This window comes from Eubalaena glacialis, chromosome 11, assembly GCF_028564815.1.
Source record: "Eubalaena glacialis isolate mEubGla1 chromosome 11, mEubGla1.1.hap2.+ XY, whole genome shotgun sequence".
Lineage (NCBI taxonomy): Eukaryota > Metazoa > Chordata > Mammalia > Artiodactyla > Balaenidae > Eubalaena > Eubalaena glacialis.
The window spans coordinates 99,235,424-99,523,781 of record NC_083726.1 but is presented as its reverse complement, the minus strand read 5'-3'; the positions used below and the strand labels follow the sequence as shown (position 1 = coordinate 99,523,781).

Here is a 288,358-nt window from a genome sequence, read left to right as displayed (position 1 = left end):
CACATGAAACACTCAAAAATTGAACATGCATTATGCCCCAAAGAAAGCCTCAATATTTCCCCCCCAAACCCCACATCTGTCAGATTATATTCTCTGAACATGAAAATGAAATAACAATAATAAAGGATACCTATAGAAATTTCTCATAGATATGGAAATTATATAACACATAAATAAATTTTGGTTTGGTGGAGCAAACATAAAAGACATTACAAAAGATTTAGAAGTAAACTTCATGGAAAATACTAGTTCAGATATAACTAAAGCAATACTTGCAAGGAAATGTATGATTTTATTTACATTAATCAAAATGAGCAAATTATCTAAGTGTTAAACTCAAATAGTTGGATAAAGAAAAACAGAGCAAGCCCAAAAGGAAAAATATTTTAAAATAAATAAAATAAAGAGCAGAAATAGATGAAATAAAGATTATCAAAACCAAAAACTGGTTCTTTAAAAAAGAAAAATAAAACAGCCTCTGGCAACAATAATCAAGAAAAAAAATAAAGAAGATGCAATAAACAAAATACAGAAAAAAATGGAAAATCCTTCAGATATATCAGAGACTATCAGAATGATAAAAGAATGTTATAAACACCATACACTAACAAGTATACAACTGGTGTAAGCAGATATGGAAAATGTGAATAGACACTAACATTAAATAAATGAAAATAATAACCAAGTATCACTGACAAAATAAGACCAAAGTACACATAGTTTTACAGGTGAATTCATAAAACTTTCAACAAACAGATATTTAATGTAAGTTTTTCCAGAAGTTTAAAAATAGAAAATTTATTAATTCATTTTGTGGGCCTAGAAAGATTCCAAAAAAACAAACAAAAAAGAATAGAAAATAAAAGGTATGTTTTACTTATCAACATAGATATAATAATTTTAAATAAATTATTATTTAAATCAAATCATATATAAAAATATATTGTGATTAAGTATGGTTTTTCTTAGATATGCAAGCAGTTCAATGTAGAAAAAAATCTATCACTTTTTTCCACTACACTAAAAGTACCGAGTTGGAAGACTATATGTAAATTTTTTCCTAGATGAAGAAAAATATATTTGATAGTTTAATACTGATTCTATTATTAAAAACTCAGAAACTAGATGAAAACTCATACTAAAAATCTATAGCAAGCATCATATTTAATGGAAACATTTTACATGGTTTCCATTAAAATTAGAAAAGAACAAGAATACTCACTATCACCAAATAGTTTAACACACATTTGGAGGTCCAAGCTGATGCTGTAAGAAAATTTTTAAAACCTAATATGTGTAAGGTTTGGAAGTGAAGAGATAAAACTTTCCATATGTGAACATATTTCTACATAGAAAACCTAACAAAATCAACAAGTTATTAGAACAATTAAGAAAAGTTGCTGGATAAAAAGTAAACTTTAAAAAATCAACAGCATTCCTCTAAACCAACAATAACCAACTAGAAAATATAAAAGAAAATAACACCATGTTAAATTACAAATAAGTACATGTCCATATATGTATGTTTGGATATATATGGGTACATATATATTTGCAATTGTACATGGTACCATTTTGTGTGTGTGTATATATATATATATATATATAATATATATATATTGTGTGTGTGTGTGTGTGTGTAGTATCTATAAAGGAAATTTTAAATAAATGGAAAAATATTCCATGTTCACAAATATTTGATGTCAGAGTTTCTCCAATTAATATATAGAATCCATACAATCAAAATTCATATGTGAGTATAAAGATCCATGCATTGATACCTAAATCAATTTAGGAAGAAAAGAATAAAGGAAGAGTGAAGGTGAAAGTGGTGGGTGGGTGAGGAAGAGCTACTGTATGAGATATTAACATATGCAATGTCACTGGTATGAGAACAAATAAACTGTGGAACAGAATAAGAATGAAAATGGCCCATGTTATATAAAAACTTTAAATATGATAAAGATGGCACCACAAATCAGTGGGAAAAAGACCTCTTATTTGTGCTATGATGCTGGGAAAACTACTTTTTTTTTGGAGAAAAATAACACTGAATATCTCTCTCCCTTGAGCCACACATAAAGATAGACTTGTGATGACTTAAAGCACTAGGTAAAGCTGTATAGCTAGTAGGATAAAATTTAGGGGAATACTTTTATAAATTAGGAATATGGAAACCCTTTTGAAATATGACTCCCCAATACACAAACTCTAAGGCAAGAAAATTGTTAGATTTCAGTACAACAAAATTTAGGATTTAATTTCATAAAAAATACTATGAAAAAATTCAAAGGAAAGATGAGAGACCAGGAAAAGATAATTGTATCAAGTAAACAATATTAGATTAATGTCTATAATTCACCAAGAAAAGTATAGGAATTATAATGAAAATGGGCAAAAATAATGAATAAGCATCTTGAAGCAGAAGCATTAATAGCTAGAAAAAAGTTTGAAGAAATTCTTAAACTCATTGAATTAGGAAATCACATATTAAAACATCAGTGAGCTACCATTTTACACCCATTGGAAGAGTCAAAGTCAGAAAGTTCAATAATTCTAAGTGCTGGTGAGGCTGTAAGGAAGTAGAAATTCCCGTGCATTGATGGTACGAGAATAACTCATAAGTTATTGGTGTACTTGTAACTCATAAGTTATTGGTGTATAGCAGTACTTCGTGAATTTATGTATCCGTGTGCCTTTTGAACCAAAACAAATTTATGGCACAACACTATTTGTGTGAATATAAAACACAATACACAAAAAAACTTAATATTTTACAAAGGAAAGTATGTATTTAAGAACATATGTCTATCATATTAATATAGATGCCGGTGGTGATAGGAAGTGGGGAATGGAATGAAAAAAATTAAAATAAAGTGAAATAAAACAAGAGGGAAACCTTACCTCACCTAGGATAAACTATGAACTGAGAATTATGATCAACTTAACTCTGCTTCAAGATGAAGAAAAGAGAAAACAATGCACTTTGTTTACTAGGCATGTTTAGAATTGTTTACAAGGCATGAAGCTGCTGTAATTGGAAAAATACAGGTAATAAACCTAAGTCTGAATCCTAGCTCTGCAATTTCCTACTTTCAGTAAGCCCTTCAACGTTTGTGTCTCACAGTAGCCTTATAAGACAGTTGAGCATTCATTATATATCCATTTTTTAATTAAAGATAAAAGGAGCTCAGAAAGATCAATTGACCTGCCTTTTGCCCTGTGGGTAGTAATTGGTGAAACTGAGACTTCCGACAGCTTTAAACTCTGCTGTCCTATAGGTTGAACTATAAGAAATGACAGCTAGTCAACCACTCTGTACCTAGGAAAATGATCATTTCATATGGTTTACCCTAAAATATAAATGTGTCTCTTCTTGTGTTAAACAATGAGAGATTCGCTAATTTAACTCTAAGAAATAAGGTAGGAAAGATAGGGAGGCAAATACCAACAGATGAACATTTTTATTGCTAACTTTAAAATTCAACAATGCTTGATGGGAAAATCTTAATAAATGGTATATATAGAGCACCAGGTTCTTAGATACTGTGGACTTCAAGTGGCTTTCTTAGAAAAAGCTCCCTTACTAAATAACCAGAAATAAATCTAAATAAAGAAAATAATTCTTGTACCTCAGGAGAACCATATATCCAGGGATGGCAGATAAAGAATAGATGAAACTGCTGACCACCGACAAGATTAAAAAGTACTGGAGCATCATGGAACAGTCCTGTCCCTTGTCACATAGCCCAAGAACTGCAGATGAATTTCCTGGTGTTTGAATGCAGCTACAATTTTGGAACACCTGTCAAAAATAATATATTATCCTATTTAAGGAAGGAAACTTTTGAATACAAATCTCAAATATTTTCTGCATTCCCAATTAGGTCAAGATAGACAGTTTGTTCCCTTTGTTCTCATATCCTTTATAGTGTCTCAGGATTATCTCGTGAAACAAAACATACAAGGGTGGTTTCCGAAAAAGCGTATTTCTTTCTAAATTTGAGTAAATTTGCAATAGCTCTGTTGCCTTAAAGTCATGCTTTTTAGAAACACATGCTGTTTTGCCACATGCTAAATATGACAAATAAAATTTGTTTCAGAATGCTCAGTTGAAATATTTACTAACCAATAAACAAAGTTTTGTTTCAAAAAATATAGTTTATTTCACAAACAGAACAAAGTCAACCCTTTTTGAATTCTTATGTTCCCAGGTTTCAATAAGAATCAAAATTTGGAAGGCGTAGCTTCAAGATGGCGGAAGAGTAAGACGCTGAGATCACCTTCCTCCCCACAAATACATCAGAAATACATCTACATGTGGAACAACTCCTACAGAACACCTACTGAACGCTGGCAGAAGACCTCAGACCTCCCAAAAGGTAAGCAAATCCCCACGTACTTGGGTAGGGCAAAAGAAAAAAGAAAAAACAGAGAGAAAGGAATAGGGACGGGACCTGCACCAGTGGGAGGGAGCCGTGAAGGAGGAAAGGTGTCCACACACTAGGAAGACCCTTCGCGGGCGGAGACTGCGGGTGGCGGAGGGGGGAAGCTTCGGAGCCACGGAGGAGAGCGCAGCCACAGGGGTGCGGAGGGCAAAGCGGAGAGATTCCCGCACAGAGGATCGGCGCCGAGCAGCACTCACCAGCCCGAGAGGCTTGTCTGCTCACCCGCCGGGGCGGGCGGGGGCTGGGAGCTGAGGCTCGGGCTTCCGTCGGCTCGCAGGGAGAGGACTGGGGTTGGCGGCGTGAACACAGCCTGAAGGGGTTAGTGCGCCACAGCTAGCCGGGAGGGAGTCCGGGAAAAAGTCTGCAGCTGCCGAAGAGGCAAGATACTTTTTCTTGCCTCTTTGTTTCCTGGTACGCGAGGAGAGGGGACCAAGAGCGCCACTTAAACGAGCTCCAGAGACGGGCGCGAGCCGCGGCTATCAGCGCGGACCCCAGAGACGGGCATGAGACGCTAAGGCCACTGCTGCAGCCACCAAGAAGCCTGTGTGCGAGCACAGGTCACTCTCCACACCGCCCCTCCCGGGAGCCAGTGCAGCCCACCACTGCCAGGGTCCCGTGATCCAGGGACAACTTCCCCGGGAGAACACACGGCGCCTCAGGCTGCTGCAACGTCACGCCAGCCTCTGCCACCGCAGGCTCGCCCCGCATCCGTACCCCTCCCTCCCCCCGGCCTGAGTGAGCCAGAGCCCCCAGATCAGCTGATTCTTTAACCCCGTCCTGTCTGAGCAAAGAACAGATGCCCTCAGGCGAACTACATGCAGAGGCGGGTCCAAATCCAAAGCTGAACCCCCGGAGCTGTGCGAACAAAGAAGAGAAAGGGAAATCTCTCCCAGCAGCCTCAGGAGCGGTGGATTAAATCTCCACAATCAACTTGACGTACCTGCATCTGTGGAATACCTGAATAGACAACGAATCATCCCAAAATTGAGGAGGTGGACTTTGGGAGCAATGACATATATATATTTTTTCCCTTTTTCTCCTTTTTTAGTGTGTATGTGTATGCTTCTGTGTGTGATTTTATCTGTATAGCTTTGCTTTTACCATTTGTCCTAGGGTTCTGTCTGTCCTTTTTTTTTTTTTTTTTTTAAGTATAGCTTTTAGCACTTGTTATCATTGGTGGATTTGTTCTTTGGTTTGGTTGCTCTCTTCTTTCTTTCTTTCTTTCTTTTTTACTTTTTATTTTTTTTTATGACTTAAAAAATTTTTTTTAATAATTATTTTTTATTTAAATAACTTTATTTTATTTTATCTTCTTCTTTCTTTCTTTCTTTTTTTTCTCCCATTTATTCTGAGCCATGTGGATGACAGGCTCTTGGTGCTCCAGCCAGGCATCAGGGCTGTGCCTCTGAGGTGGGAGTGCCAATTTCAGGACACTGGTCCACAAGAGACCTCCCAGCTCCACGTAATACCAAACAGCAAAAATCTCCCAGAGATCTCCATCTCAATGCCAAGACCCAGCTTCACTCAACGACCAGCAAGCTACAGTGCTGGACACCCCATGCCAAACAACTAGCAGGACAGGAACGCAACTCCATCCATTAGCAGAGAGGCTGCCTAAAATCATAATAAGGCCACAGACACCCCAAAACACACCACCAGACATGTACCTGCCCATCAGAAAGACGAGATCCAGCCTCATCCACCAGAACACAGGCACTAGTCCCCTCCACCAGGAACCCTACACAACCCACTGAACAAACCTTAGCCACTAGGGACAGACACAAAAGACCTACAATAACAAACCCAAAACAATTAAGAAAACGGGAATAGGAACATACATATCGATAATTACCTTAAATGTAAATGGATTAAATGCTCCAACCAAAAGACATAGACTGGCTGAATGGATACAAAAACAAGACCCGTATATATGCTGTCTAAAAGACACCCACTTCAGACCTAGGGACACATACAGACTGAAAGTGAGGGGATGGAAAAAGATATTCCATGCAAATGGAAATCAAAAGAAAGCTGGAGTAGCAATTCTCATATCAGACAAAATAGACTTTAAAATAAAGATTATTACAAGAGACAAAGAAGGACACTACATAATGATCAAGGGATCGATCCAAGAAGAAGATATAACAATTGTAAATATTTATGCACCCAACATAGGAGCACCTCAATAAATAAGGCAAATACTAACAGCCATAAAAGGGGAAATCAACAGTAACACAATCATAGTAGGAGACTTTAACACCCCACTTTCACCAATGGACAGATCATCCAAAATGAAAATAAGTAAGGAAACACAAGCTTTAAATGATACATTAAACAAGATGCACATAATTGATATTTATAGGACACTCCATCCAAAAACAACAGAATACACATTCTTCTCAAGTGCTCATGGAACATTCTCCAGGATAGATCCAGGATAGATCATATCTTGGGATAGATCACAAATCAAGCCTTGGTAAATTTAAGAAAATTGAAATTGTATCAAGTATCTTTTCTGACCACAACGCTATGACACTAGATATCAATAACAGGAAAAAATCTGTAAAGACACAAACACATGGAGGCTAAACAATACACTACTTAATAACCAAGAGATCACTGAAGAAATCAAAGAGGAAATCAAAAAATACATAGAAACAAATGACAATGAAAACATAATGACCCAAAACCTATGGGATGCAGCAAAAGCAGTTCTAAGAGGGAAGTTTATAGCAATACAATCCTACCTTAAGAAACAAGAAACATCTCAAATAAACAACCTAACCTTACACCTAAAGCAATTAGAGAAAGAAGAACAGAAAAACCCCAAAGTTAGCAGAAGGAACGAAATCATAAAGACCAGATCAGAAATAAATGAAAAAGAAATGAAGGAAGTGATAGCAAAGATCAATAAAATGAAAAGCTGGTTCTTTGAGAAGGTAAACAAAATTGATAAACCATTAGCAAGACTCATCAAGAAAAAAAGGGAGAAGGCTCAATAGAATTAGAAATGAAAAGGGAGAAGTAACAACTGACACTACAGAAATACAAAGGATCATGAGAGATTACTACAAGCAACTATATGCCAATAAAATGGATAACCTGGAAGAAATGGACAAATTCTTAGAAATGCACAACCTTCCGAGACTGAACCAGGAAGAAATAGAAAATATGAACAGACCAATCACAAGCACTGAAATTGAAACTGTGATTAAAAATCTTACAACAAACAAAAGCCCAGGACCAGATGGCTTCACAGGCGAATTCTATCAAACATTTAGAGAAGAGCTAACACCTATCCTTCTCAAACTCTTCCAAAATATAGCAGAGGGAGGAACACTCCCAAACTCATTCTACGAGGCCACCATCACCCTGATACCAAAACCAGACAAAGATGTTACAAAGAAAGAAAACTATAGGCCAATATCACTGATGAACATAGATGCAAAAATCCTCAACAAAATACTAGCAAACAGAATCCAACAGCACATTAAAAGGATCATACACCATGATCAACTGGGGTTCACCCCAGGAATGCAAGGATTCTTCAATATACGCAAATCGATCAATGTGATACACCATATTAAGAAATTGAAGGATAAAAACCATATGATCATCTCTATAGATGCAGAAAAAGCTTTTGACAAAATTAAACACCCATTTATGATAAAAACTTTCCAGAAAGTAGGCATAGAGGAAACCTACCTCAACATAATAAAGGCCATATATGACAAACCCATAGCCAACATTGTCCTCAATGGTGAAAAACTGAAACCATTTCCGCTAAGATCAGGAGCAAGACAAGATTGCCCACTCTCACCACTATTATTCAACATAGTTTTGGAAGTTTTAGCCACAGTAATCAGAGAAGAAAAAGAAATAAAAGGAATCCAAATTGGAAAAGAAGAAGTAAAGCTGTCACTGTTTGCAGATGACATGATACTGTACATAGAGATTCCTAAAGATGCTACCAGAAAACTACTAGATCTAATCAATGAATTTGGTAAAATAGCAGGATACAAAATTAATGCACAGAAATCTCTTGCATTCCTATACACTAATGATGAGAAATCTGAAAATGAAATTAAGAAAGCACTCCCATTCACCATTGCAACAAAAAGAATAAAATATCTAGGAATAAACCTACCTAAGGAGACAAAAGACCTGTATGCAGAAAATTATAAGACACTGGTGAAAGTAATTAAAGATGATACAAATAGATGGAGAGATATACCATGTTCTTGGATTGGAAGAATCAACATTGTGAAAATGACTATACTACCCAAAGCAATCTACAAATTCAGTGAAATCCCTATCAAACTACCACTGGTATTTTTCACAGAACTAGAACAAAAAATTTCACAATTTGTATGGAAACACAAAAGACCCCAATAGCCAAAGCAATCTTGAGAAAGAAAAAGGGAGCTGGAGGAATCAGGCTCCCTCACTTCAGACTATACTACAAAGTGACAGTAATCAAGACAGTATGGTACTGGCACAAAAACAGAAATATAGATCAATGGAACAGGATAGAAAGCCCAGAGATAAACCCACACACATATGGTCACCTTATCTTTGATAAAGGAGGCAAGAGTATACAGTGGAGAAAAGACAGCCTCTTCAATAAGTGGTGCTGGGATAACTGGACAGCTACATATAAAAGAATGAAATTAGAATATGCCCTAACACCATACACAAAAATAAGCTCAAAATGCATTAAAGACCTAAATATAAGGCCAGACATTATCAAACTCTTAGAGGAAAACATAGGCAGAACACTCTATGACATAAATCACAGCAAGATCCTTTTGGACCCAGCTCCTACAGAAATGGAAATAAAATCAAAAATAAACAAATGAGACCTAATGAAACTTAAAAGCTTTACACAGCAAAGGAAACCATAAACAAGACAAAAGACAACCCTCAGAATGGGAGAAAATATTTGCAAATGAAGCAACTGACAAAGGATTAAGCTCCAAAATTTATAAGCAGCCCATGCAGCTCAATTTCAAAAAAACAAACAACCCAATCCAAAAATGGGCATAAGACCTAAATAGACATTTCTCCAAAGAAGATATACAGATTGCCACAAACACATGAAAGAATGCTCAACATCATTAATCATTAGAGAAATGCAAATCAAAACTACAATGAGATATCATCTCACACCAGTCAGAATGGCCATCATCAAAAAATCTACAAACAATAAATGCTGGAGAAGGTGTGGAGAAAAGGGAACCCTCTTGCACTGTTGGTGGGAATGTAAATTGATACAGCCACTATGGAGAACAGTATGGAGGTTCCTTAAAAAACTAAAAATAGAACTACCAGACGACCCAGCAATCCCACTACTGGGCATATACCCTGAGAAAACCATAATTCAGAAAGAGTCATGTACCAAAATGTTCATTGCAGCTCTATTTACAATAGCCAGGACATGGAAGCAACCTAAGTTTCCATCAACAGATGAATGGATAAAGAAGATGTGGCACGTATATACAATGGAATATTACTCAGCCATTAAAAGAAACAAAATTGAGCTATTTATAGTGAGGTGGATGGACCTAGAGTCTGTCATACAGAGTGAAGTAAGTCAGAAAGAGAAAAACAAATACCATATGCTTTCACATATATATGGAATCTAAGAAAAAAAAAAAAGATTCTGAAGAACCTAGGGGCAAGACGGGAATAAAGACACAGACCTACTAGAGAATGGACTTGAGGATATGGGGAGGGGGAAGGGTAAGCTGGGACAAAGTGAGAGAGTGGCCTGGACATATATACACTATCAAACGTAAAATAGATAGCTAGTGAGAAGCAGCCGCATAGCACAGGGAGATCATCTTGGTGCTTTGTGACCACCTAGAGGGGTGGGATAGGGAGGGTGAGAGGGAGACGCAAGAGGGAGGGGATATGGGGATGTATGTATACATATAGCTGATTCACTTTGTTATACAGCAGAAACTAACACACCATTGTAAAGCAATTATACTCCAATAAAGATGTTTTAAATAAATAAATAAATAAATAACCATTAAAAACGTTAGAATTTTGTATATGTTTTGACCCAGCAATAGAAAAAAAAAAAAAATCAAAATTTGTATTTTATTTTGATTACCAACCAACATTCTGTGACATTTTTTAGGCAAGAAAACATGCCCAATTCTATCTTCTTAAAAACCTGTCAGGATGTACAAATACAGAAAGTGCATGTGTACATATACACAGGAAAAAAGAGAAAAAACCCAGCAAAGAGATTGACTGGTTAACTGAGAGCAAAACTGCCTACTTTATCTCAGTCTAGAGTGGTTTTTTTTCAGTCTAGAGTATTTTTAAATGAAATTAAGTAATAATGTCAACTGTTATGAAATTAAAGATCAGGGCTCAGACATGCAGAAGATTTCAAATAAGATCTAGGAAGTAAAAGATAAATTTAGTGAGCACATAGAAAGTAACTTATTTTTTCCACAAAAAAATGTTAATTTGGTTTTGAGGAAAGACTTTAATTTTACTTTTGTCAAATATGGACCCGGTTCATCGTTGGAATGTGCCAATGCAGTGCATAAAACAAAAGTTCTGTATAAAAGGCCAATAAGATGTGTTACCATGTTTATTCCTGTTCCAGAGGATGTCTCACAACCTGCAAGACAAGCTGACATGTATGACAAACCATCGTTTCCACATACAGGGTCCCATATTTTAGCTGGACAGTTACAATCCATGTTGCAGTCAGCAAGGATGACATTTCCCACATGTAAATCTTGTTGCACTCTGAAATGATTTAAAATAATGCCATGGATATTGAAAGAATATTAGAGCATTTTCTTTTTCTTTTCATCTCAGTTCCCAATTATATTTCTTCTACTCCCCAAAATAGAAGCAGAAATCTGCCAACTGTCAATGTATGGCCTGGATACTATAACTGCAAGAAAATATACCTTACTTTGGTGACCACAGCCAGTTTTTCAATGATCTCTTTCAGGTAAACAAAAGCCAATAAACAAGCATTAACTGAGCACCTACTATGCAGAAAGTATTTTTCCAGGTATTAATTAGAACTCAAAAATGAAGATGAACAATGACCCAGTGTTGGTCCACATGGTGGAAAATAACAAGAGAGATCATATTTTATAAAAACAATCTCAAGTGCTCAAAATCTGTAAGAGCAAAGTCTGTAAGTGCAATTTATAATGTATATAATACATTTAGCTCCAGAAACATAACTACTTGAGTAAACAAATACATTCTTCTAGTATAAAAGGTGTTCAGTGATCATCAAGAAGACCAATTAGCAGCTATCCATAAACAAGACACCACTGTGAAAATCCCAGAACACAGTTGTGAGGCTGGAGCACCTCCTGAGCCACAGAGACCGAGAAGGATGACCTTAGAAGGATAACAGGAGCAGTAACACTCTGAGCAGATTGCCCCTCCCCCAGGCTAGTACAACACCACATCAAGACAGCCCCCCTAAGCCTATGGTTTCTCCAGTGGGAAAAGAAAGCCCAGTGCCCCCAGATTGTGGAATGCTTTCCAGGAGGCCCACTCAGATCTTTCCACAAGGGGATCACTGGGAGAATCTGTGGGGTTTGACCACTGGAGAAGGAGAGGGGGGCAGGACTTACAGCAACCAGCAGTCAGATCTTGGTAAACTGCATTCCTGCTTGCAGCAGTGCCCAAGCAGGGATCCCAGCTAGTGCCTCTGCCCATTTGCAGAGCTAAGTGGTGACCCCATCTGGCCAGAGAGTTCGGTTGGCAGTTCTGCCTGATTTGGGTTCCCAGTCAACAGGCCACCCTGGCCATGGAGCTCCACCCAGCTGCTAAGTATAGCCTCCAGTCCTACGCATCCAGAAAGCCTGGCCAGAGAGCCTGGGCAGCCACAGAGCCCATCCTACAGCCACAAAGACCCTGAATAGTCAAAGGAATCTTGAGAAAGAAGAATAAAGGTGTAAATATCACACTTCCTGGTTTCAAACCATATTACAAAGCTATTGTAATTAAAACAGTATGGTATTGGCATAAAAACAGTCACATAGATCAATGGAACAGAATAGAAAGCCCAGAAAAAAACCTATGCATGTATGTCAATTAATTTACAACAAAGGAGCCAGGAATATATACAGTAGGGTTGGGAAAGTCTCTTCATAAATGGTGGCGGGAAAACCAGACATCCACATGCAGAAGAATGAAACTGGATCCTTATCTTACACCATACACAAAAATCAACTCAAATTGATTAAGATTTAAATTTAAGACCAGAAACCATGAAACTCCTAGAAGAAAACATAAAGGGTAAGCTCCTTGACTCCAGTATTGGCAATGATTTTTTTGGATTTGACAACAAAAGCACAAGTAACAAAAGGAAAAATAAATGAGGAGGATGATGTCAAACTAAAAAGCTGCTGCACAGAAAGTGAAACCATCAACGAAATGAAAAGGCAACCTATGAAATGGGAGAAAATAGTTGCAAATCATATATCTGATAAGAGGTTAATTTCCAAAATATAAAGAACTCATACAACTCAATAACAAAAACCAAATGATCTAATTTAGAAATGGGCAGAGGAACTGAATAGACATTTTTTCCAAAGAAGACATACAAACAGCCAAACAGGTAAATGAAAAGATGCTCAACATCACTAATTATCAGGGAAATGCAGATCAAAACCACAATGAGATATCACCTCATACCTATTAGGATGTTTAAGGGGATGTCTATTATCAAAAGGAAAGAGGTAACAAATGCTGGCGAGAATGTAGAGAAAAGGGAAACCTTGTGCACTTTTGGTGGGAATGTAAATTGATAGAGCCACTGTGGAAAACAGTATGGAGTGTCCTCAAGAAATTAAAAATAGAACTACCATATGATCCAGCAATTCCACTTCTGGGTATTTATCCGAAGGAATGAAAATAGACGATTGAAGAGATATCTCTATTCCCGTGTTCATTGAAGCATTATTCACAATAATAAGACATGGAAATAACCTTTGTGTGCATTGACAGATGAATGGGTAAAGAAAATGTGGTATATGTATATATACACACACACACACACAAAATGGAATATCACCCACCGTAGAAAAGAAGGAAATCCTGCCATTTGCGACAATATGGATGAGCCTTGAGGGCTTTATGCAAAGTGAAGTAAGTCAGACAGAGAAAGAAAAATGCTATATGATCTTACTTATTTGTGGAATCTAAAAAAACTGAACTCACGGAAACAGTAGATTGGTGGTTGCTGGGAGGTAGGAAAAGGAATGGGGAAACGTGGTCCAAGGGACAAGCTTGCAGAGACGGGGTGAATAAGTTCTGGGGATACGATGTACATCCTAATGACTATGGTTAACAATGCTATATGTTTTAAAGTTCCCAAGAGAGTAGATCTTAAAATTTACCACACACACACACGCAAAATTGTAAATATGTGAGGTGATGGATGTGTTAACTAACCTTATTGTGATAATCATTTTGCAATATATAATGTATCAGATCATCAGATTATACACCTTAAACCTACATGATTTTTTTGTCGATTATATCTCAATAAAACCAGGGAAAAAAAGTTTTTTAAAAAGGGTCTAACTCAGAGAAAGACAAATATCATATGATATCACTTAGGCGGAATCTAAACAAAATGATACAAATGAACTTATTTACAAAACAGAAACAGACTCACAGACGCAGAAAACAAATTTATGGTTACCAAAGTGGAAAGAAGGGAGGGATAAATTAGGAGTTTGAGATTAACAGATATACACTATAAAAAATAAATAGAATTATATAAAAAATGAATAGTTTATATAAAATAAACAACAAGAACTACTGTATAGCACAGGGAACTGTATTCAATATCTTGTAATAACCTATAATGGAAAAGAATCTGAAAAGAATATATATATATTTATATATATGTGTGTGTGTAACTGAATCACTTTGCTGTACACCTGAAACTAACACATTGTAAATCAACTATACTTCAATTTAAAAACAGATCTAAAGGTCTAACAAGATTACTTTTCTTATGTTCAATATAATATGATGAAAAGAACGCTAGCATGGGAGTCTAGAAACTGAATTAAAGTCCTGACTCATGACTAGATTATGCCTTTTTACATATTTGCTCTGGGAATCAGGATAATTGGAGATGGAGATAATCTTTAAGATTTTACCAATTTTAAATTCTATTCTTATATATTGATGGAGTTGAAGAGGTTTTCCATGACCTCCCTTTGTCATTTAATCTCTCTGAATCTCAATTCTTCATCTGTAAAATGAAAATAACAACAGCTATCTTAAATGGAATTTGCAAGACTCAAATAAGATAATATATAAAATTATTTTATGATTATGTATTTAATATTATTCCAATCGTATAGTCCTTGGTAATTTTAAAGGGACCATTTTAGGATGCTCTTCATTTCAACTCATCACTCCATTATCTAGATATGTCCTACAAATGACTTTTAAAAATTCATATCACTATGCAAAACCTTCCTGTGAACCCAGGTAACCCTCAAAATGCAAATCTAAAACCATTCAACAACATAGATATACCTATACAAATAAAATATATACATTTATATAAGCATCGATATATCATGTATTAGGATTCAGTTACGTTAAATTTAAGCCCATCGTGGAACCATATAAAGGTGATTGAGACTGTATAGTCAACTCTTAATTTTACCTGTTTATGGTTGTACAAAATATATTGATAACACATCCTAATACAACCTAAAACCATAACTAGTTTCTGTGATATTCATTTTACTATCTACTAGGATATCACAAAGACAAACACACACACACACACACACACACACACACGCAATCATAAGCTCACTAACTCTGTGATATATTCCCAACCTCTTTAATAAGATGGAGAAAGACCACAAATTCCTGCCATTAACTCCAATTAGCAAATAATCTGGTCATGAGTAATCACTGTAGAAAATATGTTATTAACTTTTGAAAGAGTATGACATTCATTAGAAAACAACATACCCTTCATAAGAGGTGGTTATGCCAGCAACTGAAGAATTATCACAGATCATGAGAAAACACAAAAAATAGAGAAGATACTCAATTAAGGATAACCAACATCCTATGTGGGCAGCTTGTATGACAGTAATCTTGAACTTCTTCATAATTAAACCACCAACTATATATCCAATGCATATTGGAGGTAAGTTATAAATACCTATAAATGCAAGTAAAATATTATGTACAAAATGACTTAGCAAAGGAAAAAATATAACACATTTATCTAATATGTCTCACATAAAAAACCACTTAGGTCCAACTCATAGTGAAAAAGGCTAATTTAAATTTATCCCCACTTAGTTATGTATTACATACAGAGAGATTTTTAAATGCCCCACAACATCGAAATATATTTTGGAAGACTGTTATCATTGTCATTCATTTAATTAATAGCAGTAAGTTGTAAATTTCTTGTATGCAGGGATCATGATCTAGATCTCTTTTCTTAGGATCAAGGTAGAAGTGACAAGTCAAAGTCGACCAGTCATTTATTGCTTTCCATTCTTTTGGGTGGGATTATATATATAATGATTTGTATATAACATATACAGTATTATATAATCATACATAGAATGATTTGTATGATTCTGCAGCTTTTTATTACCACTCTGATTGTTAAGAATTTGACTCAGCTCAAGGTATTTTAGAGATACTTTGCTGAGCCTGTGATTGTCAAGTGTCTTTACATTTAATGTCTTGCTACTACTGACTAGCACTCTCCCTCCCCCAATCCTCGCCCCAAAAAAGGAAAAAGAAAGGGAAAAGACAGCCCTAGGCTTCATCCTCACAGTGCCAGGGTCTGTTCACTGAATCACACTCTTGGGAGAGCTTGTTTAATATCCATTCTCAAGTCCCATTCCAGAGAGTCTAATTTAGTATATTTGAGATGGGTCCCAGGTATCTGAACTTTTAACAAACACTCTAGGTGATGTGGGTACATGTAATCTGGAAATTCTCTTTTCAAAACAGTAAAAAAGATGCCAGGAGAAACTCAGGGTGGAGTAGAACCACCGAGGTTAGTGTGGTTGCAGGAAAATCAGAATGTATGGGCTGCAGAGACGTCTCAAAACACCAAGGGAGCCAGGGAACTAAGTTAGAAACCACAGAATTCATGAATTGGAGCCAAAAAAGTAAAACCTGGATGTGAAACAAAATTCCTAATGAGTTAACTCTGTCTTCCTTTTTACATAAATGAATTACCAATCTGAAAATTGTATCTAACTTGTACGTTCCCTAAACTTTCCACAAATATTTCAGATTTGCATTCTGACTACAAAAAGAGCCAAAGAAAGAAGAAAACCAGGATTTTCTGGCTTCTTCCCTTCCTTACCCTCTCTTGATTTCCCTGGAGAGCAGATGGGGGGAGATTACCAGAGGCAAAAATATCCTAACAGATTTCAATTGAGGAGTTGCCTAGACCCATCATCACACTGTTCACCATTTCATGGGGAAAAAAGTGGGCTACAATTGCAAAGAAGAACAAACATACCTATGAGAAAGATTGCATCTGAAGCTGATTTTCCATAGTGCTGTTCCAGATATTTAGGCATGAAGGAGATCATATTGACAAATGCATTGAATTGCAGCACACTTATTAGTATGAAAAGCATGTAAACTGGGTTGCACAAAAGACTTTTCATGAATGGTAAAAAATCTGAAAGGAAAGGATGACAACAGTGTCATACAAACTTGCCTTTGCATTTTATGACTGACTTTTTCTGAAACATCAACCTCCCCTCTAAAGTATGTTTTTCTGTTTTATAATGCACATGTGTTTCTTGATTCTTTTTGCCCCTTGAAAGCTAAAGTTGTATCATTGTTTTGGTAGCTTCTGCAAGACAGTGAGGCAGCTGAGTGGGAAGGAATCAGAACACAGTCGTTTTGCCGTTACTAACATGTCTTAAGGAAAAAGTATAACTATTACATGACAAAAATATTGTCCTAGTTCACACCATTTCTTTCTTATCCTTCTCTTTTACTTGTACTAATATCCTCTCTTCTCTAGAGATCATCTAGAATGAAAGATGCTTGCTCTCCTGTTCTGTCCTCTAAAGTCAGGAAGGAAATCAATTTGATAAAGAAGTTCACACTCAAATATTGATTAATCATTCCTGAACATTTAAAATGTAGTTAGATGTAGAAATTCATGACATGTGAATTTTCTCAAGTACTAGGCATTTCTTTGCTTCTAACAGTTCACAGTCTTAAAATACCAACCCCCAGGTCTCGCTCCCTGAGATCCTGATTCATTTGCTATATACTAAAAACCATGTAAATGAGTTAACCAAAATGTTTTCCTGTTTTTGTGGACAGACAAAGCTCAGAGCCAAATTTGTGGCCAGCTCTAGCAAATGTTCTAGGTCACACTGTCTCCATTTCGGGTCAAAGTCTCGCTTATAGTTTCTTTTCACTTTTCCTATCTTCATGTTCTCTGTCTTGATTTCCTTACTTATTGTGTATTATCCTGGTTTGCTTAATAAACAGCCTAAAATCCAATCTAGCAAAGTATCAATCAGTAAACAACTTGGAAGAGGAGGAAGCATAGTTTAATGCAAAGAAATGAATTCTAGTTGTAGAATTCATATTTATGAATAAAGTACATGGCAGAGAAGTGACTTGTGTTCACAGCTCTTTGGAGCTTTTGAAGTCATGCATGTTTGTTGACATACTGTCCTAATAGATGAGTCTCAGTAGTTTCAATTTCTTTTCTAGATGTCATATACTAAGTTAAGCCCTTTCCTAGTTTATCTTGCAGACTATAAATGATATTCTGTGTTAAAATTCCCTACCAGTCCATACCGGCCCTTTGAGAAGAGTTGTGAATATAATCGTAAGGACTCTGAGAATTTGTAAGATTCTGAATTGGCTCCTAATGATATGAGAAGTATTAAATTATGTTCAATTGTGGTTTAAGTGAATTTGTAACTGCTAAAAATTCTGTGCAAATTGATATTATAATTTACGGGTGATGGTAGAAGTGGCAACATCAACAATAATAATACTAATACTAGTAAGCAGTAATAATAGTAATATGTGCTGGAACTCCTTTTACCTTCGCCCAACAACTTTATAATAATAAATACTATTTTATCCCCATCTTTGAGGTAAGGAAACTAAGCCCCCCACCACCTTCCAAATGGACACTCTTTAAGAATTCCAAGGCCCAGGCCATACCTTATACTAATTAAATCAGACCTCTGGGTAATACTGCAAAATTTCCATGCATCAGTAATTTAAAAAATTCCCTAGGTGATTCCAATATATGGCCAAGTTTGAGAACGAGTATTCTTGAATACTATACATAGATTACCTTACTTAGTTTCCCATAGATACACCTTCTGTAAATTATGCTTTGATCTTTTATTGCAGATCTATACCAAAAAAAAACCTGTTACATGAAATATGCTCCTGAATTTGCTGGAAAACAACTATGTGACTCAATATTACCTGTATTGTACATCATATAATTTTTTTCTTTTTTTTACAACTTGTTACTTGGGCAACAATTTCTCTTTAAGAATTGTTATCCTTTCCACTCTCAAATATAGATAATTATATGACCTATAATTGAGGTGCCTTTCTTCTTTTCTGCCTTAACTTCCAAGAAGCTCACAACTCAGCTAATACTTTTGGTTTCAGACCTATATGGTACTTATTTGGATTAGCGTATATATTTTCCTCCTTTTGTTCTTGGTTTGAGTTTCTTTTTTAATTAGACCTATGCTCTCTGTAAAATAGATTTTTTAAGGCAGATGGGACCTAATTTATTTGTTTATTTATTTATTGAGTACCCAGATTGACATAAAATTTCATATAAATGTTGATCTAAGTCAGGTTCTAAACTATATCATTCACTCCCATGTGGTAGCATGGGAAAACATTATTGTAGTAGCACAGCTAGACATTATTGACTGCTGACTGCCAGTGACAAATTGTTTTAACTCAGCCTAGCATATTGTAGTAGACTAAGATACAGACACGACTACAGAAAATAAAAAGTAAATTGTAAAATATAAATTGTAAAATATAAAATGTTTATATTTGCCTTTAGTGATTCCAACCCTTTTCTTCCTGACTTCGCTTTGTTTCTCTTCTTTGTCATTTTTAACGGTCTCAGCAATATCCTCTAGTCCTTCCTTTGGAAGCGTTTTGGGCAAAACGAAAAAAGGAATGGCAGTAAGCACATTCACCCCTGCACAAACCAAAAAGCCAAACCACCATGCACCAACCCAACGAGTGTCAGTGGGAGTTATGGTCAGATCATCTGTAAAGAGATATACACATTTTTTATTAGCTTGAGTCATTATTTCCTTTCTGAACTATAGAAAATTATTACAATTATAATTGTCAGGTTCTATCCAAGTACAGAATTTGCATATAATTCAGACATTGATAAAACTTGTCTGACAATATGTGGTGTTACAATACTGTCTAGCAATAAGCTAGTTTGACTATCTGTCCTATCATGTAAGGAATTTATAAATAGGTACATATTAAAGAGCTACAAGTTCTATTTCGTTATCCTCAAATGATTGCTTGATTTAAAAAAAATTTAAACCTATGTGCTTAAATCTTTTGAAAACAAGAAATATGATTAGTGCAGTAGAAAGAGCACTGGATTTTGAGTCAGAAGATCAGCACTGTATCTTGCTCTCCTGCTCACTGGTTTGAAATATTGAAAATTATTTAAACTCCTCAACTTCAATTTGGTCACCTGGAAAGTGGAGATTCTATCTAACTGAGGGTCAGGTAAAGCAACAATTAAATGTGATAACATACCCAATGTTGCTTTGTGTACTCTAGACACTGTATAAATAGATTTTATGGAGTTACCTGTGTTCACCGATCCAGTGTCAACATAAACATTTGCACAGAATGACGCTAACGAAAGTCCAATCAAAGGACCAATGATAGCTCCTGTTTCTATAAACCCTAAAAATAAAGGAAAATATAAAGTTATACACCCACATAAAGAGTTCTAATCCCATGAAGAGTCTGAAGATTGAATTGTTTTTACCTTAGATATTTTTGCCTTATGTGTTCAATCTGTAGGAAAATTAAATTTGGTGTACGTATAAGTAAAAAGGATGTTTGTTTAAATGTTGAAAAAGGAGCCTCCTAATTTGAAGACACTTTCTCTAAGCCTCCAAATTCTCTTTCACACATGGTTACAGGTAAAGATCTGCAGTTAGAAGCGACTGGCTGCAGCAGGGTGACCATATTGTGTGCAAACGCCCTTCTCCAAGATGAAAATATTCCTTTTCTCTTATGAAAGACTAACTTACTTAAAATTATCAGTGTGCTATGTATGACTTCATTCCTTAATAATAATTTTGAAATAAAACTAAGGAAATGGGAATCTTTAAATTCTATGACAGCCTATCTCCACAATCTCAACTTGACCTGATAAATTGCTAAGACAAGGATGAGATTAGTGGGACTGTCCCCATTATGATTCAAAGCCAGTTTCTCTTGTGGTATTAGAGACTGGTTAAAGTGATGGCCTTTTTTGGTGAGTTTTGTTGTGTCTTGTGAGTAAACTATTACTGTGTCCGATATTGGAATAGAATTATCACTACTGTATCATGGGTGGATATTTTGATTCTATGGTTCCTTCAGTATTACAGCTGAGATCTTACTATTGAGAAAGTCACAGTGTAGAGCAAAATTCTTTTGTTGCCTTCCACAGTCATATTTTTGGATGATTTTTAAAGAAATACTATGTTATGATAAATATCTTGTGGCATACTCCTCAGAAAAGCTTCACTCCCAAATCTACCACTTGAAACTTCCTTTGGCTCTGTCCTCACTTTTACTGATACTTCTCTTCCCCCTTACCGTCATCTCCTTTCTTACCGTCCACATTCTTATCTTCCATTTCCATCAGTCCCCTCCATCCTCACTTGACTTTTTACTCTTCTGGACCATTATCATCAGCTATCTCATGATTTGTCTACAATTCTGAGTCTATGCTCAGCCCTCCCTGCTTACTGAAAATCCAGGCTCGAGCTTCTTCAACTTTCTTCCTCTTTACTTCAAAATATGTCTTCACCGATTGCCTCTGCCTTCTCCACGGTTTATGGGCTAGTCCATGTTGTACACACCTGACTTCTTGACACTAATCCTTTCAAAACTTTTTTTTAATTTCATTGAAGTATAGTTGGTTTACAATGTTGTGTTAATTTCTTCTGTACAGCAAAGTGTCATATATATATATATATATATTCTTTTCCACGATGGTTTGTCACAGGATATTGAATATGGTTCCCTGTGCTACACAGTAGGACCTTGTTGTTTATCCAGTCTGTATATAATAGTTTGCCTCTGTTCATTTCAAACTCCCAATCCATCCCTCCCCTACACCTCCCCTCCCTTGGCAACCACAAGTCTGTTCTCTATGTCTGTGAGACACTAACCCTTTCTATTTTCTCTGAGGTCTTGCTCAACCAAACACTCCCTCTTGTGTATTTGTTCAGTCTCCCCCACATCCAGTGATTGGTACAATTTCTCAAATTCACCCTGATTTCTTTCCTGTCATTATACTCTGCCTCTACTTTACTCAAATCCTTTCACGTTCTACTCAAAATACTCGCAGGTAGCCTCAGTGATCTCTTGGCCACTTACCAGTGGTCTTCATCTTCTTAATTGGTCAACTTTCTTTGGACATTTTCCTCTGAAGACTTACAAAACTATACATTCATTTATTGTCTTAGTCTTGTCCCTTATGACTATCCCTTCTTTGAGTTTTCTTCCTCTTACTCTATTCACTTAAGTAGAAGCATTCCCTAGTATTTTATCCTAGGGCCCCTCACTATGTAGCATCTGACCTCCTATGGCAACCTCATTTCTCCCTGTTGATTTTATTTTTTGTCTCTGTATAGGTGATTCTCAAATTTTATGTCTAGCTTTTATGTTCTCTCCTAAACTCCAGAGCCATACATGGAACTGTTTTCTTGATGTATAGCTAATTGACTTATAATTATTTAATTATACACGGATTATTAATTATTAATAATTATTACTGCAATTTTCAAATTTAATTATACACATATTTATCAGATTTTATTGATTTATAATTATGTAGTTATTTACATACTAAACTTTATATGGACAATGTCTTATTCATCTTAATACATGTAGAGATTATCCATTGCTTCTGTGTTATACACCCTAATATTTGTTGAAAAAAGAAATACATATTTTAACAAGGTGTTTGTTAATTTATTGCAGGTGAGCATTCTGTAATCTTTCAATATAAGTATGTGAATGGATTTCAAAGACTGAATAGAAAAACACTGAAAAAGATTATTGCAAAATCAGTGAGTCATCAAAGTCACCCAAAGTTGCTTGGGATAATCGTTCCTAAATATTTTAATCTCCTCATTACATGTAGCTCTGTTACTATCTTCTCTCACCCACTTTGACTTTTCTGGTTTTAAAAAGATATTTCTACTTTAACAGAAAAAATGTCCCTGTACTCAAAGTTATGATTTTATAACCAACAACAGATGGAGTAACTAAGGAATATAAGCAAGTTATGCATAATAAATTAAGAATATTCAGGAGATTGTAAGACAACATACAAGGTGGATCTTAAGTTGCCTATTGTGGGAGATACTGATAGATGTTAGAAAATGAATTTTCAGGAAACATATCCAAAATTATGAAGACAGATATTTGCAAAAAATATGAAACAGCCTGGCTATTATAAAGAAATTGTGATAAAGAGAAACTATATAGGAAACTAAATAGATAAACTGAGTTCAGAGCTAGTAATAAGTGGAGAGCTCATATTTAATAGATAAAGAGTCAGTATGTTTCATCAACATGAAAGAGAAGACATTTAAAATAGTTAAGAAAAATTATACTGCAAGAATTTTTATAAGAAATTGATTATAAATACTACAGGTAAAATGACCAATATAGAAGTTATAATGACCTATACATGAAGTGATGAAGACCTGAACAAAAATAGAAGTAATGAAAATAGTGAGAAAGGTTTTGAATATGAGACATTTTGGATAAAACATTGCTAAATCTCTTAACAGATTGGGTATAGAGTGGTGCCCAGCGAATGGAGGAGTCAAATAGAACTCCAGGGGCACTAGATTAATGGCATTTTCAATAGTAAAAAAGCAGATTTAGCAAAGCGGCTTATTTGGAGTTAGCCCATAATTGCTCCATTCAACAAACTTTAAATGATGGCCAGTTGTGCCAAAGCTCTCTGTTCATCCTTCTGGAAATCACTAAGCATCCAAATTAATAACTAATATCCATGCTCAAGGAGCTTACTGTCCTGAAAAGAGGCTAAGGCAGATTTTCCAACTCACCAATATATAAAGGAGAGTTTTCAGATTTGGCAAAATCCTCTATGTAGGAAATACCCAAAGGCATGATGGGAGTTTCACCAATTCCACGTATAATATTTCCAACTAGTACATACACCCACATTAATGATTTAACTTCCTTCACACACTCTGCATTAAAAGAAAAAAAGACATTACATTAGTGTTTTGGTAGTGAAATATTAGCAATACTTAATTCTAAGTTTTTGGTAAGTAAGCATTTCACAGTTCTTACATGACCATGGCACCATGCCAACAATTTACTATGCCAGCGATGACTCATGGGCCATCCCTCTTGCACTTTCTGACAGAGTACTTAGGTATGGCCAACAATAAGTGGTACACTGGAGCCAGTTCCTACTGGCTGGGGAGAGATGAGAATATACATCTCTTCCCAATTCAGTATTCAGTGATAACATGCCGGTAGTTTGATGAGAGTATTTACACCACAGAAATTGACAAACACTAAAAATCAAGGCTTTTTATTTTCCCTCCAGAGAGTTAGTTTACCAGCAACTACTAAACTTAGTTGGCTGTTATAAGTGCTACCCAATATATATACTAACTTTGAGGAGAGGAAAAAACACAAATATCTCTCCCTAGAATTGAGACTATATTTATAAGATTTACATAAGAGGCTCACTGAGTTTTGAATTCTCTACAGTTCTAATTACTTTATAGAAATGAAAAATATTTAACTGAGTAGTAATCACATTTTCTCTATAGAGCCCACTGTATACTGTGATCACCAAATAACTTCTTTTTAAATTGAAATACAGTGACTTAACAATACTATATTAGTTTCAGGTGTACAACATAGTAATTTGATATTTTTATAGATTATACTCCATATAAAGTTATTATAAAACATTGGCAACATTCTCTGCATTGTACATTACATCCTTTTATTTATTTTATACCTAGTAGTTTGTACCTCTTAATCCCCTCCTCCTATTTTCCCCCTCCTCCCACCCTTCTCCCTACTGGTAATCACTAGTTTGTTCTCTGCATGTATGAGTCTGTTTCTGTTCTGTTATATTCATTCGTTTCATTTTTTAGATTCAGCATATAAGTCAAAACATACAGTATTTCTCTTTTTCTCACTTATTTCACTAAACATAATACCCTCCAGGTCCATCCATGTTGTTGCAAATGGCAAAATTTCATTCTTGTCTGTGGCTGAGTAATATATTCCACTGTGTATGTATTCACCATGACTTCTTTATCCATTCATCTGTTGATGCACACTTAGGTTGCTTCCATATCTTGGCTATTGTAGATAATGCTACTATGAACATTGGGGTGCATGTATCTTTTTGAATTAGTGTTTTTGTTTTTTTGAGATATGTATATATATATATCCAGGAGTAGAATTGCTAGATCTTATGGTAGTTCTATTTTTAATCTTTTGAGGAGCCTCCATACTGCTTTTCATAGTGGCTGCACCAATTTAGATTCCCATCAGCAGCGTACAAGTGTTCCCTTTTCTCCACATCCTTACCAATATTTGTTATTTGTTACCTTTTTAAGGACAGCCATTCTGGCAGGTGTAAGATAATATCTCATTGTGGTTTTTGATTTGCATTTTCCCGATGGTTAGTAAACTGTGCCACCCACAGATGTGAGGGTGCTGAACACAGCTGAGTCTCAAAATTTCGTGTGAGGCTATCTCTCAGTCATTCCCAGTCCAGAAAATCATAGTATCCGTTGCTGGGTATTCATATTTTTATCTATGATGAGCACAATGTTTATGTCTATAGATCATAGGCAAACTCCAGGTTTCCTCTAGGGCAAAACTGAGAATATCAGGTGGTTAAGGAATCAACACACTTCCCTGGAGATACACCCAACTGGGAAGGTTTTGTTTATCTACTACAATGCACATTAGGAAAAATAGGAAACAGGACCTGAGTCATTCTTTGGCAAAAGCCAACTCAAGGAGAGAACGTGGGCTATTGCTGATGTCACTGTTTTCTTTTGTTTCCCCAGGGGGTTCCTTTGATTTAGAGTTTCTGAGACAGCTATTCTTATACTCATTTGAACTATTTTGATTCCCTCTTATTCCATGCCGGCAGTGAAATTCCCAGCCTAAGGAACCACTGTAACTTCCACTGATATGAATACAGTCTGAAAATGTGCCCATCACAGGGAAAGAAGTTCTGGTCTGAGGTAAATTAACAGGGTCACCTGTAGACTAAGTATCACCAGATTACACAGGTCCTTTAGCACATGAAGGGGCAGAGGCAGGTATGTTGGTGCCTGGGACTGCAAGAACCTGGAAGAAACACCATTATTGTACACTATCGCGCTGGATTAGGAAGTAGTCTCTGGAAAAGAGGGACAACTGGGCAAAAAAGACAAGTTCCTAGTTCAGTAGAAAGAGACTAGAGTATTCAGAACTATAGCATACTTGCCTGCTTTCTCTGCTATAGAATATCAATAATATAATATAATATAATATATAATATAATATGAATATAAATATATATATTTTATATATATTTATATATATTATGTATATAAATATATATAATATAAAAATAAATATAAATATAAAATAATATAATATAATATAATAATACAACACAAATCTTTTGAACTTTGTTTCTACCTCTGTTTCCTATTTAGATAATTGTATAGACCAAATCATCAGTATAAACCCTTCCTTCTAAGATGTTTTCCTCTAAGGAATTAATTTTACAGTGGCCCTTGGGTGGATGTCTTTGACTGATTTTTAAATAACCATTTTAAAGAACAGACAAGGCAGTCTTAATAGGTATATTCAAATATAAGAGGCATAACATTTTCTATTATTAGCCATTCCTATTCTCCTCCGTGATCCCCTCTAAAATCCTTTAGAGGGGAAAAAATATCTTTTTGTTCCTCTACCTTACTTAACCAAACCCAATAACTCATTCAAAGACCCTCCACAGAAAGTGTTCAGTTACAAATTAACTAAAGTAATAAAATGAAGCAGACAACCTGATGGATCTTCTGTTGGTTTGAAAATCTGGGTTCCATTTTCCATACACAAGAAACTGTTTGAGGACAAATTACCAGAAACTGAAACTGTAGATTCATATTCGTATCTGTATGAACACAGGGAAAACACATTTGTGTTAAGGAGCCAATGAGGACAATGTGAGCATGTGAAGATGCTCCTGCTTCACTTAAGATACAACATCCAAACCCAGGAAAGCAGATGTCTTTTCATCTTTGCCACCCAATCATCATAGATTGCTATCATCAAAAAGAACTTGCCACTCATGAAAATGTGTAATTCATTGACAGCCAGCTTTCACTTATCTGCATATGGATGGTCTATCCTTTAGATTACCTAACATCAACGTTTATGGTTTTTAGGTGATCATTTCCTGGAAATAATTACTGTGGATAGGGAACAAAAAGGAAGAAAAATAATAGACTCTATGAAGTATAATAAAGAAGATAAAGCTTTGGGAGGAAAAACAACACAACAAACAAGTTTCCAACTTTGGATTCTCTGAGGTTTGCTCATAAAAAATATACCCACTTTCTGAGAATTCAAACAATAATCCCTTCATGCATTCATCAATCCCCAAGAAAAACAAAACATTTACCCATCATAATGAGAGACCTTTGGAGATTCAAACACTGTGACAGTGCAATGTAATGAGTTTTTCTCTTCTCATAAGAACAAAAGGGTTAATACACTGTGACTATATTATCTTAGGCAAATTACCACAAGATCCCATGCCCTTTCTCAGAAAGTAAATTATAAGCTGCAATAATGGAAGAAAATATGTCCAGCTAAGTCTCTCTTTGTTAGAAATTATGCTGGACTGGTTTCTATATTTCTAGTAGATAAGAGAAATCCAAAAACAAAACAAAACACACACACACACACACACACACACACAAACAACCTTGCCCTTCTGAGTTCCAAATGAGCTGAAGAGTGCTATGTTTGTATGTCACTGACAATTCTGATTTCTATGCTATAGAACATAATAAAAAGGGTCAAAATGCCTTCCCCTTTGAACAATTGTCCAGTCATGGTCACAGAGTGGCTGTGAACTGTGGACAAAGGCTTCTGTCTCCATACCAATGATCCCATGAGACTTGCCAGCTTCAGACAAAAAAAAATAACACCTTTGGCAGAGAGTGGAAAGAAATGTAAATAATAGCTGAATATTACTTGATGTTGTCTTGGACAGGCTAGGAACTAAAAGGACGGTGAAAACTCTTTGCCTGAAAACTTCTGATCCCTTCAGAAATACCTGAGAAGATAACATATCATTTTCATTTAATTTATCCACTAAAACCTAATAACTCATTCAAAGTTCATTCATCCCCAAAACTTCAGCAAAATGACAGTTGATGGATTATAAAATAGGAAAGGAAAAGGCATAATGCCACAAGGATAAAGAAAATGGAAGATTTGACAAGGACAAAGAGATTTTGGAAATTCGACAAGAAGATAAAGATTTTGAAAATGGGAAAGCAGATGAGTGGTCACTGAACTAGAAAATATGAGAAACACAAGCCTAAGTGCCTGCAAGGGAGCAACCAAACATGTGCCACATATCCCTGGAAAGTTTCAGGCAGGATACAAGATACTTCTAAAGGCAGGAGTGGGTATGATCCAAAAAATCAGAGGATTGGTTTAAAGTGTGTATAAGGAGCACTTAAACCCTTATAATAGACACGCTTCACCATCCCAACGAACATGGCCTTAGACTGCAGAGAGTCAAAACAAGCACACTGAGGATAGGAGGCCATACTAAAAACTGGGGATATTAAGTAAAAGAAAAATCTACATACTGATAAAAGAGACTCCCACCTGGCTGGTAGCCAAGCTGCCATGTCTCAGGCAACAGATTGGAGAATCCCTGCCTGAGTTAACTGACAAGTTATGGACAGTTCTGAGCCATCTCTAAAACATCCAGTCCCTGTGCTGTGAAGAAGTCCTCCAACAACCAAGTCCTACACATGTACCACGGAACTTCTGGTTAGCTTGTTGCTATTCCTCTCTCTCAAATATGAATAGCTAACCAAGGACCACCAGATATATGAAGGAAGCCTATAACATAAAGACAAAGACAAAACAAATAAAAAACTGTACACTTGAAAGAGACAGAGACATGAAGACAGATGAAGAAAATGTAGATGGAAAAGACATTGCATTCTTAAAATAAGAGCAAGATGTTCCTTAAAAAGATACATTCAAAGAACAAGAGTCCTTAAAACTTAAAAATATGATAGCAAAAGTTAGAAATCCATTCAAAGGTTTGGAAGATAACGAAATCTCCCCCAGGGACTTTCCTAGCAGTCCAGTGGTTAAGACTTCGCCTTCCAATGCAGGGGGTGTGGGTTCGATCCCTGGTTGGGGAGCTAAGATCCCACATGCCTCACAGCCAAAGAAACAGGAAACTAAAACAGAAGCAATACTGTAACAAATTCAATAAAAGACTTTAAAAATGGTCCACATCAAAAAAAAAAATCTTTAGAAATCTCCCCTAAAAGTAACAAGAAGGTAAAGAGATAGAAAATTGGAGAGGAAAGATGAGAAAACTATAAGCTTAACTCAGGATGTAACAATATTCAAGAACAAGTAGAAGTTCTAGAAAGAGAAAGTAGAGGGTTGGAAGAAGGGGGGATATTATCAAAGAAACAATACAAGCAACTTTTACAAATGTCCAGATTGAAGGCACCTAGCACGATAACGGAAAATCATTTATACCAACATGATTATCATGAATTCAAATTCTGGAGTTTAAAGGAAAATCCCAACAGCTCCTAGAGAAAAGAAACTGGTCACAGGGGTTAGAATGGTATAGGATTCTCAAGAGTTAACACCGGAAACTAGAAAGTATTGGAAATGATGTCTTCAAAATCCCTAGGGAAAAAACTTCAAACCAGAATTTTATACCAGCCAAACTGTCACCAAGTATGGGAGTAGAATAGGAATATTTCCCGATGTTTAAGGTCTTAAAATTATTACTTTCCTTGCACACTTTCTCAGAAACCTGTTAGATGACATTTGCCACAAAAAGAGTAAGAATGAAAAGGAAAGGAGAAGATATTACTACCCAGGAAGTGAGTAACTGAATGGAAGAAAGAGGCAGGACAAATTCCCAGGGAGAATGGTGAGTGAAAATTTCAAGGAAGCAGCCATGCGGCAGGCCTGGAGAGTTCCCAGTTCAGATTGCAGATGGAAAATTGATGATGACAGGAGAGATATCTCAAAGACAAAAATGAAACCCTCTGATATGTATGAATATATTGAGAAGACGTTGTCCTACCAGTAAAGAATTTGGTGATGATTCGTGAGAAATAAAAAGAAAATGAATCAAATATAAAATGAGGCAATTATTAAATCCAGGGAAAATAAAAAGTGATATAAGAAAGGGAAAATAACAGCATGGTTCAGCTGAAATATGAAAAATATTTACATAATCACACACATGGATTAGTGAGTATGATTTTATAGTAGGAAGTCAATATGTATATTGCATAACACTGAAGTATCAAAAACTAAAAGGATAAACATTTACTTAGAAATATGGAAGCAAATAGAAGAAGAAAGAGCTAAAAGAGTCGGGAGTGGTTGCCTCTGGAGAGGAGTATCATGAGCAATGTTGAAGGGGTGGGGGACAATGCTTTTTTCAATATAATTTTACTTTTCACAATTTTGCACACATATTACTTTGATAAAAATTTAAAATGAAAATCAACCTTCAGACTGGTCTATCCTTTGGTGACCCATAATTAAACAGAAACTCAACTGTAATTAGAAGTGTCTAAATAGTCCCTAGAAAGGAGTAATCCCAAATCTTGCCAGGTCCTAAGAATTTTTTTATCAAACTCAACTCCATAAAAGAGTTGTCCCAAATCTCTATTTCATAAATAGACATGTGAGTGGAAGCCAGGCAGCCAAGAGCACAAAACAGGCGGGTGGAACAGAATCTGAACCTTGCAGTTTCTATTACAGTGCTCTGTGTCTTTAGGGGCATTGTTCCTAGAAAGAAATCCAAGCTTATTTCCTGCAGCTGAAAGTTGCACCTGAAAAAGTCATCAGAGACTGCAGTACTTACCGGTCCATGAGGAAATGAGGTAGTGATTGTAAGAAACACCCTAGGCCCATAACCACACATCCGACACCAATCATTATAGGTCTGTGCAGTTTAGTTCCAAAATAACTCACAAATATAATCAGCAAAAGATTTCCTAGAAAAAATTGATGTGAAAAATGAATATTTCAATTAGTATGAACAAAGTCTAAAATTAACAGCCTCACCCAATCATTGACTATCCAGTATTTATTGTATAATAAATATCTGAAATACTGGGATTGGTGCTAGGGATGCATGAAATAATAAATGGATAGGACACAACCCCTGCCCTGAGGGAAGGCTCTGTTTCACAATGTCTTTTAACAGAGGTTCTTGACCTGCTGTCTATAAACCCCAAAGGAGTCCATGGATAGAAATCAGGTGTTCCATGAACTTGAGTGAGAAAAAAAATTACATCTTTATTTTCAGTAACTTAACATTAGTATTTCCTTTGACTGTGAAAGTAGACACAAACTACATTAGTATTAACAGTATGTACGATTTTGTCATCAATTATCACCAACAGAAGTTACAGGTATTTGCATACGACATTACAGTTGTTGCAGATACTTCAAAATATTATTGACACTGATGATTGCTTCAAAATTAGTGTAGATATTGTTATTTAATGTGATGGTAAGAAGTACAAGTATTATTATATAAGCTGCTTTTAATATTTTGATAATTTTATTTCAGTATAATTGACTTCCTTTGTACCCTTATGGTTTTTATTTTACACAATTACATTATTCTGAGATTATATGGCATCAGATTGCCAAAGAGGTCCTTGACACAGAAATGTTAATAACCTCTGCCAATCTCTTAGTGACTCTCCATTACCTAGAGGATAAAAGGTAAGTTCCATAGCACACACACACGAAGCTCTCCAACAGTCCATTTCTCACCCCTGCCCATTTCTCTAGACCTATATTCTAGGAATTGCCACCTGAAGCGTGGCCAGTCCATAACACTGGGCTGAACGTTCCTCCCTACACAAGCTACCATGCTGTTTCAACATTACACTTCTTCTTCTATTGGAATTCTCTTCACACTTATCTAACCCTGTTTCGTCACCTGGAAAACTTTTACTTCAAGAGCCTATCTTCCTTAAGTGAGGTTGTGTCCCTCTTCTGTGTTCCTATAGGACATTGCATATACCTATGTCACCAAACTTACTGCATTCAGTTAAATTATTTTGCACCTATGCCCTCCATTAGACTGTGAGCTGAGTTTACACAGGGACTGTACAAGGAGTGACTTCTGACTCCATAGCCAGGATCTCCATAGCCAGCAAACCGGTGGCACAGAATGAGGTCTGAGAGAGCCGAGCACTAGGAGACAAGATCAAGCATCACCTGTTTCAGTTTTGCCTCTATCCCATCCTAATTTTTCTTTCAGATACTGATTAAAAATATTAAAGGCAACTTGCATCTTGAAGGAAGTAAAAGCCATTACAAAACTGTAAAGGAGTGACATTTGTATTTCTATGCGGGTTTGTTCACAAGAGAAATCTTTCCCTTCCTCATTCTTTCTCTCTGTCCTCACATCTTCCCAGTCAGCCACAAAAATCAGAGCCTAAGAACAGGCTTTATTCTTCCCTAAAGGCTGTTTCTGAAATAAATTCAGCGAGATGTGAAAGCCGTTTCTTCTTCCCTCTGCACTTAGAAAGGAGAATTGTCAACCTCCCAGAAACAGTAGGAGAAGAAAAATCTTTGCTTTTTTTTTTTTTAAAACAGATTCCTTTGTTTCCCATGATATCTTCTAAACATGAAAATCAAGCCCTAAGGGTTATCAAATAATAGATTAAATATTAGTACTCTAAACACTCTGCTACTCATGCTAGCTAACCAAAGAACTATTGGAATAAAAAAATTTTAACTATTAGAATAAAAAGTCCCATGATGGGATATGTGAAGATGTTTAAGCATTATTCAGGGATAATATTGAAATGAATTGTTTCTCAACATATTCGAAAGTGAGCTAGGCTATTTAAGTCATTTTAGAAAATACATTCAGTCAGTTAAATGGTACAAAGCGGAAAATAAGGAGAGTAAAATTCAGACTAGCTCCCTGGATAAAATAATGTATAAAAAGAAGTAATGGAAAAATAATTCATTACCAATCTCAAAGCTTCCATTAATAAATCCAACTAGAGATGTTGGGATGTTGAATTGTCTCTCTATTTGTGTGAGCATGGAATTCATATAAGATCCGGATAGTGTTTTGGATACATATGCACATGTTATTGCCAACAGAAACATCTAGGGAGAAAAAAAGTGCAAGAAAACATATGAAAAATTTATTTTTAAATTGTACATTTGCCACCCGTTGACAAAATATCTTCTACCAAAAGACTGATTGTCTCCACCTCAAGTAACTCTTGTATTTGGAAGAAGCTTTTAAAGTGATCTCTTCTTCTGGTCTTCCATACTATGTTCTCTCTTTGAAAATCCAAAGTGGGACTAATTGATTAGTGATATTGAATTGTGTAGGTCATTTGTAGCCTCATTATTTTATGGGCACGTCTTATACATACACAGAAGCAAGTAATCATTCTAAATAACATGTAGCAAACGATTTAAATTGATCTTCAGCATTGCAACACTCTCTGTAGTACAAAAGAATACGTGTATGTTAATTTTTAAAAAGGAATGTGACGTTACACAAAGACATTATTTCTGTAGCAAATTTGCTTAAGTTCTCTCTTGAACAAAGTAATATGCAATTTATACAACATTCTATTGCTACTCATTGCCAGTTAATTTATTTAAAGCAATATTTTAATTATAAACCATACAAAACATTTCTAAACTTGCTATGATAAACAGGTACTTGCTATGATAAACAAATATGAATACAGTACAATAAATTTCCACATATTGAATCACACTTCCTAGGTATTGATATAATTCCAGACAGCAGTCAGGCTGACACCATCTGTAACAAAAAACTCAAGGACAATTTAACAGATAGAACTATTGTGATCAGCAGAAACTAGTATGGTTTTACTAAAAAGTTAAATTTTTGATAGTTTTATTAAATTGGAAGTGAAAAGATTTAGGTCTTAGTAAGGGATTTGAAAAAGGAGCAAAGTCAGGTAGATTAATGCTTCAAAATCAACAAATTATAGATAAATATATTTATATCAACCTGAATGGTAGTCTCCAATCCTATGCCACAGGGCTTTTCCATTTCCTGATGACACTTCCATCCTGAGAGACCATTCGATTCACTCTCCAGCCAGTACACTCATATCCCTAAAATCCTCACCCCTCCATCTTCCAATTTCTCAATCTTGAACCAACCCCACAATTTATACTGCACTTTGTACACTCCCTTCAAGATTATTCACAATCTTTTCTTTTTGTCAGTCTCCAACTTAGCCCCGTGCTCTTCTCGACCAGCAAATGATCTCAGCAACTTCACCTTCAAATTTACCCCTCCCTATCCCTCCAATTTCCCTCCCATCTTAAAAGGATGTATCCCTCCTCCTGTATAAGAAACTCCCTCCAGCCATGCTCTGGAATCCATTCTTCCCATTGCTGAGATCCTGATTCATCAATTGTTGACCCCCTCCTCTACTTTCATCCTCATACTCTTTACTGTCTCTCTCCCCACTAACTTATAAATATATCCAAGACATTTCTGTCCTAAAAATCTTCCCTCATCCCTGATGGTAGCTCCAGCTACCATCCAGCTGTTTGGAAGAATAGTCTAGATTCATTGCCTACACGAACCTTCCACTCACCCTTCAGTCTACTACAGTCTAGCCTCTCTTGAAGCTACTCTATAAAAGGTCATAAACAACTTCCTGATTTCCAAATCCAATAGGTACTTCTCTGTCCTCAGCTAACTTGATATCTCAGAGTCATTTAAGATCATTAATCATTCATTTCTTCCTGAAATTCCCTCCCCTCCCCCCATGTATACCTGTACCTCCACCTATCTCTAGACTCTTTCTATCCAGTCTTCTCTTCTCAGGCTTTTGTCTCATACCCTCCACTTTTTGCTATATACGCTCTCCCTAGGAAATCTCACTTATTCCCATGGCTTTAACTACCACCCAGATGCTGAAATCTCTCAAATGTTTACAAAGTTTATCTTAGACAACTGCAATCATTTTTTAGTCTCCTCTAGTCTTTCCCACCTCCAATCTCCCTTCCACCTCCTGCCACCACTAATTTGGAGCTTAATAAATATTTGTCAAACAAATGAATAAAATGCATATTTAGCATGTGATTCCACTTCTTGAAACTTTTTAGTGGCTTCCCATAAACAAAAATCCCTACTTCTTAGATGGCAAATAAAACCTCGTATATACCTTGTTATGATCTCTTGCTGCATGTCCCTAAACATAATGTTCTATTTATAGTTCTTTTAATTCACCATGCCACTTTACATCTCTTTTACAGGTGGTCCTCCACTTGCAATGTTTTTCTTCACCTTGTGCATCTGATAAATATATGCTCAATATTTAAAACTCAACTCTATCATTATTTCTATTGTGGAGTCTTCCTTGTCTTTCTACTTCCCAGGTAGCCTTGACCACTCACTACCTATCTCCCCACCCTGCTGTGTGCCTGCCTCTATTACAGCCCTCAGCACAGTGCACTTTATTTTTTTTTTAAGGACTTTATTTATTTATCTGTTTGGCCGTGCCATGTGACATGCGGGATCTTAGTTCCCTGACCAGGGATTGAACCCTTGCCCCTGAAGTAGAAGCCCAGAGTCCTAATCACTGGACTGCCAGGGAATTCCCCACAGTGCACGTTATTTATGTGTTTGGATGCCTATAACCTCCTCCCTCACTATACTGTGAGCAACTCAATGATAGGATCCATATATTATTTACCTTCGTATCTTCGGGGTCTAGTAAATGCCTCACAAACAGTAGGCATCCAGTACAAGTTTATTGAATGAATGACAGAATCAGTATTCAAAAACATCTTGAAGAAGTAGTCACTGCTGAAAGTAAGCTGAATATAAGATGAAATTCAATAGGATTAAATACACCTAAACCAAAAATTATCTGCACCAATTAGTTTGGGGAAATCTGAATAGAAATGTATGTGGAAAAGACCTGGGAAATTTAAATATCAAGCTCAATATGAGTCAAAATTCATATCGTTATATAGCTGCCAAGATATTATAGCTATATCTCTAGCTATTTATCCTTTTATATTAAACACCAGTTGTAGAAATTCTGTCTCTCAACACACTGTAAATCTTTTCAGAGCACATTGTTGAGAGTAAACAATTTTCACATGGTTTTATAATTCAGATTTTATATTTAAAAGCAAGCAAGGCCTATCAAATAAAGTACAAATCATGTTTGAGAGAATAATTTCTTTTATTTAACATTTTAAGAGAGGAAACTAGGTAAATCATGACCCCAGTGCTTTTCCTGAAACATTTAGATGGGCTTCCTAACCTGTATGGTTTTCTTCATAGAGTGAAAGCAACCAGTGGCTATTGTGACTCACGTCTAGTGCAAAATAACCTCTATATTTATAAAGCTAGTCCTACCAGCTTTTAATAATGCCCCAGAGTTTGAAGCAAATTTGTTGAAGACAGTCCTTTGATATCTTCTAAAAATGTTGCTTAATGAGCATATGTCTAAGGTCAGAGAAACAGAGAAACCCGGCTAATTATGAAGCGATTGTCTCTTACTTTTACCTGATAAACTTGTGCTTGCAGTATTTTGCTATCTCATTTCAGATCAATATCTAGTCCTGCCAAACTCCAGTCATACAAAATTAAGGACCAATTGTTTATAAATAATACTTGACCTTTATCCACAAATGCTATTAATAATAATAGCTAATATTTATTGAATGTTTACAATATTCCAGTCATTGTTTGAAGGATGTAAAAAGAAAAACATTCTATGAGATGGGTACTGTTGTTACCCCTTTCAGATGAGAAAACTGAGCCACAAGGACGTTAAGCAACCTCTCCGAGGTCACAGAGCAAGTCAGTAGTTGAACTCGACATAAACCTAGGAAACCTGGGCCTCAGTCCTTATTTTTAACCCCTCAGTGTTAGGAGATGGACATGAGAATTAGGAATAATTTAAGGGGATTTTTAAAATATATAATTAAAAGAACATTTCAGGCAAAAGTAATTTTCTAGCTCTATATCATGATTCTCCCCTTTCCGGTACATGTGTAGATCTTTCCTACACCTGTATAAAGAGAAAACAAACTTTTGATAGGAAGGAAACTGGTGGCAGTGTCATAGTTTGGAAACCACTTGCAGGCACTAGCTGTGGAATCAAGACAATTATCCAGATTCCTTGGTTTAAAATAAATTTAAATTTTGTTTGAAGGCAAAATAGCTTTGAGGCTATGCAAAAAGAATTTGCTCTGAAATAGTCAAGAATACCAAAAACAGCTAACAAAATGGGCATTTTTCTTATAGAGAATGATTGGTATGTTGCCAAAGCTTGAAGTAAACATTTGTTTTAGCGGGTCATTGTGAGGGCATCACTGAATACAGATCAACAAAGCATTTCTGTGCAATGAACCATTTTCCAGGAGAGACCTCCATACTCCTCTGACTTAGAAGCCCCAGAAGGGTGAACATTAAATTGGCCTTTGATCCAGGAAATTCAATCCTACTGTAATATAATGTGTGCTTGAAAGTGTTTAAGATCCTGTCTTCCATTTAAATCCCTCAAAACTATTTCTGATTAAATTGCCTGAATCAATAATCCTATTTAGACACCCTCAGTTACAAACCAACTTCATGAAAGCAAGAATTTATCAATATATCAGGTAGTATGACATTATTATTAGATTAATACACGAAGATATAAGCAACTTTACAAGGTCTCAGTTTAAAAATATATATATGGTACATACACATATACCCACACAAAGCAAGTCCATACCTTCAACTTGGAAAGACATCTTATTCTATGAGTTTCAATTCTTTTCTCAGTTTCTCCCATGTTGCTCTTCTGAGTGTTCCAAGGTATTTATGCTTTAAATCTTGATATTTCTTAGTTCTATTCTTTTAAGAAGACAAAAATCTATTAAATTGCTGACAAAGTCATAAAGCGTCATTCTTTTGAAGAAAGCACTGAATCTGAATAACAGAATCAGAATGCATTGTGTTACAAATGTTACAAAAATACCTAGGAAGCTTCTGATTCATATCTAGAAAACAATGAGGTTAGAAAAGATTTAGTTGTTAATTTTCCATTGAAAAAGTTACATCAAATCACTGTAGTAACTCTTTAGTGAAATTAAAGATTAGAACAATTTGTTATGATCCCCTTGCAAAATAATGTCCACGTGGTTAAAACAAAGCTTTTCATTTCTTTAGCCAAAGCAAATAAAACTGAAGTGAGCTCCTTGGACTTACATGAAAATGATGCTTTTAGGAACACACAGACTTTGATTTTGTTTGTACTAATAATCTGCTTTAGCAAGCTTACAAAGGCTCAAAAATCTCTATTTGGCCAGGCTCCGTCTTCAAGTTCTTTGTGTTCCAAGACTTCCCTGGAGTCTCAGGAAGGGAAACGCTTTCTGGGGCACTGCTGATTCACGGAAACCTGGGGAGACATGGAATTTTAATCATGGAAATCGCCTAAGTAAAAATAACAAATAATTCTATGATCTGGAAAAGAATCCTGCAAGTTAAGAAGTGAGGTTTCAGAGAAGATCAAACATAGTAGTGGAAACCTATATGTATACATATATAATAAATACAGATATATGTGTGTCTATGTGTATATATAATATATAGGTACACATTTTTATATGTAAAATGTTTTATATGTAAAACAAAAAGATGATTTAAACTCTATTAAATTCTACTAACTCTTTGTCAAAGATTTTGTCTATTTTGTTTCTTGAAATTAGGGCAATATTTTGTACTAAAACCAAAGCATTTCACTCTGACTATATTTAATCTAGTAAATCTACTTCAAGTTGCCAGATGCTATCTTAACAGTATCCCCAGGGTTAATTGATTAAAATCCTCTGAACAATATCCATTTAACAATATCCCAAATGGCACTAATTTTTAAAACCTGAATCCCACTCCCCTGTACACATTAAGGCAATAGCCACTGAACAATTATGTATGAGCTTAATTCTCTTTACTCATTCTTTTATGAAGACAACAAATATCTATCAGAAGTCTACTATATGCCAGTCATTGTGCTAAGCACAGGATTTCAGCAGTGAACAAGACAGACAAGTTGTCCTAAAGACAATATAAACTAGGTAGAGAAGTATAAGGCTCTGTGAAAGGTACTTGGACCCAGATCCCAGGGAAATTATACTTTTATTGGGAAAGGTAAAACTTTTCAATAAAACACATTGGAATAGAACTGGACAGTGTATGATCAAATACAAATTGTTTGGTATGTAAGTGGTGAAAAAATCCATAGGTCATAAGTGAAAATTACGAGAGACCACTCTAGGCAATTCTGAATGACAATACAAATGAACTCAAGCTGAAATCCCTCCCATAAAATTCCAAGTCACCTAAAGTGTAGTGCAAGTACATAACACTAGTTTTAGAAAAACCCATAGAATGGGATAATTTTTCAAAAGAGTGGAAACTGCTATTTTCTGGTCTTCATCTATAATACCTCTGGTTTTATCATAAACCTCTCAACTGCTCTCAGTTTTTCCTTCTCGTACATTTAGACTCAATCTCTCTCCCTTACGTTTTTTCTTCCCCCCGCTCCCGCTTGCTTATATCTCAATATATTATAGCTCAATATAGCTACCCAGTCAAATGATAAGAGAGGGAGAGAATATATTCCTCTTGGTATCAAAGTTGTCTTCACTCATCTTAGTGGCTAAAAACATGCCTATTCTAAATGCCTATTTTTCCTATATACCTGAGGAGGCATAGAAGTTGGAGTTGGTAACAGAAAATCACCACATCAGGGAATTCTGTTTTTCCTTCTATGCATTGTGATATTGTGCAGGTTTTGTCATCATGCCTCAAAGGTTTGTTTCAAAATGTGTTTCCAGCCCTGAAAGAAGTTTTTAAACAGTTGTCTTTTCACTGTAGTGTTTCAAGCTAAGCACTTGGAAAGAATTAAATGCGATTCAATTCACACTAAACTTTCCTTAATTTGCCAGCTTATACAGTGAAAACATTTTAGCTTTTCAGATACTTTTGAAAAATTTTAGCGGAGGAAAATAAATAAATGAATGAATAAGATCTATTCTTTTTACTTAAAATTTGTAAATTCCAATAGTTAATGTCACAATCATTATTGAACACTTTGGCCCCAAATCAGAGAATGCACACGTTGTTTCTTCATATTCTCAACGCCGCGCCAGTGTCAGCTTTATGAACAGTCCCCTTTTGTCAGCACAGCTTTGTTTACACGGTGACTTCTGCTCCTGGGATCGCAGCATCACCGACAATCTCCATCAGTCACCACTGCTAATGAAAACGCCTTGCTGCAGTTTTATGAAGTAGAGAATCAGTTTATTTCTCTAACTCCTTCTCGACATTCAAATGGGAGCAGGTAATTCTTCAGCACAAATGTAGTTGGGTTTCTTCCATGTCTACTGGTCACGACTGTGCTTTTTGTGTTTGTTTTTATTTTTGTTTTAATTGTGGTAAAAGCACATTACAGAATTGTTCACTCCCTGCACACTTTGGTTAGTGGATTTCTAGAACTTTTTCATCTTGCATGACTGAAACTCTACACCCATGGAACAGCAACCTCTGGGGTTTTTGACACCCCTTGGTTTCCAGCCCTTAATGACATGTCTCAACGACAAGAGAATACAATGTTTTAGCAAACAAATAAACGGTCTTATTGTGTTCTTTCCCCAGTATTAAATACATAGACATAGCTTTTATTATTATAAATCACCTGGGAAAATGCCTACATTTAATTTTATATTAATCTCTCCTATTGAATTAACAAAATAAAGGCTTTACTTTATCATGGCAAAACTAGTAGTACATACATGAAGAAGATTTAGGAGAACATCCTTTCCCTGGGAAAAAAGACAGGGTCACGCCAGCAAAGACCTTATGAAAATTGTTTATTTCCAGAATCTTCAAATGGCTCCTAGCTCTGCAAGAAGAGAACAGCCTCTTGGTGGTATCCAGCTGAAATAATTTCAACCAATACCAAACCAAGCAAGTATGTGCCAAAGAAGCACGTGGAGAATTAACAATGACTCTTTGTATGATTCCTACCAAATTATTTTGCTTCTATTAGTTACTTTTCATCAGAAATCAAAGAATAAGGCATGGATTCTGCAAATCAGCCTTACAAATATAGGTATTATTTTAAGTCCAAGCTCAGAGGAGTTACTAGAAATGCATCACTCTGGTAAAACTAAGGGAGAAACTTAACTGGGCCATAGACTCATGCATATGATTTTACCATGCAAAGCAAAGTATGGAACACACAGAAACACAAGTGAAAACCATCACCAGCGATCCAGCAATAAAAATACCTACCCAGTTACTTTGGAAAACGTACTGCCTCGTGCTGGATAATAAACCAAGACATGGAAAAGTAAAGCTAAAATCTGACTTCTAAAAGTCTTTAGGAGAGCTAGTTGTGAAGATCATCAGGGTTACATCTCATGCCAAGTAACTCTAGAGAATGATTAGGTAATTATGGGAATAGCCAATGTTTTCCACATTGGCAATTTAAACCATTTCATATTTCAGATTATTATCCCAATTTCTCTTCCTTTTGCCTGCATAGGCATAGTCTGAGATACAAAAACTTGTTTCTTCATTTAATTGTGGCAAGAAAATACTGAACTCCTCTTTTTTCTCATAGAGATAAGACTTCATCTGTTTATGAAGTTCCTCTAATAACTGGAAATCCAATAAGATGTTAGATTTTCTTCCAACCCAATTATTTATATATTTGTTACTTCATACTAGTGGAAGCAGCTAGATATAGTCAAAAGGTCAGACTTTAAAGCCCAGTTAACTTGGGTTTAATTCTAGTTTAGTTGTGAATTGTTTAAACTCTGAGCCTATTTTCCCTTACTTATGATGTTGGAATATTTATGCCTACCTTGCAAGATTGTTATGAAGACTGAGTTATAAATTTTACATAAGACCCCTAGCATGCTTGCTGGAATGAAATAGTCACTCTGTAAATGGCAGTGATTATTATTCATTCATTCCACAAATATTTATTAAGGCTCTACTACATTCCAAGCACAGTAGTTGGTGCTAGGAATACAAAGATGAATAACATATGTGCTTGCTCTCAAGCAGTCTCACAAGCTAATGGGAGAGATAGACAATTAAAGTATAATAATAGCTGCTTCATGCCATCATGCAGACAATTTGAACTAAGTAATAAAAATAAGCAATTCATGAAAACTATTTATTTGGACATTCACTTGGAATATCATTTCAATACAGCCTAGTAATTTAAGGACTTGGGCTTCAAAAGGAGGCACTACTGGTTTGAAAGCCTGTTTTTAAACTAGCTGTGTGATTCGGTACAAGTCACTTAATCTACCCATACAATGAAGATAATCTCTATCTTTACATAAGTCAAGGTTCAGACAAGAAAATAGAACCCATGACAGGTAGTTCAATAGAGGATTTAATTATGGGAAACTAGTTCTAAAGGCATCGGAAGAGTTAAAAAGCCAAACTGGGCAGACGGTGGGCAACCCAGAGATTTATGTCAGTGGCAAGTCTCTCTCACTCCAGAGAATGTATCAAAAAGGGAAAAGGGCTGATCTGCAGGAGCTCAAGCCCTTAGGGACACACAGCCACTGCCAGAGGTACCACTTAATGCATGGAGCTGGAGAAATGACTTTTCCCCTCTACAACCCCAGTCTCACACCAATACCTCCCATTGACAACCTAACTGGAAATCAGGTGCAAGGGAACCTGGAAATTTTAATTTTCTGAAGTCAGTCCCACGGAGGACAGAAAGGATCAGAGGATGGGAGGGCCCAATGAAAGTGACCACGACAACAACGATGAGTTGCAATAAAATTAAATAAGATAATACATAAGAAATATGTAATATGATGCTAGCACACAATCAACATTCAGTGAAGGGTACCTATTGATGTTATTGATATTATACCTTCAATCCTTAATGCTCTTTTTATTCTCAGTAATAGAAGACTCAGGAGATTTAACTAGTTTGCATAATTGGCCAGCTCTTGACATTACATATGCAGACCCTGCAATCTCTATGTGATACCAAATGAGATTTTGTCATCAAATCAACTGATTTTTAACTGGTCAGATATATTAACCAACTACTTTCGCATCAGGTAAACACAGCCATTGTCACCAAATCTTCACTTACCAAGGTATATCCAGCTTTCTTATTTAAGTTATATGTGGGGAAAATGTCCAAAGAAATTCGAGATACATAGTCTCAATTACTATTAAGTGCTTTGCTAAAATGCTTCAACAAGCAGAGTAAAAACAGTACATTAAAATCAGAAGGAAAACTTTTCCATGGTGGAAGGAGAAAAAGGGAAAAGGATAATATTATTATTTCTCATTCTTATTATTTCCTTCTATACAGATGGAATTCCATGAGCATGACATGTCCTTCCTCTCCATACCCTCACTCACTCCATGTGGAGAAGGCTGACGTGGGGAGGTTGATCTATTTGGAGGTTAACTGTAAGAAAGCCTGCTTGCCAGCAGAAATAAGCCACATGCCCTCACATCAGCTTGTCAGTGCTAGAAGTGATGTTTTGGAATCTGTGTGTCATACGTGTCTCTTATTTTTCAATTGATTCACAGTTAGGATGGGGGGGCCACTGGTACTTATTGGTATTTATTGATTGGACACTCTCAAAGACTCCAACATACAAGAAAAGCATTTAGAAGCAGATTGTCCTAAAAGGCTATGACCAGATTAGAAAAACACAAACCCTAATATATTACATACAATGTGATACCATTTTTGTAAAACTATATATAATTGGAGATAATAATAAAACATATACAGGGGCTTCCCTGGTGGCGCAGTGGTTGAGAATCTGCCTGCCAATGCAGGGGACACGGGTTCGAGCCCTGGTCTGGGAGGATCCCACATGCCGCGGAGCAACTGGGCCCGTGAGCCACAACTACTGAGCCCGCGCATCTGGAGCCTGTGCTCCGCAACAAGAGAGGCCGCGATATGAGAGGCCGGCGCACCGCGATGAAGAGTGGCCCCCGCTTGCCGCAACTGGAGAAAGCCCTCGCACAGAAACGAAGACCCAACACAGCCAAAAATAAATAAATAAATAAATAAATAAATAAAAATAAAGGAATTCCTTTAAAAATATATATATATATATATATACATATTATATACTACTTGCTGTTGTCCAGACACAGTTTTAGAAGCTTTAGAGTTACCAATTCATTGTTATCATAAAACCTTATGACAACATTTCTCCAAAGAAGATATACAGATTGCCAACAAACACATGAAAGAATGCTCAACATCATTAATCATTAGAGAAATGCAAATCAAAACTACAATGAGATATCATTTCACACCAGTCAGAATGGCCATCATCAAAAAATCTAGAAACAATAAATGCTGGAGAGGGTGTGGAGAAAAGGGAACCCTCCTACACTGCTGGTGGGAATGTAAATTGGTACAACCACTATGGAGAACAGTATGGAGGTTCCTCAAAAAACTAAAAATAGAACTACCAGACGACCCAGCAATCCCACTACTGGGCATATACCCTGAGAAAACCATAATTCAAAAAGAGTCGTATACCAAAATGTTCATTGCAGCTCTATTTACAATAGCCAGGACATGGAAGCAACCTAAGTGTCCATCAACAGATGAATGGATGAAGAAGATGTGACACGTATATACAATGGAATATTACTCAACCATAAAAAGAAACGAAATTGAGTTATTTGTAGTGAGGTGGATGGACCTAGAGTCTGTCATACAGATTGAAGTAAGTCAGAAAGAGAAAATCAAATACTGTATGCTAACACATATATATGGAATCTAAAAAAAAAAGAATGGTCATGAAGAACCTAGGGGCAAGACGGGAATAAAGACACAGACTTACTAGAGAATGGACTTGAGGATATGGGGAGGGGGGAGGGTAAGCTGGGACAAAGTGAGAGAGTGGCATGGACATATTTACACTACCAAACATAAAATAGATAGCTAGTGGGAAGCAGCCGCATAGCACAGGGAGATTAGCTCGGTGCTTTGTGACCACCTAGAGGGGTGGGATAGGGAGGGTGGGAGGGAGGGAGACGCAAGAGGGAAGAGATATGCGGACATATATATATGTATAGCTGAATCACTTTGTTATAAAGCAGAAACTAACACACCATTGTGGGGCAATTGTACTCCAATAAAGATGTTAAAAAAATAAGAAAATAAAATAAAATAAAATAATAAAATAAAGAGAATGAATGGTAAAAAAAAAAAACCTTATGACCTAAATAATATTATCCCAACTTTGAAGATGTGGGCATTAAAGCACAGAGAGGTCAAGTAACTTGTGCAAGGTCACACAGCTTGTAAGTGTCAGAGCCAGGATTCAGATCCAGGCAGTCTGGCCCTAGAGACTATTATCCAGTACCTAAGCTGCCTCTCCACTGGTGTGGTGTGTATGTTCACTGTTGTATTCACTTAGATAAAATATTGAAGGACCAAAACTAGAATCTTAATAGTGGTTACCTCTGGGTAGGATTATGATTGATTTTGTCTTGTTTTTCCATTGGAAAGTTATGTACTGTTTTCCACAAGGATCATTATATATATTTTCAGTTACAAAAATATAGGGGAAAAGAACAAGTGTCATTGGAATTGATTCTTTAAAAACGTAATAAGAAGGTAACACATTTCTAATCTATGTTAATGCTGTGTTCTTAACAACTTTCTTAACTGTTTTTTTTTCCTTGGTTCTCTAATTATTTTGCTTTCACTAAGAACCTTTGTCAGTCTCCTCTTTCTTTCCCTTCCCTTTGATTATTTGGACTTTAATTTAGCAAAACAGCCTGAGGCATCTGTAACTTTCCTGACCAGAGCCACTGACTGTTCGAGCGGGAAGCATCCAGAGTTGCTACTCAGAACTTCCCAACTGGCTCCATGTGCTTCCAGCCATAAGGGTATCAATTCTCATTTGTACTTTGGTATTAGTGAGTAAAACACTTGTTTAAGTTATATAAAGGGAACAGTTTGGAGCTCTGAATAAATATCAAGCAAGATGTTCAGGACTAGTGTTAATCAGATGAGTGTGGGCTGGACTAGCCTCTCCTCCGTTTACCACTCAGCTGAGTACCATTTGTCAGCATGTTGGTTTCGAACATTAGACAATTTTAAACTATCTTTATTTGTGGTCATACACTGTTTTATTTATACCTCTAATAGACCATTGGATAAAGACAGAAAGCATGAAAAGCACTGATGTTAAAATATAACCTAATGGGGAGCATAAAGAAAATATCGGCCCCATGGCATGTAGGATTTTAGTTCCCCGAACAGGGATCAAACCCATGACCCCTGCATTGAGAGTGTGGAGTCTTAACCCCTGGACTGCCAGGGAAGTCCCTAAAATTTGCCTGTGTAAGTCTGTTAGAATAACTGACACCATCTTGAGCCCTCAGAGTTTCTTCTCTCTTTCCACTGACCCTACTCAGGACTGTACCGTTCTGTAAACCACTTCTCTGTCGTCAAGGGATTTGTAGTTAATAGATATTGTTTAATAATCATTAGGACCAGGTGGCCTCTATGCTCTGTTAGTCTCTCCAAAACGATGAAAACCTTCCCTGACGTATCCTCCAGCACCCATGAGACTAGTTACCCATTCACAAATCTTTTTTTTTTAAATAAATTTATTTATTTATTTATTTTTGTCTGCATTGGGTCTTCATTGCTGCGCACGGGCTTTCTCTAGTTGCGGCGAGCGGGGGCTACTCTTCCCTGCAGTGCACAGGCTTCTCATTGCAGTGGCTTCTCTTGTTGCGGAGCACGGGTTCTTGGCACGTGGGCTTCATTAGTTGTGGCGCGTGGGCTCAGTAGTTGTGGCGCATGGGCTTAGTTGGTTCACAGCATGTGGGATCTTCCTGGACCAGGTATTGAACCCGTGTCCCCTGCATTGGCAGGCGGATTCTTAACCACGGTGCAACCAGGGAAGTCCCCCCATTCACAAATCTTGACTTAGGAATGTACACCCTTTTTCCAAGCACTCACCCCATTCCCTAGGTTAACTATAAAACTGCCCTAACGGCTCCTCGGTGGTGCAGAGTGCAGATGTGAATGCTTCGGGATTGTTGTCACCTGATCCCAATAGATCCTGCCTTGTGAGTAAGTTGCCCTATAATAAATGGATCCATTGATTATATGGAGCTGCCTGCCTTGTTTTTCGGTCTCAAGATGCCTTCTCAGTTCAGTGGGCACTTTTCGTCCCCTCCATCCTCCAACAGCATAGTACCTCATTTTATGATTCCATTGTATCAAAACCAATTCTTAGAAAGAAAGAATAAAATGAAGAATGGTATCTAGATGCTCTTTTTTCATCTAGTTAGAAATATCTGCAAATAATGACATAAAACCTATTATCTTATTTCTTCAGTTCTAAAGAAAATACAAACAGTATAATACTAAGTTTATTGATTTTTAAAATTTTTTAAACTCCAAACATTTTTAAACTCCAAAGTGTAAAACTTCCAAACATTATATCAGCTTTTTTCTTATTTTAACACTTTAACACATATAATAATTAAACACCAATCTACATTTTAATGTATGACTCTCTGAAGCCAAATACAACAGAATGTCATCTTTGAATTTATTTTTTAACAGGTCACGCTTTTTTCTCAGTATTAATTTAGAATAAGGAGTGTATATCACATGACAAATAACATGACATATATGACAAAAATTTGCCTTCCTACTTAATACTACCAAATATCATAAAGTTTATAATTTGTCTATAAACATATTGATCTAAAATAAAACATTTTAGGTAGAATCATCTATTTTTAAATAAACTTTTTTTAATTTATAAAACTTTTCAGAAGAGATTGATAGCAGAGTAAGTGGACACTGGTCTCACCTCCCATCACAAGCACATCAAAACAACAACTACATACAGAGCAACTCTCACTGAAATAGACCTAGGGACTAACAGGACGGCTAAAACACCTATACACGCTGTGAGAAACCCACATGCACGTGTGCACCCACGTGACCTACACCTGTCATCTCCAGAGAGTCAAATTGCCCTTGTCACCTTTTTTCTCCTTAATCAATATGAGAGATGACAGGCTAGATCAAAGACTAACTTCTATGAAAACATATTTTTCAGCCCCTTTTTTCTCTTCTCCCTTTCCCCTAACTCTTTATATATGTTCCTTGACTGCCTCATTTTGCTACTTTCCAGTGTAACACCTGCTTACCTAAGACACCATTCTGATTAGGAAGTAGCTTATCCTTTTCCTCTTTCCCAGAGGGGGGAAAAAATGCATATGTTTGTAAAATGAAGGAGAAAGATTTCACCTTGGTTATCTCATGCGTTGAAGAAATGTCGATAATGGACATTTCTATTGGCAGGGACATGGGATAGAATAGCACAAAATTTTGCAATACCTTTCAAATCACATCCATTACCTGGCCACTTACTCTGTCTACACATAGGCAACTTCATACAGATAAGGTGTGAGAACTGACAGAAGAAAAAAAACAAAGGGATAATATGGGTCAAACTTTTTTCTTTCACCAGCAGTGTAAATCTGATAAAAGGACCGCTGAGCAGTAAAAACTGGCATTTCCGTAACTGAATTTATGTATCTTCAAAAATCAGATAAATCTCACTTACTGAGTGACTATTTGTATGTAGCATTAATGTTAGGGGTTAAACAGTTCCATGTGCTGCCTTTCAGAACTCCTAGAATGAGAGAGCTGTGCAGTTTTAGCATTATAGGAAGCCTGAGAGAAGATGTAATCCAAGGAATACTTCCCTCCCCTTACCCACCATACCATAAACCCACAGTGTACCCCATACTTGGCCTCACAGAAGTATGAATTATAGTGCTTCACCTGACTCACTTTCCACAGTGTTTTATGTCTTGGTTCTACTCTTTTCTAGTTGCTATGAAACTAATCTAGTTAATACATTCATACTGATACATTACCACCTTTTAATTTTGAATTTAATATGCTCCTCCCAGGCAGATTCATATTTTAATAGGGGCCCTTTGTTAAGTTTTTTAATTAAAAGGACTAGCTCACATGTTAGGAATTTTAGTACACAAGAAACCAAAGAGGCAAATACATTTGGTTTGGAAAATGTTTTAAGATCCTTCCTAGTATACAGTAACTTATCTGAATGAAAGTTGCAGAAAATTATATGCCTAAGAGAAAGACAAGAGAAAATGAACAGATTAATTAAAGTCCTACTCAATGCAAAATTAACAATGCATTTGACTCAAGTTATATACAAATAAGGATTTTCTTTTTTAAAGGAAAGGTAACAGTTTGAGCTTTTAGATTTAGAGTGAGTCTTCTTGTATACTGAATTCAGACGTTAGTAAACCCTATTCCTTATTTCTTTTTTTTTTTTTTTTTTTTATTAAATGGCACATATTGGGGATTTTGAATCCTCATAGTGCTTTTTTTTTTTTTTTTAATTTTATTTATTTATTTATTTATTTATGGCTGTGTTGGGTCTTAGTTTCTGTGCGAGGGCTTTCTCCAGTTGCGGCAAGCGGGGGCCACTCTTCATTGCGGTGCACGGGCCTCTCACTATCGTGGCCTCTCTTGTTGCGGAGCACAGGCTCCAGACGCGCAGGCTCAGTAATTGTGGCTCACGGGCCCAGTTGCTCCGCGGCATGTGGGATCTTCCCAGACGAGGGCTCGAACCCATGCCCCCTGCATTGGCAGGCAGATTCTCAACCACTGCGCCACCAGGGAAGCCCCCGTTATTTCTTTAATAACTAACTGCAATACCACTCCCCCCTTTTCTTGGTAAAATCAGTGTTGAGAATAAAGATTCTTTCTTCAAAATCCCTAGCTCATATGTGCAGAACAATTTTCCTAATCCATATTCATATAAACACAGAGTAATCACTCCATAGGAGACAGTGAGTAAATGAGCTAAATGGTACTTCTCATTACCCCAAAAAGTTATTGTAAAAACATTAACGGCACATTCAAAGAAACAGGTTAATTTTTAACCTTCAGTTATTTGAAGCTGTTTTGGTTTTGATCTGTTTTGGTTTTGTGTTTGGTCTTGTTAAGTACAACCATAGAATTTTCTGGGAATATGACTTTTCATGGTTCAAATTCAATTCATTCTTCACCTAAATCTCAGAAAATCTAGGCTAAATGTCTGTTGAAAGTAGCATATTCGTATGGAATCTACCTCCTCCTTGCAGTAGGAAAACTAAATTATTACAATTTGGTGGACCAATGCTTATGACGTAAACATATTGGTCTAGAGACTGAGAACAGTCCAGCCTTTTCTAAAATTTTAGAACCAGAGAAGCAGTAACGTCTATTTGCAAGCAGGACCACGACATCTTTTTTTCCGTTGAGCACAGACAATAAAGAACTCTGCTCATTCATTTTAGGTAAACAGCTAATCCTGAACAATTCAGGATCATTATCACTTGTGAGAATGGGTTCATAGTATCCTGTTAAAAATTATAATTGATTTTAAATTAGTTTTCACTATATCATCCTAGAAGCCAAGTAAGCAAGACTGAATGAACAATATAAAGCTAAGATGTATTTTTCTATTCCAAGTCATGAAAGATAATCACAAATTATGCTTTCTTAAGTAAATGAACTGATAAGAGAATTAAACCTGAGGTCAGTCACAATGTCAATTTACCAAACACCAAACTTGTCAAATTTACTAAAACTTTTTATAAGGAATATTGTTTTTAAATATACATGTACTTTCATTAAATACATTTTAAGGAATGTTCAATTTGTCAAAAGCTGAGTCCTAGGCTTATTTGGTGATTTTATGACTATTTTTGAATAAATTTTCTAATAAATATTAATATAAATATATTAAGAATAAGTTCTAATAAGGTAGTATTTTTTTAACATCTTTATTGGCGTATAATTGCTTTACAATGGTGTGTTAGTTTCTGCTGTATAACAAAGCGAATCAGCTATATGTATACATATATCCCCGTATGCCCTCACTCTTGTGTCTCCCTCCCACCCTAAGTTAGTATTAAAAGCATAATAAAGATGAATAAATTCACTGAAAATATTCTTAGCTGTGAAAAATATATTCATGAAGAATATAATTAGGGAGAATGCATTTATGAAGAATATATTTATGTAAAATGTTTTTCATTGGGTACTTGAATGTATTCAAAAAGAAAATATTCATATTCACTTAATCTAGTCGATAAATTATGTTTATAGGAAAGCATATACAGAACCATTTAATATGCTTATGCTGATTAATCCTTAAAACAATATATCTGGTAAACTAGTAAATTTAGAAATAGGCTATTCCACAAATGAACTTCAGTGCCTTGATCTTTGAAGAATTCACCTACTTCCATGAAATGATGGCGAGAGGGGAGTATGTATTGAAGGGCCATCAAACACAGACACATTTTTGCTGAGCACAGGATGTAGATCAAGGATGAATTATTATGTTTAAGAGACTTTGCATTGATAGTCTGTACGGTCAAATCAAATTGTAACTGCCAACTATGTGACTTTGTATTGAGAAGATATGACCTCCAAAGAAAACATATGTGGAACATATGTGACAATTTATTTAATTTATTTTATTGAAGTATAGTTGATTTAAAATGTTGTTAATTTCTGCTGTACAGGAAAGTGATTCAAATTTTGTAATTTGAATTGGAAAGAAGTTGATTGTTAAAAGGGAAACAACTTTGAAGAAAACTTGTATATATATATATATTCTTTTTCGTATTCTTTTCCTTTATGGTTTATTATAAGATATTGAATATAGTTCCCTGTGCTATACAGTAGGACCTTGTTGTTTATCCATTCTATATAATAGTTTGCATCTGCTAACCCCAAACTCCCAATCCATCCCTCCTCCACCGCACCCCTTCTTCTTGGCAACCACAAGTGTGTTCTCTATGTCTGTGAGTCTGTTTCTGTTTCATAGATAAGTTCATTTGTGTCATATTTTAGATTCCACATATAAGTGATATCATATGGTATTTGCATATATGACTATTTTTTAACCCAGTTTCAGCAAAACATTTGGTATAAACATCTTCCCAGCAGTGATAAATATCTAGTTATTTTAAAAAACGAAGCAAGAAACTAGTTATAGATTCCAAAGCAGTTTCCCTTTGCCTGGAATTTGGCTTGTTGTGTGACCCAAACTCCAATATCATCAGATACTGTATATTCTGAATCTGCAAAGATATACCCAAGGCTGTCTGCTCCACTCCACTGGAAAAGAAACACCCACATTTTCCAATACACTTCATTTGGAAACAAGATGAGCTAGCAAGCCATACACATGCCATTGTGACATTAATAGTAGGTTCATTGTATTTTATGGTAATTGCAATGTAAATCCACCTACGTAAGGTAGAGCATTTCCTTCACTCCTTGTGGGAAGCTCTTAGTAATATGACTGATCCCAAGTTCAGACTTATTTTGAACTACAGGGGGAAAAGCCACTAATTATAGCCCATCTGTCAAGACTGTATCATTTTGAAAGATGAAGAGTGTTTTAAGGTACAGAAGAATTGTAATTCTTTTGGTAATTTGAATTGGAAAAAAGTTGATTGTTAAAAAGGAAACAACTTTGAAGAAAACTTGCTTAAAACTTCATTGTTGGTACATAAGTTAGCCCAAATTGATCTGTTTCCTCAAGTGCAATTTATTTGGTACAAAGGGTGCAAAGCAGTGGGTTGGGTATTGAAGTGAATCAGTAACCTCAGACCATTTCATGAGCTTTTCTACCTGCATTTGCAATAATTGTCTGTACTTCACCATTAGAATGTAAGTACCATTCTTACTGATCAGAAATGTTTCTTGTTTCATGTGGGTATATCTCAGCTGTTGCCCAGCCTATGGTTTTACCATATTTTTATACCCACAATTCCCAGCTGGTGCTGAGTTTGGAACGTGTACTACCTACCTACTACTAGGCAGTTCAAAAATGTGGATTCAAGAAATCTCAACCAAATCAAAGATGACTAAATGAATGGTTGGTCTTGCGTTAGTGTAACATGTCTTCAGACTGCCAGAATAAGTAGGAATTTACATATATCATTCCTTGTCCTCAGGCCCAATATTCACTGAGTCTTGTATCAAGCCACAAATGATCAAGCCATATGACTCTTTGTCTCTCTATTTTTATTATCCATTCAACTCAATTATTTATTAACGTTACTTTTCTTTGAGATAGTTGATTACTATAAGAAAAAAATTAAATTCTCCCTTCATTCCATATCTCAAATGAAATGCACAAAGAAGCTCTAGCAGGAAATTTTTATGACCATTTATAGGCTATGATGGAGAAAAAGTTATTTCTAAACATAAAACTTGAGACAAAATACCTATACTTAAAAAATTAAAGTTTAGAGCAACAACCACAAACAAAAAAATAAACGCTATTAATAGCAAATAAGAATCTGGGAAAAACTGAAACACATATGACATCACACTAAAATAACAAGGTGACTAAATGTGTCCAAGGCACTCTGCTAAGAGGCATTGGGTAATGAGAAGTTAGCAATCAGTGGCCCTCACTTTGAAGCACCTTACAATCCAATAGGTAAGACATGTAGACAATTACATGACACAGTGAACCATGCTCCATCCATAACATGAGAGGTACAAGCCCGGAGGTCACAGAGTTCAGGGTGTGGTGACAATGAAAAGCAAGTTGTCGTTTCATTTGTGCAGTTTCTCAAAGTGTGGTCTCTAGTTCACCTACAACATATTCCAGGGCCTCAGACCTAAAGAAATCTCTCACCCAGCTCAGGAGAGTTCAAAGTGTCTCCACAAACAACACACATTTGGTGTCTTGCACTTTCTAAAATGCCTTACAATACTTATAAACATTACTGGAAAACGTTAAAAGATTTGGAAGGAACCGTGAATCAAGGGACTATTTGAAATGCACCAACACCAGGCTTTCTTATGTCCCCAAATAACTGAGATCAGACAAATGTCATGGAAGCCCACCAACATGCCCTTGGCCTTTGGGTCTTTGTATTGATTTGAACTTGGCCTTAGGAGCTTTTCTCCTGGGTTTCAAAGAAGTCTTGACAGTCTGTGACTTAAAATCTTGGGACAAAATCTGTAGGACAGATTGAAAGGGATTCAAGATGCCCTCAGATCCCTATATTGTTACGGAAAATGTCAGGTCTCCAATTGCCATCGGCCTCTTAATCGCTTGCTGGGTTTTTGTTTGATTTGTTTTTGTCTTGGTTTTAACAGTCCACATTTTATTTTTATTTTATTTTTTTTCTGTTTTGCTTTATCTTGTTTTTATTGTGGTAAGAACAATTGACATGAGATCTACCCTCTTAAATGTCTAAGGACACAATACAGTATTGTTAATATAAGCACAATGTTACACAACAGATCTCTAGAACTTATTCACCTTGTGTAACTGGAACTTTATACCTGTTGAATAGTAGCTCTCCATTTCCCCCTGCTCCCAGCCCCAGGAAACCACCGTTCTGCTCTGTTTCTAGGAGTTAAACTACTTTAGGTGCCCCCATATAAGTAGAATCACACCTTATTTGTCCTTCCGTGACTGGCTGATTATTTCCTGTAGCATAACGTCCTCCATTGCATGCGGAGCTACCAGACTAAAGCTCCTTAGGGCTTTAATGACAAACCCCTTAGAATTTTGTCTAATTGGTATCATCCACCCCTCCTGGCCTTTCCTCCCTTTGCATTTCAGGATAGTCTGTAAAAGGAAGGTTTGCTGTTTTATTTCAAAGATTGACAGCTTAGAATTGTACTTCACCAAGCACTTCAGTCCAGACCTACATCGCCAAAACTGAATTTATCTCTGGAAATGCAAAGAGAGGAAGGATTAGGAGGGGTGCATGGTAGCAATTAGATGAAATTCTAAGCCCTAAGTGGCTTTAGTCTGGTGGCTCCATTTCTGTAGTGTCAGTAAAATCCCAACTAATCCTATTCTATTTTCCCAGTAACTGGATCATTGCCCTATCTCTCTCTCTTCATCTGATTTCAATTAGGTCATCTGACTGAGGGAATCTCTAAATTGAACATTTTGAGTCTTCCTATTAAGGGTGATCTTATGGCTGCGTGTGTGTCCAAAAACATCACTCACTATGAATGAGTCCTTCATGGCTGCCCACAGGTAAACACTCCTTTTTGTCTGTCATCTGTTGTTTACACATAACACTTTGTTGTGGTGGGACTCTGAAACTCACCGTATGTTTTCAGAATACATAGATGTTGGCTTTTCCACCCACAGCCAAAAGTCTAGTGCAACAAATAGCTTCATTCCATTTATGCTGAAACACATTAAAATAAAAATACTCTTTCCCTGTTCCTCTACTGTTTGGTTGGTTCATTGGTTGTTTGACTGTTTCCATGGGAGTGGGGATGGGAGGAGTATGAGTGGATGTAGGTAAAAATATCTCAGTGAACTTGGCAATTTTGTCAACCAATCAATTTACACTTAGAGGGAAACCACTAATCTTTAAAGGAATTTTTGGCATAGGTTATTAAACTTTTTTAACAGTGAATATAAAATAGCTAGATTTCAACCTTAATCATATGCCACTTCTCTGAGCAGTGTTACAACTTAATCACAGGGTATCACTCTTAAATTATTATCAGATCTGCTTAAATAATCAAATCTAAACCAGAGTTCTTTTGACTATACACATTATCCCTTAAAACTCATCTCTATAATTATATCCAACCACAGTATTCACAACAGCAACAAAAAATGACTATTTGGAACCAGTTAATTTCTATCACATATCAACTTAGCTTGGAAGTTACTTAGCTTTAGATCAAATTATAATAAAACTCAAATACAAACAACAAAAGTAATATTATTTGTGAAGTGTTCCTGAATATAAAACAAAACAAAAAATGTAAATAAGGTTTCAAAGAGCTAATAATCTGCTGAACCAAGATAGACGGTAATATTGTACAGAGGGGAAAAAAGTTAGTCCTAAGGCTTCTACAACATGGACAATTCCACAGCTTCTTTCTGTACTCACTGGGTGGTCTTAGGAAAAAACAAACTAACAACAAAAATAAAATCAAAGCTGGGTGGCTTTGGTAAGAAATAATACATGATTGCTCTGATGGATCTTTTATGTTCTTTTTGTTCTCCCTTTTCATTTAGCTCATATTTGAAAATCTCCTATGAACAACTTGACTCTTTCCCAAAGGTTTGCGTCAATCCCAGCTTCCAATGCTGTCAGACCTGGAGGTGGGCAGGATGCAGGACCCAGGGGCTGCAGGAGTGTGTGACATCCATCCAGGCATCTAAGGGACAGTGCTGACAAGTCAGTAGAGAGGAGTAGGCCAGGCTAATGGTCATTCTCAGTGGATCATTCTGCCGTTTTGTAAGCAGCCCTTTGCAGGAAGCAGCTCTTTGCAGGAGGCCCTTTTTGTTGTCACTTTAGCAAAGCTGTATTTTAACTTAACCTTTATACCAGGTGCCTCCACGTTTCACCAATCTCCCACCCAAGCACACCTCTCAGATCTTTTGATCACACCATGCCTTGTCTAACCTGTTGATTTTTTTCTTAGATTGAAGAAGTAGGAATGAAGAATAAGTAATTAACGGAGGACTAGATCTTTTCTCCAGCTTCCCCTTCAGTAACCCTGTGAGCTGACTGCATGAACAAGATAGCATCTAAAGAAACATCACAAGAAGTCAACAAGCCTGCACACTATGGAAGATGGTAAAGAATCTGACTCCCTACTTCAGTGATTAACTGAGATTTTTTTCCTCTTTTTTCTCTTTAAAAACTTTCATGGCCAAGCAGAATCTTCGAAGCTGGTTCTGGGACACAAGTCCACCTTCTCCCCAGGTTGCTGGCCTTCTGAATAAAGCAAGCTTTCCTTTTCCCACCAACACTCGTCTCTCATGTATTGGCTTTCAACCTGCGAACAGCTGAACCTGAGTTCGGTAACAGTTTGACAATGAAAATAGAGACTCCAATTTCCCAAATTTCCCTCCCCTCCAAGTCCAATCTTAGCGATAGTAATTAATTCTTTAATTTCTGTAGAACCGTACCAGGTGTGGCAGTTTTGTTGTGTGACACATGGAGGTTAGACTCTTCTCCTTGCCACTTTCTAACATGAATTTGAAAAAGTTATGTAATCTCTCTAAACATTCAAATGTTCATCTGTAAAAGCTAACATTTCCTACTTCACAGGGTTGTTTAAAGATTAAGTGAGGTATTGTACAAACATGTTCTAACATAATGCCTGACTCAAAGCAGTTTCTGAAAAACACACATTTCTAATGTCTGCTTCCCTCATCCCCATAAGACTATCCTCTCCACTATATTCACAATCCCATTGCCTCCCAGTTCTCTGGGGACACTATACCAACAATTATCTTTTCCCTCTCCCATCTTACCAAACTCTCCTATCCTACTGAAAAGTCAAAAAACATTTATTGAATATGTAGTTAGTAAGTGCCAGGCCTTTTTTGACCTGTTATCTTAACCTAACGCTAATCTCTCCTGAAGCTATTGGTCTGTCTTTCTTCTTGCCTTTATGATCAAAAGTCTGCCATGAGGCTACAGTAGAGGAATCTATATAAAGGAGGTTGTCAGAGGGAATATGAATTTCTAGATATTGTGCTCAAAATTTAAATTGCATGTTCAAATCTACATTTTCCAGAAAAACAGGGCTCATTTTCCCCATCAGAGTCTTAAAAGGATGCTTGATTCTCAATATGTTAAGATCCAGTGATCTATATCAGTAACATTTCAGGACTGTCACGCTATGCCATTATACTGTGTCTGTCCATACCAAGCATTGAATGCACCACAGTCAGCAGTGAACTTTTACTGGCTGACCTCAAATTTCTATTTTTTAGTCTTCATCCTATGTTATTTATCTGCATAATGTGACATTCATACCAAGATTTTCCTTCTTGGACTTTCTCTTTCATTGATTTCTGACATCACTTTTTTCTCCCAATAAGTCATATTTGAGCACTCCCATCTCTTCCTCTGGCCCCTACTCCTCAAAATGACTCATAAATCTTGATGTTTCCTAAGATATACTTTGTCTTAATTTATTCTTGTTGTACATGCTCTCCTTGGATTATATAATCCATGTCTAAGACTTTCTATAACCAGATCAGACCTATCCTGATATACAAATCCATATGTCTAGGTGATTAAAAAATAAATTGCATAAATGACCAGAAGAAACACTTAAATTTTTTTAAACTTCACTAGTAATTTTTAAAAATTAAGTTAATATAATCTGGAAAAGAATAGATATATGTATATGTATAATTAAATCACTTTGCTGTACACCTAAAACTAACACAACATTGTAAATCAACTATACTCCAATATGAAATAAAAAAAATTTTTACGTTAATATAAAGATACTACTTTCCTTTTTCTTGTGATTTATGGGTATTTTTTTTCTAAACAATATCCTGTGTTAGCAAACTTAAGAATAAAGTGTATCCTAGTACACTGCTAATGGAGTGTAAATTATTATAAGCTTTCTAGAGGGCAATTTGACTATATAGATTGGAAGTCCTTAAAATATGCATACACACTTCTGCTTTTGTAGTATGACGTTATACTGAAGGGCCCTCCCACTAAAAGACAACTAGAGCCTGGACAAATTAAGACAAACATTTTTAAGCCATGGCTAAGCTCACAAGAAGGAAAGGAAATCTGAGTGTGATGGGGGAGGCAATGAAATGAAATCTGAGCAGAGAGCCATGAGTAAACAGTAAGTGAAAGAAAGTCTCTCTGGGAACAAATAGTAATAGGAGTCCTGAGATCTTGAAGTCCTAAGCTTTGGGTCTGTCTCAACGTTGGAAGCTAATGTGAGTCTCCTGTATTACCTTGACCCTCCTTGGAGCTTAAGTGATCTCAGATGTCAGCATATTCTGGACGGTGGCAAATAAACCATATCCTCTCTAAGGGAATATCCCCAATATGGGCCCTTAGGATTCCCACAGATTTAGTTGAAGAACATATGATCTTGGACTTCCCCGGTGGCGCAGTGGTTAAGAATCCGCCTGCCAATGCAGGGGACACAGGTTTGAGCCCTGATCCAGGAAGATCCCACAAGCCATGGAGCAACTAAGCCCATGCACCACAACTACTGAGCCCACATGCTGCAACTACTGAAGCCTGTGCACCTAGAGCCCATGCTCCACAACAATGAGAAGCCACTGCAATGAGAAGCCCGTGCACCGCAACAAGAGTAGCCCCCGCTCACCACAGCTAGAGAAAGCCTGTGTGCAGCAACGAAGATCCAATGCAGCCAAAAATAAATAAATTAATCTAAAAAAAAAATTTAAAAAAAAGAACATATGATCTTATAAACACAAATCAAGCCACTGCCACTGAGAGTCATCAGAAACAAAATACAGACCAAATTTCCAAGGAAAATATGTTGAGATAATCAGATAAACAATATTGACTGACCATCTATGAAATGATTAAAAACAAAATAAATGCACTGTTTTTAAATCAACCTAAAATGACTATTAAAAATGACCAAGAAGTATTTAAAACTGAAACAACTTAATCTTTGATATTAAAAACACATGGAATGGGTATCAGCATATCAGATACAGATGAAAGAGATAATTTGTGAATTGAAAAATCAATTTTAGGAAATTAATTACCCAGAGTTAGCATAAAAAGTACAAAATAAAGAGGTTATATAATGCAGTCAATAAAAGACAAGATTCAGGAACTAGACTAAATTTGAATCCCAGCTCTACCACTAACTCCCTCTGTAGCCTTGGGTGTGTTACTATCCTCTCTGTACCTCAGTTTCATCATATATTTAAAAATGAGGATTTGTGTAAGGATTAAATAATATATATAAAATGCTTGGATCAAAGTCTGATAAATTAAGCACTATAGAATAAATGTCATTATTAATATGACAGAACTAAGAACAAACATATCTATTATATCAAGAAATACATGAACTTAACTTACTTATTAAAAGAAAGATTTTTTTTCCAGATAACTCACAAAACAAATCCCCACTTTATGCTGTGTATAAAAGACACACTAAATACAAAGTTATTCAGAAAGACTAAAAGAATGGACAATGATATCCAAAAAAGAAAAGAGAAAAAAAAAAGAAATAGCAGAAGTCATGATCATAATATCTGACAAGGTAAAATTCAGAGCAAAAGGCATGTTAAAGGTACTAAAAAGAACAATTCACAGTGAAGATGTGTTATGTATTTCTATGCACCCAATGGGAGTACGGCAATTTCATAAAGCAGGAAATTCAGGAGATGCAAAGATACATAGGCAGAGACATTCAGGGAGAGAAATAAATAATAGCAACTTATTTCTCCCCCCCGTCCAAGGCATAGCAAAATGAAAAGCATAAGAAAGGATTCAGAAGACTTAAATAATGTTTTCAATAAAGGAGGTGATATGGATATATATTGAATTTTGTACCTGAATTAGAAAATACAGCTTTTTCCAAGTGCTTATGGAAGCTTTACTAAAACTAACCATATATTTGATCACAAAATAATTTAATAAAGTCTAAAATATAAATAACACAGAACATATTGCTTGACCACAAAACAATAAAAGAAACTCCTCCACTGAGAAAGACTAAAAAAAAAAGAAAGAAAACCATTGAGTTAGAGGAGAGAATTTAAAACACACAAACAAAAATTTTTGCAGAATTTCTAGAAAACAACTGCTATGGGTTGAATTATTTCCCCTCCCTCCAAATTTATAAGTTGAAGTTCTAATAGTACCTCAGAATGTAACCATGTTTGGAAATGGGGTCACTAGAGTTGTAATTAGTTAAGACAAAGACATACTGGAGTAGTCTGGTTCCCTAATCCAATATAACTGTTGTCTTAATTAAAAAAAAAAAAAGGAAATTTGGAAACAGAGACATGTACACACAGAGAATTCAAATGGAAATGAAGACTATGATAAGAGTGACACTTCTACAAGCCAAGGAACACCAAAGATTTGCCAGCAAACTACGAGAAGGTGGGGAAAGATATAGCACAGCCCTCAGAAGGAAACAATCCTGTCAACATCTTGATCTCAGACTTCCAGCCTCCAGAACAATGAGACAATAAATTTCTGTTGTTTAAGTCAGTTTGTGGTATTTTTTCCAGCAGGTTGAAAACATCATTGCTAGTTTTTATTTAGTTGCCCAAATTCCAAACTAGACTATACTTAAGAGTTTAGTACCCAATAGATGCTCCAAATATTATTGAATGAATAATTCAAGCATTAAAGGAGAGTAAATTAAATTCTCCTGACAGTCTCTTCTAAGTCAGAGATTGTTGTTCATTTGTTTGTGTGCTTATTTTGTTTTGATTTGGGGGGAACATCAGGCCTTTCAAAAGCTCCTAATCCATATGTCTGAATTAACAGGATCTTAGACGTCCTTAAAAATGCATCATTTTTCAAGATATTAAAACGGGACGGAAAGTATGTCTTTTATACAGAGCATACAGTTGGGATTTCTTTTGTGGGTTATCTGAAATATCCTTCTTTTAGTAAGTAAGGTAAGCCCATGTATTTCTTAATATAATAAATATGTTTGGGATTAGTTCTGTTATATTAATAATAACATTTATTCTTTACTGCTTAATATTACCAAAATTTGGTCCAAGCATTCATTAAGAGAGTTTCTTGAGACACTTTTAAATTATAAAGTTGCAAGCCATTAAACACTGAACTCACCACAAAAGCATAAAAAAACAAAGCTCTGAGTGAGAAGGCATTGTTCATACTCCCCTAAACTTCAGCAGGAATGGGGTTGGCTCCTGTCTCTTTTCAAAATACTTCTCATGAGGGGACAGGATCAAGATGACAGAGTAGGAAGACCCTGAGCTCCTATCCCCCCATGAACATATTAAAGCTACAACTACATACAGAGCAACTCTTGCTGAGAACCACCTGAAGAACAGCTCTTTTACAACCAAGGCTGTAAAGAATAAACCACATGGAGTTCGGTAGGAAGGGAAGAGAAGAGATTTGGTCAGAACCTGCACCCTCTTGAAGAGTGCATAACAAACGTGCTTGCTCTCAGCCCCAGCACAGAGACATCAGATTGAAAACTGCCAGGGGCTTTGACCAGCCTGCCAGAACTGCCCCGGTGTGCACTCCAGCCTGCACTGAACTCCTGCTCCGGCCTGGTCTGCTCCAGCACTTCTCCCACTAGGGCAAAGATCACCATTGCAAATGCGTGTGCACATGCCAGGGAAGAAGCAGAGCCAGCTCAGGGCCAGCGCTGCCTATAGCCAGGCCAGAAGTGTGGCTCAAATTCTTTGGGCCCTGACCCTGCCTCTGAGCAAGGCAGAGACCCAGAGACAGCTAAGAAGTGCAGCCTCAGTGCCTCAGGGCCCTAGACCCACCCACAATAGGGCAGTGACCACCATTGAACCTAGGTGAAGCCCTGGCTTGCACCTGCCTCCAGCTCTAGCCCCTCTGACTCCAACCTTACTTCCCACCAATGTGGTGGCTGCCAGCACAACCCAGGAGAAGTCACAGCCTGTGCTCACTTCAGATCCATCTCTCCCACCAAAGCTACTGGGCACAGATAGACTGCATAGGGACTCTCCCACACAAGGACACACCTTCAAGACCAGGATAGGTAACAGTTTCACCTAATTTCATAGAGACAGAGAAATATGAGAAGACAGAGGAATATGTTTCCAATGAATGAACAAGAAAAAAAAAATGGAAAAAAAACCCCATATGACATGGAGATAAATAATTTACCTGATAAAGAGTTCAAAGCAATAATAATAATGCTAACTGAACTTGGGAAAAGAATAGAAGAACACAGTGAGAACTTCAACAAAGAACTGGAAGATATAAAAAAAGAACCAGTTAGAGTTGAAGAATACAATAACTGAAATGAAAAATACACTAGAAGAAATTAACAGCAGACTAGGTGATACAGAAGAATGCGTAAGTGACCTGGCAGATACAATAGTGGAAATCCAATCAGAACAGTAAAAAGAAAAATAAAATTTTTAAAAAATGAGAATAGTTCAGGAGACCTCTGGAACATCAAGCATACTAACATTTGCACTAGAGGGGTCTTGGAAGTAGAAGAGAGAGAAAAGAGGGCAGAAAATGGGTTTGATGAAATTATGGCTGAAAACATCGTGAACCTGAAGAGGAAAACAGATACCCACATCTGGGAAGCAGAGAGTCCCAAACAAGATGAACCCAAAGAGACCCACACAAACATGTATCATAATTAAAATGGCAAAAGTCAAAGGTAAAGAGAATTTTAAAGGCAGTAAGAGAAAAACAAAGAGTCACATACAAGGGAATCCCCAGAAGGATGTCAGCTGATTTTTCAGCAGAAACTTTGAAGTCCAGAAGGGAGTGGCATGATGTATTTAAAGCGCTGAAAAGAAAAGACCTACAACCTAAAATACTCTACCCAGCAAGGTTACCATTCAGAATTGAAATTGAAAAAGAGATAGTTCTCCAGACAAGCTTTCTGCTAAAAGAGTTTATGACCACTAAATTGTTCTTACAAGAAATGTTAAAGGGTTTTCTTTAAGTGAAAAAGAAAATGTTATAACAAATAAGAAAATATAGGAAGAGAAAAATCTCACTGGTAACAGCAAAGGTATAGTAAGGGCAGTGGATCAACCACTTAAATGAGCTAGAACAGAGGTTAAAAGACAAAAATTGTAAACTCAACTATCACTACAATAAACAGTTAAGAGACAGACATAGAAGATGCAAAATATGGCATCAAAAACACAAAATGTGGGGGGAAGGGGAAGCAAAAAATATATCTTTTAGAATGTGTTTGAATTTAAATGACTATCAACTTAAAACAAGTAGATATAGTTAAATGTTGACATATATGAAATTCATGGTAACTGCAAATCAAAAACCTACAATAGAAATAAAAAGGGAGAGAGAAAGGAATCCAAACATAACACTTAAGAAAATCATCAAACCACAAGGGAAGCGACTAAAAAAAGAAGAGAAGAGAGAAGAACTACAAAAACAACCAGAAAACAACTCACAAAAAGGCAATAAGTACATACCTATCAATAATCACTTTAAATGTCAATGGATTAAATGCTCCAATCAAAAGTCATAGGGTGGCTGATCGGATTAAGAAAACACGACCCATCTATATTCTGTCTACAAGAGACTTATTTCAGAACTAAAGACACACACAGAGTGAAAGTGAGGGGATGGAAAGATATATTACAGGCAGATGGAAATCAAAAGAAAGCTGGGGTAGCAATACTTATATCAGACTACTTAGAGTTTAAAACAAAGTCTATTAAAAAAAAAAAGCAGAGAAAGACATTATATAATGATAAAGGGGTCAATCCAAAAGAGGATATAACAGTCATAAACATATATGCACCTAATATAGGAGCACCTAAATATATAACATAAATATTAACAGAGAATTTGACAGTAATACAATAATAGTAAAGGACTTTAATACCCCACTTACATAAATGGATAGGTCATCCAAACAGAAAATCAATAAGGAGACAGTACCCTTAAATGACACATTAGGCCAAATGGATTTAATAGATATTCATACAACTTTCCATCCAAAAACAGCAGAATTTGCATCTTTTCAGGTGCACATGGTACCTACCCTAATATAGTCTATAAAAATATCGAATCACTGTGTTGTAAACCTGAAACTATAAAATTGTAACTATACTTTGATAAAAATAAAAATTAAATAAATTAACAAACAAACAAATATACTATTCATGCCTTTTGAATCTGGTAGGACATGTGTAGGGAATGTTGGAAAAGGCATTTTTCACTTTAGGGACTTAAAAATTCCTATGCTGCATTTTAAAGGATGGCAGGAAAGAATGACTACGTGTGGTGTGAAAACAATGGCAGTTCTAAATTACTTTCCAGCAAAGTGATTCTGTGGTAAAAAGAGGTGAGAGAGTGTGTGTCAGAAAATCACCCAGTTTGCTAATTTGTAGCTTTTTGCATAGAAAATAATCTTACTTATATCTTCATGGTGGAGTGGAATAATAGAAGAATTATTTGACACCATGTAACACAGATTTAAAACACATTTCTGAGAAAATTTAGAACACTGATACCATCTTCACACTATATTTGGCAATCCATTAAGGAGACAGTTTTAAAACTATGTAGTAACATAAAAAATGCTTAGAGAAAAATCAGTCATAACCTGGAACTCTAACACAAAAACTGTTACTGTGTTCTATTTTCATATGTAAATACTGTATATATTAACAATTTTGTATCTTTTGTTTTATTTATCACTAGTTCATATCTTTCAATTTTTTATTCCTTTTTAAATTTTTATAATCAAAAATTAATTGTTAAGTTTGAAGCCTATAAACAGGGAATGAACAATACTTTTTTAATGTAAAAAAAATAAAGATAAAAAGTAAAGCTTGTTAGGAAAGAATTCTAAATATCTTCCCAAGCCGCGGAATACTTCTTGAAGGAATCAACATGCAATGTTAGACTTCATTTAATCACGCCAATCTTAAAATGACAGCAAAGAGATAAAAAGAATATGAATCCACCAAGACAAAGAGAATGAGAGAGAAAAGTTACAGGCAGAAGACAGCTACACATCTATGCAAGATGGGAAAAAACCTGAGGAGATATAATGACTTATGTTTCAGTCTCCATAAGGCTAAGAGAGCAATGTTAACAAGAAGCAATACTCCTCAGCAATAAAAAGGAAAATTATTGATATAGAAGGCGGAGAAATCTCAAATTCATTATGCTGAGCGAAAAAAAAAAAAAAGCCAGGCAAAGAGTACATTCTGTACTATTCCATTCATAGAAAATTCTAGAAAATGCAAACAAATATATAAGAACAAAAAGCACATCAGTGGTTGCCCAGCGAGGGGGTAAAGGAATAGAGGAGAATGAAGGAGTGGAACGAGGGATAAACTGCAAAAGTGCACAAGACAACTTTTTGGAAGATGGAAACATCTGTACATCTGGTTGTGGTGATGGTTTGCAGTGATGGTTTCAGGGGTGTATAAATTTGTGAAAACCAATCAAATTGTCCACTTTACGTATGTGCAGTTTATTTTATTTCTATAGTGCTTAAATAAAGATGTAAAACAACAATATAAAAATAAATAAAGGGATAGCTAAGGATCATCAGATACTTAAAGAAAGCTCCAATAAGAAATACAAAGACCAAAACAAACATTCAAAGGTAAACAAAAAGGAACTGAAGGAAATAGAGACCACAAAGGGACAAGAATTAAAAAAACAAGAGAGAGAGAGAGAGAAAGCTGTAAATAGTATCCTCGTAGATAAGAATGGATTTTACATCAATGAAACAAAACCGAGGTGCTATTCAAAAGGCAAGAGATCTTGAAAATTAAAAAAATATATGATTGTCAAAGTTGATTTTTAAATGGAAAAGTTAGCCTATCAAGTTTAGGATATTTCTAAGACGTTCAAAAAATTAAAGATATGGAAAATCAGTGAGAAAAAAATATATAAGATTAAACTAATAAATCTAATCCTCAAAAGACTTTTGGAGGAGCAGAGTGAAGCAGCCAGTGATGCCTAATGCTCTGTTTTGAAGAACAGCCAGCGGTGCAATGGAGCAGGCCAGGGACTGCTCACACCTGAAACGGACCACAGAACAGGCACGTACCAGAGGTGGAAGTTCAAGTCACACGTAGAAGGACAACCTCACCAAGCGATCGAGAGTGTCCACTGTGCCCGCAGAGATCTCAGCAGCAGCAAGTACCCATGGTAGATTTTAAGGCAAAATTGACATGGACATTCTTGCCTGAGACACCAAGAGGTGGGTAAAGCTGTACTGGAATAGCCAGGTAGCTGATTGAAACAAAAAAAAACCCCATGCTCTATCTACTCTTTGAAGCTTCTGCCCCAGCTTGCCTTGTTTGTAGGAGAACCTGCGTCATAGCTCTAACTGTAGCCTTCCCTTAGGTCTCAAGGATCCTGAAACTTTCCAGGGGACATTATCTTTGGGGGAACATCAACCATGACTATGGAAAGAGCAGCAAGGTGCTGCAGTGCGTTAACTGTAGATTGAGATGTATCTTGCAAGATGGCCAAATCTTCATTGGCATCTTTAAGGCTTTTGACAAACATATGAACTTGATCCTCTGTGACAGGGATGAGATCAAGGAGATCAGGTTAAAGAATGCAAAGCAGCCAGAGCATGAAGAAAAGCAGGTTTGGAGTCTGGGGTTGCCACATAGAGAACTTGGTTTCTGTGACTGTGGAGGGTAAACCCCCAAATATACTGACATTGTTTGGCTACCACTTGCTGGAACTACAAGAGGCCCTGGGGTTGGCAAGGCAGATGACTAAAGTGTACCAGCTAATGTTCCAATTCCCCAGGCTCCTGCTGGATGAGCAGGTCCTGTCCGAGGGGTTGGGAGGCCATCCCAACAAGTAATGACTCCAGGGAAGAGGCACTGTAGCCGCTGCTGCAGTGGCTGCTCCTGCCAGCACTGCTGGAGCCCCAACTCAGGACTCACCAAGGCAGGGGACTCCACCCACACCTGTTGGTCCAGCAACCCCAGCTCCAGGCCTTATGGCTCCTCCACCTGGTATGAGGCCACCCATGGGCCCACCAATTGGGCTTCCTCCTGCTCAAAATTCAGAGGTAGGCAGAGGGCTGCTGTTTTGATTGTAATACCGTTGGGGTGTTTTAAATTGTGAACACACACACATTTGGTCAAACTAGAAATTATTTTTTTAAAGACATTTAAAACATCTTTTACTTTTTAAAAATTTTATACGAAGACCATTCATTCATATTATGTATTATATCCTCACCTGGCACTCACCTGTATCCTCAATTCCCTCTCATTTGTTCCCCATACCTAATCCTTTCCACATCATGTCATGACCCCAGATATGATTTGAAGCCGTTTACTTCTCTAAGTCTTCTGAAGTCCAAGGCTTCATCGTCTCTCATCTGGAATACTGCCTAGTCTCCCAACAGATGTCCTGTTTTCACTCTTGCCACCCTCTGATCCATTCCACACACAGCAGTCAGGCTGATGTTTTAAAGGTGCTGAGTACAACAAGTCACACCCCTGCTTGGCTCCCTTCAATAGCTTTGGATTGGCCTCTGAATAAATCCAAAGTCAGCTCAGCCTCTGAGCCCTGCATCTTCGGGCTCCTCCTTCTGTCTCCAGCATCATCCTTCTACCACTTTCTTGTTCTTCCACTTGCATTTGCACATGCTGCTTCTCTGGCCTTGAACATTTCCCCAGCACTCTTTCCTTGGTTTTCTCTCATGCTTTAGGATTCAAGTTAAGTGCCGCCATTTTTTCTTTCTCTCACCACCATGTCAATTCTCTCCACAGTATGTACCGTTTGTAATTGCGTATTTACTTATTCACTTGCTTATCTTTGTTTCCTCCACAGGCTCTAAGCTGCATGAGACCAGGAACTTTGCTTTGTTCACTGTTGTATCTCTAGTACCTAGAATGTCCCCTGTCACAGAGTAGGTCCTTAATCACTCCTGACTGAATCGATCAGTGAATGGAATGTACAATAGGACAGTTTTTTCTCAAAAGTGTGCATGTAACCACTGAGGAGATCTGTTTTTACATGCACATTCTGATTCAGAAGATGTGGGATGGGGCCTGAGATTCGGTGTTTCTGAAACGCTCCTGCGTGATGCCAAAGCTACCAGCACCTTATTCGCACTTCTGACTAGCAAGGCTAGAGGGAATATAAAAATGAGTGATAGTGATGTTTGTCCTGTAGGGAGGAGCTTAGGATCTGATAATGGAGTTGCCTCATAAAGATGATCTAAATCACCACTACCACCATGACTTTCATTGCTATAGGAAGCATGTAAGACCTAAAATTGTTTGAGATTGGGGTCGATGTTGACTTTACCCAAACGTTATACAAGACCAACATAAGGCCAGGTCTAGCTATAACAAAATCATTCAAAGAGTTATAATAAAATACAAAATTCACAAGAAGCAATTGGTAATTCAGTCTATGGGAATAGAGATCCTTTATAACAAAGCAATAAATGTCGTGGGACAGAGAGAGGAGAATCTGAATTTCACTTTGTCCTTGGGTAGCTGTGCAACTTTAAGCAAGTAATTTATATTCTCTGAATCTCAGTTTCATCATTTATCAATTGGGGCAAATGATACCCACCTTAGAGGTGTGCAGATGAAGTGAGGTCTCACATATCATCTAAATAACTGTGCCTGGCATTTGGTAGTCCTTAAAAATATCAGGTCCACCTGTTCCTTTCTTAGGTAGAACATTACTTTCCTTATAACATTTATTTCCCAGACGGTGAAAGAATTAATATTTGAATGTATGTTTGTCATCTTTAACATCTCAGAGGGAAAAAAATTAGGAAAATAAATAAATATGTAGGTTAAAAGCAGGCATTTTGGTCTAAATGAACACTAGACCATGGATCAGAAAAACTGAGTTCTGGTCCAGGATCCAACTCAAACTAAACGTGTGACATAGGACATATTACTTAACATCTCTGGGTCTCTGTATTATTTCTATATCATTATATACACTTTGTTAAATACATTAATTATCTTCTTATGGGAAATCATTATTCTTCAAAAACATGTGATTTTATATTTCCCTTTGGAATATCAGTAATTTCTACAGAAATACTAAAATTTCAGAATCATTGTTAATTAAAACTAGGATTGGAAAACAGTTTCTTTCCTCCTAAAATCTCTACTAAACACCCTCAAACTATATTACTCAGCTTTAAAGAAATATATGAAGTCAGAGAACTTAAAATTTTACTTGGAGAACTTCCACCTTTTCTAGATTATACAGACATGTACATTTTCACTGACAGTTGGAATTTGTTTTAGCTGCTATATATGATCTTAAGTTGTCATAACTTAGAATATTAACTTAAATATGACTTAGAAATTCAGGAAAAAAAGAACAATTTGGAAAAAATAAAAAATAAATTAAATCTTTTCCTTCAAAATAATTGTGATGTTTCTATGTAATAATAGAAAAAGTCAGTGAAAAAACTGCTTGGCTACAGTTGTGTCTCTATTTAAATGCTGACAAATGAATTTACGGGTTGAAAATTGTTTTTATGCCTTTAACCCTCCTCTTCCCACTTCATTATAAATGGCTTCAGTTCTCTTCTGTGTCTTTTCTTATGTACCTTTTGCCCTTATATCTCAATCTGCTACTGAATGTTCATGGAATTAAGCCCCTAGCATTATTTGAATTTAGGTAGACACTTCAATGTCCCTGGCTTCATTCTTTGCATATAAGCATATTGTTGATATTCTTAATCGCTTCTTTTTACCAATTCCTTACTGGAAACTTCTCTTTAGTCCTTGAAAATCCACTCTGGTACTTTACAAAGATGGCAAATTCAAGTTTCTGCTGTGTGTGACACACCATTAATTCCACCAAGATACTCTGTATCTACTACGTTAACATTCACTGATGTGTTCATGTAATAATGACCCATCTGCTTCTGCTGTCTATGAGGTACTTTCTATCTATAGGGATGGAAATTAATGACAGAGTCTCTCTGAACTGACTGATGTCAGAGCTGGGAAAGGTGTGAAGGGTATATAAGAGCTGGATTACTGGTTAGCAAGTCGGGGGGTAAATGCTCCAGTGGATGCAAGCTTGGTGTTTTTCATGAAGCTTCCTTGCTAACAAAGGTATTTTCTGATATTGCTGACACTGAGACATTAAAAGGTAAGGAATTTTCTGTTGCTGGGATAGTATTATTTATTTAGCATTAGAACAAATTTGGGATTAAATACATGGTTTATTTCAAAGAAGGGCTAAAGGGATAATGTTCTATAATATTAATTTTCCAGATTGTTTCAAGAAGGAAATTGGGTAAGGGAAAATTTTGAAAATATTTGAAAATTGTTAAGGGACTACGTCAATAAAAGTATGATCCTTGGAAATTATGTTCTAAAAAAGATTTTTTAAAAGTAAGCTCTAGTTTAATATTCCATTAATCAGAGCTATAATAAATTTCTTGATTTCAATTCTGAATTATTCTTTTCAGAAAATTTGAGAAGCAATGGGCATCTGGAAACTGCCAGTAGTCCTCGTTGAGCTCTTTGTTGCATTAAACCATCTGGAAGGTACACCCATTGAAAGGTTAGTAACTTTAAAATCCTGGTTTCTTTGCAAAGTATGAGAAAATTAGAATTAAATACAGCTATGTAATTAATAGCCCTTGTGCCATGTGATTTCTGACTAAATCATATTCAAGAATAGTACATTAAAAATAGATAGCTAGTGGAAAGCAGCCGCATAGCACAGGGAGATCAGCTTGGTGCTTTGTGACCACCAAGAGGGGTGGGATAGGGAGGGTGGGAGGGAGACGCAAGAGGGAGGGGATATGCGGATATATGTATATGTATGGCTGATTGACTTTGTTATACAGCAGAAACTAACACACCATTGTAAAGCAATTATACTCCAATAAAGATGTTAAAAAATAAATTAATTAATTATTTTAAAAAGTAAATACAAAATAGAGAAAAAAAGAATAGTACATTAAGCTGTTCAACTGTTCCTTAAATTCTGTGTTCTTTAAAGAATAATGTCAGTCTGATAAATCTCTCTGATGAAACTTCTGTCAGACAGGAATGGATAGTTCCAGTTTTGACAGAGATATGTTGTAGGAACTTAGAAGAGCAAAGCCAAAACATGAAGCAAGAAAACCCAAAAGGTAGTAACTTCTGCTATACTAACCTGATTCTCAAACAAACTAGAGAAATTTAAAGCATATATGTATCTACTACGAGGTGGAATTTTACTGTATGTTTATATGTTTATATAGATTTTTTTTTCTCAGCTCTGGCAATATCCAAAACTTTTACATCTCTTTCTGGAAATTTAAATATATAGAAATAATAAAGGGGCAAATTAAATTTGCTAAGAAGTTAAATTTAGAAGCTCTAGTTAAAAAGCCATTTGTTCTTAGGGGGATTCTTTCTATATTGTTAACTGTTCTGTTAATGAAAGAGAATTATAATTAAAATATTATTTTTCATGAGACTACTTACAAGATGCTCTAAATGTAAATTAATACCTCCGAAAATGTTTTCAATAGGTAGCATGTGCATCAAGATTTTTTTTTTAAAAAGCTTATTTTGAAAGGTGTCCTTTCATTCGAATGGTAATGTTAAGGAAGTCTAAAACCTATGTAGGGTGAAAACGTTTGTAGTATTTACAGCTTTCAAATGAAAAGCCTTTAAAACTGTGATTCTCCATTTATTTAAAAGATCCTTAAGTCCAAATTCATGCATATGTCATAAATAATATAATGAGATTCATTTGTGCCTAAATTGGTTTTGATTCCATATAGTTTTGTAGAACTGAATTTATACTCTCTTAAAGACCAAGGAGAATAAGGTTACTTTTGAAGAGACTGCTTTAAGTCGTATTAGAACTCTTCTCACAGAATTATCAGCATCTTTTCTATTTTCCTTCCGGGTGTTTTTTGTTGAGATGGAGGTCTTTGGTGATATGGAAAGATTTCTAAAGCACCTATGTATAATAAATAATAAGAATCATCGAAAGATTTTTTTCTTTTCATTTTAGGGCTTATCTAGCTTACAGGATGTTCTTCTCAGAATTGACTGTAATTTTCAATTGGTTTTCTCCTGGATAAAAATAACTTTAAAACTGCCATGAAGTTTCTGGTATACTAGCAGAACAATTGAATGATGACAGGAAAATTAGCAATATTACCTAGTATTTCTGTCTATATCTTGATCTTCTCTTTCATTAGATATACTCATTTGCTAAGTATTTTTACCCAGTATGTTTTTAAGGATATTCATTTATTATGAGGTGAACTTTGCTCAGAAATAGAATAGTATGTAACATTATTTATTAACAAATTATATATTCATGCTAGTCGTACAATCTCTTACTTTAAATTATTATTAGAAATACTTATAAAACATTCATCAATTTTTTTCAGGAAATTGAATTTCCTGGAATCAGTATGGTGTGGTCATTTTTTTTTAAGGAGGAGGAAGAATTTTATATCTTGAGCTGTTCAACCATGTAATATTCTATAAAGCTCATAAAAAGCTGAGAAAGCCTATGTAGGAAACATCTCAAATTTTAAACACCTTTAAAAAAATAAAGCTGATGAAGATTTATTATTCAATGTCATTTTTTTCACAAAGTCAATCATCTCACTTGAGATCTTTTTCAATTAAGAGGTAACAAACTTTACAAACCATATCAAAACATAGTTATGTTACTTTACACTCATGAGTGAGACAAAAGGATCCCACATTTGCCCACCAACTTTTTCAGACTCAGTAGTAACTATCGGCCTGGCAGATAATCAGAGGGCAACCAAAAGTATAATTACATGGGTTTCATTCTGGATTTACTATGAGTTCCCTACAGGAACTCACATACCTCCACAGATAACTATTAAGACCTGGGATAAGGAATCCATTTAAAAACTCTTGAGGGAGTTCCCTGGTGGCCTACTGGTTAGGATTCCAGGCTTTCACTGCCATGGCCAGGGCTCAATCCCTGGTGGGGAAACTGAGGTCCTGCAAGCCGTGCAGTGCGGCCAAAAAATTAAAACATAAAAACTCTTGAAACTGATATGTTTTTAAGGAGAGACAGTTTAAGAGTTAACGTTTGGCCTATAGTCAACATCACTGTTTAAACTCTCTTAAAGCCAAGAATTTCCGTGTGTGTGTGCATGTGTGTAAAAGTGGTCAGTAGTTTTTTTTTTTTTTAATATTTATTTATTTATTTATTTTAGCTGTGTTGGGTCTTCGTTTCTGTGCGAGGGCTTTCTCTAGTTGCGGCGAGCGGGGGTCACTCTTCATTGCGGTGCGCGGGCCTCTCACTATCGCGGCCTCTCCTGTTGTGGAGCACAGGCTCCAGACGCGCAGGCTCGGTAGTTGTGGCTCACGGGCCCAGTTGCTCCTCGGCATGTGGGATCTTCCCAGACCAGGGCTCGAACCCGTGTCCCCTGCATTGGCAGGCAGATTCTCAACCACTGCGCCACCAGGGAAGCCCGGTCAGTAGTTTTAAACTAGTATTTGTTAACTAGCTGGTGGGTAGGCTGGTAGGCCATGTCCGCCTGGTAGTCAATGAAGAAAATACACATGAAAATAGGAGTATGGTGCTTTTCACTAACCATTTCAGCCAACTTTTTCCATTTTAACGTTAGTTTTGGGTGGAATCTTGTATATCCTGACTACCATATTTACATGAAAAGTCCTATTTGGGAAAGCAGGTTCACAATTATGAAACCAACAAACATAAAAGCTCTTAGTTTTTCTTTACAGTAGAATGATGGCCCTCTTAGCTAACTCAAAGAAGGTAATATTTTAGTTAGAATAATTTTAAATCCTATTACAGACTTTGAGACCAATTATCAGACATATCAATTATCAATTATCAGACATTTAACACATAGAGTATTTCACACTCTGCTCCAGGCATTTGCCAAACATATCCTGGAACAGAAATCCCTTCTTTTTAAAAAATAGATTCACTATATATATACATATATATATTTATATATTTATATATTTATTTGTTTATTTATTTATTTATTTTTGGCTGCGTTGGTTCTTCATTGCTGCGCGTGGGCTTTCTCTAGTTGCGGCGAGCCGGGGCTACTCTTCATTGCGGTGTGCGGGCTTCTCATTGCAGTGGCCTCTCTTGTTGCGGAGCATGGGCTCTGGGCACGCGGGCTTCAGTAGTTGCAGTGCGCGGGCTCTGTAGTTGTCGTGCATGGGCTTAGTTGCTCCGCGGCATGTGGGATCTTCCCCGACCAGGGCTTGAACCCGTGTCCCCTGAATTGGCAGTCAGATTCTTAACCACTGCACCACCAGGGAAGTCTCCAGAAATCCCTTTGAAACTTCTCAATTTGATCCATATTTCCTTTATTGCTTTAAATTTATCAGTTTGAAGTGTTTGGGTCAAATTCCAATTACTGCTGTTTTTCAGGAAAAGTTTATCATCTTTTAGAATTGAATGTTCAGTGTATGAGTTACTGGTTCAATTCTTTAAAGCATTAAATCATTCTTTGGACATGCATATTGGCCATGTGTACTATACATGCAAAAGAAATAATTAAATAGATAATACGAATAAGACTGATATACAAACCAGGTAATTCAGCCCCAAAGTGGGTTTCCTTTGCCTGAATAATTGGTTTGTCAACATACACTCACATGCAACAGATAGCAGGTCATTTAATGCTGCAAGAAAAATTTTCTGTGTGGGAGAAGATCTGAGAGTAAAAACATAAAGTTTCACTTGCGTTTTTAAAATATTTACTCTTAGGCTATCTCTATACAAACTATTCATGAAGTACTCCCCATACAAAATAAACACATTGAGATCAAAACCATTGCAATTTTGCCTCAAATTATGTATATCCACTGGCTTCTGGATATTGAGATTTTAGCCTCATACCTGTATCTCTCTCCCACTCTACACTTAACGTAATGTTAACCAATATTTTGGTTTCTGTGGAGCTGAAAACTAAAATATATCCCTAGTGCTCCTAACAACCAGCAAAAAACAATGTTAAAATTGTGTCTATTTCCAGTACTGTTATGAGAGCACATTAAAACAAAAGATGGTATAAAAATATAGAGTTGATGCAAATTCTGTAAATAGAAACAGAAGTTAAAATTCAAACAAATTATTCACAATTATCATTTCTGACTTATCCACAATATTATTATGCAGTTGTTCCAGGTTGCGGAAAGAATATGATGAATATTAATACCATTGACATAAAAAGACTTTCTGTTTTAACATTTAAACCAATTCTATCATTAAAATTGTTGAATGCATAGGAACCTAGTAGGTGGCAGGAACATGGTAATCTCCACTTATTTATGCTAATAGTAATAGAATTCCCACACTACAATAGTCAAAGTGCCTGAACAGGTGATAAAATTGATTCCCTTGAGACTTCATAATATCTGACATTTCTCTTAACACTACTAATTCAATGATCCCAGGAAACGCAACAAAAATTAACTAACACTACTTAATTATTATTGGAAAGATGCAGGAAGTGAATGTATATATATTTTAAGTCTACATATTCCAGATTACATATATATTTTACTTTCTAAGTCCTTTTTTAAATTGGGCAATAGATTAATCAGTATTTAAAAGCATATAAGACAAAGACATTATCATTATTATCTTGAATATATTCTGAATTTCCAAAGAAAGGATCACACTGGGAAATTCAACACTGCCTATAATGGAGGGTTTGCTATATGATTTCCAAGCTGCATCTTCAAGGTGTCCAAAAGCTCTGTCAATCATCCAGATATTTGCAAATCAAAACATTGAATTATTAATGTGAAGATGTCTCCTCTACGTTTCATCAATATGAGATATTTGGTGTCACATACATAATAGCTGTACCCAATCCTGACTCCAGGTCTCTAACCTTTCATATTTGTTCGATGTCACCAGTCGTCAAATGGAAAAGCGGAGATGCAACACCGCCACTTGTGCAACTCAATGCCTGGAAAATTTTTTAGTTTGGTCCAGCAACAACCTTGGCGCCATTTTCTCACCTACCAAGGTGGGATCCAATACATACGGCAAGAGGAATACAGTTGAGATTTTAAAGAGAGAACCACTGAATTACTTACTCCCTTTAGAGGTCAGTGCACCTCACAGTTCTTATTGTATAAATACTCTAGTGATTTGCTATAGACTTTAACAGTGTTTCTTCATTTCTGGAGTGAATATATGAATCTCTGTGTCCCATGTTTGTCACCAGGACATATAAATTGCCATGTTAAGAATTGTTTAAATTTAATACAAATTAAGATCCCATAATAAAAAGACAGTCTTTAAAAATGAAATATTTTGGCTGTAGATTTTTATTTTTAAAACATTTTAAAAAGTCGTTACTTTGGCCTGTACCTTTATGACCTGAGTTTGAGAACAAAGGGGAAAATGGTTACTGGAAACTTGATAAATTGTAAACAAGTAATAGTAAAGTTCTGATTATAAACATTAGAAAACCAGCAATTGTAGTACACTTGTTAAGCAATCCCTTTTTGCATTAGATTTCTGAAATGAAATAAAATGCTGCTTAAAACAGTAAATTAAAGCCTTCTCCTGATTCAGTCAAAATATTTTTGTTTAATTCTGTTTTTTGTTGTACTTGCTGGTACTAAGAGGTAACTTAAAACTTTAAAAAGCAATGTCCCTGAGGGTTTCATTGGGAGTTATCATCAGTGAGCTTTTATTAAATGTATATGCCCTTTATTCTAAGTGGCTTTCAGCAAATCTTAGTCATATTCTTATACAGGGTACTGAAAAAGCAGTTTGTGTTCCTATTAACTATATCTTCATTTAAAAGACTATAGACTGGGGCTTCCCTGGTGGTGCAGTGTTTAAGAATCCACCTGCCAATGCAGGGGACAAGAGTTCGAGCCCCGGGCCAGGAAGATCCCACATGCCACGGAGCAACTAAGCCCGTGCGCCACAACTAAAGACCCAACACAGACAAAAATAAATAAATAAATAAATAAATAAGTTTGTTTAAAAAAAGAAAAAAAAAAGACTATAGACTTCTGGAAATTATGTACTCCATGGCAACTTATTTTCATAGTTTAATTAACTGGGCATTTTTGGCAGAGGTTCCGTGTTTGATGCCCTTTTTTTGGAAGGAAGCTGAAGTACTGAACATGAAGTGAAATGTTTTGCTTTAAGTCAGATTCTTATGTGGTATCTGCTTTTCCCTGACTCTGAGTTTCATACTTTTGGAAGTAGCATTAACTCATATAAACTGCTATCATGCTGCATTATGCATTTCTAAAGGCACTCAGCTTTTATTTAAAAAAAAAATAGAAAAAGGAAGCATCTCAATCTTAGTGAGAATCTGACTCATTGACTTGATTGCTACATTAAAATTTCCCCTTATGAAGTATGCCTTAGATCACCAGGTTATAGACTTTGTTGTTGTTTTGTTTGTTTGTTTGTTGGGGTTTTTTGGAGTGTATAGAGACAGAAGATGTTATTTAGAGTGATTTTATGTCATGAATTGCATACTGAAATACATGAGTACATAAATTCCTATTTGTGATGTTCAATTGTTAGCCTCTTTCAAAGTGGATATGAGCACATTTTAAAGTGAGTAAGGTACAATTAAATTACAATCTCTTAAATTTACTTATTTAAAAATTTTCCCACAGTAGTCTACATTAAGTAACACTTTATTGCATCTCACATCTATATCAACTCCCCAATCTATCTTTCAAGTGTTAATGAGATTTTAATGAGCGCATATGATTTTCAAGGACATTGCATACAGCAGTACACAATTCCTAGATATAAAACAAGAAGAATTAATGTATAGTAACCTAACGACCTCTGGTGCTAAGGAGTTGGATAGAGTTAGGGTTACTATGTCACTTATTCCAACCAGGAGACTTTTGAGAAGGAAAGAGGTTATTACATTGATACAATAGACATTAAGAGTAGATGTTATTCTAAAGTTTACTCATTACGTTCATTATCAAGGTGAAACATTTGAACAAATTCAGCATTATTTCCTTAGTTGGTATTCATAGGCCAGTAGGAATCTAAATATATAAAGGTTGGGAATGCCTTATGTACCAAATACTTCCCCTGGCTCCTCATAATTAAATACCTTGTGAAAATAATGATTAGTTTTTCTTTATCGATGTAACTGGAAATAGCAACAGTAAGTTTTGGTGACTAAGTTTATCCCAACTCATCTCATTGTGCCTGTGGTGCTTGAAATCATAAGTACTCTCGAGTAACCTTCCAAATATTTATGTCCATGCTACAAATTATATTTTATTGAAGATTTAGAAATAAAAATGCTTCCTATATCGATCATGTTGCAATACAGAGTCAGAACAAAGAATTTATTTATTAATACTGCATTTAGCACTTCCAGAAATTCTCTTGAAGCATTGTGAGAGGACATTCTGCAATAAGCCTCTTACTTTTCTGAAGCCTGAATATCATTACCTGGTAATATTATGCTGAGATGAAATAACACCTTCAGGTCAACAGTAGAAAAGCCTGTGAGTCTAAAGCTCCTTTGGCTGAGTGCAGGGAGAGCTTTTCATATAATGTAGGAGAAAGTATTCTTTTTCTACCCATTATTTTCCCTTTCACATACACACTACCCAAAACTATGGAAAAATCCGTCTTCCTTACACTCAGTGCATCTGTAGTAGATATTATTAGTGCTCACCGACATCCTCTCCTTCCCGAGCATACAAGGGAGTATATAGTTCTCAGACCCTTGCATTCAGGTGGTGCTATGTGGCACATTCTGGCCAATGAAATATTAGCAGAAATGATGTGTGTCACATCTAGGCTGACACAATAGGTTAAAAAACCTATGTGAAAAATTTCAATCTTTCTCTACTCTGCTGCAGCCGTTGCTGGTGAGGCTTCCCTCTGGCTGGGGCCCTGAGTGACTTCATGGAGAAGAGCTCTCCTACTGATCTGTCTTGGACATGGAGTGTCACCAAGAAGTAAACTTTTGTGACTTTTTATCTACAGCCTACCAAAACAAAATAACCAAAGTCAAATTTTCATCCTCCCTAATGAACCTACTTGTCCTCCTGACTCTAATATATCTAATAGCAGCATAGCCATTCTTCCACTGTAATTCAGCCTTGATATCTTGAAATTATCACCGATCGCTCAAATTCCTTGCTCCCCACATTCCAATTAGTTACCAGGACAAGTGTACTCTACGTCCTTGCTACTAGGATATGTCTCTTCTTTCTTCTCCCATTGCCAGTAACGTAGCTCCAGCCTTCTTTGTGCAAGCCAGGATCCCTGCAACAGGCTGCTGAAATAGTTTTCCACCTCCAATATTTACTGCCATTCTATACATCGATACCAGAATAAGTTTCCAAATGCACATTTCTTATTATATCAGTTGTTCTATGCAAAAATTTTCAAAGGCTTACAAAAATACATCAATTATTTTAGCCTATCATTCAAGTCCCTCCATTAAGTAACCCCTATCCTCTTTTCCAGCTTTACCCCACATCATTTCATTTCTTATACATACACTCTGCCAAACTCTTTTTTTAGTTGTTTCTGTTTAACTGATGTCATCACATTTTCTCTTATTTTCCAGGCTCTGACTCTTCCCTCCGTTCCCTCCAAATTGAATGAATGTCCCCCAGTGCAGCCTTTTGAAATCTTTCAATGACAAAGTCAAGAATCTTTCATCATTGCCCTACTGAATATGATTTCTCCACCCACTGAGCTCTAACCACACTTTGAAGATATCTTTTAGATTCAAAAGAAATCTGATATTAAAGTATCATATTATTACTATTTTATTCATATTAAAATACTCTATTATAATGTTATATTATTGTTGTATTATTTGTGTGACTGACACATTTCTCTTCAGCATTGCTAGATTCCTAACTAAGGGCAGAGACTGAAACTTAGTCATTCTCCATTTCACAAATTTCCTACTTCACAATCAAGAAGATTAAGCCTATCTACACATTCTGGAGAAAGTTAGGCTACTTGGGATTTTCCATCTTCTGTCCTTGATATTGTGCTGGCATAGAGCTTAACTGCTCTTATCTTCTGAAAATAACTTGATATTTATTTACCACCAGCATCTTTTGGTTGACAATGGATTAAGCCAGCCATTCCCAACCTTTTTGGCACCAGGGACCGGTTTCGTGGGAGACAATTTTTCCATGGATTCGGTGGGTGGAATGGTTCAGGTGGTAATGTGAGTGATGGGGAGCGATGGGGAGCGGCAGATAAAGCTTTGCTCACTTGCCTGCCACTCACTTCCTGCTGTACGGCCCGGGTTGGGGGGTTTGGGGACCCCTGGATTACACAATTGTGCTTTCTAAGCATATCATACAACTTATGGAAGAAGCAAGTACTATCATTTTATCCCAGGGGAGTTTTACCACGTAACTAAAAATAATTGATAAATTGCTATGGAATGTATCATCATACCAGAACATATTAATTATGGTTTTCTTGATTTGAGTTACTAAACCCTTTGGGAAATGAATTCCTCCTCCAAATAAACTAAACATAGTATTACACAATTAAATATTAAATTCCATAAAATAATTATTAAAATAAAAATTCTAAATTTTCATAACAAGTAACACTGAGTAAATTCCATTAAAAATGGTTTTTCTGGTGGAGTGGGACAGGAGCAAATGGTCATGTTTCTCAACTTATTGAAAGAAAAGTGCTCTTTCATTTGAAAAATTACATATTCTAGCATATGTTCCTTCCCCCTTATTATTGATTTATAACATACATCTCATTCATGAACAAATTTCATAAACAAAATTCAAATCTCTGCCTATTGCTAAAACTTTGGAAATTTTAAATTTTTGATCATTTTTGTGAAAACATATGCATTGGCCATTCACCTCCATGCTGCTCTTTAACCTACATTATTTGGACAATATTTCCACTGACTGAAAAGTCTTTGCTTTGAAACATTTATTAACAGTGCACATTGAGATATCGAAGAACACAGTGAGTCAGAGTTCTGTGGAATTTCCAACAGAAGAAATAAAGACACAGAACACTTTAGAAATTTATCTATGATGCTCAGACATGACAATCAAACTTGAGAGTTCTGGGCAGTCAGGAGAGAAATGGATTAAGTATTCGTGCTGAGTAGGTTTATCAATTTAGGAGCCAAACAGGAGCTTAGAGTTTACATATTAACAGCCAGATGTTTTTCTGTGAGGCTACATGTGAATAAGTTAAAATAGCTATATCATTTGGCTTGCAATTAGTATCCTTAAGGTTATAAAAATTGTCACACTTTATATTGTCTGGAATTAGGACAACTCGCAGTAATTTCTTAGAAAATTAAATTATGCTGTGACAGCTAGTCATATAGCATATAGCAGCTAATGTTTTTCTTATTATACCTAGGGAGGAATCCTTTATAATACAGTGACTTTTTTTTTTTTTTGGTTGCTAAAGAAATCACTGAGTAACAAGATCTGGTGGAAAATTTCATTGTGCTTCCAAGGCCCATTCTACTTCTGGGCATCTACTAATGACATGAAATACACCTGTGCTGGGTTGAAGTAAACAATGGTAGCTTCTTTAAAAATTGCAATCAAATTCTTCACCTCTTCTTCATTGTATAGGTGGTGTCAATAGCATCTCTGATAATTTCAAACCTCCTATTTCTTCATGATGACAGTGTAGAAATGCTTATGAAGTGAAAAAAAATGAACAACAGTATGGACCAGAGATTTGAGTTTTGATGCATTATTATTGATCCAAAGTCTTTTTTATGTCTTAGAAAAGATAAGATATATACATTTCTCCTGGGACATGGGTAGAAAATCCTTCTCTTTCTCAGAGGAGGGAACCACCATTTTGCTGCTGTTCACCATGCAGCCGAAGATGGGAGATTTGCATTTGCTCCACAGCAAAGCCCCTCAGGGGAAGTATGGGACAGCTAATGAAGGTATATCCTCATTAGTGCCTTGTGGTAGGAGGACTGTGTAGCCTGGGGTCACATAGACTTGGGTGCCTACTCTGAACCTCTGTCTCCTCATGTGTGACATGAAAAGAATAATAAATAACTCAGAGATAGGCAGTGAGGATGAAATGAGATCGTGTCAGGGATGAAAATAGCTAAGACTTTGGCTGCAAATCTGCCCTGCAATAAATGTTGTTTCCTTCCTTTTTCCTTGTAGAGGAAGCTTCCACTTTCTCCCTCTGACGTGGCATTGGATCACACTTTGTAAGGGGGCGGTACCTGCCCACTGTAGAGGTCAGAAAGGTGCTTGAGGGAGCAGTTAATATGTTTTTTTAATAACAGAGACTCTACCCTACCTCTGAATGTCCCTATCTGTTTATCTATCTCAGCTTGTACTTGGTATGATTTAATTGGTACCCATTAATTGCTAAGCCCCACTGCCTCCCCATTTAGAGCTTCATTTATGGCAGGCTTACTATGTACCAGATGCTATTTTAAACTCATTCACATGTATTTACTCCTCATAAAACCCTGTGAAATGAATACTGTTATTTCCAATTATAAAGCCTTGGGGATGTAATTAACTATAGTTAATAATAATGTATTGTATGTTTGAAAGTTGATAAGAGAGCAGACTTTAAAAGTTCTCATCACAAGTAAATAATTTGTAACCATGTATGGTGATGGATGTCAACTAGATTTATGGTGGTCATCTTTCTTAATATATACATGTATCGAATCATTATGTTGTGAAACTTGAAACCAGTTTAATGCTATATGCCAATTATAGCTCAATAAAAATACTATTATTATTCTCTACCTTACAGATGAAGAAACTGAGGCTGTTTGACCTTGGGCAAAACACTTCACTTTCTTCTGCCTCGGTTTGTACCAAATACAAACCAAGTCCCATGGTGGAGCCAAGATATCAACCCAATTATTCACCATTCCATATGTTTGCTTAGCACCTAATATATGGCAGACACTCTGTAAAGTGCTGGGGATGCCCCAGTAAATCAGACAGACAAAATCCCCCATCCTCATGGAGTTTACATGCTAATTTTGGGGCGGGGTGGGTACCAGAACTGTGCTTTTAGCCACTATGTTATACCACTTCCCCCAGTCCAAGGCATCTGTAAAATCTCTTATCTTCCTTTCACAACACTGTCAGGAAAACAAGAAATCAGGACAGAATTAGGATGGGGGAAAAGTCATTATTTTCTAAGTACCATCTACATGCGCTTTATATATATTGTATTGTTAATCGTCACAAAACTCCATCAGGCAGGTATCGTTATACAAGTTACTGATAGAAACTAAGGAATAAAAAATGGGCTGATACAAAAATTTCATTCTGTAAGAATAGATAAGAATGACAGCGACTTCCCTGGTGGTCCAGTGGCTAAGACTCCACGCTCCCAATGCAGGGGGCCTGGGTTCGATCCCTGGTCAGGGAACTAGAGCCCACATGCCAAAACAAAGATCCCGCATGCTGCAACGAAGATCCTGCGTGCCGCAGTTAGGACCCAGCACGGCCAAATAAATAAATAAATATTATAAATAAATATTTTTAAAAAAAGAATGACAGGAATTTCTTTGCCTTCTCCTAACAAGCCACATCTGTCAAAATAAAGGATAGTATCTGTAAAAGAAAATGAGCTGACTTGTCCAAGATCACACAGTTAATAAGGGTCATTCCAAGACTGGAACCAAGGTTTATCAGACTCCAAAGCCCAGGCAATTTCTCTACTTCATGTCCAAACAAAAAATCTTTTTTTCCTACTTCCACTGTGGCCTATTTTGTGTAGGACTCTGCCAAAGCAGTTTGCCTGAGAACTGGACAAACAGGTCAGGCAAAAGAATAATGGGGCAAGAAATACGTGTTCAGAATATAAAGAACTTGTTTGCTTTTGAGGATAAAAATCTTTACCCAGTATCAGATAGCTTTGTCTTACTTTATTTTGTATTTTAAGGTTTCAACTGAAAGAAAGTTTGAAAAATCTAATACGCTTATTAAAAATTTCCAATACTGAAAGATTACTTGTAGCTTATCTTTATCCCCTCTCCCTAATCCAGCTGAGATTTTCATAATGACTTTTCTTTTTTTTTTAATTGAAGTATAGTTGATTTGCAATGTCGCGCTAGTTTCAGGTGTACAGCACAGTGATTCAATTTTTTTTTTTTTTTTTTTGGCTGCGTTGGGTCTTCGTTGCTGCGTGCAGGTTTTCTCTAGTTGCGGCGAGCAGGGGCTGCTATTCCTTGTGGTGCGCGGGCTTCTAATTTCTGCGGCTTCTCTTGTTGCGGAGCACGGGCTCTAGGCAAGCGGGTTTCAGTAGTTATGGCACTCAGGCTCTAGAGCACAGGCTCAGTAGTTGTGGTGCACGGGCATTCAATTTTGTATATATATATATTCTTTTTCAGATTTTTTTCTCTTACAGGTTATTATAAAATATTGAGTAGAGTTCCCTGTGGTATACAGTAGGTCCTTGTTGGTTATCTATTTTGTATATGGTAGTGTGTATCTGTTAATTCCAACCTCTTAACATATTGACTTTTCTATTGAGACTCATTTCTTTGTTCTGTATACAACTAAGAAAATTTTCTTTTATGGTTAAATGAAAATTCTGCCAAGTGAATAAGCCCAAATCCAGTAGCCAGTCCATGAAGGTCCCTCCCACGGAACTTCAGATTACATTTCACACCTCACACTCGCCGACCTCTACACCCTTGCTCATAGAATTTGCTCACCTTTCGATATTCTCCCCTCACCCTCTTGGAGTCTACACCCGGGTTCTGTTCAAATGCCACAGTCTCCAAGGAGCCTCTCCTCTGAATTTACATAGACTTTTATCTGTATTACTCTGCCGATATCAGTTTATTGAAACATTCACTCAGTCACTCAACAAATGTCCATTGAGCTCACGTTGGTATTTGATACTATTTTAGTGGCTGGGGTTTAGAGAATACCTTGAAGAAGTTTACAGGTTTACCTTGTATTTTGGTTATGTATGCACAGGTATTATTTCCTCATCTAGCCTGAAATCTAGGACAAGGGTATGTGAGTTACTTCTGTAATCCCCACAATATTTAAACCCAGTCCTTGCACATAACAGGTACTCAATAAATACTGGCTGAATGAGTGTGTTCCATGAATAATGAACATGCAAATGAATGAGTAAACTTTAATATAAAGTTCTGATATCACACAGTGATGAAGTTGATAGAGTGTGACTTCTTACACTCCCTTTGTAAAACAAAGATAATAATTGTAAGGTTTTATTAAAGACTAGGAATGAAATGCGCAAAGTACGTGGCACAATTTTGGGGTTCAGTCAGTGGTAACTATTATAGCCATGATAACTGCACACAAACAAACGAATGATATGGTGTCACAGTGGGTACTTTTGTTATTAATAGCAAACCAGAAGGATTTAAAAAGCGGGGGGGAGGGGGGAGATAAAGGTGGGTAATAAAAGTGGGCACAAAACGATGTAGGGAAAGGTTCAAAGAAACAAAAACAGAAATAGGATAATGAGAATAATCTACCCAAATCCTAAATAGGATGTGTATCACCGGTTACCTTTCCTGCTCCAATGACCAATGATGCAAGACACTTGTTCTGCACAATTGCATCTAGAATTACAAAAATTTGACAGAACCATACAAGATGCAGGTTCTAGAAATCCATCCTCTTTCTTCCCTGTGGGAACATTCCTTGTTATTTAGAACAACAGTTATGATCAGTAAGAAGTGGCACACAAATCCTAAAAAGGAAATAGCAGACAATATAGAAACAACACATCTGGTAGAGTTTACCTGTGCTGCAAGTAGATTACGAGTGAGAGCAAATTCGAAAATTTCTAAAAGGATAGAATTTAAGTAGCTGGAAATGTTACCACCTATATAACAAACTCTATATTAATAAATTCAATATTTTTTAAATTGAAATCATGGACAGGCATTATAAAAAGGAAAATTAAGTTTATCAAAAAATTGTAGGGCTTCCCTGGTGGCGCAGTGGTTAAGAATCCGCCTGCCAATGCAGGGGACACGGTTTGAGCCCTGGTCCGGGAAGATCCCACATGCCGCGGAGCAACTAAGCCCGCAAGCCACAACTACTGAGCCTGCGCACCACAACTATTGAAGCCCGTGCGCCTAGAGCCCGTGCTCTGCAACAAGAGAAGCCACCGCAATGAGAAGCCCGTGCACCACAACAAAGAGTAGCCCCCGCTCGCCGCAACTAGAGAAAGCCCGCGCGCAGCAACGAAGACACAATGCAGCCAAAAATAAAAATAAAATAAATAAATTTTTAAAAATTGTAGACTTAAATTTTTAAAAATCTCTTCTTAAGCACCAAGGATTTATGGTAGAGTACAGGGAAATATATTCAATATGTTGTAATCACCTATAATGGAAGATAATCTGAAAAAAATATATATATGTAACTACATAATAAATATATATATAAAACTGAATCACTTTGCCATACACCTGAAACTAACACAATATTGTAAATCAACCATACTTGAATTAACAAAGAAAAAACTATCACGACTGTTTTAACTTAATTAAAATTTGGAGATTTTTAGATGAAAAAAACTCTTCTTCATCTTCATAGGCATAATGCCCTGATTATCATATAAACATGTGAACATAGGGTCTACGTAACTGAAATGATGAAATAATTAGTGTGAGCTTACATGAAGGCTAGGAGGCTGTGGTCCCAGCTACAACTGTAATAAAAGTGTATTCTGGTTTGCGATAATTCACTTCCTTTATTGAATACATACTTCCACTTTCAAAATATGAATTATTTGAACAAGCAACCAGTCTGGAGCAGAACTCCTATCCCAAATTAAGCTCCCAAACTTTCTACAATTTGAAATTCATTCTTTTGCATTTTGAAAACTTTTTACTTCAAGAGTCCCTCATTAAAAGACAAATAAATCCCTCTTGACAGGGAAATCCTTATCACTATCGCTATTGCCCTAGAAGAAGTTACTTAACAGCTAGCTGAGAACAAAGGCCTAGGAGAATGGGCTAGGCAGCTGCAGACACGAAAAATGATAAGGGAAGAGGCAAGGTGAGCTGTAAGGAAAAGAAAAAGGAGAAGGAGCAGGGCGGGAAAAGGCATAAAGGAGTCTTGATTAGCTTACAATTTCTGTGTTTGGGCTTTGGGACCTACATACATCTGCAACCATTTGCCTGCAAACAGCTAGGCCTGAGCAGGATTTAAAGCACCAATTGTACTTTGGTTATAAAAATCTTAAATGTTAACCTGGATCGACAAGGTAGAGAATGCTAGCAGGACAAAGCAGAGAAAAGAACAAGACAATGGAAACCATTTGTTTCTCTGAAATGTCCTCAGGCTTCCTCAGACAGTATTGGATCCTTAGGAACTCTCTTGTTCCAGAACCCCTGCTGCAGAAAGGACACGGAAAGTAAAAGAGGCTATGAAACAGAACCAAACCCTTTGAGTTCCTAGAAATTCAAACTCAGTTTCTGGAGTTCTATTTGAATTTGAGTTTAGGATTAGTATCTGTCTGTACCAGGAGAGATTGTTTAAATGTGTTCAAATGTCATAATATTAAAGTAAAATTAAGCTTTTAAAAAATTCCCTGTTGTGATGTTGAAGAGCAAAAAGTCAACAGGACACTGAAAACTACTATGGTAAGGCCACTGGTATAGTAGGAAGGGCAGGGTTTTTGGAATCAGGCTGACCGACCTTTGTTAGGATCACAGCTCTTTTTCAAAACACTGTATACATCTCTTAACTTCTTTTAGCCTCAATTCCCTCATTCTTGGCAGAGATATGAGGATAGATATAGTTCATGAAAAGCACTTAGAATATAATTATACCTGTCTCTACCACATTTAGCGAATATTAGCTGTGATTATTATTAATTAAATTCTAGGATATGGCATGACCAAAGCATGAGGCACTAAAAAAAATTATACTACTTCACTACTTCACATTTGGCCTCACCTTGATTCTAAGACTTCTGAGTAAAAAATAAGAAAAAAGTAAACCCAGATCAAGACGTTTAGGAAAGTCTAATAGCTACAACTGTTAAAATCTGCAAGTTTAGGATTGGTCTTCTAGAGTGTATTCACAAGTAGAAAAGACCCTTTTGTACTTTATCATTGTAAACACCATAATACAACAATCTAACGTATGCTTAAATGTGGTTATCTTAAGACATGACGTGCTGAGGCTCTTTAAAATCTTTTAAATCTCGTATATCTCTAGTATATGTTGTCCTTTTGGTATTTTTGAATTTAGGAGCTAAATCACCTGAAATGGATAATGCACTGCTTTACAACCAAAAATGAGCTTGGTCTCTGTGACCAGTCATCTGAGGTAAATTGTTTTCCCATCTATAATACAGGAAGGCATTCAGAGATAATGTTTACCTGTATAAAAAATAGTTATAATCAATAGTTACATTTTACTATACGTTTTCATCTGGAAATTTGCCCCAGAAAAGCTTAGGTATTATTGCCACCTACACACATTTCTTTCTAGCCTTTTCTAGGAATATATATTTAAAACTTAATTTAACCTTAGAAAATCCACAAATGTGACCATAATTTCCAGATACAGTGAGACATTACCAGGCTAAGATCCAATCTAGCAAATGATCAGTGTCCCAACTGGAAAACAGACACTTCAAATAGAGTTTACCCTCTGCTCTCTTCCTTACGTATGTAAACAACTTATTCTGCCATGTAAATATGACAAAATATAGAAGAGCAGATTCAAAGATATACTCAAGTGTGTATTTCTGACATTTCTGAATTTACTTATTCTGAATAAATATCAGAATTCATATAGGTAGTCCTACCAACTGGCCTCATCTAGCATGGGTTTTAACAACAAGATTTACAGCATAAAGAACAGGAATTTATAAACCAGACATGACATTAAGTGTCACTAGTCAATGAAGAAAAACAAAATCTCGCCTACACAGAGATAAAAGGAAGAAAGTGGGTAGGAAAAGAAACGAGGACTTTTTTCAAAACAAAGTGCCTCCTATGGGTTTTCATAGTCCTGTTTCATATGTTGTTTCCCCATTTTAGAATGCAAATAAAAATACACTGTCTCGGGCTTCCCCGGTGGCGCAGTGGTTGAGAATCTGCCTGCTAATGCAGGGGACACGGGTTCGAGCCTTGGTCTGGGAAGATCCCACATGCCGCGGAGCAACTAGGCCCGTGAGCCACAATTACTGAGCCTGCGCGTCTGGAGCCTGTGCTCCACAACAAGAGAGGCCGCGATAGTGAGAGGCCCGCGCACCGCGATGAAGAGTGGCCCCCACTTGCCACAACTAGAGGAAGCCCTCGCACAGAAACGAAGACCCAACACAGCCAAAAATAAATAAATAATAATTAAAACATGTGACCTTGTGTTATAAAAAAAAAAATACACTGTCTCACTCAATCACTGTATTATATTGTCATAAAATAGATGAAACTACAGATTATTACTATCAAAAAATTTCTAACTTGTAAGACAAAAATCTTGGTGAACCAAGCCAATGTAGAATCCAGTCTACATTCTCCCATACTATTCCTGCACTGTCATTTACAGTGTATATTTGGATGACAATTTGAAACACCCAAGCTGCTACTGCCACATCTGAATTAATTCTAACATTGAAATCCAAGTGACCTAAATATCTCTGAAGCTTCAGAAACTGCCAAGGGACCAGCTAGGTAAATCTCCTTAGGCTTCCTAGAACCAACTAAATAGGAGATATGTAAATCTCTCACTGGGCCCTAAAAAGATTAGATTTCCACCTGGCATATAATAAAAAATGAGATAATTGATGTAAAGTGCCAGTCTGAGAGCCTGACATATTGTAAGTTTCAGTAATTGGTAGCTCCTGCTGCCTCTATTGCTTACAAAGTAACTGAACAACTCAAGTTGTCAAGCTTGAGTTTCATTTTGTCCTCATCCTGCCTCTAAGTATCTGTATTAAGTAATTCCTAAGACAATTTCTACTCTCTTCATTTCAAATACGGGACATGTAATCCTATTTATTTCCTGATTTATAAGGAAAAAAATGGCTATTTTGAAGATTTAAAATGCTATACACATGTCTGAAATTATGATCATCCTTACTGTCAATAATAAATTCTACTGAAAAAATCTCCTGTTATAGAGTGGCCCAAATTTGACTCCTGTGCTTTGACCGTCCTTACCAATTTTCATCCTATGGAATTGATGACATGTCTCTAAAGCTAAATCTGTTAGGTTAAAAGGCAAATACTAAGTATCTGTAGAAAATATTTAAGTAGAAAAGCTAGCAACAGTATCCTGGAGTCTTTCTAAGGAGAAGGCCATCGTTTCCTGAAAAGGAGGTGTTATCGAAAAAAGAGTTTAAAATTGAAATAAGCCACTGTTGTGCTCCCAAACAATATTTATATTAGAAACAGATTGCAACTGCAAGCACCTTGAACAAATGGGATTTACATGGTGATAGCAGAAAATAACCTTAGTCTTCCCCCCTCCACTGCCTATCAAATTTGATTTCACTGGGCCAGTTCTCTTCCTGACACTAAGTGAAACCTGAGACAGGTCATGCTACTTTCTGTTAACTTTCAAAAGAAAAAAATTTAAAGCCCTCTGGACATGTTCAGTCCCATAAAAAAGCTCAGTTCCAGATTACTATCTTGTTCACTTGGAACTTTACTTAAATTCAGGCTTCTTTCCTTCCACTACAACCTGTTCAAATGCTGCGGTTGGGAGAAAGGTCCAGGTTGTTTCTGTTTTCTATCGCCTTCTGCCGTCTTCTCCCCACGCCCACACACCCATCTCTTCCCCCACAGTAGAACAAGGCTGCTTCTGTCTCCTGCAGAGTTGAAACTTGTATGGGAGGAGTTAATGAGACCGGAAATGTCATCCTTGCCTCCTTCGGCCAGGACGGATATTTAAAACTGACTCTCTCTCATGGCCACTATCGTGGGTCTTGGGCGATCCCACCCTCCATTCACCATCTCTCACTTGCAGTGTGCTTGGCAGGGTAAATGCACCTCCCCTGACTAGTCAGGCACAATTTCTCCTTCAAATTTTGATGTGCAGCCTACAAGTTTAGCCTCTTTCTGCTGAGGTCTCATCAACGCTCTATATAATCCAATCAGTCCAGATCTAAGCCAGCCCCAAACAAGCTCTGGTTGACCCGCCATTGACTGGGGCCTTTTTAAACGTAGCCCTCTCTTCTTTCCACCTCCTGGCAGGCGGATCCGCTCACAGCCTTTTGCCTTTTAAACATCTTAAGCAGGAGTCCGACACCAGTCCCCTGTGTCCTCCAAACTGCAGAGGACAAATATAAAGCACTCGGAACAAACTTCCTAAAGCCATGCTCTCTAGGCTTGAGGTTGGGAGAAAGACGGCCCCCGCCCTGCCCTGAAATTGAAAAGGACGGTAGGCACCTGCTACAGGAGATGCTAAAACCTTCTGTAACACTAGTCTGATTAAAACAGCACATCATGAGCCAAAAACACAGGCAAACAGGTCACCGGTACAAAACTGAGTCCATTCCTAGAGCCAGTAAAAATGAAAATGTAATATTTGATATATACTTTAATAATAGTTTTTCAAGAAAAATAGAGTTTATTTAACAAATGATACTGATATCATAATTTACTCTCTATTGGAAAAGAAAATAGAGTGCTAGCCCTGTCTAAATATCATGTTTAAAATCTAAAAAGCAATAGATTAAAGATTTTAATGTAAAAAAAAATTTTTTTTTTAAAGTAGAAAGATGTTAGGATTGGGAAAAACATCTTCAAAAATACAAAAAAAAAAAAAAAAACCTGAGAAACTATAATGGAAAAAAATTGCAAAGTTGACTTCATCAAAATACAAATTACACAAAGGCAAAAAAATACCATAAATAAGGTTTAAAAGAGGGAGAGAGAGAGAGAAAGATGAAGGAAATGTTTGAAATATATATAAGAAGCAGGGGGTTATATCTTTAATGTAAAAAGAGAACTTCTACAGATTGATAAGAAAAGACAAACATGGGTATGAACTGAGGTTCATAAAAGAAGAAATGCAAATAGACAAAAAAATTTATAAAAAGCTTTTGTAAAAGATACTGTCTCACTAGTAGACAAGGAAATGCGATTCAAAACAACACAATACCTTCATTTTTTTCATATAATAAATTAACAAAATTTTAAAGATTTTAACATTCAATGGAATGGGGTAGAGAAATGGTAGGGTTGTGAATTGCAGTACATATTGTTTCTGCAATTTCACTTTTGGAAATCTATTCTATAGAAATAGACATGTTTCTAAGAAAAAATAGGCCAAGAATGATTGAGATACATGTGCTGACCCAGAGGAATATCCAGAGTACACAGTTTAAATGAACGAGCAACAAGTCAGGTCATGTATATAATGATGATCCTATTCATGTGAGTAAGAGTAGTGGGGAGCATATGTATATAAATACATACAATTATATACATTCTGTATATTTTTTACATGAGCATAGAAAGAAATGTAAAAGGATATGCACCAAGTTGATTTTGTCTTTTTACACTTTTGTGTTATTTGGCTTTAAAAAAAATAACTTTCTCATTTTTGAATTTTGAAAGAAAATGCCAATGAAGTGTGTGTGTGTGTGTGTGTGTGATATAGACCGCTAGTGCTCTAGGATTTCAGGGGAGGGAGAGAGGTATATGGAGAACATGGGGCTCGATCAAAACTTGAAGAATGGACTTGGAGGAACTGGATAAACAAAGGTGGAATTTTCAGACCTTGGAAAAAGCAGGAAGAAAACATTGTCTGGATCATTTAGACTCACTTCAAATATTCGAAACCACTGGTAACTACATATTAGAAAAAAATCAAAGTATATTTCCACATGCTTACCTGTGAACAAGTAATAGTGTTACTATTACACGATCCTGAATTAAATAGAATTGTCACTATCAGGAAATTATAAACAAGGTAATTAGAAAACCCAAGGAGTCTTATATTTCCCAATATTAAGCCTACCTTATTTTTTTCCAAGCAGAAGTGACTGAATTGCAACCCACAACAACCCAAATAAATGAACTCCTTTTACCTTAGCATTCACCATCATCTTCATTCATTGCTGCCTCTATACTGTAAGATCATCAGATTTTTTAAAATTACGTATTGAGTAACCAATATGAATAAAGCTCTGCACACATTTGAGCTGGCGCTTCTTGCTCTCCAGAGAATCAGAGTTGGAAATAAAAGGATCTTTGTTTTACATAAGTTTTAATCCTTCCGTAAAGTTTCTACAGTTCTGAGGGTTGCATAAAACAGGTTAGAGAAAAGATTAGTCAGTTGGAACCAGAGGCTCCTCCTTACTCTCTTGTTTTCTTTTTTCTTAACAGTTAACCCTTATGTGGCCAGGGCTCTGACTAAGACATCATGTTCAGAGACTACAGGAGAACTCAGTTAATAAGTTCATGTTTACTTAGCTAGCTGACCCTCAGTTTTCTCAGTTTTTACTTTTGTGCTTTAGCAAGTCTTTTGTAAATCAAAGAATTACTTACTGGTTTACTCATTCAGTAAAGTAAGATGCTAATACATTGAGCATGAGTTCAGTTTCCTGTGTGGCTGGAAAACGTAAGAAAAGATGATATCAAAACAGGAATAAACTTGGAAGCACAGAATTGCTGTAGACAGGAACATTCATTTCTACAGGGCGCCACTAACATTTTTCAACAGTAGACTGATGTGAGAAAACCAACATTTACCAATTATTCTATCACTAACTTGCTAGCTGAATTGGATGAGTGAAATATTAGGGACTGTGTCAGGTGCTGAGGTGGTCATATTCAGGTGGAATTTGAGATGAAGGGCAGAACATAGTTTGGATTGATATGTTAAACGGGGAGACATAATACAAATGCTTTGGGATGCTTAAAAGCACCAGCTGGACCCAGATCCAGCACTGATGAGTTGCGATCTTGGACAAGTTCATTAGCCTCAGTCTTTTCATCTATGCTATGGGATAATTATAGCACTGACCACAAAGAATTGCTGAGATTATAGTTCTTTCTTCCAACAAATATTTGTTGAGTGCCTATTCTAGACTGAATACTATTCTAGGTACTAAGGATATAAAAATAAGCAAAGTAGTTTAAATTTCTACTTTGTTAGCTCTGATTAAAGGAAAGAAGAAAATAAGCAAGTCAACATAATAAGATTAAGAGGAACTCTTTTCCCTTTACTAGGCCTATTTAATAAGTATATTTTTTAAAGTGTAAATTGTGTATAGTGTGTGTGTATGTGAATACTTAGCAACCAAATCAGTTAGAAAATTTTTTCCTACCCAAATAATATTTGGTAATTCTCAGATATTACTTGTACCGCTCCTCAGCCTCCGAAGGTGAGATTTCTGTCATTGTTTTCAAGTGTGTAAGTAGTCTGAGGAAAGGATGGACACAAAAATATTTGCCCATCCTGCAGCTCTGTGGACAAAATCTGGGAGCTGCTTCAAAAGTGGGAGGCAGTGGGGCAGGAAGTGCTCTGATCCCTCCAGTCATCTCATCCACAGTGGAAATGGAAATTCCAACCTTTCATTTCTCTTAAGAAGCCCCAAGAGGCAGGGTTGTTTTCTACTGGTAATAATGATAGTTAACATTTACTGACTGTCCGTTATGTGCTACAGGCCATTCTCCGAAGTGTATTAACTCATTTAATCCTCTCAACAAATTCGTCAGGTCGCTGGGGCACAGGCAGGCTTTAATGTCCTCCAGATCAGACGGCTGGGAGACAGAAGAGCAGGGATTGAAACCCAGCAGCCAGGCCTCAGAACCCAGCACTCCACTGCCTCTCAAGAGCTGACATTAAGTTAGCAAACAGGTGGGAAAGAGCATTAAAATAACGTGGCAGAGAATTGCGTGTTCTTTTTCCTTCTTTTGTTGCAATCTGTATAAACTATCTCCTAGAGTGTTCAAAGCCTTGGAGAACTACACTTCTGAAAAAATAAGAAGAGTTTATGTATCTTAACTTTTCTCAAAAGAAAACATGATCCCATTGCCAATGTCCCAAGACACCCCTTTCCCCTGCCTGAACCTACCCCTTACCCTCACCCCCGGCCTACCTCCCATCTCTACTCCTCATCTTCTGGCAGGATCATCCAAAGGTTTTATGGAACGGTTTCCCAAGGTAATTTTTGGCGGGTATAAAAGCCATGAAGAGAAGCAAACAGAGGGATGGGGTTGAGAGTGTCCAGAGGCCTCTGTTTGGGGGGATTGTCTGGGAGAGCCCTTGAAGAAGTAATGCCTGAGCTTAAATTCAGAGATCCAGATGAGCAACTGGGTAAAGATGTAAGACAGAGCCCTCCAGGCACGCCAGAACAGCAAGCACAAAAGCCCTAGGGTGGAAGACAGCGAGCAGGGTGCATTTGAAGGCTGGCAAGGAGACTGAGGTAGTGGGAGCAGGATGAGCTCTGACCACGGAGGAGAGAAGTGGGTGGGAGGAGGCCGGGGCACTGAGCAGAGACAGGCCTCGCCCAGTGCTGTCTGCGCAGCCAGGAGATAGGACTGTCTCCTGTCGGAAATGGGAAACCATCGGAGGATGTGAGCAGAGAAATGACTCGATCAAATTTGTGCCTCTAAAAGATGGATTTGTCCACAGCCTAGAGAAAGGACTACGCACAGGAAGCAAGAGCGGGGCCAGACGGCTGTTGTGGCAGTCCAGGCCCGAGACCTTCAGTGTCTTGGATAAGGGCGGTGGTAGCGGCCATGCAGGGGTCTACACACATTCAGAATGTTTGGGAGACAACCTGAAGGATTCCCTGATGGAGGTGTTGTAGGGAAATGTTTAGAAAATTCTGTGACAACTCCCTGTCAAGGACCCCCAGTAGCTAGGGCTTTATTTATTTATTTATCAGGATTATTTTCTCCAGGACCTTAACTATTCTGGTAAGTTTTTTTTTTTTCAATTAATTAATTAATTAATTAATTTACGGCTGTGTTGGGTCTTCGTTTCTGTGCGAGGGCTTTCTCTAGTTGCGGCGAGCAGGGGCCACTCTTCATCGCGGTGCGCGGGCCTCTCACTATCGCGGCCTCTCTTGTTGCGGAGCACAGGCTCCAGACGCGCAGGCTCAGTAGTTGTGGCTCACGGGCCCAGCTGCTCCGCGGCATGTGGGATCCTCCCAGACCAGGGCTCGAACCCGTGTCCCCTGCATTGGCAGGCGGATTCTCAACCACTGCGCCACCAGGGAAGCCCCCCCTGGTAAGTTTTTAAGCAAAGTAATTTTCCCCTAACTTAGATGGTCTTGCCCAACATACTCAAAAATAACTGTGATTGTACAACAAATGGACTTAAATAACCATAGAGAAAGGTTTTCAAAACACTAATAATTGCCCCTTGGTCATAAACATAGTCTTCTTTTGCTTGTCTCTATCAGCCACCTTTTTTTAAATTAAGAAACAATATCTCTTTTTTGAGTAAGTATCTACTCAAGGTCATTACCCCTCCTCAGCAGCGGTGAAGAGAGTCCTTGATGCCGTTGCCATCACCCTGGCTCGGCTCCCAATACTGAATGTGATTTCTTAACTTTTAGTACAATCTTTCCACATGACATGTTGTACCCACACTTCCTGGGGGCGCGCGGCCTCCCCGGCCTCCTCAGCACTTTGCTGGGGAATCCACTAGAGAAGAACACTAGAACAATTCACTAAATTGTTCACGAAGCAAGTCACCCGGTCCTTTCTCTGCGGATGAAAGTCCAGTGTGGTCGGTATCATGTTGAAGACTTTGGTCCCGTAAGTTGCCAAATAAAATCTCTAGGTGGGCAGATGAATTAGGAAAGCAGGCAATGAAGATATTTTGGCTACCCTTTTATTGTGGGATTTGTTTTCTTTTTTACAGATAAGACAGAGCTGCGTCACTGCAAAAAGTGAGCTTGTTATGCACTCTAAAAAATAGGATGAAAAAAAAAAAAATGTCCAAAGAGCCTCAAAGATCCACAAGCTATCCTAAAACAGTGTCTGAATGGCTGGCAGAAGACAGCTTACTTTTGTTTTCAAACAGCTTCAAATGTATAAATACACTGGCAGAGAATGTGTATACAGAGTTTGTAGATCACCCCCAGAAAGGCACCTTGGGTTCTGATAGCATTGATAAGTCCCACTCTCCAGAGAAAACTGAGAAACCTCCTTTCAACTCTGAAAAGTAGAGCTTGCTTTCCCTCAAATCCTCATCCCAAATTTGCAACAATGGAGATAGTGTTATTTGTTAATAAGTCCACTGTAAAGATTTCTGTAGTGTGGACCAGAGAGTTCTGTTTCTTCTCACATTGGAAGATGTGGCAACTGTTGGGAGATAACTCATTAAACCCTAAGGTCTGGCCTAAATACCATCTTACCATGCTGGTAAGCATGTTGTATGGATATCCCTCTACTATAAGGTAAAGAGACTCGTCATTGGATGGATAGTATAGAACAGGGGTTCAACAAACTGTGCATGCCGGCCAAATGTGGCCTGCCACCTGTTTTTGTAATTTATTTTATTAGAACATAGCCATACTCAATCACTTAAATATTATCTATGGCTGCTTTCATAACTACAACCACGGGCCTGAATAGTTATAGCCAGCAGAGGCTAAAATATTTACTATTTAGCCCTTTGCAGAAGAAAGTTTGCTGACCCCTGGTATAGGACAATGCTTCTGGTAGTAGTAATGCCAGTTTGGGGTAGCATCAGCAGAAGTTCTGGTGAAAATTAGGACCTGCAGCTAAACAGATAGCAGCGTGAAGTACTGGAATGGATTCACGTGTGGCTGGTCACCCACCACCATCCTTGCCTCTGAAAACAACCTTTGAGATCACAGTTATGTCTCTGAGTTGTACGGTACAGAAGCTCCCCTCAGATTCTGTGCATTCAGTTTATGTCTCTCTGAACATCAAACACATTGTGTGTGTTCTTTTCACACCGTTGCACGAGTCCTTTCCTGGCCATGAACACTGATAAGTCAGGCATGGTCCGCCATAATTGTTTTCTGCGCTCTATTTTTAAAATGTGGAAAACAACACTCTTAGGAAATCCTTCATTTGGAAAAAAATTTGATTTTGTGGACCTCTGAAACACAGAATTAGATTAATCGTACTCCCTGCTTCACAACTTGGTCTCAACATTGTCCGTGCATGGTAAGCTCTTATTTGTAAAACCTAGAACCTTGAAATAAACTACATCTAACCATGCGGTTTCCCCCACCAGCCCACCTCCTGTCTCATCCAGTCCAAGATAACCGTCCACCTGAGTCTCGTGCTCATTGTGAATCTTTTACTGATCGTTACCCTCTTTCATTTTTATATAGATTTGCATTTATGTATAATTCTAAAGAGAGTGTGTGTGTGTGCATTCATACATGCATGTAGGTGTTTAATTGTTTTCAGCTTTGTAAAGAGAGCTTCAGGCTGTATGTAATTTGAGAGGACTCAATGCTTTCACTTATTGCTATGATTCTTCCATTTTGTTGCATACTATATCATCAAAGTTGAATTGTTTTTATTGCTACATAAAACTCCATTGGGTGAATGGAGTCAAGTCATCTACTTTCCCTTTGATGAGCATGTGGGTTTGTGAGACAATAAAAAATATACATTGGTCCTGCCCCTGGTTCATGGCACAGAGCTCCCGAAACCCTTGTAAAGTCCTAAGTGTTAAGAACACCAGGAGCCTCTTTTGTTCTATTGAGGCGACTCTGGGAGGGTTCTTGGATGGCTCCTGGACAGGGACTGATCATGGAAAATACCAAGCCATGTTGAGAAGCTCAGAATTTTCAGCCCTACCTCTCATCTTCCAGAGTGGGGAGATGGGCTGGAAATGGACTTAATAATTGATCATGCCTACCTGAGGAACCCTCCATAAAATCCCAAGAGCAGTGGTCCCAAGAGCTTCCAGGTTGGGGAACACACCACACCAGAAGAGTGATACCCCAACTCCATGGGGACAGAAGCCCCTATACTTGGCGACCCTCCCAGACCTCACCCTATGCATCTCTTGCTCTGGCTGTTCATCTGTGGCTTTTATCATATCCTTTAATATACCAGTAAGAGTAAGTAAGTCCCTGAGTTCTATGAGCCATTCTAGAAAATTAGTCCTCAGGAGAGGTCGTGGGAACCTCCGATTTGTAGCCAAATGGACAGAAGTTGTGGGTGACCTGGGGATCTACTATTTGTGACTGGCAGCTGAAGTAGGGAGGGAGAGTCTTGTGGGACTGAGCCCTGAGCCTGTGAGATCTGATGCTCTCTCCAGGCAAATAGTGTTAGATTTCAGTAAAATTGTAGGGCTCCCGGCTGATGTCACAGAGAATTGCTGAGTGTGGGGGAAAAAATGCCACATACTTGGTGACCAGAAGTGTTAGAAGTGAGGTACTCTGTGTGAGTGTGGCAGAACACAGGAGAGAAAGACAGAAGGAAAGAACTAGGTTTTACCCTACATGTTCTTATTTTAGGGCCTTCGCATTTATTGCCTGCCACCTTGCCCCTGCCCCATCGTCTAGATGCTCTTCTCTCAGACATCCACGTAACTCTCTCACTTCCTTCGTGTCTTAGCTCAAATATCATCTTTTCAATGAGACCTACCTATGGACATTAATTAACGTTGTAAACAGCACATATTATTGATCTCACTTTTCTTGTTCTAATTGTTTTCCATACAGTTAGCGCTTTTTAACATACAGCCCCATTATTTATTTATTCATTTTTAAAATGTATTTTATTATCTGTCTTTTCCTGGTGGGGCAGAAATTTTTGTCTGTTTTATTCACTGATATATCCCAAGTGCCTGGAACAATGTCTGACACGTAGCAGGTGCTCAGTAAATATTTGCTGAATGAATAAATGTAACAATTAAAAACTTGTGAATGACACTAGAATGGTCATACTGATTTGCATTTGCCTAACCTAAATGTACTTCTCTTAAGTCATTTGATTATATTTTTCATTATAAAAGTAAAACATGCTTATAAGCATATTTGACTAATTTTGGTTAATACAAATTTATGAAACTGAAGAAATATATTCAGATTTAGGAATTGACGGTGTTAAATCATTAAATTGAATCCATTACAATTGGGAAGAAAACAAAGCCACTGTCTTGGAAACAGTTATATTTATATAGCTATTTGATATCCCAATCAGATCTAGGCATAAATAGAAATATGCAGGTATAGATCTAAGAGTAGACACACAGGTAATATATATTATCAGATGGCCATGCGCAGTGGCCTACTTCCTGCTCACTGCTAATCAGCCTCAGTGTAGAAAGGGTAACAAATCAAAATCTATGTCTGATAAAATATGTCATGCCCTCTGCAGGAGTGATTAACACAAATTGACACCAGTGTGGTCAGGAATGGAGTATGGAAATCAAACTGTCAGTGAGGCCCCCAAATTATAAATTACACCATGCTTACAGCAAAATGTTGGAGATAAATCACAGTGAGAAATGTCACAATAAATCAGTGAACTCCTTTGAACTAAAAGCCATTTATTTGGCTTTGCAAATGATCCAGAATGGTGCCTTCAGTTTTGTATACTTTCAAGTAGCACATTGAAGGGAAATCAGAGGTGAGTAATAGGAATAAATATGGCTTTAAAGATAGGATGTAATTGGAGTGAATCAAATGTTTCTGTCCTAAAGTAATTAAATAAAAGGGGGCTAGGTGAGGATTATATTCAGCGATAAGCACAGAAAACCAGTAGTGGCTTAAACATATAGAGATTTATTTGTCTCAAGTAACAAGAGGCCTGGAGGTAGGCAAGCCAGAGTTTAAAAAGTGGCTCAGGGCTTCCCTGGTGGCACAGTGGTTGAGGGTCTGCCTGCCAATGCAGGGGACACGGGTTCGAGCCCTGGTCTGGGAAGATCCCACATGCCGCGGAGCGACTGGGCCCGTGAGCCACACCTACTGAGCCTGTGCGTCTGGAGCCTGTGCTCCGCAACAAGAGAGGCCGCGACAGTGAGAGGCCCGCGCACCGCGATGAAAAGTGGCCCCCCGCTCGCCGCAACTAGGGAGAGCCCTCGCACAGAAATGAGGACCCAGCACAACCAAAAATAAATAAATAAAATTAAAAAAAAAAAAAGTGGCTCAATAAAGCATTTAGAGAAGGATATTTCCATCTCTTCCTTCTATATCATTAGCAAATATATCTTCATCTTCATACTTTTGATCTTGTGGTTACAAGATGGCTGCTGTACCCCTAATCTCACATCCACCTTCCAGACAGGAAGAAGGAGGAAGGGAAAAGGAGAAACTAGTAGTACCTGTCTCAGGAGAACAAAGGCTTTCCCCAAATCTTTGGATGACTCCCACTTACTCATGGTCCAGAACAGTATCATGTGGCCACCTCAGCTGCAAAAGAGTCTGGAAGGACAAATATTTTTAGGTAGCATATTGGCAATTCAAACAAAATTGGGTTTCTATTAGTAAGGAAGAAGGGAAGAATGTATATTCCAAAGGCAACCAGGAAGAGATGTGCTGATAAAGGCAGTATAGAAAGGGAAGAGAACTTCATGGAGGATGGAGCTTTCAGAAACAGTGCATTTAGGGTCAGGCAAAAGAAAATGGATCATCACAGGAAAGAGAGAAAAAGGACTGAGAGATGTAAAAGGAAAATAAGAATATTGTTAAAAGAGTTATTGGTGTTTTGCAAAACTGTTAGGTTTGTAAAATGTTTTGACATATTTCTAAACTATCTTTGCATGTGAGGAAGGTAGTTACATTATGATTCCATGAGTCATGGCCATCTGATAATTGACTTTAACATTCCTTTTCAATGGAAGCATTGATAAATACAGAAAAAGGTAGTGTAGGTTCCTGGGGCAGATGGCTAGAGTCAAAGAAAAGAGGGAATAAATGGGTGTCCGATTCTCTACAAACACCAGATGCTGTAACTATTCTATAACTGATAAAACTTTAGATTACTTCAAAGATGACAAAAATGAATCATAACACAGCCAACTGATACGTCTCTTTAAACAAATGCTGCATCTTCCTGAGACAAATTTTTTCCCTCCATGACTACCTTTCACAGCCACAATAAGAACAAGATTTTTTGGTGTTATACAAAAATTTTTTTACACAACTGTTCTTCAAAATGTCATTCATACAATAAGTGATCTGGCCTGAATCAAATCAGACATTGGTTAACTTGTATCTCCCAAGTCTACTGATGAGAATTTCTTTCCACTTTTAGCTTGATGTGTTTGGGCAAGCACGTTCAATGTGAATCATTGTTGTTAACCACGTATGAATTGTATTAAAGATCATTTTGACAGCTAAAATTCTGAAGTTTCATATAAACCTAAAAATAAGTTCAAGACTGGAGAAATTTACTTTAACTTCATATAAATCTGTCTTGGGTTAATATAGTGAATGGATAATGCAGTATTTGCAGTATTATTTAAACAACAGAGGTTTATTTCTTTTCAAAACAGATAAAATTCACTGAGATACAACCTAATTTCTAATTTCAGTATTTAATATCAACTGAAGTAAATTAACCATATTCATTTGATAGCATAACTTAACATTTTTTCTCATTTGGAGGGAAAAATATGCTTTACCTTCTTTATACCTTCATTTATTTTATGAGAAATATTAGTGAATTCAATAAACAAGTATAAATACAGTGTTGTTTGTTTCTATTCCCTTAATATAATAATTGGCTGTGGAAAGTATTTTATTTATTTTTGAGAAAACAATCAGAATTTCTCTATCTTCAATGTGGCTGATATTAAAATGTTGCCTTACATACTAAAATGGAAAATAATTAATCATAAAAATAATTGAATAATAATTCCTTCAAGTGCCGTCACAGTAATTTTGTACGTGGAAAGCATAGCAATTAACAAATGCTGTGGAACTTAAGCGGAAACATTTTATTCAAAAATAGCATGAAACCTATAAGGCTGAAACCTAATATTTGTTATTTAGAGTATATGGAAAAGGACATGCAAGTTGTGTTATAATAACCTTTCACACTATAAAGGGCATCTTTTAGAAGTTTTAATTGTGACTCAAAAAGTTTGAAAGGCTAAAGAGAATTCCCAATTTTCTATAGTACAAAAGAGATGTGGATGATAAAAAGGAATTTATATTTGACTCTGGAATTGCCTTGTGTGCTTATAATTTAATAAGAGTGTCTTCTGGTGATAAGGATTGAAACTGAAATTGAAGTATGAAGCTCCATTGTACAGCTTGAGAAGAGTTTGGAAATTGTATAAACCTATCGCATAGAGTTGGAAACCAAAAGAGGAAGGCTAGCTATTGTAATAAAGAGCCTGACTCCACTTGCAATGTTTGGCTGCTTTCAAGCCTCACCCTTTCCCCTTCTGCTCCACAGAGGGGCAAGCTGAGGGAATTGGGTGTGCCCACCTTTGGCACTGGCAAGAAATTTAAACCACAACAAAACCTGGCCCACTTGTGCCGAACCTTCACCCAGGCCCAATCCCCTAACTGTAATAAAAGCAAAGTTGGTCTCCTTTCCTTGCCTCTCAAGGAAAGATCAGCTTGAGAGCCTGCCCAGCTCTCTCCAGAAAGTTCAGGAAACCTCATTATGTGAGTAATAATCCTTTCCATTTACTCATGGTTTGTATATATGTGTGTGTGATCATCAAATCTTGACATCCAAACCAAATTTTGAGCAGAGGTTCCATCCTGATACCATGGGGTGACCATAACACCTAACTACCCAGAACACTTGATCTAGAAATATCACAGCAAACTATTTAAGAAAGAACAGGAATATTTCATAAGGCAAATTCATACCTCACACTGGTGGATCTAACCATACTATGAGAACTCAGTCTTTGTAAGATCAGGCCTATAGTGCTAATTCTGACACCTCCAGAAACGGTTATTGAATATATGCTGCTTAACTCACTATGCTAAGTGCTGGGATTAGAGGCACAGGCAAGAAAAATCATACACTTTCAGGACTTCCCTGATGGTCCAGTGGTTAGGACTCCGTGCTTCCACTGCAGGGGGCATGGGTTCGATCCCTGGTTGGGAGTTGGGGAACAAAGATGCCACATGCTGTGCAGCCAAAAAAGAAAAGAAAAGAAATAAAGAAAAAGAAAAATATTCGCTTTCCTCAAAGAGGAGCTCAATAGGGGCACACTCAACTCCAACATGATAAACACTGTTAAATGTAATAAACTACTATAGACATTATTTCTGCCTGAGAATAGTGGGGAAGGTGGCATCTGAGCCCGCCATTCACAGATTCTATAGGTGGGACAAGGCAAACCTGGAATAGAGAAAAGAAAATCTTGATGTGTTCAGGGAACTGGAAAAGTTCCAGAAGAAAAAGAGGTGGGAAGGGAGAGCAACCACATTTCCCTTTTAGTAAGGTAACGCTTATGGCAGCGTGGAAGATCAATTAGAAGCAGAGAATGGAGGAAGAAAGGCCTAAGACAGAGCAGCCACAATCAAAACTGAAATGAGGAAGCAGAGACACTTCCGAGTTGGTAGCACTTGGTATATTGAATTTGGGGGCCAGGGGGTAGAGTGTAAGAAATGCCTCCAGTTTTCTAAATGGCATGACTCTGATATTTATAAAACAAAAACAGTGTCTCATGGAGTTAAATGTGATTGGTGGTGTTAATTCAGCTCCCAAAGCTAAGGACAATATAATAGGTACCAAACATCCCAATGCCTTTAAGGTACTAGACCATGTTAACGATTATAAAGTAGGGACCTGCTACAAAGAAAAATTTGCCGGCATTAGCCCATCATATTCCTTGAGGCTGTATACGAGAATGTAAAGAATTCTTTGATGACTAGAAGAAGGCTATAATAAGAATCCTTTTGAAGAGGGCTGTAGGTATGCTGTAGGAAACAGCCTCTGCCCTTAGCCCCACTAGCCCCAATGCATTCACAGTGCACACAGTTAAGGAGAAGGGAAGGGGATTCACCTCACTCTCCAGTCCCTGTGCCTAGCATAAGTGAGGAAGACTTCTCTTTGGAGAGCTCTACAGGTATCCCCTGGAGTCTGGAGGACACAGGAGGACACTTCATTCAGCTGAAGGCATGGAGGTGTGGCTACCTAGGTGGTCTGACGGCAGAGAGAAGACAGATGCTATGGTGGGTTAGTGTGCAGTTTCAGGGTTTGCTGGAAAAAAAAGGATAAGTGAGTTTCCCAAGGGCCCATTGTGAACCCTATGTCATCTCAAGAGGGACTGAGTCTAGAGAAGGGCTGACCCAGAAACTGCAGGTGAAAGATCCCCAGTGATGGGTGGGACTCTGCATGCCCATTTGGAAAGTGAAAGAACCAGCATTTTGTTTCATTTTGTTTTATTGACGTATAGTTGATTTACAATGTTGTGTTAATTACTGCTGTACAGCAAAGTGATTCAGTTATACATATGTATACATTCTTTTTTTAATATTCTTTTCCATTATGGTTTATCATAGGATATTGAATATAGTTCCCTGTGCTATACAGTAGGACCTTGTTGTTTATCCATGCTATATGTAACAGTTTGCCTCTGCTAACCCCAAACTCCCAATCCATCCCTCCCCCAACCCCCTCCCCCTTGGCAACCACCAGTCTGTTCTCAGTGTCCAAGAATCAGCATTTATCAGTCACACCAGCAGGGCATCAATGGCCAGTAGTGTGCTGGTAAATGTTTAACAACTGGCTCTCTGAAAAAGAAAATACACACACACATATAAATACATATCTGAAAAAGTACATATATATAAAGCAAATTTTACTGATATAAAGATGTATAGCACTTATTTTAAGTTTTAATAATAATAATAAATATGCAATACTCTCTATTGTAAATTCCATATAGCCAACTGATTCTCTCAGAACACTTTCATAGATTTTGCAGAATTCTTGTTCCCAAGTCAAATTATAATACCAATTGACTAATGAGTGTAGTTTGAATGTTGGTTGATATTTCCATCTAAGGTAACTGGTAAGATGAAAATGAACAACAAAGACATAGGTCAAACTTCACTTGTTCATCTATGACAACTGTAATGTCTTTGCTGAATTGGATAGTAGCTTTTGAAAGCTGAAATAATATTTCCTCGATTTTTGTGCTATTCACAATGTGCCACAAAAACAACACACACAACGCAATTTTCATTTAATTGCATTATTAATACTTTCTCCATTACTTTCTTAAGTCTAGGCAATACAACAAAACAATCCCTGATTTGTATCATTTGCCGTTTTCCATGGTGTAAATACACCCATCATGACCAATTTCAAGCAATCAGCGTGACATCACTGAATGAGGCATTGGGAAGAAATGTGCAGTAGTACAACAGTGTATGATATTTTCACCATATGGATAAAATAGATGTGAATAACCTCAAGAGTAGATAATGGTAATATAATTAGGAAATGATGAGTTTTGAGTATTTATTACCTTTCTTTTAATATAGTTTAGTTAATTATATGTTTACATAATTTAATATTTAACAATGGTGTGTTAACAATCAGTTTATACAATTCCTGAAATTTTAACAATCAGCTCTCACAGGACAGTGGCTCTAGCACACCACTGATTCATAGCCGTACAGTGAGGTAAGATCTTTCTTCCCCTACTCTTTGCCCACCTTCCAATTTTAAAGCAGCTTAAAACATCAGCTACTAGATGGGAGAAGAGCTGGGACAAGAAAGCAAAAAGAAAGCAACCTTGACTGCCTGCAGTTAGGTGAAACTTTAACTAGATGAGTTAAAGTTTTGGAGTTTTGATACTAAGCAGCACTGGACTTTTTAATCACCCAAGAATGATCAGAAAAGCTCTGAGGCCAGACAAGCATTTAGTTTAGAGGATAAGAAAACTATGTTCACAGGAAAAGTGGTGAGAAAGAAGACTTTGCTTGTTCCCTAGAAAGTTCAGCTTTTTCAATAAAACAAAAACAAAGAAGAGATCCTGAGAAGAAGATGAATCCAGTTTAGATTCATGCTGAATTTGAGGACACTGGGGTAACCTTGAGCAGATATCCAGGAGGCTTTAGAAATTTCAGGTTTGAAGATTCAGAGTAATGACATGAGAGATAGACATTTGAAAGTTAAAAGCATTTTAATCTCATTGAAGTTAAGAATGTCAATAAAATCTTTTGAGCAGAGATAGACTGTTCAACCTCCTAAGGGCAGACAACTTAACCATTGATCTTACTGCGGCACCTACTGTGCTAGAAAGTTTAAATATGTTATCTCATCCGTACCTCAAAACAACTCTACGAAGTAGATCTTTTATCTATTTTTTAAATTAAAGTATAGTTGATTTACAATATTGTTCCAATCTCTGCTGTACAGCAAAGTGACTCAATTTTATACATATATACATTCTCTTTTTAATATTCTTTTCCATTATGGTTTACCCCAGAAGGCTGGATATAGTTCCCTGTGCTATACAGTTGGACCTTGTTGTTTATCCATTCTAAATGTAATAGTTTGCATCTACCAACCCCAAATTCCAAGTCCATCCCTCTCCATCCTCCCCTCCCCCTAGCAACCACAAGTCTATTCTCTACGGCTGTGAGTCTGTTTCTATTTTGTACACAGGTTCATTTGTGCCATATTTTAGATTCCACATATGAGTGATATCATATGGTATTTGTCTTTCTCCTTCTGACTTACTTCACTTAGTGTGATAATCTCTAGGTCCATCCATGTTGCTGCAAATGGCATTATTTTGTTCTTTCTTATGGCTGAGTAATAGTCCTTTGTATATATGTGCCACATCATCTTTATCCATTCATCTATCGATGGACATTTAGGTTGTTTCCATGTCTTGGCTACTGTGAATAGTGCTGCTATGAACATAGGGGTGCATGTATCTTTTGAATTTAGTTTTGTCCAGGTATATGCCTAGGAGTGGGATTGCTGGATCATATGATAATTCTATTTTTAGTTTTCTGAGGAACCTCCATACTGTTCTCCATAGTGGCTGCACCAACTTACATTCCCACCAACAGTGTAGGAGGGTTCCCTTTTCTCCACACCTGCTACAAAGTAGATCTTACACCCACTTTGCCAACAAGGAAACTAAGGCTCAGGTGGAGAAGTAACTCACTAAAGATCCCATGATTAAGAAAATGCTAGAGCCATATTTGATCCTAGGTCATCTGATTCAAAAGCCATTAATCATTAACTATTGCATGAAATTTCATTGTTCTTTCCCAGTTTTCAATCAGTCAGCTCAATAAATTAATCTAAACCCTCTTATTTTAGACATTTTTTTGGAATCAGCATGGTGAAGAATGGGAAGCTAGGTTTTCACTTAATACTTTATAAGTTAGAGATGACCTTTAAGAAAAGTTAAGGAAGTAGAAGTGAGATAAAGAGCGTTTTATCTCCTTCAGTTTTTCCAGATGAATCCTGAACTCCCCAACCACTGTTTTTCCCTTTCTTTTTACCGTGTCCTATATTTCCCATGCTCACTTCAGCCATGAACCTTTTGGTACTTGAGATATTTCCCACTTGGGTTGCCAGATCGTTCCTTTCAACCTATCCAGATGCTTCTGGGCCTTTGAGGTTCGGTATAAACCCTACCTCCTCCGTGAAGTTGTCCTGGTCTACTCCAGGGCCCACTGTTCTTTTCTACCTCTAAGCGTACACCAGAATATCTAGCAGGAAACTGGTCTTTCTTTCACTCCTCCAAAACAACCACTAAGTTGGTGTGCTGCTCACTCCTAAGCATCCCAAAAAGAGTTAAAAGGGAGCAGACGTTCTGGCTTCTCTGCTGCTCTCCTGCCCCTTGGCATGAAGCCTCCCTCATTTCTAGACCAGCTTTCTCTGCAGTCACCTCTTCTCCAACCCCTACCCATTCCTGCCCTCCCTGAGGAATCCATGTTCCAAAGGTACCTATATCTTACATTTAACCCATTCCACACTCAGAGTGCATTTTTATCTAAATCAATCAACACTATAAAGTGGGATGCATTGCTAGCTCTTTCTTAGTGCTCTTCCTTAACCATTAGAATCTCTAAAAGTTAAATATTCAAGCCAGTGAAGGAGGCAGCTGAGTCTTAACACTATCCTTCCCTGACATAGGCCAGCTTTCAAAAGGAGAAATGTAGAGTCTCACCATTCCTTCTCCTTTGAGAGAGGAGCCTCCCCCTGCTTTGCTTCCTTTCCCAGGGCCACCCTCCCTCTCATCTACATCTGCTCTCTTTCCATTTCCTCTGGGAACTTGAGTTGCAGTCTGTTCTTCTCTTTGCCCTCCACAAAGAGGAAATAGCTGTCATAATATACCAGAGGATCTAATACATTTTTAAGGGACTTCAGGGCAGTCTCATGCTCCAACCACTTACTAATTCATTCAGCACATTTACATGGACACTCACGAATAATTGAAGATTCAAAGAGAGACAAGTAATCCCTGAGATGAAGGAGTTTATGATTGGGGTGTGGCGAGGGGAAATCCGACCTGTAAGAGGCAAAATAAAGTGTTTTAAGTCAAGAGGTACCCAGCTCAGTCTGGAGGACATTAGATAAAGCTTCTTAGGGGAGGTGATGGCTAGTTAAACCAAAGGTCAGTGAGGATTTAGCTAGGGAAAATTACTGGGAAAGAGCATTACAGAAAGAGTTATGTGCAAATGCTCAGAAACGAAAGAATATGCCATATCCTGGAAGCTGCAAGTGTGGTTCAATCTAGCTAGAGCACAGTGAGATGAGGGAGATCGTGTGAAAATAAAGAAGCAAGAGAAGTAAACAAGACTAGATCTATATGGGTTTAAAGTCCAATTTCCTCTCGCTAGAAATGCTTTGTTTGCTTGCCTGAGAGAGTAATTGGACTTAGAATCACTTATTAAAGTGCCTACTATTTAACTTAGTAAATCAAAACACAATAATTATTAGAGCTATCAGTAAATATCTGTAATTAGATGTGTTAGGTTTTCTCGTTTATATAGGCTGGTTATTTCCAGAGTTTTAAAGAATTAAAGGGGGATTGATAATTGCCAGTTTTTGAGTGAGCCATTTAGAGATATAGTACCTTCTTAATTTTATAGTACAACCCCCAGGGGAAATATTATATGAGACAGCAAAGGTAATAGTAAATAGTAAAACAATTAAATGGTGAATACTGTAATAATATGAATATGGTAAAACGTTTTTAAAAATTAGATTGGTAATATTTAATTCAGCCTTTACACATGCTGCTATTTACTGAAAACTTGGGAAGAATGTTCTTTTATTTTGGCAAAATGGCGAGAAAGTCTATATACTATGGGAAATTTTCGCTGAGGTCAAAATTGTAAATGGAAATAACTTCTTAGAAAACAATAGTAGTATTGCTTTTGTCTTGATTAATGTGTCAGTGAAGAATGTGCTTCCAAAATATAAAATCTTATCTTGCTAGGTTAAGGGTAGGGAAGGATTATGTTCCTTCTACCAGGAAGAGTTTAAGAGCTGGGGCTGTGTTTAACTTCCCGCAGGAACGAACAGTGAGAACTTCATTTATTCTAAGAACGCTCTGCCCCGTGACAACACTGCTGTCTTAAACAACCTGCCAAGCCTCTTTTGACAACCCATCTACTTTACTTTGGTTTTTGTCTTATCTTTACCAAAGTTTCGTGGAAAAACTACATTCAGCTGTGGCGATAGTAACGCAAAACCCCGGAATTGCCAACCCGCCTCTGCGCTTTAGAAAACGCAGCCCCGGCCGATACGCGAAGAGACTAAGTATGAGCTCCCGGGTACCCGTAGCTCGGAGAAGCGCGAAGAGACTAAGTGTGAGTTCCCGGGCACCCGTAGCTCGGATTCTCAGGAGCAGGCGCCGAAAGGGGCTTCCCCGCGCCACTCCCTCTCGCGGCCTGTAAACTTTTCCAGCTTCCGCACTGTAGTCCTAAAACCGCTGGAAGTCCGAGAGCATGGAGGCGGCGTGCTCGCCCCCGACGGCGGGGAAGTTCGTGGTGGTCGGGGGTGGCATCGCGGGTGTCACCTGTGCGGAGCAGGTAAGGGGGGCGCGCAGGCGGCTCCGTCCCGGAGGCGGTGGCGCTTGAGGCTCCTTCCCCGCCCACCTTTCCTGGTTTTTTTCCAGGTCGCTCTTTAGCCGCTTCCTTTTTCCCCTCTCACTCCTTCTTGCTCCCAGATATTAGAGACTGTGTCGTGGCCCCAGATGATGTCCTTAGTACCTCGCAGGCTTCGCTTCCGGCGGAGGGAGGCGCGATGGCGAGCAAGTTGTTAGGGGAAACGCAAAGCGGACTGAACCCGGCTCTGGTCCTAGTGCTGTCAAAGCCGATGGGGAGGAGGGGGGGTTTACGACTAGTTAGTTCATGGTTAGAAAACTCAGCCCCCTTTCTTAATTAGCTGATTGAATCCCGCTTCCGCACGGCTGCCCAAGTCCTGAGTGCATCATAACTGAATGATAAAGAAACCCTTACGTAAGTTTCCTATACTTTGGACTCCCAAGATAGAAGAGATATCATCTCTAGTAATGTTTTTTAAAACAACTGGCAAGGGATTAAATGCAGTGAGGGTATGCTTTTCTGATTTATAGTGAATAATCAGACCACATATATACATGTACTTGTATTCCAAGAGGGACTGGATTATTCTGTTGGTAAACAGTAAACAGATGTCATATTCTTATGACATCACTGATGTCATAAGAAATTGAAGAGGTTTTTTTCCCTTAACTTTTAATCTTTGGATGTGTAGTTTTCATTTATTCTCTTGAGTAAACACCTATAATCCAGGCACTGTACTAAGGGCTGATCAGACTAATACAAACAGAGTATGGTACCTCCTTTTTAGAGACTCACAGCCTAGTGAGTCATGTAAATAAATAAATAAGTAAAAGTAGGTAAGTAAATAAATCATTTCATCGATGTGTTCACTACCTTAGGGGTACCTGTGGAGTTGGTAAGGAGTGGATTAGGGAAGAAGTATCCTTTCTTATAGGAGGGGTCCTTTTGTCTTAGTACAGGCATACCTCATTTTATTGCCCTTCGATTTATTGTACTTTGAATATATTGCATTGTTTACAAATTGAAGGTTTGCGGCAACCCTCTCTAGCAAGCCTTATTGGCACCATTTTTCCAACAGCATTTGTTCACTTCGTGTCTCTGTGTCCTATTTTGATAATTCTCGCAATGTTTCAAACTTTTAAATTATTATTCTATTTGTTATGGTGATCTGTGATCAATGATCTTTGATGTTACTATTGCAAAAAGATTACCACTCGCTGAAGGCTCAGAGGATGGTTAGCATTTTTTAGCAGTAAAGTATTTTTTAATTAAGGCATTACATTTTTTAAGAACACATTTTTTTTGCACACTTAATATTGGCAACTATAGTGTAAACATAACTTTTATTTATTTATTTTTGGCTGCATTAGGTCTTCGTTGCTGCGCGCAGGCTTTCTCTAGTTGCGGCTAGCGGGGGCTACTCTTTGTTGCAGTGCGTGGTCTTCTCATTGCAGTGGCTTGTCTTTGTTGCGGAGCATGGGCTCTAGGCGCGCAGGCTCAGTAGTTGTGGCTCGCAGGCTGTAGAGCGCAGACTCAGTAGTTCTGTTGCATGCGCTTAGTTGCTCCGTGGCATGTGGGATCTTCCCGGACCAGGCCAACCCGTGTCCACTGCATTGGCAGGCGGATTCTTAACCACTGCACCACCAGGGAAGTCCCTAAACATAACTTTTATATGCACTTGGAAACCAAAATTTCATGCAACTCTCTTTATCGAGATACTCATTTTATTGCAGTGGTCTGGAACCGAACCCACAATATCTCTGAGTTATGCCTATATAGAGGAATGAGTAAAAAGTTTACCAAGTAGACAAGAAAAGGCAGACTTTCCAAAGGGAGGCAACAGTGTAATCTCAGGTGGAAAAGCGTGGCACCATCTGGAAGCAGCAAAGCTTAAAGCGTATGGTTTAAGCTTTGCTGCTTGGGGAAGATGACCAGAGATGAAGCCAGAAAGCTGGTAGAGACCTGATCATAAAGGATCTTATAAATCGTGCTGAGAATTTAACAAAGACTTATATAAGTAGTCAAATGATTTTGAGCAGTGTAGTAATAAGATCAAATGAAAAATTTTGAAAGGTGATTAGTTGCAATGTGTTTGGAGCAGGGGAAGCTGGTTAATACGAGACTGGAAGGCTAACTTCAAGGTGATTTTAGTAGCATAATAGTGGAAACAGAAAGTGGGGAAATAAATTACAGAATATACAGAGGAAAGCAAGATGGAGAGAGTGATAATATTGTCAAATATTATAGAAGTACTTGGGAAAGGTGCTAAGCTTTTAAACGTTTTATTGAAGCTTTGCTTAATTTCATTCTACTAAAGGCAATTGAAATTATTATTTTATAATAAACAGAAGTTGGTTTAACTGTTAATTAAGAAGATAGTTCCTTCTCATCCTCTGCATGATAATTGTTGAGTTTAGTGTAAATGTATTTTTCATTTTAATCAATATGAGAGTGGAACATTACTCACCACTACCCCATAAATATGACCAAGACCTTTAGAGGAAGAACAGTGAGTTTTTAGTTTCTTAAGTTAATTACATTATTAAAATTGCATTATCCCTGTCTCACCCTACCACGCCATATGTACTAATGCTTAGTTATTTATCATATTTTTCCTACTTGTTTTTTTAATAAGTTGGCAATTCACTTTCCATCAGAAGATATTCTCCTGATCACAGCTTCTCCTGTTATTAAAGCAGTTACAAATTTCAAGCAGGTAAGAACCTTTATATAACTTTCTTAGTATTACTCTTTAAAAACTACAATCACTCAAATAGCAGTTAGTGTAATTGTAGTATTTTAATTGTTTAAAATGACAAATGTTCTTTTGATACTCATTTTAAAATCATAGCTCAAAGTTTAAAATTGTTCATATTGAATACCAAAAGCACCTGGAATGGTACTGAATTTCTAGTTTTCTCTTTTTCTCTCCCATCTTTTCTTCCCCACTCAGAATTACTTTTCAGAAAATTTATCTTTTGAGGAAAGATGTTACACACATATACATGTGTATCTTTATGCAAATATACATGTGTATCTTTATTATAAATGTGTGTGTGTATATGTGTGTGTATTTACGAGTCAGAAGAAGAGTGCTTTTGAGCCAGGTTTACACTTGCAGATAATTAATGTTTCAGATGTGTCACAAGCATCTCAGAACAGTTTGTAGTTCGTGAGTTTATTTTACACATGTTATAACATTGTAATAGGAGTCTGAGAACATTTGGGTCATAGTATCAAAGAAAAGTGGTCTCCAAACATTTCTGATCCTGTACCTCACCTGTTAAAAACTTCTGAGCTCATATTTTAATATTATATTTATAAATTATATAGATGTACTACAGTGCTACAATTGTGAATATTATAATGCCTATGCAAAAAATAAATGAATAAAAAGATGAAAAACATAAATCTTTTCTTCCCACACTGCAATGAAGACTATTAACATAGTCTTTGATTCATTAGAAGTTTTCCCTTATAATACTCTGATAATAGATTGTATCTTTTTTTTCTTTCAGTATTTTGTCTAAGATTTATTTATTCATATAAAGGTTAGAGACTTGATGTTAAAGAGGAAAAGCAACCTTCTCCCTACCCATCTCCCACAAACACACCTTTCCAATCTTGAAGTATGTTTTATAAAAGTTCTTTATATATTGTCTCCCAGGGAAGAGATCAATATACAGTTAACCTACCCCATTCTCATATATAAACCCGTAAGATTTACATAAGCCCCTAAGACCAAGGGTAATTTAGTGCCATATGTTGCTCTTTATAACCTGCCTAGAGATACGTAAGATATCTTAGAACCTTTGGTACAGCCAAAAGAACTATGGGATTGGGAGAACCAGAGAACAAATTATGGCTCTTAATTTCTAAAAGAAAAAAGTATATATTCAATTACGGCTAAGAGTACATACATAATAGAGAGATGTATAGCTGAGTCTTCTAATGTCTTTACAGAAGACTTAATTTGGTGTAATGATCCCAGAGTTGTAAGACCTGAGTTTAGTTTTTGCCAATCTTTTTTTTTTAAGTGTTGTACAATAGAAGGAAAAGAACTTGGGTTCTAGGCCTAACTATTATTTACTGGCTGTGTAACCTTGGCAAATGTCTGTACCTGAGTTGCATCGTTAGGATAATATCTTCCTTGCTTACTTAACAAGGTTGTGAGCTTAAGATGTACTAATCTGTGTGAAAGTGAATTAAAATAAATATTGCAAATGTCAGTTATTCTTAGTGTTTAGAAGTCAGAAATTGCATTCTTCTTATCATTTATTGAGCATCTAGATTATTTACCAACCAGTGTGCTAGGCACCCAGGCTATAGAGATTAAAAGTATAGAACATACATCAAAAAGTCACTAGTGGTTATCCCTGGGGTAAGGGGAAAGTGAGATTTAAAGAGCGGTAAAGAAGGATTTTAATATTTAATCTTTATTATGTATTGTTTATTTGTTTAGTGTTAAAAAGAGCACATATTCATGACTTGTGTAATTTTTAAAGGAGAAAAAGGATTAATAATAATAATAATTCACATTTACGGAGTGCTTATTATGCTATACTTCTAAATGTTTTAAATATATTAATGTATTTAATTCTTAACCCTGTGAAGCAGGTTGTTATATTATCCCCATGTTACAGGTGAGGTAAATGGGTCACAGTGAGGTTAGGTAAATTTCTGAGGTGCATAAAGTCAGGTTTTGAAACTAGGCACTTTGGTTGTAGGGCCCTCATGGTCAGTTTCTCAGAATGATTACTTTCTGTTGGGACAACAGATATGCAAGAAATAGTTGTCATACAACATGATCATTATCCTGATAGAGGCAAAAAAATTGAGGTCATATTCCAATACATGCATATTTATTTTTATACATAGAAAACATTGTGAAGGAGTGCCAAAGCCTGCCTTTTGCGAATCAAGGAAGGCTTTACATTGGAAGTTGCATTGAAACTGAGACTTGAAGAAGGTTTTACAGTGTTTGTAAGAGAGCGAGTGGAGGTAGGCATGTGCCACGGTGCATGAAAATGTGTAACTATGAAACATGCCCCAACAGGGACCAGTTCACCGCTGGCATGTGGAGTGCGAGGCTGAGCCAGCAGGCAGGGGCCAGGTCGTGACGGGCTTGTGGGCCATGATGCGAAATTGCACTTTATCTAAATTTAGATGATGCCAAGCTGCTGGAGCATTTAGAGCAAGTGAAAAGACTGAGCTGGAGATGGTAATTTAGTATTCACCGTTGTCTCAGTGTCAGCTGCAGCTACAGGCCTGGCTTGCACTTTCCCAGGAAGGACACATGCCGGGAGAAGAAGATGGGCCCAGTGGTGGTGTCCTTGGAACACTAAGCAGAGGTCAGAGAGAAAGGGGAACTTAAAAATGGCCATCCATCCTACTTCTTAGTCTTAGATCTAAGAGGAAAACTGTGAAAGAGCAGTAACCCTAAAGCCAAGGAAGGCAAAAGTTTCAACTAAGAGGAGTGGTCAGTTGTGTCAGATCCTGTGGAATGGTCAGGTAAGATGATGGCTCAAAAGTAGCTATTTCTAGTATAAATCATTGATGACTTTGAGACAGTTTATACTGTTTTGAGAAATTAATGGGAGGAAATTCTAAAGTGACAGTTAGCATAAACTTTTCTCTCTTGAAAAATTTGGCTGCAAAGGTAGAAAAGATAGAGTGGCAGCAAAAAGAGGACATAAGGTCTAGCGTTAAGTTGAGTTTTATTCTTTTACGGTGGGAAACACTTGAGCCTGTTCACCTGTAGGGAAGCCTGAAGATGAAGGAAAGCAAGGAATACATAACAAGGAAGGAGTCCTGAGGAGGTGAGAGGCGATGGGATATGGAGCACAGAGCAATGGATTGACTCTGAAATAGTGGGAATGGGTCAGGGAAGGTGGACACTAGCAAAGAAATGTCTAGATAGTGGGAAAGAAGTAGTCAGAGCTCTTAGTGGTCTCTTTGTGCCTAGAAGTAAGGTGATTTACTGAGAATAAAGAGGATAGAGTAAGTTCAGGGAATATTAGAATGGTGAAAGTTTGAAAAAGTCACTGACGGAATGGAATACGTTACCAAGATGTTATTGCTCTTCTCACTATATTGACGTTTGCACTGATGGTATAAAAGCAGTGCTGGCTACTTACCTTTGTAGCCATTTTGTTCTTCACTGCCACACAGTTAGTGAAAAAAATAAAAGCCAGTAAAAAACATGTTAGTTTTATTAAATCTTGACTCCTGAGTACACATCTTTTTAATATTCTATATGATGCAATGTGATGTATGCATAAAGCTCTTCTGCATACAACGAGTACAACGTTGTCTCAAGGAAAAGCCGTTGTACAATGAACTAGCTACTGTTTTCATGGAACATCAATTTTACTTGAAAGAACAGCTGACAAACTGGCTATTCATCTTTGGAAAATGAATGAAGTGAGCCTGTCACTTTAAGAAAACAACTGATGGTACTTGTTGCCAATATGACAAAATTAGAGCTTTCAAGCAAAAATTAGATTTTTGGAAAACTCATTCTTCACTGTGAGCCTTATAGTACTTAGACTTTTCTCATGAAGTTGTTGATAATAATGAATTTTTTTTTATATTTATTGATATAAAACGTGTATTTGGAAGATCTCTGTTAACTTAATGAACCAGTATTGTCCAAACGACTGATGTGTGATGTTCCAAGATCCGCTCAAAGTGCAGGATAAACTAATGGATTTCACAGTCACAGTATGAAAAGTTCTTGATATGGTTTCAAATTCTACATTTCATCTAATCTTTAAGAAACCATCACTTGTTGAGTTTTAGTGTGGCATCAAGAAGAATGTACCGTTATCTGAAAGGGCTGCATATCTGTGTGAGGCTGAACTCTCTTCGTGTATTGATACTTCAACCAAAACAACGTTGCAGTGGTTTAAAGGTAGAAGCAGTTTGAATGCAGAAGCAGATATGCAGCTATCTTCTATTAAGCCAGATATTAAAGAAATTTGCAAAAGTATAAAACAGGGCTGTTCTTCTCAATTTGTTTTGTTTTAGAAAAAAATATTTTTCACTAAAGGTATGTTATATCAGTGTAACATGTTTTTATTGTTGTTACTTTTAAGTGAATTAAGAAATACTTTAAAATTTTTCTCAGTTTTAATTCCTAATGCAGCAAATATTGCTAGGTGTAACTCAAAAAAACAAAAGCTCATTGGGGTCCTCAATCATTGGTAAGGGTGTGAAGGGGTCTTGAGACTAAAAGGTTTGAGAACTGCTATAGCCATGCAGTAGCATTTCCATGCAGTGTTTAAGGCCAAATACCAGTCTGAAAGGTGTGTGGTACTTCTGTAGCAGACTGGGTATAGGACTAGAGAAAGCAAGTAATTTGGTCTGTGCTTGGGCGTTTTCAGGGTAATTAATGGTTAAGGATAAGAGAGCAAGGAAGTAAAGGATTTGGGGAAAAGGTGAAGTAAATGATCCACAATGGAGTCTTAGTGGGATAGGAAGGAAAGTGAGTCCAGGAGGATGCTGATGATTTTGGAGAAGAGGAAAGAAGAGTCCAAAGACTAGGTCACAATAAGGTTAGCTAGTCAATGGAAAGAGAGAGCTACAAGGATAAAGAAATAGATAAGCTGTTTGATTACACTATACAGAAGTAAGTAGTGTTAGCCTTAATTTTCCAGGCCAGGAAACCGAGGCTCAGTGACTTTCTGAGTTGCCCAAGAGTGGTAGGACTAGTATTTGAATTTAGGTCTTAAAATGTGGAGTCTGGCCCTCTTTCCACTGTGTATAGTGCAGTTGGCAGACTTCCTTGTTTTATGAATATAAAATAAATAGTGTATAAAAAGAAATGAAAGTATTTTTTTATTATTTAAAATTCTTGAAAGGAAAAAATTTTTTAAGTATACATTTTTATTTCTTTTATCTAATACAGGTTTCTAAAGTGCTGGAAGAATTTGATGTTGAAGAACAACCAAGTACCATGTTAGAAAATCGCTTTCCCAACATTAAGGTTATAGAATCTGGAGTAAAGCAACTGAACAGCAAAGAACATGTAAGAGGGTTTTTTTCTTAATGACATTTGCCATTGTTAAATCTTGGTGAGGTTTTGCCTGCCTTCCTTTGACCCCCCACCTGTTCCACCACCGCCCAAGTCTCTAGCATGTAAATTTCAGTGACATTGATTTCCATTAGTATTAGAAAAACTTATGCTTTTTGTGAGTTTATTGGGGTCATATAATTAGTTTAGCCTGGCATTTTAGGTTTTACATTTTAAATTAGCATTAACATTTATATAGGGTTCGCTGTGTTTTGGGCACTGCATTAAGTACCGAGATACAATAGCAGTAATAGCAGGAACCTACTCCCGGTAGCTCTCAGTGTCATAGGGAGTATAGCCATGCATACGTTTAATGTATGCCCATAGAAGAAAACAGTTGTTGAAATATTATCAAAGCTCTGATGGTAGGTATTTAGGAAGACCTCCCAGATCGAGTAATATTTGAGCTATGTTTTAAAGATAGGTGAATTGAGCTCTCCAGGTGGAAAAGGACATTCCAGGAAGAAGAGATTACATTACGGGTTCAGAGACTCAGAGAAAGGAAAGGGACATGTGGAAGAGTGAGATTGTCAAAGGGGTTGGGGTGTGGATAAGTAAAGGAGATTGGCAGACTAGCCCAGAGAAATAAGTAAGTAAGATTGTAAAGAGCTTTTTATGTCATGCTAATAAATTGAGTTTATTTTATAATCAATGGAAAAAATAGTAAAGAGATTCTAAGTGGAGCCAGGGATGCTAAAATACTCTTTTAGGAAGATGTATCTGACAGCAGTGTCAAGGATGAACTGGGATAGAGCAAGTGGCCAGTAGCCAACAACCAAATTAGAAGGTGGTTGTAATAGTCCAAAATGATATAAGGCCCAAACTAAGACAGTCTCAGGAAAGGCAATACCTCAGTCTCAGATGTCAGGAAGTCTCAGTGTCACATGATTAACAGTATCTTCAGATGAGCTTTAGGCAAGATAGGAAGTAGGGTTTGTAGTTGTTTCTCTAAAGCAGCTCACATTTGAATTCTCCCTTAGGGAGAAAGCACACATGTCACATTTGAAACAAATAAGTTGACAGGAAAAAAAAAAGTAAGAAAAAGTACTGAGTTTTATGAGAAAAATATTACAAATCTGAATCTACACACCGCAGTTAGTTCCTAATACTTGTAATGGTAGTACTTGTTCCATTAGACACCCATGTCAGTGATTGCTCATTGAGTAGGCTCAAAAGTATACTAATGAATTGTGAGGGAACTTATATATTAGGGCATTTGAATGAATCAGAGTGCCACACGTTGCATTTGAAAAGTGTCCTACATAACATACATGTCTGCATTCTGTCATCCATCTTTCGTATTCTTTAGTGAATTAGAAACGATGTGTTTTACCTTCGTCTCTACTTCCAAAAATTTAACAGTAGCCAATGAAAAGTTTTTGTGTTTCTTTTATAGTAGCTAAATGCAAATAATTTTTTAAATTTGGTCAGTGCCTATAACTAACTTCTATTAGTTAAAATTCTAACCAGATTATCTAAAGGAAGACTTGTGTAACATTTCTGTATGATTATACTGTGTTGGTTTATTGGTTTTATGTATTTGTTATGTAGCTGAAGAGTTAAAATGGGTAACAAATATTTCAGTGGGTATGTAAATGCTATTTGGCAAGTTTTATAAATCAGACATATGGCACAAAGGTTAGCCCCCGAAACCATTCCAGCAAAGTCTGACATCTCTCATAGTAGCACACGCTTATGTATACCTGCTTTCTAAATGCTTCTACTTTTGTGTAGATATTCATTCAATATTAAGGAACAAAAACAATGGATCTCTGATATGTATTTTTAGATTCATCTAAATTCATTAATTCAAAATGAATATAAATTAACTTTAAAGCCAGTACATGCTAGGATTTAAGGTTAACATGTTTTTCACTTATATAAAAATATAATCCCCAAACAGCATGAAGTTTGCTGGTAAAGTGATTGTTATTTGTACTTAAGAATATAAATACTGTTTTTAGCACTTCTGATTTTTCAGATTAAGATGTATTGTGACCTCTTCTACCATTCACTACTCCCCGGTACCCATAACAGACATTAAGGTCTGATATGATTAGAATCACTAGATCTTCTTACAGTATCTTCTCACTGAGATCAGAATGTTCATCAAGGAAATGTTCATCTGAATGCTCAATTTGAAATTTTCTAAATGTTTCCTTTCTAATCTAAGGTCAACATACCTTTCCAAACATGAGATTCCCTTGGTTTTATCCAAAATTTTGTGGGAATGTACCTTTTTTTCCATGGGAGAAGGACTAATTTTCATCAGATTTTTTAAATGGTTCATGGTTCTAAAGTGATTAGGAATCACTGGATTAGAGAATGCATTCCTATGCTTAGTTAGCTTTGTCATTGCTGTAACAAAGTATTGAGTGCCACCAAGAGGCAACCTTAATATATTTTTTGCTTTTGTCTTATTGAATGTTTAAAGTGCGGTTGTACCTATTTATAAATGTTTCCCCTCTTCTCTTCGTTGCTCTATGGTTTTACAGTGCATTTTAACTGAAGATGGCGATCAGCATATTTATAAGAAGCTCTGTTTGTGTGCTGGAGCTAAACCAAAGTTGATATGTGAAGAAAATCCTTATGTGTTAGGAATCCGTGATACAGACAGTGCTCAGGTAACATTTTGACATTGGGTCATGGGAAAGAAACATGAAGGTTTCTTAGACTTTTTCTACATTTGAATCAAAGTGTTCCACCTATAATGTCAATTCCTAAACTGTAGCAGCAGAAGAAAGGTTTCATGACTCATAAACCAGAAAGTAGTTACAATGTTTTATTACTGCCAATTTGAGTTTAGTCTTAGTGGATAATTTATCTTGTTTTTTATTTCATGTTCTTTCCATTATGTGATATCCCAGAAATAATGTCTACGCTGAAGGTTACAACTTACATTGCACGCACATTCATTATTTTACTCTGATCGGGAGTATGTGATTTGCATCCTAAAGGATGTAATGATCTTTTTCTCAAAAGATAAAGCATGTCCAAAATTTACTTCTCAGCAAAGAAATTAGTATTCAGAAGATCTTTGTCATACAGAATCATGACAGAATCCTAGAACTGAAGAAGACACTTGGTTTGTTGTTCTGCTCAAGAACAGTGATAAACTATCCCAATAAGGTGAAATTCTACCTTCAGAACCTTATACAACTTCTTTTGGTAATTTATTTCAGGGTTCATTGACCCTCATTGCCAAAAACCTTCTTGTTTTCTAGTCACAATACTATTGTCTTACCTCAAGCTCGTTGTTCTGTCCCATGAAGTGGTAATTGTACATTTACATGATAAGATTTTATAGTCTTGAAAATTGATAGTATTTTCTTCAGTTTATTCTTAAATAATTAGGAATTTAGACAATACTAGAAGAACTGGATTATGTTCTTGTAAACATTTTAGGTTCATATCATCAAAGATTGAGTTCATAACTGTGTTCCAGCGAGGTCGTCTACGTATATGAACTCACTGAATCCTCATGATAATCCTGTGTGACAGTCATTACTGCCACTCTGCAAAGAGGCAGCTGAGATGGAGAGACTAAGAAATTTAGCTATACTAAAGTAGCTGTTAAGTTTATCAGAAGTATAATCTAAACTCATTGCATTCATCTCCCTGCCCACTGCTCTCTACAGGTCTTTAATTACCTGCTGTGTTCAGTGAAGGACAAGGGAGAATTAACTTCAGGTTTTTTCTTTTAGAATTTAAAGAAGTCAATTCAGTGGTTATGTATTGTACATTACAATAAGTTTTGGGGTCCATTAATAGAAATGGTGACCTGACATAGTAGGAGGTGGAATTTAGCGATTCAAATGTCATCTGGAAGCAATGGGACTATTCGCTACTTTAGAAAGTACCATAAGAATGACCCCTGGTATTTTTTTTTCTCTCCAAGTTCATTGTGATCTTTTTTTTTGGGGGGGGGAGGGAGGGAGGGATGGGAGGTGGAGGCATCAATTAGCTGTCTTATAACATAATCACATTTTAAAATAAATATTAGACATTATGTGCCTCCTACTCCCAACAGCTTTATCTCTATCATCTTAATACTTACAGAAACCTTGAGATATACTCACCTCTTATTTCCGTTTATAGTTGGGGAACCTGAGGTGCAGAGAGGTTAAGCAGTTTGCCCAAGGTCACCTGGTTAGTAACTGCTAGAGCCAGGGACTCTAGATCTGTGCTCTGAACCACTGTGCTGCTGTGCTTCTCGTTCCTGCAAGTCCCAGGTGCTGAGTAACTGCAGGGAAAGTGTCAATTGAGGGACTAGAAGGAAAGGAAGAATCCTGTTTCCAGGGTCAAGATCAGTGTCATGTTGCTAATTGATTTGGTCAAATAGTTGGGAATGTGGCAAACTAAAGACAGAGGCTCTTGCTGCAATTCTGAATGTAGCGACATAAAAGGCAAGGAAAGTCAGGAAGAGGCCTTGCTATAAAGGCAGTTTGGGGTGAAACATGGAGGGAGCATTTATTATATTAATTGGGATGGTGCGTCCTGGCAGAATGGGAAAGTGAGGTTTATTATCAGTGAAGCCTCTTGCTTCAGGCGTTGCCCACTATTACAAAACACTCTTTTCATTTTCTTTTTGATACAGGAATTTCAGAAACAGCTTACAAAAGCTAAGAGAATAATGATCATAGGGAACGGTGGTATTGCACTTGAATTAGTGTAAGTACATATATTTGAATATTATGTAAGAATTGCTCTGTGATTCATGTGATTATTGACAGACTAGAAGACATCTTGTTATCATAAAATCAAAGATAAATATAATTGTTTTTCATACATTTTCAAGGGGAAAAATCCACTTTATTTTTTTAGCTTTCATGGAATTCATAGTTGCAAAATTGACCTCATAAAACATAGGAGTTTCGGGAATGCTTTAGGTCTCAAAGGGGCAGACACTGATGACTGTCTAGATTTGGCCCGTACACGTGTTCTTAGAAGCATGTACTATACTGGAGAACAGTTTAAATGTGTGCACCTTTAGAGAGTTCTGGTGATAATCCCCGCTGCTTTTCATTGCTTATACCCATCCTGCTTCACTCATGTGTGGTACTTGTCTGGCCGATGAAACGCAAAGTGTCTGTGAGTTCTATTTCAGGGTATGTGGTACTCCTAGCTCTTGGTTTTTGGAAGTTGGGGATTGTGAACACCTTAATGTGAAATACTATCATCTTAAGATGATATTTCAAGTTTGGAAAACATTGAGGACCTGCTGTGGTCTACAGAGCATTGATGCACTTTCTTTGTGATTTTTATCTTTCAGCAGATGGCTGACATGGAATAGTCTAGATATTTTTCAGGCCAGAAAGTTGGGTCTGACTACAAAGAGGACAAATTTATATCAAAATAAGGAATCTGCCAAAGCCCTGTCTTTTCTCACTTTCATTCATTCCAACTCTGAGACTAGGTTTTTGCCCCTCCTTTTTAGAGGATGGTGAATCCCAGTGGAAACCTGTAAGAGTTGTTGGATTGCCTGAGTACTAGGTGTGGCAGTCATTATTTTAATTACGAAGTTTGTGGCATTGTATGGAAAAATGCAGAGAAAAAACTAGGGAGTCAAGACCAAACTGGGCCAAGAGGAGGGAGGCATAGATTTATTGTAAGAGGGGCTTCAAATCCTTATGTACACATGACAGATTTTCTCCATCAGTTATCACCAAAAGTATAACTTAATACTATTATTATTATTATTACTATTATTCACATTGAAAATCTTCCTCATTCAAAAATGTTCAGAGTCTCACAACATTTAATCCTATTCCTCACTTTCTTTAGGTTGAAGATTAAAGACCATATACTTGGATATAAAACACGTAATTTTATATTCAGTAAACTCTGGTAGTTTAAGAAAGCTCCCATATAGTGCTATTCTCTCGGTTTAGGTTTACTGAATGATTAGGCCTTTGTCTTCTCTTGATGAAAAATGACATATCCAAACTCTTTCTGCTTTTTAATAGCCCCCGTGTCCCACTGAGGCTAATGTTGATTTTCTTCAGTATACTTTTATTTCAGTTATTATCTCTTTTCTTCTTTCCAAATGTAGGTTAATCCTTTCTTTTTCAAACAGACATAGTTTTTCATAATTTCACAAAATTTAATACTTCACTGTTGTCTGTTTTTTAAGAGTGGTTTTAAAAATGAAAGCAGTATTTCCCCTATGGGTGATGATACCTTCATGCTTATGCATCTTTCTGAGGACAAGTTCATAGGGTAAGAGGATCAGAGGGTGTCTTGTGAGGAACAGCACATCCAGGAGTTACTTATGGTGACTACTTATAGTAAAGATGGCTTGCTGGTCTAGCATCAGTACTTTAAGCTATTCTGATATGTGTTATGTTGCTGTACTACTTTAAAATACAAAAAAAAATGGTAATTACAGAAATTTCTAATTTATAAAAATTAAGGAAATCATTTCATGGTAACTGTGTGCCTGTATGTAAATTGACATATAAAATTTATCACCAAATGTGTGTGTATTCTGCTTTCTGCTCATCAGCAATGCTGTACGACCTGAGCAGTGTTAAGATAAAATGTTCTCCAGATAATCTGACATTTAGTAACTATAAATACTCTTTGCTGGCATAGGAGAGGAGGAAAAATAAAGGCCCATTGGAGAAAGCAAGGGACTCCTTTACCATATGCCAGAAAGCATGAACATCAGGTGATCTGGAGTCAGATGTACTAAACCTTCTTTCTTTTATCACCTGCTTACTGATCAGCCTTGAAAAGTCATGTAACCTAACTTATATCAGTCTGAGATATAAAGATGGCAGTACTTTTTACCATAAATAAATGTTAAAAATTAATAACATCAGTACACTCTTATTACCATTGCAATTTCAAATAAAATCCTAGTGTAGTTAGGATGACCATATATACTGTGTGTCCAGGATTGTCCCAATTCATTTGTACCAAAACAAGTAGTAATAGCAGATAAATTATAATGAACTTCAGGGACTTTGTGGAATGAATATTAAGAAAATTACATTCTCCGTGTCCAAACCTAGAGATAAAACTGCAGGTGCTCAGGAGCTCTGGCTACCTCCTGAACGGTAATGGAAGGTGGCTTCCTTGGCCATTCCTTTCTTCCTCTAAGATCCTTCATTTTTCTGTGAACTGGATCTTTCTTTGGCTAGATGGCTTGGAAATTTCTGAGGTGAAGGGAATTCATTGCAGGGTAATTATTCTGTTATAACAAAGTTAAGATTTTAGTTTGTATCTCTCATTTGCTCCTTTTTCTGTGTCCTTCCATAATGTGCTTTGAATACATAAAATATGTTAGCAAAGAAGTCAACTGTTCTCAATATTGTAGCTATATAACATCTATAACATCTATCCGTTCATTACTGATTACTCTATAACTAGGTAATAAGCAAGACCCTGCTCACTCCTGGGAACCCTGGGGGACATTCATATAACTATCTTGTAGAAATTGAACACTTTGAAGTGATATTCATTGTAATGAAATTTTACCTGATATTCAGTACATATATTTGTCACATATGTTTTTTCAGTAAACTGGTTAAATTTCTTGTATTATTTATTCTACTTAGCACTTATTATCCTAAAAAAGTGTTACATTCCTCTTTATAATCATTCTTTCTCAGTTTGCCTTAAAATATTTTCTTTACATTTGCCTTAAGAGATAACTGTTATTTGTAGATACAAAGATTTTTTTCTTCCAAGTAACTTTCATATTTCTTTTAGGTATGAAATTGAAGGCTGTGAAGTAATTTGGGCCATTAAAGATAAAGCTATTGGGAATACTTTCTTCGATGCAGGAGCAGCTGAATTCTTGACTTCAAAGCTCATTGCTGAAAAACCAGAGGCTAAAATTGCACAAAAAAGAACCAGATATACAACTGAAGGTAAATATAGCATCTAGCTCATTCATTCACGGATGAAACTTTATTTTTTTAACCATATAGAAAAAGGCTATAAGAAAATTTAGCGAAAAGATTTTATTTGGGGATAGGAATATAGATATTTCTATTTCCTTATGTGATGTTTAAGGTTTTATTTATATATATGTATGAAATATTTATAAGATAAATATATTTATATATGTGTATATATGTGTATGATGTATTTTATATGAAAAATATGTATAACTAAAACTGGCAATTTAAAGTAAATTAAATAAACCAGCCCATCTGCATCTTTGCGGACAGATGCTCCAGTTGGACAATACCTAAGGTAATTTTATTAAAAATGCAGTGAGTTTAAAAACAAATACAGTTTTTTAGTTTAAAAGAGCTTTTTTATTTTTTTAAACTTTTGGCTTATAAAATTGAGCAAGAATTTTGTAAGTTTTGGGGGTACTAAAAATTGACAAAATTTTCAAAATTTGACGTCTAATTTTCTTACCTTTCATATTAACCAGTGTATATAACATCCATAAAACACTTTTGAGTGTTTATACACAACACTCGATTGAAAGATTATCCATTTTATAGCTCTATATCACAAAATATTAAAATTATGATTAAAATGATTAATATAGATAAGTTTAGTCCTGCTGTATGAATGTATGTGTGAAAATTATTACATTGCCTAAAAACTTCTGAACACAAATGTAATTCTCTGCCTGGCAGTTTTTATATCATTTGGATTTTGAATTGAGTTTATCCCTTCAGGAAGGAAAAAGGAAGCAGAAACCAAAGCTAATGCTGGTAATATAGGCAGTGCCTTGGGACCTGATTGGCATGAAGGGTTGGATCTTAAAGGAACAAAAGAGGTATGTTTTCATATACTGTTTAAACATATCTAAATGCAATTTTAAATTCTTGAACTGTTTGTTAAAGACTGGTTATAAGTATATAGTCAAAGAATTGCTAGGTTGCTTTCCTTAAAATCCATGGTGCTAGGAAAGGGCTTCAGTGCCACTTGGCCCATTTGAACTCTCCAGAGACAGAGATCTCCATACAGGGACTTCAGTGAATACACCTGTCATTTTAAATTAATCTTTTCTCAAAGGTCACTTTAGATGTAGTATAATATTTTAAAGGTTATTAGATAGATTCTAAATGAAATACACATTTAATATCCTAATTGCATAAGCAGATGACTTGCTTTTACTCATTTTATTTACTAGATATTTTAGTTTTTTAGTAGTTGTTAAAAGGCTATGATATTTAAATATTGTAAGAAACATGCAGGCCTTATTACTGTGTATGATACCTTTTCAGCCTTCAGTAGGTTGGAAGGGGGCTGGCTTCACAGTGTATCTAATTTTTGTGATGGAAATTACACAAAGTAATTTATTCCTGCACCTTCAGGTCCTAAGATTAATGGTATTCTTAACCTGGGAACTTCAGTTTAGTTCAGTGAACATTTATTGAGTATCTCCTACCTAACTGGCATTTTACTAAGATTCTGGAATATAACAATCTGGGATATATCAACTTTCCTTTTTTAGTCTGTAACAGTTGTAATTTAAAAGAAATATACGTGTAGTTATCAGGGAGGCTCATAGTAAAAAGTATGCCCTTGGTGCTACCTGCCAATTCAACTACTAGATCTCTTTAAGTACTGACTGAGTTTCTGCTTATTTCTTTCAAACAGAAATTGAGAGGCATGCTTGTGGGCATTCAGTGTGTTTTCTTTCATAAGAATTATTTTTTCTATGTTTTTATAAGTGTATTATAAATTTTTTCTTCATCATCAGTAACCCAGATCATTCATTCTAGAAGTATTATGGTGACCAGTGTTTCTTTTATTTTAGTTTTCTCATAAAATTCACATTGAAACTATGTGTGAAGTAAAGAAAATCTATCTTCAGGAAGAATTTAGAATTTCTAAGAAAAAGTCCTTGACTTTTCCAAGAGACCATCATAATCAGTTAGTTATAGCTGACAAAGGTAAGTGATGAAATAAAAAAATAAACACTTATTTTAAAAGAAGACTTAATCTTGCTTTATTATAATATTTAGAAAACAGCTTCATATTTCCATATAAAACTTAAATGTGAAAAGTAAAAATAAAACCATAATTTAATAACACAAATCATTTTGTTTTCACTACCTGCTCTTTACATTTTCTAATAAATTAAATGGTAGAAAGCTTAACATCTTACGTAGGGCTCATTATGTTTTGACCATCATAACGCGGTGAGTTAATCAGAATATCTTGTGAATCAAGACAAAACATAAAAACTAAAAAAATCTGATACTCTGAAAGGTGAAGTGACATCCTCAAAATCAAACAGAATGAAATCTATAAATTTGAAACTAAGGCACAGATCTCTTAAAATTCCTATTCTACTCTCCTATGAGAACGACTCAGAAATACACTCACCCAAACCGACGGTATGGGATATCCCACTGCTCTGAATTCTTTGAATGTTTTCATAGGAAAAGAGAGTGTTAGAGTTTGAATGTGAATAATAAGGGAAAACACTGAAAAGTGAGTAACCTAGTTGGACTAAACTCTCAATGGAGTATAATCTATTTATAAATTATTTCTTTAAAAATCTTTATTAAGTATTATCAATTTAAATTTACTTTGTTAGAATTTCTGTGTCTAAATTTGAAGGAAAAATATTTAGAATGCCTGCCATGGTTTTGCGATTATACCCAAAATAAGAAGATGGCACTGATGACATTAAAAATTGTTTTAGCAAATGTACCTATAAATATTAAGAGGTGTTGTTTTAAAGTCATCTCCTGCCTTTTTCTTTCTTTCTTTCTTCTAGTCATTATATTCACATAATGTTATAGACAGTGGTGATTACACTTGAGAATAATTTTTTTTTTTTATTTTAAGAGATATGGCCTGTATATGTGGAATTGACCAATGAAAAGATATATGGCTGTGATTTCATTGTCAGTGCTACAGGAGTTACACCAAATACAGAACCTTTTCTCTGTGGCAACAATGTAAGGTGAAAATTTTGTCCCACTGTGAACATTTTTAAAGTATTATTTATGAAGATCTCTAATTCTCAGGCATGAATAATTGTTCATTGTTTTGGCACAGAACTGTAATTTAAGATGACTGAAAACAGTTTAGTTTATATCCATGTCTTGATTTGCAGTATTGTTTTACTGCTTCAAGTCTTTAAGCAGTTAACATCCCAGCCTAAGTGTCATTATTAAGGGGACATAATGCACAATTTATCTAAATGTTGGTAAGAAACTGATACCTCCTATGAATTCTTAAAAGTGATTCTTTTAGAGAAGCCAGCTTGTATTTTATGCTTTTTAGCATTTGAAGTTTACAAAAACTAAGGAATATTTTTGTAACTATGGGTGGGGTCATCATATGGTTATTGGCAATTTTTGATGTTCTAAGAATTTTAAGAATTTGAAGTTCCAAGAATTTTATGGGTTCGTCTTAGTAGGAATTTGAGTGCCTGGAAATTCAGCTTAGTTGTCTAAACCTTGCAGTTTAGCCAGCTTTTCTCATTAAAGATCAGCATATCAACGTGTAGAATTTGACTTGTTCTTTTACTTTAGAATGAAAAAGTCACGTTTCCTTTTTCTTACCCCATATGCTTATGAGGAACATTGTTTAGTTTGATGTAGGAAAAGACGGTGGCCTGAAGGTGGATGATCACATGCACACGTCCCTTCCTGACATCTATGCTGCAGGTGACATCTGCACGGCCTCCTGGCAGCCTAGCCCAGTCTGGCAGCAGGTAAGCTGGCATAGGTGGTCACAGGTTTTTATCAGAGATTCCATCTGAAAATAAAGGAACTGCTACCAGCATATCCAGCCTTCTGGTTTTCCAACTTTTGTACTTTAACTGGGAAGCTATCATAGAGTTTTTTTGTCACAAAAACAACAAACAAAAAGAACACTAGAATTTTTCCCTTTTGGTAAGTTATTATATAGTGATGGAATAGACTGGGATGTCTTTTAATTTAAAGAGAATTATGATTGTTACTTTGTTTTTCATGCTCAGATGGTTATCAGTGGTGTCCAGTGGAACTTTCTGTGATGACAGAAATGCTCTATGTTTCTGCAGTGTCCAGTCAGGTAGCCACTAGCGATGTGTGTACTAAGCATTTGAAATGTGGCTAATGTGAGGAACTGAATTTTAATTTTACTTTTAATTAAGTAGTCATGTGGCTAGTGACTATGATTTGGGGCAGCACAGCTTTGGATTAAAAAGTAGCAAACTGAGATTATAAACCATACATTCTGTTTCTGATGATCCTATCCCCGTGGGAATTATTACTGAAAGACTGTTCCCATAGTAAGCAGAATTCCTCAGCCTAACAACCCCTTCTAACTGGATCTAGACTTCCTCCTGCCCCGACAGTGTTGCCTGCCTTGTAATGGTGGAGCAGGAGTACTGGAGGAAGGTACTCAGCGGCCAGAGGTGGGGTGGTTTTAGTAGGAGTAGAGACAGAGGTAGATGTTAACAGATGAAAGAGCCAGTCAACGCTTATCTTGGTGAAAGACCAGCTCTACAGGTAGGGATATTTATTCAGATTAACTGTGGAGTGTGAAGTAGTGGAAGAACCAGATGTATTCTAAGAAGCAGCTTTACTATTTAGTACGTTTTAACATACATCAGAGATAGCATCAACAAGAGAGCGATTTCAGCCATAATTCTAAAATGCTTCAAACTAGCTTGTTTTTTAGTTTTCTCTATAGTGACATCCAATGTTGTTTTTATGGCATATCTGTCCCAAACTCAATTCGGAATTGGAGTTCGTGGGATTTTTTTTTTTTTTTTAAACATCTCAGCCCTCTAAGGGTTGAATCTAGGGAATATGTATATTATTATATCCTTCATGTGCCTCATACTCTGATACAGGAAAGTCCAAAAATAAACAGGGGTTTCTTACTTTGAGTGAATCTAATAAATTTCATCTCTTAATTTGCAGAAGCAGTAAGTACACTAATTAATTTGTTTTATATAGTCCGAGACACAAACTAAAGGGACTCGGAGGCTAGAATACATGAGGTAACAGTGCAGCAGTGTAATATCGCAGGCCACTTCTGTTGGCCGTTCTCTAGTTGTTACCGTGCTCAGTTTACTCTGCTCCCTTACCGTAGGCTGCCTCTTACTTCATCAGACCCTACCTTGTTTAGAGAGGAGACTGAATTTTTTTTAAAAATCTATCACTTCTACCAGAAATGCTTAAAGCTCATATCCATGATTATGGTTATTATTTTTTGCACACAAAAAGACATTAGTTACCACACATGAGGTATAAGAATGATCAAACACCAGAATCAGTTGGTTAGTGTGGATGGCTGATTGCTTCTGTGGCAAAGATGATTCAATCAATTACCTAACTAGCTAGATCTAACTGTTCTCAAGGACTGTCAAGCACTGAACCCCTTTAAGGAATTTTACTAGGTTAAGGTGATAATATTTTTCAAATAATGATAATAAAAAGTTAAATTGCATAACCTTTTTTTATTTCAGATGAGGCTGTGGACCCAGGCTAGACAGATGGGATGGTATGCAGCAAAGTGTATGGCCGCAGCTAGTGTAGGCGAGTCTACTGACATGGATTTCAGCTTTGAACTTTTCGCTCACGTAACAAAATTTTTTAACTATAAGGTAAGATAGATAAGCAAATTAGTGCCTTTTCTGCTTGTTAGTTTTATAACTAATTATGGTCATCTGATTTTCTCACATGAATAAGAACTTATATGGCTTTAATCACTTTACAAAAAATGACAAATTTCCTCATTTCTTGCAAATCTATATCTGGTTATTATTGTTGGGCTTAATCACTAATCATCTGATAATCATTACCTACCTTCTGACTATATTATTTTATAGTTTGAGGGGTTGGCGGGGGGAATCTCTTCCAGATTTGTTCCCTGTTGGTGCATTTCTGAGTTTTAGTTGCAATTCACTCCTCCTTTGTGAAGGGAACTAACAGCTGTTCATACTCAAGAATGAGCAGGTACTTCCCCCTACTTATTATCTTACTTAATCCTCTTTACATCACTCTGAGGCAGGATTTTTCCTCCTAATTTACCGATAAGGAGAAACACATACAAATATATACATATGGTTCAGGGAGACTAAACAATTTGCCCATGAAAGATCAAATTCAGCTTCTTACTAAATCTTTAAATTGTGACTCAAGGCTAATGTAGTCTACATCCTACATATTTGTATATTCGCTAGGTATTTTTAATGTTCATACAGATTGTATGGTAGTGTCATCTGTAGAGTAAATGCATGCCATGCAAGTGTTTTCTTTGGGCTCCTCCGAATGGCACTTTTAGCTGTAAATTTTCGTGACTAGATTTGCCATTCTACGAAAACACACAAGAACTGCATATTATGTTTCTTTTTCATACTCACTAAAATAACTGTTTTGTCTTTTTCTATATAGGTTGTATTGCTGGGAAAATACAATGCACAGGGCTTAGGTTTAGATCATGAATTAATACTGAGGTGTACCAAAGGACAAGAGTACATCAAAGCCGTCCTGCAGAATGGGCGAATGATGGGAGCGGTCTTAATTGGCGAAACTGATTTAGAAGAAACATTTGAAAACTTAATTTTAAACCAGATGAATCTTTCAGCGTATGGAGAAGATCTACTAGATCCAAATATTGATATAGAAGATTATTTTGACTAAAAAGGGCATTTCAAGGGCTACATCGAGTTCCAAATAAGACAAAAAAGTCGCATGCCAATAAAGTAAATTGACTGCACTGATTTAATGATGACCATCTGAAGTTAAAAATACAGAAATACGAAGATTTTAAAAATAAAATTCTAAAGATGAAATCAGTTCAAATCATTTATTTATAGATATATTTTTTTCCTAACAAACATAAAACTGACCACTTACTTAAGTCTTAAGTATTCATTTCTGTGTTTTAAACTTAGACACATTCATTTGTGATTTAGATTTGGAGCAAATTTAACTATGTTGTTATCTACTTAGTCAACAGTGTGGTCTGGTTAATATACCAGAGCCATTCTCTGTGAAATGTCAAAGCAGGGCTGTGGTTTCCAGAAGCTTACAGTTTTATTTTACTTCAATAGAGGTGTAGCATACTTGCTAATATTATTTGTATGGATACCTTATTCCTTTTTTATTTAATAAAATATTCAGTATAATAATAACATTGTTATCAAAAGACAGTTGTGTCAAAAGAAGAAAATACAACTAGTTATGGCAAGGCATAAAGAGCTTAAGATAGTTATATGAACTTATTCTCTTAAGTATTTTACATTTAAAGGGTTTTACATTAAAATGATTTATTTTTCCCTTGTTTCATACTGTAAATTTATACAATTCATGATCTCAAAATTTCAAAAGGTCTCAAATTCTCAAGTCTTCAATACTTAAGAAATAAATTCTGAAAATATAGCTCCATATGAATAAAATATTAATGAAATTGTCTTAAAATTAAACTTCTGATTAACTACAAAACTAATGGTGTATACATGCATAAACTATTTTCTTAGAAAATTCAGAAGCACTCATCTCATGCATTATCAATTTTTCTTTTCTTAGCCCCTGTAATCTTACAATCAGGTTGCTGAAGCATGTTCACCGACTTCTTCTGGAAGTTACTTGGAGTTTTTTCTTCCCTCTTTTTATCAGCTCCTTCGGAATGACAACTTTGAGGTGATTCAGCCTACAAAACAACAGCAAGGCAAACACTCGTAAAAATTCAGCTATTCCATTTTCTCAGGAGATTAATAATCTCAATAGTCCTATTATCACCTCTTTAATTAAGTGTCCAGTGGTCTTGTTTTTTATCTTCAAATTTCTGCCAGTATGCGCCCCATCTTAAATAGAAGGGGCTGTGCTGTCAAGACCGTAAAGAACACCTGACATGTCCTTAGACACACTGGTGCCTGGTGTGCTTTTGCAGGCTTGAGAGCAGTTAGTTTGTGACAGTGCTTTTCAACCTCTGCTGCGCAGGCAGACTTCTCAGCCAATAGTGACCACAAACAAGGGCAGGGTGCCTCATAACATCAGACATTAAATGGAGTCTTCACATCCCAAAAGGTTGGAAACCCCTAGTCTATTAAAAAGCTAGTCTAAATTCTTCTACTTAATACCTCTACAGAACACAAAAGTAGGTTTTCTCTCTTCTATACCCAGATTCCAGGAAGAAAACTGACTTAATCTCTTCTTATGCTCCACTGGACCCAGGAGAGTACTAGTTAAAGAAAAGCATCCCATAGGCTTTAATGTCTTTTTCAAATATATAAAAATTAAAAATTAATAACTACCCTGAAACAGCTCTGCGTGGGCTTCTTTACTTGCATGGTAATAACATGTTCCTCATTGTTCAGAAGATTAGCTTTAGGTCCTATTTTCAGATACGAGATGGTAGCATAAGCTGTAAAACTGTAGTCTTCTCTGCAGAAGATAAAGGCCAACAATCAGGTTTTGACAAGTTGCAGACAACAAACTGAAATTTATAAAAAAAAAAAAAAATAAGTGCAATAATTTTAAGTAACATTGATATGAAATATAAAACTTTTAGTATAAAAATGCAGTTTATCTTTATAAAAAGTATTTTAGTTTTGTGCTTTTTTGACATACAGTAATCAAAGTTTGAATTTGTTTACTAGGTAAATTTTGCATAGCGTTTTAAAGTTCTTATGAAACAACCACAAAACCATTTGTTCTGCTGCAGTTCTAAAAATGAGAATCATAAAGACAACATGAAAGGGCAAGCAATGGGTTTGTATATACTTGAGATACTGCCGTATAAGAAAGTGCGCGATAATTTTCTCCAGGTCTTCACGAGGGAGTGCGGGAGGAGCAACACCTGCTACTCTCAATTTCGCCGCACCCTTTCCCATCCAAGAGTCGATCAATTTCAGCGGAGTGAGCTTTTCTTTCATTTCCTCTGCCTGCTTCAGGATCTTGATTAGATCCCTGCAGTACGCTGTTACATTCGTTCTTTCAAATGCTATAATGAAAGTCATGGTTACAGGTGAATGGGATTTCAAAATTAGGGCAAGGAGAGGCTGTCCTAAGTGGTTAGACTGGTTTAAAAAATAAGTCTTCACCCAGTGTGAGCCACCCTAAACACTGATTTGTTTCTATGTTCTGAACTAAGACTGTTGCTCAAGTCTCTTATCACTAGATTAAGCTATAGTCGCTGTAAGACACTGTGAGATTTAAGTGATGTAAAGAAAATAATCTGGTTATCAGAAGGCCTTTGGGTATGCTCTAGGAACCAAAGAGTGTCAGCCAAACATGATTATGACAAATACTTAGCGGTGTTCATAGGCCAGTCAGTCTGTTCTTCATGTTACCTGATACGTGCTCATTAAGCAATATTCTGACAACCGGTATGGCTTCCTAGGGACTCTAATTTCATGACAAGAATGTCGTGGACAGTTATTCCCAATTACTGATACTAGCACTCCGATGTATGTATCAGGCTCTTGTTAATTTGCTCAGTATAAAGTAATCAAATAATCATAAATAATTTTCTCTAGCTGCAAAGTTAAAATTGTGACCTTCACTGACCAAGGCATCAGAACTCAATGAGGAATGGGTTAGTCCAGCTCTTCCAATAATACACATACACACAGGATTTTAAAAAGTGAAAAGACAGCACCAACACACTGCTAAATTAGTGTCTTATGAGTGGTTAGCCATTATCTGGATCAAAAATGATATGCTATAGTCTCTATTTTGCACTAAATTTCTCTTTCCAATCAGTAACTATAAAGCATTAGAGATTATCACAGGAGGTTAGCGTTCTCTTACTTAAAATATTATTTCTATTCAGAAGGTTTTTAAACTTTTCCCTTCATTTCTTAAAAATTTAACATGTCCTCAGTGGAGCAACATAAAATAAATGCATACACATATGGCTTTTAATTTTGCCTCTGTTTCAAAACTTTGTGTTGTCACTTTTGAATCTGGGAAGTTCTATTCACACCTTGCTTATTCTTTTAAATCCATTTTGGGTGTCTAATATTGCCCTCATGCACTCCTACATATAAATATTAGCCTATAAGGATTTAAAAAACAACTCACAAGTCTCTTTACAGCAATTATCACACATTTTGTTGCATGTTTCTGGGCTCCATACTTCATCAAAATGTTGAGCTATCAACACACGGCGACAGCTGCAAACACATCAGAGATACAAATTATCAAATAATTAATAGACTTTTAAGAATCCCTATTTTAAAATACAGAGTTATATACTGTATTAATTTCCTATTGCTGCCATAACATTACCACAAACTTGGTGGCTTAAAACAACACAAACTTATTATCTTACATTTTTGTAGGTTAGAAGGCTGACATGGGTCTCACTGGATTAAAATCAAAGTGTCAGCAGGGCTGGATTTCTCCTGGAGGCTCTTGGGGAGAATCTGTTTCCTTGCCCTTTCCAGACTCTAAAGACTGCCTGCATTCCTGGGCTTATGGCCCCGTTTCCTCTATCTTCAAAGCCAGCAACAGTGGGTTAAGTCTTCACATCACTCTGACATCTTATGCCTCCTTCCACATTTAAGAATCCTTGTGATTATAGTGGGCCCACCTAAATAATTCAGGATTATCTCCCTATTTTAAGATCAGCTGACTGCAACCTTAATTCCCTTTTGCCATGTAAAGTAGCACACTCACAGGTTCCAGGGATTCAGATGTGGACATCTTTGGGTGACCATTATGCTGCCCACCACGTATAATAATTTTTTCCATATGTTGTTAATAGACATTGCTTTTAAAAAATTGTCTGAGATTCAGTATTTCACAACTACAGGCGTACCTTGTTTTACCGCAGTTTGCTTTACTGTGCTCTACAGATACCGTGTTTTTTACAAATTGAAGGTTTGTGGCAACCCTGCATTGAGCAAGTCCATTGGCACCATTTTTCTAACAGCATTTGCTCACTTCATGTCTCTGTGTCACAATTGCATAATACTCACAATGTTTCAAACTTTTCCAATATTATTATATTGTTATGGTGAGCTGTGATCAGTAGTCTGAATTACTACTACAATTTGCTGAAGGCACAGATGATGGTTGGCATTTATTAGTAATAATTTTTAAATTAAGGTATGTACCTTATTTTTATAGACATAATCCTATTTTACACTTAACAGATTATAGTATAGTGTAAAAATAACATATGTGCACTGGGAAACCAAGAGATTCATGTGACTTGCTTTACTGCAATATTCAGTTTATTGCAGTGGTCTCAAACTGAAACTGCAATATCTCCAAGGTATGCCTATATTAATAGACTCTTCCTGATAGCAGTTTCTTGTATTTTACATATCAGTTTGAGTGTAAACCCCAAAATATGCTTCATGGGGGATATTGGATATTAGATATTTTAAGGAAATTTTCATTTTCTCATTTTTTAAACTAGATTATTGTGGCATCCATAGGAAAGAAATGCCATTTTCTATCACAGTCTAATTGCTGCTTATTTCAAAAATATTGAGTCATTTTTATATGATAGGCAATAAGACTACAAAGATGACTGAGACTAAAAATAGTAATTGTGGGGGAGAGGAGTACAAATGCAGGATTGTTAAAATGCATTTGAAATTAAGAGACCAGCAACTTAAAACAGTCATGTATATATAGAGAGAAATTGCCATATATAAACCTCATGGTAACCACAAACCAAAAATCTATTATAGATAAACACACAATAAAGAAAAAGGAATTCAAACATAATACTAAAGATAGTCATCAAATCACAAGAGAGCAAAAGAAGGAACAAAAAAGACCTACAAAACCACCCCAAAACAATTAGCAAAATGGCAATAAGTACATACCTATCAATAATTCCATTAACTGTAAATGGACTAAATGTTCCAATCAAAAGACACAGAGTGGCTGAATGGATACAAAATCAAGACCTGCATATATATGCTACCCACAAGAGATTCACCTCAGCTCTAAAGATACCCATAGAATGAAAGTGAGGGGATGGAAAAAGGTATTCCATGCAAATGGAAATCAAAAGAAAGTGGGGGTAACAATACTCATATAAGACAAAACAGACTTTAAAAGGAAAACTGTTACAAGACTCAAGAAGGACATTACATAATGATCAAGGAGTCAATCCAAAAAGATATAACAATTGTTAATATATATACACCCAACGTAGGACCACCTAAATACATAAAGCAAATATTAAGACAAAAAGGGAGAAACTGACAGTAACGCAGTAATAGTAAGGGACTGTAATACCCCACTTACATCAATGGACAGATGATCCAAACAGAAAATCAATAAGGAAACACTGGCCTTAAATGACACATTAGACCAGATTGTTTCAATAGATATATATAGAACATTCTATCCAAAAGCAGCAGAATACATATTCTTTTCAAGTGCACATGGAACATTCTCCAGGATAGATCACATGCTAGGCGACAAAACAAGCCTTGGTAAATTTAAGAAAATATCAATCATCTTTTCCAACCACAACACTATGAGACTAGAAATCAACTACAAGAAAAAAACTGCAAAAAAACACAAAACATGCAGGGGCTAAACAATATGCTACTAAACAACCAATGAATCACTGAAGAAATCAAAGAAGAAATGCAAAAATACCTGGAGACAAATGAAAACTAAAACACAATGATTCATAATCTATGGAATGGAGCAAAAGCTTTCTAAGAGGGAAATTTATAGTGATATAATCTTAGGAAACAAAAATCTCAGATAAACAGCCTAAACCTACACTTAAAGGAACCAGAAAAAGAAAGACAAACAAAACCCAAAGATAGTGAAAGGAAAGAAATCATAAAGATCAGAGCAGAAATAAATGAACTAGAGACTAAACAATGGAAAAGATCAATGAAACTAAGAGCTGGTTCTTTGAAAAGATAAACAGAATTGATAAACTTTTAGCCAGACTCATCAAGAAAAAAAGAGAGAGCCCAAATCAGTAAAATCAGAAATGAAAAAGAAGTTACAACCAATACTACAGAAATACAAAAGATCAAAGAGACTACTATGAACAACTATTTGCCCATAAAATGGACAACCTAGATGAAATGGACAAATTCCTAGAAATGTACAATCTCCCAAGACTGAACGAGGAAGAAATAAAAAATATGAACAGACCAATTACCAGTAATGAAATTGAATCAGTAATTTAAAAACTCCCAAGAAACAAAAGACCAGCACTAGATGGCTTCACAGGTGAATTCTACCAAACATTTAGAAAAAAGTTAACAGCTATCCTTCCCAAACAGATAGAGAATGACTTTTTTCTTTTTTTTAGACTTAAGATACTATTTATTTATTTTTTTACTTTTATACAATTTTTAAAGGTTACTTTCCATTTACAATTATTACAAAATATTAGCTATATTCCCTGTGTTGCAGTACCTCCCACACCCCCACCCCTATATTGCTCCTCCCCGACTCTCCCCACTGGTAACCACTACTTTGTTCTCTATATCTGAGAATATATTTTCTTAGATTCAGGCATCCTGCAGTTTCATGTACTGGTTCCCACCCTTCAGACATCTGCTTTTACTGGTTTGCACTTGATGTTTCACTAATGTACTTACTCACTTGAGTAAGGACTCAAAGTAATGTCATATGCTTTCATATTGTGCTTGTCTTTAATTGACAAAAGTGACAAAAAGGTGTGTGCTTACTTGCTTATGTTTTGGCAGTATGACACCATCTCATAGAGCTTCTGTTGTCCCACATTTTCCATCACCACCATTGAACTTATCCTGAATATATCTCCAAAGCCATAATACAAAATACAGTCTGCTTTCATGTCATCTCGACCTGCAGTGGGAAGAATCTTGAGATTGCATAATTACTTTAAAAAGTCAAACATGCAAAAATAATATATAAAATTTGCTGGCAATATTTCGTAGTCTAAATATATATCTAGAAATTTCAGACAGAGCTGTGAAAGTTAATTTGTAACAGCTGCCCTCAAATTTTTTAAAAAATGACTAAAGAGATCTATCAGTAACCAGCCTTACTAGCTTAAAAATGTGTCCATAAGTAATCCAGTTATTTAAATTATAGACTTGAAACCACTAATTAAAAACTCAGGAGGCAAAGATGGACATAAAATTATTTTAGCAAATATGAGAAGAAATAATTCATGACACTCCAATAGAACATAAATAAAATTTCTCCATAGGCAAATATAAAACTAGAAAAAAGATTTCATTGTTTGTTATAAAAATACTAGCCAATAAAGAAGATTAAAAATACAGTATTAAACATCATTTATAGTGTTTTTAAAGCTCTTTAAAAATTATCTCTAGGGGACTTCCCTGCTGGTCCAGTGGTTAAGAATCTGCCTTCCAATGCAGGGGACACGGGTTCAATCCCTGGTCAGGTAACTAAGATCCCACATGCTGTGGAGCAACTAAGCCCACAAGCTGCAACTACTGAGCCCGCGCACTCTGGAGCCCACGTGCCACAACTAGAGAGAAGCCTGCGTGCCACGAAAGAGCCCACACACTGCAACTAAGACCTGACGCAGCCAAATAAATAAACATTAAAAAAAATTATTTCTGGATGTGAATTACACATACCTGCACGTCCACTCTCTTGGTAATAATTTTCCATGGATTTACTCATTGAATGATGAATAACAAACCTCACATCTGGTTTATCAATTCCCATACCAAATGCAACTGTTGCCACTACTACCTAAAATGTGTTAACATTTTATATATTAATTAAGTCAAGTTAAAATATATTCAAAGGTGAATTGGGCTTCTATTGAAGATCTATTACTTAACCTGAATTTCATTAGCTGACCATCTTCTGTGAACCTTGGTCTTATCTTCTGGTTCCATATTGGCATGGTATGCCCCTGCAGGAATCCCCAATTTCTGTAAACTAACTGTAACTTGCTCAGAGTCTTTCTGAGAAAAGCAATATATTATTCCTGTAGTAAAAGAAATGGTTAGATATATATTGTACATTCCTAGAAAATTTTTAACTCACACACTGAAGAGGTTGATAATTACAATGCATGGGGGAAAATAAGAATTATGAAAAATTCCAAGGCCCTGAACACATACTGATTTTTCAGTGTAATTCAAAGTCTGATCACCAACTTGCTCCAGAGCAGTAACAAGCCTGGAGCCACCAGTTTGGGTTCCCATTATCTCAGTTCTCTCTCCAACTTTATCTCCCACTACATAGTCTTTCTCAAACTGATGCCTCACAGCTCCACAAGATATTAACAAGCATGCTATGAGAAAAGAGTTTCGTGTGCAAATAAGTTTGGGAAGGTTAACAAAGACAAACACGTGTGTCTCTTTGTTTGCAGGGCTGGTCAGAACTTCTAAGGTGCTGATATACCCTGTGACTCTGCAGGAGGAATAAACAGCTGCAGCCTTTCTCAAACTTATTTGACCCTGGAAATCCTTTTACCCATGGCCCCTATTAATATCTCCTGAAAATCTACAGAATAGTTTTGAAATGCTACTTTACACCAACTCTTTGCTTTAGTAACACTTGTCTCTACATTAATCCTGGAACACATGTTATACGCACTCTCAACTCCATCTATACTTAGCTCCTTCAGTATGTACTGTTTATTTCTTTAATGTGTCCTTTACTATAAGGAACTATATTTTATATTCCTTTAGAAAATCACTGCTTAACTTTCAATCATATACAGTGGATACTTACTAAATATGTGCTGTTGATAATTAACATTATGTCATTATGTCCACTCTTTAACACAATTAAGTGTAAATAAGCAAAAATAAATCAGTTTTATGACTCTTATAATCTGTGTAATTAGCAAATGCCACACCTGATTTCTAAGATCACCAAGCAAATTAATTTTATCATGATATTTTCAAGTATCTTCTGCCATGCATTAATATTTCTGGTGCTAGTCTTTTTCTCAGTGTATTAGTGTAAATAATATTTGCTACTTTTGGAAAGTTCTCTCTCAGTCTTCAAACTTGGTTTGTTTCTATATTACCCGATTGCCCCTTGTATCTTCCATTAATGAGCTTTACAATATCCTCAATAAAATCTTCAGTGTTTGAGGGCTTCTGCCGAACCTAAAAAAAAAGTCAACTTATTAAAAAGTAAATTAATGAATACCATTCATGCAGTCGTTTACTTACAACTTTCAAGGCACCACTCTTTCTTGGGCATGGTGTTTTTTTCTATTACTCTTTCACTCGCCCATCTGACCCTATCACCTCCCAGACTCTTCTTGATCCTTATTTTTGAATTTACCAGAGATGAGGAGGCACAGAAGCAGTGAATAACTTGTAAAGACAGAGACTTTTTAAATTTTCTGATGCTACTTTTGTAAAAACATAAACCATGGCAGAAACAACTAGTCAGTAAGAGCTCAGCAAAATATTAAGTCTATCCTTAAAAGGATTGGAAAGTAAAAACAGCTGTGAGGTTATTTACCTTTCAAGGTTGTATATCAGATAAAATCTAAATAGGGAGTATTAGCAAATCTTTAGTGGTATATTAATTTTTGCATTATTTCATAATTAATTTCTATAGAGATGTCATTAGGGTCCTTAGTATTGATACATGCTTTCTCTCCATCCTTGCATAAGAAAGCATGTACACAAATTTAATGAGGCAGTGTTTTCTACTTAACGGAGCAAAGAATTAAATTGCACAGGAGATATGTGAAGAAAGCATTCTTTAGTAAGTCTGCTTATACTCACTTGATTTTTTTTAAACTTTTAAACATAATTAACTGTGACTCATGTAAACAGACATAATGAAAAAGTAACCTTTCTTCCGAAATCCTTCACAAAATAAACTGACATAAAAGTTACATACCTCATAATAGAGATTTGGCCGATTAAAAGAAGCTGTAAAAGTAAAACACTTTTCAACACACAGTATTTTCTGAGCATCCTTCAAAACATGACTGGTCGCAGTTGCAGTCAGCCCAATTAGCGATGCACTGGGGAACTGCCGCTTCAAAATACCAAGGGCTTTATAATCTGGGCAAAAAAAAAAAAAAATACAAAGTAGCCCTCTTCGTATCCTTTAAGGAGTAAATTACACCTTCTAACATTCTCCAGATCATCAAGATGACTGCAATTTTACTTCCACAGCCATCTATATCTAAGCTGTGGTTGCTCCCTAGCCTTGGTGATAGACAGGCTTTACTCTACTTTTAACTGGTTCTTCAGAAACACTGTTCTTGGCCATAGGTGTCTTCAGTAGGGAATACCACAACATTTCCAATCAGCTGAGCACTGGTCTACACCTGCTGAACAGTGGATTCGAGAAGCAGAGTGGGAGGAGCCATAGTGTTTGAATCTATGGCAACTGACGAGAGAGAAAAAGACCATCAGTCGAAACCCTTCTACCACAGGTATCATCCAAGAGTGGCAAGCTCAGAACAGAAAACGCTTGGTGAGGGCATTGGTTTTTATATAACCCACTTCAGGAAAGCCGTTCTGGGCTCATATTTATCAGACACTTCTAAGTCACTAGATAAGTTGTCTATGAGTACACCCTTAAGTACTTAAACTATTTGGAGAAAAGTGAAAAAGAAATGTGGGAGAAATGGCTCAGTGCTAAGGTAAGAGGACTCCTATGAAAACAGGGAACAGAAAGTAACTGCTTGGGAAGTTGTGAAAGCTTCAAGGGAGATAACATCTGAGTTGGGTCTGGAAGAATCCAGCAGAAGTTCGGGAGGAAGGGAAGAAGAAGAAAACATCAGGCAGAGGAAGCAGCATACACACATGCGGCAAACACACTGGCATGAAATCACTCGGTAGGTTCAGGTATCAGCGAGCAGTTCAGAGGGGCTAGATCACAGGGTGCTGTGCTAGATGGACCTACTGTCAACCCCAGTCAGCTGGGAACTCTATTCTATTCCCTGGATGGTTCCAAGTTACAGCTGGACCAGAAGAGGAACCTGTGCAAGGCCTGGGAGGCAGGAGGGAAGCAGCTGCTACGCTCTCTGAAGGGCCTTCCCGGCAGATAGGATGGTGGACAAATGCCCAGCCAGTGCCAGCCTGTCCCAGTTCTTCCCCACTCCTCCTTCAGCCCTTCTTCCCAACTGTAGGCTTCGCTGATCAACACTGGCCCCCTAGAGGCCTGGCAGCAGACCCACGAAGGTGACGGCTACTCAGAGGAAACTAACCAGAGACCTCACCTGAGCTCCCCCTGTGCGGCCCCTTTGGCAGTGGCCACGCCAGTTGCAGATTCCCCTACAAGCTCCGGTTGGTGCTCCCACACCAGTGCTCCAGGACTAGTCAGTGACTTTCCTCTGATCCTCCAACTCCCCCTCCAGACCTTCCCTTCCCCGGCTCCTCCCACAACTGTGCAAGGTCTGCTTCCTAAAATAAATCCCTTATCCCTTAACATTCATAATAGCTCGGCTTCCCTGCCCAAACCCTGACTGATACTGTTACTCCAAAGAGTATAAAAAGGCAGGTTTAAGTAAGACTATGAACTGAACAGTTGGTTGATTCTAAGGAGCTAGAACTTTGTCCTATAGGAAATGAGGAGTCGTGTGATTTTTCAAGCAGATAAAGGACACAGTCTATGTTTCAGGAATTGTCTTTTGGTGGAAGTGTGAAGGATGGGCTGGAGTAAAGCAAAAGGCTGAAGAAAGGGAGACAAGTTAAAAGGTGGCAATGACAGACTGGAAAACAAAAAACAGTGAATATGAAATAAGGCATGACACTGAGGATAAATCAGAAAGAAAAGACTGAAATACATGAACTGGAACCCCATAGGTCCTAGTGACTATTGGGATATGGTGGGGGGGGGGGAAGAGTCCACGATTCATCCATTCATCAACTGACATATGTTGAACACTTTTAATTATGTGCCAAGCACCTAGAGACCTAGGCACCAGAGATAAAGTGAGAACAAGACAAAGATGCTATGCAAACGGAACTACAATTCAAGCAAAGAAATCAGACAATGCAAGGAGTAAACCAATAAGTATCTGATTATCAGGGCATGGTAAGTGGTCATCATGATAACCTTATTGTAGCTGGCGTATAACATGTGAGGGGAAATTGGGCAGAGACAAACAGGGGACAGATCACATATGGTCTTAGGGACCTCAGTTAAGAATATAGATTTTATTCTAAGTACAAAGAGAATCTGCTGGGTAGTTTAGGGAGGGAAGTAACATGATTTGATTTGGTTGCTGGGTGGAGGATGAACTGTAAAAGGGTAAGACTGGAACAGAGACCAGCTAGGGAGCTACTGTAGTAGACTGGTGGAAAGGAGCCCAGCTGGACTTAAGAAATAGCAGTACAGACACAGAGAAGTGGACAAGCTTGAGATTCAACTTAGAGGTGGAGGTGACAGGACTTGGTGGTGGGCCGGATCTGCAGAGGTAGGATAAGTCAAGGACTATGTGCCACCATGAAGTTATTTGTTCTCAGCTCCAACTCCACCCTTCTGGACTCTGCTTTGTGGTGCTGGCGTGGGGAATCTCTGCTTTGCCGGCTGGCCCTAGAAGTACAAAGTGCAAGGCTGGGGGAGGAAGAAGACTGCTGCTCCTCCAGTCTGCTTCCTCTGTGTTTGCTGGTGTTCTCGAGAATGTCGCCCCAGCAAGGGTTAGGCACCACTTAGCAGCAGCTGAATACAGTTGGCAGTTTTCTAAGCTTTGGAGAACCGACTTCATCACAGGTCCACCCTATCTCTGCCTCCACAGACACCAGCACCAGGGAGCTGGGCCTACCATAGGTCTGAGCGTCAGCTCCACAAGGCCCCTCCTCTAGGTTTCTAAACCTCATCAATCCCAACCTTTTCTTCCTGTTTCCCCAGCCCTAGGGATGGTAGTTGCTTCTTCTAGCTTTTACCTCCATGATACCTTAGAGTTTTCTTTTTCTTTTTTCAGTTAGCTGCTTATAATCACTTTTTACTTAGTTAACAATTCTTTACATAATGTAATGTAAATTCTCTGTGTTCAAATAACTGGTATGGCTTTTGTCTCCTGACTAGACCCTGACTAAACAGATCTGCTAAAACTTTGGCTTGAGTAAATGTGTGAGTGGTTAAGTGATTTTCTAAGATAGGGAAGACTGAAGGGGAAATTGCTTGGGAGAACGGGGAGGAAGAGGGAAAGACATGGAGAAGGGAAGCAAATCAAAAGTTTTTGATCAAGAAAAAAACAAAAGTTTCTGATCTAGCACAGCAACAGGGCAAATAGTGATTCCCAGTTACAAGATAGAAGGAAAAAGAACAGGCCTTTTGGGAGGCATTTAGTTGTAGTCACGCTAATTGAGATACACATGAAGAAAGAGAAATTTTACAATGTCTTGAGACAAGTGAAAGTGGAAATACAACATAGCAAAACTTACAAGAAGCAGCAAGAGCAGTTCTAAGAGGGAAGTTCATAGCAAAAAACATCTACATTAAGAAACAAGAAAAATCTCAAATAAACAACCTAGCTTTACACCTCAAGGAACTAAAATAGGGAGAACAAACTAGGCCCAAAGTTAGCAGAAGGAAGAAAATAACAAAGATCAGAGTGGAAATAAAAGAAATAGAGACTAAAAAGACAATAGAAAAGATCAATGAAACTAAGAGCTGGTTTTTTGAAAAGATAAACAAAATAGACCAACTTGTTAGCCATACTCAACAAGAAAAAAGAGAGAAGACTCATTTAAATAAAATCAGAAATGAAAAAGGAGACATAACAACTGATACTATGAAAATACAATTATAAGACAGTATTGTAAACAATTATATACCAACAAATTCGACAACTCAGAAGAAACAGATAAATTCCTAGAAACCTAAAACCTATCAAAACTAAATCATTAAATAGAAAATCTGAACAGACAAACCACTAGTAAGGAGATTGAATCAGTAATCAAAAACCTCCCAACAAAAGTCCAGGACCAGATGGCTACACTGGTAAATTCTACCAAAAATTTAAAGAAGAATTAACACTAGTCTTTCTCAAACTCTTACAAAACACAGAAGAGAAGGGAACACTTCCAAACTCATTCTACGAGGCTAGCATTATCCTGATACCAAAACCAGGAAAGAACACTACAAGAAAAGTTATGGGCCAATATCCATGACAAACATAGATACAAAAATCCTCAACAAAATATTAACAAACTAAATTCAGCAATACATTAAAAGGATCATACACCATGATGAAGTGAGATTTATTCCAGGATTGCAAGGATGGTTCAACATCTGCAAATCAATCAATGTGATATATACCACAGTAACAAAATGAAAGCTAAAAATCACATGATCATCCCAGTAGATGCAGAAAAAGCAAAATTCAACATGCATTCATGATAAAAACTCTCAACAAAGTAGGTTTAGAGGGGACAAATCTCACCATAATAAAGGCCATATGTGACAAGCCCACAGCTAACATCATACTCAATGGTGAACAGCTGAAAACTATTCCTCTAAGATCAGGAACAAGACAAGGATGCCCCCTCTCACCACTTTTATTCAACATAGATTGGAAGTCCTAGTCAATAATTAGGTAAGAAAACAAAATAAAAGGCATCCTAATCAGAATGAAAGAAGTAAAACTCACTATTTGCAGATGACATAATATTATACATAGAAAACCCTAAAGACTCCACCAAAAACCTGTAGAACTTATAAACAAATTCAGCGAAGTTGCAGGATACAAAATCAAAATACAAAAATCAGTTGTGTTTCTATACACTAATAACAACTATCAGAAAGAGAAATTAAACTAGACCAAAAAAGAATAAAATCCCTAGGAATAAATTTAACCAAGAAGGTGAAATGCCTCTATACTGAAAACTAAAAGACACTGATGAATGAAACTGAAGAAGACACAAACAAATGGAAAGATATTCTGTGCTCATGAACTGGAAAAATTAATATTGTTAAAATGTCCAAACTACCCAGCGCAATCTACAGATTCAGTGCAATTCCTATCAAAAGTCCAATGGCATTTTTCACAGAAATAAGAAAAACCACCCTAAAGTTTGTATGGACCACAAAGACCCCAAATAGCCAAAGCAATCCTGAGAAAGAACAAAGCCGGAGGTATTATGCTTCCTGATTTCAAACTATATTACAAAGCTACAGTAATAAAAATATACGAACATACAAATAAAAGCTATAGCTAAAGTAACGGGACAGAATAGAGAGCCCAGAAATAAACCCACGCATATACAGTCAATAAAGTTACTACAAAGGAGCCAAGAACATATAATGGGGAAATGATAGTTTCTTCAATAAATGGTGTTGGGAACACTGGACAGCCACATGCAAAAGAATAAAACTGGACCCTTATCTTACACCACATACAAAAATCAACTCAAGATGAATTAAAAACTCGAACGTAATATCTGGAACCATAAAACTCCTAGATGAAAACATATGAGATAAGCTCCTTGACATCAGTCTTTGCAATGATTTTTTGAATCTGAGGCCAAAAGCAATAGCAACAAAAGCAAAAAAACTCACACCCAAAAAAACAAGTGGGGTTGCCTCAAATTAAAAAGCTTCTGTATAGCAAAGGAAACCATTAACATAATGAAAGGCAACCTATGGAATGGGAGAAAATATTTGCAAATCATATACCTGGTAAGAGGTTAGTTAATATACAAAATATATAAAGAGCTCATACAACTCAACAGCAAAAAAACCCAAACAATTTAATTAATTTTCAGATTTTTTTGCATAGAACACGTCTGAGTAATCTGATTCAGGCTATGACTGTAGGATTCTCTTGGAGAAGCAAAGAATAAGGTTACTAAAATATACCATAGAACTATAACGCTGAGGAGTTAGTTGGGTGTAGATCCTGAAGTGGGTGCTAAAGACACCCAGAAGGATGACTAAAAGAGACAAATTTGAAGCAGATGCAAATTCCTCAACAGATATGAAGGAGAATCTGGAGGTCAGTAAACCTTTATGGCTAAAGATGGCAAGGTATAATATTGCTAATAAGCACACATTTCAAAAGATAAAGGCAATTAGACTAATAAACACTACCATGGGGGTGAGGGGTAAAGAGATCAAAGATTCTGCCTCTTGACTCCCTTTATATTAAGGCAAGAAAAAATGAGTAATAACTACCTAAGAAGATAATTTTAATGGAAGCAGGGATTTCCATCATGTAAAGCTGAGTAAGAAAAGAGTCCCTAGCACCAAGGGGTTTTCTAGATACAACATACATACCAGGTCTGAAATCATGTCCCCATTGACTACAGCAATGAACTTCGTCTACAGCAATTCGGGTAAATCTCCTTGCTTCATAGGCTTTTTCTAGTCTTGACATAAACATTTTGCTTTTTGCAATTTTCTCTGGAGTCACATAAATTAGCTTTAGCTTGGAGTTTTTATTTACCATTTCAGCATGAACCCATTTCACATGCTCCTATTGAAAGGAAACACAGACACAATGATAGTAGAGCTAAGCTAGCAGACTGCAATACTCAGTGGTAAATGAAGACATTCATTACTCAGAAGCAACAGCCTTGGGGCTGTTTTAGCAACAGATGTTTTTACTGCATTAAAATCAAAATGATGTCCCAGTACTAAACTTCATGGCAGCTGTGCAAACAGCATTTCAGTTATTTACTTACATCCAGACTGCTGATAAAAGAATAATCTCATTTGACAAAAAAGAGAACAAAAAAATGAATGTGAAGACACTCCAATAAGCATTTACTCCATAAAGGCATAATTCTAAATTTTTCACGATAAATGCCAAAATGTAAGCTCAATGCAATAGGTATGGTGATAAAGGTGGGTTTTATTAATTTTTAACATTATATTTGAAATCATTTCATGCATGTGTGAACTAGCTACTTTAATGATGTTATCAAATCTACTCATAATCTATTTAGGTTTTATGAAGTATCTTATTCATTAAATTTTTATAATATGAAATACATATATTTATATATTATATATATCAGGGGTCCCCAACCCCCAGGCCACAGAACACTGCCTGTCCGTGGCCTGTTAGGAACGGGGCCGCACAGCAGGAGATGAGCGGCGAGTGAGCAAAGCTTCATCTGTATTTACAGCTGTTCCCCATCGCTCGCATCACTGCCTGAGCTCCGCCTCCTGTCAGCACTACGGTGAGTTGTATAATTAGTTCATTACATATTACAATGTAATAATAATAGAAACAAAAAGCACAATAAATGTAATGCATTTGAATCATCCTGAAACCACCACCCCCCCAACCCCCGTCCGTGGAAAAACTGTCTTCCACAAAACTGGTCCCTGGTGCCAAAAAGGTCAGGGACCGCTGACATATGTAATAAGAATAAATCTTAAGAACTAACAGCTATTAGGTTCTTAGTGTTGTTGTTATTTTCTATAATATTTAGAACACTGGATGTTGTATTTTTTCCTTCTAACCTAATTAGGACCAAAAGAAGTGGTGAATGCGATAGAAAGTCAAAATACTTTCAATCATCCCAGCAAAGCAGTTTGTTAACTCGAGATATTCCTAGTTTTGTTAAGAAATGGCCAAAGTGTATTAAATATTTCAGCTGGTCCTAAATGTCCCAGAAATCTTAGAGGAGCAAACATAAGGCTATTTCCTCAGAAATGGGCAGGTGCCAAAAAATACTAGAACTTCTGGCAGAATAAGTGGAGAAGCAAGGGGAAAAAAGGTTGTCCTCACATCCTATGAACGATCAGTGAAAGCAACCAGAAAACTGGACTTATACCTTTCTCTTTCTCCAACTCTTCAAGCAGTAGTGACATGGCCTGAACTTGTAATCATCGCACCTTTCTAACTACAGTCGACCCTGGAACAACTCAAATTTGAATTGCATGGGTCCATTTATATGCAGATTTCAGTAGTAAATACTACAGTACTACACGATCTGCAGTTGGTTGAATCCCTGAAATGAGGAGAGCTGACTACAAGTCACCTGCAGATTTCTGACTGCGTGTACGGTTAGGGGCCCCCAACCCTCACGTTGTTTAAAGGTCAACTGTACTTTCCATTATTATTACTCTCTTTTTCAGTTTTAAAGAAGTGCAATATGAGAAGGCAGTGTTCTCCACAGATTCATTTTGGTGAATGAGAAAGCAGTTATAATGACACAAAAGTTCAAATAAAACAAAATTATATGGGAAAGACTAGGAGAACCAGGGCTTCTTGACGACATAGCTGACTTTAGGGCTGGGAGGAAATATACAAAATGTGCACAGAGTTATCTTATAAAAGAAAGCAAAGACTCAAAAGCTATGAGCTGGATTTAGGAGCCACCTTAGATAGACTCTCACTACTCAAAGATGGGACTATTTCACCATAGAAAAAGAATAATAACTATGGATCAAAAGACATCAAACATGTTAAAAATCCATAAGTTTACAGTGATACTTGGAAAAAAAAAAAAAAAGAACTTGGGCTTCCCTGGTGGTGCAGTGGTTGAGAATCTGCCTGCTAATGCAGGGGACACGGGTTCGAGCCCTGGTCTGGGAAGATCCCACATGCCGCGGAGCAACTAGGCCCGTGAGCCACAACTACTGAGCCTGCGCGTCTGGAGCCTGTGCTCCGCTACAAGAGAGGCCACAATAGTGAGAGGCCCGCGCACCGCGATGAAGAGTGGCCCCCGCTTGCCAAAACTAGAGAAAGCCCTCGCACAGAAACGAAGACCCAACACAACCAAAAAAAAAAAAATTAATTAATTAAAAAAAAAAAGAATAGCTCTTTAAAAAAAAAAAAAAAAAAGAACTTATTGACCACCTTCAGAGAATGCTGGAAAACCAACTCTTTCTGAAAATTGGTAAAGAAAGGGAAAGAACTTTCAATCTGCAAAGAGTTAATAAGGAAAAAGTTCTTTTTTACAGCAAAAGTCTAGCTAATATAAGAAAAAGTGAGAATTAGAAATCACCATCTTGTAACCCCCTAATTAAATAATGCTCTAAGGTAGGCAATAATCATCGGTGGCTGCTAAAAACCATTAGATGAAAAGGTGATAGAGAACTTGATAATTATAGAGCAGGCAGACATAAGCTGAACCCACTGATCAAGCTAATGTCACAAAAATATAACTGGGTATTATATACCTCCTGAGTGATACCAGGGGAAAGTATACTCTTGCCAAAAAAAAAAAGAAAAGAAAAGAAAGCCCAAATACAGTCAAGCTTTTAGATCTAACTAAAAGGAACAAGTGAAACAACATCACAAGAATACAATCAGGAAGAGACAAAATATAGGAAAGTATAGGACAAAAAAACAAACAAAAAAACCAACCTAAACAATAATTTGCATGGGAAACAAACAAGAAATAAGGGAAACCTATGGATATATCAACCAATACAACATAATGCATGAACCTTATCTGGACCGTGATTAAAAAAAATAACAACATTTCATGAGACAGAAATCTGAATCTTTTTATTTGATGGTTTTAAGGAACTAATACTAAATTTTTTAGATGTGATAATGGCATTGTAGTTACCTTTTTAAAATGTTAGAGATACACACTGAAGAAGAAGCTACAACTGAAATGATATGATGTCTAGGACTTGTCTCAAATAAATAAACCAAGGGTGGGCAGGAAGGGAAATTGGGGGTACATAGATGAAAAAAATTGGTCATATGCTGATAACTGTTAAAGGTACTTAACGGATACATAGCAGTTTTTATACTATTCTCTCTACTTTTGTATATTTTTAAAATTTTCAATAATATGCTTTTTAAAAAACAAACACCTTGGAAATGCTTTATTCTACAGATAAAGGTAAGAGAGTCCATTCCCAAACAGAAGAAATTCCACAGGGGTTGGGTATCTTGTTACTAATTCATTTTTTGTATTTAATTATATTGCATAATAAGAAATTCTTGCTCCCTATTTTAGGATGGATACTATAAAACAGTCAGCAAATATTTCCTGTAAAGTGCCAGATAGAAAATATTAGGTGTTGTGGTCCATATCACAGCTACTCAACTCTGCCGTTACAGCATGAAAACAGTCACAGACTACACATAAAAGAACCAGCATGATTCTGTTCCAACAGAACATTATTTATGGCCACTGAAATTTGAATTTCATGTAACTTTCACACTTCACAAAATACTATTCTTCTTTTGATTTTTTTTTAACCATTTAAAAATATAAAAACTAATCTTACTTCACGGACCACACACAATAGGCAGTGGGCTAGAACTGACCTATGAGCAGTAATTTTCGACTCCAACATAAACAGTTATCAGTTTTTTAATTTTATAAGCAACTCAATTGTAGCTAAGGTTCCTACTTCAATGAAGAGTGTAAATTAAAAATAAAATACAATAAAAGCCACAGACACATACCTTAGAACTAGAAGCATTTAACATGGTAGCTGAAATTCCTAATTGTTTCAAAACCATTAATTGGTCTTCCATAAGGGAGATCAATGGGCAAATCACGAGTGTAAAACCTAAAAGAGAAAGAAATCTACTTTAAATTTTACATCACCACCGGAATGAGTTTACCTTCTTTACTGTAACTTGTGGCCCTGCCCATCAATTCGGACTGATTTTCAATGCAGCCTTAGCAATATACCACCTATTTCTTACCCTCATTAATAAAGGAGGTGGATACGAATAAACAATAAGCCAAATAAGCAGATATAAGATAAACAGAAATCTCTCACCCTATCAGTCTTATAAAAATATAGATAGATGTTATCATTTTGAATTTACTCTCATTTTTAACATTCAGTATTGGTAATCTCAGTAAAATGATATAAATCAAGTCAAATACTATCCAGTTAGCTTTCCAAAGAAAACATAGCAACTTCTATCATCTAGAATGATAGTTACATGAGTATCCATTCACTTACTGCACCAGATAAATTTAGTCGGATCAGAAATCAGTGAACGGTTTGTTGACTGACTCAAGTTCTCGTAATATATCCCCTTTCTCTGAGAACTGAAATTGTTTGCAGCAGCTTCAAAAGCTATTCTACATTGTTAAAATCCTACGTTCTTATGTTTCTGTAGTTTGTTCCTTAAAAGAATCTAGGGCAGAAAGCAGACCAGTTTAAAAAATATACTCAAGATTAAGACCTTATCAAGGATTTTACCCTCTCAATTAGTCCTCTCTCCTGTATTTTCACTTTCTCCCTCATTACTGGCACCTTCTCATTACTATTTTATTTTATCTTATCATCTTATCTTATTTTATCTTATTTTATTTTATTTTTTGGCCACCCTATATGGCATGTAGGATCTTAGTTCCCCGACCGCGGATCAAACCCATGCCCCCTGCAATGGAAGTGCGGAGTCTTAACCACTGGACCACCAGGGAAGTCCCTCATTACGTTTAAACACGGTCAAGTCTCTCTCAAATTTGAAGAAACCCTGAACACCTAATTCAGGACCCCCTGTCTTTTTCCCCGCATAGCAATTCTTTCCCAGGAGTGTCCCTTTCACTGGTTCCACTTCCTCACTCCTACTCACTCCCAAACAATTGCTCTTTGGTTTCCACCCAACCATTTTACTGAAGCTGCTCTAGCCAAGGTCATATCTGAGTCCCTTGTCACTAAGTCCATGTCCTTATTTTATTTGACCTTTTCCCAACAGTCATCACTATTAACTACTCCCTGCTTGAAATACTCCCTTCTCCAGGCTTCTGATAACACCATACTCTCCTGACTACCCTCCTACACTTTGCTACTCTGTCTTAGCCTTCTCTGTAAGGCCCTCTTTCTCTGTTCATCCCTAAACTCTTGGTGTTCCGGTTTCTGTTCTGGGCGCTCTTCTCTTCTCACATTGCTCTGGATGATATAATTCGCTTCAATAGCCATCTGCATGCTAACAGCCTCCAACCCAGCAACCTCAGATCTCTCAGACCCAAGCTTTCCACTCAAACATCCTCCTACTCAGAGGACAATTCTACCTGGATATCTTGCAGGCATCATAAATTCAACAGGCCCCAAATTAAATTCATCACCTTCCCTCTCCATTCCCAAATAAGTTCTTTCTCCAATGTATCCTGTTTCAGTGAACAACTTCACCATCTGTCCCAGCCTCAAATCTGGGCAGCTAGACTATCTCTTCTCCTAGTCCTGTATCCAGTGAAAACCAAGTCCTACTGAACCTACCTCCTAAATATTTCTGGAATTCCTCCATCTGCTGGAATTATCCTTCTAAACCACAAATCTGACAAGTCTCTTACCTGTTTAAGACCCTTCAATAGCTTTCCACTCATCTAAGGAAAAGTTTTTAAAATATCTTTAAAGAATCTTTCCACGTCTTGCCCCTTACTGCCTGCCACACTAAAATGCTTCCAGGTTACTGAACACCCCACACCATGCATGTTCTCTCACTTTTAGGCGCACACACACACACACACACACACAAACACACTATGGAATATTACTCGGCCATAAAAAAGAATGAAAGAATGCCATTTGCAACAACATGGATGGACCCAGAGATTATCATACTAAGTGAAGTAAGCCAGACAGAGAAAGACAAATATCATATATCACTTGTATGTGGAATCTTAAAAAAAAAAAAAAAGATACAAATGATACAAATGAACTTATTTACAAAACAGAAACAGACCCACAGACACAGAAAACAAACTTGTAGTTACCAAAGGGGAAAGGGTAAGGGAGGGATAAATTAGGAGTTTGGGATTAACATATACACACTACTATATATAAAATAGATAACCAACAAGGACCTGCTATAGAGCATAGGAAACTCTACTGAATATTTTGTAATAACCTATAAGGGAAAAGAATCTGAAAAAATATATATACATATATATGTATAATTGAATCACTCTGCTGTACACCTGAAACACAACATTGTAAATCAACTATACTTCAATGAAAAAAAAATTAAAATAAAAAAAAAATGCCACTTCCTCAGGCCTTCCCTAACAGCCCCTAGACGAGATCGTTGCACTGCCTTAATTCCCTATTGAAACCTTTATCACAAAACCCTTAATGCAATTGCTTGCAATTAAGCTGTATTCTCTAGACCAGGGGTCAACAAACTAAGGGCCGGTTGCTTGTTTTGTAAATAAGGTTTTCCTGGAACACAGCCACAGCCATCCCTTTACCTATCGTCTGTGGCTGCTTTCCTGCTACACTGACAGCTGAGCAGTCGGCAGAGACCTCACGGACCGCAGAGCCTCTCCCATTTACTGACTGGCTCTTCGAGGAAAAGTCTGCTGACCCTGCTCTATACCCCTGGTAGTCCCCAAACAGCAGCATCAGTGTCATCGGAGGGCCTGTCAGAAATGCAAGCTCTTGGGTCTCACACTAAATTAGAATCTGCATGTTGATCAGATTACCTGCTGATTTTTATGCACATTAAAGTTTGAGAAAGCACTGCTGGCCACTGAGCTGTGTGAAAACGAGGACCACGTACATTTGCTGACTCCAGTATCTCCAGGGCCTAACACCACAGCAGACACTCCACAAAGACCTGGGGCTCGACTCCAGGCCTACTGACTCCTTTTCTAGTGCTTTTTCTCCTACAACATGTTTTTTAATGATGTTTCAGGAACCAGATAAAAGAATGAATTACTCTCAGAGTCTTTAACATTCCCTCTCTAGGTGAATCCTTTAAATGTCTATTAGTGGAGAGATAAATCAAACAAAAATGCACTTGATTTTGGCAAATATAGTGCTAGACATTTTTTTTAAAGACTTAAAGATATATTCAGAGAAACGATGTTTCTTCACGTTAAATTAATGTTGATTAATACCCACCATCTGAACATAACGCTGGTAACTGGTAGCATAAGCTCTTTCCCCCACCTGTAGGCATAACGAGAAATACCTCCTTTCCAGACATTGTTACATTAATCGTTTCCAGCTGAAGTGACCTGAACTTCTGCAGTTTAAAGACATTTTGCAGAACATCTTTAACTTTACCAGACCACGGGAAATCTAGAAAGAGAAAAACAAACCAGATAGATTAGAACTATTCAGGATTATGAATGAGATACAAACGTGAATGGCCGTTTTTATAATAGAGAAGAATCAGATCAATATATAAGACTTTTAATACTATGGACAATTTAACTTTTATAATAATAATTTTGAGATCGGTTTAATTCACGATGCTAAGCAAAATCAATTTAATGATATATCATAAGAAAAAGTACATCAGAAAAAAATGACAACATTTGCCGGTGATAAATAACTTACAGAGGAGAAAGGTTCTTGGTCAGATATTTGAAAAACAGTCTGCATGTCCATCAGGAAATTCATAGCATCATAGAAAACTCAACTATCATGAACAAAGTTAACGATTACCTGAAATTTTTGGTGTAAATATCTTGTTTAAAAATGAACACTGGAAAAAAAGGCCCACAAAAGCAATTCAATTCTTTCGAGAGTTATAGTATTCCACAATTAATGATAAACAAGATGCCTGGCAAGATCCTGAATCAAGAAAGGTTTGTTCACTAGGGCAGGAGAATGAACTACACTTTAACGAGGAGTTTGAATTTTTTTCTCAATTGTTAATTTTTTCTAGTTAAAACCTAGAAAATTGAGTTAAATAAATATCTTATTTTTCCAAGCACCGATTAATGTTGCTGAAACCATATTTGGACAAAATAATACATTCTCAATAATAAAGGCTTCATTTAAAAAGAACATGGGTAAAGAATGGTCTGCCTCCAAGTTCCCCTGCCACTTAAGGAATGGCCAGTTTCAACTCTTAAGCTACTAGAAAGCACTGACCCAGGCACAATGATTTAATTCCAGTTCATAGAACTGAGAAGAAACAAAACTGGCAAAGATAAAAAGAAAAGCAACAAAAAAAGAGCAAACCTTCTTTATTCCAAGAGGCAGGTGAAGAATCACATTCGCTGCTCTCCCCAGCATCAGAATTCTCTAAACACTGCTTTATTCTCTTTGTTAGGACATTTTTTTTCTGAATAAGCTCCTGTTGCCTTTCCAGAAGTTCTTGAATTTGAATGTCTACTGCATGTAGCTCACTGGTTATAGAATCCAGTTCCTCACTTAGAGCTACGAGGGAGGAAAAAAGATATAATGACCAGACAGAGTTAATCACAACTTTAGGTTTCCTTATTATTGATTTTTGGGTACTCCTCGCCATCAAAATTATAAACTTATCGTAGTATAGCAGAGTGGTTAAGAGCATGTGTTTCGGAGCCACATAGACCCGAGTTAAATCTTAGGTCTTCCTCTTACTGGCTGAGTGACCTCAGACTAAGTACCTTATACTTAACTGAGCCTCAATTTCCCTATCTGTAAAATAGGGATAATATTAATACCTAGCTTTCATACAACTGCTATAACAAATTAAATGAGATAGCATATTGAAAGTTCTTAACACGTACCTGGCACACAGTTAAGCATTTAATCAATAATAATGTTTTTTTTATTATGTTGTAGGGCAGTGGTCCAACCATCTCCTAAATCATTTCAGTAAAGTGACCAGACTTTGAAGCAAGAGGAAATTATTTAAAAGTCATACCCTAACTACTTAGCTATCATTTTACAAAAACATTCATATTTGGGTTCATACTGTGACATGGTAAGGAGTCGGTGATTATAAACACAATGATGTAACAGTAAAGAGAGAAATCAAGCGTGCTACTGGAATTGGCATTACAAGGCCAGCATGCTAACTTATAAAGAAGCCTTAACCTATGACTCTAATCAGTCCAAATATTAAAGTCAAAGTGAGATTTCTTTTGACATCACATCAGTGGAAGCTAGAAAAATTTTATAGATTGGTGTTTTCTAAAACATCTGCCGGCATTAATCAGTGTCCAGTTTTTGTTTTGTTTTTGTTTGTTTTTTTTCTTGGCCATGCTGCATGGCTCGTGGGATCTTAGTTCCCCGACTAGGGACTGAACCCTGGCCCTCGGCAGTGAAAGCACAGAGTCCTAACCATCGGACCGCCAGGGAATTCCCAATCAGTGTCCAGTCTTAATGCCTTTTCATGAGATGAAATCTTACAGTTATGATTTAAAATAGGATGCTCCGGTGGCTTTGTATTGTACCAACGGCCTGCGTGATCCTTGGTTAGGGCTGGCCACCAGGGAAGTCTGTGGAAATGAAACAGCAGTCAGGTTTACAGTCAGGAGGCTGGCATAAGGTGAGGTGTTGCTGCAGCTCACTCCCATTGTCGCTGATCCGCTGGCTCACCTTGTTGACAGGGGGCAGACGCAGGGGCAGGTTTACCCACAGCTTCTTCAGCTTCTTTGAACCCTTGGCCAGGTTCACATGCAACTTTCTGCAGCAAGTGCACCAGTTCTTCCGCAGGGCACCAGCAGCCTGGAGGTCAGAGCCTTGGGGACAGTGACACACCACATGAGTCCCAATGACACACGGGTTCCCTTTGGTCCTAGTGAGTTTCAGCTCTTCCTTATCCTCCCACATGCCACATCCATCTTCCTGTCCCTACTGCTGGCTCTTGTGACTTCCAGACTAGCAATGGACTTCTTCACCAGGTCCCATGATCATGTAGAGACTAATCCCTGGCATAAATCTCTTATATCACTCATAATGATTCAGCTTCTCTGATGGAACCCTAACCAATGCCAAATGTTGTCCCAGAGGAACAGAAGCTTAAAGATGGGTTCTCTGAATCGCTTCTGGGCCACCTGGAATTGAGTCTCTGATCTGATTAGATTTAAGGGCATTAATGACCCCTCTTTGCAGTGGTAGAAGCGATAATGGTATTCCACAGCATGCAGTAGACGAAGTTAAATTATCATCTACAGACACCAGTAATTAAGTATCTAGAGAAGGCAACGCTCTGGGTGACCAAGTGTTTGCTGTCACAGAACATTTTTGTAAGAATAATGGGGTTGGTTGGTTGCTTCCAAGTATGCTGGAGCACTTGATGAGAGAAATGCAGGATGTCCATAAAGGGACCTCAAAGTTTCTATGACTGTCCTCAACAAAACCCTTATCTCCTGGAGCTACAGGGCTGAGATTACTGAATACTAACAAGTTTAAATTCTGCAGGTGGCTGAATTATGATACAAACTGAATTCCTAACCTCGCAGGGACTCTTCTGTTAAAGTTAGGACATTGATTTGGAAGGAGTGAGACCCTGAAATCGGGATGGGAACATACGGGCAGATTCCAACGAAGCAGGGGATCTTGGGCCACTAATTCTGCCAAGTCTTTTTTGCCCCCCTCCCCTTTCTGAAACAGCCTCCTCCTGCCTGTTGCAGTCTGTCCTGAGGTAGACGCCCTGCAAGAGCACGCTAATCACCCGAAGGATCTGCCCCCGCCACCTCCCAGCGCTACAAGACCCACGAGGCCCCAGAGGACGAGGTATACAAATGTGAACCGTGAGAAAACATGAAACACACCAAAAGAGTTGCATTTGCCAATATCTATCACCAGAAACTAGAGCGTATACGTGGGAATAGGTCCTAAGGCTACTAAATCAAGGTGGACAGCAAACAATATTGAATGAAGCCAAATTTACTGGTGCGGACTCAATAAGAAATTCTGGATTTAGGGACTTCCCTGGTGGCGCAGTGGTTAAGAATCCGCCTGCCAATGCAGGGGACACGGGTTCGAGACCTAGTCCGGGAAGATCCCACAGGCCACAGAGCAACTAAGCCCGTGCGACACAACTACCGAGCCTGCGCTCTAGAGCCCATGAGCCACAACTACTGAGCCCGTGTGCCACAACTACTGAAGCCCGCACGCCTACAGCTAGAAGCCACCGCAACGAGAAGCCCGCACACCGCAATGAAGAGTAGACCCCGCTCGCTGCAACTAGAGAAACCCCGGGCAGCAACGAAGACCCAACGCAGCCAAAAATAAATAAATAAATTTATTTAAAAAAAAAAAAAAAAGACAGGACATAGTCCAACAACAAAATTTAAAAAAAAAAAAAGAAAGAAAGAAATTCTAGATTTAGTGTGCTAAATATAGTGGCCAGGAGTGGCTCTAATAATTTACTTAGCTGGTCCCAAAGATGAATATCAGAAAGTTGGGGTGGAATGACACAGGTCTAGGTGCCAATGAAGTGGAAAGGCTAGGACTTCCTGGGTACGCTCTAAAGGAGGGAAACCTGAGGCTTAGGGAGATGGGAGTGCTAGAGTGGATTATCAGGTGGGTTGATCGTCCACTCTCTTGTGGTCCGGTCCCCCAGCAGGACCCAGAGGATCCTCCCTTCACCAAGCCTGAAAGAAATGCATTCATGAGGGGAGCCCCAGCATCCGGGAAGAGGGCTGGAGTGGCTGTTCTCTGTAAGCCAGGAATGACCATGGGAAGTACTGCCTTTGAACTAGACTACCTGAATCAATGAGAATGATGGATTCTAAGACATGGGGGCTAAAGGCTGGCAATTCAGTTCACGACCAGAGGAAAGGTAGATGTGGCTGCCACACCGGGCAATAGAGTAGAACAGTCTGACCCACAGAGATCTCTGGCAGTAGCTAGCTGATCGTGATGTCTGAAATGGAAATAGAGGACTTGATCTGTCCAGGCAGAATACAAAGGCCTGATTCTGGTAAACACACGCCTGATCTGAATCACTGCAACGGAGCCCTAGTCCTTCAACCAGTTCCCAGAAATGGCCAGTTTATAGACCTAGAGTCCCTTGTATAAAGTGGAAGTGGGGGCCCTTTGAAAAAGGACTCTCCTACACAGCTAAAAATGTATGTGGTAAATCTTTCCACTATCCTTCTCCAGAGAAACTTATCAAGGTAATTGTGTATTGGGAAAAGGAAAATAACTTCTCAGAAATTACCAGACATCAACTCTAAACTGATAATTCCTGGAGAACTAAAATGCCATGGTGATCCACCAGTCAGACTAGGGACTGGACTTCAGCAAAGCCGATGATCAATGCAGTTTTGCTTGGGTGCATCATACAGTGGGCTAGGAGGTCCTCCAACCTACTCTGTGGTTACTTCCCCAGTTCCAGCAGGCATAATTAGAACAGATATATTCAGCAACTGGCTGAGTTCACACATAGGTCTCCTGACCCAAGAGTAAGGACGATTATGGTAGGAAAGACCAAGTGGAAGGCAGATAAGTGTGCTTACCTATCAAAGCAGTGAATACTGCTCTTCCCACTGCCAGGATCCACTAGTGAAGTGTTTGCTTCCCATCCCTGAAACTTTGCACTCTGCTGGTCTAGAGGTCTCAGTGAGCAAGGAAGAACTCTTCTACCAGGAGAAAAAGCAACGGTTCCATTTAACTGGAAGTTGACTACCACTTGGCCAGTTTGCATTCCTCATGACAGGAAATCAATAGGCCAAGAAGGGGGTTACTGGACTGGCTGGGGTGAGTGATCCTGACTATTAAAGGGAATTGGATTGCTGTGACACTGCAGAGGTGAGGAGAAGTGTGTCTGGAACGCAGGGGATCCTCTAGGCTGTCTTTTGCTATTCCCATGTCCTCTGATTAGAGTTAATGGAAAACTACCAAAACTCATTACAAGCAAACTGCTAAGGCAAATCCCACCAGGCAAGGCCCCATGACCAGGTGAGGTGCTTGCTGAGAACAAAAGGCTATGGAATGAGAAGTTGAAAAGGCAGTTATTAAATAATAGCTGTGACCACATGATCAGGTGAGAACCAAGAACTGTAATAGCTATCAGCATTTCTCCCTTATTTTGATATTCCTGTATAAGCCAAATTTGGGTTTTTCTTGTTGGTGGGTGGTTGGTTGGTTGGTTGGTTGGTTGATGGATGGATGGATGGGTTGATTGATGTTCCTGCTCCCATTCCCCTAAATTCTAAAATAAAAAAGTGTTAATAGTCGCTAACCTCGTATCTCAGGATTGAAGTGAGAAGATTATCAAGAAGGATGTGATTCAGCAAGAAGAGGAATGAGCATCGCCCAAAGATGAATAAAAAGAATTCCTGTCCTCTTCGGAGGAGAGGATCAGTGTATATTTGGTTGGACCAGGGACAGCTGTATCATGTTGGGGAGCCAGCGATGTAGAAGGTGGAAGTGAAGCCGTCGCCATATTTTCCATATTTAAGAAGGTCAGTGCAAGGTCAGGCCTGGTGACCTCACTGGCATGGGGCAGCAGCTGGGCCCATGATTCCAGCTGCTGCTAGATATCCGTAGGGAAACAGCAGGGCCTGCAGCTCCTCTAGATCCTGTTGGTTCTCCTCCCCTGGCTTCTCTGAACACCCAGCCAGGTCATATGCAACTCCACGGGGAAGGACGTGAGCATTCCGACAGGTCCTGCCTCACCTACACTGGAGGCTTTGAGGCAATACGAGACTGATATAGGTTTCGGTAAGATTCATCTTCGTGGGGAGCAGTTTCTGTGGGCATTCCCCACTGCATATGCGTCTTCTCTTCCTAACTGCTGGCTCCGCCAACTTTGGGCCCAGCTCCAGACACACAGGCAACAGACAGAAAGAAACAGCTTAACCACTTCCCATATTCACACCAAGTAGAATCCCCACAGTCAGTCCCTTATATCGCTCATAGTGGCTCTGCCTCCTGATCAAATCCTACGTCACAGAGATGTTAATGTCAAACTATGCTACAAAGTCAGTATCATCGTACCTTAGATAAAGTCCTGATTGACTAAGAGTACAAGAAAATAGAGCTAGTTGTAATAAATCAGGGTCTTTTAATATTTTTGTTCAAAATTATATCACCTCTATTGCCAGCACGGACAACACATGACTTGTATTATTGGAGATGAGATTGAAAAGTGAAAGATTTCAATAATCCATAACAAAGAGGGCTTATTACTATAATATATCTCAAGAGCACATAGTATTGAGCACGGATCACACTCCAGAGTTCCTAAGCTTACAGCTGATGCAAGGGAGGTACCAGTCTTCAGAAACAGCACATTTTCTAGCAATATCCCATACTGAAATGAACAACGAAAGGAAAGTGATTTGCCACAAGGGAAGCCATCAAATCCAAATCAACAAACTGTCTGAAGGCAACTTCAGAGGCATTTCAAATATAGTTCGACAAGTGGGTAGAACAATAGAAGAGGTGGGTTATTTGAAAGGGGCACAATATTGTAAAGGCAATGATTCAAAATAAGCATCTCCTCTTAAATAAAATTTATCTATGTCATTACTCAGTTATTTTAAAATCATAGCCTACTGAGAAAGCTTAAAGTCTTGTTAAGTAGAATAACTCATTTATGCATTCCAAAAATACCTATACCGAACTGAGGCAAGGTTCCGTAACATCTCTGAAACCCTCACCTTTGTCTCTTAGTAAAGAACATTTGGATTAGCATTTAATATAACTTAAATTGTTACCATTTATTATTAACCCTTAAGCTGTGAGAATGAGTCATGAGACAAAGCCAAAATCTATGTCACTATTTTTTTCATATTTATATTTAAATAAATTGTAAAGTTTTTAGGGGTGGATGGGAGGATGCCATACTTAGGAAAACCATTTCTTTAAAGTTTGAAAAGAACCTAATCTTGTTACCCCACTGTTAGTGCTAGTATGTAGCAAAGGTCATATTCACTATATCCTACAAAGGACAGGAAAATAACCATAGAATAAGTTCCTCACTCCTGCCATCCACTTCTTTACTGAATAGTCAGCAAGACCTCACTAATAAGCACAATAGAATCTAGCCAAGTTTATAAAAACAAGCAATGGATGGAAATATACCAAAATACCAAGAATAGCTGCCTGGAAAAGGTGAAATGGAAGTTTTTCTTTTATACTTTAAAAATGTTTCAAATAGCTCCACTTATAGGAACTTATCTTAAGGAAATAATCGGAGACGCACACAAAGTTTTTGATTCAAAGATGTTCAACGCAACCTTTTTTACATTTTAAAAATGGAGACAGACTAAAAGTTCAACACCAACACTAAAAGTGTTAATTATTTAATGTCACTTCAAAACAATAAAATACAGAACAGTATTAAAAATAGAATATTTACAACATAGAATTTACTTAACAATATGTCTACATTCTATATCTACGTTATATTTTTAAAAATCACATTACCAAACATTATGTACAAAATATTAAAAATTTTGTTGAAAAACAATACATCTAAATGTTACAGTATTAACCTGACTAGTGAGATTATAAATGATTTATATTGTCTACCTGATAATTTCTTAAGTTCCCAGAATGCTATCAAAAAACATATCATTCCTTGGAACTCTTATGTATTGCTTTTTGGGAACGTAAAATGGTATAGCCACGATGGAAAACAGTACGGTAGTTCCTCAAAAAATTAAACACAGAAATACCATGTTAACCAGCAATTCCACTTGTAGGTATACACCCCCAAAAACTGGCAGCAGGGGCTCAAATGGATATTTGTACACAATGTTTGTAGCAGCATTATTCACAAAAGCCAAAAAGTGAAATAACCCAATGTCCACTGACAGACAAATGGATAAAGAGAAGGTGGTATATACATACAATGGACTATTATTCAGCCTTAAAAAGATACATGTTACAAAACAGATGAACCTCAAAGACATGCTTAAGTGAAATAAGCCAGACACAAAAGGACAAATATTGTATGATTCCACTTAAATGAGGTACCTAGAATGGTCAAATTCACAGAGACAGAAAGCAGAATAGTGTCACCTGCAGGGAAGGGAGGAATGGGTTTAATTGGTACCGAGCTTCAGTTTGGAGTGATGAAAAAGTTCTGGAGATGGATAATGGTGATGACTGCACAACAATGCAAATGCACGTAATGCCATGCACGTAATGCCACTGAACTGTATGCTTACAAGCAGTTAAAATGGTAAATTTCATTAAGTACATTTTCCCACAATGAAAAAAAAATCTGAAAAGACATCACTTCTATAATCAGAATTTTTAAAACAAGTATTTTTAAAATTTATTTTTATTAATTTCTATTAAGACTTTTTTAGAGCAGTTTAAGGTTCACAGCAAAATTGAGGTGAAGGTACAGAGAAAAACATGCAATTAGAAAGAGAACAGAATGAACTACAAAATGTAATCATCTCCACTAACCTGAAACGGATGCCATTCTAAAGTTGAACTGGAGAGCCAAAATTTCTTTCTAAAAGTGAAAGAAAAATCAGAGCAACAACTTTCTAAAAACAGTACTGTTGATAATGCTCAATGATAATCTGTCATTACTAAGCACAAAAAATGTTAGAAAGTAAACTATATACTGCAGTGACCTTTCAATAAGGACTACATGCTTCTTCCCACTCTACTTTTTTATGGAAAATTCTCTAGATTTCAGAGAAGTGTCCAAAGTCACATAAACATATAATAACAAGTATGACGTCAAGAACACTGAACAAATATCCACCAGACACAAAGCGATGTCACAAAAAAAGAGCAAAGCTTTGAGGTTAAACAGCTTTACCACTAAATTACTGTGTGATCTTAGCAAAGCTAAACACCTTGTTCGTCTCAGCCCCTTTCCCTGTCTCTAAAATTGGGATGGTGGAAGCTATTTTACAAATAACAAGTTGGATAGATTCAAATACCCCAGATGAAGCAAAACCCATCAACATAATATTCAAATTAATCATTTAACATTTTACTGAATATTTGCTTTAAAGGGTTACAATTTAGACTCAATCTTAAAAGAGGAATTGGTATTCTACAGAGGGGTGAGATTTCAGAGGGAGAGAACATGAAAAGGTCAGAAGTGGAGAAAAAGCCTGGTTTGTATTAAGGAACTCAAAATATTTCTGAAAGACTAAAACTTAAGAGTACACACGAGCAAGTGGAAGGAGGTGAGGTTGGAGGGTAGGAACTTTATTTAGATTGTCCATAATCTCCAGGAACACCTCTCCCAACTCTGATATGGAAAACCAATATTTTCCAAAACTAACTTAGAATGTTCTCCAAAGCTTCAGCATCACCCTACTCTTACTCAAACTGCTGACCTTATGCCCTTCCTCATGTAGAATTCTGTAGTCACCACTAGGCTGGAAAAATAAGTAGGGTCTTCTTTACCTTGCTAAGAAGTTTGGAAGGGACACACCACTAAAAGATACTGAAGGAGGGGAGTAAACCAAGAACTTCTAATTCTTTATCGATATGAATATGTCTTCACCATTTTGTGGAAATATAATTCTCCTTCTCTAGACTGTAAGGTTCTCCAGGGGGGCAGGGATTGAGTCCCTTCACATCTGTATCCACATAGCCTAGCACAGTGCCCTGCATATAGTGCAGGCTCAGGTTTGCTGAGATTGAAAGCAGAGGCTTTTTCTATACTTATGAAAGGATGTAATCTACAACCATTTTGCCCCACTATTTTAAACGACTCCTTTGACTATACTGTTAAAAAACTGCTCATAAACTCCTTCCCCAAAGGATGTGATTTAATAGCAAAAGCTATCTGAACATAAAATAGGTTCAAAAATTAATGAGCTATCTATAGCATGTGTGTCAGAAGTATACCTAGGCACTGTTAAAATCCAAAACAAACGGAGACCAGTCTTGAAAATTTCCTGGGCAGACAAAACCAGCACAGACATACAAACAAAGCTTAATTTAGCTTATTTTGAAAGACTAACTTGACCTGGGGCATTTTTTGTTTCTGCCTCTGGAAATCAGAAGCAAAACTCCAACTGTTTCCCAAGGTTGCTATAAGGTAACCACTAATCAATTCCCTATCCTTTAAGAAAATGTTAATATTATAACCAATCAGTGTGAAGAATAAACAGTCCTTACTAAACAAGCTGCTTTATAACAATATAGCCCTGAGCCTAATTCCATGTTTCGATTTGAGTGCTCCCAGTTGGCAAACTGTCTTTTTGGTGTGTACACAATGAACTTTTACTAATTACTACTTCCATGATTCAGTGGTTTTACTTGCTATACCTGAACTTTTGCAAGCATCCTCAGGAAATATTTTACAGGGTCTCAGGCAGTCATGCATGCTTGACACCAAGTACCAGAGGCTAAATCACACACACACATCCCCCAACTCCTCGCCCCCTGCGTTTAGACTCAACAGCAATTTAATAGTACCCTCCCTTACGCTTAGGCGTTCCCAGTGGCGTTTCCCAATAAACAGTGGTTGCAAATAAACAAGCCTCCTGCATGGATAAGGCTGGTGATAAAGACCGGTCGGCAGTGGAACGTGCCCCTAAAGGACCGAGTTCCATTAGAGCTGAGCGATGATAGAGAGCTCCATTAGAAGGGCGAGGGCCCCTGTTTCTCCGCCGCCAATGTATTGGTGGAAGGAAGTGAGCCGGCCTCCCCATCAGCCAGGAAAAGGAATATTAGCTCTTTCAAAGCGGTAACGGGAGTTACCCCAGAACGTCTCCCCAGGGGGTTAAGGAACATCCTCCCCTCCTCGGTCTCCGACCCCAAAACGCCCCGGCCTCAGGTCCGCTACGCACCGCTTTCAGACGCGCCCCAACGAATACTTCCCGCCACCAGGCTTTCCTTTCTTTCCAGCCAGGAGCATCCACCCTTCCGGGTCGGTCCTTTCAACCAATTGCAAGTAATATCCTTCTCTTATTGGTCAAGGGGTGTGGCCACCATTTGCGCCACTGAACAAAGCCACAGGTGATTGGTTGATGTTGGGAGCAGGCTTAGCCAATGGGAAACGGCTTTGAAATGGGGTGGGGGCGGCTGCGTGTTTCCGGAAGACGTGGCGGCTCTCGCCTGGGCTGTTTCCCGGCTTCGTTCTCTCGACTTTGCTTCACACCCTGGCCGCTCCGAGGTGCTGTCGACGCCGCCCTCACCCCTGCAGCCATGATCTCCTTAACGGACACCCAGAGTAAGTACCTGCTCCGAGGCCCCGCCTCGAGCCCCGGACACCCGTTCCTTGGGCTGGGTCTCGCCCGCCCGCCCCTCCGCCCGCCCGGGTCAATGAATGAAGCTCCGAAATGGGGGCGGCGGCCTGCGAGACATAGCTAGGGCTGCGGGCGTCTGGAGGGCTGCCTGGAGGAACCGAGGGCTGGACTCGCGGTGGCGGACCTGGCCTGGGGGGAGAGTCGGTGGGGTCTGGGGAGACGCCCTAGCTGGGGAGGGGGGAGCTTTCGCCGAGCGTCTGTCTCGCACCGAGGTAGCGCAGCTCTCACTCCCAGGGAGATGGGCGCTTTGTTCCCGCGGGTGGCCACGAGAGAAAGTTTGATGCCCTGTGCCCGCGGCCCACTCTTGGGGATATTTCTGCACGTGACATGCTTGGGGTCCTCTACAAGTTACTGCTGGTTGTTTGGGAGGCCGAGTTTTAAATGTCACCTATGATAGGCTGTTTTTGAAAATGTGCTTACGCTTAAATATTTTGAGTATTTGTCTTTTGCCACTACTGGAAGCAACCTTTTAAAAGTCCCTTGAAACAACTTCACTTTTCTACCGGCTACTGTCTCCCCAATAGTAAACTCTGTGTTCAGTTAAACGATTTCTTTCGTTAATATTGTGTATTGTGCTTTGGTGGCATGTTTTATTATTTTAGCATCTTTCTGCCTGCCACAGAGTTCTCCAGGCCTATCTTATCTCTAAGATTAACATTGCTGTCTGTTTTCATTTTCTATCAATGTAAAATTTCCACTTTTCTATCCCTTTTTGTCAATCTTAATAATTTTGTATTTACATTTCTGCCAACCCTATGCTTCCTATCTTTTGATGGTCGTGATGGACTTTTTATCTCACTTTGTTTTATCTGCCACGCCTTTGTTTTTCTTATTCTGAATAACTTACTTGAATTTTAAAGATTTTAAGAACTAAACAGTCTGTTGAAATAAAAATAGAACTTCCTTTAAAAATGCCCTGTTTTAAAGTGGAGTCGTAAGGTTTGGATTCAAATCATGGCTAACTTGAACTTCACCGAGCTGCTAATAACTCCTGCACACACTGCCACCCGAATCGAGCTCCCTCCCTTCCTCGAATTGGACTGGGTCTGCACCTTGGATGCCCATTTTGGTCTGCCTGTTCTGATCAGAGAAAATATAAGTATAGTCCTTTTTTGTTTAGGGTTTTTGTTTGTTTTTTGTGGGATGTTTTGGTTTACTGTTGTAATAAAATTAACCATTTTATGTAATTGTATAAAAGCATCTTATTTCAGTTTACCATGTGCTTTTATATAAATCGTTATCCTGAATTCTTTCAAGAGCCCTGTAGAGCAAAGAGGAATATGTCTCTTTTATAAATTAAAGGAGGCTCAAAAGAAATTCAGTGTATAATCATGAGGGAAGTGACAGAAACAAGACTTGATCCCAAGTCTGCTGGCTCAAAAACCTTTGTTCTTTTCACGGTACCCTACTAGCATCTAAGAAGACTTGCTATAAAGCTTATTTGAAATCTATCTTAGAATGGTGAAATTGTTCCATAGCAAAAATAGTTTCAACAGTAGATATTTATCCTTTAGAATTGTGCATTGATTTTTTTTTTTTTTGAGAGAGAGACTGTGTAGAATATTCAGAGCCTATTTTCTTTATGATGCAGTGCTCTGTTCCTCTCAATTGAAACCCAGAATTTAGCAGAATTGTGTACATAAATTGCTAGGATTTATTTCTAATACTACTAATTACTCAGAGGAAGTACTTAATCTCTACGTAGTTTTCCTATCTAACTTTCCTATCTTAGTCTGTGATTATTACATAGGTAAATATATGAACTACTTATCCTGTGTGTAGAGATTCTCTTCTACTGAAGTCTAATAGGGACAAGTGCCTGATTTACATCCTTCCAAAAACCAGAACAAGGGAGTTGGGTTAGAATGTGGGCAGAATAGGAAGCATTCTCCTCACTTCATTAAATTGACGAGGAGGATGAAATTATACTCTTTACTGCTCATTTGCCAAGTGTTTTAGATAAGACAATGGATCAGAACACAAAATGATTAGTGAACCAAAAGCTCTTTGGATTTCAAATGGTGTTTGTGTGTGTGTTTAACTGTAGGAATCAGCCATCATTCAAGTGACTTGCCAAAATTATTCTGGGATCCTGATTCTGGAAGAGAAGTACCAGACCAAGTACTGATCATAGTAAATAGCAATTCATAATTGTTTTAGGGAATTCTATAGTAGCACCCCCTACCTCACCCCACCCCAGAAAAAACCCACAAGATTTATTGAGGGGGCTGGAGTGGGGCAGTTCCTATGCTGCCTCTAAATCTTTACTTCATTATATCACATTGCCTGAAATTCTACCATGGTGTTCAGTTGAGTTCTTTATTGTGACATTTTTACTTTTTGAAAGGAATGGGCATAGTAAGAAAGACAATGCTGCCTTAAAATGTCTTAAATAAGATATCAAAATGCTAACAGTGATTGTCACTGGATTAAGAATATCTCTCCTTATCAAATTTCTACAATAAGCTTTTGATTTTAGATACATTTGTCTTATTAGACTGCTTTTATCAGATTATGCTTTAAAAACATGCATGTGTGTGTGTGCGCGCGCGAGCGGAAATGAAGGTTTGATAGTGCACAGAGGAAGATAAGTTTATTTTACTGGGTATGATTCTGGTGGTGAACGAGCAGCTCCAAGTAGGGCTTTAATAACCAGAGGGCTTGTGAATACATAGGCATAAGCAAGAATGGAATTCTGGAGGGGAGAAAATAACACAGCGAGGTCAGTTTGAGACTTTTGACCCATTCAGATCAGGGACTATTGGGCAATAACACGCTAGTGTCCGTTTTGGCAAAAATGTTACAGGCAACCCTCTCTTTCTGTACGACACTGGATAAAGTAGTGGGAATGTTTGGGTTTCCCCTGTGATAGTTGTAAGATGTGGAGCCTGAAGACTGGATTTGAATTCTAGCCGGACTCCACACCACACCCCCGTCCCTCCCTGCACCTGTCCCCCTCCACACGCACATTTGCTGATTCTGTGATCAAGGGTGAATTATTAATCTGAGTCTTCAGTTGCCCACATGAAACATGGGGCTGGTGCTACTTTTTAACCCCCCAGTTTTGCTAAAGGAATTATGACATATTTGTATAAACATCTCATTAAGGATAAAACCATGTACAGACATTGTCCTTTTTCACTGCAGTCAATTTTGTACTGACATCTCCTTAGTTATGTTAGTAACAAGCTAATTATGTTAAACCTAAAGATGCTTCTCCCAGAAGTTCAGCCTACTCCAGTGCCCTTGAATTTCATTTAATCAAACATATTTAACCTGGCGAAAAAAAAATCTCTAGAATAATGTAATGATGCCTACCTTGCAGTAGTATGGGGAGGATTAAGTTCTATAAGATACGAAAAGCACCTCGTAATGGGCAATTCATGGTAAATTCTCAATACATAGTAGGCATATTGCCATATAGTTTCCTTTCTGATGAACAAACATCTCAAAATGTGTACGTAATCATTAGGACAATTTGTGAAAAGATAGAAATGAGTTGTATTTAAATAACTCAGCTGCCAGTGACTAAATCCTAACTACTAAATAGTTATTTAATGGAATTTTCCTTGCTCTTTTGTCCATATTTTCCTGTAGGAAATTATGTCTGACACCTAAACAGTTATTTGGTTAAATTCTCCTAAAGCATTTAAGCATGAAGGTATGAGCCTCCAATTTTCATGAGAATTTGTGTCCGTGGAATACACTTACCAGTGTATTTATGGACAGGTACCTGAATTCTTTTAGACTAACTTTCGGAGAACAAGGCAGCTGGAATGGGAGGCAGGAGTTAACTGTAAATTGAGGTGAAGGATGTTGAAAAAGGCATAGGATATAAATTTTCAACTCATCATAACATTTTACATGCTTAAATTTTTAAGTAGCTGTGACTTAGATTTTAGCTCTCTGGAGCCGAGGCAAAAAAGTAACAGATCAGAAATCACTACTGTGTATTTAAAATTGTGTTTCCCAAAATATGGCAGTTTCAGTCTGATTTATTATTTTATGCAGATAGTGCTGCTAGGTAAAATAAGGATTGGTGACTGTTTCCTGAAAACAAAACTGAAATGATCAAGGAACTAATTTCGTGGATTGTGCTTTGTAACATTAACAGAATAGTACAACTGTAACCTTAGAAAGTTAAGACTCTTCAGACATAAAGATAAGTCTAGGGAGTGTAAAGGTAATAAAATATTAGTTTTGTATAAAGAGTAACCATAGACTTAAAAGCTTATACTTTGTCCATCACTCTATACTCAGTACCTAGAACAGTTGCTGGCATTTAGGAGTTGATCAACAATTCTTTGTTTTTGAATGAAAAAGTAAAAACCCAGAATATTAATATTAGGTAAAACAGTCTTCGTTGAAATGTTGGAGAGGTGATTTTTGGACTCTTAGACTAAATATGTGAATGGATGCATAGTTGAGAGAGACTTGTAGAAGATAAATCTATAATAAGCCGTCAAGAAGTTAAAAGTCTGAAAATTAACTTTGGAGGAGACGGCTTCTTGACTCTCAAAATCTCTCCTGTTGTCATTGTGAGAAGCAGTCTGTGTTGACCTCCCATAGCATTTCCAGTGGGTTAAGGAAGGAATTCGTTTTCAGAAGGGAAAGAAGGAACTGCAGATATTGTGCATACAAATACTAGTCATGGAATATGAAAGGAGAAAAGGAGACAAAAGTGAACCCACATACTTATGTCTGATGCCAGAAGGGCTCTTGGAAGGGAAAAAATAATATAACCAAAGGTTTAGATTCCTGATTTGTCTTTCTCTATTATGGGTATGTTTGTGAGAAATGCTCTCTCTCATATAAGGATTAGAAATTCCCATTCATATTTTAAATTTTGGGAGTAATTTTCTGTTGTTAATTTAATTTGTTCTGGATCTTAATGAATGTCATTGTAAGTCAACCTGCAATGTTGGGGTCCTATTTCCTTATATCAGTCAAAAGAAAAACTGAAAATTTTCTCTTGCTTAGTTTACGAGGATCTTAATGTAACTTTACTTTTGCTCTACCCTTAACCATATAACTTATATTGCAGAAATTGGAATGGGATTAACAGGATTTGGAGTGTTTTTCCTGTTCTTTGGAATGATTCTCTTTTTTGACAAAGCACTACTGGCTATTGGAAATGTGAGTTTTTCAATATATATTTTAACTAATTCATAAGGAAATTTTAACTACTAATGAATTATTGCCTGCTATGAAATTGGGGGGAAATAATTCACTGTTACTCATGTGAAGACTCCTGTTACATTCTCTGATTTCATCAGGGGTGAAACCTGTCAGCTTTCTGTTTAAATAAAAGATAAATGCTTAATGAAGTTTTCTAATTCCATAACTGCTCTGTTAAGTGTTTGATATGTGATTTACAATAGATTAAATCAAGACTGCCTCAAATAGTTCAAAATAGATGACTTGATAGACCCATGTCTTGGTAAGTTTGTTAATGTTTTGACTTTACACATCTGAGATTTAACATTTGCTTAAATAGCATAAAATGAACAGATTTTTAAAAACTACTTAAACCTTTAAAAAATATATTAATAATTGACCTGCTAAGAAAGGTGTGTATATTGTTTATTTGGAATGTGTACTCTGTTGTGCATGTGGGAAGGCTGTGCAAGAGTTCTAGAAATAAATAATAACCCTTCAAGAGGGCAATAAAGTCACTGAATAGCGAGAAAATATTTTTGAAGTGTATGTTAACATTGGGCTTTTAATTGGACATTGGAAAATGTAAAGGGTAACGATTGTTCAAAATTAATGTTTTAATAAACAATAATATAAACAGCATTGGTATCTCAGAACGTGAAGCTTAACCAATAGGCTTAATAAACATTTTTGTGAAATATTTTTCGCTGAAGAATGGTTATGAAGAAAGGCAAGTGTTTGGGAATCAAACCTGGGAAAACGCAGGCTTTTAGTCAATCACCATCTCTTGTCCATTGTCTGAAAACATACAAACTACATTTGAGAATGCATGGCTGTATTTCATTTCTGCTGCTCCCAGATTTCCGGAATTAATAAAACTAGGATCTTCTTGCTGGCTTTGCGTGGTTTCTTCTACTACCAACTGGGCCATGTCAGGTTTTCTCCCGTCCATAGGAACTCCTATCACCCCTGATCAAGTTTTCAGAACCAGGAGTACCTTCGGAAGACATATTTACGGGCACCTTCCCTCTCTTCCCTTGCCGCTCATCTGCTTGACTAAGCCATCGCCATCTAGCTAAAGCTGGGGAAACCACTGCAGATGCAGATGCCGCTGGGTGACACCTAATCTTTCTTTGTTTCTCTTTTCTTCATATAATCAAGATAGAAGAGGACTGAACAGAGTGGGATACAACTACAGGTTTAACGTGGTTCTGCCTCTTGGTGTGCGTTGTAGTTTTCTCTGGCCAGGTGCTCACATTAAAAGCCACATGTCTTTTTTCTCATATTTAGCTTTGACCTTACCCCTTCAAACATATGCAGTGCATTTAACTGCTTTTTCTGTGTTACGTTTTCCTCCTCTTCTAGGTTTTATTTGTGGCTGGCTTGGCTTTTGTAATTGGTTTAGAAAGAACATTCAGATTCTTCTTCCAAAAACATAAAATGAAAGCTACAGGATTTTTCCTGGGTGGTGTATTTGTAGTCCTGATTGGTTGGCCTTTGATAGGCATGATCTTCGAAATTTATGGATTCTTTCTCTTGTTCAGGTAAGGCAACCATTTTATTTTATTGTTTCTCTTTCAGTAAACCTTTATGTCAAATAATTATTACAGAAACCCAGATGTGTTTATCAGATGCAGATGATTGCTTATGTCAGGGTATAAATTATTTTATAAAGTATTTTCAATGCAATAAAATTTATTTTGTTGGCATTTTACGGCACTCTCTTTATGTTTGGTATTTTCATCAACCACACAGTGATTGATAGATAGATAGATAGATAGATAGATAGATAGACAGACAGGTAGGTAGATAGATCGATCGATCCAGCATTTTAATATGTAGACCTGATGCTGTACAGTTACTGTCACTTGATGACACTTTCTTTAGTGCATGTAGATGTTAGAAAATTTTGGACCAAATACATTATGGGAGGTTTTGATCAGTTAATATTTTACAAATGCCACTTACCCAGTAAAGAATAGTATGCAATGTGAGAAAATACTTTCAAGTAAGTTGGTTTAATTATTTATTCAAGAAAAGTGTATCATTTGTCTTCTATCTGCCAAGCACCATATTGCCCACAGGAAACAAACATTATTAAGTGCCAAATCTGCTTTAGAGAATCTCTCATTTCTAATATGGGAAATAGACTGTAAAGATACCAGTAGGATGTAATAGTAATGCCATTATAGATGTTTATGCAGAATGTTACGAGCACAACTAAGGAAGGGATCAAATCCAGGGAGAGGTAAGAAATAACTGAATTTTGAAGTCTCTTAAAACATTCAAAACTTTAACAGGATCCTTTCTTTTTACATGGCTAACGGTTCATTTTGGTAATAGAGAATGTGTTCATCCTAAGAACTTTTTTCGCCTCTCCCAGGGGCTTCTTTCCTGTGGTTGTTGGATTTATTAGAAGAGTGCCAGTCCTTGGATCACTCTTGAATTTACCTGGAATTAGATCAGTAAGTAATCATATATTTAACAATATGTTTTTTAAACCATTAAAATAAATGCTCTCTTGGGGGAGGGACAGCTTGGGAGTTTGGGGTTAGCAGATGCAAACTATTATATATAGAATGAGTAAACAACAATGTCCTACTGTATAGCACAGGGAATTATATTCAATATCCTGTGATAAACCATAATGGAAAAGAATATAAAACAGAATGTCTATGTGTGTGTGTGTGTATATATATACACACACACATACACACACACACATATATATATGTATAACTGAATCACTTTGCTGTATAGCAGAAATTAATACAACATTGTAAATCAACTATACTTCAATAATTTTTAAAAGTTTTTAAATAAAATAAAAATTTTAAAGATAAATAAATGCTCTCTGATGCTCTTTTTAGAAATTTGAGGAATTGATACATGATTGATAAGTTTTTTATTATGATATAAATGGTTGCATCGCATAGATCGTGGTTACCATGAATACCAGAGAAAATAATCATTGCTAAACCTATAGAACCTGAAATTTGGTTTCACTGTATCCATTTTTAATGTTGTTCTCTCTTTTTTCATGTAACTTGGATTGATATGCTATGCTGCCTTTCTCTTTGAGAGTTCAAGGCACTTTTCAATTAACTTTTATATGATCTCTAATTTTAGAAGCAATAATATAAAAGGACACCATTATTTCTTACAAATATTTTCTCTCTTAGACTGTATCACCAAATGGAGTGCTTTAAGACAATTAAATAAAGCACTGTGATACTGGGAGTCAGATGATAAAATTCCATTCCTAGCTCTGTCCACAGTTAGAACAGTCTTGTCAAATCTTTTTTTCCAGGGCGGGCAATCAACTTCTTAAAGTTGTTTGCAGACTTTTGTAGATGCTTCTAGGGAGGTAGTTCATAGCATTTATTGAATTCTCAAAGAGCTAAAGGATGGCTTACCCACTAAAAATAGGTACCACTATAAGCCTAATCTCATTTCCATCCTCAAATCAGAACCTTGCAGCCCAGATAACGTAGACATTTTTTGAAGTTACCTTTGGAGATACAATGTTGTGCTTTCTCTCCACCTAAATTTACTGTAAAATTCTAATGAATCCATGAGTGCTTTGAGAGCAACTTTTAGTTTCAGTGTGCCAATCACCTATTTGCGATAATATAAGATGCTAGAACCTAGGCTTATAGGGGTATATCCTGATTTCATTTGCATTAATCCCCAAAACTCATAACAGTAGTCAATGTTGTTTATACTTAGAATGTCTTTTGAATGTACTACAACTTCTAGTTATAGAGCTGTAATCATTAATCATGTCCTTAATTTAAGGATTCTTCAGTATTTGCATAAATGGACATCCAATACTATAAATGATGTTTCCTATTATTATTACTTCATTATAATAAATGCTTAAGTAAAAATGTGAATAATGAAATGAAAGAAAGGGTTAGATGATTGCTAGATTTTGATAGTGTTATATAATCACTTGGGTTATGTAACTTTTAATACCTTCACTAATTACTTTGTTTCAACATCTGTTTGCATCACCATCTGGAATGCTGAAGAAAGCCCAATTGCTTTATATTTGGGGTGGAGTAACCAAAGTAAATAACCACTTACATTAATGTGTGTTAAAACTTATGTTCCATAATTATCGATTTATGCTTGCATCATTAAGTCTCTTTTTAACGTCATTGCCACTTTCAGTCTGAAGTCCAGAATACACATTTAAAGTATTTTTAGTCAGTAGCTGTTGTTAATTATTGAACTTAATGGAGCTAAATCTGTTTGTTCAAAGACTACATAGGCCCAGAAGAGATCCACAATAATGGTCAGTTTTAATATCTTATTGGGTTCATTAATGCATGGATGGCTGACATTTCAGCTTTTTATTTTTTTACTTTTTTTGTTGAGCTAGCAGCGTTAACTTCATCTTATCCAATTTTTTTATTCATTGCGTTGTGTTTCTTGTATTGCACCCTTAAAGTCATATGTGTAACATGTCATGCAGAAACAACTTATAGAAAAAAAAATTTTTTTATATACATTTATGTGTCAGAAGATGGTGGTGAGTAGTACTGGATTAATCGTTGTCAGTCATACCTTAAATTTCCACAAATCTTATAAAGCTGGGTTTTTTAATCAACATTTGAAGTGTTGATGTAATATTTTATAGTGCTCTAGGCTTTCATTTAATTATCTGTTTTTCTTCTTGCAGTTTGTAGATAAAGTCGGAGAAAGCAACAATATGGTATAACAACAAGTGAATTGAAGACTCATTTAAAATATTGTATTATTTATAAAATCCTTTGAAGAATATTCAGCACAAAATTAAATTACATGAAATAGCTTGTAATGTTCCTTACAGAAGTTTAAAACGTATAGCCTACAGAGTAGCAACAGCAGTTAACAAAGAAGCAGTGAAAACAGACTTCTAACCAAGCCATCTAAGAAGTCAGCAAGCAAACCGAAGGAGATGAAATCTATGTTACAATGCATATTGAAACTCTTGAAGGGGATTCTTACTGTTTTTCCACAATGTGTGAAACACAGCCATCCTTAGAGAACTGTAGTGCCTGTTTCTTTTCTTTTTATTTTGAAGATGCAAGCACACCCATAGGCATTTGCTTTTTAGAACTGTAATGTCCTCTGCAACAGCGAAAATATTTCCAGTTGCACTGTGTCTCTGAAAGTGATGCATGAGTTAGATTGGATTATGTCATCGTAATATATTAAAACCAGGAAAACCCAGTGTCGCTGTATGAATCACTTTTTTTCTTTTTTTTTTTCTTTTTTTTTTTTTTGGTAAACGTATGGTTAAAATAAAACTTTTGTGGTTCTTCTGAATCTTAATATTTTAAAGCCAGATGGAAATCTGAACTAGATATTCTTTGTTGGAATATGCAAAGGTCATTCTTTACTAGCTTGTAGTTTCTAAGTTATAGCTGACTCAGCACTTTTTCTTTCAGGAACACATTCTGGAAGTCCTCATACTTCTTGGGACTCTCACGTGAGCATCTTTATCTTTCATGACATGTAAGCATTTAACAAAAAAAGCATTCTTGGTGATGAAGGAGTCTGTTACATAGCTCATTTCATTGAATAGTTTGTTATTTAAGATACTACGTGATGCAACCCAAATGGATATTTCCATGTTGTGATCCAGTTTTTCTTTTTCTTTTCTTTTTTAAATTTTAGCGGTGATTTATTATTTTGCTTTTCATAAAATAACTACTGGTAATATTTACTTTAAGATGTACCATGTTAAAAGGTCAAACTTACAGCTATTTTTTAAGGGCTATTTACATAAGCCAAGTTTTCCCTTATTTTCAGCTTTTTCATAACATAAAAATCAATATGCATAATGTGTGTTTCATATGATCACTCTTCATTTGAGTTCATGGAGAGAATATCTGAGTTCACATACTAAATTATTTTACTGTAATTAAACTGGCTATAGTTCTGAAAAACATGACACTACAAAAATGATGTGTTGTCTTCTCTACTGTTGCTGCTTGACAGGCAGTAGGAAACAGTAGTTGTTTCTTCATTAGTAGTTTTCCAAGGTGGCACCCTTTTGGTAGATGTAGGAAGACATTTCAAGAGTCGTAGTACTATTTGTTTTACCACTAATGATTATACTATTTACTCTTTTTTTTTTAACAGTTGCAAAGCTTTTTAATGTATAAAATCATAATTGAAATCTGTGATTTTTATTGACAAATGTGTCTACAAAATATATTACAGCCTATGTTATTTTTAGTTAAATCTCTTGATGCACAGAGAAGTCCCAACCTTGCTCATCTAAAGAAGGAAGGACTTGGTAGATAGTCTAATGGTTCAGCCTTGTGGATTACTGTCTTTTTGGTACTGGCATTTGACTTATAATCTGTGAAAACAGATGATATTGACAAAATGAGACTCCTACCTCAATAGTTCATGGAATAATAAGAAACCTAGTGTTGTGTCTAATGTTCTTCAAAAAAGTAATATCCTCACTTGGAGAGTGTCAAATATATACATATTTTGGGGATTGACTTATACAAGTTGCCCTGTAGGACTCTGTTATACATATTTTTGACTGACCCATATTATTTACAGTGGTTAGATAATTCTACCTTTTTAAAGCAAGAACAGTATCTGTTAATGTATGGAACATCTGTATTATTTAGCTCCTTTGTAGACATGAATTTCTATCAAAATGTTCTTTGCACTGTAACAGAGATCTCTTTTTCAGCAATCTTATTTCAGAAAGCATTATTAGAAATGTGTAAAGGATGTGATAATCTCCCAGTCCTTTAGTAAGAGTGAGAGGCTTGGAGCAGTTTTCAGTTTTAAATGAGTCCACAGTTTATCTCAAATGTGAGTTTGGGACTGCTTGGCAGCATTGTATGTTTCTTATTCAGAACCATTGATGAGGCTCTATTTTTAAACATACTTGTCTTCTGACAGAAAGGACTGTACATCATATTGTTTCTTCCTTTCCAATATTAGTCTTCTGTCTTTGTGACAAAAAACATACTCTGATTATTGCTATAAAGATGGAGGAGAAGGTCTAATACTACTTAGCCTTAAGTGTTTCTGGCATTGTTCAAATGTATTTTCTGTAACAGAAACCTATTTGGAATGTTTTCCTTTTCCCCTTATAAATTGTAATTCCTGGAATACTGCTGCTTTTAAAAGTCTCACAGATTATATGATCTAACAATTGAATATTGTAAATACACTTGTCTTCTCAATAAAAGGGTACTTTTCTATTAACTGGTGGTTGTCTCAACTTGGGCTGCTATAACAAAATTCCATAAACTGGCTTACACAACAGATGTTTATTTCTCATGGTTCTGCATCCTGGGAAGTCCAAAATGAAAGTGCTGGCAGACTCAGTTCCTGGAGAGGGCCCTCTTCCTGGCTTGCAGACAGCTGCCTTCTCACTGTGTCCTCACATGGCAGAGAAAAAGAGAAGGAACAAGTTCTCATCTCTCTCCTCATAAGGACACTAATCCCTTAATGAGGAGCCCCATCTTGATAACCTCATCTAAACCTAATTACCTCCCAAAGGCCCACCCCCAAATACCATGACGTTGGGGGTTAGGGTTTCAACATACGAATTTAGAGGGAACACATTCAATCCATAACAACGGTCAGATGTATTTTTATTAAGAAGTTCTAAAACTTTAGCATTGCACAATAACCCACCTCGTGTTCTGTGTTTTTTTTTAACATCTTTATTGGAGTATAATTGCTTTACAATGGTGTGTTAGTTTCTGTTGTACAACAAAGTGAATCAACCATATGCATACATATATCCCCATATCTCCTCCCTCTTGCGTCTCCCTCCCGTCCTCCCTATCCCACCCCTCTAGGTGATCACAAAGCACCGAGCTGGTCTCCCTGTGCTATGCAGCTGCTTCCCACTAGCTAGCTATTTTACGTTTGGTAGTGTATATATGTCCATGCCACTCTCTCACTTCGTCCCAGCTTACCCTTCCCCCTCCCTGTGTCCTCAAGTCCATTCTCTACGTATGCATCTTTATTCCTGTCCTGCCCCTAGGTTCTTCAGAACCATTTTTTTTTTTAGATTCCATATATATGTGTCAGCATATGGTATTTGTTTTTCTCTTTCTGACTTACTTCACTCTGTTTGACAGTCTCTAAGTCCATCCATCTCACTACAGATAACTCAATTTCGTTTCTTTTTATGGCTGAGTAATACTCCATTGTATATATGTGCCACATCTTTATCCATTCATCTGTCGATGGACACTTAGGTTGCTTCCATGTCCTGGCTATTGTAAATAGAGCTGCAATGAACATTGTGGTACATGACTCTTTGAATTATGGTTTTCTCAGGGTATATGCCCAGTAGTGGGATTGCTGGGTCATAACCTCGTGTTTTTTAAATTAGCCTTATATGCAGTTTTCTTTTTTTTTAATTTTATTTATTTATTTATTTATTTATGGCTGTGTTGGGTCTTCGTTTCTGTGCAAGGGCTTTCTCTAGTTGCGGCAAGTGGGGGCCACTCTTCATCGCGGTGCGCGGGCCTCTCACTATCGCGGCCTTTCTTGTTGCGGAGCACAGGCTCCAGACGCGCAGGCTCAGCAATTGTGGCTCACGGGCCTAGTCGCTCCGCGGCATGTGGGATCTTCCCAGACCAGGGCTCGAACCCTTGTCCCCTGCATTGGCAGGCAGATTCTCAACCACTGCGCCACCAGGGAAGCCCCAGTTTTCTTTTTTATATAATGGTCACATCTTCCATATCCAAACTGTTCAAATGTAATCATAAATAGAAATAGACTTCAGGTAAAAAAGTGAGCAGTGAATTTAGAAATTAGTGGAGAAATGCTTAATTTTTTTTCTCTACATGGAAGGAATATATAATACTTAAGTATTTGTGACTTAAATAAAATCACTTAACGTCTGCAATGTTTTGATCTTATACTTTAGTAAGGCTGAAAACCACTGGCCAAATCTACCAGTTGAGGTACCCAATAAGTATTTGTTGAATCCAATTATTAAACTGCAAGTCTTGACTATTGTCTGGTGAATCTGTTATTAAATACAGTATCCAGCACATCTTTCTAACCTTGTCCTCTGGGCTGAAAAGTGCCAACTTCTGCTCTTCTGCTACTTGTATCCATATAGGAGGTTGGACATAGAAATGGCGTCCCCAAATCCTTCATCGACTGACACTTTTTCATGGTCTTACCTTTACCAGCTCTAAGACCTATTAAAAGGTCACCTCTGTTTGACTGACTAGGCCAAAACAGCTGGCCCTTCCTTGTCCTCTCCTAGAACCTGCCAATTGTTTTGTGATATTTACATGGTTTGCGAAAAGACATTCTTGAAGTTCAAAGCCTTAAGTAAAGGACGGTAAAGACACTCGCCAATGAGTGGGGAGTTTTACTTTAGATAGCAGGCCTTCTCAGTGTCCCTAAATCTCCTCCTAAAACCGGTAGCCCTTTGGGGAAATTACTTCTTCCACCCCTTTGTGAGACAACTGGCCTATGGGGCTGACTGGCCTTCAGAGAATAAAGCCAAAGTAGGACTTGAACCCAATGACCTCATCATCCTGTACCAAAACCCTCTATTCTGTTATCAGAGAGTAATTTGGATACTTGAGTATCTCAATAGCCATATTGTCCAGGTAATCTTACCCAAGATAGTAGCTGTTTGAGAAAGACAAATATCACGTGATAGCACTTATGTGTGATTTCTAAAAAACTGATACAAACAAACTTAAAACAGAAATAGACTCACAGACATTGAAAACAAACTTATGGTTACCAAAGCAGAAGGGGGGGGTAGGTAAATTAGGAATTTTGGATTAACAGATACACACTACTATCTATGTATAAAATAGATAAACAACAAAGACCTACTGTATAGCACAGGGAACTATAGTCAATATCTTGAAATAACATATAATGGAAAAGAATCTGAAAAAAAGTTGTATATATACATAACTGAAATACTTTGCTGTGTACCTGAAACTAACACAACATTGTAAATCAACTTCGATTTAATAATGTATAAATAAAGTTTAAAAATAATTTTTAAAAAGATAGCTGTTTTCTGTGTGAACACAATAATCACTGACCTTGTAAGAATGCAGTTTAAACTGTGACAGTATTTTTTAAATGGGGCCTGGGCACGCTCCAGTCAACTAGAAGAATTCAGGTAACATCAGTGATGCAGGCAAAATGATCTCCATTAAATATGCCTTTAAAAAAGGTTTTGGATCCAATTTGTCCAGTACCCACTGCCGGGTAACCATATCAGCAGAATAAAATTTACTGGTTTTATGCAACAACTGTTTTTTTCTCAAATAAGTAACTTTTCTTAGCCCATCTCTAGGTTTAGACCTGTAAAAATCTTAAAATATTGTGAATTTAACAAAAACATTTGATTGGGAGTCAATGCCCTTTTAGAACAAACACATTCTGGCATGTTACTTTTGATAAGACTACAATATTGATAATATGTCAAAGCCATTCTGCTCACTTGTGCATATTATGCTGAAAATGGCAGCTTTGACGTAAAACATCTGTTTGTGAATTCATTAGCGAAACTGTTATAGACAAACCACGTTAATTATTTTTTCCTTAAGATTGTAAATGCAAATCACAGTTTGATTGGCAATTTATTTTCCTGTCCCTCTTTCTAAAACCTTTGTGTGTTTTTGGTATGGAGAGGGGGGAAAGACATTTTAGTTGTTTGTTAGGGTAACCTAATAAGTGGGTTTCACTTATGAATTCTTTTAAAATATAAACACATGCATAATCTTTCTTCTGTTGCTTTTTTGTTTTGGAAGTTGTTACAATCTTTTGAAATTAAATTCTAAAATCCTAAAACCTAATATTTAAAGGAATATTGATTTTCTTTAGATATGGTGATAACCTTTTAGTCCTTAGTTTTTATCTTCCTCCTCTCCTAAAACAGTGGAAAACACTACATTCATGGTTCTGGCTCCTTCTTGCTCTACTTATTCTTTAAAGGGAGTAAATATTCCTCAAGTTTCTACTTACAAACTACTTTCTATATTTCATTCTCATTTACTAACAAGATCTCAGTTTTCTTGGCTGCACATGATCGTCAATTCCAAACATCAAATGCCCAAACCCCAGTCTCTCTTAGACAAGTACTTACTGGTAGATAGCATCACCCCTCAAACTTCAGTCCCAAACTAAACTCATCTAGTCCCTCTCCATTATCCCTGATGTTTCTATTGTTAGCCATTCTCCCAGCCATGTAGACTCTAAGCGTTAGTTTTTCTTATCACTTTTTATATCCTGTAAGCTTTACTACTCAAAATGTCCAAGGATTAGTAGACTAGCATCCATTAGCATCACTTGGGAGTTTATTACAAATGCAGACTCTCAGGTCCCACCCCAGCTATAATGAATCAGAATGTGCATTTTACCAAGATTCCCAGGTGATTCAAAAGCGCATTAATACCTGCGGAGCACTGCTCTAACATTCCGAAGAAAGTGACCATCTCTCTCATCCATGGTACTTTAGCATATGGTGGCCACTCTGGTCCTTGTTCACTGTCTGCCTGTGTATAGAGCTGTTACAACTGGATATTGACAAATTTGGGTCCTATTCTTCTTGCCTTCCACAAACTCCCTTTTTTGCAGTTCTCTTCCACATCATCAATTTCTCCTTCTCTGCTGATCATCCCCATCAGCATACATGTTCTGCAAATGGTCATCAAAAGAAACCAACACACCTGGTTGATTTAAGCAAAAGAGGACTTTATTAAAAGGACAGTGCAGTTAGTATCACTATTCCTCTAGCACTGGATGCTGGTGTCTGTCACTAGCATTGTAGCCACTATTGCCCCCACAAACTCAAGCATCCTACAACCAGTGCTGCACCAGAAAGTATTTCTCCTGCTCCCCACTTTCTTCCCTCCCCAGCTCCAGAAGAGTGGGTACATCTGATTGGTGAAACCTGCCTCATGCCCACACTCTACCCGATAGGGAGGCTGGGAAAGAGCGTCTAGCATTTTCAGCTTCTATAATACAAGGAAGATGCTGCCTCCCACCAAGAATCATAATTTATAGTTTAGGGAATTTCCGAAGTTCCCTAAAATTAAAAGGATTCAGATTTGCTGAAAGGCTAAAAAGAAAAAAATAGCCCACTTCCACCACACTCACATATCTTTTTTAAAAGTTCATTTTCCTTTCCCCCTTTTGGTGAAATTTCTAAAAAGGTTGTCCACACTTGTCCTTATTTCCTCATATCCTATTCAACCCACCCCCGTCTAGCTTCTATCCTCAAAAGCCATCATATTCTCAAATCCAGCAGACACTTCTTAGCTCACATCAGTTTAACTTTTCAATGTTATTGGATAGTCTCCCAGCTCCCATGGCCTCATTCTCCTGGAATTTCTTTCTTTCCGACTGCTTCAGTTCAGCTTCCTTTGCTGACTTTCCCTCTGCTCAATCTCTGTAGGTTTGTTCTCAGAGCTCTATCTCTTCCTCTTCTTCTTTTTTTTTTTTTTTTTATAAATTTATTTATTTATTTTTGGCTGTGTTGGGTCTTCGTTTCTGTGCGAGGGCTTTCTCTAGTTGCGGCGAGCGGGGGCCACTCTTCATCGCGGTGCGCGGGCCGCTCACTGTCGCGGCCTATCTTGTTGCGGAGCACAGGTTCCAGACGCGCAGGCTCAGTAGTTGTGGCTCACGGGCCTAGTTGCTCCGCGGCATGTGGGATCTTCCCAGACCAGGGCTCGAACCCGTGTTCCCTGCATTGGCAGGCAGATTCTCAACCACTGCACCACCAGGGAAGCCCCTCTTCCTCTTCTTAACTCCATTCACTCCCTAAGTATTTTTTCAATCCCAATTTTTTCCATCCTTAAAATTCTCAAGATTCTTAAATCTGATAATTCCTGCCTTTAGAAAATAATCTATAGGCTGGTGACCTGTTTGCTGAGCTCTAGAGTTTTGCATCTGCAACTGCCTACTTCACATTTCTCCTTGGATGTCTAGTATACATTTTGATTTTAATATGTCCAAAGACAACTCTTTATTTCCCTCTCTTAACTGCTTCTTTATGAAGTCTCTCCAATTTCAATAAAGAGTTTCATCATTCACCCAGTGATTAAACCAAAAATCTAAGAGTCATCCTTGACTTATTTTTCTTAAACTTTCATATACGGTTTATCCACAAGTCCATGTTTTCTGCCTCCCAAATTCATTACAGCTCTCCATTCCTTGCAAGGACTCCCCTAGTCTAAGCCATCATCATCTTTTGCTTATAACCAAGTTGCCATTTCTTACTCTCCAACCTCAATTTACAGTGTCCTCCCCTGACACCCACACAACTTTGGCTCCATTGGTCTCCTTCCTGTTCTTCAAACAAGCCAAGCTCCTTGCCATCCCAAGATTTTGTATTTTTCTTCTGCCTGAGAATGTCAGCAATACTGATTCCCACCCCAGTTTATCCCATATCTGACTCCACCTTATCTTTCCAGACCCCCTTTTATTTTTAGCTTCCCTAAAGTAGCCCACCACTTACCTTATCACATCATTTTGCTTACTTTTTCTTTATAAAGCATTATAAAATTCTATAATTACCTTATTTACCGGTTTGGAGTGTTTTCCCCCTGTCTAGAAGATAAGCATGATCAAAGCAGAGACTTGTCTTTTTAATACATGGCTGTGTCCCTTGAACTAAAAGGAAGGATGTCTGTTACATAGTAGGCATTCCATAAATATTTGTTAAATAATTGAATGGATAATTAAGTGAATGACGTCAAATTCCATTGAGATTCCCTAACCTTTTCATTTCTACCCAAATGATTCATCTTTACTCACTGGTGTTAGCTTGATAGCTTGTTAGTTACCCAAGACAAGTTTTCTTACTTTGTTCATTTACTTTTGATTCTGCCTGGGGTTATTAATCATTTTCAATAATAATACTGCCTTGGGAACCTAATAGGAAAATCAAAGGTCATGATGCTGATATTTTCAGAATATCTCCTGGCTGATGTGGACAGTAAATGATATTCACCCATCAATCATTCCTCTACTTCCTGCAACTGAATCTCCCTGGAGGAGTCATCAGATCCTCTCAATCTTGAAGACTGACAGGAAGTCCCTGTGGACACCAGCTCTATGCAAAATCAGGAGGGATCCTTGACACTAAGATTTAAAAGCCCCACCTTCAGAACAAAATTAGAAAACTCAGAGGTTAAGTTACAGTTATTGCAGCTTCTGGAAAGGTGTAGAACATGAAGGTAAGTAAAGGTTTTATATATTTGAGATTTTTTAGCTATTTTATAAAAAAGCTGTATAGCTTTTTACCTCTTTCATGTTTAATAAGTGTTTTAGAGGCTAAAGGATAGTTAAACGTTACGCCTTTAAAATATCAGAATCACTTGATTTTACAAAGAAAAAGTTTCACTAATTCGCCCAAATCCCCATTTGGGTTAAATAATAAAAATAATATATTTCTAATTAATTTTTTTAAAAAAGAACTCTTTATGGATTAACTAGACTATAAACTGGGGAACCCCCTTCTGCCCCACCCTCTGAGCGCTAAAACAGAACATAGCAAAAAGTAAGGGATTTGTAATTGTCCAGGCGCCAGGGAAGGAAGCAGAAGATCCTATAGGCACAGAAACGACTTTCTTTGATCTTTTCATACAGGGATTCAGAAGTCTGGTGGTAACAACCTTGGCTCTTTTCCTGGTGTTTTCTTTCATGGGAAATTCCAACAGTGCTCCGCAGGTAATCAAACGCAAAAATTGGGACTCCTTCGTGCGCTGTGTGCCTGCCTGCCTGCCTTCCTTCCTTCCTTCCTCCCTCTCTCTTTCTATTTCTTCCCTTCTTTTCCTTCTTTCTTTCCTTCTATCTTCTCCCTCCTTCCTTCCCTTCCCTTTCTTTCTTTCCCTCCCCTCCCTTCTTTTTTTTCCTAATAGTGGGCTGGGCAGCAACGCCTTACTAACTGCTTTCCTCTTCTCCCCGGGTTATAGAGACTCTTTGAGAGAAGGAACTGGACTCCTCAAGCTATGCTCTACCTGAAGGGTGCACGTACGTTCCAAATACTTTGCTCTTCCGACAGCAATAGAGGGAGATCCGTAGGGGTGCATGAATCCGTGGGATAGATGAAGAGTTGTGGGGAGAGAATCCTATCGAGTTTGTTCCCATAAATAATCGAGGTCATCCTGGTCTCAGTTAATCAAGGAGAAAGGTCGGGGGGCGGGGGGAGGATTATCAGAAATCCTCCACCCTAAACCGGAGGGTTGCTGGCTCCTGCCCAAAGGGAGACTGGGATTTCCGGGGACACACCGCCCCGCCCTGGCTGGTGGGCGAGATCGCCGCCCCCCCTCCGAAGCGCACTCGGGGGCCCGGGGGCGGGGGGCGTGCGGGCTTCACCCGTGGTCTCCTCCCTCATCCGCGCCGGCGCCCCGACCCCGGCAGTCCCGCGCGCACCGGACCGGGGGCACCCGGCCCCGCCCGCTCCCGGCCCCGGAACCCCGATCGATCGGGCCGGGAGGGCGCTGAGCCCGTGTCTCGCCTTGGCAGAGGGGCGCCGCTTCATCTCCGACCAGAGCCGGAGGAAGGACCTCGCCGACCGGCCGCCGCCCGGTGAGTGCGCGGGGGTGAGGGGGCCGCGGGCTACAGAGGACCGCGCAGGACCGGAGGGGCGCGCTCCGCCTCCGAAAAGGCTGGCCCGTGGGCCTTCCCGGGGGAGAGCCGGCCCCGCCCGGCCCCGCTGGCAGCGGCGGAACTGGGGATCGCAACGCCCCGCCGGGATGGAGATGGGCGGCGGGGGCCGGGGTTCCGCTCCCGGGCGTCAGGATGGATATGAGAGCTGTGCGCCTGCCCTGCCCGAGAAATGGGCCTCCCGTTTAGGGCATGATCTTTACAAGATTTTTCTTAAACGCTGTTGTTGTTGCCAATGTTGTTATCATCATCATCATCATCATTATTAAAATAGTGATTTGCCTAAAAACTTCAAACAGCTCTATTATATTACTAAAAAGAACTAACAAAAGGTTCAAAACCAGAAATAGTGAAGAAGTGGGGGCCGTTAAGGACGGAGCCAGAGACTATGTTTCATGATAAACCTTTCCATGCCATTCATTGGATTAAAAACTAACAATACCATTCATTTTGATAAACGTTCAAGATTGTTAAAAATACCAAGTAGACTCATTTTGAAAAATACCAAACACTGTGTTGAGCACATAGGTGCTTATCAAATTTTTGTTTACCTTCTTCAAGCCTGCAGTGTAATTAACCTTTTTTTTTTACCGTGGGAGGGTAAGTTTTGTTTTCCCACTTCAGCAGCTCCCAAATTGAAAATCATGGTTTGTGTTGAATCAGGATGGTTTGTCTTCTGTCAACTTAGATTTGAAATAGTTTTGAATATTTTGCAGATTCTCCTTCAGTCAAATAATTGACTTACATGTGGCCAAGAATGTAGATTATTTTCTCAAACTGCTTTGGAAGGAACAAGAGAGAAGATAGTCCAGGCTCCAGGCAGGGTCCCATCTAAACCTTTCCACCCAGACATCCCATTTTAAGCTCTGAGAGGGAAATTTCTCATGGGTTCTTTATCTTAATCCTCCTTGCTTTCATGAAATTCTCTGTAGTATATAGTTTAAATTTTCTTCCATTCCCTGTAATACACAACATAACCAGTTGTAAGCAATGTCTAAGGGAAGTGTGAAATGTTTCAACTTGTAAAAATCATTCTGTGTAAGGGGCTCTTTGCTGAGGGATCACAGAGGTATTTCACAGAGATTTTCTAGTATTATAGCATACTGGAATAGGATTTATCTATATGAATATTTAAATGCTAATAGAATCTGTATTTATTTTTTCGTTTCTCCAGAAAGACGAAGCCCAAATCCCCAACTACTAACTCTTCCAGAGGCAGTAGCTGTGCTATTGGCTTCCTTGCAGAAACCGCAAGAAGGTATAATTATAGTGACCTCTTTTAACTGCAGGACAGGGAAGCTTTGAGTGCTTTGGGCATTCTGTGTTGAGTACAACAAAGTTGCTTTTATTTATTCAGATTTTAAAAAATAATTAACGGCTGCCCACACCACCAGAAATTCACAGAGATGTTTATTATTTTAAGACTCCCATGCTGCTCGTTAAAGTGTTTCCCAAGAATGTAAAAACATTTCCTTGATGAGACTGGGGGATTTCATGTTAATTCCATAATCCATAGCCTATTGGAGCTTTTATTTCTGTTAGAACTCCAGAAAGTCCAACTTCATTATTTTATATTTGAAAAAACTGAGGCCAAAAGAGGTTTATATAATCGCAAATCCAGTTACTCGCTATTAAAGTTTGAACCAAATGGAATAGCTGAAAATCACTCATTTTTTACTTACAAACACAGCAGTTTCTTATGGTTCACCCTAAGAGATTGGGCTAGTTCTGATTCTAAGCCTGTGTGATTTGCACTACACTATATAGCTTCTTCCATGCCAGGATTAGGTGTGTTCTTCAAATAGAGGCTCTCTATCCATGTAGCATTAAAACCACTAATTGCATTAAGGCATCTTGTTGCACATTAGCCAGGGCTTTGGAGTATAACAGGACTGGGTTCAAATCTTGGCCTTGTTGCTTTACTAGCTGTGTGACCCTGAGCCTTAGTGTCATTAGGGGTAAAATGGAATAATGACATCCATGGGCAGGTTGCTCTAAGAGCCAAATGAAACAAAGTACGTACTTTCTATTAGCATTAACAATAGAGGTCATCAAAGCATATTCAACAGATCTAGATTTTTCCCTCTCAAAAATTGTAATGATGCCATATTTATGACATAATTTAAGTGTTAAAATGTATTTAACAAAATACAGTGAGTAGTCTGGTGGTCAAAGCATAGCTGCTGGCCTTGGGCTCTGACACTTGTGCTAGCGGAGAAAGCCTATGTGCTCCCTGCCTGTTATTGGACGGGCCCCGTCAGGGAGGGGAAGAGAGCAGGGGGCTCTTTCTGGCTTCTAGCTTATGGCTTTGTTGTGAAAAAAACAAAACAAAACAAAACAAAAACCTATGAGAAGCAAATGGAAGAGAGTGGGATAAAGAGGTCTTTTGAAATCAGAGAAAGTCCGCAGCTGACTTGGTTGAGTGGAGGGGATTATAATACTGAATTCAGTAAATCTGCATTTATGCCTGCTAGGTGCCAGGCACTGTGGCAGGTAGAGAAGAAAATGGATTAAACAAAAGCAAGAACGAGAATGGCCTTTGCAGTGAAAAGGCAGGGTGAACAGTCAGTAGGACAGTAGGCTGTGAGAGTCATGGCCATACTATAGCTATGACTACCACTACTGTTACTACTCCCTCTAGCTAATAATTATTGAGGGTTTTACTATAATGCAGTGGGTCAGGCACTGTTCCAAGCACTTGATACGGATTAATACATTTATTAATAATTCATTAATCCATAACAAATGAATTACCTCCTAGGATTACCCACTGTCATTATCTATACTTTACAGATGAGGAAACAGAAGCACAGAAAGATTAAGTAGCTTGCCCACTATCACATAGCAGGTACATACTAGTACTGGGATGAAGAACAGGGGGTAACTTATTCTTTATCTGAGAATCAATCAGATGGTCCATGGATTTTTACCAGAAAGAGGACATGGTGAAGGAAGATGAAACTGGTTATTGCTTATAGGGTAACCGTAAGAGCAGTTACAATAGCTACAATATGAGAACATCTACTGTGTGTCAGATATTAAAGCTAATCTTTATAGCTCAGAAAACTGACCCTTCTGAGCTGTATATACTTTCCTAAGGTCCACATAGAGTGGAAGTGATATGGGGAGTTTACACAGCAAAAAGTGATACGGGGAGTTTAACTCAGGGCTGTGGGATGCTGTAGCTCTTTCAGCTATGCCCTGCCACCTCTCAGATGGATGGTGTTGAAGAGGAAAGGCCAGAGTGATGAGGTCAGTGAGAAACTAAGGCAGTCATTCAGGAGTGGACTGATGAGGTCAGTGGGGATGGAGGCTCAACCCTGAGGCATACCGGAAGGAAGAGCAGATAAAAATCAAGGTCCTAGTGTATAGCACAGGGAACTATATTTAATACCGTGTAATAAATCATAATGGAAAAGGATATGAAAAAAATATATGTATAACTGAGTCACTTTGCTGTATAGAGGAAATTAACACAGCATTGTAAATCAACTATACTTCAATAAAATTTTAAAACGAAAGAGAGAATCCAGAGTCAAGCACATTTTTAAAGTGTTTGTGTGAGTTTAAAATGGTGATACTGACAAATGAAAATTCCTGTGGATATAATTAAGGTTCAGTTTGAGGTGACGGAGCCATTCCAGTGGATAAAGGTGTATATAGGTCACTGGTTCTCTGCTCTCCATATGTGGACTGGCTCCATCAGAGTTCTCTGGAGAACTTGCTGAAAATACAGATTTCTTGGCCTTAGGTCCAGAGAGTCTGATTCCATACTACTTGAGTGAGGCCCCAGAATCTGTATCCTTAAGAAGTTCACCCACATTATTCTGATGATGTCAGGTTTGGGAACAACTGGAAATTCAGAGCCAGTTTATAAAGGTTGGAAGCATGAAAATGGAACTCTCTCCTAGGCCTCAGATGTAGTGGGAAAAGGGCAGATAATAAAGGATTTGCCCTGGAGAATACCCAGAGATCAAGGGAAAGGGGGGAAATCATATCAGTGAAGGGACTTCAAAAGGAGCAGGCAGAAAGGTAAGAGGAGAGCCAGAATAACAGAGAATCCAAGAAGTCGAGGATGGAAAGTTTCAAGAAAGGAGTGATGAGAAGCATCAAATATAGCAGAATGCTTAGTCAGAGTACAGAAATCAAAGGAGAAGGAAGATTGTGTTGGGTAGGAAGGGTCATTAAATCACGGTTCACAAGTCTTCTCCTCAGCCCCTGCCCAGTGGTGTGATTTGCTGCTGCCTTGCCCGTTCTGAAACCTTGTTTCAAGGGAATTTAGGAAAAGAAGGTAAACTGCAGAGTTAAGAGAAGGTGGATGCTTGCTGGCACGGCTTTCAGAATTCTTGTGATGAAAAGGTGAGAAAGAGTTGAATCATGGGTAGAAGATGCTGCATCCAAGGTGATCTTTTCTAAATTCGGCATTTGGCACTCTTACTGTTTTTTTTTTTTTTTTTTTTCCGGCTGCGCAGCGAGGCATGCGGGATCTTAGCTCCCCGACCAGGGATGGAACCCATGCCCCCTGCAGTGGAAGGGTAGAGTCTTAACCACTGGAATGCCAGGGAAGTCCCTCTTACTGATTTTTGAAGTCAGTAGGAGGACAGTGAGGGTGGAGATGGATTGTTAGTGAAGTCTGAGATTTAATTGCTGGGAAGATGTGAGCTGGAATGGAGAAGGTAGAGCTAATTTTAAAGAGGAGGAGAGGGATCTTCATTAGAAACTTTACAGAAGAATGTGACTATAGGTCTCCATTTCAAGTCTTTGTTGGAAAATAAATTCAAGTTTTTAATTATTGAAGTTTCCGAAGTGGCTTGTCTCTGATGATGAAATGAGGAAACAAAATTTTTTTAGTCTAAATGGATGGGAAAGTTTTGGATTCCCATATGATAGATTAATCATTAGTCACCTTTAATATTTTTATTCTGAAGTCCCTAGGTATTATTTGGACTTATTTTATGTAGTGGATTATTATTTTAAGTAGTGGATTGTTATCTTAATGGAGGATATACAGGGATGATTCCTTTCTTTTTTTTTTTTTCCTTTCCTTTAAATACTAGTATATTTAAAATAGATAACTAATAAGGAGCTACTGTATAGCACAGGGAACTCTACTCAATACTCTGAAATGACCTATATGTGAAAAGAATCTAAAAAAGAGTGGATATTTGTATATGTATAACTGATTCACTTTGCTGTACAGTAGAAACTAACACAACATTGTAAATCAACTATACTCCAATAAAAATTTTTAAAAATAGAAAAATAAAAATTTTTTTAAAAATAGAGTAACTGATTATCTGCAATATTTTGAAGTTTGCTACCAATTCAGGTTAAACCGTAGCTCAGATATTCCAACCATGTTGTAACTAACTAGGGGAAAGTGGTTTTCTCTAGAGATGACCTTACATAAAATGAGGAACGGAATTTTGCCTCTGGCAGCTTCCTCTCCCTTCCCCATCCTCAGTTTCCTCTCCCTTCCACTTCATCAGTTTCAGCCCTTCAACCCATTTTTAGTCCCAGGAATCTGCTGTCATCTCAGTCCGCTATCCCCACCCCAGAGGTGATTCCTCCTGCTCTGAAGTTTTGCAATCCTGCCCAGCTAACAAGTGTCCCTTCTTTTTGTCTTACTTCCACCCCAGACGTCTAGTTCAACTTGTAAGAGAATATGTGCAAATGTGTTCCTCTGTCATCTTTCCCAGCTAAAATGCATTTTAACAGGAAATACAGAAACAGTACCTTGATGCAAGTGAATGGTTCTACTGGTGGGTATTTTAGACATGAGGCATATTTAGAGCAAGACATGTGGCCTTTTCAGATTTCTACCAAACACACCATGTAATAGTTAAATTCACTGTAGAGATTCACATGTCAGATGTGAATTCTTCAATGCATCCCAAGCTGAGGGGGAAATTTTTGAAACAAAATCAATCAAAATCCAATTTGGGGGTGGTTTCCATAGCAGAGTGCCTGAGTTGACATAATGTAGGGGGGCAAATGTTTATCTCCTGAGGTTCTCTTCATCTTATATTTTCTTCTTATAAAACACAGGATACATGTTTATGTTATGTATTTTTTTTCCTAACAGCTGGAGAAGAAAACTTTGATCAAGCCAGATTCCTAGAAGACAGTCTGCTAAACTGGTGAAAATATACCAGATTCCATTCAATTATAGTTCTATTCTTGTTGAAAACATGAACCATGTGAATAAAGCCTGTGGACCCTTTTTATGTTCATTTGTAATCTTAGGAACATGTGCAGCCAGTTTTATTCTTCCAGAAGCTAAAGTGATGTTGAGTTCTTAGTGAGAACATCGTTGCTTTCTTCCATTGCTTCAGGTCCTGTTTAGATCGCCTTGTGTCTTACTCTCGAATTTTTTAGCCCATTTATAATTATTAGGTTGAAGACTCTTTAGAGTGTTCTTTCGTTTTGTGACAACAGATACCCATCTTGATCTAATCATTCTTAGTTGCTTTTTTTCATTCTGTTACCCACTTGCACTGTCTTATCACTCAGCAGGGAATCTCCTCTCCTTTTCCCCCTTTTCTCACCTCCAAGGAGGGTGAGGCGGGGAAGCATGGCAAGATGGGAAAGAGTAGAGTGTGATTCTTTTCGTATCCAGGAGAGGTAAGTTGTCAGGAAGGGAAGTGGGAAGGGATGACAGGGAAGAAGCCCTGTGATCAGACACTGCGGTGTGGTTGCTGAGAGAGGGGACCCTTGGTAAGACTGGAGCCAGTGGAAGGTTCTACAGCTGGAAGCTCCCCCTTGTGCTCTCTGGGGATCTCCCCGAATTCAGTTTAGAAACAAGGATCTAAAAGTTACTGGGAAATAAGCAGATGGAAACACACGCTGCTTTTGTACAAAAGAAACAAACCAGTTTTTTAGAGGTAACCCATTTTCCATGGCTAAACAGACTCAAACACTGCTTACTCTAATTGACTAGAACTCTAGGCTTTATTTGACATAAAAACATAACATAAAGGCACCCTGATACAAAGTGCATGGTAATATGCCTAATTTATTCATTTTTTAAACTCAACTAGGGTTCAGTACTATCTGAAAAATAAAATACACACATACCTACAGCAAGCATATAGTATATTTATTTGAAATTACAATACGACCATCATGTTCATTATTTTTGACTTAATTACTTGAGAGTTGTTATTGATAAATGTCACAAGTGGAAAGTATTCTCCATTCTTATTGTCATCAGTATATAGCTATTAGTCAGTAGCTAAAGAATATCATTATGTGAATGTCTCTGTAACTTGGAATTACAATTTTACTGTGTTAAGTAATCAAAACCCTGCTTATAAGATTTGTCTGTATCTCATTTCATAACTGAATAATGAAACTGTATTCAAGTTAATGTAACATTGATGTCTGCCAAAAAAATAATATGCTAGCAATAAAATAATCTATGTGGCATTATAATAGGTGCCTGTCATTAATTATTGTTTGATTTTAAAGTGGATTTTCTAGACAGTGTATATGTCCAGTTTATTGAGAATTATTTACTCACCTGACATAGACTTGTACATATGGACTGCTTAAATACTATGTCTAGTCCCAGAATACATTTAAAGTCTATCTTACAAAGTAATTCTTCCACAACTAGAACAATCTCAAGTATTTCCCACTAAAACAGAGTTTGTAAAAGCTGTCTAAATGACCAACAGCTGTTATAATATCAGCTACAATATTACAAGTACTTGAATTTCCTGAACATTGTTCTGCCGTACAGATGTGCACATTAACCCAGTAGTTGCATATGCCCGGTTTGCTATAACTTTCTATCTCTCCGGGGGTGTCTTTGCAATTCTCTTTATTTCTATCTTGTTCAAAACTGAAATGAATAAGTGATCAGTGGTCAAAACTTTTCACATTGTATGGCTTGTCTTTTAAAATTGGAAAATATCTGCCTCCTGTGCATGTCCATGTACTAGAATACCCCACCTCCAGATAGGACTTGCAGCCACTTTCACCCCGTTCCAGTTGCTCTTCTCCTCTTTGCCTCTATAGCCTTCTTCCCCTGTGGCTACGTGGCCTCCAGGGTGGGCTCTCAATGACTCTCTGTTTCCCTGGTTTTCCCCAGTGGATGACTCCTCTCCCCCACCATAGTGATCCTAAGCAAGGAGAGAAGGTGAGAGGTTAAAATCAGCCTCCAACTAGCATTTCTTCTTTACCTGCTGATGAGAAATAAAAGTCTATATCCTACCAACCCTGAGTTACATTATTTTACCTTGGCCTCAGGAGAAAGAGGAGTTGGGAATGTAACCTGTTTGTCTCCTCCTACTGGACTATAAATCCCTTAAGGAAATGTTCACGTCTAATTTGATTTTATCCTTACAACCACAATGTGAAGTGGGCAGTTGTATCTCCCACATTACTTCATAGAAATTTAGGATCATCCTAGGAAGTTGCTTTGAATCTCCTCAAGTACACTTAACCAATCCCTCTTCTGAGGCCTCCTTGTGTCCTGGAAAGCTACTAGTATAGCACTTGTAATATTTTATATTCCCATCTGTATATGTAAAGCCAGCTCTGTTCACTCTAGCCCTTACCATGGAAGGAAGGGTGGTACAATGCATAAAAAAGTCTTGCTGTCAGCTGGTCAAGCACACACAATTTTCCATAGTTCCTGTCCTCCAATTTATGGATACATACATTCTTTATTTATTATTTATTAGTTTTTCTTTTTTTATACATACTTTAAGAGCATCAATTTTTTGTATCTATGTTTCTCCCAATAAAACCATTCATTTATGCAACTACTGTGTATAAGGTGCTGTGCTAGACACACAGTCACCTAACAATCCTATTGGTTGTTCCTCACTGAGCTTTGTCAATATTGGGGAAAGAACAACTAGACACCAGGCTTTGTCAGTCTTGGGGAAAGGACAACTAAATGACTGGAGCAAGGGGTTGGAGTCAGGTGGCAGCAGCTGTCTGAATAGAGGACCAAGTGCAGGGTAGAAACTGATTCTTACACATGCCACTCGAAGCCAGGTGTTTACAAATCAGTCCTTTCCATGTGTCCTATACCATTTGTACTCATTTCTAATCAGAGAACTATTCTTCCATTTAAAAAAAAACACTTGAATTTTAAAGTTTTGTATTAAGAAGTTATAGCTTCTGTATAGCTCATGCTTTCAGTAGCCGTGGATCAGCCAGTTACCAATCAAGAGTATCACTTGAATACACACATTGCACCACTCTATTAGGGACATATTTTCATGGTTATTGCAAAAGTGAAACCCATTTTATCATGAGATCTTTCTGGCACTTCAGCAAATGAGTATTTGGATTGTAATACAAATCTATTTCTGATCTCCTCTGCAGAGCTTGGAGAGTTGGGTTAATTGGTATCCATTGGGCATTTTTCAAGGATTAGGCTTTAGGTAATTTATTTTCCTTCCTTACAAACCTCTAAATTAGGGGAGTTTGCAACAATCTTCCATTTTGACCTGAGTTGTTGCTTGTATCCGCCATTCTTCTACTCTCCCCTAACAACGGGGTGATAGAGCTGGAGTGCAGTTTTCCACTGGTCTTGCACCATCTGACACACTGTCATTGTTTCTCTTCCCTTATTGCCATCAACAACCCAGCACTGAGAAGACCTAAACTTCTTTAGAGCCCCTACAAACCTGGACCAACCAATATGCCAACCAAGGTTTTCACTGTGATCTAAATGTAACAACATTCAGTTGTGGAAAAAACAATCCATAAGTGAATGTGGGGTTTGGGTTTTGTATTTTTGTTTTTTTGTTTTTTTGCTGATTTAGGTTTAACTACATTTCAAACATTAATATGTTTAACTACAATCATTCAACAATGTCTCAGAGACATTGTCCTTATTATAAGTAGACTCTATTTTCTTTTTGCTAATTTTTTTAAAAGATAGTTTTAAATGTTATCCTTCATAAGGCACTATTTTATAGTAGGTGTTTTTGCACATATTATCTTATTTAAATGTCTAAAAGAATTTTAAACATTATCAATGCAGTTAAATCTTTAAATATTGATATATTTATTCATATGGATTTAACAATTTATCACCTATGGAAGATTGACCAAGTTTTCAAAAAGGCTTTCCTTTTAAACGATAGAAAAAACTGTTGCAGTCAGATGGTACAGTACACATGGTAACATCTCCCGATCATTAGTTTGAGAAGTGACCTTGTACATATGCATTAATATGTATCAACATCTGGATTTAGGATAGCTACTGTCCTATGGATTTTGATTGTCTGCAAAGCTAGGTATAAATTCATGGTTCTGCCTCATGTGAAAAATAAAAATAATCACTAAAGACCAAATTACTTTAAATATAAAGGTAGAACACATTCATAGCTAAGATCAGGATCCTTTGTGGGGGAAATGGCAGATTGGTTTAGCAGGTATAGAAGCTGTATAAACACTAAGCCAAGGATTATGGTGATGATAACTAAAAAATCAGCATTAGGAAATGAAAATTCTTATTGCTTAAAACAACCATTTTAAAAACACTTCCAGTCTTCCTCCTTTAATTAACACTCTTCCTAGAGCCTGAACTGACTGGGGCAAAAGGAGTTGGATTTTATTATAAATTACAAAATTGCCATTCACTTAATCTCCTCCACTTTTTAGGCAGAGAATAAATCCCATTGTTATACTGAGAAGAAGAGAATGAAACATGTGGCATTTTCATTTCTTTCAATAATCATTCTTTCTATGTCCTCACTACATTAGCCTGTTCGACCAGAGTGGAATTCAGTTCTTGTATTCGCCATGCAGCTTCTTCTTCCCGCGAGGAACATGATTCAGAGACAATGGTGACTTGATATTTAACCGATCCCTTTCAGCCTCCTCTTCCTCATCGTATCTTTCATCCTCATTCTCATCCTCCACATCGCTGCTCTGAGGACTAGAGACCTGAGATCCCGAAGGAGAAGGTGGTACTGAGGAAGGCCTGGGATATTTAAACCCTTCTGTCTGCCAAAGACAAAAATAAGACACAAAACATTAGAATGACTTTTTGATTTTTCAGTGAGGTACACACTTGGCACGTGCATTTAATAAAAAACACAGTTGGATTTTTGGTCTGTTCAGGGGCTATTAACTTTGATTTATTTTGATTCTGGTCCAACCAAGCTCAAGAGAGACTGCTTAAATAAATAGCTTTCTTTTATCAAGCATTGAAATGTGCCAGGGGCTATATACCTGTGATCTTATTTAATCTCTGACCAATTTGTTCTTTCGACTGACATTAGAAAATTGAGGGTCCAAGAGGCCAATGATTTGCCCAAGGTCATACGGCATGTAAGTGGTAGAGCAAAGGGTGGTTCCAGGGCTGTGATCATCCCAGAGCCTTTAATATCTGTTGAGATTATCAGTCTCTATGTCATCTTTCAGATTTGCTCAATCAAATTCCAGAACATGAGCAGCCTGGATATTCCATGGACAACACCCACTAGAAATATTCCTGGAAGTCAGGCCACTTCACTGACCTTAAAATTCAACCAGTTCCTTTTATTTTCAGTTAATGAGCAAACATCACTAGGTTTTAATCAATTGCCCTTCTACCTAAGATGCTCTGAGATAATTCATTTGATAAACACATACTAAGCACCACCTATGGGGCAGGAGGAAACAAAGATGAAAAACATGATCCCTGCTCTCTAGGAGTGCAGATGCTTCATCAATCAGGAAGACATGTATAAAATTGTTACAGCACTTATCACTCTGAATTTCAACTATTTTTAGACATTATTATGTCATACATCTACAGTCATTTCAAGGCTCAGATACTTTACCTGAAAGCAATACCAAAAAAAAAAAAGAGCTGAGTCCTACACTTAGGGAGCATAGGAGCTCAATACTTATTATTTGAATTAGTTGAATAAATGAATGAATACAGCTGAATTATCATCAAGGGCAGTGACCACCTCTAAATAAGCTAAGCAAGTCACTCTGTTAGAATCATGGACATGGGAAGTGGAATTTGTATACTGAGGGATTTACAAAACTCTTTCACTTTCTCTATGAGCAAATTTTCCCTTGGGTTAACTTTCTAGATCTGGTCCCCAGACACCAAATAGAGGTGGAATATAAGGTATTAGGCAAAATTGTTTATAGTGAAAGTGACTCCTGATTGGAAAATGACATCTGCTTTTGGAGGATCTATAAATACTTGATGAAGGTCTCTAGTATTTGGAAATCCTTGAATTTGATGACTCTTGTAATTGCTCACATTCCTTGTGGAGACCATAGACGCTTATCTGTGAGGATTTACATGAGATGTTGGGTCCTGTGGGGTGTGGAACTACTAAGCTAAAATGGATCTCATAGTCAATGATATGTTTCATCTTTTGCACCTAAGTTTTCACCTGATGGGTAGGGAACAGAGAAGCTTAGCTCTTGGACCGCTGTGTAGACTGCTGTAAGGACTAATTCCACTGAAGAGAAATGCCTGATACTGCCCTACTTCAAGCTGTGTTTCCTTCTAAGTGAATGTGATGACAAGTAATCTGCTCTAGCCTCAAGAATATAAATGTCTAAGGGTATATTAGAGGAAGACGCCCTGGTGGGCACTGCTGAATTTCCACGCATAAATGCTCATCTAAATGCTCATCTAGTCCAATTTCTCCTGTGGTGCTCGAATTCACTATTACTCTTGCCAAGTCGTCACCCTACATTTAAACATCTCCTTGGATAGCAAATTCACTTCCAATGAGAGCAGGCCAGTTTATTTTTTGACAACCCTCAAAAGAATGGATGTCTAAGAGAGGTTTCAGGCACTAAGGCAAGGAGAGTTTTCGTATGAAAGTGCTTCTCCAGTGACATGAATTAGCTGACTGCTCAGCCTGTGTATAAGCTAACTCTGAACTGAGGGCTTAGAGTTGGCCTGATTTTTGTCAGTTTCTCTATTTGCTTTGTAGCAACACTATGAAAAACTACAATAGCTTGTGAATTTAGCTACTTCCAAATAAAAGGTATTGTTAGGACTTACCATAGGTAAGACATTTAGCTTTCAAAACAAATAAACAACACATAAAATATTTACCATTGGTGGCGATGTGGTTTCCGTGTGGAATTTATCTGGAAAAGCTCTGCTTAATGTCAGGTGCCTGGCATGCTGGTAATACTATGATAGAAAACCAATCCATGGGTTAAAAAAGATGTATATTTATATATTTATATCTCAATAACCAAGTTGTTATATAAAATCTTATTCTCCTACTTATAAATATATATATATATTTTATAAGTGGCAGATTTTATTCATCCTAAATTTAAGAATCAGAAAAAATATGACAGTTTATAGCTTTATCATTTTTCAGGGAATAAGTAAAGAAATACTATCAAAAATTGGAGGGGGGTTTCCCTGGTGGCGCAGTGGTTGAGAATCTGCCTGCCAATGCAGGGGACACGGGTTCGAGCCCTGGTCTGGGAAGATCCCACATGCCGCGGAGCAACTAGGCCCGTGAGCCACAACTACTGAGCCTGCGCGTCTGGAGCCTGTGCTCTGCAACAAGAGAGGCCACGATAGTGAGAGGCCCGCGCACCGCGATGAAGTGTGGCCCCCACTTGCCGCAACTAGAGAAAGCCCTCGCACAGAAACGAAGACCCAACACAGCCAAAAATAAATAAATAAATAAATAAATTTTAAAAAAAAAAGAAAAAGAAAAACTCATAGCTAACATCTTAAAAAAAAAAAAATTGGAGGGGAAGGACATACTGGCTTTACTGAACTCTGAATTGAGCACTAAGGCGACTGAAAACACTGGTTTTACTCTATACAGAAGCAGTATGGCGTGGAGAAAAAGATGGGGCCTGAATAATCAGACACACTGGCTTTAAATCCTGCTTCCGACCTTACGTAAGAAACATAGCTTCTAAGGGGCTTATCATCCTGCTTTCATTGTAAAATGAAGACAGCAAAATTAATCTTCCTGGGTGGAAATGAGCGTGTCTACTGGCATTAGTGTGTGTAGATACTCAGCTGGTGGCCGTATCTGTCATTTGTCAGCCAGAGTTGAGCAGTATCTAAGCAGATACATTATGTGAAGGCAAAGTCAATTTAGTTTTTATTAAATCATCCACTGCTAAGATATATGAACGTCTGAGTATTTATAAACTAATGGCAGGATTGAAAGGAGGTATTTCCTGTACCTGTCATTTTGAGAAACAAGATTATTTCCACCCCCCACTGTAGCTGAGGAATGTGATCATATTATCTCTTAGAGTGAAACAAAATAGGGACTTTTCTCTTGATTTCTTCATCTTCATGAAACCTGTGAAGCATCAAGTTAAGCCCTGGTGATAGAATAATTAGTAAGATCATGGCTAGATGCTGCTGGAGTGGCTGTTCTGGTCTCAAACTAAATATGAAAAATTGGGGTTGGGACTTCGCGAATTCATATCAAGCTCAAAGGTACTCATATTAAGTACGTGAAAACATCACTGAGATCTTAACAATGATGATACAGACTTGACCTTTCAGATTACAACTCGAATCAATTCTTTCATAGTCCAGTGGGATTTTTAAAGGGGTCCTCTGTGTGTATCATAAACTTGCTTACTCTGCCTAAGTATCTCCAGTCCAGAAGGTCTGAAAGCCTCTCGGTTCGGTTCCTCTGAATAATCCTCTGGCGGCGTGACTGTTTGCAAAATCCATAGAGAAACTGAGTCAGCTGATTGCAAGAATCATCCAGTGAGCGGAATCGCCTGTCAACGATGTAAATACCTGAGGGGCACAAAAGCCAGAGCACAAGTCAAGATAAGGCTAACCTTAAAGCACTTCTACTCCTGTTCCTTAGGGTCTATCACGAACTGCGTGATTATCCACTCCCTGACTCCCCTACTGCCTCTGCTTTATCTTTTCCCTTCTGAGACTGTATTCCTCCTGTGATTTCCTTCTAACGGCTCACAATTGTCACCAACACACAGCCAACAATACAGATCTTGCTAAAGAAAATCTGGCAGTACAGGGATACCTCGGATCAGTGATCGTCCTTGGGGCTGCTCACTAACCAGAATCTCCGGGGTGAGACCTGGGTCTCAGTGCTTTTTAGGTTCCCCAGTGTCCCCACCGTGCAGCCACGGGTGAGGACCAGAGCTGTCAACCAAGGAAAGACAACAGTGACAATGCAATTCTAAAAGACCAGAGAATCGGCAATGTCCAGGCAGAGCATCAGCCCATTCTAACTTTTCTTGCTGCTAGGCAGCATGGACATATAGATGGTGATACCATCTGCCATCTTAAATGTGAATTTTGATAACTTGGCATGGAACTTATAAAATAATTATGCTGATCAATACATGTACTCCAAAGCCATGGTTATTGTGATTATCACTTCTAGGTAATAGAGGACCAAATTAGTTCAGAAAAATAAAAAGGTGAAAAGGCAATGTTTGTCCAAGTTTAACACTCCTTTTGTAGTTTGTCTTTTGAGCAATATGTTCAATATTAATATCATTCTAATCTTTTCTATGGACCATATAATAAAATCTACTTTTAATTAAACAAGAAGTATAAAAAGTTTAATCATCAGGATAGCGTTAGAGTCGGGCTCTGTAAAGACCCCGTGCTTTGTTTGGTTAGAGGTCCCTTCTCCCCCAGTTGGGTTCATGATGAAAAGCCTCACCATATGCAGTGGGATCAGCCACATGCTCCTGCATGAAACACCCAAAGCCGGAGAGGTTGGTGGTCACACTGGGGATACCCATCACAGTGCACTCAGCTGCCAGGGGAAAGAGACAAAGGCTTGGCTTCAAACCAGCAACAATATCCTCTTACACACGCAGAGAAGGAAAAGCCCCAGTCCACCTAGTAATAGCAACATTTATTTTATGCCAGGCACGGTACTAAGCTCCTTACATGCATGAACTAATTTAATCTTCTCAACCACCCTATGAAGTGAGGCTACCATTATCCCCATCTTACAGATGAAGACACTGAGGCACAGAGAGGTTAAATAGCTTCTCCAACTTCACCAAGCCAGGCAACGTGGTAGAGCTGGGATTTGAAGCCAGGTGCCCAGCTCCAGAGCCCTTGCTCAGAACTGCTACCCTATACTGCCTCTCTCATTCCAGCTGGCTTTGTTTTTTGCTCTGTTCTAAGCTTGTGTCACTAAGTATTTGGCAAGTTTACGGGGTAAGTAAATATGTTTTGGAAAGAACCATCTCCTCCAATCATATTCACCTCTCTTGCCACCAACCCCTTCCACTTTCTCGGGTGCTCAGCGAACCCATGGTTTCTTTCAACCCTCTACCACCTTTTAGTCAAAACCTTTTTTTTAGACAATATCAGATGTGTCTTAAGACGTGTTAACACACTCAAGGATGTTTGAATTGTTAACATGAAATTTATATTTTATTATGGAATTTCTCTTGGTTGGCTAGTGGGGATGGGTGGATAAAAAGAGATTTCCTCGTGACCCATGTTCTCCTGTTCTGCAAGTATTTCCTCTTGGTTTAGCTCTAGAGAACAGTGGTTTCCAAATTTGGGGGAAGATGGTAGAGGAGAGGAAGGTGGGACAGGGATTATTGACCCATTTGAGAATCAGATGAAAACTCTGGAACTCCTCCCCAGAAAAATTTTGCCTACAATTCTATGGAACTTCACAGATCCTTATTTTTATTAAATATTCATTGACACCCATATAATAAAATGCCAGGGACCCATGTAAGCTCAGTATATGTTCATTGAGTGAATTTAATGAGGTCAGTGTTCATCTTCACTGGGTTTTCTCAAAACACAAAACACAGATTTTAACACTTTCTGGAGTGAGAGTTAGTACAACATAAAACAACTATGTAAAAAAAAGTTAGAGAGGTATCTAATATGCTAATGCCAAATGTATACCACCAGAGGTTTTGCTGTTTCTATAAATAAGGAGGAGCCAACTTCTTTTGGTTAATTTATGATTTATTTATTTATTTATTTATTTTGGCCACACCATGCGGCTTGTGGGATTTTAGTTCCCCAACCAGGGATCAAACCCGGGCCCTCGGCAGTGAGAGCGTGGAGCCCTAACCACTGGACCACCAGGGAATTCCCCTTGGGTTAATTTAAAACAGAGAATGACTCATTCACTATAGGGTACATATTTCTCACACCCCTTTTTCCATCTACTTATTTTTTACAACACATTTGCTGTCCAATATCTTAACACACTAAATATATTTCCTCTATCATTTCATGTTAAGTTTAACTTTGTCCTATAAAATGATATTCTGGCAGAAAGGCTGCTGTAAGTTAGATAACATTCTCTTTACCCAATATAAATGACTTCCCACATTCCCTTGGTCACTCATGCTTTGGTTTTGTACTTCTTTGCTCTCAATATTTCCAATCGTAAATTATGTTACTTCCTAGAAATAATAGGAATAAGAGCCTATAACAAAGTTTTAAGTTCATCAAGTGAATTGTTTTAATGTATCTCAAAAGATAGATACTCTATTATAAGCAATTTAAGATAACTATGTGGGCATTTCATAGGTAAGAAGACACTGCCTTCACAAAAGTGGAATTTGTGCCGAGAACAATTTTTAGAACTACAAGAGACGTAGCTGGAGGAGTTAGATCAATAACTTTTCTCTGTCATGTTTCAAGAATGGATAATTCTTTTTCAATCTTCCCCCAAAAGTTCTAATGGTTTTACAGCTGCTGGCAAATTATTCTTGGTGGAGCCTAGAACAATAGAATAGGACCTATGTCAAAAGATGAAGAGCCTTCATGTCACTCCTATTGTAAAGATTATAGTATCCTATTTATACAGAATTTTAAATTCTATACTAAAATTCTGGGATCAAAATGTAAAGATTAGAAAAAAATCTTCTTCATAATTCAGTCTATGACCTCTCTAACCCTGACTGCTTCTGCCCTTTACTTGGCCTATCATGACATTGAGATGCAGAAGGCAAAATGTATTCATTATAAATAAAAATGTTTTCTGAGCCTTTTCTTTTACAATTATAAATGGAATTATATCTATACTAGGAGGAAAATCGCTGTTTACCAAGAAGATGGAAAAGCCATCATTGTCTTCTTTGCATTGGCATATATTTAAAGTACTTGTTTCTTTTTTAATTAGGCATTTCAGTACAAATACAAATTGATGGCTCTTGATGCTAATGGCAACCATGCTAGTAGGGGCCAGAAAAGAAAAATAGATAGTGGATCTGAGAATCCACCATCCGAACAGAAAGGGGGGCAGGTGGAGGGTCTGAACTGAACTATGTCATTGGGCATAATACCTACCACTGAACCGGCATTCTATGTTAAAAGTACCTCGTTTTTGAAAGACAAGGGTGTGAAGATGACTTCTCACTGTACATCTCTTTATACTATTTGTGTCTTCAACCATATGAATGTGTTATCTAATTAAAAGATACATATATCCTTTCATAAAAAAAAGAATTCTGAAATAAATTTTAGAGCAATTTTAGAAACAAAAATTGTGTCTCATATTAACCTCCTTGCAGTTAATTTCTCCTTCATATTAATGGATAGGACTGGTGAAGATATAATCTTTATAAAACATTCTTTTTCTTTGGAATGCAATGAGGCAACAATTCAGATACCCCCTAAAATATGCCCAACCACAATCTCTTATACTTACATAAAAGATTATGTATTATGTCCTTATTCTTAGGTCAGGAGCTACAAAACATAAAATGGACCCCTGGAATAGATCCAACCACTTCTACTAAGGTTTTGGTTTTGTAGTTTTAAATGACATATCATTTAGAAATGACATATCAACTTAGAATATTACATACATGTGCATAAAATAATATACTAATAAAATCTAAAACACTTCCCAATCTATGCATGTCACATACCTGGAGTATAACCCCAGGGTTCATAGTATGATGGAAATACTCCAAGATGACAACCTCGGACAAACTCTTCATAATCCATGGGTAACAAGGGGCTGGTAGAGGATAGGAACTCTGGGTGCAAAATCACCTGAAAAAGAAAAATTCTAATGAGAAAAAAGAAAAAAGAAAGAAGAAATTAAAGCAATAATCTCCTACAGTTTTGTTATTTCAATATTTCAATACTATAGAATCCTTGTGTTTTAGATTCTGGGGAAAGAAAGAGAGAGATAAGAAAAAAGAAAAAGGAAAATGTCCGGGTGTTTTTTTCTCCTCTCTCCATTCTCTGTAAATATCTATTCTGAGTACTAACTTTCCCTCAGGTTCCCAGGCCTAGATTAGAGGATAGGGAGTTATTGTATCCATTTTTGTTCTCATGCTAAACTCCTCCAACCCAGACTTTACTGACAATAAAGATTTTACTTGGTTCTCTGACTGCTGGTCCTTGTCTTGTTTCTCAACTTATTCCCACCTTGAGCAGGAAAAAGGGGAGCTACCCTTATATGCCCCAGGCATGAGTTAGCCAAGTGAAATGGAACTAAGGGCCAATTGCAAGCTACCAATGTGATGTCACTGAACTGGAGATGGGAAGAGCAGCAGTACCTCCTTATAGAACATTTCCACCATGTGAGTACAATAGTCATAAATAACCTCAAGAGCATAGGTAATAGGAAAATGCAGTAAACAACTAGGATGCAATGAGTTTTGAGCATTACCTTTCTTTTTAGCATAATTGATTTTTTTTAAGTTTATGTAATTTAATTTTACACAATGATTATGTTTAAAACTGGCCTACAGCATTTCTGAAAGTTCAGCAATTGGCTCTCGTGCACTGGTATGAGTCCTTTCTTGGACTGCACAGCCTATAATTTTCTGCAAAGGCGGAGAGCAGAGACAGCCAGCTATACTTGGAAAGTTGTGAATAGAATAGCTACTTAACTAGTCACCTAGATGAATGAGTTCTATTTCTCCTATTTATTAAAATGATGAATTATAAATTATAATATAATTATAATGTATAAATTATATTATTATCCCAGTACTTTAAAATCTGATTTAAAAAATTTATTAGAAATTATTTTTAATAACTTACTTAGCTATGGGGGGAGGCTGACAGATAACATAAAACTGGTTTGGTGAGAACTTTCATAAAATGGGGAAATAGGAGAATTATATATATGTTTATGTATAAATTATATATTTTAAAAATTATATTAAAATTTAATTTTATATGAATTATATATATAATTATATATAAATACATGTATATATGTATTTATATATAATTTGAAAAAATCCCAAATTTACAGAGAAGTTACAAGTACAATGTGAAGAGAATTAATATTTTTTCAAGAACCATTTGTGTATAAATTGCTAACTGGATGCCCATCATCCACAAATACTTAACATGTATTTTCTACAAACAAGAACATTTCCCCTAAAAAACTAAAAATAGAGTTACTATATGATCATGCAATTCCACTCCTGGGCATATATCTGGAGAAAACTCTAATTTGAAAAGATAATTTGAAAAGCACCCCAATGTTCATAGCAGCACTATTTACAATAGACAAGACATGGAAGCAACCTAAATGTCCATCAACAGATGAATGGATAAAGAAGATATATATCTATATATATATACATACCATATATATATTAATATATATATGTACATACACACTCACATATAATGGAACATTACTCAGCCATAAAAAAAGAATGAAATAATGCCATTTGCAGCAACATGAATGGACCTAGAGATTATCATATTAAGTGAAGTAAATCCGATAAAGACAAACATGATATCACTTATGTGTAGAATCTAAAAAAATGATACAAATTACCTTATTTACAAAATAGAAATAGACTCATAGACATAGAAAGCAAACTTATGGTTACCAAAGGGGATAGTGGTGTGGGGAAGAATGATAAATTAGGAGTTTGGGATTAACATATACACACTACTATATAGAAACCAGATAAACAACAAGGACCTACTGTATAGCACAGGGAACTAGACTCAATATCTTGTAATAACCTATAATGGAAAAGAATCCAAAAAGAATATATATATATATATATATATATATGTGTATATATATATATATATATATATATATATATAACTGAATCACTTTGTTATACAGATGAAACTAACACAACATTGTAAATTAACTATACTTCAATTAAAAAAAGAACATTCTCTTACATAACCACACTATAAGCATCAAAATCAGAAAATTAACATTGATACATCACTACCATCTAATCCTTAAATCCCATTCAACTTTCTCCAGTGGTTCAAATACTGTCCTTTAAACCAAAGGACCCAGTTCACAGTCACATGTCCCATTTAGTTGTCACTTCTCTCTAGTCTCCTTTAGTTTGGAAGAGTTCGAGGACTTTCTTGGGCTTTCATGACCTTAACACTTTTGAAGACTACAGTCTAGTTATTTTGAAATTTGATCTTCAGTTTGGGCTTGTCCTATGCTTCCTCATGGTTAGAGTAAGTTATGCATCTTTGGTAGATATAGCACAGAGGTGATACTCTGTTCTTCTCACTGCATTTCATCAGGTGGCAAGGGATTTACACTTTATTCATTACTTCTGATGTTTACTTTGATCTCTTGATTAAAGTCATGTCTTTTTGGCTTCTCCACTGTAAAATCTTCTTCTGTTTCTCCTTTGTTATTAGTAAGTATTTGGGGAGAGTTATTTTGAAACTATATAAATATCCCATTCCTCAATAAACTTATACTTGTATTGGATTCATGGTTCCTTGTGTTATTCAATGTATTCTAATTCATTGCTACCTTTATTTATTTTGATACTTAAATTGTGCCTGATTTGGCCAGTGGGAGCCCCTTCAAACTCGTTTCTGTAAACTTTTGACAGATCTCCATCATTCTTTGAGCATTTCTTTGATTTTTTGACACAAGAAGAAGTTCTAGGCTCATCTTTTACTTTTCCTGCCACAGCCCTAGAAGTAACAATTTCTTCAGTGAGTCCTGGTTCCTTTTAGTATAGAATGATATAAAGACCTGGGTTAGATGTGCTCATTGTTATTGGCGTGTTACAGGCCCTCTCAGCAGTCAGAGAGACACAACATACAACACACACACACACACACACACACACACACACCTATACTTAGTTTCATTCTCTTTAATTTAATACTTATTGGGTCAATCCCTGCTATGATCTGAATGTTGTGTTCCCTCCAAAATTCATATACTGAAATCCTAAACCCCCAAAGACAGATGGTATTTGGAGGTGGGGCCTTCAAGAGGTACTTAGGTCATGAGGATGGAGCCCTCATGAATGGGATTAGTGCTCTTATGAAAGAGGCTCCAGGAAATTCCCTGGCCCCTTCAACCATGTGAGGACATAGTGAGAAGCTGCCATCTATGAACCAGGAAGAGGGCCCTCACCAGAGCATGGCCAGGCTGGCAACTTGATCTTGGACTTCCCAGCCCCTAGAACTGTGAGCAATAAATGTCTGTTGTTTAGAAGACACCTAGTCTGTGGTATTTTGCTACAGCAGCCTGAACAGACTCAGACAATCCCCCTCCACTTAACTAGTCTCTCCATGGCCTCTCCCTCACTCCACTCTGGCTCTGACACCTGCTGTGAGTGTCTCTCCCCACTGCGTGGACCTTCCCCACCTTGCCTGGGCTCTGACTCCTTTCTATGGACTACCCCAGCATGCCCCCCCTTCCAGTGTAGACGCCTACCTTGTGGTGCTGCCCCACCTAATGGCTTTAGAACTGAACTGTTTGGGAAGGAGAAAGAGAAAGAGGGAGAGGAAAAGGAAGAGGAAAAAGAAACTTTTTTTTTAACAACAACAACAAAAGTATTAGACAACAACAGTTGTCTAATATTTTATATAAGTCACTTTCATGCATATTACCTGATTTAATCTTAGCAACATTGTGTGATGAGGACTGTAGACATTCTCATTGTCCTAATTTTAGAAATAAGGAAGCTAAGACTTTAGAAACATTGGTTATATCTCAGCAGATCCATAAATAGCAGACATGTTAAACTCAAGAAGGAATAAAATGGTAAAAATGTCCAAAACCAGTACCTACAAATGATGGTTTATTCAATCACAAGAATCACAAATTGGCAAAGCAAAAATGGATAAAATATTTTCCTCCACAAAACATAATTTTAATTCCTATTACATATAAAATATTGCACTAGGAAAAGAGACCAAAGACATAGACAGTTGACTGAGTCTGGGCAACCATCAAGTCAGAAGCCCATTGTACTCTGTTGGTAAATATCAGCAAAGGGGGATTTAAAAGGCATTGTGCCTACTTTGGCATTTCCAGACTTAGGAAAATCTGTACTCTCCAAAGCCCATTTTGGAACATGAAAACATCATGGCTCATTCGTTTTGTTCCCAGCCAAAGAGAACGACAGCACGACTAAAATAAGAAAACAGCTGCCCTGGGTCCTAGAACAGCCAATGGCAGAAGCTCAGGGCAGAGGAAAGGATATCAGAGGTCAGCCCAAGGTTACAGGGAGGATTAAATGAGATCCTGTATGCAAAGCCCCCCAGCAGAGCACCTGGTTCCCAGCAGTCCTTGGATCAGTGGGGATAAAACAAATAAACAAAGACTTGTCAGACTGTATTTATCCTGGGAGGGAAGTAAGGTCCCAGGAAGTTAGTTTACTTTCACAGCATGGCAGCACAGGGTCCAGACCTGAAATCTGCCATCTAGACTTTTCTCACTATACCTTGCAACCGAGGCAGGATGGATGATAAATTCAAGTTTAAAATAATCTGCAACGCTTCCTGAATCAAATGGTCACATTCATATAAAAAACTTGTCAATCCAGTCGGAAAGTTAAGAACCACTCTATAGCCATGTATAAATATGCAGATGATCAAATAGGTACTTATATTAGCACAGGCCCTGAATTACTGTCAAGCTTTTAAAGGATGCTATTAATAAAATGAAATACCTAATTCTGAATTGACCAAAGTCTATCTCAGTGCTTTTGAGTGTATATTGTTAGAAAGGGGCTATTCTTTTATTTCTTTTGTGTGTGTTTGCTTTATGATATTAATCAGTGAATATCTGAAAATGCTCATGAGTTTAACTGCATAAACACAATTTGTATGAGACCAACTTTCTTCTCCATTCACTCTACATAAGTCATGGACTTTTTTATATTTCTGTGCCTTTTTATCTACTTCTTTGGCCTGGTGAGCCCACCCCTCTGTTATTTGCTGATGAACTTGTGCTCATCTATCAAGATGTAGCTAACGTATCATCTCTTTTATAAAACACTTTATCAAATCCTGCAGGTAAAGATCAATCCTCTGTCTTCTACTCTAATCAAACTCCATTCACACTTCTAAAAATATATGGAGTATGATGTGCCAGGGACTGGCCTAGCACTAATAAAAAAAAGCTAACATTTATTATGCATTTACTCTCTGCCAAGGACTGTGTTAAACATGGTACCTATGGTTTATTTAATCCTCCCAACAATTCTATGAGTGGGGCTATATGATCACCACTTCACAAATGAGAAGGCTGAGGTACAGGTAGATTAAGTAAACTTACACATTGAATAAGTGTCAGAGATTTAAAGCTAGGCAGTGTGAGTACAGTCGTAAAGGACTTCACATACCTTTAGAGATGTGTGTGGCAGCCCTGAACTTGCCACTCGGATTTCCTTCAAGAGATCCTGGCCTGGGGATCTTGACTGACGGCCCTAAGTGCCTCACCTGTGCATCCATCATAGTGGCTGCTCCTAGCCTGTAAGACCAGCAGGGATGGGTACTAGCGCCAACCCATTTCTGCCCACTGGGTGATTCCTTTAATCGGCAAGTTTTGCTTGGGGAATCCCCATCCCTATTAATGGAAATCCCTATTAAAACCATTGCACTGGGGCTTCCCTGGTGGCGCAGTGGTTGAGAATCTGCCTGCCAATGCAGGGCACACGGGTTCGAGCCCTGATCTGGGAAGATCCCACATGCCGCGGAGCAACTAGGCCCGTGAGCCACAATTACTGAGCCTGCGCGTCTGGAGCCTGTGCTCCGCAACAAGGGAGGCCGCGATAGTGAGAGGCCCGCGCACCGCAACGAAGAGTGGCCCCCGCTTGCCGCAACTAGAGAAAGCCCTCGCACAGAAACGAAGACCCAACACAGCCATAAATAAATAAATCAATAAAATTAAAAAAAAAAAAAAAAACATTGCATTGAATTGTTCATAGAGTAAGGCACCCATCTGCCTGCCAACCTGAAACTTCTGGTAGGTGGAACGGACACATGAAGATGAAACACAAAGAAAAGGTTGTTCAATAAAGGAAAATGTATGTAAGAACACTAAGATACTTAAAGTAAGTCAACAGTAAACCAAAACACACACACACCCAAATAAGAATCTTTAGTATTAAGAAAGGAAGCACTGTAGCGACTTCCCTGGCGGTCCAGTGGTTAAGACTTCGCCTTCCAATGCAGGTGGTGCGGGTTCAATCCCTGGTCAGGGAGCTACGATCCCCCATGCCTCACGGCCAAAAAACCAAAACATAAAAAACAGAAGCAATATTGTAACAAATTCAATAAAGACTTTAAAAATGACCCACAGCAAAAAAAAAATCTTAAAAAAAAAGAAAGGAAGCACTGTATAATAATTCTGAAATTGTGTTAGCTGTAGTTTGAGTGTACTGTTGAAAGCTGTTTTTGTTTGTTTTTGTGGGTGCATAAGCACGCACGTGTCGGGTGTATGTGTGTGTGTGTTTCCTTCCATTAACTGACAAGCCATATTGGGTGGTTTTGGACCATTGCTTTTCCCCTTTATGAGTCACTATATACAGTGTGGTTATGTGTGTACATTTTTTGTGTAGTTGTTAATTTTTATGAATTCTAGTGTTTTGTTAATTACAGTTGACTTTTCTTTCTGCAAAAAAAAAAGATAATAAGGCTGAGACTTTTTAAAAACTGGGCTGCAATCTAAGGCTCCTCCTATCTCATCCTTCCTTTTATGCTCTTTCTTCCTTGTGTCTGGCTGCACCTCCCTGCCTGCTCTTGCTTTCAACCTCTTTACCCTTCACAGGCATTTCTGCCAATAAGTGTTTTCATATCTACTCCTGTCTCAGTGTCTGCTTCTCAGAGGAAAAAACCTTAGAAAATAGGTGAGACATGATCACTGCCTCAAAGAACCCACAGTCTCTGGCGAAATGGACACATAAATTAAAATATACAGAATTCAATGTGATAATTCCTATAATTGCAGAAGATAGAAAGTGTCTTGAGAATACAGGTAAGGCAACAATTGTTCTGTCTGGAGTAGACAAATGTATATTGAGGAAAAGTGTAAGGAAGAGATGACTTTTAGGTTGGATCCCAAAAGAACTGTTAAAATAACAGAGATAAGGTTATTTCAGAAGGAGAAAATAATATCAGCAAGTACACAGAGGTATGAAAGTGTTTAATATGTTTAGGAAATAAGTTACTCGTCCATTCCTGGGAAATTGCCTCACTGTTATCACACTTTTTTAAAATTCAATCTGTATTTATTGTACATTATAAGTGCCAGGCACAGATAGATCATGAGAGGAAGATTCGCAAATTTAGATATGGATGTGACATGAAAGGTTCTGAGAAAAACAGAAATCGACAGGGAAATAAGAGGCTTTCTTGCTCCCACTATTTTCTTTCCAAGAGACAAAAAATTGAGAAGGACCAGTCTGGGGTAAACTACATGAGAATGAAGCCAAGTAAGTGTTGACACACTCTGTGGATCCAATCCTGCTGAAAAACATAAAGGGTGGTGCATCCTTGGCAGATACAGTCCTGCATTTCCAGGGGAAAATGTGCAGCCTGACTATTATAGGTGCACTAGGTGTTGAAAATTTGGAAATTCACAAACACAAATGAGAAACAAAAATCACCCATAATTATATGGCACAGGGCAGTATACACAATATGGGGGTGGGTGGGTGTGTAGAATATGTTTGAAATAAAGGGTTAACACAATATAGAACATTTTATAAACAGCTTGTATCACTTAATGCTGTATTACAAGCTCTTCCTACTATTACGAAAATTTCTCCTGCCTTGATTTCTGAGATATTTTTCCCTTTCTTTCTTTTCCTGAACTTTCATTTTTTAATCCCCTCAACTCTTTTTTTTTTAATTTATTTATTTTTTATTTTATTTATTTTTGGCTGCATTGGGTCTTCGTTGCTGCATGTGGACTTTCTCTAGTTGCAGCGAGTGGGAGCTACTCTTCATTGCGGTGCGCAGGCTTCTCCTTGTGGTAGCTTCTCTTGTTGTGGAGCACGGGCCCTAGGCGCACAGGCTTCAGTAGTTGTGGCACGTGGGCTCAGTAGTTGTGGCTCGCGGGCTCTAGAGAGCAGGCTCAGTAGTTGTGGCTTAGTTGCCCCGCAGCATGTGGGATCGAACTCGTGTCCCCTGCATTGGCAGGTGGATTCTTAACCACTGCGCTACCAGGGAAGTCCCCCCTCTTAACTCTTGAGGTTTCCTTGGGTCAACACTTTTCTTCATTCATTCCACCTCGTCTTCCAGCATGGCAAGGTCGTCATTCCTTGGTCTCCACTACTGCCCACACGCCAATAGCTCCCCTCACAACTGTCCTTATAAACCCCAGACCTATGATTTCCAAGTACGTATTAAGCATCTCAACTTGACTATCTCACACGTAACTCAATCTATCAAAAACTGAACTCCATGCGTGACATGACCCTCAAACCAACTTCTTTTGAAGCATTTCCTTAGTTTTTAGAAAGTATGGGTTACATACTGAAGCCTTGCCTTCTCCCTCTTTCTCACTCTCAGTGTCCACTGGTCACTGAAGTATGGTCCTTTCTGCAGGACCATCTCTCCCATCATTCCATTCTCTCCAGCACTTCTGATAAGGCCTTTGGAAGAGGCCCTCAGCATCCCTCACCTGTACTGTTGCAGTAGGTTCTTAATTTGTCTCCATTATATCCACTCATACCTACATTAACGAGTGAGTGCAGGATGAGAAATACATTTAAGAATACACTATATTTTCCCAAGAAACTTTGCAGGTAAGAGTAGAAAAACATTTAGAAACATCAAGAGGAGACAGGGTTAAGGCAAAGTTTGTTTTTTCATGTGGAAAAATTTAAGAAATATTTGTAGACAGCAAGGGAAGGAGCTAGTAAGCCTACAGTATGAAGAAGGGTAAACAGGGCACATTTCCTAAGAATGTGGGAGGAAATAAGATCCCAGAAAAACCCTTAGAATCTGAAGGAAAAGAAGTAAGAATGGGTCAAAATCTATATTCGAGGCCAGTATGAAGGGACTCATACGATCTGCTAAAGGTGAAAGAAAGAAGGGACAGTGAGACCTTTCCCTTTGAAAAGATTGGTAAAAGCTTGTGACAACTTGATCTTGAATGCTGGTGAATGGAAGTGAGTAAGGATAAGCAATTATCTGTTGACACGTTCACCCTTGTCTCCCATGCCTAGCACCATGCCTAGAACATGACATGCCCTCAGTAAACATCACAGAGATTAAGCTCCACGGTGGCAGAAACCAAGTCTTATTCATGTACCTAACCCTGTCCCTCGTCATCATAGAAACCCAAGAGTCAAAAGAATGAATTGGTCAGTAGAAAATTACATAAAACCATCATTAGCCACATTCTCTGAAACTGGAAGCTCCTCATACTCTGCTTTTAAGTTGAACTTTATCAAGAAGAAACAAAGACAGTTCATGTTAATCTCAGAGATTCATTAATTAAAGCAATTCTTAGACTATATGTGTTTCATTAAAAATGAGGCCATTTCCTGATGCTTACTGACAGTATTGTACAATGAAAATGAAAGCTAAATTACAACTCAAAGCCATAAATAGTCTTCAATTTTTAAGAATGATACAAAAATAGTCATTCTTTAATTGCTCAAGACAGGAAACAAAATATTATTTACAATATTTCTGATAGACGTTACAACCAAAAAGGGATGCTTCTAATAAATTCTCAAAAATCTATTCTGTATGATTTTTAAGTGCCCCATGTAAACAATTGGTTGTACCTTGACTCTGTCTGTACGGCTGTTGAAAAGCCCGATCCTTCTAATGGTGCTGAGGATGGGATCTGTGGAGTCATCAATCATGTTGTGAGTCGTCACCGGGGGCAAAGATTGCCGCTGAAGGAACAGAGAGAAGAAAATGTCAGTTTGTGAAAAGAATTAGCAAGTGTGACTAATTTCAACAGTAAGTCATTGGCCACATGATATCCAACCTTTATGCCTTCTGGTCTGAGATGCCACTAAGGTCTTTCATGCCACTAAGAGGAGGATAACAGGGTAAAGAACTTCCTTCCCATACTGCGAACACACGGTACTTGTGTTTTTCACCTGCAGCCACTCTATGAAAAGCCTAGACTTCTTGAGCGCTCCTGGGACTTATATGGAATAAGTGTCCTGGAAGCTTGACTCCAGATGAGCTACTCTGCCGGTTCCCACTAGGGGGCAGTCCTCTGATGCCTCGCTGTTATTGACAAGATTCCCGTACAAGCCTAACACGCTCACCTTTCCTTTTTTATAATAATTCCACTCGACTGAGAAACATTCACCTTTTCTCTATAGTGACTCCGAATTCTATGCTTTTTGAAAACTTTAGGAGGTATTTTTGGTGTCATTGCAATATACATCGTTTTTCAATTGGACATATTGGTTCCAAATGAATTTTTTAAATAGATACAAAGACAAGTTCCATGAGATTTTTTTAAAGGAGTCCTGAAAATACACTGAAGAAAGAGAACTTACAAAGGCGTCATTTAGGTAAATACCTAAGAATGACTTTTCTAGCTCTCAGGTTTAAAAATTTCCCAAATCAGCCCACTCCAATACATTAAGATATTGATCTAAATGGACTTTAACAACTATGGGAAGCGATGGGCACTTTTTCCTTTATTACCTGAGTTGAAAAGATGGCTCTTTTCATAATTGTCAGATCGTCTCGATCCAAAATATTGTTCATGTCAGGAATTTCTCCTCTGTGGGGAAAACAGTTTTAATAATAAAAATAAAAACAGCTGGCACTAATTGAGTGCTTCCTATGTGTTAGACACCATTTCAAGCAATTTAAAAATAAATGTAAAGCAAACATAGGTTCCTGATGAAGCTCACAAATTCCTAAAGTTTGAGGAAGTTTTATAAAAGAGCACCTTTGCTGACATAAAAGAAAATTGAAATTAATTTTTAAAGCATTCATGTTGATGATCAGGAGGACATTCTCGTAGTATTTTGCCCACCCCTAAGTACTGTGTTCTACAGTGGCCATAACTTGTCCACCTATAAGTTGATATTTTTACCGGTAACAAGAAATGATGCACACCTGCCACCATGCATCAGGAGACAACACAGCTTTCTCTTCATATTGTAACAAAATCCATATATTTTGTACATATTATTATTTTATAATACATTTTAATTTGATTTTTTATTTAGATTTTATTTTACTTATACATTTTATATATTTTATTTATTATTTATTTAAATACTATATATTACTTATTAAGTAAATGTGTTAGTTAACATTAATTAATATGTTAATTAATAAATATATGTTAATCTAATATATAAGTAAATATATATTTAATATACATGAAGTCAATATATATTTTGACTTAAAATCTCATGAAGGACTTCCCTGGTGGCTCTGTGTTTAAGAATCCGCCTGCAAATGCAGGGGACACGGGTTCGAGCCCTGGTCTGGGAAGATCCACATACCGCGGAGCAACTAAGCCCGTGCGCCACAACTACTGAAGCCCAGGCGCCTAGAGCCCGAGCTCCGCAACAAGAGAAGCCACCGCAATGAGAAGCCCGCGCGCTGCAACTAGAGAAAGGCCTGGCTCAGCAACGAAGACCAAATGCAGCCAAACATAAATAAATAAATTATAAAAAAAAAACCTCATGAAATCTCCCTCAGCTTCAGACTGACATATTAACCCTTAATCAGATTTCCATTGAACTAGAACCTATCTGTATATATAAATATGTTCTCATTTGTGCAAACTGTTTACAAATATTTGTCAGATGAAGGATTAAACAAAATCTGCTCACATGATGTAAAACATCTTCAAAGGCTACTAATTCCTTTATAGTTGGAACAAAATAAGTACAATGTCTAAATGGTTAAGTCTGAATAGTGAAGCCCTAAACGTTTGAAGTGTTCAGTGTTCCAAGCACCTACCTTAATAATGCATCATACAGTTTCTTTCCAAACTTTTCCTTCACAGAATGTGCAGTGTCCCTGTATGAGCAGAAAGATTCACAACTTAAACAATGTCACCGTTTTAAGTCTTTCTTTGCCATGACAGTGCTGTTGTTCTGTCAGTGCAGGCTTTGAAATTACAGGTCTCTTTTGTATCACCTCTTCTGTTCTTTTCCTATTTGCCAGTTTAGCCTGAGTTAAAACCTCCAGAGCTGAGGCAGCTGAACACCCTGACCAGTGCAGAGAATGTAACATTTTTTTGCTTGATGATAATCAGGAGAGGGTGGGGGGAAGGGAAGGGGAGTGGATGGAGGTATCGATGTAATATCGGGAATACGCTGATAATTGTTGAATCTGGGCTGTGGGCAGGTAGGGGAGCATTATACTAATCTCATTACTCTGGCATATGTTTTAACATTTCCATAATAAAATTTTGTTTTAAATTCAACCCATCTTTAAAAATAGCTATAGAGGCCTTATCCTTCCATGGTGGCTCACTCCAATGTTTCTATATTAACACAGTTTTATAGGCATGACGTAATCTAACATTTAGTAGCCCAATTAGAAGAGAACCAAGTAGTATGTGTGCTATAATAATCTTAATGAAAAAAAACAGGTTAAGGAAATAGATCAGAAATCATGCACTTAAAAAAATCCGTTTAGGTCTATTGCTTGAGAACATGTACAAGATGTGAGGTTACCATAGCTGTTTTCGCACTGCCTGGCCTTTCAGGGTTTCCACATTGAAATTATTTGTCTTGGCAGGCATAATGAAAAACACCACCACGGTGACGTCACTTTTATGCATCTAATAAAGGATTAGAAAACACAACAGAGTCAACTATCAAAGATAAAATAAACCATGTGACAGATGGACCTTACACTGTGAAAAAGAGTGCTTTGAATATCTTGAGATAAAAAGAATACTTATCTATGATTGACAAAAAAATTACACCCACTGTCTTGAGGCTTTTTCAGAAATTTTAATTTAAATATGGCATTCAATCAAGATTTGTCAATTAACAATTTAAAAATCCACACATAGAATATTTTCATGACATCAATCATCTAAAATATAGAGCAATTGCTATTGATATCACTGTGCTTTTCTGTGGTTTAAAAAATAACATAAATGTGAGCTAATATTCTTTAAAATTTCAGGTTGGAAAGTTAATGAGGATTTCGTTTGCGTTTATTCTATTTCTTATAGCTAATTTACATGGATTTGCACAAATAGATTATTTACATTTTTCTGTTAAATGTCTTGATTCTCATGATGTTGCATTTTGGTTTTTTTAGCCCTAAAGTAAGGGAACGAGCATATGCCCAGAACTTTTGGTGTGGCAGGCACTGTGCTGGGTGCTTTAAATGCATAACTTAACCCAAGCCTGGTAGTAACTGCACAATAGCTATCACTCTCCTCATTAGTTTCAAAAGAGAGGCACAAGAGTTTCAAAATTTTGTCTGAGCTCCTATCAGAGGTTATTGGCAAAACTGGGAGTCAACCGGTGTTTTTTTGGCTTTACAATCTGCTTACTTTTCCTATTCCAATAAATATCATTGACCTGGAATTTCTCAGAAGGAAATGACATGCCAAACAGCTATGGGAATGAAAGCATAAACTTAAAACTGTGAACAGATGAATGCTTTTGTATTCTGAAATGACTCACTCCTGAATGTGAGACACTTTACCATCTAATCTGTGGTCTCTGCCCTCTAGGACCTGATATTCTATTTGAACATTGACAGGAGCCATAGAATAGAAAACTCACCCCACAAGTAGCCAATGTGCCATTAAAGAATAAATGTACTATATGGAAAGAGAATGCCTTCTTTTAATTTCTCCAAAGATTGTAATTGTCTTTGATGTCTAGAAAAAGAGAAACTGGCTTTTTCTTGACATCTAAGAATAAAGTGAAAAATTAATAAAGGTATGGATAAATTGATTAATAGTGTCTCTAAACACAATACATATTTGATATAGTTGTGAGTCCATCTGTAAAGCTTGTTGAATAGATACGTATCAGGAAATACTGTGAAATAAGGTTATTGTAGTTTATTCTTGAATAATCTTTCTGACCTTCAATCCTATTTTACAGGCTTGGGTTTTTATTAATGTGGTTTTAGTAAATCTTTTAGCATACTTGGTACAATGTCTGCTCTAAGGCAAGGCTAAATCTATGTCCAAGAAATAAAAACTGAACTGGAGAGCAGTACGGAGCTCAGGAAAGTTTAGATTGTCTCAGTATCTCAATAAGATTGGACTTCGACACTAGTCTCCCCTATTTTCCTGTTACTTATTCTATATTTTTATGTGATGGGATTCGAATATAAGCCAATAACTTTCATCAGTAGCTATGACATGGCACTTCTATTTGCACAGGTTTTATTGCTGGATTAGTTCGGAACCTATAAAGCCCCACCCTCCTGAGCAAAAAATGATTCCACCTTGTTGGGATGGGAATCTCCTTTCCCTCCTTCATGTTTCTTTGTGGTGGGACCTCTCCTAGTTTCACAGTTCAAGACTTTCAATCTCAAGGAAGAGGCATGGCAAGTGAGTTGGGATAAGAATAGATTTTGTGAGTGTCTTCCCCGTTCTACAGAGGAAGACTGCTTGGCTGTCAGCCGTGTTGCACGTGTTCTTCTGAAGACATGCTCTGGTTGGGGAGGATGGCAATGGCCAGAGCTGCCTGTGATTGGGTGTCTAATACCAAGAAGTTTAATACCAAGGTCCAATATTAGGAAGCCTATTGATGCCATACACCCAAGCCATATCTTCCATTATAGTTTTTATTGGTTTTAAAAAAGGTGAGGTTTTATACTCTTTGTTCTCTGTTTGCTTGATTTCTCTATATTTATCTTTCAATTGTTTACAAATTCTTTGGGGACAGGTGGGAAAAGGGATGCTATATGGTCGTCTTAAAAATAGCACATATATAACCTATAATGGAAGAGAATGTAAAAAAAAGAATATATATATTTATATATGTATATAACTGAATCACTTTGCTGTATACCTGAAACATTGTAAATCAACTATATTTCAATAAAAATTGAAAAAATTAAAATTAACATAAAAATATTCTTTTAGAAGCATTTCCAATAAAATTTTGCTCCTATGATTCTTGAAAAAAAAATAGCACATATGTGATAAGCTTGTGGCTCTCTTTAAAAAATACCTGACATCATAGACAAATACACAAGCGAACAGTGTGGCAATCCTAATATGTTAATTGAAAGACCAAAGTCACTTTTAGAATAAGGCTGTCATTTTAAGTCTTCAAAATCGTATATTCTTTTGAAATCTATTTAAGAAGCCAGACAGTTCTTTACTTCCCACAGAAGAAAGTCCTCCTATAAAAAAATACTGTATGGCGTTCTAGAGCATTCTTACCCTCAGAAGGAAATTTAGCCTGGATAAGGATTCTAGGAAGATGTCAGCTCCTTTGTTTGAAAACTCATACCTCCCAGCAATGAAGAGGAACAACGTTTTTTCAAGATCAAAGTCCAGATGACTAAAACAAAACAAAACAGGTTCCAATGAAATAAAGCAACAGCAACAAAATGTACACATGAGTTCTGTTAAAGTACAAAGGGGACTAGAAAAGATAAACATTTACTTTAGTAACCCTATTTTCTCTATACCCCAGATCCCTAACATAACACGCTAATTTTTTTTCAGTGAAGAAAAGCATACCCATAGAAATGACCTCGAACAAAATCTTGGATCCTGGCCTTGTACATGGCATGGAGATTTTGAAACTCATGTACTGCTGAAAATTTCTTAACATTCAAGCCATTTGGAGTAATTACATCTGGAAAAGCAAAGTAAAACCATCACGAAAAAGCTCTTTTGAGAGAGGGTAGCATTGTAAAAAAAAAAAAAAAAAAACACAGTATTTTTAAATCTATCAAGTTAGGTGTCTATTAACATTTCTAGTCTCCGACTATCATAGAATTGAAAATTCATAAAAGTTTATAATAAATTGCTGACATAGAAAATCAGGACTATCTGACTGAAATAACATTGAGTGATGGGTATTATGAAATACACGAATAGCAAAAGTAGTCATTGTTAGAGTTTTCATTTATTGATCACTTGCTGTGTACCAGGCACTGCTCTAAACACCTTGCAAGTAACTCATTTAATCCCTGCAACAGCCAATATAGCCGGGGTGCCTATCTGCATTTTCAGAGGCAGAAACTGAGGCACAGAGTTGTCAATAGAATCTGTTCCAGAGCACACGTGTCAAGAGGACCAGTAGTGTCCGTGCGGTCTGCTTCCACCTGTTGTAGCTTTAACTGTGCTGTGCACTAAACTACCTCTTGTCATTTTATTTTGGTCAAATGTGTGGGAAGTGTTCTGTCCATACAGAACATTGGAAAAGTAGCCCTTTAGGTCTAATATGTAACTGAGTCTTTCTACCTAGAAGATTTTCTTGCTTGGGCAGGGAGACATTTTTGGTTTTCCAGAATATTGGTCTGTGATAAGAAAGAGAGACACTGCTCAGAGTATATGGTGGAAATCACTTACTGAGTTGAATTCATGGGTTATTGTATTTAGTAGCAGTAAAAACAAAAGGAATAAAAAAATTAGCACATGGCAATGAAGATTTTTGCAGTGGAGATTTGAGCTAGAAGTATAAGTATGCTATCATTTTGAAGGATATTTTACAGTTAACAGGCTATTCCCTTGAAATGCTTCCACAAAATCAACCCAGGCTTCTTGGTCATTTGTTGTGAAAAAAAAATTTTAAATGAACTGCTGTTCTTATGATTTTTTACTAAGTAATTGGGCATTTGCTACTGATCAGGATAGCGGATAAACCCCTCTTACAATGTATCTCTTTCTATAACATTTATCTCAGGCTTACTTTGAGCCAGACTTTATTGTAGACCGTATTAATTTAATTTTCATTAAACCATATGAAGTAAGTTCTTTTCACTGTCCCCAGTTTGCAGATGAAGAAACTGGCCTGCGGAGAGGTTATCTGCCTAAGGTCAAGTAAGTACAGAGTAACAGAAGTAGGATTTAAAGCCAAGGCAGCCTAGCTCTGGAGTCTACATCCTTATCCTCTATGTCAGGCAGCTGTACTGTCCACAAAGATGGAGAAGGCAAGACTGTATATGAATACCACATTATTATGACTTTAATTCCTCTGGAATTTTCTCACTGCTTCACAAACAATTAAAAATAAAAGATGTGTCTTGACAAATACTGTGTGATATCACTTATATGTAGAATGTAAAATATGACATAAATGAACTCATCCACGAAACAGAAACAGACTCACAGACATAGAGAACAGAATTGTGGTTGCTAAGGGAGTGGAGGGTAGGGGAGGGATGGATTGGGAGTTTGGGATTAGCAGAAGTAAACTATTATATATAGAATGGATAAATAACAAGGTCCTACTGTATAGCACAGGGGACTATATTCAATATCCTATAATACACCACAATGGAAAAGACTGTGAAAAAGAAGATATATATATATATATATATATATATATATATATATATATATATATAACTTTGCCATACAGCAGAAACTAACAACTGTACTTCAAGAAAATAAGTTAAAAAAAAAAGATGTGTCTTGAAATTAGTTGTCTCAGTTTATTAGCCTAAAGAGTTAGGTCAATGAGGTCTTTTAACATCTGTACTTCTAGTGCAGAATAACCACCCACATAGAGACCTACATGCAGTGGTATCCAGCACTCCAGGAAAAAGAGAGAGAGAGAGAAAGATGTTTTATTAGTAGTATTTGCCTATTTCCATTGCGTAAATACTCCCACCATGACCGATTTCAAGCTACTAATGTGAATACAGAATCAGAAAGAGATACAAAGTAACACCGTTACATACTATAAGTAACACCGTTACATACTATTTCCACCATACAAATGCAATAGACATAAACGAGAGTATTGACCACAGTAAAATGTAGTGAAATAATTAGGAAGTGATGTCTTTTGAGTATTAATTTTGTTTTTAGTATAATATTTCATTGTAAGTTTACATAATTTAATTTTTTTCTTTTATTTATTTTTTTATACAGCAGGTTCTTGTTAGTCATCCATTTTATCCACATCAGTGTATACATGTCAATCCCAATCGCCCAATTCATCACACCACCACCACCACCCCCCCGTCACTTTCCCCCCTTGGTGTCCATACGTTTGTTCTCTACATCTGTGTCTCAATTTCTGCCCTGCAAACCAGTTCATCTGTACCATTTTTCTAGGTTCCACATATATGCGTTAATATACGATATTTGTTTTTCTCTTTCTGACTTACTTCACTCTGCATGACACTCTCTAGATTCATCCACGTATCTACAAATGACTCAATTTCGTTCGTTTTTATGGCTGAGTAATATTCCATTATATATATGTACCACATCGTCTTTATCCATTCATCTGTTGATGGGCATTTAGGTTGCTTCCATGACCTGGCTATTGTAAATAGTGCTGCAATGAACACTGGGGTGAATGTGTCTTTTTGAATTATGGTTTTCTCTGGGTATATGCCCAGGAGTGGGATTGCTGGGTCATATGGTAATTCTATTTTTCATTTTCTTAAGGAACCTCCATACTGTTCTCCATAGTGGCTGTATCAATTTACATTCCCACCAACAGTGCAAGAGGGTCCACACCCTCTCCAGCATTTGTTCTTTGTAGATTTTCTGATGATGCCCATTCGGACTGGTGTGAGGTGATACCTCATTGTAGCTTTGATTTGCATTTCTCTAATAATTAGTGATGTTGAGCAGCTTTTCATGTGCTTCTTGGCCATCTGTATGTCTTCTTTGGAGAAAAGTCTATTTAGGTCTTCTGCCCATTTTTGGATTGGGTTGTTTGTTTTCTTAATATTGAGCTGCATGAGCTGTTTATATATTTTGGAGATTAATCTTTTGTCCGTTGATTTGTTTGCAAATATTTTCTCCCATTTTGAGGATTGTCTTTTCATCTTGTTTGTAGTTTCCTCTGCTTTGCAAAAGTTTTTAAGTTTCATTAGGTCCCATTTGTTTATTTTTGTTTTTATTTCCATTACTCTAGGAGGTGGATCAAAAAAGATCTTGCTGTGATTTATGTCAAAGAGTGTTCTTCCTATGTTTTCCTCTAAGAGTTTTATAGTGTCCGGTCTTACATTTAGGTCTCAAATCCATTTTGAGTTTATTTTTGTTTATGGTGTTAAGGAGTGTTCTAATTTCATTCTTTTACATGTAGCTGTCCAGTTTTCCCAGCACCACTTATTGAAGAGACTGTCTTTTCTCCATTGTATATCCTTGCCTCCTTTGTCATAGATTAGTTGACCATAGGTGTGTGGGTTATCTCTGAGCTTTCTATCTTGTTCCATTGATCTATATTTCTGTTTTTGTGCCAGTACCATATTGTCTTGATTACTGTAGCTTTGTAGTGTAGTCTTAAGTCAGGGAGTCTGATTCCTCCAGCTCCGTTTTTTTCCCTCAGGACTGCTTTGGCTATTCAGGGTCTTTTGTGTCTCCATACAAATTTTAAGATTTTTTGTTCTAGTTCTGTAAAAAATGCCGTTGGTAATTTGATAGGGATTGCATTGAATCTGTAGATTGCTTTGGGTAGTGTAGGCATTTTCACAATATTGATTCTTCCAATCCAAGAACATGGAATATCTCTCCATCTGTTGATATCATCTTTAATTTCTTTCAACAGTGTCTTATAGTTTCCTGCATAAACGTCTTTTGTCTCCCTAGGTAGGTTTATTCCTAGGTATTTTATTCTTTTTGTTGCAATGGTAAGTGGGAGTTCCTTAATTTCTTTTTCTGATTTTTCGTTGTTAGTGTATAAGAATGCAAGAGATTTCTGTGCATTAATTTTGTACCCTGCAACTTTACCAAATTCATTGATTAGCTCTAGTAGGTTTCTGGTGGCATCTTTAGGATTCTCAATGTATAGTATCATGTCATCTGCAAAGAGTGACAGTTTTACTTCTTCTTTTCCAATTTGTATTCCTTTTATTTCTTTTTCTTCTCTGACTGCCGTGGCTAGGACCTCCAAAACTATGTTGAATAAGAGGGGTGAGAGTGGACACCCTTGTCTCATTCCTGATCTTAGAGGAAATGCTTTCAGTTTTTCACCATTGAGAATGATGTTTGCTGTGGGTTTGTCTTACATGGCCTTTATTATGTTGAGGTAGGTTCCCTCTATGCCCACTTTCTAGAGAGTTTTTATCATAAATGAGTGTTGAATTTTCTCAAAAGCTTTTTCTGCATCTATTGAGATGATCATATGGTTTTTATTCTTCAATTTGTTAATATGGTGTATCACATTGATTGATTTGCGTATATTGAAGAATCCTTGCATCCCTGCGATAAATCGCAATTGATCATGGTGTAGGATCCTTTTAATATGTTGTTGGATTCTGTTTGCTAGTATTTTGTTGAGGATTTTTGCATCTATATTCATCAGTGATATTGGTCTGTAATTTTCTTTTTTTGTAGTATCTTTGTCTGGTTTTGGTATCAGGGTGATGGTGGTCTCATAGAATGAGATTGGGAGTGTTCCTTCCTCTGCAATTTTTTGGAAGAGTTTGAGAAGGATGGGTGTTAGCTCTTCTCTAAATGTTTAATAGAATTCACCTGTGAAGCCATCTCGTCCTGGACTTTTGTTTGTTGGATGATTTTTAATCACAGTTTCAATTTCATTACTTGTGATTGGTCTGTTCATATTTTCTATTTCTTCCTGGTTCAGTCTTGGAAGGTTATACCTTTCTAAGAATTTGTCCATTTCTTCCAGGTTGTCCAATTTATTGGCATAGAGTTGTTTGTAGCAGTCTCTTAGGATGCTGTGTATTTCTGCGGTGTCTGTTGTAACTTCTCCTTTTTCATTTCTAATGTTATTGATTTGAGTCCTCTCCCTCTTTTTCTAGATGAGTCTGGCTAAGGTTTATCAATTTTGTTTATCTTCTCAAAGAACCAGCTTTTAGTTTTATTGATCTTTGCTCTTGTTTTCTTTGTTTCTATTTCATTTATTTCTGCTCTGATCTTTATGATTTCTTTCCTTCTGCTAACTTTGGGTTTTGTTTTTCCTTCTTTCTCTAGTTCCTTTAGGTGTAAGGTTAGATTGTTTGAGATTTTTCTTGTTTCTTGAGGTAGGCTTGTATAGCTATAAACTTCCCTCTTAGAACTGCTTTTGCTGCATCCCATAGGTTTTGGATGGTTGTGTTTTCATTGTCATTTGTCTCTAGGTATTTTTTGATTTCCTCTTTGATTTCTTCAGTGATCTCTTGGTTATTTAGTAAGGTACTGTTTAGCCTCCATGTGTTTCTGTTTTTTACTTTTTTTTCCTGTAATTGATTTCTAAACTCATAGCGTTTTGGTCAGAAAAGATGCTTGATATGATTTCAATTTTCTTAAATTTACTGAGGCTTGATTTGTGACCCAAGATGTGATCTATCCTGGAGAATGTTCCATGCGCACTTGAGAAGAAAGTGTAATCTGCTGTTTTTGGATGGAATGTCCAATAAATATCAATTAAATCTATCTGGTCTATTGTTTCATTTAAAGCTTGTGTTTCCTTATTAATTTTCTGTTTGGATGATCTGTCCATTGGTGAAAGTGAGGTGTTAAAGCCCCCCACTATTATTGTGTTGCTGTCGATTTCCTCTTTTATAGCTGTTAGCAGTTGTCTTATGTATTGAGGTGCTCCTATGTTGGGTGCATATATATTTATAATTGTTATATCTTTTTCTTGGATTGATCCCTTGATCATTATGTAGTGTCCTTCCTTGTCTCTTGTAACATTCTTTATTTTAAAGTCTATTTTATCTGATATGAGTATTGCTACTCCAGCTTTCTTTTGATTTCCATTTGCATGGAATATCTTTTTCCATCCCCTCACTTTCAGTCTGTATGTGTCCCTAGGTCTGAAGTGGTCTCTTGTAGACAGCATATATATGGGTCTTGTTTTTGTATCCATTCAGCAAGCTTGTGTCTTTTGGTTGGAGCATTTAATCCATTCACGTTTAAGGTAATTATTGATATATATGTTCCTCTTACCATTTTCTTAATTGTTTTGGGTTTGTTTTTGTAGGTCCTTTCCTTTTCTTGTGTTTCCCACTTAGAGAATTTCCTTTAGCATTTGTTGTAGAGCTGGTTTGGTGGTGCTGAATTCTCTTAGCTTTTGCTTGTCTGTACAGCTTTTGATTTCTCCATCGAATCTGAATGAGATCCTTGCTGGGTAGAGTAATCTTGGTTGTAGGTTCTTCCCTTTCATCACTTTAAGTATATCATGCCACTCCCTTCTGGCTTGTAAAGTTTCTGCTGAGAAATCAGCTGTTAACCTTATGGGAGTTCCCTTGTATGTTATTTGTCATTTTTCCCTTGCTGCTTTCAATAATTTTTCTTTGTCTTTAATTTTTGCCCATTTGATTACTATGTGTCTCAGCGTGTTTCTCCTTTGATTTATCCTGTATGGGACTGTCTGTGCTTCCTGGACTTGGGTGGCTATTTCCTTTCTCATGTTAGGGAAGTTTTTGACTGTAATCTCTTCAAATATTTTCTCAGGTCCTTTCTCTCTCTTCTCCTTCTGGGATCCGTATAATGCGAATGTTGTTGTGTTTAATCTTAGGCTCTCTTCATTTCTTTTCATTCATTTTTCTTTATTCTGTTCCGCAGCAGTGTATTCCACCATTCTGTCTTCCAGGTCACTTATCCGTTCCTCTGCCTCAGTTATTCTGCTATTGATTCCTTCTAGCGTAGTTTTCATTTCAGTTATTGTATTGTTCATCTCTGTTAGTTTGTTCTTTAATTCTACTAGATCTTTGTTATACATTTCTTGCATCTTCTCAATCTTTGCCTCTATTCTTTTTCCAAGGTCCTGGATCATTTTCACTATCATTATTCTGAATTCTTTTTCTGGAAGGTTGCCTATCTCCACTTCATTTAGTTGTTTTTCTGGGGTTTTATCTTGTTCCTTCATCTGGTACATAGCCTTCTGCCTTTTCATCTTGTCTATCTTTCTGTGAATGTGGTTTTTGTTCCACAGGCTGCAGGATTGTAGTTCTTCTTGCTTCTGCTGTCTGCCCTCTGGTGGATGAGGCTATCTAAGAGGCTTTTGCAAGTTTCCTGGTGGGAGGAACTGGTGGTGGGTAGAGCTGGCTGTTGCTCTGGTATACATAATTTAATTTTTAATAATGTCTGTGTTTAGCAACCAGCTCACAAATTTCCTGAAATTTAATCATTGGTTCTTGTGAGCCAGGATGAGCTTGTTCCAGCACCCCACTGCCTATGCGGCTTATGACATAAGTTTTAAAAAATGTTTTTATGTTTCATTGATAGATATGGAATCATATGGACACACGTAATGACATAATTAAAATTGTAGCTTTGTCTCTAGAGTAAAAATATTTATCTGGAATCTAATTATTACAAATAATGTTTAAAATGATCCTTTCAATGTTTACTATATTAGTAAGGCTATCTTCAGTTTGTGAGCAATTCCACTCTAGAGTTGGTATTGCTCTGAATCCAGTGTTTTCATTAATTAAATTAGTTATATAATTATGATTAATTTGTTTATATAAGCAATATACTCACATCATTCAAGTTTCAAAAATTCAAAATATATACTTTGAAAAATCTCCCTTCTGCTTCTGTCCCCCAATTTTTCTCTCTCCCTCAGGAAGCAACATTGATTCCTAATTTCTCACTAGTGTCCCCAAGTAGAAGATAACGTCAGTGTCATCCATCTTTCTGAGGGTAGGTAATGCCAACACCCAGGGAAAATGTTGACCAAAAGATGGCGGTTAGAGTTCATGTTAAGGCATTAGCATGGACTCAAAAGTCAATAACTGCAACACTATTAATAACCATACTGAATCGCAAATGACAAATTGAAACATGCGACATTTAAGGCATAGATGTGTGTGTGTGTGCATGTGTACAATTCTTAAACATCAGTAAGAAAAAAGAGACATCCTGATAGAAAAAAAAAAAAACCTCATAGATAAATAGAAGATTCAATACCATTGTCAAACAAACTGGTAAAAAATGTTAAAACTCAGTATTCAAAGACAAATGGATATGCCATACCATTTTTTACATATCTAATTGTCAAAGACTAAAAAAGTAGGAAAGTCATTGTTGATAAGAATGTGTGGAAACAGGCACTTTCTTATTTTTCTGTTGTGTTTCTCCTTGCCACTGAAGAAAATGTATATTCTCCAACTGCCCTGGCCTCTTTGCACTATTTTCTCATTATTCATAATCCTGGCAGACGCATCTGACTGACTGATCCTGAATCTCTTGTTTGCTTCCCATCTGCTCAGAAACAGGGGGGGAAAAAATCACATTTTGTCCTCCTTTGACTTTTGTGGTGGAAAGTAGAGTCTTACCTCCCACTAAGACCATACAATATTAAAAAAAAACAAAACAGAGTAAATTCAGGATTTGGGTGGGCAAAAAATCTCTTACCACATGGATGCCTTTGAAATAAGGAAAAAGAAAATAAATTTGATATTCTTAATTACATATAGCTAATCCAGCTCCCTGGATCCTCTCTTTTTTCTCTAGGTAGTAAAGCAACTGAGTAAAGAAAGGATTTTGTAAATGAGAAACATTGTAGAAACTGAAGAACAACTGCATTGTGGAAACCAGAACTACTCTAGTCTAGAATCTCTTGCTTGAACTCACAGATGTAGAGAACAAATTAGTTGTTACCAGTGGGGAGGTGGGAGGGCAATACAGGGGTGGGGGATTGGGAGGTACAAACTCTTGGGTGTAAGAGAGGCTCAGGGATGTGTTGTACAATATGAGGAATATAGCTAATATTTTGTAATAACTGTAAGTGGAAAGTAACCTTTAAAAATTGTATAAATTTTTTTTAAATATTAAAAGAATAAAAATAAATAAAATATCTTGCTTGGTTTTTGGGGCAGGCAAAATATTAGATTGCAAGCAACTTTTGGCTATGCACAGAGCTCACAGAATTGTTGTAACAGTCCAAGAAAGTAACTTCTTATTTCATTCCTTTTTTGCCTCTTGGGTATATAGGTATCTCCTGTATAGATGAAGACTTGAGTCTTATCTGTTGTTCCCTTAAATTTTACCTAATCAAAGAGGACTTCTCTGAAACGCTACATAAAGAAAAAAACAAAAACAAAACATGCCCACCACCTCCACCTCCACTCCCTATTCCCTTACCTGATTTACTTTTCTCCACGGCGCTCATTATCCCAAACATGTCGTGCGTTTACTTGATAATCTGGTCTATTGCCTGTCTCCTCCCTTCAGAATGTAAGCTCTATGAAGGTAGGTACGTGCGTTTATCCACTTACCCTTTCCTACTGCTTGAAGCAGTGTTTAATAACTAATTGTTGAATGAATGAATAATTTCCATATTACTTTATTGAAATGTTGCTCCATACTTAGAATTTTGGGAAATAGAATCTCCATACAGTTTGAAAGTCTAATTGCTCAGGAATTCTGAACCAAGGGTGAGTTATGATTCCTTGGGCATCTAAAATAGTACTATTGAAACAACAAGGTCCTACTGCACAGCACAGGGAACTATATTCAATATTCTGTGATAAAACATAATGGAAAAGAATATGAAAAAGAAAGTATATATATATGTGTATATATATATATATATGTATAACTGAATCACTTGGCTATACAGCAGAAATTAACACAACATTGTAAATCAACTATACTTCAATAAACTAAATTAAAAAAAATAACAGGGCTGGCTGGGCAGCATCCAGATGGCAGCACTTACAAGCTGTTTGGCTTTGGAATAGTCACTTGACCTCTCTGTGCCTTGGGTTCCTCATTCATAGCAAGGAGGGATAATAATAGTTCTTATCTCATTAGGCTACTGTGATGATGAAATGAGGTTATTCATGTGAACAAAATACTAGAATGGGGCCTGACACATAACAAGCATTCAATAAATATTATTTATCATGAAAAAATAAAAATAAAAAATAAGATAGTATTATTGGCTACCAGTTGTTGACAGCACAGAAACAAAACAAAACAAAACAAACAAAAAACAACAATAACAAAAACCCCTAAGAGCTTGCCACCAAAAAGGAATTGAATGCTGCCTCGGTGTCTTATTTAGAGTGCATATGTTGTCATCACAGTACCGTATCCTGTTTTATCATCAGGTTTTAGTACTGGTACAACATGTACACCTCACTACAGATGTGTAAGTAGTTGAAGGAGTATTTGCTCATAGTTTTCTTCCAATTTTTTTCCTTAGGAAGGGCTCAGGTCTTAGTTCTAAGCTGGAAGTATATTGCAGCAATGATTAAATCCAAAAGAGCTGACACTGATGTTTCTTTGTACTTTTTTAATTTCTGAGAGATCACCATGGGAAGTCTGTTTCTTGTTGCAAGTTTATCCTACTGGTTTGAGGGCTACTGGGACTCCTTACCAAGGGGATTTTGGATCATTCTTTGCTTTGATAAGTGGAAGTGACTTTGAGAGAAGCAATTCAGAATATAGCTTTCAGTGATATCACGTATGCGATGACTCACTATAATCATGAAGAAGGAATATGATTCTAACAACCTTGGCCAAGGGCCACCTGAAAATGTGCTTATTATATCATAACTGAACACTCCATACCTGTCTTGTCCATATGGTGTTATACAGATACACTGTCAAAATATTCTACAGAATTTTGAACCATTTTACTGAATGTTCTGAATGCAGTAGACACTCCTGGGATTCATTGTCTTGTGAATAATTCACATCATCACACATCACATAAGGGGACTGCTAGAAATTCCCTAAACTCCACATAATAGATTTTGAGAGTCATACCAGTTCAAGATGAATATTCTTGCAAAACACCCTCTCTGCAGCCTGGCATCTATACACTGGGTTGGGGTATAGAGCTGTGCTTAGTGTGTTTGAAAAAAGTCTACAGGAGCTTTGGACCCCAATGACCCTTCTGGAAAAATGGCATGAAATCACTCACTGGCTAGAGTATTTTGTTTTGTTGACATTACAATGTCAAATTTAGTTCATTTATATGACACCTCTTTAAGATGACATCACAAACCCTACATCTTCTAAGAAATATCCAAATTGTGAAGTTAGAACAGATTGTACAGTTCTACAACAAAATCAAAAAATTCTTACAGGGACGTTGATTATCTTTGTAAAATTTACATCTCTGAACAAAATCAGATGGTTTTGAATAGAACTGTGCCTTCGAGTTTTTCACAAATCCAAACTACCAAACGTTAGGTGAAAGGAGGACAAGGAGTGATTTTATAGTAAATGTGGGAATGCATGAGCTGCTGGATGTATTGGCGTTCTTCAACTGGAGAAATTTGTTTGGGAGTTTTTTGCTTCAATATAGAATAAAAACTTTTCAATATATATTCCATGAGGGCAATCATTTTGATGTACATTATTTTCAAGTTTCAAAGCAGATGTATTCAACTGCATATTTGTAATTAGTAAATTTATAATGTTGCCCTCTCTCCAATATTTTTAAAAAATCATCTTTTCAACATCAGAAATTATTTTGAGTGGAATTTATGGTCAAAGTATAATAATGCAGTAATAAATAAGGCTTTGCCAATTAGCATATGATAATATTATTTAAAAAATCTGGCCCTATATAAGCTTTTGATCCAGCCAACATTTCCCTCTTGCTCTGGAGCTACGCCCACACCTTTTAGCTGTGGTTATACTTTTAACTGAGGAAGACTTCAAGGAAATCTAAAAAATACAAAGTCATGATGTGCTATATGATGCTTTTTCTCAGAATGCTCTTAGGAAAAATTTTGTGTTTAATAATCCATTAAAAGTCTGTGGACCTTCTTGAACCACAAAGCATCAGGGATCTCACAATTTCAATCAGAGCCACCACGTGATTCTTTTACTAGTCAGAAATGGAGTAGCTTATGGGGTTTATAGTTCTAGTAGAACCTCCAAGTGAAGTTAGCAGAAACAGAGATGAGAGCTTGGGAAAAGTCTGATCCATACAAAATAATAATCGTTGTCATTTTCTGAACCTTTACAATGAACCAGGCACTGATCTGAGTTCTTCCCATGTAGTAACTTATTTAATCATTGCAACAATTCTAGATAAGAGATAGTATTATCATCTCCATTATGCAATTAGGGCAAAGACAGCTTAAGCAACTTTCACAGTGTCATACAGCTAGTGACATATATTCAACACAAAGTCATTTTTGATACTGAATTCAGGCAGTTTGGCAACAAGTCCACAGTTTTCACCCCTATCCTACAGCAATCTCCTTAAGAAAACAGGAAGTTAAGAAAATAGTATATCGAGAAAGCAGGATCCAGAATCTGATCATGGAGAATGTCTGCTTTTAAAAGATGGAAGATAGTAGAGAAACTATTAGAGACACTAGAAAAGAATCATATTTGAGAAAACTTAGAATATGTAATGTCATGAAAAGTAAGGAATGATAGAGGTATCTGCCACCTTTAACTGCTAAAGAATGTCAAGGAACATAAAGAAAATTACAGAATTCTGAACTTGGTGACTTTTGAAAAAGCAATTTTAGACCAAGTGTTGGAAGTTGGAAATTAGAGTTGAAGGGGCTGTGAGTAAGTGGAAGAACTATGGATTATTTTTCTAAAATATTTAACAAAAGGAGGGAGGATGAGATTGTGTAGACATCTGACAGAGTAGTGGCTTCAAGAGAAATTTTTATTTTAGAATAGGAAAAAACAAAGCATTTTTGTAAGCACAGAAAAGGATACTGAAGATAGGGGAAAAAGGAAGATCCAAGAAACAAGTGAGCATATTGATGTAGCAAACTCCTGTAAGAGACATGAGAGTGAGAACCCAAGTGAATCCAAGAGAACCCTTGGAAAGAAAAAAGAATAGCATACGATCTTGAGGCTGCCACTATTCAAATTACTTGGATTCTTCTTTTTTAATTATCTAGAACTTTGAAATGCTTTCTCTGATATTCAACTGGTATCTGAAAGAAAGACAACTAGAGACAAGACCACAGCAATCAAGCAAGGAGAATGTATTAATTAGGACTGTCTGGTTGCAAGTAACAGAAACCTACTAACACTTAGTATAATAAGGAGGGATTTATTAATAAGATGCTGGAGTGTCTCATAGCAAAGACTTAGCTGGGCCTCAGGAATTAGTTTAAACCATGGTCTAAATCACTGTGGAAAGTATAGAGTTCTCTCTCTCTCTCAAACTGTTTCTGCTTCTTATTGTACTTCACTGTAGTTTTTTTTTTTTTTTAATTGATTTTTTTTTTTTTTCGGCCACGCCGCATGGCATGTGGGATCTTAGTTCCCCGACCAGGGCTCGAACCCGTGCCCCTTGCATTGGAAGTACGGAGTCTTAACCGCTGGACTACCAGGGAAGTCCCGTACTTCACTGTAGTTTAACTTTCTTTGCGTCTCATGCAACATAATGGGAAAATGGACACTGCTAACAGCCTCCAAGGTGACATTTCTGTTATACAAGAGTGCGTTCAAACAGACTCATCTGTTTAGACTCCTTATTATGAGAGCATTCTGATTGGTCCAGCTTATGTCAGATGTCTACCTCTGGACCAATCAGCTGTGGTCAGGTGACAGTGTCATGTTTTATGAACATGCCTCTTGGCATTGCAACCTCTGGATGGGTCTGGGGATAGTTCCCAGAAAAACTTACAAGAAAATCTTGGGAGAAGTAAAACAGGTTTCTACTAAACAGGACCAATGAGGCGATGTTCTAAGATGTAGGACTAGGGTAGTATCACTCACATTTCTGATATCTTCTGGACTTTCATTTTCTTAAAATAGAAAAATCAACTCAGCTTGCTTACACACAGGAAGTCATTATGACAACCCAGTTCAGAACTAGGGCATTTTAAGCATAGACTATTCGACAAGCACAGATTGTACACTAGTATGTTCCAGATATAGCTTAGTGTTCAACAAAGCTACTGAAAATGAGAATTAAAATATGTGTAAAGATTTGAGTGGTAATAGTGAATGCAATTTTTCCTCTTATTATTATTTTATGCATTTTTGTTTCAAACAAAATTCTCATAGATCGGTGACAAACTCAGGGATAATAATTACCAGGCTTTCTCTTCAGCATGTGTTCTGCCTCTATTGCTGTTATTTCAGAAACAGTGGTGAATACATGAGCACAATGGACTGAGGCACGCTCCATGCAATACCGGTGATAAATCTGCCTTTCCCCAGCCTCTTTGTCTATGTTAAACTGTGAACACAAAACAAAACACACGCACATACACATTTGCTTACACCGATCCTTCTACACGAGCAAAACAAAATCACATATTTCTCATATTGTTTTTCCTCAAGGCTGTGTGAAATTTTATGACCACAAAAGAAATAATGATAAATTTCTATTAAACCCATTACTAAAGCACATAGCTACTTATGCTTACAAAAAGTGCTGTTTACTTCATCTGTGCTTCTAAACTGCCATTTAAACCCCTATGTAAATGATATTTCCCCTTTGCTATGATCATAGAGAACTCTTGATGTTTTTGGCATTTTAATTATCCTTTTACTTATTTTATAAATGTTGAGCTAATTCCTTTCCCCAAGGTCTTTATCATATTTTTTCCGTAAGCAATGAAACAAAGCTGTCATTAAACTTGATGCTGAAAGTAAGGATAAGTATTATCCTTCCTATTCACTAAAGGAAACCTGACAAAGAGAAAAGACAAATGCTTTTCCATGCTATATAACTCCCAACACCGTGAAACTTCAAGGAGTGTACAGTTACTTTAATTAGATGGTGTGTTAGATTGTGTAATCATCCATTATTCTGGGTATCTTAACTTTAAAAAAAAAAAGCCAAACCCCCAACAGTTACTTAACACAGTTAGCAAACGTTGCGGGCTTTTGCCATTTTGCTTAGTTACTGAATGTTATGTCTCTATAGCTGCATATGAAACTAGCAGTGTCTAAGACAAAAAAGTATATAAAGTTTCTGGCATTGTATTAGTGGGGTGCTTTTTGTAATAAAGATTATTAGAAGCTCAAGTCTATGTATCAGACACTTCTAAGAGCGATATCATATTTAATCCTCATAAAGCAGAGACACATTTTTTGTCTTCATCTTACGGAGGGGGAAATTGAAACTTTTAGGGGTTAAGAAACTGGCCCAAGGTCACATTCCTATTAAGTATCTTAGCAGAGCCCTAAATTGATCCCAAATCAGTTTGACTCCACACCTGGGCTCCTGCCTGCTTTTATATCAAGTAGATTCCAGCTCAATCAACATGGCAATCTCAGTAACGACTGCACCATATAGAGGAATGTACTAAAAGAGACTCATTAGATGATTCTAGAGATTACAACAGGGGCATTCCTAGAGCATTCTTTCTTGACTGTAATATTTGCAACCATCTCTCTGAAAATGTCTGAATCAAGGCCCTATATGGCATGCTTAGATCAGCTCTATATGGCTGGTCTCATTCATTCAACCAAATCTCTCATTCAGCCTACATTTGTTTAGTAATTTACATACTTTTGTTGCTTTCAAAGAGCTTATGAATGAGAAAGCAGGTAAAAATTGGGCAGAAATGAGTAAGTGTCTGAGTAAGGTACAGGATCAGAGAGGGTCTGATTCATCCTGGCTAAGGAGAGAGAAAAGTATCTCATATTTATGCAAGTGTTCATATTGTCAGTATCACCTCTAGAATGTATGATTTTCAAGGGCAAGGAACATGACTTATTAATCTTTGTATTTCTAAGTTGATTAGATAAATAAAATGACATTTGGACTGAGGCATGAAAGTTTAATTTGGGGAAAGGTTATTTTGGACTGAAAAATTTAGTTGCCCCAAAGAACAAATATATAAAGTCAAACTGTATGTGCAGAAAATAGCAGGACATCTGATGTGACTATAGCATTGGGTGTAGAATGTAGGACAGGTAATAGAGAGACATCCTGGTAATAGGACCAGATCTCAGAAGTCCCTGAAGACAAGGCTAGAAATTCAGCCTTTGTCCTGAATACAATGGCAAGCACTGAAAGGGCTCAGTTAGAGGTATGGTAAAGACATAGTCTATGTTTGAGAAAAATAACTCTGGAATGAAATGTTTCCTATCTCATTAAGTTTTGGGAAAATTAAATGAGCTAACACACATCAAATGTTTAGAAAAGTGTCTGGCATATGGAAAGGGCTCAGTAATTTCAGCTATTGTTATTATTTAGTATTAGTGTTGTTGTTATTGTAGAGAATAGTAAGATTTTACATAGGGGTAGTACTTAACATTTGAATACTATTTAGAGGTGAGAAGATAGGATTCCTAAATGAGGAAACCAAGTATGCAAAAATACAGGGAGAGGATAGCAGAGGCCTTGCGATCCCCTATAATTGAAGTTGACCAGCTCAAAACTTGGTCAGAGGAAAGAGTTAAAATCCACCAAACAATTGTCTATGGCTTTCTTCACCATTTTCTAATCCCAGACAGCCCTGTCCTTACATTCCCATCTAGGAAATCCCATTGCTATCAAGAAAAGAGAGGCCTAAACATAAGAAAACTAACGCCCATCCCCCTTTTATTTAAAGCATTAGGTATCTAGTCATTATCATTGAGGAGACGATTGACCAATGGCAGGACCAATAAGAATGAATTTTGAAACATCTTCATGGAGAGTCTCAGAAAATTCATATGCTGGCTGAAAATAGTTGCCATGCTATTTTAACTAATACATTTAAGCCAAAACATAAACAAACATCAAGGCCCTTATGAATCAGCGATTAACCAAAAACGTTTTCAGTTCATGTCTTTGAGTAAAATAGTTCTAATCTTTCTGCTTTTATAAAAGTTAAATGCTTTTATCTTTGTTCTCATTTTCCCCCGATGTCTACTTGCCTGAGTCAGAGCTCACTGAAACTGACTGTGGATCCTGTACCAAAGACTAATTTATGACTCATTTCTTATGTTGAACTTTTAAAAACTTTTCATATATATAATTTGGTGTTTTGCTGTTTCACTGAATTTCTAAACCTACTGTGAGCGTTGGAAGGTCTGCTGTAGAAATTGATATGGGGGCCTTTCCTGTGAATAATGATTATGAGTTTTTAACTTAAAACCTAGTTCTTAATTACATGTTATTTATTTACTAGTTACTCTGCTGAGCAGGACTTTTTACTAGAGAGATGGGCTGGGGTCTGACTAAGCTTCCATATTTCAACAAGTGAGGGGTTTAAGCTAGGGAGATATATAATCATATTTGAAGATAGAGTGATATAAACACTGACCTTTTATTGAACAGATAAAGTTATAATATATAACTATATATTATAATGGTTTTGTTCCTTAAAAATGATGAATAAAATCTGATGAATATTATTAGTTGTTTTTATTAATTGTTTCATACAATGCTCTTAAGTATTCTGCTGTGAAATATTTGATATGCCTGAAATATTTGATACACCTCTGTAATATTTTCTCTTTCACAAAAATCAAAGTCCGCTCTTCTCCAGGAAACACAGTGGTTGAGTTTATCACAGATCACTGGTTTGCCTTTATTAGTCTACCATTAGGAAATCTCCCTGATCTCCTGACTTTTTGAATTCCTTGGTGACTTTATTTTAAATATACATCTAATGTTTACAATTTGACCTTCAGGTTCAGCTGACCTTTTTATAGGCAAGCTCTCCTTAGGACCATTCATTGCTTTGCAAATGTTAAAGTTTGTCTGAAAGAACTTTCCTGCGCTCAAAATGTCTCCGAGATGGTAGTATAATTTTCTGCTCTCGTTATCTGAGTAGTATTATTCATATGTTACAAACACACACAAACATACACACACTCACACAAGCATGCATTCTGTTTCATAGAACTCTAGAACTTTTTTAAACTGGGGGAGTCTTTAGAAATCAACTTTCCAACTTCCTAATGTTCCTGATAGTGAAACAGAACCCTGAAATGCTAAATTGATTTAATTGGCAGCATAGATACCAAATCTGCAAAACTCCTGACTTTATGGTACTCAAATGCTTGATCACTATTACTGACAGGATGATATGAGAAACATACTTTTATTAATCTGATTGAACGGATGGAAAATAGAAGAAAGAAGTCAAAACTGAATGACTCTGGGTCATAGAATAAGGCAGTCTTCTAAGATAAGCAAAACCAACTGTTTAGTCACCAAGGATCCATATCCCTGTTTTTTCTTTTTTTCAGAGATATATTTCTTACTCGTAGATCCTTTCATCCATCTTTTTTTCATTATCTTGTACTAATTTCATTTTAATACTCTCCGAATTTATTTTGTTTCATTTTATTCTTTTATTTTCTTTTTTAAAATTTTTTAAAAATTAATTTGTTTATTTATTTTTGGCTGCGTTGGGTCTTCGTTGCTGCGCGCAGGCTTTCTCTAGTTGCGGCAAGCGGGGGCTACTCTTCGTTGCGGTGTGCGGGCTTCTCATTGAGGTGGCTTCTCTTGTTGCGGAGCACGGGCTCTAGGCCAGCAGGCTTCAGAAGTTGTAGCACGCAGGCTCAGTGGTTGTGGCTCACGGGCTCTAGAGCGCAGGCTCAGTTGTTGTGGCGCACGGGCTTAGCTGCTCCGCGGCATGTGGGATCTTCCCGGACCAGGGCTCAAACCCGTGTCCCCTGCATTGGCAGGCGGATTCTTAACCATGGCGCCACCAAGGAAGCCCCACATCCCTGTCTTTGATAACTCTGTTTTACTAGACCCCCATAAAGCTCCACCTATAACTCATTGCAGAGTCACAGCAGAAATCTGACCTTTGCTCACTTGAAGGGTGGAGGAAGTAAGGCTCATAGTACAAGTTGATGGCTAGATTCCCTGCCATGCACCTGCCACTCAGATCTGCATGCAGATCCAGGGTCCTCACAGCATTTCCCAAGCTTCAGAGTAGACAGCAGCCCGACCTCACATCCTCAGTGTCTGACTCCCACCAGATCCCTTTGGATCTTGGGTCTATTGCTCCAAAGTGGACAGCCATCTGGCCTCTCCCTGCTACACTCTACTGCACTCCGAACAAAGTTAAATTATGAGCTCTCAGTCACCTCAGGGGAGGCTTTGTCATGAATATTGATTGGTTAAAAGGGCATTTCTGCCATCTGGATGACAGATGAAAGACGAAGGTCAATACTTCCCATCCTTCAACTTCAAGGATTGGAAAGAAAGGTGGTGAGGGGGGAAGGTGGAAGGACTAATTACCTTATCAAGATGGTTGTAGAAATCGATGTTTGCTGCACAGAGATACCTCCCAAGCAGTGTGGCGTGAGTGGTAAAGACCGTAGCGATCGGAAGTTTCCGAGCTCGAGAAAGAATCAGTCCAGTCCCAGCCTGCCATTCATGGAATTGGACAATGGCGTGTTTCCCATCGGCATGATCTGTCACCTACACCAGAAAAGAAGCTTTTAGAAAAGCTGGTGGTGTAGTTTGATCTTGCTCATGGCCCACAGCATAAGGAAAGTTATCATGCCTGTAAATTTTGGCACAATTTAAAGGGATCTAAAGATAAAGCAGACAGATTTAGCAAATATAACGGTTTTATAGAATTTAGCTGCAAGTTCATAAAGCCCATATATGTTTATGGCATAATCCTCTCTTTCAATATGGATCAAATTTATTTTTGTATCCACAGAGGGGACTCCTGAATAAATGCACAGTAGGTACTCAATAAATATTCATTAAATGGATGAATGAATAATAGCAATATTATCCTTGAAGATTCACTGAGCTGCTGAATCAGGTGGGACCACCCACTTACAAGCTTCTTTTTAATAAACCATAAATGACTTCATGTTTTAAGTCAGTCTCATTTGGACTTTCTGTTCCTTGAAGCCAAAAACATTTTAAATGATATATTATTATTTTAAGAATTTGGAACTAGGGAAAGAGATTCATAACTTGCTTAGAATCAAATAGAAATTTAATAACACACTGAGGACCCAGGTCTAATTCCAGGTCTAATTCTAACACTAGGCAGGGCACCAGTTTCTTAACCTTAAAGTTACTTTGTTTCACTAAAAATAGAGCTACCATATGATCCAGCAATCCTACTCCTGGGCATATATCCAGAGAAAACCATAATTCAAAAAGATACACACACCCCAATGTTCATTGCAGCACTATTTACAGTAGCCAAGACATGGAAGCAACCTAAACGTCCATCAGCAGAGGAATGGATAAAGAAGATGTGGTATACATATACAATGGAATATTACTCAGCTATAAAAAAGAATGAAATATTTCCATTTGCAGCAACATGGATGGACCTAGAGAATATCATACTAAGTGAAGTAAGTCAAAGAGAGAAAGACAAATATTATATGATATCACTTATATGTGGAATCTGAAAAATAATACAAATGAATTTATTTACAAAACAGAAACAGACTCACAGACATAGGAAACAAACTTATGGTTACCAAAGGGTTGGAAGGAGGGATAAATTAGGAATATGGAATTAACAGATACACACTACCATATATAAAATAGATAAACAACAAGGATTTACTGTATAGCACAGGGAACTATATTAGTATCTTATAATAACCTATAATGGAAAATATATATATATATAACTGAATCACTTTGCTGTACACCTGAAACTAACACAATATTTAAATCAACTGCATTTCAATAAAAAACGTTACTTTGTTTCACCCTTACCAAAAATTAATATTTACATTCCACTCCCCTTAATGACTGTTTCCCTAGTGGGGGGAGTAGCATTGATAATGAAAAACACCTGTGTTCAAGAAGCCTGCCCAGAGAATTGGGAAGTCTGGAGAGTTAACCTAAGACAGCGGTTCTCATACCTAGGGTACATCAGAATCACCTGGAAGGCTTGACATGCACGCATGTGTGGGTGCTCGTGGAGGCTGGCCTCAGCCCTGGGGCAGTTTGCAGAGGAAGAGTTGGTTTCAGCAACTGATGCTAAACAAGCCTGCATCTATCCGTCATTAGGCCAGATCCTGTCAGCACCCTCGCTCTTCTTCTCCTATGGTGTCACCAAGACAAAGCAATAGGACCACCCCTTCACTTCCCTTTCACCCTTTCTTATGGCTGTTGGACTGACTTCATCAGAAAGAAGTTATACTGGTCAAGCGGACACACTCCCAACATACAGTTCTGTGATTTGTCCTTAGACCACAGTCCCACTTTGCTAGGGATGCTCTTCATTCTCCGATTTTTAAGTGAGGCATAATCATCTTGAGGTAATGAAAGGAATATGAAGAAATCCTACTGCCATGCTTTCAGGAATTGAGTACAGGCTTGGCTCATTTAACAAGGACTGATTTCCAATGCTCTTGGTTTTTTTTACATCTATGGACTATTTCACTGCTGTGGACTCCTTAGCAACTGCTGAGATCACTTCAGCCTTTAGCAAATGATTAAAAGATGTAAGAGCCACTGAAGTCACACAAGCACTCACACATAAACAAAATCAAATATTTCAGGCCGTTTTCTACTCCCATGATGCTAGAACTCAAGTACATAGTGCATGACGTATACTGTTTTTTCTTGCATATATGTTGAATATTATCTATGTAACAGTGAATATAATCGGGTGTTTTATCCACATCACTCTAGTTGAACCTGACATGATGTAAATATTAATAAGCATTATTGGGACTTCCCTGGTGGCACAGTGGTTGGGAATCCGCCTGCCAATGCAGGGGGCACTGGTTCAAGCCCTGGTCCGGGAGGATCCCACATGCCACGGAGCAACTAAGCCCGTGCGCCACAACTACTGAGCCTGAGCTCTGGAGCCCGCGAGCCACAACTGCTGAGCCCGCATGCCGCACCTACTGAGGCCTGCGCACCTGGAGCCCGTGCGCCGCAATAAGAGAAGCCACCGCAATGAGAGGCCCGCACACTGCAGCGAAGAGTGGCCTCCGCTCGCCACAACTAGAGAAAGCCCGCACGCAGCAGTGAAGACCCAATACAGCCAAAAAAAAAAAAAAAAAAAAGCATTATTATCACCCTGTTCCAAAAGCTGGTATTTAGTTACAGGAAAGCTGAATGTTTTCTCAGATTCCTTTGAAATGTTCTAGGACAATTAATAATGGCATCATCTCAAAATTGGCTTAAAGTTCAGAGGATCATTGCTGGGCACAGAGAGCAACTGTGTTTCTCCTCTGTTGTACGACTCTACAGTAAACAGTACCTCTTTCAAGAACCAGGCAGTTAACGATCCAAATATCAGCATTTCATTGGCTTCCTGGTCGTGATGAGGGATACCAACATTGCATGCTTCCCAGAGGTCACCTTTCCACTTGTCCAGGTTCCAAGCCGAATAGCTTATGTCAAAGAGCACCACGTAAGGACTCCCTTCTATCAGCCATCTTCCAAAGTACACCTGCCATATGAAGGACACACAGCCATGGAGTAATACTAGGCAACGCAAGGGAGAACAATGTATTTGGGTTTAGAAGCTATAAACTGTATTTAGAGCTCAAAAGCAGATTACAGAAGCCATATAGGGAACCATAGTGATAACACAGAGCGTCTGATGTGTGCGCCCGAAGAGGGAATGGGCTGGCACCCATTCATCTAGAATCTCCAAGTTCCTGCTCTTCATTAAATTTGCTTATTTTAAAATGAAGTATTTAGATCATGTAATCTCTGTTCTTCTGTCCTTCATTATCCTCCTGTGACCTTGAGCCCATGGTTTTAGGATTTAATATTATGGTCTATGTTTTTATGATAGAGTCATAAGGTGAACTGATCTGTATCTTTAACAACCTGGAGTTGGATATGTCTACCATGTCACTTATTTTCCTTTATGCAACAGGACTTACAATATTTCCTGCCAGAAAAAAAAGTTGTTTCCCTAGACAAATGTGTATAATTTCCCTCATTCCTCCTATCAAAGAAAATGTGACATCAAGTGTTTCCCAATATGGTTGCTGCCAGAGGTCGTAACTAAATGTCTTGCCCAAGATGCATTTTCTCTTTAATCTAGCAGCTCAAGGTCTAATTCTATTACATTCATCAAATTGATTCTTTTATTCCTAAATGTTTTACCTTGTGCAAGTTTTAATGCAGTAGCTATTTCAAATTTTTTCCAATTGTAATTATTTAGTCACTTGTATATCCAAGTTTTAACTTCCCCTTTGGTCTCTATTTTTCTATAGTAATTTACTCATGTTCTTTATTTTATGTTTATTCTCCTATTACATGCAAGCAATTCCATAAATCACTTCAAACCCTTTTTGAAGTTGGCAGAAGCTAAGAGCTTCTCTCATTGGGTATCCAGACCTCTCTAGTAAACTGAATGTGTCTACACTGCTTACATTGACATTATGACTCCACCCAAGGCTGAATTTTACAGAGCGTGAAAGCCCGTTTGATCATCATTCCCTTGCTTGGGACTCAGGAATGTATGGTGATGTCTCTTTCCCATCCATGCCTCAGTCAACATTGAAAGACCCTCATTATGTGTCAGTCGCTTCCACTGTAATTCAGTATTTATCATGGCACTCTTTCAGATTGAGTTTTCCTGAGCCCCAAACAACCTTTCAATAGTTTTCTCTTTGGGACAGTCATTGATTTATGTATTCATTTAACAAATAGCTACTGGCTGCCTAATATGTGACATATGATACAGTGAGCTAAGACAGTGAAGTGCTGAACAGAGAATGTAAGCTAGCTTGTCTTGACTTGCAGCGCATTCTCGGCCCTGACATGGAAACATCCTTACATCAGAAATCCATTTAGAATCTTGAGACCAGTTGGTTCCACCATGGCTTTCACCTCCCTCTTCTTTCGCAAGTGCTTCAAATGTGAACCCCTTCTAACATCTCACTCATTTCATCCTAACAGTACAACACGCAACCCTCCCTACTCTCCTAATTCTCGATGTTACTCTCACGGTGATATGCTTCCATGGTGCCCTCTGGGACCTCAAGTTCCCTTTTAAACTAAATATTCTGCACCTTAAACCTTGTATATATCTCCTAGACATCACCACTCACATGGACATGTCAGTAAGAACTTCGCATTTTTTCACCCCCAGAAACTATATTCCTGGGGTGAGTAGGAAGGAAAGTTAGGATTTTTTAAATTACACTGAAACTTTTAAAACCTTATTCTTTATTCGTATATAAAGACATCTCTGAAATTTTCATTATGCAAATATGTTACTTTCCTTGTTCTACAAATCTCTTGGTTACTTTTCTACCTTATGCTGGGCAACTTTAAAATCCAGGATTGTATCCTACACACTTACATCATAGCTATTTGACATTACTGACTTCAAAGAACTTTATGGCAATCTTATCCTTGTCAAAATCCAAACTGTTCCTCCTCTGAAATGTTCAACCTTAGCATTGTATCCCTTGACCACAACTACCATACTTCCACTTCTCTCACTATATTTCTCCCAGTGTATGCCTCCCTTCAAGACCTCCAGTTTCTGGAACCTCCCTTTTTCTCCTACATCATCCCCATCTTTCTCCTTTCATCCTTCCTTTCCTATCCATTTCAGACCTAACAATTCATCAACTCAACAATTAATTCAGTCAATCATAAGGTTACCTCGAAGATTTGTGCCACCTTGCCCTGTTGCACAAATGCTGAAATTAAACAACACTAAATCTCCAACTATTTTACTTCCTTCACTTTCACTCTAGCTGCTGGAGAAAGTCACAGTCGTGTATATTTGTGCCATTAAAAAGTCACGACGGTACCTTAAAAATGTCCAGAAATTCTTTTCCCTATTCCTTGAACACTTTCTGAATGTTTTTCGTCATATTCTCTTATTTTAACACTTGCCTCCTGACTCTCAGAAGATGACCATTAGCTCTTAAGATCATCAGAAACACTGAGTGAGACCATCCTGAATTCTTCATCAGCTTATCTCTGTTTGCATTCATCCTTTGTTTCCAGTTTGAGTGAGAGGAGTGAAGCACGATCCTTTTAGTAGTGCTTTGGATCTCATTTCCTCTCCTGTCCTCAGTGATCCTACTCTCTTCAATCATCCATTCCTTCTGAACTTTCAGCTTCTCTCTGCCCCCCCCTAGATATTTCCTTTTGTCATATAAATATGCTCACTCATATTTAAGAAAATACCAACTCTCAAAACCATGTCACTCTGAAACAACTTAATTATCTTTCCTCTTCATAGAAAAATCTCATAGCCACACTTCTGTATCTGAGATAAACTCACCACTCATTCATTCCTCAAGCTACTGAAATCTGATTTAACCTTCCTTTTCCCCCTGAAGCTGTAGTTAGCAAGCTGACCACAAATGGCCTGAATATTGCTAAACCAAGCTGACTCTGGTTCAATCCTTTGTTGATTCAGTCCCTCCTCTATACTTGAAACTCTCTCCTTCCTTGTCTTGACATCTCTATTCCTGTTGTGATGGCAACAAATTACTGCCTTCCTCGTAGCTTAAAACAATGCAAACCTGTTCTCTGACAGATTTGGGAGCAAGTCCTCTGAAATGGGTCTTCTGGGTTAAAACCGACATGTCAGCAGAGTTGCATTTCACTTGCAGTCCCTAGGGGAGGATCTGTTCTCTAGCCTTTCCCAGCTTCTAGAGGCCACCTGCATCCCTTGGCTCGTGGCCCGTTCCTTCCTCCATCTCAAAGCTCTCATCACTCCAATTTCTGCTTCCATTGTCTCATCTCATCTCTGATTCTAATTCTACTGCCTCCTTCTTATAAGGACCTTTGTAATTACATTGGACCCACCCAGATAATCCAGGATAATCTTCCCATCTCAAGAACCTTAACATAGTCACAACTACAAAGTCCTTCTGCTTTATAAGGTAACACATTCACAGGTTCTGAGGATTAGCACTTGGACATCCTTGGTTCTAATGACCAGCTGGACTTCTACTTTTGCAGTCTCTGACTTCTTTTTGTGTAGATATTCCAACACGTTCACATTGCCCAAGATTTGGCTCAAAACTTTTGCTCCAAGTCTATAATCTTCCACTGAATAATGGTATCCACACCCATAATGTCAACTACAATTTAGACACAAATCACTTTTCCCCAAACATCTCTATTCTATACCCTCTGCTGAGTTCCAAACCTAGTATACTTCTAGATGGATATATTATGGTTTTCACAAAGTGCCTCAAATGTAACCTATTTAAAATCAAGTTCATCATCTTTCTCTAAACCAACTCCTTTCCCCTAAGAAGATGAGTGGCCTTTTCTTGTGAGTTCATGTAAATTGTGGTGTTTTCCCACAACAGTTTACTCAGGCTTGCTTAATGAAGTCGGACAGTATCCTTCACCTGGCAGCCATGCTTGTTCATCGCGTCCACTGCTCTTCTCACAGCATCATTTACAGGTTCACATTGTTCCACCTGAGTCTTCATATTATGCTCAAAATATGGACCAAGCAGAAAGTAATTGTCTCCCCACTCATCTGCTGTTGTTTTGGCCTTTGTCTGAATCACAGTGTAGATGCCACCAACTGTTAAAAAGAAAACGTCCCATTATCATTCAGGTTAGTAGTTCATTTTAAGTGATGAAGGGATGGACATGAGTCTTCATTTTTTTCTATGTTACTTAAGCCAACATTTTTTTATTGAAGTATAGTTGATATACAATATTGGGTTAGTACTCATTTTTAAGTTAGCATTTGGGATCCATCAAGCACAAGGGTTTATTTAACTTTCTAAAAGAAAATTTTTAAGGGACACTATCAAAGAGTTACTATTTTGTTCAATTTCATGCTGGGTGCTTGTCAGAAAGCAGCAGGTTGGCAGCAGCAGAGAAGTACAAATATTTCAAGGAAACCTGAAGAGACAAACGGAATAAAGCAGTACTTGGCTTAAACCTCTATCCACATGGAAGTGTCAAAGGTGAGACAAACGGCTATTGTCACGACACATGCCCTCAGCAGCAGTAATCACCTTTTATCCCTTCTCCAACAGTGGTCCAAGGGGCTAAAATATGACCAAGTAACAGCCACTGCTCAAATTATAAGTCTCCCAGGATAAAGAGCCTCTTCCCTTCTAGGGACCAAGCAAGTACCTTTTTTTTTTTTTTTTAAATAAATTTATTTATTTATTTTTGGCTGTGTTGGGTCTTCGTTTCTGTGCGAGGGCTCTCTCTAGTTGCGGCAAGTGGGAGCCACTCTTCATCCCGGTGCGCGGGCCTCTCACTATCGCGGCCTCTCTTGTTGCGGAGCACAGGCTCCAGACGCACAGGCTCAGTAATTGTGGCTCACGGGCTCCAGACGCGCAGGCTCAGTAGTTGTGGCTCACAGGCCCAGTTGCTCCGTGGCATGTGGGATCTTCCCAGACCAGGGCTCGAACCCATGTCCCCTGCATTGGCAGGCAGCTTCTCAACCACTGCGCCACCAAGGGAGCCCCCAAGCAAGTACCTTTTGACAAGGAGAAGCAGCTGATGGATTTTGAGGGGAGATGCTTGGCCCAATCCTCATGTCAAACCCAATGACACAAATACAAGTTTTCATATGGTATTTCATTTTGCCTCTCTGGCATTGCTGCCACCACTATTAAAACACAAAGCCAAAAAATATGTATACTCTTGGAAAATATGCACCCAGCATGTTTACATCTGGAAAATTGTCCTGGGGGAAAAATAAGAAGATGTGTGTATAAGGATATTTATTAAAGAATTATGGTGGTGAAAAATTGTAACCAACTTAAGTTGAACTAGTTAACTCATGTAACCTGTCTAAGGCTCCATTAGCTCACCTGTTCAAGGGGGCTAAAACAGTACATCACTTGGGGAGGAAGGGCAGGTTGGAGAAGGAGTATTAAAAATTAGGCCTCATTGAAAAGGTGATATTTGGGGTAAGTACTTAAAAGGGTAAGGAAATCAGGCAAGTGGATATCATGGGGAAGAATGTTTTAGGCAGAGAGAACAGTCAGAGCCAAGGTTCTATTTTGGGAGCAGAGGGTGCAAGCAGAGAGTTCTAGGCATTCAAAAGGAGGGGTTCAGTAAACAGGTAGGAGGAATAGAGAGGACCAAAGGGAAAAAGACCTTCAGTAAACTGGACAGGATACTTCCTAGGCCAGCTCAAAGCAATCACCTCATATGAGAATATGGAAACAATCTGAATCAATTTCTTGAGCGATACTTTGTCCATGAACCACAGGCAAAGGAACGACTCAAGAAATCCTGTATAAAATTCCCAAGCCAGTACAGATTCTGGCACCAATCATCAACCCCACTTCCAAGAACAATTTTGTTACTTGTATGTTAAGAAGAAAAAGTCTTATTTTTCACCATGGTTTTTCATAAGGTATTCCAATTCTTCAGGATGTAGAGTTTGATAGCTACTGCATCTCTTAAATTTCTTATTTCAATAAATTAGACCTTAAATAATAAATCTTAGCCATAGTCATAACTGAGAGCCAAAAGGTAGAATTGCCATTTGCAAATTTTTTTAAAAGTCTGAATCACTCAAAATACACATTTTGGTAAACTGCCTTTTGAGAGGTGAGACACAAAAGGCAAATGTTAATACTATTACATGATACAACCGGGTTCATTAATTTATAAAAGAAAAGAGCTAATGTAACTCCCAAAATGTAAATATTACATGTAATTTTCATATAAGCCTACATAAATTTATTGTCCTTAAAACTTGATCTTTAAGAAAAATCCTTTTGACCACACCTAAAAGAAATTTAAACTGTCACTTGAGCAGCCTCTGATAATAAGGACACTATCAATCTCAGCTCAGGTGGCTGATGAGGACAGCGTGGGACCAGGAAGAGGCTCTGCAAACCTGCAAGCAGAGCCTTTCAGACTGGACCAGAGCAGACAGGATTCACTTAACCATTCAACCACGAATCTGAGTCTACATAAACTGATGCCAACATCAAGGATGCCTAAATATTTCCCCAAATTCCAGAAAAATTTAGGAACAGTCAAAACCACTTGTTGAGGAAAAAAAAATTAGAGAAATAGTTTGCAAGAGCAACTAAAAAGAAGAACTTTTTTCTCTAAAGTCTTGGAGTCACATCTTAGCAACATATTTAAAAGTATATATATTTATATAAGCTTTATTCAAGCCCACTGTCAATAAAAATGGAAAATCTCCAAATAATTCCTCCTCTTTGTAGACTATTTTCCTTCATCTTTATATTATCCAGGGGACTATGTTATCAGGTTCTGATGGCATACACATTAAATGTCTTATTCACATTTCTAGTCTTGAAAACTCTCTTTTATTTGCAACTGTGTACCTTGCCCAGAGACCTTCGAACATCCTTGTTTGTTAGATTATGTGTTGCAAATTAAAATACACTCGGGTTAATGCAAACACATTTTTATTTGCTAAAGGATGTAAGGGAGAAGAGAAATTTTTTATTTCAAAAAAAATAAATGGTTAGATTTGAGAATTGAAATGCAAAGATAAACACAATTAATTTGCTGCTTCTTTTTCCCATTTGAGGCCTTCAACCTTGAGATAAATAGTCCCCAAATAGCCTTAGAGTGTTTACAAATACTATGGCTATGTTCTTTCAGTCTATCAGGAATAAAAACATAAAATTTTTAAAAATTTCATCCCATATTGGTTGAGGCTTGATTGTAAACAAATCTTTCCCCCCCACCCCCAGGCTTCTCCCCATACAGTCTTTCTGTGGGGAGGTCCTCTTACTGCTATTTCACATGTTCAAGCTCCATTTCAGGCCCTCTCTGTCTTTCCCAGATTTATATGCCAACGACTTTCCTTAATTTTCACTCTATTTACCACCTTATACCCCAAACTCCTCTCTCGGCACGCTCATTAAAGATGAATACGATAGCTGAGAAATAGGGTCATTCCTATTTTCAAATCTGGAGTACAAACCAAAGGTCCACCAACACATATTTTTTAATGAATTATTGTTTTACCACAGTGTAGGTCATTGAATTTGGACTTACCCTTCACTTTCAAACATGTACTTTGTCTTTTATTGATCTATACTTTCCTGAAACAACATGGAAGCTGTCTTTAGTGTGAGGGCAAAGTATCAAGCCTTTCATCAGAAAGAAAAGATGAGCTATCATAGCATATATGTCAATGAAGTAGCTAAAACCTCAAGTTTTTATCTAGAAACACTGCTGATATTGTTAAAAGCAGAATTCCAAGGCAGTATGGAAGGTGGGCACCAGCCAAGAAAAGGAGATATATGTTATAATGTATAAATATAAGTATATATATATATAGACTCTTCACTATCTTTAAATGGTTAAAAGTCAGAGAATTTAGAAGTCTGTGATTTCAGTGTGCATAGCTACTAATCTGACCCTCCTGTCCCAAGACATAGTTAAAGAAGCAGGGATAGTCATTACACAGTTAGACATCATTCTCTGAGGCAGCAGGTCTTGGTAGGAAAGAGATTAAATGCTACTGGTGAAGATGGCCACCAAATGTTTGTGTGCCTAGCAGTCAGCTGGGTCTGTGGTTCAAATCAAAGGAGCCGCAGTCCAGGGCAGTGGGAGATGATACACTGAGAGCATGCCCACAAGCACGCCCCACCCTGATTACATCCACAACAGCAGCTCTGAATATTTTATACACGAAGGGCTTAGTCATGGCAATCCGGATGAAAGGGAAGTGGAGAGACCAGTGCTCATCTTGAAGGTATGTGTGTGACAAGCATGGTTCTTACAGAGACTGTGTGTTTCATGTGGTGTTGTTCAGGATGCTTTTGACATGACATGGCCACTGCATATCCACACCAGGCAAAGAAACCCCAACCTCTAATTACAGCGTTGCCCATGATTGTAGTAACTTTGATCCATGTATTTTTTTTTTCTCTTTCTTCTTTTGCATTTAAAAATAGAAACATGCAATTGCTCAAAGTGAGAGCTAGTGTGAAAATGAATGATCCAACGTCCCCACTGTATGAATAAACTTTATAAGAAATAATAATAAGGTAACAGAGTGTTAATAGATGCCAAGCACAGTTCTAAGTGGTTTACAGTCGGTATTTCTTTTAGTTTTCACAACACTATTAAGGAAGATGCTATTATTATCTTTATTTTTAGACAGGGAAACTGAGACACAGAGAGGCTATGAGATGGATCCAATATTACAAAGGTAATGATGGAGTTGGGATTACAATCCAGGCAGTCTGACTCCAGAGCCCACAAGCTTTAGATAGCAGGATTGTAAGTATAGTTGTCCCTTGGTACCCACAGCAGGTTGGTTTTAGGACACCACACCCCAACCACCACTGTGGATACCAAAATCCAAGGATGCTCAAGTCCCTTATATAAAATGGCATAGTATTTGCATATAACCTATGCATATCCTCCTATATACTTTAAATCATCTCTAGGTTACTTATAACACCTAACACAATGTAAATGGGGGTGTAAATAGTTTGCTGGTACGTGGTAAATTCAATGTTTGCTTTTTGGAGCTTTCTGGAATTTTATTTCGACTATTTTTGATCCAGAGTTGGTTGAATCCGCAGGTGTGGAACCGTGGATACGGATGGCCGACTGTAACTCTACAGAGCAACATACTGATGAGTCTTTGAAAATGGTGGTGGGAGGGGCAGAGGGAGAAAGCGAGCTGTACCACGCAAAGAGAAGCATCTTTAAGTCTTGGGGAGGGTGGAATCCTTTCTACTCTGCTCTAGAGAAAGGCCATTTGGAAAACAGCACTTACGGAAAATCGCTTTTTTTTTTTTGGTTCTAAACATTCTGGGTTAATAAAAAGGAACCCAAGGTTAAGGGAACTTTAGAGCAGTGGTTCTCACATCAATCATAGGGGCCTGGGGCTTCCCTGGTGGCGCAGTGGTTGAGAATCTGCCTGCCGATGCAGGGGACACGGGTTCGAGCCCTGGTCTGGGAAGATCCCACATGCCGCGGAGCAACTAGGCCTGTGAGCCACAACTACTGAGCCTGCGCGTCTGGAGCCTGTGCTCCGCAACAAGAGAGGCCGCGATAGTGAGGGGCCCGTGCACCGCGATGAAGAGTGGCCCCCGCTTGCCGCAACTAGAGAAAGCCCTCGCACAGAAACGAGGACCCAACACAGCCAAAAATAAATAAATAAATAAATAAAATTAAAAAAAAAAAAAAAGATGTGAGTCACAAACGTAACTTTAAATAAAAAAAAAAAAAAATCATAGGGGCCTTTGGAAATCTGATGAAATCATTCAGTCCTCTTCTCTGACAAAGCACGTACACGTATGAGCACACAATTTTCACATACAATTTTAGAAGGTTTGCAAACTCCTGGAAGTTCACTTTCATCAAGGTCCCCACCTTTAGAACTCCTGCGTCAGATTGCAGTAGTGGACTTGATCGTAATCAGTTTCTACCACATCTTTTCGACTGTAGTTTTCTGAATTATTCCGTGTGCCTTTTGTACTATGTAACCCAGAACTATGGTGTCCAGTTTGAGGAGGGAGCAGGGAGAAATATTCTGTCAGGCAATAAGCTGTTGTGGACAAAGAATGTCACCTGCCATTTCAGTAAACAAAGGATGTTTTGTGCATAAAGGCATCAGCCACTGCAGCTGCCCTGATGGTACACCCTGAGGGGAATTCAGGATGGAGAAAAACAGGATACTGGCCCTAGATAGTTAAGAAGCGTATCAAAGGAATGATTTCAATGAGCCCAGACTCTTGCATCTTTCCAAACATAGAAAATACTTAAAGTCATTAGCTTGAGATGTCTGTCTTTGTAATTAGCAGTAACCTTTTGATGTCTGACTACATGTTCATGTTTTGGTTTTTTTTTTCAGCAAAAATTGCTATATATCCTGGCTCTTGCCTTACCTCTTTGGAACAGTCCCTCAGAGTGAACTGAGAGGCTATGGTCCTCAGAAAGTCTGCTGAATAAAACGCAGTTGTCAACTTTTAGGTTGTGCAATCTTTTTTTCAGTTGACACTGGCTTGGTGCTAAAACAAATTGTTTTTAGTCAACTTTTAGAGGGAAGCATCCATTTAGTGACTAAATTTCGGAAGTGTTCACGTTTATTAGAGTAGCATAAATTATTTTTGACAACATTCATTAAACTCTTTTTAATGACCCTAAATATCCTCAACATGGTCATTGGTCCACAATCTACAATGATTTGGGCAAGTCTGTATAGAAGAAATGATTGTAGCAAAGAAGTTGAAAGTAAAGCTTATTTCCAATATTGGGGCAAAACGCTCCATCCTAGACCATGGCACAGTTACTTTCCTGCTAGCCTGTCCCACAACTAGTAATAGTGCTTTTTGTGGTGTATATATACAATGGAATGCTACTCAACCATGAAAAAAGAATGAAATTTTGCCATTTGCAGCAACATGGATGGACTTGGAAGGCATTTTGTTAAGTGAAATTCATCAGAGAGAGAAAGACAAATACTGTATGATATCACTTATGTGTGGAATCTAAAAAATACAACAAACTAGTGAATAAAACCAAAAAGAAGCAGACTCGCAGACATAGAGAACAAATTAGTGGTTACCAGTGGGGAGACGGAAGGGAGGAGGAGCAATGTAGGGGTAGGGGGAAAAAGTTATTATGGGATTATATGAAATCACGTGTGTGAAAGTTGCAAACTGTAAAGCACTATAGGATTTAAAGAATTTTTCATTCAGTAAAAAAAAATAAAAAAATAAAAGAAACCACATCTGACTCCTTAACACTTTCCATTATCTAGAACTTCAATGGCTTCCCATCCTTCATGGATTGGAAATGTAACTCCTTAAGGCTATTAACTCACCATACACTCCACAGTCCAGCCCTTGCTGGTCTCTCTTGTCTCCTCTCATGCTCCACTCCTTTTCTGCCTCTGAGCTTCCCTCAGATCATTGAACAGAGTATACTTCCTCACCTCTGCACCTTGGCATGTACAGTTCCCACGCATAGAACATGTCCCCTCTTTATCACCGCCTCCTCATCTCTACCCAACAGCTATTCATCCTTCAGGTGTCAGCTCAAATGTCTTTTCGTCAAAGGTTCTTCCCAAGCCTCCAACTAGGTAAAAACCTCCCCCACCCTCACCAAATTACAGGCAGACCTCAGAGATAATTGTAGGCTGTGCTCCAGACCATCCCAATAAAGCGAGTATTGCAATAAAGAGAATCATGAATTTTTTGGTTTCCCAGTGCCTATAAAAGTTATGTTTACACTATACCACAATCTATTAAGCGTGCAATAGCATTTGTCTAAAAAAATAATGTACATACCTTAATTTAAAAGTACATTATTGTTAAAAAAGGCTACCCATCATCTGAGCCTTCAGCGAGTTGTAATCTTTTTGCAGTAGTAACATCAAAGATCACTGATCACAGATCACCATAACAAATACATTAATAATGAAAAAGTTTGATATATTGTGAGGATTATTAGACTGTGACACAGAGACACGAAGTTTGATGCAGGGGTGCCACAAACCTTCAATTTGTAAAAAAAAAAATGCAACATTGGCTAAGTACAATAAAGCGAAACAATAAAATGAGGTCTGCCTTTATGGTCCTAGAGCACCTTGTTCTCATTCTTACACTCATTACATTTGACTACAATTGCACGTTCAATGTCCATCTTCCTACAAGTTCGTAAATTCTGGAAGATTGGGAATCCATTCTGTATTGTTAAATTCTAAGCCCCTTGTTTTCCAGTGTCTGATACCCAATAGACACTTGATGAATCTTTATTGAATAAGAGCAATAAATTTCAAGGTTAATGTGAACAAGTAGAAAAGGTTATTTTGACATCTGAGAATGAACACCCAATAATTTAACTATGACTCTCTTGTTTGTTATATTTTACACATTTCCATTGTTCATGGGCAAAATTCTGGCAGTAAGGAATTTTTTTCCCCTAAGAAATCTTTTGTTTTCTTGGATATGAATACATTTTCTTGTTTCCACAAAACATTGTAAGATGGCTGGAGCATGCTACATTCATTTTATCATGAAGAAACTGATATTCAGACAGTTTAAGGGATTTTTTTCTAAGTCTTAGAAAACCCTGACCTTTTTGACTAAAGTCCTGTGTCCTTTCGCCTACAGGGCACTTCCTTAGAAACTGGACATTTTAATTTTTAATGCTTGTGTGGTAATAAAAAAGAGAAGTGGACTCGGAGGAGACCTAAATGCTAGTCCCAACCCTGCCATTTGCTTGGTCATTTAATGCCTTGTAGGCATCCTTTTCATCTATGAAGTGGAGGAGTTGGAGTCATGATCTCAGAGATGCCTCCTATCACTGCTATGAACTGCAGGGAAGTAAAAGTTCAAAGTAAATTTTTTCAAAGAAACTGTAGTGTCAATGTCTTGTCAGGGATGGACACAATAATTGTCCATTTATATAAAACTTTCTTAAAAATATGACCATGATAAATATTAAAGGTATGTTGGAAATGATATCAATTTGGGTAAATCACTCTGTGGGTCCCATCTTGACAAGAAAATTCCTTTCCTCTTGCATGGGAAATGAAAGAAAATAAGTATCGAAGTCAACTTAGAGGTTGAAAAATAAATGTATTCATTCCTTCATGCGAAAGAAAAAAAACCCATTGAGCATTTTCTATGCGGCAGGCAATGTTCTAGGCCCTGAGAGCTGCATGCATGTAGCCAGGATATAAGATCTGTGGGATAAACAGTTTCACCGGTGTGTGCCCAGCACCGGGAGACAATGCCCCAGCAATGTTTGCTAGAAGGAAGGAGAGGGGCTCTGCTCAGGAGAACCCACACAGAGGTCTTCTGAACTGATTCTTGGTGCAAAAGAGTGCCCCCCCAGTTTTTTCCACCAATAAGCTATATCCTTGAGTTCCTGCCTACTCTGTAGAAAACAACCTCTATTTCAAGTGACAGTCTGGGATTTATATGTAGTAGAGATGGCTCTGTTCCCAGGAGCTTTGGGCATATTTAAAAACCTTGGACTGGAAAAAGAACATTAGGAACAGCTATAGGTATAATACTTCACGCTTCCATATTAAGGTTTCTGTCGCCTTTCCGTCTTCCTCACTAAACTACAAAGAGGAAGACTGTGATTTGTTCTCTGACATTCATTCCGTGCATTTCTAAACAGGAAGAATTCATTTTTAATTTTTATTTTATGATTTTATGAATTTTGTGAATGCATACACATGAGAGCCTTGAACACTGAGCATAAGGTAAAAATCAGATTCTAAATACAATTTCTCTGATTTTGAGGTTTTGCTGGCTCTGATTAGCTAAAAGGAAGAAGTAATGTATCACATTCATGTTTATTTCAGATCCTTTAGACTACTGCAATAAACATGTCATAAAAAATAAAAACAAAAAAATAAATTTCAAAAAAATGAACATGTAATAGATCACATCACATGTTATCATTCAGATCCTTTAAATTTCACAAGTTATCACTGCCTTACCCATCAATCTTTTGGCCTGGTTTTTCATGATCTTGAAGAACTCAACCTTCAGAATGGTTCCTTTTTCTTTACCAATATTCCTTCAGTATTAGTGGTAATAGTCTTGACACTTTTAAACTAGACAATATCAATCCATGAGGAATTGTTTTTTAATAATTTTACAGATACCTTTATCATAAAAATCATTTAGGTCACAGTTCTCTGCCTTGCCATCTCCAATCCAGCATAAGTGATACTATACCTGATTAGGAAATTGTTTTAGTTTTGGCAATTTGATTTCCTTTCTTATTTTATAATTTCTATGTTTATATAGTATTGAAGAAAAAATTACATGCATTCTTCTTAATAAGAGCTCAATATTATGCCTTCTGAACTGGTTCTAAGTTAAAACTTTAATTCCAAGCTAATCTTGAATTATTAGAAATGTTGTTAAATATTTCATATAATCGCTAATGGAGTGTGGGGTTAAAGTTTCTAATTGGTCCTGATCAGGCACAGTTCTCCCTAAAATAAAGTACAAAATTGTGCTTTTCTTTGCTGAGAAAAATCATAAGACCAGAAAGGTAAATATTAACTCTATATTCCTGTTTTGTCATAACACGGATTTCAAATTTTAATTTAAATGCACATTCTCTGGCCATGACTAATATTTTCAGTTTTCTCTTCCTTCAACACATACACCAGTTTAAGTTTTCATTGCGTTTCATTTCAACCTTGTCGAAATAGACAAGATTAAACGTAATCTAAACATATTCAGTTTGAATACTTTCCTCACTCGCTGGCAAGTCATTCTTACTAGAGAGCATTCTGTGAAATCCTAATCTACATTCTTCAGCAATCTGGCAAATAACCACCTCAGGGGCAGTACAAACCTTTATTGGTCACTTCCCAAGCGACTTCAAAGAGAAGTAAATCCTCCACAGGGAGTCTGGCTTCCCACCGAGGAAGCCCACCCAGGGATGTCACAGATAGCGATCGGCCTCGGAGCATTCTTCCTTCAGTTCTCTGGCACTTTTGAATCCCTCTTTCAATGAACTGTAATCCTAGGAGTGGTGCACGTTAGGGACTCAGAGGTTCAGAGCTGGTAGATCACAGGCTTTGGTAGCTTCTCACAGGAATAAACCAGCAGAAAGAAATCTCATGGCCTTCCCAGAGAATTTCCAATGGAAGGCAGAATTCTTGGCTCCTTTTACAGTCTTTCTGGGAAGGTCCAGTGAGGACACTATCTCCGATCAATATCTACCCAAACAACCCAGAGCAATCACAAGTAAAACCCTCCAGTTTGGGGCTTAGGTAAGCACCCCCCGGGATAATGGAATCTTCACAGGCTGATCATGACGTGAGTCCGGACATTTAGCCCTTGTCCTCTTGACCAAACTCCTAGACTCACACAGTCACCAGTACTTATTTCATCACCTCCAAAGTGATCCAGGAGTAGCAGTTCCCCTTATAAATTTTGCAGACCGTTGTACGTTACACGTAGAATTGACTGGGATGTATTTCTAAGCTCTAAATCCCTTTAGATTTCCTAAGTAAGTATTATTTTTTCTCTTGATTCCCATTTCTAGATCACTAAGAAAAATTATTTCTACTTATTTTATTCTACATTGACAAATCTAATTTTGATGATAGGCATCGATCTTGGTTCCCCTTTCCTTAATTACTTTTCTTAAAAATTTCCCTATGAAAATGCCAGGATGTCTTTGAGTATAACATACAAAGAATGTAATTTTGACTGACCCATGATCATCAGACCATCATTTTAATGAGGTTGTAGAAATTAATTTTAGTCATATTTGTACAATTACCTCAAATATTATCAAATTGATAAAAAAATAATTCAATGGATGTAAAAGTGTTCAAATATGGGAAGAAAATTGCAAAAGACATTAGGTTCTGAAATATGATCAGGATCAGTCTGTCAATAAATGCTATAAATATATATTTTTTCCCATGTGTTTGTATGTATATAAGCATGTATGTGCTAATTTATTTACACACACAGCTACACTCTATATTGTTCCTAAAGGGAGTAAAGACATTCACAAAATGAATGTTTTGAAACCTCTTACTTTACAGTTTTCGCCTACAATCAATATGTTTACATTACTATTCCATATAGCAGCAGAATTGAAATTCACACAAAATATCCTTCACGTTAGAATTATGAGCAGAATTCTCATAGAATAGTTTGTTACTTGTTAGTACTTTTACTATTTTAATTTTTTACTATTTATTACAACTAATCTTATTTGTTACTTCTTAGTATTAAAACCTAATGAAAGATTCTAACTTTTTAGAGTTAGAAAGGTTAGAATCTTTAATTAGGTCTTTAGCCATTTTCTGTACAGGTGGCCTTACCTACTTAAGCATATTTTAATGACTCAAGATAGAGAAAACCATATTTCATTATCTGATATTAATAAATCAATGTGAATCAACTAGATTAAAAATCTCTTCCGTGATTCAGTGACGTATTTGATTCTTATCTTTGTCTGTAAATTTAAGTATATAGTTTATTATCCATTCATTTAAGTGGTGGGAAAAAAGTTAAACGGCTAATCAAAAAATTCAAGTACTAGAATAATAAAAATAGGAGCCCAAATTATCGAAAATGACTTTCTGCTTCACAAAATGACTTGCTTGTGTTGACATAACCCCTGTGAGTCCTGCAAATAAAAATTCCAATAAAACCAAACAGAAGGACATGTTGACAAGAAGTGAGAACAGGGTGACAGGGTTGTGATAGAGCTTGAAGTTTGCAGTGTCTAGTCTCAGCAGCCCTGAGATTGGTTCTTCCAGGATTGAGCAAGCCCCAGGATAGCTGATCCACATTATTCAAATTACACTGTGAGACTTTATTCATTCACAGTATGTGCCAGATATCACGTGCTTGGTTGTAAGTTCATCACTTGTGAGGGCAAGTCCAATCTGCCACTTATCAGCTATGTAACCTCAAGCCAATTGCTTAACTAAGTTTTGATTTTCTTACTAAAGTGAGGACGAGATCATTTGTGTAAGGGTACTGACCTCTTTAATAACTTCCAGCCTTATTTATAAGACATATAGTGGTCAACTAAAAGCTTCCCCTAATAGCAGTGGTTACTATTGGAGAGAAGAGGAGTAAAAAGGAAGCTTACTTTTCTTGAATTTTTAAAATATTGTGCCACATGCATATATTATCTGTTCAAATAATTAATTACATAAAAATTTGGGGGGGGATGAACTTAGATCAATGAAAATATTTCATGACATACTAAGTAAAAATAAATATATGTAAACAGTATGACTAGTCATAACTAAAATAGTATGACTGATTCAATTTGTAAAAAAAATATATACATACACTTCTACTCATGAAGCATATATAAACAGAAGACTGGAATAGATATAAACAAATTTCTTACAATGGTTTTCTTTAGGTTGTAGTGATTATGATTAATATTTATGTGATCTTTCTGTTTATTTGTGTTCTACAAATTTTCTGCTATAAACGTGTACATATAGTCATACCATACACAGGACAAGTAAACAGTTTTTTAAAGTGTCATCAGATCACCTCCTGATTGTTTCACTCATTCCCACTCTCATTACTTTGAATTTCTGAAATTCTTGTCTTTCACCTGGGGTTTTGTCTCAAGGACAAGCACTCTCAACAACACATCATCTCCTAATGACCCCTCAAAGTAGACTAATATAACTCTTGAACCTATTATCCCTGACATGAGAACACATTTTGCAAATTCTTTGCTTTTTAGCAGTGAATCCCTTTTTCAAAACTGCTCCCTGAGTCAACAGAAGTGAAATAATGGAACCATTTGAAAGATGTCCATGGGATATATGTTTATCGATCCATGTTATCAGGATGAATCTGCTTCCTTCAGATATATGTGCAAAGAAGGACAGTCATTTATGCAATAAGATTTGGAAGGTAATCAGAGAAAGTTCTCTATTTCCTATATCCCTGAATACTGTCCTTTAAGATTTATGCTAAAAGCACAAATTGATTAGCTGGGAGAGGAAAGAGAACAGTTATCTAGACAGAAAGGGATGTGGGGTTTCTCCAAGATGGGAGAAAGACTCTCAGAAGGTCCTGAGCTCTAATTTTACACTCACACCAACATTTTATCATTCAGTAAAAAGAAGTAACATATACCTTAATATCTAAAAAACAAACAACCCAATCAGAAAATGAGCAGATCTAAATAGACATTTCTCCAAAGAAGATGTACAGACGGCCAACAGGCACATAAAAAGAATGTTCTGCCGCTAATTATTAGAGAAATGTAAATCAAAACTACAATGAAGTATCACCTCACACCAGTCAGAATGGCCATCACTAAAAAGTCTACAAATAACAAATGCTGGAGAGGGTGTGGAGAAAAAGGAACCTTCCTACACTTTTGGTGGGAATGTAAATTGGTGCAGCCACTGTGGAGAACAGTATGGAAGTTCCTTAAAAAACTAGAAATAGAGTTACCATAAGATTCTGTAATCCCTCTCCTGGGCTTATATCCTGAGAAAACTCTAATTCAAAAAAGATACATGCACCCCCATGTTCATAGCAACACTATTTACAATAGCCAAGACACGGAAGCAACCTAAGTGTCCATTGGTAGATGAATGGATAAAGAAGATGTAGGATATATACACAGTGGAATATTACTCAGCCCTAAAAAAGAATGAAATAATGCCATTTGCAGCAACATGGATGGACCTAAAGAATATAATATTAAGTGAAGTAAGTCAGACAAAGACAAATATCATATGATATCACTTATATGTGGGATCCAAAAAATGATATAAATGAACTTATTTACAAAAAAAAAATAGACTCACAGACATGGAAAACAAACTTATGGTTACTGGAGGAGATAGCAGGGTGGAAGGGAGGGGAGATAAATTAGGAGTTTGAGATTAACATATACACACTGCTATCTATAAAATAGATAAACAACAAGGACCTATTGTATAGCACAGGGAACTATATTCTGTATCTTGTAATAACCTATAATGGAAAAGAATCTGAAGAAGAATATATATATTCATATATATATGTGTATATATATAAAACTGAATCACTTTGCCATTCACCTGAAACTAACACAACATTGTAAATTAACTATACTTTGATTAAAAAAATGGTTTTAAAAAAAATAAGAACTCTGAACCACAAGGTTCAGGTGGGCTTCCCTAGTGGCAATACTCCCTGTGTTGTACACGGATCCCAGGAAAACAACACATACAAGACTCCGTGGGGAGAAGACAATGGGAGCTCTGTATTTAGTACTTTTCCTGGACTCTGCCTTATGCTCTTCTTTTTTTGGCTGATTTTAATCTCTATCTTTTCCCTGTAATAAACCATAACTGTGAGTATAACCAAAAAATAGTGAGAGGGCAATTTAAAAAATGAAAATTCATATTTGCTTTCCTTGGTAAATATTCCAGCAGAGGTCACCAGATACATTTAGAAAACCACATATTTGCTTTGCTATTTGGCAATCTTCTTGGAGGTCTTTAGGATTTCAAAGGCTTGATTAGCCTGCACCTGCATATCCAGAAAGATTCTGTTAACATATATATGGAGCACCTACTGTGTACTACTATTATAGGAGCTGAAGTTATTTTCAATAATCAGTAGACAAGTTGCTGCCCTTGTGTGAACAGATAGACATTAACCATGTAAGCCAATAAACAAATTATATTATTTCCGGGGCAGCTAAGTTTCTGAAGAAGAAAAACCACAGTTGTAGAGAATGCTACTTGATAGAAACGGGTGCTTTAGCTGGGGAGGGCAAGAAAGATGACTCTGAGGAAGTATTATTTGAATTGAGACAGAAATAATGAAAAAGAGGCCACACTTGAAGATCTGGGAGAAGAGAGAGAAATGCCTTTAACTCACACAGGAACAGAAAGACCAATGTGCTTAGGGCCCAGAGCAAAATGAATAAGAAGTCTGGAGGGGAGAAAGTCAGAGACAAAAGCAGAGAACAAATCATAGAAAAGCTGGTTGAGAACTTGCATTTTATCCTGGTTACATTGGAAAGTCATTGAATGGTTTTATGCAGGGTAGTAATGTGATCTTATTTATGCTCTGAAAAGATTTCTCAGTTTGCTCTATGAAAAATGGAATATTGAGAAGGGCAAGAGAGGAGGAATGGAATCTGAGGTTTTGAAGCCTGCCTATCAGTCACAAATTCTAGAATGTAAGACTTTATCCCTTCCATAGATAATCTCCGGTTTTCTTCTCAATGCTATAAGAGCAGCAATGAACATGTTATTAACATTTGATCTTTTTCTTCTTAAGGTAAAGAGAATGCCTTTCCCTATATGGTTCATTTCTATGCTCTCACTTGTCCATTGTCTGTAGTGTATTATGCATGGGTTGTTGTTGTGACTACAGAAACAAGATTAAAATGGAGAATTAAATGCTGTATGTCAGGTACTGTGATCAGAATTCTTGACTTCGTGAAGTTTACATTCTAGCAGGGAAAGTCACTATGAAACGAGTAATTAAAGGACTTTGAGAGTGATGAATTAAATACATGTAATGATAGAATTAACACAGCTTGATATAGAGAATGATCTCCCAAGAAAAAGAAATAAGAGGAAATCAGAAAGGAAGAAGTAAAACTGTCACTATTTGCAGATGACATGACATTATATATAGAAAATCCTAAAAACTCCACCAAAAAACTGTTAGAACTAATAAATGAATTCAGTAAAGCTAAAGGATAAAAAAATCAATATAAAGAATAAAATACTAGGAATCAATTTAACCAAGGAGGTAAGAGACATATACACTGAAAACTGTAAGATATTAATGAAAGAAATTGAAGAAGACACAAAGAAATGGAAAGATAGTCTGTGTTCATGGATTGGAAGAATTAATATTGTTAAAATGTCCATACTATCCAAAGCAATCTACAGATTCAATGTAATCCCTATCAAAACTCTAAAGGCATTTTCACAGAAATAGAACAAACAATCCTAAAATTTGAATGGAACCACAAAAGACACCAAACAGCCAAAGAAATCTTGAGAAAGAGCAAAGCAGGAGGCTCACACGTTTTGATTTCAAACTATGTTACAAAGCTATAGTAATCAAAATGTATGGTATTGGCATAAAAACAGACACATAGATCAATGGAACAGAATAGAGAGCCCAGAAATAAATGCACACTGATATGGCCAATTAATTTATGACAAAGGAGCCAAGAATATACAATGGGGATAGGACAGTCTTGTTAATGAATTGTGTTGAGAAAACTGGACAGCCACATGCAAAAGAATGAAACGAAGCCACTCTCTCATATCATACACAAAAATTAACTCAAAATGGATTAAAGATTAAACATAAGACCTGAAACCATAAAACTCCTAGAAGAAAACATAGGAAACAAACTTCTTGACATCAGTCTTGGCAACGTCTTTTTTGGATTTAACAACAAAAGCAAAAGCAGCAAAAGCAAAAATAAACAAGTGGGACTACTTCAAACTAAAAAGCTCCTGCACAGAAAAGGAAACCATCAACAAAATAAAAAGGCAACCTATGAATGGGAGAAAATATTTGCAAATCATATATGTGATAATATATAAGAAACATATAACTCAATAGCAAAAAAAAAAAAAAAAACCAATCTGATTTAAAAATTGGCAGAGGATCGGAATAGACAATTTTCCAAAGAAGACATACAGGTGATCAACAGGTACATGAAAAGGTGTTTAACATCACTAATCATCAGGGAAATGCAAATCAAAACCACCACGAGATACCACATCACACCTGTTAGAATGGCTATTATCAAAAAGACAAAAAATAACTAGTGTTGGTGAGGATGTGGAGAAAAGAAAATCTTTGTACACTAAATTAATGTAGTCACTATGGAAAACAATCCAAAAAATTAAAAATAAAACTACCATATGATTCAGCAATTGCACTTCTGGGTATTTATCTGAAGGAAATAGAAATGCTAACTGGAAAAGATAACTGTACCTCCACGTTCATTGGAGCATTATTTACAATAGCCAAGTTGTGGAAACAACCTTAGTATCCACTGATGGATGAATAGATAAAGAAAATGTGGTATACATATGCCCAATGGAATATTACTCAACCATGAGAAAGAAGGGATGAGACTAAAGATGATGTGTTTACAGTCTTCGGCTATGCATCATATGAACATTTAAGTTCTGAAAATTAAATTATATCTGCTAGACAAAGAGAAGCTAGAATAAGAGAGAAAAATTTAAATAGCTTGAGAGGATCCACTCAGTGAGAAGAGAGGATGCCTTAGAATGAGAAGGAACTAGAGGACTGCATTTCATACAATTGGTCTTTCCATAGTCTGAGTATCTCACTGTGAATGTGTCTGAGGGTTGACACATACATTTTGACCAAGATTTTCCACTTATATGCTGGCTATAAAACCCAACCTCAGTTAAAAAAAAAAAGCAACTCCGATGTAATCTATGCAAGAGATGGTGGCAATTTGCATTAGAGTGATAGCAATGGGATTAGAGAGAAGTGGGTAGTGAGATGTGTTTAAGAGTTGACAAAGAAGATGTGGTACATATATACAATGGAATATTACTCAGCCATAAAAAAGAATGAAATAATGCCATTTACAGCAACATGGATAAACCTGGAGATTATCATACTAAGTGAAGTAAGCCAGAGAGAGAAAGACAAATATCATATGATATGGCTTATATATGGAATCTAAAAAAAAAAAAAAGATACAAATGAACTTATTTACAAAACAGAAACAGACCCACAGACATAGAAAACAAATTTACCGTTACCAAAGGGGAAAGTGGGGGGAGGGATAAATTGGGAGTTTGGGATTAACATATACATACTACTATATATAAAATAGATAACCAACAAGGACCTATTGTACTGTATACTTAATATTTTGTAATAATATATAGGGGAAAAGAATCTGGGAAAGAATATATACATATACATACAACTGAATCACTGTGTTGTATACCAGAAACTAACACAACATTGCAAATCAACTATACTTCAATAAAAATAAATAAATAAATACAATTGGCAAAAAAAAAAAAAGACTTCACAGGACCTGGAGTTGATTGGGTGTGGAGAACTTGGAGTTGATTGGACGTGGAGAAGAGTAGTTTGGTACCTAGTTTGGGCACCTAGGCAGATGGTCATGCAGTGTACTAAAATCAGAAACACTGGGTGGCAGAATAGATTTACTTGAGAGATTAGGTAATAACTTCAATTTTAGACATGGTGACTTTGAGATACCAGCCAGATGTCCAGTAGAAAGTTAGATATTCTCCCTACTCAGAACCTCAGAGGAGAGATCTGGGACATAGCTGGTAACTGAGGCCACAGGAGTAGTAAGATCCCAGGAAGAGGGAGCGCAGGGTGCAGAAACAGAGCTCCAGAAAATTCAGCTTTTATAGCAGAGGTCACAATACGGTCACCTGAATTTTACTTGGTACATATAGTGCTTCATATTTACAAAAGGTGCAATGATTTCTCAAAAAAGGGAGATTTCATATAAAACTTTGGGTTTCTATTTTCTCCTGAAAAATCTAGATCCTATTTGCATACCTTCACAATAGCAATCAGCTGGAGCTGGAGAAATCTGTCTTAACAGTCACCATGGTTCCCTTAGTCTCTGCAGGGCTACTTTACTCATTTAGGTTAACTGTAAATGACTCCCTAAAAACACAGGACTCTTAAGCTTCTGATTTAATTTTTTACTGTGCACATTTGGAGTTGTTGATCAGGAAATGGCCAAAGAAAGAAGTAGTTATTCTAAAATTAACCTTGTGGGCTTCCCTGGTGGCGCAGTGGTTGAGAAGCTGCCTGCCAATGCACGGGACACGGGTTCGAGCTCTGGTCTGGGAAGATCCCACATGCCGCGGAGCAACTGGGCCCGTGAGCCACAACTACTGAGCCTGCGCGTCTGGAGCCTGTGCTCCGCAACAAGAGAGGCCGCGATAGTGAGAGGCCCGCGCACCGCGATGAAGAGTGGCCCCCGCTCGCCGCAACTAGAGAAAGCCCTCGCACAGAAACGAAGACCCAACACAGCCAAAAATAAATAAATAAATAAATAAATTTATTTAAAAAAAAATTAACCTTGTAATCTAAGTTGACAATTCCCACCCATTGCATTGATGATAATGAGAAAGAGTTTTGACTTTGACCATTGAGATTATTTTAGTGGCAGCATAAATGGAGTCTTGCTCAGACACCCAGAACTTGTTTTTGGAATAGAGATTTTGTTTTGCTGTGCTCTCTTCCCTGGCTTTATTTTAAAAAGAGTAGCTTTAGCCCCTGTGGATGAAGAGCTGAAAGAATGGGATTTGGGGGAAGAGAGAAGGCAGAGAGATGATATCTCTCTGGGGAGAGAGTAAGTCACTCTGAGAAGTTCCATCAAATTTTATGATGCTTTTGTCAATGTATACCCCTCCTCCTTTTTCCCATTAAAACTTCAATAGAATCAATATGACCACTTTAAAAAAACGTATCAGTTAAAAAAATCATCAGAATCCAGAGCAAAGGTGTGTGGAGTTGAGAACAAAATCTGCCAAGAGCAGAAGCCAAAGCCTGATGATACTGTGTGTTTACCAGACTGCTGGAGAGGTCGTATAGTGAAATTGTTTCAGAAAAGGGCTTTGGAGTCAGGCTAGTCTCAGTTAGAACTGAACTACTCACTAGCCTGTGACATGGGGGTGATAATACTGACCTCATGAGGTTGTTGCGAGGATTAGTTAAAAGAATGCATGCACGTCCCTGGTACAGTGTATGCCAAATCCTGCTTTGGCTCAGACCCCAGGGATTGCAATCAGGGTGCATGAAGTTGACTCATGGCAGGCCAGCTCGAGCTACGAATCCGCCTCTGCCCTGGTCTCCACTCAGGAAACCATTGGTTCGTTGCCACTGAGACTCCCTTTTCTCTGAGCTCTACTTGGGTGAAGGGACACTGGTGTGGAGGTTAGAAATATCAAGTTACTGGCTGACTTTTCTGACATTCTCCACCAAAATCAGGATGTAAAATGTGGCCAAATCTTTTTTACACAGTGATTTTATACTAAATATATATATGTATATTTATATATATATGCAGACACTTATAAAATACATATATATGACAAATATGACAAGGAGAACAAGTTACATATGTGATGTTAAACTAATTTTCTTCCAAAACAGTGTTATGAAAATAGTCGATGTAGTAATATTTATTTCTTTGTTGAATATAATGACATTAGTACGGCCGTTGTACTAAAGTGATTTCTGCCAGGGGGAGTGGCTGTCGGTAATTGCCTATTTTACCTTCTAAGTCAATGTTCAGGGTAGTTAGGTGAACCAGGGAATCAGTCCTACCCAACCTTGGTGAGACCAGCCACACATGGGACCCCAATTAACTCTAACACCAATAAGTTTCACCAAATATCCCCTTGAGAACACATATTTTTGGGTTTACCTATTTTTATCAACCTAATAAATGTCCATTTTTGTGTGCAGCAGGCATAAAAACAAGTTCTCATTAAACACAAATCCTGGATGCCATGGTCTCAGATCATAAGGAAAAGTCATCACAGTCATAGACATCACTCAGCCCTATTATAAACACAATTTTGTAGGAAAATGGGATTTTAAAATTTAATGTTAGATTATATTCATATTGAAAGGTATTTTTTTCATCATATTTCTCACAAGATCAGTACCAGGCTATTTCTCAATCACCGCACTTGGAGGAGAAGTCGTATTACTTTATGTGACTGGCAATTCCATGTGCACTTTGACTACAAAACAAGTTGTTCTTGTAACATGGAAATGGCTCCCAAGGAATACTGTGGACTCACTCTCTTGATATGATTATAATACTCTTTAGTGTTGATTTAGATTGGAAGGTTAAGAGGAAAGCGGTATTAGAAAATGCCAAGAGATTTTTTTTCTAAGTCCTTGTGCTGGCCAACGCAAGGCAAATATGCCCTTTTATTTGTTTTCAGAGGTCTTTCTAACACAGTGCAACGAAGGTAAGTATTGTAGGAGGCAAATATATACTTCAGTATATTGATATGTTAGTGATTAAGAGCATGGGCTTGACCCTTGGTGTTGTTCTTTTCTTGGATGTGTCATCCCAGGCAAGTGTTTTAAATGAAGTCAGTATTTCACCAAACACGTGTATAGCTGCCTAGTTAAAACCACACATGAATAAATAAATCAAAGATGAATAAGAAAGTGAATGATAAAGATAATGCTGCTCTCTGTACTATCCATAGGACATGTTAACATTATTACGATTTTTTTTAAAAAGTCTTTCCCTTTCTTTCTTTCTTTCTTTCTTTTTCTTTCTTTTTTTTGAGACAATACCTAGAAACTTTAGCTTGGTTTGCAAAACCAAATGTTTATTTCTTGGATAAAAGAAAACTTTAAGAATGCTTACTTTTTAGATTGTGTACCAAACTGATTTTCCCATTCATCTTGGGTATATGGCCACCTGGTTGAAACACATTTCCCAGTTTTCTGGAGACCAGGTGTAGACATGGAACTAATTTTCCACCAAAGGAATGTGAACAGAATTGATTTATGTCCCTGACTTCAGAAAATCCCATAATTCATGAAAATATTTATTCTTGGAAATATATCATATAACATCATAATTAGCTAAATAGTATTTCTTTTGTAAGGGACAGCATACTTCTGAGGGTGAACCAGTCAGAGAAGATAAACTAACTGGAGTACAAGCAGATACTGCTCAGGTAGGTTCAGAAAATCAATAATCAGAATATAAGCATGCAATGTCTTCTAAAATAACCAAGGAAGAGTTAAAATCAAAAGCAATTTATTATCTCTTTGGCAATTAGCCTAGCAGTTCTTACCTTCGGGGGAGAGATGGGTAAATACATGGGGACACTAGGTTAGAGGTTTGCTATTAAAAACTGATGTTGAGTCCTTCAATCTTAGACCAAATCAACTTCTGGATGGAAGTTCAAAGATACTGTTTGCTCGGAAAGCATTTATTATCTCACCTTTGCGCCTCCTTAAATTTAGGCCTTGATTCAGCAATACGGCATACAACTTTCACAAGGTCACCTGTGGAAAAATAGAAAAAGACCTTGAACGTTGTTATTAAAGTTTGTTTTGTCTCAAATCATACAAATCTTAATTAGGAACTGTAAGATATCCAAATACTTCTAGAAGAGAACAAAATCTATGTTTGAAACTGAGTGAATTCTACAAATAACAAAGAATGGCTTTTTAAGTTTGTGTGAACTATTGGTTCATACCTGGCATAGTTCATCACCTCACAGGAGCTTTTGGGGCAGGCTGGGACATGTGTACCAGTCTGTGAGTGTATATATGAAATTAAGAATTTTATCTTAATTGTGTAGAATTTTAGAAATTCACCTCTACCAAAATACATCATTTAAAATGAAAATTTTGTCTCTTTCAGTGAGGAGCAGAGCCGTTTGTGGAATAACAGGAAGAGAAAGTTATTGTCTGTTCTAAGCATCAGTTTCTTTCTCCTTTGATTTTTTTTTTTTTTTTTTGAGAGATTCAGAAGATCGTTACAGGGATTTTACTCTTGTTAGTGATGGTAATTATTTGCCAAAATGATACTTTTGAAAAACATCCTCATGGAGAATGGACCTCCTTAAACATGCCTGAGAAGTCAGGAGAAAGGGATTGATCCTCCTCTGGGGCAAATAATTCCTTCTCTAGAGTCAATCCAGCATACAGAAATTGGACCTGGTAAAATAAAGCTCTATGAGAAATACTGCTCACCTAGTTTCCTTACTCTGGATAGCAGAAGCTTAAGTGCAATTCAGGTAGCATTCACCTGGTTGAGATATTTAATGCATATCAGTTTCTGGAGGATTTCATTATTTAGGATTTTATGGAGACATAGGGTTAGGTAAGCATGACTGAATTCACATTATGCCATGTGTAACAGGAACAATGTTTAAACACTTAAGTGTAATCTATGCAGCAAAATACAAATGAAAATTCCGATACTAACTTCTAGTTTCTTCTTTGCAAGGAGCTGCTGAAAGCTTTTAGCTAGATGTGCATGAGAGCGAAGTCTTTCTTCTCATCATTTCTGAATCTTCTTTTTGAGATGCCCGGGGTTTCTTGAAGCTTTCCCTAATACTTCCTAGCAATCTGTCTGTTTCATGTCACTCCCTACTAGAAATCACTATCTCGTGTCAGGGTCCGTATTAATACTTCCAAATTTTTCATTCTGCATCTGGAAATGTTCATAGTTTAAGACCTGAGTCCTATCACTTTTTTTTCTCTTAACTATATCTCAAAGGAGTCCATTTCTCTCCTCTGCCTCTGCCACCACCATGGTCCAGGTCGCCCTCAGCTGTAACCCTTTAACTGTCGTAGCCTCCTTACTCCTCCTAACTAGGCTCCCCACATTTCCTTAGCTCTCCTTCCTGCCACAGACACAAATAGTCCATTTTCCATGCAGCAGTTAGAGTGAGCATTTAAATATAAAACTATGACCGTATTACTATCATGCTTTAAATATCTCATCTGATTCCATTGCACTTGGATAAATCCACCACCACCAAAACAGTCAAAAACAAAAGCATCAATTCATTCAGATTCTGCTTGGAATTCAAGTAATTTTATATTGGGAAGGATGTATATCTTTATGATATTGTTTTCCCACCCAGAAATTAAAATATCTCTGTATATAAATGCTTTTGTTAGTAAATTTCATAATGTATAAAATTATTTTATTATGATTTATCATTAGTAGTTTTGTAATTTTCTTCATGTAAGATTTTACTTCATTTTACTTTAATTTATTCAAGGTATTTTAAATCCTTTATCATTAGTGTGATATGTGAAATGAGATAGGTTTTCAAGTTTAAATTTCTTCTAGTATAAAGGAAAGGGGTTAATGTTTACGGTTCTCTTGTATCTGCCGTATTACATTGTCTTATTAGCACTGATAGGTTTTTAATGGTGTTTCTTGCATTTTTTTTATGTAGGCAATCATCTAAAAATAGTAATTCTTTCCTAATATTTATAGCACGTCTCATTTTTATTTGATTGGAAGAGCTAGAATATACTAAACATTGCCAAATAATAATGTGTCTATGAGTGACACTTATGAGACTGCTTTTAGTGTCAATATTTTAATAGAATGTTTGCTCTTGAACTCTGAAATATAGCCCTTATCATGTTTAGTAACTTTTCTTATTTTTCCTCATTTTTCCTTTATCAATTTTATTTCCTTTTTTAATTTGTTAATTTCAGATATAGAGTTTTATTTAAAATAATTTCTTGGGTGTGCTTAATGCTTCCACACTAATCTTTAGGCAGATAGGAACACTGTCTGTTGTGGTCACCTTTGTATCCTGCACCTAGCAAATTGCCTGACATGTTATACACACTCCGGAAGTATTTGCTGTAAGGGTGGATGATTGAGTGTGTCAATAGCTTCCTAAGGAAATTGCTGCTAATTCCTTATTTCCTGAGGAACAACCTCTATTTCAGTTTAATATTAGTGCTCTGTGATATCTGGGCACCCACTTGTGATTTTTCTCTTTGGTGTTCAGCATTCCTCGGCAAAAATGGTGTTCTTTTGTTTTAAATCACTTTTAGAAGGGAGAGTAATTTCCTCTTTGGGATCTGACCTGAAAAAAAGATTCTCTCGTTGAGCAAAAGTACAATCACTTCTTACAGATTGTTACCAGTTCAGAGCTTAATAATTTCATGTTCCTATGTGATTCCTCTTAACCAATTGAAGTCATGTTTGAGTGCAATGAATGCGTTTCTGACCTTCCTCCTCAGCACCTCCTTCTTCTCCATCGACATTCTCTGTAACCAGGCTGAGAGCATCACACACTTCTAGAGCACTCGTGCCAGGCAATGGACTAGGTGCTTTATGTCTATTAAGTATTTAGTTCTCACAACAACCCTGGGTGGGAAGGACTAATAGTTTGCCCATTTTACAGATATGGAAAATGAGGCTAAGGTTAATGGATTGGTTCGATGTCACACAGCTAACACGTGTCAGAGCCATGATTACACCAGGAGGTCTGGCTCTAGAATCTGCTCTGCTAATGACTGTGGCATTGCCCCTGCTTGTTTCTTTTAAGCCCTTGTCAATGCAGCCTCATAAATATTTCCAGAATTCCCCAGCTTCTCTATTTCTCTGCCATTATCACCCTAGTCTAAGTTACATTCATCTCTTGTAATGGTTTCTAGGATTCACTCTTGCCACTTGACAACTAAAGTGTGTTTTTTTTAATGAAAAATGCAAATTGGATCAAGTCATACTGAAATTCAGAACACTCAATTGCCTTCAAATTCTTAGGCTAAAGATTCAAATTCGAAACCTGGCTTCCAAGATCTTGCAGAATCCAGTTCCTAATGCTCTCTCTTTTTTTTTTTCCTCTGAGCCCTGACCCCACTGGCTTTCTTTCAGTTTCTTAAATAGGCCATGGTTCTTTCTGCCCCAGAGCCTTTGTACATGCTGTGCTCTCTGCCTAAAATGCTCCTCAAATCTTTCCTCTTCAGATCAAGTGTAACTGTCCCAGAGGGAAGCCCCCTATGGTTCGCTGAAATAGGCACATTTTTCTCATAATACTTATTACAGTTTGTAATTATATATATCTAGTTGTGTAATTATTTGATGGGTGTCTTTTTCCCCACTAGGCTCACATCTGTGGCTTTCCACTCTTTCTTCCAGGCCTGTCATATTGCCTGGTACTCAGTCAAAATTCATGGCTAGATTCATGAATGTATAAATCTGTTTCTGGAGGCACAAGCAGATTTCTTCATATTTAGGCACTTTCTTAAAGCAAAATCAGGAAAGTTTCAGTTATCAAGTATGAGTAAAATGTTGAAATAACACAGCTTAAAAAGTAATAGGGAAAAGATAGAAGATGTGGAATGGATTAAGGGAACAAGAAAAAGAGGGGGGAAAAAGGACAATGCAGAGATACATCCCAGCCTTTCTAGCCATAGCTAGCATGCAAGGGAATTGGAAGTACTTGGTGAGGACCAGGAGCTCTGCCTTCCCAGGGAAAATCCTTCTTTGGAAATGATGTGTTTCTTGCTTGAGTCTGGAGTCTCCATGCATACTAGCAATCCATGCTCAGATTAAGGAATGGAGGAAGAGGAGGAAAGAGATCATTTTTCTTCTATAAAATACATGCAAATCAATGAATATCTTTGTTTAGTGTTTAATGAGTACATTATTCATAAACCCGATAACCCCGAAAGTCAACAATTATTCGAAGAGCCTAAATAGTGTCGGCACCACTGTTGATTCAGTGATACCCTGCGTTTTGTGGCCACTTTCTCTAGTGGAATCGCTGTGGAATAGGCCCCCCACCTGTCCCAGCCTCACCATCTAACACGCAGAACTCCCACACAGTGCTGTGACCCGATTCTCTTCCTGGGCAGCCATTGTCCCCTTTGCCAGGAACAGTCTGCAGGCTGCTCCTTCTGGGCCCCAGGCCAGCTCCTCTAAGTGACACCTGGACCAGGGTGTTCTTAAGCTCCACGCTCCCAAGGTTACCTTCGATATTCCTTCTTAAGGAAGGTTTCTTCAATGCCCTCTGTGTACCCCTGGCTACTTTTGTCATATTGTATTTCAGAGTAATTTTCTTCTTGCCTCTATTTCTTCTCTATAAGACTGTTGAAGGTGGAATTATGTTGTCTTCACCTTTGAATCTCAGCCCCTACCACAATGTCTGGAACATGACAGTCAATAAAAGTCTGACGATTTAGCTTGTTACTCTTCTTTGTATAGTTTCAGTTACTTAAAGTATACATTTTTTAGACAATGTTTCACATGGCTTACAATGATCCATGTAATAGTGTGAAGGTAGCACAATCTTGAAGTAGGATTAAAAAAAAAAAAAGCAAGAACGGGGATAAAAGATATTCAGGGATAAAGTTAAAACTTGACACCATCATAGGCAAAATTCCTTATAGTATAAATTAGCCTCAAATATGTCCACACAAAACATAATCTCTCTTATTCCATTCTTGATGCTCACAAAATAAAAAGCAAAATCAATTTCTCAGGAGATTTCGTTTTTAATCTTTAAATGGGCTTAGGAAACCAAATATATTTTTATTATCATTATTTTTTTTTTTAAATTTTTTTTGGCCACACCATGCAGCACGTGGGATCTTAGTTCCTAACCAGGTATCAAACTTGTACCCCCTGCATTGGAAACGTGGAGTCTTAACCACTGGACTGCCAGAGAAGTCCACACTTTTATTATTAAACTTCAAATGATCTTACTATTTAGTGTATGGGTTGAAGCATAGAGGAAAGTGTTTAAAAGGCACCTAATTTAAAAATGAGATGTAAATATATTATAGAGTTTACAAGGTGTTCGAAATTAACATACAGAAAAAACTTACATGCCTTTTTATGTATCTATATGGAACTTACATAGATATAATATTTATGTATAAAATGGGCCTTTTAACCTAAAAAACTGTCCTGTTAATATACAAGTAAACTAACCTTCATTAAAAGCCTGCTTGTGTCAAGATTTTAGCACAAGCCTTTTTAGCACACTTTCCCTCTCTCACATCCCCCCCACACACAAACACACGCACATTATTATTAGGGATAGAAACCAAATGTAATAAATCTTTAAATGTTAAGTAAGCTTATGTTATTTCCTTGTAAAGCCCTTGGCTAATACATATGTTACTTTTGTCTACTGTTAAAAATATCCTGTGCATTGTTCTAGAATTGTGTAGTTGATTAGAAATGACCATTTACATCTTCAACATGAATTGAAAGCACCAGCTGCCTGGTATCAGGTGGGAATCATAATTTCCAGCCTCATGGAACATAATCTAGTTCTGCATGGCTAAGAGGACGTGCCCGGCAGGGTTGAGTGTTTCGTAATGCAGGCGGCCAAATACCATGCCAGTAGAACAAACAAGAGATAACCTGGGAATTGAGCTGTCATCACCTTCTGATTGCATTTTTTCCCTTGGGAGAAAAACTCCCTGTGTATTTAACCCTTTTAAACCTCAGGGTTTTCTATATTTCTTAGAAAGCTGTTTTCACTCCAAACCAGATTTAACTAAGAATAATCTCATCACATGGATTTGAAGTAGAAGAGCCACGGCTTTGGAAGTGTAATATTTGGACACATGTGTAGTGCTGTGTCCACTGGACTAAACATATAAATGTCATATGACTACACATATATATGTTTTATTTCTCTGATTCCTAGTAGTAAAATGTCTTGGTTGTTTTAAATTAAGTTAAATCTCTCTTCTAAGGATGTTAGAATTCATTTTCCCTCCATATCACCCAGTTAAATCTATTGGCTTAACATGGTAAAGTTTGTTCTCTATTATCTGAGCACAGGTAAAGTAATACAGAATATTTAAAGAGAATGGTGTTTCTTCAACCATTTGCTTCTGCGGGGTTCAAACTAATAATTTAGAAATAAGAAAATGCAGATCTCGAGTCCCTCCCGTCAGGAAACTTGCTCAATCCTCTTAGATGGCCTCATCCACCAGAGGGCAGACAGCAGAAGCAAGAAAAACTACAACCCTGCAGCCTGTGGAACAAAAACACAATCACAGAAAGATAGACAAGATGGAAAGGCAGAGGGCTATGTACCAGATGAAGGAACAAGATAAAACGCCAGAAAAACAACTAAATGAAGTGAAGATAGGCAACCTTCCAGAAAAAGAATTCAGAATAATGATAGTGAAGATGATCCAGGACCTCGGAAAAAGAATGGAGGCAAAGATCGAGAAGATGCAAGAAATGTTTAACAAAGATCTAGAAGAATTAAAGAACAAAAGTCAGAGATGAACAACACAATAAATGAAATGAAAAATACACTAGAAGGAATGAGTAGCAGAATAACTGAGGCAGAAGAACAGATAGGGGACCTGGAAGACAGAATGGTGGAATTCACTGATGCGGAACAGAATTAAAAAAAAAGAATGAAAAGAAATGAAGACAGCCTAAGAGACCTCTGGGACAACATTAAACGCAACAACATTCACATTATAGGGGTACCAGAAGGAGAAGAGAGAGAGAAAGGACCCGAGAAAATATTTGAAGAGATTATGGTCGAAAACTTCCCTAACGTGGGAAAGGAAATAGCCACCCAAGTCCAGGAAGCGCAGAGAGTCCCATACAGGATAAACCCAAGGAGAAACACGCCAAGACACATAGTAATCATATTGGCAAAAATTAAAGACAAAGAAAAATTATTGAAAGCAACAAGGGAAAAACGACAAATAACATACAAGGGAACTCCCATAAGGTTAACAACTGATTACTCAGCAGAAACTCTACAAGCCAGAAGGGAGTGGCATGATATACTTAAAGTGATGAAAGGGAAGAACCTACAACCAAGATTACTCTACCCGGCAAGGATCTCATTCAGATTTGATGGAGAAATCAAAAGCTTTACAGACAAGCAAAAGCTGAGAGAAATCAGCACCACCAAACCAGCTTTACAACAAATGCTTAAGGAACTTCTCTAACTTCTTGTGTTATGAGAAACACAAGAGAAGAAAAGGACCTACAAAAGGACCTACAAAAACAAACCCAAAACAATTAAGAAAATGGTAATAGGAACTTACATATCGATAATTACCTTAAACGTGAATGGATTAAATGCTCCAACCAAAAGACTCAGGATTGCTGAATGGATACAAAAACAAGACCCATCTATATGCTGCCTACAAGAGACCCACTTCAGACCTAGGGACACATTCAGAATGAGAGTGAGGGGATGGAAAAAGATATTCCATGCAAATGGAAATCTAAAGAAAGCCGGAGTAGCAATACTCATATCAGATAAAATAGACTTTAAAATAAAGAATGTTACAAGAGACAAGGAAGGACACTACATGACGATCAAGGGATCAATCCAAGAAGAAGATATAACAATCATAAATATATATGCAAACAACATAGGGGCACCTCCATACGTAAGGTAACCGCTAACAGGTCTAAAAGAGGAAATCGACCGTAACACAATAATAGTGGGGAACTTAACACCTCACTTACACCAATGGACAAATCTTCCAAACAGAAAATTAATTAGGAAACACAAGCTTTAAATGAAACAATAGACCAGATAGATTTAATTGATATTTATTGGACATTCCATCCAAAAACAGCAGATTACACTTTCTTCTCAAGTGCTCATGGAACATTCTCCAGGATAGATCACATCTTGGGTCACAAATCAAGCCTCAGTAAATTTAAGAAAATTGAAATCATATCAAGCATCTTTTCTGACCAAAACGCTATGAGATTAGAAATCAATTACAGGGAAAAAAAGTAAAAAACAGAAACACATGGAGGCTAAACAATATGTTACTAAATAACCAAGAGATCACTGAAGAAATCAAACCAGAAATTAAAAAATACCTAGAGACAACTGACAATGAAAACACAACCATCCAAAACCTATGGGATGCAGCAAAAGCAGTTCTAAGAGGGAAGTTTATAGCTATACAAGCCTACCTCAAGAAACAAGAAAAATCTCAAATAAACAATCTAAACTTACACCTAAAGGAACTAGAGAAAGAAGAACAAACAAAACCCAAAGTTAGCAGAAGGAAAGATATCATAAACATCAGAGCAGAAATAAATGAAATAGAAATGAAGGAAACAATAGCAAAGATCAATAAAACTAAAAGCTGGTTCTTTGAGAAGATAAACAAAATTGATCAACCTTTAGCCAGACTCATCAAGAAAAAGAGGGAGATTAATAAATTAATAAAATTAGAAATGAAAAAGGAGAAATCACAACTGACACGGCAGAAATACAAAGCATCCTAAGAAACTACTACAAGCAACTCTATGCCAATAAAATGGACACCCTGGAAGAAATCGACAAATTCTTAGAAAAGTATAACCTTCCAAGTCTGAACCAGGAAGAAATAGAAAATATGAACAGACCAATCACAAGTAATGAAATTGATACTGTGATTAAAAATTTTCCAACAAACAAACGTCCAGGACCAGATGGCTTCACAGGTGAATTCTATCAAACATTTAGAGAAGAGCTAACACTCATCCTTCTCAAACTCTTCCAAATAATTACAGAGGAAGGAACACTCCCAATCTCATTCTATGAGGCCACCATCACCCTGATACCAAAACCAGACAAACATACTACAAAAAAAGAAAATTATAGACCAATATCACTGATGAATATACATGCAAAAATCCTCAACAAAATACTAGCAAACAGAATCCAACAACACATTAAAAGGATCATACACCATGATCAAGTGGGATTTATCTCAGGGATGCAAGGATTCTTCAATATACGCAAATCAATCAATGTGATACACCATATTAACAAATTGAAGAATAAAGACCATATGATCATCTCAATAGATGCAGAAAAAGCTTTTGACAAACTTCAACACCCATTTATGATAAAAACTCTCCAGAAAGTGTGCATAGAGGGAACCTACCTCAACATAATAAAGGCCATATATGACAAACCCACAGCAAACATCATTCTCAATGGCAAAAAACTGAAAGTGTTTCCTCTAAGATCAGGAACAAGACAAGGATGTCCACTCTCACCACTCTTATTCAACATACTTTTGGAAGTCCTAACCATGGCAATCAGAGAAGAAAAAGAAATAAAAGTAATACAAATTGGAAAAGAAGAAGTAAAACTGTCACCATTTGCAGATTACCTGATACTATACATAGAGAATCCTGAAGATGCCACCAGAAAACTACTAGAATTAATCAATGAATTTGATAAGGTTGCAGGATACAAAATTAATGCACAGAAATCTCTGGCATTCTTATACACTAAAAACGAAAAATCAGAAAAAGAAATTAAGGAACTCCCATTTACCATTGCAACAAAAAGAATAAAATACCTAGGAATAAACCTACCTAAGGAGGTGAAAGACTTGTACTCAGAAAACTATAAAACACTGATGAAAGAAATCAAAGATGACATAAACAGATGGAGAAATATAGCATATTCTTGGATTAGAAGAATCAATATTGTGAAAATGACTATACTACCCAAAGCAATCTACAGATTCAATGCAATCCCTATCAAACTACCAATGGCATTCCTCACAGAATCAAAACAAAAAATTTTACAATTCGTATGGAAACACAAAAGACCCCGAATAGCCAAAGCAATCTTGCGAAAGAAAAACGCAGCTGGAGGAATCAGGCTCCTGGACTACAAACTATACTACAAAGCTACAGTAATCAAGACAGTATGGTACTCGCACAAAAACAGAAATATAGATCAATGCTACAGGATAGAAAGCCCAGAGATAGACCCACATACATATGGTCACCTAATTTATGACAAAGGAGGCAGAACATACAATGGAGAAAAGATAGCCTCTTCAATAAGTGGTGCTGGGAAAACAGCTACATGTAAAAGAATGAAATTAGAACACTCCCTTACACTATACACAAATATAAACTCCGAATGGATTAAAGACCTAAATGTAAGACCAGACACTTACAAAACTCTTAGAGGAAAATATAGGAAAAACACACTTTGACTTAAACCACAACAAGATCTTTTTTGACCCACCTCCTAGAGCAATGAAAATATAAACAAAAATAAACAAACGGGACGTAATTAAACTTAAAAGCTTTTGCACAGGAAAGGAAACCACAAACAAGATGAAAAGACACCCTCGGAATGGGAGAAAATATTTGCAAATAAAACAATGGACAAAGGATTAATCTCCAAAATATACAAACAGCTCATGGAACTCAATATCAAAAAACCAAACAATCCAATTAAAAAATGGGCAGAAGACCTAAATAGACATTTCACCAAAGAAGACATGCAGATGGCCAAGAGGCACATGAAAAGATGCTCAACGTCACTAATTATTAGAGAAATTCAAATCAAAACTACAATGACGTATCACCTCACACAGGTCAGAATGGCCATTATCAAAAATCTAGAAACAAGAAATGCTGGAAAGGGTGTGGTGAAAAGGGAACCCTCCTGTACTGTTTGTGGGAATGTAAATTGATACAGCCACTATGGGGAACAGTATGGAGGTTCCTTAAAAAATGAAAAATAGAACTACCATATGACCCAGCAATCCCACTACTGGGCATATACGCTGAGAAAACCATAATTCAAAAAGAGTCATGTACCACAATGTTCATTGCAGCTCTATTTACAATAGCCAGGACATGGAAGCAACCTAAGTGTCCATCGACAGATGAATGGATAAAGATGTGGCACATATATACAATGGAATAGTACTCAGCCATTAAAAGAAACGAAATTGAGTTATTTGTAGTGAGGTGGATGGACCTAGAGTCTGTCATACAGAGTGATGTAAGTCAGAAAGAGAAAAACAAATACCGTATGCTAACATATATATATGGAAATCTAAAAAAAAAAAAAAAAGATTCTGAAGAACCTAGGGGCAGGACAGGAATAAAGACGCAGACGTAGAGAATGGACTTTAGGACACAGGGAGGGGGAAGGGTAAGCTGGGACGAAATGAGAGAGTGGCCTGGACATATATACACTACCAAATGTAAAATAGATAGCTAGTGGGAAGCAGCTGCATAGCACAGGGAGACCAGCTTGGTGCTCTGTGACCACCTAGAGGGGTGGGATAGGGAGGGTGGGAGGGAGGCTCAAGAGGTAGGTGATATGGGGATATATGTATGCATATGGTTGATTCACTTTGTTGTACAACAGAAACTAACACAGTATTGTGAAGCAATTATACTCCAATAAAGATCTATTAAAAAACAAACAAACAACTGGATACAGGATTCCTACTTTTGTTTGATCTCTCAGTTTTCTAAAGTAATGACTAGTGTTTCTATGTGGGAGCTCCAATAATAACAGGAACCAAGGTGAGTCAGACATTGCAGTGGAAAATGTCATGGTTTCCCCTTATAAGATCTGCATTTGACCTAAACAGAAACAAAAACAAAAAAAAAAACCTTCACTAAGGCAGAAGCTAGATATAACTGAAAGCATTTATTACATTAGCTATTGGGGGACAGTAATACCAGGCAGTAAAATGGGGTGATGGAAAGGGTCACAGATTGGGTGTTGAGATTTGAGGACATCTATTGTTTTTATCACCCACTGTCTATTTTTCCCCAACATCTGGTAAGAATACCTTAAATTTCTTCTGAGACACATCCCTCTACCACTCTCAGTTCATGGGTTTTGGCTCCAGAAAAACCAAGTCATTAGCCAATGTGAGTACAGCATCTCCCAGGCCATGGAGATAGGTCCATGGATGTGCCTTTGACTCAGTGAGAGCCCATAGGATGCAATGAGATATTTTCTGGAGTTTCTAGGAAAGCAGTAGGTAGTTTTCTACTAGACCTGAGTATGAGAGGATGTGAGACTGGAGTTTTACCACCACACAGAACCTGAAAATCAAATAAATATACTAAGGAGAGAAAAGTTAGAGAGTTGGAGAAAATCTTGATAATTCTGGTAATATTTTTTTCTTCCTGAATACAATCTTGCTTAATGTCAGTTCCACTACTAGGCTTTTCAGTTAGGTGCACCAATAAATCCTCCCTCCTTTTTGTTTTGTTTTAGCTAGTTTGAAGGACTAGTAACCAACAGATCAGCTCCATAAACTAGCTTGGTTGCATTTAGGTAAATCAGCTTAGCACTTAGGTCTTAGTGGCTCTTCTGTAGAATAGCTTGAGCCAAGGTCATTTCCAATGTTAAAATTATATGAGACAAAATTAGCTTTATGGATAAACTATCTATGTCAGTCCCAAACAGTCCATGAGTGTTGTATTTTGGATACTGATCTATGGAATATCTGAATCCATGTATTAACTAGTTAGGTGTTACTGGTCATCTCCTCTATTCCTAGGGAATCTTAGCAGTTCCATTTTTCATGTTTCCCCAGAGAACAAGAAGACAACCGAAGTACTCCAACTGAATATGTGAAGACTCAGTTTTTTTTTTTTCTTGATTTTACAGCACCTTATTTTGCGATTTATCGTTCATGTCTCTCTCCTTGATTAGATGAAAAGTT

General features: G+C 37.3%; 6 protein-coding genes and 2 pseudogenes across 8 annotated transcripts in view; 5 read left to right on the top strand and 3 right to left on the bottom strand.

The window, feature by feature from the left end:
• SLCO1A2 (solute carrier organic anion transporter family member 1A2) overlaps positions 1-93,799 on the bottom strand; it is a 103,362-nt gene extending 9,563 nt beyond the window's left edge. Inside the window, exons 1-13 of one of the 2 annotated variants that reach the window (XM_061204420.1) lie at positions 93,652-93,799; positions 38,299-38,488; positions 37,823-37,944; positions 33,050-33,191; positions 30,913-31,045; positions 26,819-26,925; positions 23,822-23,968; positions 20,325-20,423; positions 19,537-19,755; positions 16,981-17,145; positions 15,453-15,648; positions 11,054-11,219; positions 3,633-3,805 (exon numbers count right to left, since the gene is read on the bottom strand). In XM_061204420.1, coding sequence (XP_061060403.1) covers positions 3,633-3,805; positions 11,054-11,219; positions 15,453-15,648; positions 16,981-17,145; positions 19,537-19,755; positions 20,325-20,423; positions 23,822-23,968; positions 26,819-26,925; positions 30,913-31,045; positions 33,050-33,191; positions 37,823-37,882 — 1,607 coding nt within the window. In that variant the 5' untranslated portion in view covers positions 37,883-37,944; positions 38,299-38,488; positions 93,652-93,799. Of the gene's footprint in view, positions 1-3,632; positions 3,806-11,053; positions 11,220-15,452; positions 15,649-16,980; positions 17,146-19,536; positions 19,756-20,324; positions 20,424-23,821; positions 23,969-26,818; positions 26,926-30,912; positions 31,046-33,049; positions 33,192-37,822; positions 37,974-38,298; positions 38,489-93,651 lie in introns of those variants that run through there. The other variant, XM_061204421.1, reaches the window with a different exon arrangement.
• On the top strand, positions 66,660-66,876 carry LOC133101241 (SNRPN upstream reading frame protein-like; annotated as a pseudogene).
• On the top strand, positions 66,925-67,723 carry LOC133101738 (small nuclear ribonucleoprotein-associated protein N-like; annotated as a pseudogene).
• A 17,512-nt stretch (positions 93,800-111,311) lies between the features above and the next one.
• On the top strand, positions 111,312-134,688 carry PYROXD1 (pyridine nucleotide-disulphide oxidoreductase domain 1). Of its 2 annotated transcripts, XM_061205077.1 has the most exons (12): positions 111,312-111,504; positions 114,155-114,235; positions 119,429-119,548; positions 122,089-122,217; positions 124,191-124,264; positions 127,310-127,470; positions 128,239-128,339; positions 129,327-129,462; positions 130,367-130,479; positions 131,118-131,240; positions 132,987-133,124; positions 133,915-134,687. In XM_061205077.1, the coding sequence occupies exons 1-12, from the start codon at positions 111,421-111,423 to the stop codon at positions 134,161-134,163; spliced, it is 1,509 nt and encodes a 502-aa protein (XP_061061060.1). In that variant the 5' UTR covers positions 111,312-111,420; the 3' UTR covers positions 134,164-134,687. The 2 variants fall into 2 exon arrangements, with proteins under 2 accessions (XP_061061060.1, XP_061061061.1); XM_061205078.1 differs by lacking the exons at positions 111,312-111,504; positions 114,155-114,235 and adding an exon at positions 116,418-116,520 and having other exon boundaries at positions 133,915-134,688.
• RECQL (RecQ like helicase) lies at positions 134,354-169,790 on the bottom strand. The gene is made up of 15 exons (XM_061205076.1): positions 169,707-169,790; positions 167,350-167,398; positions 159,223-159,420; positions 158,152-158,331; positions 154,751-154,857; positions 150,643-150,841; positions 144,307-144,473; positions 143,474-143,555; positions 142,272-142,420; positions 142,062-142,179; positions 141,156-141,294; positions 137,551-137,642; positions 136,249-136,468; positions 135,780-135,909; positions 134,354-135,175 (listed from the first exon to the last, which is right to left on the bottom strand). Exons 2-15 carry the CDS (start codon positions 167,363-167,365, stop codon positions 135,023-135,025), a joined length of 1,950 nt encoding a protein of 649 aa, XP_061061059.1. The 5' UTR covers positions 167,366-167,398; positions 169,707-169,790; the 3' UTR covers positions 134,354-135,022.
• A 147-nt stretch (positions 169,791-169,937) lies between these two features.
• Positions 169,938-181,056, top strand: GOLT1B (golgi transport 1B). Its single transcript, XM_061205217.1, has 5 exons — positions 169,938-170,089; positions 175,210-175,301; positions 176,688-176,866; positions 177,706-177,787; positions 180,010-181,056. Exons 1-5 carry the CDS (start codon positions 170,065-170,067, stop codon positions 180,046-180,048), a joined length of 417 nt encoding a protein of 138 aa, XP_061061200.1. The 5' UTR covers positions 169,938-170,064; the 3' UTR covers positions 180,049-181,056.
• An 8,134-nt stretch (positions 181,057-189,190) lies between these two features.
• Positions 189,191-197,247, top strand: SPX (spexin hormone). Its single transcript, XM_061205492.1, has 6 exons — positions 189,191-189,532; positions 189,945-190,025; positions 190,271-190,328; positions 190,824-190,886; positions 192,139-192,222; positions 197,050-197,247. The coding sequence occupies exons 1-6, from the start codon at positions 189,527-189,529 to the stop codon at positions 197,106-197,108; spliced, it is 351 nt and encodes a 116-aa protein (XP_061061475.1). The 5' UTR covers positions 189,191-189,526; the 3' UTR covers positions 197,109-197,247.
• A 4,469-nt stretch (positions 197,248-201,716) lies between these two features.
• On the bottom strand, positions 201,717-263,325 carry GYS2 (glycogen synthase 2). Its single transcript, XM_061204547.1, has 16 exons — positions 263,208-263,325; positions 252,296-252,477; positions 248,209-248,400; positions 245,247-245,429; positions 240,143-240,287; positions 225,764-225,881; positions 225,461-225,581; positions 222,768-222,874; positions 222,046-222,105; positions 220,768-220,846; positions 219,882-219,995; positions 209,796-209,922; positions 206,594-206,689; positions 205,529-205,692; positions 204,010-204,090; positions 201,717-201,938 (listed from the first exon to the last, which is right to left on the bottom strand). Exons 1-16 carry the CDS (start codon positions 263,323-263,325, stop codon positions 201,717-201,719), a joined length of 2,109 nt encoding a protein of 702 aa, XP_061060530.1.
• Between the last annotated feature and the right edge of the window lie 25,033 nt (positions 263,326-288,358).

Coding starts and splice junctions, on each gene's coding strand:
- PYROXD1 (XM_061205077.1), top strand. CDS start 111,421: ATGGAGGCGGCGTGCTCGCCCCCGACGGCGGGGAAGTTCGTGGTGGTC. Junction 111,505..114,154: donor GTGTCACCTGTGCGGAGCAG/GTAAGGGGGGCG, acceptor TTTTTTAATAAG/TTGGCAATTCACTTTCCATC. Junction 133,125..133,914: donor CAAAATTTTTTAACTATAAG/GTAAGATAGATA, acceptor TTTTCTATATAG/GTTGTATTGCTGGGAAAATA.
- RECQL (XM_061205076.1), bottom strand. Junction 150,842..154,750: donor TAAATGCTTCTAGTTCTAAG/GTATGTGTCTGT, acceptor TCCTTTCAATAG/GAGCATGTGAAATGGGTTCA. Junction 135,910..136,248: donor CTTATACGGCAGTATCTCAA/GTATATACAAAC, acceptor TATCTTCTGCAG/AGAAGACTACAGTTTTACAG.
- GOLT1B (XM_061205217.1), top strand. CDS start 170,065: ATGATCTCCTTAACGGACACCCAGA. Junction 176,867..177,705: donor GGATTCTTTCTCTTGTTCAG/GTAAGGCAACCA, acceptor CGCCTCTCCCAG/GGGCTTCTTTCCTGTGGTTG. Junction 177,788..180,009: donor ATTTACCTGGAATTAGATCA/GTAAGTAATCAT, acceptor TTCTTCTTGCAG/TTTGTAGATAAAGTCGGAGA.
- SPX (XM_061205492.1), top strand. Junction 190,026..190,270: donor ATTCCAACAGTGCTCCGCAG/GTAATCAAACGC, acceptor CCCGGGTTATAG/AGACTCTTTGAGAGAAGGAA. Junction 190,887..192,138: donor CGCCGACCGGCCGCCGCCCG/GTGAGTGCGCGG, acceptor TCGTTTCTCCAG/AAAGACGAAGCCCAAATCCC.
- GYS2 (XM_061204547.1), bottom strand. CDS start 263,325: ATGCTCCGAGGCCGATCGCTATCTGTGACATCCCTGGGTGGGCTTCCT. Junction 206,690..209,795: donor ACCCTGGGGTTATACTCCAG/GTATGTGACATG, acceptor TTCCCCTGGCAG/CTGAGTGCACTGTGATGGGT. Junction 201,939..204,009: donor AAACCACATCGCCACCAATG/GTAAATATTTTA, acceptor TGTCTTTGGCAG/ACAGAAGGGTTTAAATATCC.